The sequence below is a fragment of the Gopherus flavomarginatus genome, chromosome 3 (genome assembly GCF_025201925.1).
Source record: "Gopherus flavomarginatus isolate rGopFla2 chromosome 3, rGopFla2.mat.asm, whole genome shotgun sequence".
Classification (NCBI taxonomy): Eukaryota; Metazoa; Chordata; order Testudines; family Testudinidae; genus Gopherus; species Gopherus flavomarginatus.
The window spans coordinates 181,840,559-182,128,916 of NC_066619.1; the positions used below are offsets into that span (position 1 = coordinate 181,840,559).

The following is a 288,358-nucleotide window of genomic DNA, read 5'->3' on the forward strand; positions in this document are numbered from 1 at the left end:
AGATGCTTTAAGTGTAATGAACTGGGACATATCAAGGCCTACTGTCCAAAAAACACCATCTGAGTGCAGTTCATTACACCACCATCACCCAAAAGATCCCCAGGCCCAGATGCCTCTCAAATACCCTTGGAGCGAAGGGAAAATTTGAGAGTGGGCGGAAAGAAGGTTACTGCATGGAGAGACACGGGGTACAAGTGTCAGCTATCCACCAATCCTTCGTCGACCCCAAATTCATCAACCCAAAGGCCCAAGTGACAATTTACCCCTTCATGTCACAAGCTGTAGACTTACCTACAGCTGAATTGCCTGTCCAGTACAAAGGCTGGTCAGGAGTGTGGACTTTTGCAGTCTATGACAATTATCCTATCCCCATGCTACTGGGGGAAGACTTGGCCAACCAGGTGAAGCGGGCCAAGCGAGTGGGAATGGTTACACGTAGCCAAACCAGGCAAGCTTCCAGACCCATTCCTGTTCCTGAGCCGTCCACAGATGCCCCATCTGTGTTACCAGAGACCCAGACAGAGGTAGTGGACCCGGATTCCATGCCAACCACTGAAGCAGCCACAGCACCACTGAAGCAGTCCCAGGCCCGGAACTGGAACAGCAACCAGCACCAGCAAGTGCAACCACATCTTCAAACTCAACGCCAGAGGGCGCCAGCGAGCCAGAACTGGCAGAAGCAACAGACAGCCATACCCAAAAGGCTCAGCCAGAACCTGAAATACCCTCAGGTGCACCAGCGGAGAGCGGTTCACCAGCAGCGGAAACAACCCCATCACCTACATCGCTTCCAGAGGGACCAAGCCCAAGTCCACAGTCTGAGGAAGAACTGGTGACCCCAGCCTCAAGGGAACAGTTCCAGACTGAGCAGGAAGCAGATGACAGCCTTCAGAACGCGTGGGCGGCGGCACGGAGCACCCCACCGCCTCTCAGCTCTTCTAATCAATCCCGGTTTGTTATAGACCAAGGACTTTTATACAAGGAAATTCTTTCTGGTGGACACCGGGAAGAATGGCAGCCACAAAAACAGTTGGTTGTTCCAACTAAGTACCGGGGGAAGCTCTTAAGCTTAGCCCATGATCATCCCAGTGGCCATGCTGGGGTGAACAGAACCAAGGACCGGTTAGGGAAGTCCTTCCACTGGGAGAGGATGGGCAAGGACGTTGCCAAGTATGTCCGGTCCTGTGAGGTATGCCAAAGAGTGGGAAAGCCTCAAGACCAGGTCAAGGCCCCTCTCCAACCACTCCCCATAATTGAGGTCCCATTTCAGCGAGTAGCTGTGGATATTCTGGGTCCTTTCCCAAAAAAGACGCCCAGAGGAAAGCAGTACGTACTGACTTTCGTGGACTTTGCTACCCGATGGCCTGAAGCTGTAGCTCTAGGCAACACCAGGGCTAACACTGTGTGCCTGGCCCTAACAGACATTTTTGCCAGGGTAGGTTGGCCCTCCGACATCCTTACAGATTCAGGATCTAATTTCCTGGCAGGGACCATGAAAAAACTGTGGGAAACTCATGGGGTGAACCACTTGGTTGCCACCCCGTACCACCATCAAACCAATGGCCTGGTGGAAAGGTTTAATGGAACTTTGGGGGCTATGATACGTAAATTCATCAACAAATACTCCAATAATTGGGACCTAGTGTTGCAGCAGTTGCTGTTTGCCTACAGGGCTGTACCACATCCCAGTTTAGGGTTTTCACCGTTTGAACTTGTGTATGGTCACGAGGTTAAGGGGCCATTACAGTTGGTGAAGCAGCAATGGGAGGGGTTTACGCCTTCTCCAGGAATTAACATTCTGTACTTTGTAAGCAACCTACAAAGCACCCTCCGACACGCTTTAGCCCTTGCCAGAGAAAACCTAAAGGATGCTCAGGAAGAGCAAAAGGCCTGGTATGACAGACATGCCAGAGAACGTTCCTTCAAGGTAGGAGACAAGGTTATGGTCTTGAAGGCGCAACAGCCCCATAAGATGGAAGCATCATGGGAAGGGCCATTCACGGTCCAAGAGCGCCTGGGAACTGTGAACTACCTCATAGCATTTCCCAATTCCTCACTAAAGCCCAGAGTGTACCATGTTAATTCTCTCAAGCCTTTCTATTCCAGAGACTTACAGGTTTGTCAGTTTACAGTCCAGGGAGATGATGCTGAGTGGCCTGACGGTGTCTACTATGAAGGGAAAAAAGACGGTGGCGTGGAAGAGGTGAACCTCTCAACCATCCTGGAACGTCTGCAGCGGCGACAAATCAAGGAGCTGTGCACTAACTTTGCCCCATTGTTCTCAGCCACCCCAGGATGGACTGAACGGGCATACCACTCCATTGACACAGGTAATGCTCACCCAATCAGAACCCCACCCTACCGGGTGTCTCCTCATGCCCAAGCTGGGACTAGTCTTATGATAAGTGGGGATAATGAGAACATCTTTCTAGCAATCATCTACTCAATCCAATGTGATTTATTCCCTCCAGTACTGTAGGTGAGCTAGAAAGAAATGACTAAGAGAAGCTAATCAGAGCAGCTGATAGTGGTATCACAGGGCTTGACTCTCCTCTTTTCTGCTGGTTCTTCAGCACCTGCCTCTGCTGGGCTTGGATCCTTCCCTGCTGTTTGTCAGTTCCCTTTTGTAGGGGTAGCAACTCTGGGGTTCAGCCTCGGAAGGTATAAGTACAGGGGTGAAAGTAAGATAAAAGACTTACTGGTATGGAGTTTCGGCTTGTGGGCCCTCAGGCAGAAGGGGCAAGACTGGAGGGGGTCAACCTCCCCCAGCCAGCCCTTCCATGCTGCCCAGCCTGTGCCACCCGGGGCTCCAGCAGTGATTTAAAGGGCCCAGTGCTCCTGCAGTGGCAGCGGCTGGGAGCCCTGGGCCCTTTTAAATTGCCAGGTGCTGGGGCAACTGCCCCTTCCCCCCCCCATTGGCAGCCTTGGGGGGGTGGGAATGGGCAGCAACATTAACATGGGCTGTGTATGGGCTGGTACCAGTGATCACTTCTTACCAATATGCCATACCGGCCCGTACCAGCCCACTTTCACCTCTGTATAAGTGCCCTTTGCAAAAAAGGCCTCCACATATTGCGGCTCCATTATTTCATTCCTTTTTTTTATGTTATGGCCTTCCACTTTTCCCATGTATCAGGGATGACTGCTTTAGAGACATCACAGTCTCTTGCATTCCCCATTGATCAGTTGTAATCACCTGCAGTCTTTCACTCTCCTCTTGTATTGAGGGTAATTGCATGCCCACATTCTCCACCATGTTGTGACAGGGTGCGCTGTTCACTGCTGGGATGATGCCTCCTCCTGGCCATTCTGGAGATTAGCTTCATGAAGTCAACACCCTCCCCACAGTTGCATGCCATCTCTCCACCTCTCTCTTTCTCTCTAGGTCTGAAGCCCCTCTCTCACACCAGGAGCTCCTGCTTCCTCTATCTGACTCAGCCCTCTGGCCAGGTCACTGTTTTCCTATTCCAGAGTATTGAGGTCCCCACTTAACAATGGGCTTGAGCAGTCTTCCTATTCACTGCCCAGCTGGTGCCACTTCCCCAGTGCCTGACAATGGAACCCAGGCCCACCCTCTAGTCCACGTTCTGGCTCAGGGACCCACTAGTCAATAGCCAAAATCTTCCCTCTTAGACCTTACTGCCTTTCCCTGAGTCCTTTCCTTAACTCCTGGCTCTCCCACCCCACTTGCCAACCTCACAGCTCCCTCCTTCCACAGAGTAACTGCAGCCTATTTCCCAACAGCCAGGAAAGGCAGAAGCTCCCTAAAAGTGTGGGTGTGTGGGCACTGGTATCCAAACTGTGCCTCTCCTAGGCTACCTCTTCTCTCTGAGCTCCCACCCCTGAGGCCCAGCCCCCATGCCAGCTCTTACCCTCAAGATCCCCTCTTCCCCATCAGGCCCCTTATGGTCAGTAAAAAGTAGGAGGGCATAGTCTTCCCACTTTTCAAAGTAATGGGGCCATGGTCCCCTGGCTCACCCTGTTCTGACACCCCTACCAGCAGCCCCCTTCTACTCCAAGCTCCTGGGCTTTATCCAGGCCACTTCTTTTCCTGCCCAGCTGAGCCTTATCTGTAATTAATCCCTGCTCTCTGGCTCTTCATCCAGGTGTTGCCTGGGCAGTCAATTGGCCCACCAAGCCACTGTAACCCTTTTGGGCCTTGTGTGGGGTGGACACCCTATCACCGTGGGTCAAGTGAATGGGATCTGCTAACTAAAAAGGCAAACCTTTGTGTGTAATTTCTATTTTAGGGAAGCTTTGGGATTCTTCTTCTTCTCCCCTTATATCCAAAGGTAAATTTGTGTGTAATTCTCTCTGGAGCTTGTCAGCATTGTTCATGAATGGGCTGTAAATGTATTATGATATGCTCCTTCTCTTCTACCTCCCCGAGGTCAGCCTCCACAGCTCAACCTGCTCAACAGTAGGAGCAGCAGCATTGACAATAGCACACACTGACACATACAAGGTATTTCACTTAGTCTTACATTGTGTATATTATAACCACTAGCTGGTAGTTGATTAGGGAAAGGAAACTCTCTCTTCCATCCCCTATGTAATAACCAGAACCATCTGGTGGCTTTAACTTACAAAAGTTTCAGTTGTTTATAACATCAGTACTGACTCAGAAGCAAAAATACTGGAGCTGTTTGGAACATGGAATTTTTATCCTGCAGGAAATGTTGAAATTAGAGTCCATTCTGAAACAGAAGTGAAGTTTGATATATTAAAAAATCTGAAACAACAAAAAATTCTGAAAAGTTTTGAATCAGAAATGTTGCAATGAAAAGCTTTGACAGCTTTGATTGAAACAGAAATGGTCATTCTGAATCTACATTTTGTCTTCCTTTTGAAATCTACGTTTTGATTTCCTTTTGAAATTAAACAAATGAAACAAAAATGAAACATGAAACAAATGAAATGAAATGAAACAGAAATGGTCATTCTGAATCTACATTTTGACTTCCTTTTGAAATGTCAGTTCAACGACAATTTTTGTTTTGACATGTCTCAGAATTCGTATTTTCCCAATGAAAAACTTTGGCTTCAGCAAAATCATGTTTTTTGGTGGGAAAACTTTCGACGTGAAAAATTGTAACCAGCTCTAAAAATGTATACATATTTGGGTCTGGTTTCCAGAAAATTCTTTTGAGTTTTTGATTTTTAATACTGTACAGAGCCTATAGCAACTCTGATGTTGGAAATAAATGAATGATGATTTTACTAGTAAGAGAGCTTTCCCCCACTTGTCCTTCTTCCTGGTTTCCCCCTATAGAATTGCTGGACTACATGCATTTATACCAGGAAGACGGTAGGTGCTAAGAAAGACAATCATGCTTACATGTCAGTCACTGAACATCCATAATACTCAGCAATGTTAGGGGCTGTAATATGTTTAGGACGAAATTTTCCTCAGCTTTGTGTGCACACATATAGGTGTACAGTTGCTTAATTTGTATGTGCAAACTGAGATGTTATAGGGTGGTATTTTCAAAAGAACTCAGTGTTGGTCTAACCTTACACCCATTGAAAAAAATGGTAAAAGTCTTACTGAAGTCAATGGGAACAGAGTTAAGGCAACACTGAGGTCTTTTGAATATGAGATCCTAATGTTAGTTGTCTTGTTAAAGGATTACTAGAGGGAGGTAATGGCTTTAATGGCTGATTCAAACTATGTCAGAAAATGGTTAATATGTAGCACTAAAACTGTTATAACGGTTATTAAAGCATGTAGAGATTTTAATAAACTGAGGTGTGTAAAGCACTGAACTCTACTGTATGGAACCAGAACTGCTGAGTCATACTACTAATATTTAAAGGTGCTTCTTTGGTAAGTGGCAGGGAAGTTCTGCATGGCCACGGTGTGTCACATAGTGATGACTGGGAAGTTCCCAAAGGTACACTGCAATTCAACACCCGTGGCTGGCCTGTGTCAGCTGACTCAGGCTCATAGGGCTCAGGCTACAGGGCTGTAGAGCCTTGTGCCCAGGGACCCTCCCTCCTCATAGGGTCCCAGCACCTGAGCATCTACACTTCAATAGCCCCGTAGCCTTAGCCCCATGAGTAAGGCTAAGTTTTTGTAATAGATATTTTTAGTAAAAGTCAGGGACAGGTCACGGGTAGTAAACCATTCATGGCAGCCCGTGACCCATCCCTGACTTTCACTAAAAATAGTTTTGACAAAAGGGGTAGGTGGGTTCAGCACCCACTTCTGCTGGGGCTCCCGGGTCCCCCATCAATGCAGTGTGTGGGAGCTCTGGTCCCCCTGCCCCTGGGCTGTTGTGGAGTCCCCTCACCCCGGGCAGCTGGTAGCTGCGGTGTCGCCCAGCTGCTGGCCATGGTTGCAGCTTCAGGTGGGCAGATGCGGGGAGTCCACCAGATGCTGGCCACATCTGGGCAGATGCGGGGAGTCCACCAGCTGCTGGCCACATCTGGGCAACTGTGGGGGGTCCGCCGGCCACCCGCTGCAGCTGTGGGTCCCCCCCGCCTGCCTGTCACAACTGGGCAGCTGCAGTTCCACCAGCCCCCCGCCGTGGTTGGCCAGCCGCAGGGTATCCCCACCAGGTTGGAGGCTGGGAGCTGCGAGGGCAGGGCTGGCTGGGAGCTCCAGCCCCAGAGCAGAAAATGTAACGGAGGTCAATGGAAATCACGGATTCCGTGAGTTCCGTGACATACTTATAGCCTTAGCCATGAGCCCAAGTCAGCTGACGTGAGCCAGCTGTGGATGTGTAGACATACCCTAAGTGGCTGTGCACTTGTTAGAATATAGTTACATGGTTTTTAAGCGCATATGCAAGTGGTGGTTAGCTGAAGCAAATGGGCAAGAGTCTGCACACGTTGTGTGTGTGCAGACTCAAAAAATCTGGTACTCAGTGACTCTATTTGGAAGTTACTGCTGCTTGCATGCATACTCACCCATTTTGCCTAGAGCTGCAAAACTCCTAGAGCCAGAAATGTTGCTGCTCAGAACCTAACAAGGCAAAGAATAAGAAGTGCTGAGAGAACTGAATCAGCAGCCAGGGTCAGCAGTCTGCACAAGATGTAACTTTTAAGATTATGCTGTCAGATCAAAGTGTATTTACCCCCCTTTTTTTTTAAATTCACCAGATTAAACTCTTGTAACCTCTGTTATATGACTTGTCCTTTGGGGGCTAATTTTATTCACACAGCACCTTTTACAGCAGCTATATTTGCCAAGCCTACTTTTCTAAAAAAGTCAGACAGCTTGTGTCGGGACCTGGTATGTGTAATTGGAGTGCTTTCTAGTGGGAAAAACAGCCAATTTCTTTTTTCTTTCTTTCTTTTTTTTGAAATGGAAAACTATGCCACCGGTTTTCAGTTATGACAAACCTTATGCCTAGGGAATTTCCTGATAGTAATGCAAAAATTCTCTAATGCTCCAAAGCAGGCTCTCCAATATCAAGAGGTTTATAAACAGATACAATTAATTACAATACCTAAACAATTAGAGGCAATTTCTTGGATCAGGACAATGACACTGCTTTGAAAATTTATCCATGATAAAATTAATGACCAAACAGCAAAACATAGTTGACATCTTCCTTTTTTTATTTTACAAAGCATGAAAAACAATACAAAGAGAATGAGGAAATAAGTAGTTGAATAGCAGTTTGATCATAGAAAATTACCAGGCTGTATATTCTTTCTTTTATCAACTATACAGTAACTAGGACAAACAATTCTGTTAACTAACTTAAGAGAGTTGTACTGAATAACTATGTAGTAGGGAAAATTGAAGAAGCAAGAACAAATCAACATTCGAAAGACTTTAATACTACTTAAAAGCTGAACATAATATACATAGTAACCTTGTTAGCCTAGTACAAAAATACTGTGCCCAGAAACTGTATATTTGTTAAAATGTTTGAAAAGGTAGAAGAATACAAATAGACATACTCAGTGGCAAGTGACAGTTCATTACGATTCCTTTTATTAAACTATAATAGAAATTTATTTTTAAACTATGTACAGTGCTTTTCACACTACATTCTTTAACAGACATGTGCATGTGTCTATCATGTTTATACACAGAAGGCTCAAATTCTAACTTCAGTTACACCTGTGTGGTACCATTGAAGTCAATGGGGGTTGGCTGAATGAACTATAGACTGTGCAGGTGTCACTGAAGGCAAGAATTTGGTCCAGGGTCTTTATAGGTATAGGCAAGAATAAGGATAAATTTGGCCCGCTCCGCAGCTATGGGGCCCAATCCAGCTTCCACTGAAGTTAATGGGAATCATTCCATTGACTTCAAGTGGGCATTTGATCAGAGACCCTATATCATGGAATGGACGAGCTCATGGTGCAGCAGTTAGCAGAAGCCAGTTACTGCTTAGCACACTTTATTAATATACATTTACAAATGGTGCTTAGATATGAATTTCTCCATGGAAACCAACCTCTCTCTGTGGAAAACAAGCCTTTCCACACAATTTTCATTCAGCTAGCAATGCTGAACATAGAAATAGCCTGATCTCATAATTTGCTGTATCTAGTAAAATGTCACGAATATTCAGACCTGACTCAGATGATGGCTCTCATTTCTATGAGTGTCAGAACAAAAAGGCTCAGACCCATCTTTTAAAGCAATGCAGGGGTCTGGAGAGTTCTTATGAGAGTGATTGTTCCAGATCAGGGATACTGCAGAAATAGCAGAATGCTTATGGAATGTAGACTGCATGTGATTAGTCACGGAGGGGACTATTCTACAACCCTCACAGAGGCCAAACTCCCAGTTAAAGCTAATGAAATTTCCACCGACAGGATCAGGCCTTTAAGAGATACTCCCTTACAGCTTCATAATTTATTATGAATCATTTGCATGAGTCAGCACTCTCTGCTTTGATTCTGGTTCACAATTGCTATGAGATCAAACCAACACACTGGTTCAGCACCCCATAAACCTTTAGGATCTAGATTTGACCTACCTGACTTCAGGCTTCTCTAATGGGCTGAACCAGAATACTGGGACCAAATGCCCCTGAAACCAAAGAATCTTAGATCTGGATTAGATTCCACACCTGAATGTGGCATCTCAGAGCCTCCCCCAAATGAAATACATTGGGCTGGATTTTCAAAAATTCACTTTTGCATGCACTTGGGTTGCATGTGCACAAGGCAAAAGTAGGCTTCTGAAAAATCAAACTGGTTGTTGTAAAGAGAGAGCCAGCCTTGCTACTACTGAATGTTTCACAGACAGAAAGAACTCACAATCAATAGCCTGTCAGTATCCCCACCATCTGAAAGCAGCATGTGGTGACCCACTTAACTTCAGACTGCGGGGAGACACTAGAGACTGACTGGTTGACACGATGTTATTGATTTATAATCAAGAATACATATAAGTAGCCATTAAGAATATATTGTGTGATTTTCCTTAGCTCTTTTACTGGACGCAAAATAATAGGAACCCTGTTTGTTCTACAATTAATACTGTATTACAGAGATGGTAACTTGCTGAATAGATGGTTTTTTTATTCCTGCTTAAGATCCTCCCTCTTTTTTTAAGGAGAAGAGTAGGATCACTCACTCTTTAGGTAAATGTTAAGTGATACGATATTTTTTTTAAAGGGGAAGAAAAGAAGAAACAAAGGTCTGTATTAAGGGACTAAATTTTGCTCTGGGATCTGAGAACACATTTTCCATTGATTTCAATGGGAGTGTGCATGCACATCTGAGGGCAAAATTTGGCCTCATATTAGCACTGGTCTTTCTTGGTATATTGATTCAAAGCAATATGAAGAACACAGAAGGCCCGATCCTGCTCCCAAAGATGTCAATGTCAAGATTCTTGAAAATTCCAATGGGAGTAGGATTGGGCCAACAGAGGCTTAAATTCTATCCTCATTTACATCTTGTACAATTCCCATTGACTCCATTGGGTGCACAGGGTGTAAATCAGGGCAGAATTTGGCACACAGATCACTAAGGCATTTAGACACAACTCCTGATGAAAATAATGATAGCTGTGCAGCTAAATACATTAGTTGGCTTTGAAAATTTCCATCTTCATGTACAGTGTATTTCAGGCAGAGAACCATTTTTTTACCTATATAGTCACCTGTGTTACCAAAGACAAAAAATATCTCATCTGCACACAAACCAACCATGCTAGAGCCTTGAAACAAAAACTGCAATCAGGCAGACTGAAACGCAATATAATGCCCTGATCATTCTCTGAATTTGCCTAAAATACATAAAACATAAGGCCCTAAACCAATAGTTTTAAAGAGTTTGTATGTGGTTTTTAAAAAATAAATAAATACAGATACATGTATGTTAGGACAATATTTTGATAAAAATCTTAGGTAGAATAGAAGTCTACATTTGTTTCAACATACACTTTCCTCTACAGGGAGAGATTTTGTGGGGATGTATGTATACCTTAATTATATGTAAATACTATATAACTGTGTATATTTGTCAGTGGAAGTAAAAAATGATGGCTATGTGTTATTTACATGTTTGTTATGCCAAAGATATGGCTCCAGCATTCTTTTGCATTATTTAAAAATATAAACCATGAAAAAACTATGTTATACACACACAGAGTACAGCAAATAACATACATAATAGTTGGGTTCTTAATATTAATATTGTATCATTAACAGTTTTATCACTATAGTAGATTTGTTGTGTCATCCCCAAATGAGTTTTGCTCTCGATCATACTAGCAAGAATAAACCTATAAATATTTTATCCACACATATATTATATATAAAATAAATGGCTTAGATAAGAAAATAATTTTACTTCAGTAACTGCAGTATGCAAATTCCTACAATAAAAAGGCGAATACAGGAATATGCACATCCTGAGGTAATCTTATTTATCTAAGGAGCAATGACAAGTTTTTAATAGTGATGACTGTGTTTGTGCCTATATATAAAATATTACATACATACACACACACACACACCCCTCGTATTATATATGCATCGATACACATAGAGCACTGCATATCATAATATCCGAAGAATTGTTCATTATTATATATCAGACTTATGGAAACATGAGTGACAGCTTAGAACAAATATTTTTTTAATAGGCAAATGTTTTCAAATTTGGCTGCAATAATAATGTACTGACATTCACAGGAGATCTTAAACTAGAGTTAAATCAGTTGCTACTAACTGGGTTGATTGAAATGCTGCAGAAAACAACAAGAACAACCTCCTCTACATTTCCTTATTTCTAGAGTCAAATAATATTTTGGAAGATTCTGAAATATTTACTTAACATTTCTTCTATCTATTATTTTTCATATTTGAGTGCCTCTGTCTCTTTTGATTCCTTCTAAGACCAGAAGCAGGAGGGATGATAAACAGAGGCTGTTTTCACAGCGTTTCCAGATTAACTGTAAACAGATGGTACTGAAAATCTCATGAGGAAAAAAGATTTCTTGCAGTTTCCAACTAAAATTGTGTGGGCTTAAATGGTTCAGGCAAACTGAATGCACACTCTGAAATATATGAGGTTTGCCCATCACTACTGCTGGTACAAAATACTGTTACAGAAATGAAAATCATCTTTGTGGGTTTCTAAACAGCAAATGTTGTATCTGTATTACTGAGAAGTCTTATGAGCCCCTGTCTCATTTTTAATCTACTGATCATGGCTACACATGGCAATTGTGCTCCCTTTATTTTAATGTTTTGGGGTTTGTCTTGTCCATACGCTTTCTTGAATTCATGCCAAGTGGCCTATTGAAAAGAATTTTTATTAGGCATTTCCTCTGTTAAAAAAATGATTTCTCTATGTCTGCTGCAAATCCACTGTCTCTGAATGCTTTTTATGCCTCAAATAAAAAATTTAAGTCCCTGCAGTATTCTCACTTGCTTTTGCTTTCAGTCTTCCTTTCACTTATTGCTTTAAGACTTCATCTGGTTAAAAACTGTACCTAGTAAAATAAGTGCTAAAAATCACTTTTTAAAATAAAAACGTTCTAGTTTCCAAGGTTAACATCTGCAATCTCAAGCAAGCCTTCAAAGTGGTCATGGTCATTTTTTTAGTGCTACTAGTCTAATGAATGAGACTCACTAACAATTTCCTGAAACATCCTCTTTTCCAGATCATGTTCTTGATGAGTCAGTTTTTTCATCACACGCTTTCATAATCACATTCTCCTGTGCTTTTCCTTCTCTTTAATGTCATCATAACCAACAGACTGACACAACTCATCTGCAGTATGAGCATATTATCAGCAGCTCAGTAGTGATCCTGGTTAGCTCAGTTACTTCTCTTCACATCCATTCTGGTTCTCCCAGCCCTGTGTCTTACAAGTTCTTTCAGACAGCCTGTTAGCTACCTTGTGAGTTGTGCTATCGTATCATCTCACTGAGTAGCTTTCGCATCTCTGTGTAATTTCTTGCCACTTCCACTGCAAATCTCACTTAGGTCCCTGATTCTTTAATAATTCACAGTATTTTTTTTAAAACTTCTCAGAAAGGTATGACTATTTTGTTGAGACATTCTTGTAAAATCATAAGGCATTGGTACAGTATAGCACACAAGTCCCTGTGCTTTGTCAATTGGGGCCCAATCCTGCATTCCCATATAAATGAAATTCTTACTGATTTCAACGAGAGTTTTGTGTGCATAACAATTGTTGGGTTAGGCCTTTAGAGTGAATTTTAATTCCCAAGCTCCTTTTTGCCTTCAGGCTTCTTGCAAGAGAATAAACAACATTGCTTATTACGTATGGTTACATAACAAAGAATAAAAGAGGAAGAAAAGTGCCATATATGGTAATCCTTAAGATACTGGCCACTCATGAAACACTAAACAACTATGTACATCTGTAAAGTAAAAGGCTTTCAAAGGCAGTCCAGTAACTGTACTTGTACCTCTGTGTAGAACTGAGCAGAGTAAACTAACTCTGCAGTTCTATTTTTCTAACTCACCTAAATGAAATCTAAGAAATATACAATCATTATACATCATTCACATAAAAATGGTCATGCTATGCTTTTAATGGCAGGGGAAATACACACATATATATTTTTAAATACAGTAGTGGCAAAGAATACACCGAATCCCTACAGTGTATAGCAAAATATAGTATCCCCAAATTACTGTATCTTCTGAATAAACTCAAACTTGTATTTGCTAAATCAGAATCTCAGTTCCGCTTGGGCTGATTACTTTCTCCATTAATCAGATTCTTCTCCTGCTGTTCAGCTAAGGATTGCCACTTCTGCCTATTCTTTCTACAGCCATCCAGTAAAGGGTAGCAGGCTTCTGAGACATGTGTCAGGGCCTGCAAGAAATAAAACAAATCAGGCTGGCAATGCATAACAAAAAACACAGTTTTCCTGCTCCTTACGATGTGCCCATTGGAGGCACTAGACGAGAATATGTTTGAAACATAGAGCTTGTTTTTGCTAGAAAGTGGAGCTATGTTGGAAAACTGATTTTAAGAAAGGCTCCCTCTGATCCAATTCCAATAAGAACTCAGTTATTTCACCTATGCAGACCAGGCTAATTTGGCCATCTTTATTGCTGATGCAACTATTGATTTTATCAGTTACCCAGAGGACATTTGGCCCCAATGTATTCAGCAACTGATTAAGAAAGGTCTAGAGAAGAGCTGTGTTTAATAGCCATTCTCAATTACTTTTCATCTCCTGGTGTAGACCAAGCAATAGTGAGTTACTGTATTAGGCCAACATGGACTAATAAAAGTGAAGCAGAGAACAAGTTTTGGAAAGAGAACTGGATTCCAATGTTTGGGTTAGAATAGGATGGATAAATAGTAGGGAAGGTCAAGACATTTCCACTGAAACAAAATTTTGATGAAAAATGTAAAATCCATGGACATTTTTGTGATTTTTTTTTCTTCCTCATTCGCAATAACGTGATGACCACATAGCCCTTTACTCCTATCAGCTTCTGGAATTCAGTGCGACAGAAGTAATGAGTAAGGCCCCCTGTCTGTTAGACATATTAAGTGACTGACTATTACACAAAGCACAGGGGGTGAAGTCTGAAGTTAATGAGCATGGGATGAAATCAGTCAGGATTTCACTCATGAAATTTAATTCTCATTCAAACAATAGAAGATGGTGATGTCCGATTCTCCTTTTTCTTAATGATAGTTTTACAACAGCATAACTCCACTGGGCCATATCCTGGTGTAAATCAGCATAGGTCCATTGCCACCAATAGAACTGAGGAATTGGCCTATTGTCTTCAAAGGAATTATTCTTGATTTACACCATTGAGAGGAAAATCAGGCCTATTAGGCACAAGTCACTGGAATTATACCATTTAATCTTTTTTGTATACGTTTAAATGGGTTTAAAAACACTAGAACAGTTTAATCAAATGTCAGCATTAAAGTCAGTGAAATGAGTAAAACACTTTTGCTGTTATTTATAGATTCATAGATTTTAAGGTCTGAAAAGAGCATTATGATCATCTAGTCCAGCGGTTCTCAAACTGTGGGTCGGGACCCTGTTTTAATCAGGTCACCAGTGCTGGGGTTTAGACTTCCTGGGGCTCAGGGCCAGAGCTGGAGCCCTGCCGCCTTGGGCCAAAGCCCAAAGACTTCAGTCCTGGGGAGTGGAGGGCTTGGGCTTCGGCTTCAGCCCTGAGTGGCAGGGCTCAGGTTACAGCTCCTTGCCGCCTGGGGATGAAGTCCTTGGGTTTGGACTTTGCCCCCCTCCCCTCCCACCTGGGGCAGCAGGGTTCTGGAGGGCTCAGGCTTCAGTCCCCCTTCCTGGGGTTGTGTAGTAATTTCTCCTATCAGAAGGGGGTCACGGTGCAATGAAGTTTGAGAACCTCTGATCTAGTCTGACATTCTACGTAACACAGGCCGTAGAACTTCACCTAGTGATTCCTACATCAAGCTCATTCACATGAATTTGGTCACTTTTGGTAACATGGTAAACCAGACTTTCAGTGCTGCCTGCAGCATGAGAGACAAACTCCTAGGGACAGGATGAAAACTCATGAAAGAGCCAATGAGTGGGCAGGCCAAAGTTATAATTGTGCTTATTGTTCATTTTTACAGTGTTAGAACACTGGAGAGCGAACTGGTTCCTTGTTTTTTTCCAAGTGACATTATATGAAATGATTTATTGTTTCATTACATGTTATTCATTAAAGAAAGCAGGTGATGTCCCCACCCTGCTCCAAATAGAATAAATCTACAATGGATCTGCTCCAAACTTAGCTCTTTCATAGGGCTTGCCTGTATTGTTAACTTGAATGACAACAATAAAGCATATGTCCCAGCCAAAGCTTTCTCCAGAGCTGGGCTGTTCCATGCATTTACTTGTAGAATCCTAGTGCTCTCGTTTTCTCCATAGAGATACACCAAACCCTCTTTTTACCAGGGCGGCAGCTAACAGGACCCACCTGGCAGCATGAATTAGCAGAAATAACTTTTCATCTGTACGGTCCTGCATTCCTATCTAGGATCCTAGAAGCTGCCAGCCTGCATCAGAGTTTCAGTTCCTACCATATGAGGTTTAGTGGCTCAGTTGTGCATTTCAGGCACAGTCCTCCACTGTGCACAGCATGGAGCAGCACTGCCCCAAGGTAGCATTGTGTCTCCAGCGGGTACAATGTCTCCCAGAGCTCCTGTGAAGTGTCACATCCTCATAAAGGATGGCGTGTGCACTCCCCTTATATCTTGATCAGTGCAGGGGAGGTCGCTGCATAGATCATTTGGGTGGCTACTGCCACTAGCCAGGAGCAGGCCTTGTTCTCAAGAGTGCTCAACAAATGCAATTTTGTTATGAAGCATGGGCACAAGAAGGAAGTGTCTTTCACTCCCCATTCCCTTGCACACCCACACAAGGGCAGGGCACAATCTGCCCAATATATTTTGATAACTAGTTCACGTGAAACCCAGTTTTCCTCTGGGAGTTTCAGACTGGGAGATTTCCCAAGAATTCGTGTGTTGGGGGTTGGGTTGTCTTCCCCCTTTGGAAAAGGCCAGATATTCAGCCCTGTGGACCCTGAGATCTGCATGAATCACAATGCATCTGCAGAAGTAACAGGTCTCTTGCACGGAGGATCTGTAGTGCACAGCCACTCAGTCTCCTACAGCTGCCTACCTTCCACTAAAAGGAGCTTTGTGGGGCTCTACAATAACAATTGCAACTATATTCCCCTGATGTTGGATTTCTAAAGCATGGAATGGGAAGCTGCACACATGACTGCTGATTCTGTCCTCAGTAAATTGATAATTTGTTCTGTGGATTTCAGAGGTATTAGAGAGCATCCAGCCCTGCCCGCCCCTCAACCTGCAGATGTGCATTCATGTAAAGTGGCTTTGAAGTGGACATAGAGAATGCGGGATGAATGTGTGAAATCATCTTGCTCCCGTTTCCAATGGATAGATTTTGGGGGTTAGGTTAGGTTCCCATTTGCTCCCCAAGTTTCAGATCTCAATAACTGCACCCAGAATACATGATACAACCTGAGGAGGTTTTTTCTAGTCTCAAAGATATAAAATTAACTAAGTTTTAATACACAACATAATCTGATCAAGTACCTGGCTAAGCAGCAATTTGTTGCTAGAATGCAAAACGTTTCAATGGGTTCTGTCGTGTTGCATGTATATAATCTGAAACTTGGTGAATATCCTAGTTAACGTAATAATGGTTTGCACTTGTACTGCATCTCTCACTCAATGATTTCAAAGCACTTTACAATCCTTAATTAAGCCTCGTACTATCTATTTTACAGATGCGCATAGTGAAGCACAGAGAGGTTGTTCCAAGAGCACCTGGCAACTTGGTGGCAGAGCCAGAAATAGAACTCAGGGATCCAACTTCTGCCTCTCCACCTGGTTTTTCAATGATTACAACAAACCACTTCAATCAAATAAGTAATAACGAATAATGATAAATGTTGAAAAAGTCTTTTGACCAGATTGAATATTGAATAACAAACAATAAAGCATTTTTATATCTTATTCAACTATAGAACAACAGCTAACTTGGTTCTAACTTCAGCCTCTGCATTGTTGCAGGCTACAATGCTTAGTTCTGGTTTAGTTAGTTGTACAATTTGTGAAACGAGTCCCCTCTCAAATAGAGTACCTCATAGAGCTGTAAACAAATGGCATCTATGAATCCAACTTGCATGCTGGGAATTTTATTTTTCTTCTCTCTGTTCATTAGATCCTGAAAACACAAAAAGAACTAGTCAGTTTTCACAGCAAACATGCAAGGTGAGTCAGCTCTATATTAAAATAAGTTTAAAAAAAATCCAAGAGTCAATCTGGAACTATGTAGTAAGAAACGTAGCAGCACAATATGTTGTCAAGTAGATAATTTGGCTGCATGAACAACTTCTGGAGTCTTTTTCCTGGAATGGCAGTGTGCAGGCTATCGGGGCAGGCTGAAGCCCACTTTAAGACGGTGAGATTAGTTTGCACTACTCGTTAAGAATTCCCTTCCTTAATAATTTAGCAGCACTACCAGCTACCCTGGAGGAAAAAATGGTTACCTACCTTTTCATAACTGTTGTTCTTCAAAATGTGTTGCTTATGTCCATTCCATTCTAGGCATGTGTGTGCCCATGTGCGCAGTCGTCAGAGATTTTTGCCTTAGCGATATCTGTAGGGTCAGCAGTGGTGACCCCTGGAGTGATGCGCTCATGCATCGGTATATCAGGCGCTGCTGGCCCTACATCCTCTCAGTTCCTTCTTGCTGGCAACTCCGAGAGAGGGGCAGGAGGGCGGGTAATGGAATGGACATGAGCAACACATCTCGAAGAACAACAGTTAAGAAAAGGCAGGTAACCGTTTTTTCTTCTTTGAGTGCTTATTCATGTCGATTCCATTCTAGGTGACTCACAAGCAGTGTCAATGAAAATGGGCTCAGAGTTCCCAATCTTGCAGCATGCAGCACTGCTCTGCCAAAGCCAGCATTGTCCCGGGCCTCCTGAGTAAGTGCATAAGGGGATGTAAACATATGGACAGACAACTAGGTAGCAGCTCTACAGATCTCTTGGATCGGCACCTGAGCCAGAAAGGCTACTGATGATGCTTGCGCTCTAGTTGAGTGCGCCTTGACTACTGCTGGTGGAGGCACTTTCGCCAGCTCATAGCAGTAGTGGGTGCAGGCCGTGATCCAAGACGAAATCTATTGAGCAGACACTGGGTGACCTATCATCCCGCAATGAACAGTTGCTCTGACTCGTGCAATGGCTTTGTCCTGTCAATGTAGAAGGCCAGCACGCTCCTGATATCCAGAGCATGCAACTTGCATTCCTCTTCCGATTTATGAGGCTTTGGGAGGAAGACAGTTAAGTATATATCCTGGCTGGTATGAAACTGGGAAACTACCTTGGGCAGGAACACCGAGAGTGGCCGCAGCTAGACCTTATCCTCGTAGGATACCATATAAGGTGGTTTTGAAGAAATGCCCGTCTCAGACACCCTGTGGGCAGACATTACCGCAACCAGGAACGAAACCTTCCAGGACAGAAGGAGAAGAGAGCAGAAAGCCAGATGTTCAAAGGGAGGTCCCATGAGCCTCAACAGCAAGAGATTCAAGTCCCAGAGACGGACAGGGTCTTGGACATGAGGATAGAAACGCTCCAAGCCTTTCAAAAACCGGGCCATCATGCCATGAATGAAGACCAACCTACCTTGGAACAGAGGGTGGAAAGCCAAAATAGTAGCTAGGTGGATCCTGATCAATGACAAGGACAAACCCTGGAGCTTGAGTTGCAGAAGAGAATCCAGGATCACCTGCAGTAAGGCCTGCTCGGCCTGGATACATTATTCTGAAGCCCAGCACGTGATACTTTTCCACTTGGCCAGGTAAGTTGCTCTGGTGGAGGGCTCTCTGCTACCCAACAAGACCTGTTGAACCCAGCTGAGCATTCCCACTCTTCTGCATTCAGCCTTGCAGTAACCATGCTGTCAAGTGCAACGCCACCAGGTTTGGGTGCAGAAGACTACTGTGGTTCTATGACAGCAGGTCCGGCCAAAGAGGTAGCCGCAGCGGGGTGGCTACTGAAAGGTCCAGCAGTGTGCCAAACCACTGTTGGTGAGGCCAATCGGGGGCTGTCAGAATAACCTTTGCCCTGTCCTGTTTGATCTTCATGAGGACTCTGTGGATCAATGGCACTTGTGGGGAGGCATACATCAGGGCCCCTGACCACAGGAGCAGGAAAGTGTTTGACAGGGAACCCCTGTCCATCCCCTGTAGTGAACAGAACACGTGGCATTTCCTGTTCTGAAGGGACCACGCAAACAAGTCCACCTGAGGAGTCCCCCACTTCCAGAAGATAATACTGACCGCCTCTGGATGGAGTGACAACTCATGGCGAGATGAGAATAATCTGCAAACACGTTCTTGGTCCCGGGCAGATGCGCGGCTACCAGATGAATGACATGCCACACACAAAAATCCCAAAGGTGGAGAGCTTCTTGGCAAAGGGCCAATGACCTGGCTCTGCCTTGCTTGTTGATGTAATACATCATGGCGGTATTGTCCATGAGGCCCTCCACCACCTTGCCCCTCGGGGGGGGAAAGAAAGCCTGGCGGGCCAGGCAAATTGCTTTGAGCTCCCTGATGTTGATATGAAGGGCCAGATCGTCTTGCAAACAGCAGACTTGCATGCTGAGCTTGCCCAGGTGGGCTCCCCAGCCCAGGTCCGAAGCATCGGAGACCACTGTCAGTGATGGGGACAGGGCTGCGAAGAGAACTTCTTGCAACACCAACCTGGGGTTCATCCACCAAATCAGGAATGATAGGATGTGATCCACATGGCCGACAGTACATGGTCAGTCATGTCTGGCTCCATCTCTGGCCTCTGCAAGCATGGCTGGCATTGGTTTACATCCGCAACAGCCAGCACTCTGACTACCCTAAGTCGTGCGTGTTGCGGATGTAAACCAATGCCAGCCATGCTTGCAGAGGCCAGAGATGGAGCCAGACATGACTGACCATGTACTGTCGGCCATGTGGCCCAACAGCCACAGGCAGGTGTGAACCATGGTGAGCGGGTGGTTTTCAGATGGCAGATCAGGTCCGACATGGCCTGAAAACGCGCCTCAAGAAGGAAGGCTCTGGCTCGCATGGAGTTGAGAACTGCCCCAATTAACTCTATTAGTTGGACTGGCCTTAAGGTGGATATTTTCTCGTTTACTAACAGGCCCAGGTCACAGAAGGTTGGAGGTACCAGATTGAGGCTTTTCTGCATTTGTTCCTGAGACTTGCCTGTGATGATCTAATTGTTGAGATATGGGAAGCCATGGACCCCTCGATGTCTCAGGTAAGTGGTCACTGATGCCATACATTTTATGAAGATCCTTGGAGCCGATGAGAGGCCAAAGGGGAACACCGTGAATTGGAAATGGCATCAACCACTATGAAACAGAGGAAATGTCTGTGACCTTGGAATATGAAAATAAGCATCCTTCAAGTCGAGGATGTACCAGTCTCCTGGATTTAGGGAGTGGATGATGAAGGCCATGAAGACCATGTGAAATTTCAACTTCTTGACGGACTTGTTGAAGCGCTGCAGGTCCAGAATGGGTCTCAGGCCCTCTTTTGCTTTCAGGATTAGGAAATAACAGGAGCAGAACCCCATTCCCGTCATGTCCCAAGTGACCTCCTCCACCGCCCCCAGGTGCAGGAGGTTCTCTACCTCTTGAATGAGGAGTTGCTCATGAGGAGCACAGGTGCCAACTTTTTTCCGTGCCAGTGGGTGCTCGCGCCCCCACCTGCCCCAGCCCCGCCCTGACTCCACACCTGCCCAAAGTCCCTGCCCCAACTCCACCCCTCCCTGCCCCTATTGGATCCGTCCCCAAATCCCCGCCCTAGCCCCACCTCCCCCAAGCATGCCAGGCTGTTTCACAGTGCCAAGCGCTGGGAAGGCAGAGTGAGAAGCAGGACGCAGTGGCATGCTCAGGGGAGGAGGCGGAGGTGAGCTGGGGCAGGGGGGCAGGGCTTGAAGCTGCCAGTGGATGCAGAACACCCACCAGTTTTTCCCCATGGGTGCTCCAGCCCTGGAGCATCCATGGAGTTGGCACCTATGATGACGAGGATCCCTGAAGGGGGATGGGAAAGAGGAGTGAAGAGGGAGGATGGAGAGATGGTCAAAAACTGCACAGTGTAGCCTTGTGACACTATGTCCAGCACCCAGCGGTCCGAGGTGACCCGGGACCAGGCCAAACTGTAGAGATGAAGACAGTCGAGGAAAGAACGGGGTGGATCCTGGGAGCTGACTTGTTCTTGACTGCACCCTCAAAATGAATGCTTTTGGTCCCCAGGATGCTTTGCCAGGCCAGGCTGTGCAGATGAGCGGGAGGAGGAAGCATGGCAACAGTTGAAACATATCCTATCCCTTCTCCTTGCAGACCCCGGACAAGGGTGACAAGGCCTTAGCGGCAGGGGAAGCCAGAACTGCTTCTGTGCAGACTGTGGCGTATGCATACCCAGCGAGCGAAGGGTGGACCAAGTGTCCTATAATCCAGGCAGCCTCGCATCTGTCTGCTCCAAAAAAATACCATTCCCATTGAATGGGAGGTCGTGGATCAAGGTCTACATTTTTTGTGAGAAGCCAGCAGTCTGAAGCCAGGAGCTGCGCCTCATAACCACTGCTGACGCAACCACCCTAGCTGCCAGTCAGCCACATCCCACACCATTTGGAGGGAGCACCTAGCTGCCATGGTACCGAATTCTTTGGCCAAACCCTGTGGGAGGGACTCGAACTTACAGAGAGAGTCCCATAAGTTAAAATTGTATCTGCCTAGGACAGCCTGATGGTTTGCCACCTGGAATTGCAGGCTGGCAGTTGAATACATTTTTCTCCAAAAGACTCTTTGTTTTGGGGAGTTGAGTTGGTGTGCCCCTGCTTGTCTTTTTCATTGGCCGCAGAGACAACCAGTGAGCCCGGAGGAGGGTGGATATAAAGATACTCGAACCCTTTGGCTGGGACGAAGTACTTCTTTTCAGCCCTTTTGGAAATGGGAGGGATGGACGGGTTTGCCAGAGGGCCTTGGCAATTTTGAGAACTCAGTCATGCACTGGTAGTGCAGCACGGGCAGAGGTAGAGGCTGAGAGGACGTTGAACAAGGTCTCCTCCTGCTCAACCATCTCCTCCGCCTCTAGGCGCAAGTTCTCGGCCACCCGTCGAAGCGGGGCCTACTGTTCTTTAAAATCATCCGATACCAATAAGGCCACCGACATGGCCTCGGGTGCCCAATTGCGCTGGTGGAGTCAAGGCTTGGAGCTGAACTGCCCTTCCGTGCCGGAAGAATCCCCTTCCAGAGACCACGGTGGGCCCCATAACCACAGTGGGCCCATTGATACCTGAGTCTGACTGTTGCCCCGGAAATCAGTGCCCGGAGTGGGAGGATCAGTGCTGGAATCGAGGGGACAGGTTCCAGTGCCAGGCGGACCAGAGATGTGATGGGGAGCACTCTGACGTGGCAGGCAGTCGAGATGTGTGCCGAGAGGACAACAGGTGGGAGGGTAAATGGTGCCGTAGTACGGAGACTGGCACCTCCCTCTAGGCGACCTATGTTGAGATGGTGGGGACCGTGATCGCAGTGCTAGTGACCCAGAGCAAGACCCAGGGATCTGGACTGCGACTCCAGGAATCTGGGGTGCGGAGGTGGAGAGCCTTGTCTTGTCTCGGGATCAGCAGCACTCCACTGCCCCCTGAGGGGTCTTAGCAGCTGGCTTGCCCTTTTGGGGAGCCTCTGCCGTTTTCTGCAGCATGTGCTGTGTCAGCAGCGCAGGTGGAGGGCTCTGCTTTCTTGGTGCTGTGGAAGCTTGAGAAGGCGTTGGTGCCGTCAGGGGTTTGGGTCCCATACTGCTCCTGGGAGTCGGTAGTGGTGGACCTTTTAAGGGGCTAAGGGCCCTGACTGGGGAGGCACGAACCCGCCACTCTGGAGTGGCCAGGCTGCCTGAGTTAGGTCCCTTGCCTGATGACCCGTGGCTCTTCTTGTCTGGAGCCGGACAGCCATGCTTCTTTGTTTTCTTTCTGGGCACCGGCGGCAGGGAATGGTGCTGGGCGGAGCCCGGTGCTGGGGGTGCATGGTGCCCCAAGGCCAAGGTACTAGGCGAGTCTTGGCGGATGGCTTGGAAGCCGAGTGAAGGGCAGACTCCACGAGCAGAGCCCACAAATGAATATCCTGATCCTTCAGAGTCCTGGGCCGGAAGTTTTTACAAATACGGCACTTGTCCTTCACATGTGATTTCCCCTAAGCACTTGAGGCAGCTGCTAAGGGAGTCAGTTACAGGCATAGGCCTGTTACAGTCCACACAGGGCTTAAACCTGATTGACCGGGGCATGCCCTGCCTGGGTCAAAGTTCTTGCTGGGACTCTAACTTCTAACTACACTTAGCAACTACTTAACACTAACTACTATAAACAAACTATTTACAGGGGCTAAGGCTTGAAGTCAGTAGAAATGAAACTGCTAGCCCTTACAATGCGAGGAAAGGCGATCCAACTAACCACCATAGGTGTTAAGAACTGAGAGGGAGTAGGGCCGGCAGCGTGTGATATATCGACACATGAGTGCAGCACTGAAGGGGGCGCCACTGCCAACCTTACACCTACCACTAGGGCAAAAATCTCTGATGACCGCGAATGTGGGCGTGCGCACACTTAGAATGGAATTGACATGAGCAAGCACTAGAAGAACTTATGCTCTTTACACTATTGTCTGGAAGGTAAATGGTCCGTTGCAGATGTTTGGGAACAAGAAAAGGAAATTAACCATCAGGTGTCAGAATGACTGGGAAGAAGCTTATTCCATACTCTGATACCCATCACCAAAAACAACATTTAAAAAAGAAAGGGAAGTCCTTTTGGCAGTAAGAATTTTGAAAAAGGTGCTACCACATATGGCTTTCCTACTTACTGTTGGTTCTATGTTGAGTTCCTTTCTCTCCTTATCTCCTTGGTCAAAAAATTCTGTAGCTACAAGTTCAGCTATCTGTAAGAAATGACACACAGTGTTCGTTAGTTTAAAAGGCCTGGATTTACACTTTCTACTGGGGGTCAAAACAGAAAGTGTTATTGCTAGGTGGCTGAAAAAGAAATAAGGCCCTGATTCTGAAAAGAATTCTGTAACCATATGCCTGCATGAAGTCCCAGCTGTTTAAATGTGCCTAAATGCAAAATCTCTAGTATTGAGGTAGGCCCACTAAGCTGTCTCAGTCAAATAGCACAATGTCAAATGAAACATTTTTATCAGTAAACAAACCTAGATTGTATATGTTTTAACTGTTTAGCACTAAGACTTCACTGTACAAGAAGACACAGCAAACAACTAGCATTTGTTACACATCAGTTCCGAAAAAAAGAGCTTATTAGTACATGCATTTCAGCTGTCTAACTCCACTGACCTGAGTGGAGTTGCATGGACTAGAAATCAGGGCCCAATCAGAGCCAGTATGTTCTAGAGGCTCTTAAGATATTACAGTGCATTGCACTTGTACATAAGCTATTCCAAAATTTGTTCTATATATGTTAATAAGCTCAACTCACAACAATCCAGTGAGGTAAGCATTAATTTGCAGATGGGTAAAGTGAAGCACAAAAATGATAAGAGACAAATCTTTAAACTAGAGGTTACACCTAAGATTTTCAAAAGTGTCTAGTGATTTTGGGCATTTTAGTCAGTGGGTGTCCAACTTGAGATACCTGATCTCTGGCTTTCAGAAAGTGTTTACCAGCTATCCTCTGAAAATCAGCCCCCTTTAAAGTGTATTAAGTTGGAACCACACACAAAAATGAGAGATCCTAGGCACAAATGTGCATTTACCACAACATCACAAGCAAACTGGAAAAAGCATCTAGCTAGCCATTCACAATCAAAATGATGATAAATACACATATAAATAAAAGTCAGTTACCATCTGAGGATTGCTCCCAAAGGCTGCGCCTTCCACCAATGCCTTTGCAAAGTGGAAGGTGAGGCTTAGGAAGCAGAAGCTATAATGGAGAGCAAACCCTTAGAAAGTCTTAAATTAAGCTTATACCCGTTGTTGAATTGGCCATGGCTTTGTTATTGCTGACAAATCACAAGCAGTCATCAGCATTGCTCTGTAAAAACAAAGAAAATTCATGATTTGTTGTAACATGAAACTCATGTAGCCATTCAGTCTAGAAGCTAATAAATACAGTATCCAACATCAAACAAAATCAAAGCCAGGCTACCTGATGAAATTACAGAAGATGATAAAAATATCCTTTAATGGGGGACTAGATGACTGAGGAATGGTAACGAGGTACTGTGCCTTTCTCTTGTGTCATATGACCTGAGCAAATCTGGATCAGGTCGGTTGAGATCAAATCCATTACCACAGGAAAGGCCTATGTGAAAAGAGCTGGCTTCAGTCCGTTTGTTAATGGATAGGTACCACATTACAAAAATGACTGTCATCATTGATAATAACTAGCACCTTTGCTGGCTGCTTCAGGAAGAAGGCTGAGGACTGAATGAGCCATGGGCATGGACGTTAACTGAACTAGTCTGCCTATAGAGGCAGTACCTTCAAAACAAAGTGGTAGCACACTGGTGAGGCAGCCTGGGGAATCTTGCTGTGCTGTTGGTGTGGCTGTTCTCTGTCCCTTGTTTCTCTATCCTTAAATCTCTTTCCTTTCATGGGAAATGAATTTGCTTCAAAACAAGCAGCCCTCCCTGAATCTTTCAGCTACAGATTACAACAGTTCAGTGCTTTAAGACAATGCATCTACAGCAAAAGAAGAACATAGCATTCTGTCAGGAGTCCTGCACCCTTTAGGAACAATAGAAATGCTAGTGGACAGATGCCGCATTATAAAAATCACTGTCATCACTAACAATAACTAGCAATTTTGTTGACTGTTTCAGGAGAAAGGCCACAAGAAGTCATTCATCAGAGTTCATCAGGCAACCCCTGCAGCTCTCTTAACAATATTCGGATCCAGGTGTTCATTAACTGACCCACTTGACTTGTGTCAGCTTGTACAAGCCCGGATTAAACAAATTTATGTTGGCTCTACTGAAAGTAATAGCAGTGTGTAGTGGAAAACCAGATAGTTGGTAGTACAGTTTGTTTTCTAAACATCTGTCATTTACTTACAAAAATAGCTCCTTCTGCAGAGGATCTTCCCAGTTAAATTGCTTCTTTCGTAGAAGTTCAAAAAACTCTCCCCTTCTCCTTAAAACCAGTAAAAACAAGAGAAAGATTCACAGTCAGTCTGACACAATCCAAACATCTCTCAGCAGCTGTTCAGCCAAATGTATCTCTAACTTACTTAAAGTACAGTGCTAAATCTGTGGCAAGAATGGCTTGTTTTATCATTTTCAGTGTGGCCTTGTATTCTTCAATGGAAAGGTTGCTGAGAATCTGGTTTCCCTGTCAACCAACAACAAAAAAAGCAGTGTTAACAATAAAACTTGGAACGTCACCAAATTATTACATCCCCTCCTAGATTCTAAATCACTGGGAGTTGTTTTCTTGTAATTGATGGTTTCTTCCTACTCTGCTTTCTCTCACATTCTCCTGCCCACACTCCTGCATAAAAACATACTGCAGTATTCTTGAATAATGGCCCAAAGCTCTGTAGCAGCGCCAGACTAAATGACTATACATTAGAATACTATAGTATTTTTTATGAGGGTATACACAAGAGACAGAGCAGTCATGAAGCAAAGACCCTTCCAAGTCTTTATTTCATCCCAAAAAGTTCATTTTCCACAAGCCACATCCTGGACCTGCTTCTTTTTTCCTCCAGTAAAGAGACTGTAACAGACAAATATATTGCTTAGGAACTTGCCAACTTACCTAACGTACTGTAAACAACATGTAAGACTCATTCAATTACAAAACAGCATCTAAAATAAGTCATTGCAGTGACCCACTGCAAAACCAAAGCATACTGGGGATGACGTGAGGACATCTACAGTGATTCCTAGCTTCTGTCAGGTGAATCACTTTTACTATTAGGTAAGCCAACATTACCAAGCCTCTGATATGAAATGAATAGTGTAAATGTGCTATTTCTAAATTATTGTGCATGCTGAATAACTGGTCTTCAAAATTAATATATAATGTAGCAGGAGATTAAGAATGCGGTCATTTTATTTACATATTTATTTCAGTTGGGTTTGGAGTCACTGCTGAATGTCAATGTTTGGCACCTGGGGTTTGGTTCAGGCCCGTTTGTAGCCAAAAGATATTTAATTTATTTTTCAGAACTGTTGTGTGCATGTGTAAGCAGGGATATACCTTACAAGGCAAGCAACACTGACAATTCAAACAAGGGTTCATTCGAGGTCACAAAAGTGGCAACAAAGCTTCTTATTTCCTTTGGTCCAAGGAAGCAGATACTCAAAATGAGAGTTGCAAGGCTCCCCTTATCAGGAAACATTTGGAAAGATTTGGTGACTCTCAGAAGTGGGGCTATGTATTTGCCTTCTTCACCCAAAAAGGAATAAAAATCATTTAGGAATATATAATACTGGGAATCTATCCAGAAACTAAAAATATAAGTGAAATAGGCTAGGGCTTCCTTCAGTGCACACACAGAAGCAAGGCATTTACCGGACTATTCAGGATCATCAGGCACTGATCAAAATGGTGATGCTCCATAATTGAGTGGCAATAGAGTTGAGCCAGTGGATGTTCGCTTCTGAGGAGTAAAAACATCACTTGGAGAAAATGAGAAAGCAACTTAAAGGTACCAGTCACCTAGCCGCAGTAGCCACACAACTTATTCTCCTACCCCCATCACTTCATTCCCTGTTGGTTCTCTTTTCCTCTTCTTCCATGTGACTGGGCAAACAGAATGAATGCATGTAGAGAAGTGTATAGGGGAGCACAAATGCAGAAACAATGTGATTACTTTTTCAAAATACTGACAGCTCCAAAGTTCTGGTTTTAAACTGGTGCCTGTAGAGGTCACTAACACACAAGCAATGAAAAAATAATTTAAGATTCTTTAAGTGGCAAGAGTCTAAAAATGAAAAAAAAAGAAAAAAAAAGGACACAGACAGAAAACTTCAAAAGAGGAGAATTTTTTTTTTAAATATACCTACGTTTACCTATCAGGTGACTTCTTGAATAAGCAATCTAGGCAGGTGGCTTTTCTGCAGCTACTGAGCTTGCAAGTAGCAAATGGCAATAGTAACTCAATCCAGAGCCCACTAAAGTCAGTGAAAAAGCTCCTAGTGAATTCAGTAGGCTTTGGATCACGTCCTGTAGGAGTCAATGCCAGCCATGCCCTCCTTAGCTTGTGACCCTAGTGACTACACACCAGTCATCTTTCTCATTCTGTTCCAGAATAAATGCTTTGATTTATAATGAACAAGCATTACTGAGCTAGCATTTCTCCTGTGATCAATAACAAATCCAAAGAAAAATGGCATGTGAGTTGTGCAGCCTTTATTATACCACTGATAGAACAAACATTATGAAACGAACTGTATGGATGCAAAGTTAATTTAAGGATATTGAGCTTATTGTGCTTGCTTAATTTTGGATAAAATAGGGAAACTTCTTCTCTGAAGATTTCTCCGTTTTCCCCCTCTTCTCCATTGCATAATGGTGTTCTTCGCTTTTATTACTGAGCCTGACAAATCTCCTATTTTTAACCATTTGAATTTCATCTCCACATCATTGCCCTGATCCCCTCAGCTAAGGACTAGTTGGGATTCCCTCTGAAACTTGTTTCACTGCTGACCCTATATCAGGCACTGTAGTCACCTATAACCTGATCCTGCAAATCCTTACCCATGTGAATAATCCTTACTTAAACATACAGTCCTATGGGGCTACTTGCATGAGGACAGTTTACTCCATGAGTAACTGGAACTGCAGGATTGTGCCCCTCCTAGGAGACAAGTGCAAAGGATTATTGGGCAAAGTGCAAGCGTGTGTGTGTGTATCCTAGGATGGCTGCCAGTACACCTAGGGTGCAATTCTGTCTCCAGTGAAGTCACTGGCAAAACTCCCATTGACATCAGCGGGGTCAGGATTTCATCCTGATCAGAGATCCACATAACTAAGGAAGGACACAAGTTATGTTCCCATCTACTGTACCAAACTGGGGCCAAGAGTGTTGCCTCCTCAGCATTTGCAGCCCCTGCTATTCTGAGAAGGAAGATACCAGTGGTGGGAATAAACTCAAGTTCCTAACATGATCAGTGCATGGCGTTTCCGTTAGGCCCACAGGCCAGGCCAAAGGACACCATTCTTTCTGAATACAGTGATTTGATTATATAACCTTCTCTCATTGCTCTTGCCTTCTTTACACACACGTTTGGGAAAAACTGTGCATCTGCCAAGAGATCCTAAAACTGAGTCCATTTCCTGTAATATGTGCTAGAGGGATAGTTCCCTTTCTTTTTTTTTAAAACCCATTGCTCAAGAAAAGAATCTTGTGCCAAGTATTACTCCCCCTCCCTCAACTGAAAAAAACAATTCATCTCTGGAAAACTCTTTTACTTTTAATTTGGTTTCTACTAGCCTGAGAGATTTAAAAACAAAATCCCTGGAACTGTTATTAATGAAAAAAATGTAAAGTTGTAATCGACTCAGATTTGTGGCATGTGTGAATGTTGGGTTTTGCTATCTATGACTTTTTCCCAGGACATTTTTGAAGAGCAGATGACGCATATCCAGATGTTGTCCAGGAAATTTATTTTTAAATAAATAAAGGAAAAACATAGCTAACTGGTTCCAATCACTGTTTGTTTGTGGGTTACTGGATTCCCCATTTTCGGGTCAAAGGACTGCCATCAGTTCAGCTTTTTAGCTTTTTTTTGGTTCTCACACACCATAATTGGAACAATTCTGAGCCCCAAAGTTTGAGTGTGGATCAATAGACCTGAGAGGCAGGAATTTGCTCACTTTGTACTTATTTTCCTATATTTCCTCCCATTACTCCCAGTCTTCCCTCCCTCACATGAATATACTTTTCCTCCTCTATGGGCTATCTTGACAGCACCTTATTGTGCCCATCAAGTATAAAGAAAGCCACTTCCTCCAAAGTTAGCTTCAACATTACTCTCCCACTCCATTAGAAAGAGATGCTGAGAAATGCATACTGTATCTCTTCCCCAAACCTGGTCAGAACCAGACACTGCTGCAATATCACAGTAATTCTTTTATAACTACAGTGTCTAATCAAACTATTAATTTAATCAAAGCAGTAAATAAAGGTCTCATCTGCCCCCATTCAACATAATGGCAAAACTCCCTCTGACTTTGGTGGTGCTGAATCAAGCCTTAAATGTTAAATATCAGTGGGAAACATTTTCAGAATCACTTAAGTCACTTTGGAGCATAAGTGTAATTGACTTTCAAGGAGACTTTTGTTCCTACGTGTCTAAGTCACTTTTGAAAAGTGGCTCAGGCCATGTCTGCACTACAGGGAATACAGTGGCATAGCTACAGCACCGTACCTATGCCACCAACTCTACATACATTTTTAAGAAGTCTTACATCTGTATTTTAGCCTAAACAACCCAGCATTCAATGAATTCATGAGAAACATGAGTAGTTGATCTGTTAAATTACTTAGTCATGGTGTGTTTATCCTAATGTTCTCAGATTTATTGATTTGCAAAACTCAATTCACAAAGGCTCCCCCTGTCATTAGTGCACATTAGCAAGATTCTACTCTTTCTAATTTTCTGTTGTTTTTTTTTAATTAATTTTGGTGAAATAAGAAAATATATCTGTGCTTTTCCTTCCCCTCCTGACAGGCTTGCTTACCTCTGTATATAAGAGTTATTCACCCCTCTGTGATCCAGATCATGGCTTAGGGCTGCTATCAGCAAAGCAAGTATCTCTAGGTCAGTCAGTTTGTTCTGTATGTAACAGGAAATACAAGATGTCTGTTAGCTTTGCAATACAGATTTGATACTAAATGCATTAGTATTGTAAACATATACCTTCTAGAACTTTGATGGTTTTAGTCAGAATAGGACAATTAGTTTCCTCAAAGAAAAGCAGTTAGCAAACTGGGGGACATATCTAGTAGGATCCCCAGGGGTCCGTCCTGGGTCTGGTACTATTCAATATTTTCATTAATGACTTGGATAATAGAGTGGAGAGAATGCTTATAAAATTTATGGAGGATTCCAGGATTAGTATTCAAAACGACCTTGACAAGTTGTAGAATTGGTCTGAAATCAATCACATGAAATTCAATAAAGACAATGCAAAGTACTGCACTTAACGAAGAAAAAAAAATCAAATGTACAACTACAAAATGGGGAATAACTGACTAGGTACTAGTACTGTTGAAAAGGATTTGGGGGATTATAATGGATCACAAATTGTATATGAATCAACAATGTGATGCAGTCGCGAAAAAGGCTAATATTCTAGGGTGTATTAACAAAAAATGTCATATGTAAGACACAGGAGATAATTGTCCCATTCTACTTGGCACTGGTGAGGCCTCACCTGGAGTACTCTATCCGTTCTGGGCGCCACTCTCTAAGAAAGAAGTGGACAAACTGGAGAGAGTCCAGAAGGCAGCAACAAAAACAAAAGGTTTAAAAAACCTGACCTATTAGGAAAGGTTAAAAAAACTAGGCATATTTAGTTTTGAGAAAAGAAGGCTGAGGGAGGACCTAATAAAAAGTCTTCAAATATGTTAAGGGCTGTTATAAAGAGGATGGCGATCAACTGTCCACTGAAGGTCGGATAAGACATAATCAACAATCTGCAGCAAGGGAGATTTAGGTTAGATATTAGGAAAAGCTTTCTAATTATAAGGGTAGTTGAGTTTGTGGAGTCTCTGTCATTGGAGGTTTTTAAGAACAGTTTAGACAAACGTCTGTCAGGGATGGTCTAGGTCAGGGGTTGGCAACCTACAGCATGAGCCGATTTTGCCTGGCATGTGGCTCCCAGCCAGGGTCCCAGCCACCAGCCCCACTCAGCCTGGTGCCGGCTGAGTGAACGGAACCCCAGGCCGGCAGGAGGCTGAGCGGGGCCGGCGGCCAGGACCCCAGACTGGTGGCAGGCGCGCCCCCTGGCTCCTCCCTCACTGCGCTTGGGTTCTGCAGCTCCCAGAAGTGTAAGCCGCCGCCGCCACCACTGCCCCTCCCGCAGCTCCCCTCCCTCCCACTGCCTCAGCACTCTGTGGGGGAGGGGCCCAGCAGCATGTTTTGCCTCCACGTGGAGCCAGCGTCTGACTGGCATGGGCATGGTAAGGGGAGTCCAAGGGGGCAGTCAGGGAGCAGGGGTAGGACTGGATGGGTTGGGAGTTCTGGGGGTCTGTCTGGGGGCAGGGGTGTGGATAAGGGTTGGGGCAGTCAGGAGACAGATAGGGGGTAGGGTCCTGGGTAGGGTGCAAGGTGGAAGTTTCGTCTAGGGCACAAAATATCCTTGCACTGGCCCCTGCCCCAGGGGGTGCGTGTACCCCAGGTTAAGAACCACTGCACTAAACTGATAAGATCTGCATTTTAATTTAATTTTAAATGAAGCTTCTTAAACATTTTTAAAAACTTGTTTACTTTACATACAACAATAGTTTATAGACTTATAGAGATCTTCTAAAAACGTTAAATGTATTACCGGCACGTGAAACCCTTAAATTACAATGAATAAATGAAGACTCAGCACACCACCTCTGAAAGGTTGCCAACCCCTGGTCTAGGTATACTTGGTCCTGCCTCAGCACAAGGGGTTGGACTATATGACCTCTCAAGATCCCTTCCAGCCCTACATTTCTATGATTCTAAGGTGAGGTTCTGAACTCTTCAGAGAAGATGCACTGACTTCAGTGAAGATATTCCAGACTGACATAGGTCTTACTGAGATCAAAACTGGGTCTGTGCAAATTTACAGTACTTAGTTAATTAAAAGGCTCTTAGGGTGAAAACAGTTAAACATACCTGAAGTTTACCCGATTTTAAAGCAGCAAACATACATTGGGCTGTGTTAAAGGCATGTCTCCAATTGTGATATGCAACGTTTTTTCGATAATTTTTCTTCACACTCAAAATCCATCTGCAAAGAACCTTTAACAAACAGAATCATTCAGTTAAATGCAAAATACACTACAACTTTAGTCTTTTCACACAAAAAAATAAAATAAAGAGAATTCTAATTATTGTAGATTTAATGTGGAAAAATTTTCGTTTTTACTTGTCTTCAGTAGAGTTTAATATTGATGCACTTTTATGTAAAAATATGGATAAGGAAAATCTGTGTAATCTCTTAGTTTAGCTTCCTCACGTCCAAAACCTAGAGTTTGCTAAACAGTTAATAGGCAACTACAGCTTTGTTTTATTTATCATGTGGACACCCGTATTCCTAAAGTTACCAATCCATGACATGAACCAACAGCTAAATTATGGTTCCAGGTACACTAGTGCAGACCTAGAATTTGGAGTTATGCTGATTTAACTGAATGAAGAATTTGTTCACAGTATTTATGTATTCACCAGAACCTGTTTCATTTTGAATTAGAGGGAATCGTAAAGGTTTTCTGGAAAAGTGGATTGGAAAGTGAACATGAGCTCCTGCTTCACACCAGATGGAATCAAAGCATAAGAAGAGACAGATGGACCTTTGTAAATCATGTAAGTATGATATAAAGGCTTTTAATGCTTATCATATTGTTTGTTGTTATTATTTATGCAGATACCTGCTAGGTGTTTTACAGAACAAAAAGACATAGATATTACCGTAGTTTTATGAAAGTGAAAGGTATAAACGCCAGATCTTCACATGGTGTAAATTGGCCTGAATCTGTTGCCTTAAATGGAGCTATGCTGATTAACACCAGCTAAGGATCTTGATATCATTTTGTTTAAGGGAATTTTAGTGCTCTTGCAAAAGGTGTCACACTGACAGCAATGGAAAATTAACATCATCCATTCGCAAAAAAGAGCGACAAGCAACAGGCAAGAGCAATATAAGCTGCTACTCCTGTCAATATGCTTTAATCTGAGACTGGAGGGATCAGGGCTGGTGGGAAAAGATAGTTCAATTTTCCACGTCCATTAATGACTTGGTGTTTCTGGTGAGGGTTCCAACATGGGTGCCAATTGTGGGGGTGCTTTTTTATGATGCAGACACCTGTATATTAGCAACTGAATACACTGGCACTTTACAGTGCTGAAACTTGCAGCACTTGGGGGGGTTGCCCTAAAAATCAGATTAGATGATCTAGTGGTCCCTTCTAATCTTAAATTCTAATAATCTTAAAATAGACGAGTCTATGAATTGATGGTCTAGTTGAAAGGCTCTTTATCTCACTACCAATTGCCCCAGCTATCCAGTCCCCCAAATCAGTCTTTCATCCTAAAATTGGTCTTGGCAGTGTGTTGAGGACACACACACATTTTTGAAGTGAAGTTGTCTGATGTTTTCCCTCCACATGTAAATAGCATTCTGCAGCTTCCATACCTCATGTTTCATTTGGAAATTCTGCACCAGGTTGAGATCAGTGAACATTCGAATTGAACACAGTGTTGTCTCCATATCGGAAAGCTCAAAGTCACTGAAGTAGAAGTCAGTTAGCTTGAGAGATTGTGCAGATGGTACAACAGCCGTCTTGGGAAAAATAAAAGAGAACAAACTGAGCAGTAGCAGTTAGAAAGTCAGGAATAATCGCATCTTTTTGCATCAAGAGAACAGCAATATTCTGATAAAGTTTACCTTTGCATTGTACTGAAAGCTGGTGACTACATTCCCTTGATTATCTGTTCCGATCCTTATTTGTTCAATGTTAATCTTATTTGGTTCTTAGAATTAATATAAATTTATCAATAAGCCAAAATTATTAAAAGGGTTACCTGGACCATCCTTTTGTCACCTAAATTACCCATGGCACTATCATGCCATTGATTTTTAAGCAGGGTTTAGCTGCAATCTGCTAACATGCTCTACTGAAAATGTTCAGAGGCTTGTGAATTAGGGACACAAAAGGCACTTCTCTGACCATAAGACCCTCCCAAATTTCAAGTTCCTGCTCTAAACCCTGGAAGCGCTAGACCTAAACAAAGAAACAGCTGGAAACTGTTTTAAAGTGGATCAAACTACCCATTTTCCTCTAACCTCATTCTCAGAAATGGCTGAAATTTTACTGCTGAAATGTTAAAAAAAAAAAATCACTGCGAGGCCGACCCTTGGCTTGGAAAATTTCAGCTCCACCCATGGCAACTTAACTTTAAAAATCTGGCACTATATTTAGCACTAACTATTCCAATGTCTCCAAACATTTTCAGTTTCTTTATATAGCAGTGAAATTCACGATATAAGCCCCTTTGCAGCATCTTCATGGCCTTTACATTTAGGATGTTAGAAATAAATATCAAGATGAATGAAGAAGAATCTGGCACTATGATCCAAAAGCTCATACCGGTTTTTTTTTTATCAAATAAAAAGAGGCAGGATTTTTCCAGTGCAGTTCCCTTACAGCTGTTTCAACTATGTATCTATTGATGTTTTTTTTAAAAAATCAGATAGAAATCAAGACAGTGAAAGATAAAAAGGAGACCTGTGTTTTATCTTTCACCTTTAGCCTTAGTGAAGTCCAGGAATATTTCTATTAACACTAGTATTGTAATCATGCTGCTCAGCTCTCTCTTGGTAGAAATAACATCGTTCTTTCATAACCACATTTACTTTCTTCTCACTTTTATTGCTGTGTATTACTTAAATCAGAAATGTAGAATCATGAAACTGAGGTTATGGAAACTGACATTTAAGAAGGAATCTAATATTACTATAAACTGCCTTGGTAGGTGAAGGGGCCATGCTGCCAATATTCTCCATAGGAAATAATACAACCACTTGCGAAACCTAATGGCCACTCAAAACGTAACTCCAAATGCTACAGCTTTTTCACATTGTTTCCCAGTGCAAAAAGAATGATTTAGTGAACTATGACTACTATTTTACTTTGCTTTCCTGGAATTCCCAACCTCTTCCACTTATAAAATGTTGATAATGAATACATTACATCACATTTATTACACCTCATTCAAAATAGTTAAAGGGGGGGAACGTAGTTCTGTATGTAACACCCTGGCACCCTTTATTCATCACGGTCGTGTAATTAGGATATGTTTTGCACAAAGTATGCCTCGTGAAGTATCATTCTAAAAGTCTTCATCTGCTAGACAATATCTTGTTGAATTGTATGTGCTATCATCGTATGCGAAGTTATGAAGTTTGGCTATGTATGTGTTACTGAAACATGTTGTGAGGTTGAAAACACCCACAAGCAGCCTTTCAGGTACAACAGCAAAAAGGCCAAACAATGTTAATGGTTTATTGAGGAAATGCATACAAACACAAAGACTACCCCAGGGACTGTGTACAATAGACCTCTCAGAGATAGCACTACACAGTGGGAACTGTTTGACCCAGGTCACAGCAAAAGAGCTTTCCAGTAAGTGGGAAGAAGAAATAAAAGGGGGAAATGTCATCATGATGGCACCTCACTCTCCCTATGGCACACCTGAAACACCTGAGGAACAAAGACGGAACTGGGGGAAGTGATGGTCCCAGGCTATAGGGATTTCTAGCCTGTGTATGAAAACCTGGCAAACCCAAGCTGCAAAATCAAGGCAGCTTGTGCCTTAAGAATCTGCCAGCCAGCTTATCTCTCAGGGTGAGAATTTGCTAATTCCTCTAGTATGTTAAGCTCAGTTTGAGTTTTTGTTTATTTACTAGGTAATCTGCTTTTATGTGTTTGCTATCACTTATAATCACTTAAAATCTATCTTCTGTAGTAATAAACTTATTTTATGTTTTAATCCAAACAGTGTGCATTTGACTAAGATGTCTGGGGAAAATCTCTGCTTTGTTACCACAAGTGTGCATGGTCCTCTTCACATTGAGGGAGAGGCAGACCAGGTATTAAACCCATATACTGGCCAGATTTGACCAGGGCAGGATGATTCTGCTCTGGGGTCCTAGGCTGGTGGTTAGAAAGCTTGCCTGTAACTGCAGCTGGATGTGTCCCTACCTGCGTGAATGCTGGTGAAAGTGCAAGCTTGGGGGACTTTGCAGCTTGTCACAGCAGCGCAGTGTGAGAGGGAGCCCAGGCTGGTGGGCAGAGGGCTCAGTGGTACCCCAGTTCCAGGGGGAACCCGTTACACTGCAATTGGAGTAATTTTGTGATTCTCAATATGGGAGATTCTGATCTTTCCCCCAATAAATTAACATCCCCTCCAGTGAGAGATTTCAACTGTCTTGAGGCATATTAAACACAGAGCATATGAGCCTGGCTGTCTTGGGGGGTGGAACTCGCAGGATTTTAATAATGCAGAGTGCAGTATATATCATCACCATCCTTTTAATGGCGTATGAACTCTCCCCCTAGCTATACAAAGTGAAGCAAGCACAAGGCCTTTGCAACCATATCTTTCATGAGGTAAAAGGATGTACACAGCAGGAGCTCAGCAAGACATTTTCTCATGCCTGCATTCTGACCTCTTCTATAATTTATCTCTTTCTATTCACTGACCTCCTGCCTTTGATGCCCACGTGGGAAGAAAAGCAACAAGCTTCTCCCCAACCGAGATATAGAAACCACAGCTTTCCAGCTATACATCAAAACAGCTGTGGCTTGGTTATTTCTCCTTTCAGTTCTCAGAGACAACAGAGCTCCTTCTCCCATGTCACTGTTTGAAAGCCATTTTAACTATTGTTCCCAGCCTGTACTATTGAAATACATGGTACCTTCTAAATGTAGTATTAACCTCCCGAACAACCACTTCTTTCATCCAAAATGTTCACTTTTTCCACCTCAGCAAAATTACAAACCAGCACAGCATAGGGAAGGAAAGAAGAGGAGCTACCGCTACCTTTCTCTGCATAACTGTGATGCAATGAGCTGGCCTATAATTACTATTGCTTACTGTATGTATTTTGATTGTGTCAGGAGGCCCCAATTAGGGACTCCAATCATAGTCACGTGGTGAAAATATTCTTTGAGGGGAGCTGAGTGAAATGGTCAGGCCCTGCTCTCCAGTGTGTGCGTATGGATCACTCTCTCTATCCTGGCCCAGTGTGGAGGAGAAGCCCCGGTGAGTGTGTGACCCAAGGACCTCTTGATGCCAACTGGGGTACATAAGGGTTACAGAGATTCTCTGGGTCTGGTATCTACATAATAGTCTGCCAAAGAATGCCAGGTAAGTTCTCTAATGAAAGCCTGTGCCACACTCATCATAGTGAGATGCATGTATGGACAATATGTGAGGAGCTATGGATAGATACTACAAATTATGTTCTCTAGGTCTGTATGTAAAGACAGGTCACCAAATAGTGACCCATATACTCCTGTAAGGAGGGAGGAAAGAGATCTCTCCCTAGCTGGTTATGTGAAATTGAGTATTATATGGATCCCAAGGATGCCCATTTACAGTCTGAACAAAATGCTAATCAGTAGATTGTGGGGACTTTAAGAACTAACAAGAAAAGCAGGGCCTGTTTATGAGAAAAGCTAATGAACTTTTGGAACTATACCTGGGGTGCAGATGAATCCCCAGTATTCTTTCAGTCTGTGAGGACAAGCCACCAGCAGGCTTGATCTTATGAAAGAGGGATCTCAAACAACCTGATTGAAAATACTGGGAAAAGGAGTTAGGGTAAACTATTCTGTAGGAGTTAAGTTTAGGCTCTAAAAAATGTTATGATTTCGTTTTATATATGACCATTTGTTTCCAATATTTTTGCTTTCCATTACTTGAATCTCTGTTCTTTGATGATAAACTTATTCTTGTTTTCACTATAAAAGTATCTAAGTGCTGTCTGTTAAGTGGAGTGATTATTTGGAGTTAAAACTAATAAGCTGGGGTGTACTATTCCTTCAAGAGTGGTGAAATCTGTGAGTCCTGTGAGTGCAGTGGAACAGAGGCTGGCACTCCAGGGACACTAGGAGGGTTCAGGGGTTGGTGTGCGCCTATTGTTTGCCAGCAGAGACCATGGGGCTGAGAAGGAAGTACTAGGATTTTCTCGTAGTGTTTCGTAGAGCTCTTATCTTGTACCCCCTTTTGTTGAACATGTATATTCAGTCATTGGAAGAATTAGTGATGAGGCTTGGGCTGGCAGTATTTTCAGTATGCGGGTGACACCCAGTTCTTTTTCTGAATTTCATCTGACCCAAATGCCTTACCTGCTGTTTGACAGGAATATAAGCCTGGATGAGGACTAGCTGACTGAAGGTGACTCATATTGCTGGGTTTAATATGCCTCCAGACGGTATTAAGATAGAAGTGATGCTGGTGAGATGGGGTAAGCAACTGAAGGTATTACAGAGATCTTATCTGGCCCTTTAACAGACACTGTGAACCCACCATTTGTTACTCCAGTTAAAGATCTGGGGCATTCCTAGATCCCCAGCTGCAGTTAGATAATCATGTAGCAGCAGTGACTGGGAGAGCTTCTTTGCTCATACATACCTGGCCAGGAGACTGAGATCATTTCTTTTGGTTGTGAACCTTGCTACCAGGATCCAGGCCATTGTCTCCTTGAGATTAGACTCCTGCAATGCGCTCAACAAGGGGTTGCACTCTGAATCAACTCAGAAAATGATGCTCGGGCAGGAAGTGGCAGCCTCTTTGGCAAATGGGCTTTCCTGCTGTATGGGGGCACCCAGCCCCACAGGCTTGAGCTCAGGTGGCTAGTCTGAGTCTCTGATGGAGCCACAACATTCACCCTGCTATTTTTAGCATGCTTGCTCGAGCCCTACTACTGTGAGTCTGTCTGCTCAGGATGGAGTGCTCACTCCCACCTCAGTGTAGACATACGCTTGAAACCTAATGTCCTGCCATTGACCAGCACAGGTCACAATCTGAAATGATGAAATTCAAAAAATAAACTGGAAACATTGAGAAATTATTCACAATGTATATTTGCCCCATTTTTCACCCAGCTATAGAACTAGTCAGAATGTTTTGAACTTTGATGAAATTTCAAAATTTGAAAGAAAAAATATTCCAATAATTTCTCCCCTTTTTTAGGCTAATGCCAGTTTTAATCTATAAAGATCTAAAGCTTTTGGGATCAGCTAAGGTGAAAAACCACATCTCTCAAGGTAAGGCTCCCAGTGGTACAGAAGAAACACTCCCCCCGGCCAGCTTTAAAAGAAAAAAGGAAACTGCTGGCAGGGCCTTCCCTGTCAGGAACCCTGCACTCTGGAGTCAACCACCATCCTTGATCACAATAGCACAAACCTGCTGACCTTCAACACATGCTACAAACCCAATCACTTTTCCAGGCTTTTGGAGAGGGAAGGTGAATGTGCTGTGGGATGGAGTCTGTGGTTGCTGTGTCTTATGTTTTTCCATTTGTGGTTTCGGGGAGACTGCAGTTATTTTTGTGTGTATTGGTTTGATTGTATTTTTAACATATGGCAGAGGCACCAGAGCCTTGGTATATAAAAACAGAACAGAAAACGCTCCCTCTTTTCGACAAATCAACATAAATAAATAAACAAACATTGGCATGCTCAGCAGTGCTCATCACATCTTGAATTATGACCAGCAGAAGGTCTATTGATTTGGCTTGGGTTTTCTCTTAAAAAAATAATAGTTCCTCCACGAAGATGTTATAGGCAATAAAAAAGAATGATTCTTTAGAATATTATTCAAACTCTGAATGACGAAATGCAAAACAGAATGCAAGTTTTCTTTTTGATGTCATCTATCACTATCATGTGCAGGTTAACTCTTTTATTCACTTAAAGGAGGCTCACTGTAAATAAAGATCTGTTTCACAAAGTAGCAAGACTGACAAAGGCCTATTGTTTTCTGCAATAGGAAAGTGGAGCAGGCTAGCAGCCAGAGGCCCTTCATGGTCCTACAATTTCTACAAAAGGAAAACAGTTCACTAGTGGTCTCTGAATCCTGAGAGAGCCACCAGATGGTTGAGAGGAAATTAGCCACTGGCAGCCTCTCCAGAAGATCTGTGGTGTAGCCTGTTAAGCCACCAATGTGTTATTATTTTACATTCTCTAGATGTACACATGAGACTTGAACAGCATAAGTGCCAAGTTCAAAGAAAGTGGAAAAAGCAAGCTCCCACTGTTAGCCTCAGTCTGAAGGCCAAATTCGCCTCTGACATTGTTTTAATAAACAAATCTAGAAAGCATTTCCAAATTTAGCAAAATTTGCCTTTTGTTTTAAAAAACTTTTGAGTTCAGGTACCACCACCGATCTCAAGCTTATCTTTGGTCTCAGAGAGAAAAGCCAGCAACAGAGTGAATCCAAACAAAAGTCTGACATGTGCAGGAGTTAAGTACTGAGTGGTAAACCACGGCATAAACAAGGCAGTAGCTGAGTTGGGAGCAAAATATACAGCACAGAAAAAGTTAGCTGAGAAGCAAACAGGAGAGTGCAGCATGGGAGCTGTTAGGGTAGTAGAGTCCTTTGACACTAAGGGTATGTCTACACTACGGGATTATTCTGATTTTACATAAACTGGTTTTGTAAAACAGATTGTACAAAGTTGAGTGCACGCTGCCACACTAAGCACATTAATTCGGTGATGTGCGTCCATGTACCGAGGCTAGCGTTGATTTCTGGAGCATTGCACTGTGGGTAGCTATCCCATAGCTATCCCATGGTTCCCGCAGTCTCCCTCGCCCACTGGAATTCTGGGTTGAGATCCCAATGCATGATGGTGCAAAAACAGTGTCGCGGGTGATTCTGGGTAAATGTCATCACTCAATCCTTCCTCCGTGAAAGCAATGGCAGACAATCATTTCGCATCCTTTTTCCTCTGGATTGCGCTGGCAGACGCCGTAGCATGGTAACCATGGAGCCTGTTTTGCCTTTTGTCACCGTCACCGTATGTGTACTGGACGCTGCTGACAGTACTGCAGTGCTACACAGCAGCATTCATTTGCCTTTGCAAGGTAGCAGAGATGGTTACCATCGCTATTGCACCATCTGCCATTGTAAACTGGCGATGACGGTTATCAATCATTTTGTACCGTTTGCAATTGGAAATTGGCGATGACGGTTATCAATCATTTTGTACCGTCTACTGCTGTCATGGGTGCTCCTGGCTGGCCTTGCTGAGGTCGGCCGGGGGCGCATGAACAAAAATGGGAATGAATCCCCGGGGCATTCCCTTCTTTATGTTTTGTCTAAAAATAGAGTCAGTCCTGCCTAGAATATGGGGCAAGTCTACTTGAGAGCCAGAGAGCACAGCCACTCCGGGTTAGAGCCCCAGAGATCCCACAGAAATGATGAGCTGCATGCCATTCTAGAGGGTGCCCCTGCAACAACCCCACCCGTTGCTTCCCTCCTCCCCCAACGCTCCTGGGCTACTGTTGCAATGTCCCCCCATTTGTGTGATGAAGTAATAAAGAATGCAGGAATAAGAAACACTGACTTTTTAGCAAGATAAAATGAGGGGGAGGCAGCCTCCCGCTGCTATGATAGTCCAGGGAGTATTGAATCTTTTCTTTAGACATGAAAGGGGGGGAGGGCTGATGGAGCTCAGGCTCCAGCTGCTATGATGAGGACGGTTACCAAGCATTTTGTATTGTCTGCCAGGAATGACAGAGAGTCATTCCCATTTTTACCCAGGTGCCCCCAGCCGACCTCACCGAGCCAGCCAGGAGCACTCACGGGATGCTGACAGTTTTCCACCATTTTGTACCGTCTGCCATCAGGAAAGGAAGGGGAGGGGATACTGCTGTTCCGCGCTGCAGCACCGCGTCTACCAGCAGCATGCAGTAGACATACGGTGACACTGAAAAAAGTCAACAAACGATTTTTTTCCCTTTTCTTTCATGGGGGGAGGAGGGGTAAATTGACAAGATATACCCTGAACCACCCCGGACAATGTTTTTGACCCTACAGGCATTGGGAGCTCAGCCAAGAATGCAAATGCTTTTCGGAGACTGCAGGTACTGTGGGATAGCTGGAGTCCTCAGTTTCCCCTTCCTCCCTCCATGAGCGTCCATTTGATTCTTTGGCTTTTCGTTACGCTTGTCACGCAGCACTGTGCTGAGTCCCTGCTGTAGCCTCTGTCTATCATAGCCTGGAGATTTTTTCAAATGCTTAGTCATTTCGTCTTCTGTAATGGAGCTCTGATAGAACAGATTTGTCTCCCCATACAGCGATCAGATCCAGTATTTCCCGTATGGTCCATGCTGGAGCTCTTTTTGGATTTGGGACTGCATCGCCACCCGTGCTGATCAGAGCTCCACGCTGAGCAAACAGGAAATGAAATTCAAAATTTCACGGGGCTTTTCCTGTCCACTTGGCCAGTGCATCTGAGTTCAGATTGCTTTCCAGAGTGGTCACAATGGTGCACTGTGGGATACCGCCAGGAGGCCAATACCGTCGATTTGCAGCCACACTAACCCTAATCCGACATGGTAATACTGATTTCAGCGCTACTCCTCTTGTCGGGGAGGAGTACAGAAACCGGTTTAAAGAGCCCTTTATATCAATATAAAGGGCCTCGTTGTGTGGATGGGTGCAGGGTTAAATTGGTTTAACGCTGCTAAATTCGGTTTAAATGCGTAGTGTAGACCAGGCCTATAAATTTCCAAGAAATGAAGAGACATTCCAAAGTATGAAACACCATTTGCCATAACAGTAATAATACTCTGCACTTCTATAGCACTTTTGATCGGAGGCTCTCAAAGCTCTTTACAATCATTGATGAATTAAAAAGAATGGCAAACGAAGGATCAAAATCAGTCTGGTGTTGGGGGACATGTGCAACAAATGAAAGAACATAAGGGATACCCATCTTGAAATGTAATCTGCCCTCTCTAATTTGGAGGAAGGATAGAAAGGTTTGAGTGGCAGATGAAGTCAATGAGAAGAAAGTCACAAAGAAAGACAAACTGGAAAGAGACAAAAGGGATCTTCAAGAAAGATAAGGCAATTTGAGAGAATGCAGAGCTTAGCAGAGGCTGTGAGAACTGAAGAAAGATAGAGGAATGTGGCTTAAATGAAAGCTAAAAGCTGTAAGAAGAAAAGATAATGCACAAAAGAACTGTTTCAACAGTTGTGCCTGCAGTTGGTATTCTGTCCTCAGACTAAGAATCCAGCAGAGATCAGCAGTCCAATCAGTGATCAAGAGGCAAGCCCTAAATGGAAGCCACTAGAAAGAAGAGGAATGTTCTCCTGGGTGGTATCTCTATTGGAGAAAAGTGGCCCAAGAAAGTGTGGCCAATAAAGAAAACACAATTGTTGCCTCCTAGGGACTAGGACAATAGGTATCAAAGCCAGGAGTACTGTATCAGACACAGAAGAGAGAAGAAGGGAAAACAGAGAGATGGATGGCCTTAGATAAGTTAGAAGTATACCTAATGATAACAAGCTTCAATTTTATAATGAAGATGTGGTGACTGAGATCTGTAGGGAAGAACAAACAGTGGGCATCAGCAATATGTCCCAGAACAGGAGGAGTAAGACTGAAACATGTCTTGACCTACTAGATGCATGGAGTAGTGGATGTTAACTACAGAAGTACACAGTAAGCAAAGGAGGGGAATACATTAATTATAATACCCCAGGATTACTATTTAGATAGGAGTTGATAGAAAAACTAAATTTCTGTCCTGTGTAAATTCTGATATTTCAACATTTGTTTTCATCCCAAAGCAGATGAAAACTTGAAATATAAAACATTTTGTGGAATAAAAAGTTATCAAAAATTTTGATCCAGAAATATCAAAAATTTCATTCTGGGATAATGTTAAACTCTGCGTCTGCCTGAGTTGCCATGGTGCCTCATGGTAGTTGTAGTTTCAGACCCCAATGCCCCTATTCTCCCTATAGGCCTAGCTCCCTGGCTAGACTACATCTCCCATGATGCACTGCAGTCTTTTCATGTCCCATGATTAAGGCTGCATGTCTGCCAAAGAGGTCACGGATACCATGATTTCCCATGACCTCCATGACTTCTGCAGCAGCCACCAGCAGCAGTTTGGGTGTGTGGGAGAGGGCTCAGGGCTAGGGGCAGGGGATTGGGGTGCAGGGCGGCACTCACCTCAGGGTGGAGGGGCTCCCTGGCTCCCACCGGCATGTCCCTGCAGCTCCTAGGTGAAGGGGCCAGTCCTGGGCTGCATGCCACTGCATGCTCCCCCCAACACCAGCAGGGGGGGTCCCAGGCTGCGTGTCACCCACTTCCACCCCAGCACCAGCAGGGGTCCCAGGCCAGCCTCCCCACCGCCCACAGCCCCCTCACCCAAGTTTTAGTTAGGGGTATATAGTAAAAGTCATGGACAGGTCATGGGCCATGAATTTTTGTTTACTGCCCATGACCTGTCCATGACTTTCACTAAAAAAACCTGTGACTAAAACATAGCCTTACCCATGATACACCAATGAAACTCAGCAACAGATTTATTTTCATTGTAACTTAAGATACCTAATTAACATAAGCACTTTTGAAAACTTTACCCTGCACATTGGACCAGCTTTCATTGCTCCATATATTAAGAATGCATTTTTACTATTATTTTAAAAATGCTATTACCGCTGTTACCTGCAGCTCCCTTGTTTCCTCCTCAGTGGCTGAAGCGTGATATGAGAGGACCTATGGGATAAGGAATGAAGAAACCTAAGTACAAATAAAAGCATACAATGTAAAAGCAACTGAATCTTTTTTTTTTTTAAAGAGATAAAGGTTGAAATTATGCCTGCAATGTACTGACTTTAATGAAGCCTGCATGAGCATAGAAATGCTCATCATAGTGGCTTCTTGATATAACCAGGCCAAGAAAATCACATAAATGCGCAAAGAGCTCTGATTTAAAATAAAAATAAAATAAACCACCAAAACCCCTTCTCTTGGGAAAGCTTTCATACCTCATTTCAAAGACAAATATATCACAGCACAGCTATAAACTATAGGATGACACTGTTCCCAGAATAAGTCCCTTTCTTTCATGGGTGTATAACTCAGACATTAAAGAAAAATCCGTCCTGGATAAAATTTGGAAGAAGGTGTTTCAGTCCAGGAGAAAATATTTTTGTTTTAAATTAACAAAACAAAACAAAAACAAAAAAACCCAACAACCTATATATTATTTTTTCTTTGTGAGAATAAAAGAGAGGAGAATGCTACTGTATTGAGTTTGTTTAAACATATGTGCAACTAACAGACCAACTCTGGCTTTTTTTAAAAAAGACATTTTTACAGCCTCTACAGAATTTTATTTTTTAAATGATAAACCAGCAGAGTCACTAATGTGACACGTAAATAAACCACCCAATCTTATTTTTAAAAAGCAATGAAATTACTTGACAGTACGGTTATCATGTGCCCCACTTGAAGCAACTAACTACATCTTTAAATGAGAGTTGTAATGTTTCCTTTAGAAGCTATTGGGTACATAATCCACATTTTAGAAATTTTGCAAACACTCTTATTTACATATTGGACAGATCCAAAGTCTACAAAATTTAAGTTTCAGGCTTACAGTTATCTTCCAAGTATTTCAGCATATCATGCTAGAACCTCCTTTAACACCACGGTCATTAAACCTAACAGTAAACAATTCAAAGGCTAGGCCAGATGACATTCATGCTTAATATATTTTGATGGAGTTCGAGGAAGTTGCAGAAAGCCTACAGTAATCCTGCTGTTATTGTATATGCTGGTTTGTCTAAAGAACTGAGCCAAAATCATCACAGAAAACCTCAAAACAAAGAGGACACCCCTAATTCTCCACACTATTTCCTCTTTCTGTGTAATTGGACAAACCAACTGTGCTGATCACTGTAGTCAGTGTGCAGCCTGGTGTTTAGGGAAGGCAGACTCACTGGATCCCATGAGTGCAGTTAAAATACAACAACACATAAAATACTATGCATTCAAATATGGAAACAAGCAGCAAATAAGTGTAGTTCCTGTTAATGCAGGGGGCCAAATTCTGCTCACTTTACTCATCTGAGTAGTTTTAGGTTGTCAGTAGGGAAAGCAGAATTTGGACCAAAATTAGATTATATACTGAGCCAAATAAGGACTGCCTAGATTTTGAGCTCACCTCTAATGTCACCATCTGCTTGGCCATGGCTCTCTCCACAACTTCATACATCTGTGTATTCTGGATCCCCAAGCCACAAAAGATGACAAAGGCTTCCAGAAACTGTTCATCATTTCTGTTGAAAGCCTTGATTTTGCCCAAGTTTTCTTCCATCTTATTTACAAGCTGACAAACCCCTACATCAGGTCACAGGAATAAAAATAAGTAATATAGCAATTGCTAAAATACCACACTTACGTGAAACAAAACAGAACAAGATATTAGCTCTCTGAATTCTTATAGTCTATAAAACAAATAATCAATGTATTTTTAAAACAAATATATACAGGACACAAATCAGAATGCTATAAAAGGACTTTACTAGATTTATTTTCATACGCTAAAGAATAAAAAGTACACTACTATATGTTGTTCTGTGGATTTACAAGTATTCATTAAGATCTACAATGCATATATGTAGCTCTGTATAGCTTGCATTATCTTGCAAAATTCTACAGGGCAGTTTTCTTCTTGACTTATTGTTAAAAGTACTTTAGATTGAAGGACAAATTGTCTTTAGGGATTAAGTCAGAGGCTAATTAGATTTTTGTAACTATGCCAAAAGAACAGTTTTGAATATCAGGATAGTGGCACATAAAGTTTGCACTTCCTTATTTGAAACAGTACCGGAAAGTTAAAAAAAAAACTAAACAGAAAATATTTCAAGTTCAGGCTCAAAGTTCAAGTGTGCTTGCTAAGATCTATGGCAGTGGTGGGCAAACTGCGACCCATCAAGGGTAATCTGTTGGTGGGCTGCGAGACAGTGTTTACATTGACCATCCACAGGCACAGCTGCCCGCAGCTCCCAGTGGCCGCAGTTTGCCGTTCCCAGTCAATGAGAGCTGCAGGAAGCAACGTGGGCCACAGGGGCATGGTGGCTGCCACTTCCTGCAGCTTCCATTGGCTGGGAACAGCAAACCATGGCCACTGGGAGCTGCGGGCAGCCATGCCTGTAGATGGTCAATATAAACACTGTCTCATGGCCCACCAGCAGATTACCCTGATGAGCTGCGTGCGGCCCATGGGCCGCAGGTTGCCCACCACCGTTCTATGGAGATGTGGTCTCTCCAATAAAGGGCCCGATCAAAGCCCATGTAAGTCACTGGAAAGCCTCCTGTTGACTTCAGTTGGGTTTGGATCAAGCCCTAACTGCAGATGGCTTATTATTAAAAATAAACAGCTATAGATGTTATCACCAAGTTATACTGACTTTAATTCAGTAATATACACACAGAACTTTCTGTGTACATGCCTCTAACATTTTTGACTATGAGGGCAAACACTTGCCTGATCAAATGTAAATAATTATGCCACTGGAAAGTTACAGATGAACAATTAAAAATTATAATGAGTTAGGAAATGCAAAAATTGTGATTGAAGATATAGTTTTGTCATATTGCATATGCTGTGCTTTTTATGCCACACATTTAACAGTTTAAACAATAATATATTAAACTATATAGTTCACCAATAAAACTGGAATACAAAACCCATCTAACACTGCTATTGGAACTGTAACTTTTGCATTTTCTTGCTTCTGGAATTACACCACTGTAAATGGGAGCAGAATTTGGATCCCTCGCTTTTTGTTTCTTATAATATGCAGTCTTAGGGTCAGAGCCTCAACAATACCAGAGCTGCTCTCAGCTTCTGAAAAGGGGAGTGGGGGTGGGGTGGGAAGTATAATGGAAACAATTTTGCAACTATATCGAGAGCGGGTGTAATCAGCACCTTTTTAAGGCCTTCCCTACACTACGGAATGTTTACAGAAAATTCCCACCATTGCTAGCAATCTACACTTATGGTCTAAAATTACTCATTTTACATTAAGGAAAAACAACAAGAAAAATCAAAGTCTTGATGTGTCTTCTCTGTAACAGTCTATAGCAACTCCGAGAACAAAATGATTGTTGCACCTACATATGGAATGAGTTCTTTGAAATGTAAAGGTTCTGTAAACAGAACAGTTTCCAATCTACTTATAGCACAGTAACAGTGTCCCTTTTTTGCCAAATATGCCCTATTATGGGAAATTCTCCCAGACCAGATCCTGCTCTCACAGAGATCAGTATGAATGTTACAATTGAATTATAAACTCTTTGGGGAAAATCTGTCTTTTTGTGATGTAGGAATATGGTGCCTAGCACAGTGATTCACTGATCCCTCATTGGGACCTGTCAGTACTACAGCTTTATAGATAATACGCAACAACGAATAAGAATTCACTGGGAAATGGACTGGTTTCCCTCTGTGGAAGAGGAACTGATCTATCATTAGACTCTTTTGAGGGTGTGGGACAATCTCATGGATCTCACTTTCAGCTCTCTGTTTAGTGCTGTTTATGACATTATAATCATTTCCATAGCAACTGTGATGTAATGAATAGGGGATGATGACTTCCAGCAGTGACTAAACCAGGAGATCAGATGAACTCTGAAAAACATAGATTTTGTTTTCATGTAAATGACTCTATTAATAAAAATGGGGAGAGAATTACAGTAAATATTCTGCATGATATATAAGCCAAAGCACTCTCTAAATAGAATGTTTTTCAAAAGTTTTCCCATGAGGCATCAATAGTTCCATGCACATCAGAATTAAAGGAGCCCAAATTCTTTTTTAGGGCATACTTATAAAACCACAGAAGGTTTCTATAATGCTCTCAGCACATATTTAAAGGGTATGCAGGCTCAAAAGGAGACCAAACAGAAAGGTTTTCTTTCTTTGTTGCAGATGGAGAAAGCTGCTCTCCCGAAAAATTTACTGTTCTTATCAGAGATGTTTAGCTTAAAAATAAAAATATACCTACATAATGCAGCCTGCCTGAGATGTTTAATCATGAATTTAAACAGCAAACAACAATAGAAAAACCTGTCTGAGGAGTTAAAAGTCTGTCATAGAGCAACAAGCACAGTGAAAAATTCCTACTTGTGCCCAAATCATTTCAATCTTCAACTCAGCCTTCTGTGCATCGGTAGAGTATTCAAAACAAGAGATCATCCAGTGCACTACAGTCCCATAAAAGCAGCTGGTATAAAATGTAAATCCTGAGAACTAGACAAGTTAAAGATAATTTCTCTCTGAGGACCTTCTGTTTTCATCAGCTACATGGAGCTGGCGGCTAAGAACAATCTGTCTCCATGAAATGAAGCCCAAAAATACATATGGAGGTAGGAGCGCTGACTATGAAGTATTCCCCCATTTCCCAAATGTAGTCATTGGAAACCTTTCTACAAAACAAGTATCAGACGGGTGGCCATGTTAGTCTAACAACACACACTTGGGATTCTGCAGAATTCAGTGGTGTGGGTGGTTGAGAAATAGGAAGCTGGATGACAACTGCTGTCAGAAACCAACACACGACAGTTTGATTGATCACAGGATGACTATGAGCTGCCAATGTGATATGGCTGTTAAAAAAGCTAATGCGGACTTGGGATGCATCAGGCGAGGAATTTCCAGTAAAGATAAGGAGGTGTTAGTACCGTTATACAAGGCACTGGTGAGACCTCATTTGGAATATTGTGTGTAGTTCTGATCTCCCATGTTTAAGAAGGATGAATTCAAACTGGAGCAGGTACAGAGAAGGGTTACTAGGATGATCCGAGGAATGGAAAACCTGTCTTATGAAAGGAGATTCAAAGAGCTTGGCTTGTTTAGCCTAACCAAAAGAAGGATGAGGGGAGATATGATTGCTCTCTATAAATATATCAGGGAGGGAGAGAAGTTATTTAAGCTCAGTACCAATGTGGACACAAGAGCAAATGGATATAAACTGGACACTAGGAAGTTTAGACTTGAAATTAGACAAAGGTTTCTAACCATTAGAGGAATGAAGTTCTGGAACATCCTTCCAAGGGGAGTAGTGGGGGTAAAAGACATATCTGGCTTCAAGACTAAGCCTGGTAAGTTTATGGAGGAGACGGTATGATGGGATAGCCTAATTTTGGCAATTAATTGATCTTCAATTATTAGCAGATAAATATGCCCAATGGTCTGTGATAGGATGTTAGATGGGGTGGGATCTGAGTTACTACAGAGAATTCTTTCCTGGATGCTGGCTGGTGAGTCTTGCCCACATGCTCAGGGTTTAACTGATCGCCATATTTGGGGTCAGGAAGGAATTTTCCTCTAGGGAAGATTGGCAGAGGCCATGGAGGTTTTTCACCTTTCTCTGCAGCATGGGGCATGGGTCACTTGCTGGAGGATTCTCTGCACCTTGAGGTCTTTAAACCATGATTTGAGGACTTCAGTAACTCAGACATAGGTTAGAGGTTTGTTACAGGAGTGGGTGGGTGAGGTTCTGTGGCCTGCATTGTGCAGGGGGTCAGAAGAGATGATCATAATGGTCCCTTCTGACCTTAAGTCTGTGATTCTATGAGACAGAAACTGTCCCCATTATATAGTCTTGCGTAACTTCTTGCTGCTGGAAAAGGCACATATACATGGTTTCTAACCCTGCAAATCTACAGACCAGGCATAACATTTTTAAAAGCTCCAAAGTGACTTTAGGGTACATTCACACTTCAAGCTGGAGGTGGAATGTCCAGCTGGGGTAGTGTACATACACTCACTTTGATCAAATAAGCGTGCCAAAAACCGAAGTGTGGCTGTGGTAATGTGGGTGGTGGGACAGGCTAGCTGTCTAGAGTATGTTCCCTATATACTTACTCAGGTGGCTAGCCCATCCTGCTACAGCTAAACTGTTATTTTTAGATCCCTAGTTCAATCAAAGCTAACATATGTATGTCTACCAAAGCTGGAAATTACACCTCCAGCGCAAAGTGCAGATGCACTGTATGAACTGAAGTTCCACTTTCAAAAAAGTGACTTGCATATAGGAACTGAAATCCTGTTTGACAGTCAACAGGCCTTAAAGTCCTAGATGCCTCTTTTAGTCTCTTTTGAAATTAGATGCTTTCGAAAATGTTACCCTACAGGACCAATGACAGCATTTCCAATGTGCTGTCACAGAAGCAATAGAATCCTAGAAAGAGTAAGGAGAGGCAGACACTGTGGGTCAGTGCTCTGAGAGCCGTATAAGTAATATGCAGGATACAGGGAAAAAACTGTGAGAACATGAGCTGCCCTTGTTAATCTTAGGGTAAAAACTCATCAGAGAAATGAGAAAGTGGCAGGAGATAGATGATCATGTTTTAAATATTTTCATTTTAACTCCCAAATCAACATTTCCTGGTGCATGCTTCTTTACTAACACAAAGAAACATTCTGACCACCATCACGAAATGCAACAAAAATTATAAATAAAACCCTGCTTATTTTTGTTCCTATTTCAGTTTTTTTTAAAGAAAAGTAACTGCTCACTTGAAGAATGGTTGACCTACAGCTATAATGGAGATGCTTACAGTAAATGGGAGAAACATCAGAAAGAGAGACAAAATCTGGAGCTATGTGGATCCCATGAAAGGATTATGCAATTGTACTCACCAAGCCAAACACAGTACCAACCATCTCACCTTGCGATTGAAACCACTGATTTCTTAAAGAAATATCTCATAACTGCATGAAATATAAAACCTGTTGTAACTTTATACAAGACCATACGTTTATTATATTCACCCACTTGCAGACATTATTCTATTCTTTGGGGCTGATTCACTGCTTATTTACAGTAAATTACATCAGTAAGTGAAATCCAGTGATTTCAATGGAGTTACTCTAGATTTACACAAGTGTAATGGGGAATAGAAGTAGATTTTCTCTTTACAGCTTTGTTCAAACAACAAACAAGATCTTGTAATAAGACATGTTACAGACTATAGTAAAAGATTACATCAACATTAAATGAAAAACGTGACAAAGTGTCATTTATTACCTTGGGCCTGTTCCACTAGCTAAAGGATATAGATGCTGATTTATTCTGCATAATAATTACTCTGAATAATTCATACAAGTAACATCTAGCTGCTTGGCGGATCTTCATGAAGTTGTGCTGAGTGTGATGAGTGACTTTTGGCACTACCTAGGCACTGGATCATTCATTAGATGCACTTTCTACCTTTCTAGCTTTTCCTTCTTTGATTCACTTTTCTTTTTAGATAATTTTCACACTGTAAACATATTTAAAGGCCTATGGTACGGAGACTTTAATGACTAAGAATACCTAGGATGAGGTCCTCACCCAGGCTCTGAGCTCTATACTCTGGCTAAAATGTCTGGAGGGGTGTAAAGGGACTTCAAACACCCAGATCTGGCATGGGGAGGATTCTCCTGATGCAGGAACTGAGGAAAACAGCTCTCAGAGAACTCCCTTGTAAGCCTGGTAGTAGGGAGTGTGATGGGGGCGGGGCTGGGGACAGGAGGGACACATCAGGGATAGGGTCATCACATGTAGGGCTTCAGTCCATAGGGAGGCTGTCATAACTTATATAGACCTCCAAGGCACTCTACATTATATCAAGACCCACATTGTGGCTTAAAACCACCATAGCTTCCCACATCCCTTGGGCTGCAAGTTTGGTGCTGCCCCTCTTAGAGGTGCCACCCAGAATCCCATCCATTATTTTCCCATAATCATGTATGCTGTATGCAAAAATCTGTACAAAGCCTTCCAAGTTACCTAAATCCCAATATGCACTGCCAGCTGTATTTTAACAGATTTGTTAGTTGAGATGAACCCCAGGCTACCCACTAGAGACCACCTTGACCTGTTACAATAACTCTTTCTATGTCCACATTAAAGTTTTTAAATGTTAGTTGTTTTAAAAATACATCTTTACTCCCAGTCTGGACTAGCGTTATGTGAAATGCCTATGGAGGAGATCCTGAGGCTCTTCCTTAGGTTTGGCTGAGCTTTTACCCAAGTGAATGCCAATCAATCAGTCCAAACTCCCATTGAGGAAAATGAGAATTCTTCTGTGTAAGGACTTAGAAGAAATTCATGTTTGACCCTTAGGGTTTCACTCTTGTGGTTGAGCTCTGCTTCCTGCTCTGGGTGTGGGGGCTTCCTCAGAACCATTTCCAGATCTGTAATCAGGCCAGTCTGTCATACCCCTGATGAGTGTTAGAGCAGCTTCAACTTGCACCACTGATGCTGGATACTTAATGGGTGCAGCTCCACCTTGTCCCCAAAATGCCCCCATGCCAGAACAGTTGTTGACAGGTGACGATTTCAACACTAGCACACTTAACATCTCCTGGGCATTCCCCTCCAACAAGGGGATTTTCAGCTGACCAGTTGTAATCAGTTCTGGCCTCTTTGCACCAGCTGAGTGGCACAAATGAGTTGGATGATTAAACAGTACATCCCATAGACTGTCCTTCCTGTTCCTCAATACAATATTGATTAGACTGGAATTTTAACATAATTTGTTACATTAATGGAGCATGTGTAATTGTTAAAAAGTAACTATCAACATGAAATCTAAATAAAATATAAAAGAAAAGTAGTTTTAGGTGCTTCTTCTTCCCCTTAGTCTATATGCCAGGTGTCTCAGGCTTTTATATTTTCTTATTTTTTAAAGAAAAGCTTTTCTCTTACCTACTGCCATGCAAAAGACCCATAAGAAGAACAAGGAACTCTGACTGTCTACAGGGGATACCATGGAAATAGTTAGTAACAGAGCACTGTCAAGCGCACAAAGGAGATAAATAGAAAAAGTAGAAAAAAAATAATTGAGGTGTTATTGGTATTTTTTCACCTATAGCAGGTAAAAAATGACAGACAGGAGTATGATGGTGCCCTGAATTAAAATCATGATGACTATTTCATTGTGCTTAAGGATTTTCTCTTGTGATTTTAGATTTCATGTTGCTGAGATTTTACTCTGGAGTACAGAAATACTTCTGTATAGCAATTATACACAAGTATCCAAAAAAATCCTACATAGTTACATACCAGCAGTATAATATCAATACATTGTATCTCACATAAAGACAACAGTTAGATGTATGTTATGATATTTTGTTTAAAGACTGGGCATGCAGTGTGCAAGTAGAAATGTAAACAAATCAAAATGGTAATACCTATCACTTTATTCTTCTTCCCATTTTTTATTGGTGTACAAAGCAAACTTTTTATGTGCTGGTTTACATTTTCTGCATTTTCATTCTGTTAAGCAAATAAAGAATACAGTTAAAAACTTACAGAGAGATCTATTCATGAGCCCTGATTGGCAGGCCATGCAAGGAAGGCAGATTATAAAACTGTAATTCTTAGACTATAAAGTCTTTGGGGGCAGGGACCATGTCTTCATTTGTGTTTGTGCAGCATCTAGCCTAACGGGGACTAAGGAATAATAAATAAATAAATGAGTAATAACAAAGTTTCAAGATGAATTTACAGTCATTTGGGTCTACTTTTTCATTTTATGATAGTTCCTTTCATTAGAATGAAAATGACTCTACTGTACACTCAGGACAGATTTTTCAATTTAGGATAGTTGAGGAGAAATTAGTGGGGCTCTAAGATACCTTCTCCACTTCCCCAGTTGTGAGGATTCTTAAGTAATGAAAGAAAATGGACCTAATTCTGCTCTGTTACACCTTGTACAAGAACAAAGCATGGCCCAATATCTGATTCCATATAAGGGAAGGAAAAAATATTAGCATGCTAATATTTCAGCTCTAAACTTTCTTCGATTCTTGGCTGCCTCAGTTAGTTTCTCTTTAGCCTTACAGGCATGATCATTGCACAAATAAAGGAACATCCTACAGTGTAGGACAGCATATGCTATTCTTTGTAGAAAACTTTCAAAGGAATGATGTAATGTGTAATGCTTTATATGACTCCAGGCACTTCTTTTCAATTAAGAGCTTGGATACCTGTGAAATTAACTGGAAATAAGCAGGAACACCAGCCCTCTGAAGCCAGCCAGCTCTTCACAGACCACAGTTTGGAACACAGTGACCTACACTGTGTTGCTCTTGTCTACGGTGTTTTAATTTATGGTGGTAACAACTATTGTCTCAACTCTCCTCTCAGGTGCACAGACACATATCTTCAAAGATCTGCTGCTGCACATTATACACTTGCTCAATAGTCTAGTTACACAGGTATGAGGATGTCTGTCTGAATACTCAAGGGTAAGCTTAATCATTATAAATGCAACAATTTGCAACAGGTGCAGGGTGCTGATGAGAAATGAGCTGATAACACTTTGGGGGTTATCGAGAGTCCTAAAGCCCAAACTGGGATGGAAAGAAAAGAAACTGGCAGGGAGCCTTGATTTCATGATTCATCTCTCATCCCCATACACCAGTTCTCCTTCTTTGACATCAGCAATCAACCAAAGATTTGCTTGCTTTCCTCAAAATGACAAACAGACATCTGTTATTTTCAATGCCAGTGTGGAGTGGAGTACGACCTTGCACGCTGCCCTTCTAAGGTGTGTTAGCCGTGCACAAGGTTTCTACTTGGTTAGCTGACAAGTTTTTCCATTAACTTGAGTCAGTGGTGAAAATTATCCTATCCACTCCATGCAGATCTCTGTTTTCTACTCTTATTCTTCCCTTTTCATGCATGTCCTTCCCTTCTGTCCATTGTCACTCCATTTTTCCTTCCCACTTTCTCCTCTTGTCGCTCCCTGATATTTCCTTCTGTTCTTGCCACTCTTCTGTTTCCTCTTCTCCTGTCTCTTCCATTGATTTCCCTATTGTTTAATGTTTAAATCATTAACCTTTTCTCTAAGCTGCAACCATTATTTGTCCCAAATGTTCCTTCCCTTCTAACTCTCTAGCAATTGCAGCTGAAAGACACTGAAGGATGACTTTTATGAAAGCTAGTTAAGCGCTTGGAGGAGGAGGGGAAACAGTGGCCCCAAGGTAATGTTCATATGTGGCCTAATCCAAAGCCCATGGAGTCTCTCCGTTGACTCGAGTGGACTTTGGAGCATCCCACAATGCACCCTGCTTACAGAAAATAGACAATTGTTTGGAAAGATGGAGGGAGGGAGAATAGATATGAAAGGAATATAAGGTGTGCACTCAGTGTCATTGTGCTGAGGAAATAGATTATCCAGAATTCCTCTCCAGTAGTACAATTGTTTTCTCTTTACCCATGTATGACATGTATCTAGAAGTAAATGCATGTCAACATTTTTCTTAGGCATAATAAATCATTTACAGCCCAGGGAACAATGCATTTCTGCATAAGCACAAAATTCAAATTCTGCTGCCAAATCAAAGGGCTTGTCCTAAACAAACACCTGTTTGAAATTAGTCCCCAAATGTTTCTTTTACGTATTTTAAATGTTCTGCCAACGTCACCTATTTTGTCTATCTAATCTAGGACATCCATTTTGTCCCCCCACTCCCTCCAGTGAGACATTAAATGGGGCTAGTCATGGGCTCTACTCTGCAAAATGCACAGCACTCAGCTCCCAGTGTGCACAGCTGAAAGTGGAAACACTGCATAGCTCTCCAGCAGCTCCTATTATCCAGTTACTGGAACAATCTTGTTGGCCATTGTACCTTCTGCCCTGCCTGCTGCTTGACCCCAGAAGGGAGAGAGTATAGTGGAAGCCCATCTGCTGACAATAATACACTCCCTTCCCCCTCCCACTCTCTCCCTCATCCACTGTCTAAGAGGTTTCCAACAAATTTATTAGATTATAGTAAACCAACCTGCTTTTGCAAAAGTGTAACAAGAAGACCAGGCGGCTTTCCACGCACTGTTCTGGGAGTAAGAGGCACAGGTTTGCTTTTTGCTGACAGGGACGCCAGGGCACTAGAGCTGTTGCTTGGGCTTTCCACTACACTGGTCTGTTACCAATTGTCCTTTCCTTCCTAAACCTCCAGCTTCTATCTAAGTGGTCTCTGGGACACCCTGCCACAAGCTGGCTCTTCCTGATGCTGCTCTGCGGACTGGGAAGCATGAGGTGTTGAAGAGAACTGCAGTTGTGCCTTCCTCAGAACAGCAAACTATTCACATCTGTATCATGGCTAACCCCTCCCAGACCAAAAGTGGGAGAAAGAACTTCTGAGTCTACTCCCAAATCTTACAGCAAACTGTGGTGACCAATCCTCAGGATTGATGTGGAAAGCTTCCATCCTGACTTCATTAAAACCTCCCTTAAAACATACTTCTTTCTCTTGGCCTAGGAACATGTATTCTCTAGTAAATAAGTATAATTAGATTTATTTTTATACTGATTTTCTTTGTGATTAATCCATCTTCTCGCCATCCTGCCCCACTGTGTGTCAGAATTGTATTGTCTGTAAACTCCTTGGGTCAGGGACTGTGTATCTTCCTCGAAGTTTAAACAGTTCTGAGCATCAGCAGTCAGTAAATACAGCAATGATAGTAGTAATAAGGGTAGAACACACAAGACTAGGTCATATATGAAAAGGTAAACAAAAAATCACTGTGTCTTTTATTATTGGATTCCAAACCCAATTTCACTTTACTTACTGTCCATGGAAATCTTCTGTCTTTGCAGACATCTGGTATATTAAGAGGCTCCATGGTATTCTTGACATACTGAGCATACATATAATTTATTTTGTTTGCATCACAGTCCCTGATGGAACAGCGAGAACAGACAGATATTATTCATGGTATTCTTTCTATGACACTGGCACATGCAATTATTCTAAGCAAATGTAAAGTATATCAACATGTGTAAATCAAAGGGAAAGGTGTGATCAATTCCCAAGCACAGATCTACCATCATCTCCAACCCAACACACAATCGTAGGCTGTGCTACAGTTAGATGACTCAGACAGTCCAATTTTGCATATCCACGTCTCATTTAAATTAAACTAACAGAGATGATAATGTCCAGCCATTCCATACTGTGCACATCACTACAAAAGATCAAACAATTAACAGTATTCTGAGAGTAACATTATAAGCCTTGTCTCTGATGCACGTGTTTATTTTGTTTAATCAATTACAAAGGAAACGCAGGAGATGTGTGGGTGTATTTAGTGCTCCATGCACGCAAGTGACTTTTATTAAAATCCATACAAGTTCTCTCTACATATTTGTGGTTCTGCTAAGGACTCGTCTACATGAGAAAGCTGCACAAGTATAACTCAAGTTTAAAAATTAACTGTTTTAGTGCAAACCGCTCTGCTGACATTTTGATTTAAGTTTGGCTTATTTCAGTTTAGTTTAAATTTGTCCCTAACTGATTTAAGCTCAGTTGAAATAAGCCTGATTTCAACTGAAATATATGCATCCACACAGGGGTTTGCACCAATTTAACTAAATTGGTTTAAAAACTTATTTAAGATAAACCAGTGCAACTTTCTGATGCAGATAAGCTGTAAAACTTAGTTATGTCTTGTGTAAGCATTCAGAGGAAATTATACTCTTAAATGTTAGGATAGTTAGAGATGTATTAGAAATACTAAACTTAGGAAATAAATCAATGTAGTCTACAAGAATGAAGGATAAAAATGAATGACAGATGAATATATGCAATGTAGTTGTAGCCATGTCAGTCCCAAGATATTAGAGGCAAGGTGTGTGATGTTGGTCCAATAAAAGATGTTACCTCAACCAGCTGAATGTGTGTTCACAGAAATAGAACACTTCAAAAATAATGTGCATCTAGAAATCTGACACATTAGAAAATCAATAATAGATGAAATTCATATCTTTTTCAACTGAGAACAGATGGCAGCATTTATGAATTTTCTGCTTTTAAGTTAATGTAAAATGTGCTCTTAGAATGAATGAACAATTAATTGCATGGGGATTGCGTTATTGACACAGAACATCTGTTTCCCCCAAATCAGGGCCTAAAATAACTTTACAAAATCAATCATCTCTTTTCTAATTGCTTAGTGCTTATGTATTTAATTAAGGCACTTTGATTCTTGTCATAGCCCTTCCCCACCCATCTGGGAGAGCGCCCATCTCCTATCGATATACCTGTTCCCATCAGGCCTCTGCATTTTCTCTTTGATTTGTGAGTAGGAGTCTATTATTTTTCAGATGTAAATGCACATGTCCGAAGAATCCAGGCACAACACCGGAGACAGAAAAGCATTCTTTTCTATGTAACAAATTCTGTTATTTAAGGCCAAACCCTGCACTTCTGAAGACTGGCCTGATTTTGGGCACGACTCAGCTCACAGATTATGTGATGAGTATCAGAGAGTATCCTGTATAATAATTTATTCTATCTAATGCATATCACTGTGCCTTTTATGTCCCCTGAAACTGTGACCACAGAGCATCAGCCTTCAGTGGGCTGGATGGATCACAAGGCAGCCCACCATAAAGGGCGGCATATAGCTGTGCTGCCCCAAGAATATTTCAGGGAAGGAATTATGATTCAGGGGACCAAAATTCCCTTCCTGCTTCCCTTGCTCTCAGCCTGAGAGAAGACTTCACTTCTGGCCTCTACAAGCAGTAAACTACTCACAGAGGCATGCACCAGCAAGCAGGAGGGAAGTATGAATGGAAGGAGACAAGGCCTGCCCAGTTGTCATCCACCTGCTCTAGAGGAGGAAGTAAGCAAGCATTCCCCCTTCACTCTCTTGTGCTGGCATGTAGTCCAAGTCCCAGAATAGACCAAAACCTTTTGCCACCTTGAGCCAGAATCTTTGGGCTGAATTTTCAAATATATGTGCAAAAATTGCATATGTGAAACAGTCAACAGCAAAAAGAGCTGTACATAGCATATCCAATAGTGTGCCCTGTGTACAACTTAATCTCACGCTTTTGAAAAGTCAGCCCTCAGTGCTACATGAAATAACATTTTTGTAATAAATAGAAAAAGTTAGAGAATGGATGATAGTTCAGCATTTTATGTACAGATTCTTTAACTGAGGTTAAATTTGGAATCTATTTAATGTGGGCACATTAATCCAGTTATTGCCTCTGTCTTTTCTTTTTACCCAGATTGAATAATTAAGTGAATGGTGTCCTGAAGTTATTGCAAAAGGGGCTTGGAAGTCAGGATGCTGGATTCTAGTCCCGATTCTGCCAATCACCATCTTGTGCCTCAGTTTCCCTACCTATAAAACCCACCTCTGTAAAGTATTTTGAGATCCTGTTATTAAAAGTACAGCACTAATTAAATACAGATGGATTATACAATGATTATTGCCTGCTCTACAACTGAGCAGAGCTGTTCACACTTTTCATGAATGGTTCTCACGGGTAAATTCTAGACTAGAGGTTTGTGCCTATATGAGCTGGATTTCTGCTTTTTGTACATCTACACAGACCTGCAGGATAGTCTTTAGGTACAGCTATTTGTAGGCTGCAAGCTCTTTCTTAGGCTGTGACCCTACAAAGATGTAAGTATGTATGTAACTTCAGGCACATGAGTAGTCCCTAATTGATTTCAAGGGACTATTCATATGCCTAAAGTTACACACACACTTAAGTCTTTGCAGGATCAGGGTCATATTTATAAGCTTGTTGTGGCAAGGATCATGTTATCTTGTGTATTTGTACAGTGCCTAGCACAGGGGCAGGCAAACTTTTTGGCCTGAGGGCCGCATCAGGTTTCATAAATTGTATGGAGGGCTGGTTAGGGGAGGGGGTCGTGGCCCTGCCTCCAGACTCCTGTCCCATCCAAACCCCCCTGTTCCCTGATGACCCCTCTGGGACTCCTGCCCCGTTCACACACCCCCACTCCCTGTCCCCTGACCTCCTCCAGACCCCTGCCACCCCATCCAACCCCTCCTCTCATCCCTGATGGCCTCCCCAGGACCCCTGCCCCATCCAACCACCCCTTCTCTTTGTCCCCTGACTGCTCCCGGAACCCCTGCCCCTGACTGCCCTCCGCTGCCTCATCCAACCTCCCCTCCTTCCTGACTGCCCCCCCGGGACTCCTGCCCCCTTTGAGTCCCCTGTCCCACTCCCAATCGCTCCGATCCCTATCCACACCCCCAACCCTGACCACCACCCCCAAATTTCCCTGCCCTCTATCCAACCCTCCCCCCAGCCCGCTCCCTGCCCCCTTACCGCACTGCTTGGAGCACTGATGGCTGGCAGCAGTACAGCCGTGCTGCCTGGCTGGAGCCGGGCCACACTGCCACTGTGCAGCACAGAGACTGGGTCAGGCTGGGCTCTGCAGCTGCGCTGCCCCAGGAGCTCACAGCCCCGCTGCCCAGACGAGCATTGTGCCGGCGGTGGAGCGAGCGAGCTGAGGCTGGGGGGGAGGGGAGGGGTGGAGCCGGTGGCGAGCCTAGAGCTTGGGGCTAGGCAGAACGATTCTGTGGGCCGGATGTGGCTGTCGTTTGCCTACCTCTGGCCTAGCACCTCCATATATTTTGGCCCAGAACAATCCCAAACCAAGATCTATTGACACAGTACAGCCAAGAGGATCTGTGTACCATCATTGCCAGGAGGCACTGGAGATGGATTGGTCATGTGCTTCGGCTGGAAACTTATTCCATCACCAGAGTAGCAGTAAGATGGACACCTGAAGGCAAGCGAAAACAAGGCCACCCAAAAACAACACGGTGAAGAGTTGTGGAAGCTGAGCTGAAAAACCTGGGGCACAGTTGGGGAACCATTGAAAGACTTGCCAGAAATAGACAGGAATGGAGGAGCTTCGTCATTATCCTAAATGCCGGAGGCGTAATAGGAACATGATGATGATGATAGCACAGTGGGGTGTAATCTTGATTGAGGTCACTGGGTACTATTGCCATTTTTTTTAATAAATAATAAAATAATAGAGGGGTAGCCGTGTTAGTCTGGACTGTCTGATTCTTTGTCGCTTTTTAATGAAATAATAGTAATAATACATGTTCAGCCAGTAGGTGCCACTGTTATACAAAGCCATGTAATCAGAATTTAAGGCCTAACCAGAACTCCTAGGATACTAAATTATTAAGAACTCACAAAAACTATGCAGTGGAATGAAACTGATTTAATATTGGACTCCCCTCTCCCCCCAATACTGAAAGTCTATATGAAAATATTTTGTTTACGTGACGTTCTAACTTCATTTTCTAGATTATTTTCAGCATTTAAAACCACGCCCAAAAATCTTAGGTTTTTCCTAAGTTCTGATACCTACCCTGCTTGAAATGTAAGCTAGCAAGGCATTCCACTAAGTGGCAGGGTGGCAATATTTCTGTTAAGGCTCTATAACTGGAGAATGACATTGTATGAATGCAGGATAGGACAGTAGCCAATGGTACAGTGTACTCTGGCTCACATACTGCTGCTTACTACCAATGATCCTTCTGCTGGTCTCTGCAGAGCAGGACAGGACAAGTAAAGGGTGGCATGGGAGAGCCCTGTATACTCCTCTCAGTTCACATCCCTTCTAAATCAACAGAAAAAGGCTGCATTAATGTGCCATACTTCCCATTCTGTGCTTAGAGTCATGTTCAGGGGGCTATGGGAGCCATACTCCAGGGGCCATTGAAAGTTGGTTGTGCTGGGTGGTGTAATTTTCTGTATTGCTTTAATTTCTCTTTCTTTGGAAGAAAATGCTTGTGATGTTAAAACTGTTATCAAAATCTAAAACAATTATATTTAAAATGAATGCGAACAGGCTTTTGGGGAGATAGTTAATAGCACAGTGTAGGAAAAAGGTTTAGAGCACACGTTGTCCAGGGGTCTTTAACATTGAAAACAATGCATGAAATTAAGAAAATTAAACAGAGCTGCCTTTAGACACAACTGTGTGACCAACTCTGCTGAGACCAATGGGAACAGTGCATGCATATCTCAAAGTAAAAGCCTACAGTAGATAATAATGCACTGTCTAATTCTGTTTACTGAAGTTATGAAAAGTTTTTAAAAACAAAGTCTCTTCAGTCACTTCCATTTGCCTGTAATGAACATAAATTCAAATCAAGTTGTTTTACCTCTTCAGGACATCAGCTGAATCGTCTAATTCCTCAAACTCCATGTGAAACACACTAGAAAACGAATTCTACAAATACAAAAAGGATTCTTATTGGATGGAAACGATTAATATTCATAATCCTGATTAACAGTAACAATAGTAATAAGGAGAAAGTCAGCTGCAATTATTTATACTGAGTCTGCCTTAATGGGGAAAGAGAGAAATCCTTGTATTTTACACTCCCTCTCCCCTGCCAGCCCCATGAACAGGGAAATGTAACCTCCCTGTGTCACTGAAAACCCTTGCATCTCCAGGGAACGTTCACCCCAAGTGAGGGCAGGCATGTTTACAAATTGCTAACAGTTAGCTCCAGAGCTAAGAATCTATTTTAACATTTACCCAACCCCAGAGTAAGTGTGTATTTGTGATCAACCTCAGTCATGTCACTTTGCTTGGATGTAGAAAGTCGCAGGAGCAACAATGAGCCTTAAACATATTGCTAGATCTCCTTATGGCTTCTTATCACTGTAGTATCTGAGCATTTTGCAAACACCAATGAATTTATTCTCACATACCCCTGTGAGGCAGAGAATTATCATTATCCTCATTGTATAGATGAGAAATTGAGGCACAGAGAGGAACCGGGCCAGACCCTTGGGTTTTGGCTAAACTGCACAGAGCATAAATCAGAGAGTGTGTGTGTGAGAGTGCGTATGCAACTGGGAGCATAGGTGACATAAATCTCTCTTTTGCATTCCTGTGATGCTAGTACTGCTCTGCAGGGCAGTTTCTCCTGAGCTTCATGCTCTAATTAATGTTGGGCTGCAATAGCCACAAAGGGCCCAAAGTGAAGCCAAGGTCTCATTTAGAGTAGCTGGTTTTGGCCACATCATTCTTCCTCTGACCACTCCCCTTTTCCCTTCTACACCAGTCGCAGAGTGAGTGAGTGATGCAACAGCCCATGTCAGCTCTTTGTCATGGGAGGAGTATACTAACCCTGGAGGTGATCCTCTCTGGGATGCTTCAGATGACCTGAGAGACAGATTACACTAGCCGGCAGTGCAAAATGGCTGATGCAAACCACAGAATCTGATCCTGAGAGAGGTCATGCCCCGAAGAATTGACATCTAAACTGAAAGGATGTCATACAAACAGAGGTGAGGAGGCATGAGAATGGGGGAAGAAAATGTTGTAGTGGATCAGTGATGGAAGGCTAGTAAAAGAACTGTGGACAGAAGGAATCTGCTACTGTGAACCGAAGAGTACACTGCAACCATTGCCTTTCTGTCTTCCCTCTTCTTTACAGTGGAGGCCTGATTCTCCAATTCCTTGCACTTATGTAGTAATCTGAATTGTGCAAAGTGGGTGTAAAATGTGATCAAATCAAAATGGAGGAGGGAAATGTAGAATCTGACCCAAGGGGCCTCTAAAGAACAAGAGCATCACTCCCTTTAAATGAAGTCACACTTGATACTCACAGTGCAATCTTCATCTACTATGAAAATGGTGCACCTCTGCACCTGCATGAAGGAGATTATAGTTGCAGCTATCTTCTTCAAAATTACTTCCAGAGATTGTTGCTCTTCAAAAATCAAGCTAGCAAGATCAAGAAGCACCTGGACAAAAAGAAACTCTTTGTGAAAATTCTAATTCTAGGAGTTAAATGATAATTATATTTATTACCCTCTTAGATTTTTTCCCTAGTCTGATAACTTTGGTCACAGAATATCAGGGTTGAAAGGGACCTCAGGAGGTTATCTCGTCCAACCCCCTGCTCAAAGCAGGACCAATCCCTAGACAGATTTTTGCCTCAGATCCCTAAATGGCCCCCTTAAGGATTTAACTCACAATCCCGGGTTTAGCAGGCCAATGCTCAAACCACTGAACTCTCTCTTTTAAGTTTTTACAGGGCAACAGGCTATGTGGGATGTCATTAATGGCATCCATTGTGAACACCTTTGATGAAAGAGGCAAAGAGTGTACCTAGCTAAATAAGTGTATCCAACTATAGCCTGATAGACTTAGGAGATGCTGCTGGGAGAATTCTCAACCAGCCAGATTTGGCCGGATTATATTACCTGCTCCCCACTCAGGTGGCACGAAGGGTATGGAACCAGGGTCTGAGAATCTAGCCTGACATGTTTATTGATCTGTAAACTCAAGGAACAACTTTGAAATTCTACCCTGCTGGAAAGCTTTGGAACAGTTTCTGCCCATTTGCTTCTACACACCTTTTTTCATATTGCGTGTTGTGGATCCAGATACTTTCCTCAATAAATAGCAGTGGTATAAATAGCTCTTTAACAAAGAGGATGGCTGTAAGATGCACAATTAGAAACACACAGACAGATCAGCTCTGCTTCCCACTGTTGCTGCAGATACCGTAAGTGGTTGGTTGTGGATGTAAGGGAGTCTAACAGGCTGCATGAGAATAACTTAGGTTTGTATAGCTCAAGCATTTCTGCTACACACTCGAACATGCACATGCAGCAAGACATATTCTGACTTTATGCAGAACCCAGGATACTGATGGGGAAGGAATTTATAGGTATTTATGCACAGCCCTCCACAAAGTGCACGGAGTCCAGGAATAACTCTCTAGATGAAGTATTAAAACAGCATGCTCCCAATTAAATTTAAGCATTAGTTTTTTAAAAATCTGCAATTTACTCAACATTCTGCTGCAAGCCCATTATGCAGGACAGCTGGTACTAGGGTTTAATAGAGAGGCACAGGAAGCCCCACAAAGAGACAAATAAATAATTAACATATGCAAGGAACATCTACCATATGGTGAAAGCCAGAAGCTGTAGATAACAAGTACTAACTACTACTTGCTCATCACAAATGCCACATCCCAGGCTGGAATAAATCTGTTGGACATACCTGGTTACGCCTGTTTTCAAGCAGTGATGTTTCATATAGCTGAGCATTGTGAAGAACGATTCCACAAAATGCCAGATAAGCAGCAAAATCCTGAAAAACAGATAATTAAATGTTTCTAACAAGGTTGTATTTTCACATCCAAAATGCCCACTTAATGTGTCTGAAGAACTAGGTTTTTATTATTTTCTCTTTCCAAGCTTTCAGCTTCAATATAAATATGTTTGTTTTCATCTTTTAATAAAAGTCCATCAAATCATCCTGGCTATGGCCAGAACTTTGGCAGTACAGTTTGTGGTCAACCTGTAAATACACAGAAAGAAGAAACAATGGTCTTTGGTATGTGCGTTATTATCTGTGCAACTTATGCAGTAACCCTCCCATCTTGGGTAGCAGATGAACCCAAGGGAATTCACCCGCTTTGGGGAGGTTAGCACACTGACTCCACCCCTTCTGCCCAAGGCCCCGCTCCCCTGCACGACAGAGCCTCGAACCCACACACACACACAGAGGAAAAGCCCTGAGGGGTCCCCTGCGACCAGAGGAGCCTCAGCCCACTCATCCCAGCCACACTGGGCCCTCCCCACCCCGGCTGAGTCAAGTCCCCAGCCCTCCAGTCCCTGAAGGCCCTCTCCTGGCTGAGCCACTGGACCCCACCTCAGCGCCGGGCTGGCCCCAGCACTGGGCCGAGCCTCCAGCCCCCAACACCTGAAGGTCCTCTCTCAGCCGAGCCCACGCCAAGCTACTGGCCTCCCACTGCTAGTCCCGACTGGGCTTGTAAATACAGGACTTCCTCTTCCCCTGCACAGCATCTGGGCCCGGGTCAGACCAACCCCGAGATTTCTCCCCAGGCTGCAGGAAGCTCTGCAAACTTCTCTCTCATCCCGCTTCTTGCACCTATAGCTCCTTAGCTGCAGAGGGAGGGATCCCTATACAAGGAGCTGCTCTCCCATCTGCCCAACCCCTGTGCATCCAGACCCCCTCATACCCAGACCCTCCTGCTAAGCCTCACCCCTTGGCACTCAGAACCCACCCTGATAAGCCCCACTCCCTCTGCACCTGGACTACCCTGACAAGCCACCTACACCCGAATCCGCACCCCACCAAGCCCCAACCAGCTGCACCTGGAGCCCCACTCCCCCAGCATGCGGACCCTGCACTGAGCTTCCCATACCCAGACCCCCCTGACAAGCTCTATCCCCACCATACCCAGATCTCTCCCCCTCCCCCACTGAGCCCCACCCACCTTCACCTGAACCCCCTGCAGAGTCCCATTGCCATTGCATCCAGAACCCCCCAACAAGCCACTGTACATCCAGATCCCCCCCTAGATCCCCCACTGAGCTGCCCGCACCCAGATTGCACCACACAGACCCCTCTCAAAACACACCTGGATCTCCCCACACTTGAATCCTGCCTTGCTGAGCTTGCCTGCCCACATGAGAGGGCAGGGCCCTGGGCTGTTTCTGGGGCAGGCCTGGTCCTTGTGCTATGTTAGAGTTGGGTGCAGCCTCACTGCTGAGTCTGTGTCCCGGAGGGAACTGGATAATGATCTCCCACTTCTGTACAGCCAGTGGCCTGTGCTCCCCAGTGCCAGGCTGGAGCCTCCACATTTATTTGACAAATAAAATTTGCAGAATTTTAAAATATAGTACACAGAATTTTTATTTTTTTGGTGCAGAATGCCCTCAGGAGTAATACTCCCAATTAAATTTAAGCTTTGGAAAAAAAACAAAACAAAAAATCCTTGAAATCTAAACAAAGATATACACATTGCAGTTTTTTTTGTTTTCACTTTGTGGTAGTAATTGGTACGTTGAAGGTTATTTTTGGTAATCATACATAAATTGTTTTCTTTGGTTGGTCTTGATCTCTTCCTGCCATTTCAGCAGGAATCTCCCACCTTTTTTAGAAACAAATGATTGAGCTTCATGTTTTTATCTTGGCAGAACTGTATTGGAATAAGAAGCAGTTTTTGGGAACCAACCCAACTAAAATCTCACCATTAAAAACTGAACACACAAAATGAGCATCTAGTATACAAGGAATTAAATATTTTTAGAAGTGGAAATCGAATCTTGCTTAAGTAGCAAAGCCAAGGGCTGTTTCTCTTCAGAAAAGGGATTAATTCTGATGTCCTGCAGATGTTCATTATGCATTCCATTGGAACAGGGAAGGTGTAAATTCTTACTTTGTTATTGCCAAGGCTTAAGTCAACTTCTTCGGCCTGACTTCAGCCTTTCGTGGTGCACCACAGTTTGCATGTTAAGTCTGAGAGCATTCTTAAAGTGCCTGCAATGTGAGAGTTCACAATCTATACGGTTTCTGCACTACTGATTATGTCAGACGAGTGTAATTTATCCAGTGCTTTCTTTCTTTCTACAACTAGTGTACACAGAAATTAAGTTATGTAGTAATTTTGAAAGTTGCTTGGCAAGCTTTAGTTTTAATGTTAAGCTGCTACTGAGTGTCCATTGTGACATTCCTTTGAGATAAGGTGACTTCAACTACTAGCTGTTAAGCCTACACCCCTTTATAATACATTCAGTAAAGCATGGAAACACTGCGAATCCTAATAGAAGAAAGAAACCAAACTGACCCAGAAATTAAACTGATTCACGCTGACATTTTTGCAATGCCTCAGAAAGAATTACAGTTTCATCAAACCATTTTTTACTTATTCAAAGATTAGTGCAGTATGGATAACTTCAAGATTTCTAGTTGTCATAAAAGAAAACCACTGATGATACACACACACACACTCTCTCTCTCCACATCCCTTATACCTTTTCATCTTGCTCTGTGAATATCCCACCAATTCCAGATTTCTTATTGATAGCTTGAGCCACGCCAACAACCTAATGCAATGAAAATAAAGACGAGTTAGGTAACTAAGAGGAGTTTGCCTCTGCACGGTCTGGAAAGCAATATTTACAGAAGATGACAAGCACTGATTACAGGTACTTTTACACTCAACATTTGGCTAGTTAGAGAGTTGGGTCTATGGTTTTAATTTATTTATTTTTACAAATTACTGACTAGCTCTTTAGAATTGGATGTTCTCAACTAAAAAAACTGTACTACTGGATTGACTGTTTTTACCTACTATTGTTACTGACACTTCAGATTGCTATAATAGAAAGAGTATGGACATTTTTCCCATATTTGCCAGTTTCTTTACTTTGTGTACTTGACGGCATTTTCCACACTCAGTCACTCAGATTGTATGAGTGTCATAAACAGATAGCTAAGGGTTAATGTGTCTTTCACCTGAAAAAAAGTAACCTGAAGCACCTGACCAGAGGACCAATCAGGAAACAGGATTTTTTCAACTCTGGGTGGAGGGAAGTTTGTGGGTGAGTCCTTTGTTCTTGTTCTTCTGCCTGACTCTCTCTCAGCTATGAGAAGGATTTTTCTATTTCCTGCTTTCTAATCTTCTGTTTCCAAGTTATGAGTACAAAGTTGGTTTGTTGTTTTGTATTTACATGTCTATAGTTGCTGGAGTGCTTTGAATTGTATTCTTTTTGAATAAGGCTGTTTATTCAATATTCTTTTAAGCAAATGACCCTGTATTTGTCACCTTAATACAGAGAGACCATTTTTATGTATTTTTCTTTCTTTTTATATAAAGCTTTCTTTTAAGACCTGTTGGAGTTTTTCTTTAGTGGGGAACTCCAGGGAATTAAGTCTGCAGCACCAGGGAATTGGTGGGAGGAAGAAGTCAGGGGGAAATCTGTGTGTGTTAGATTTACTAGCCTGACTTTGCATTCCCTCTGGGTGAGGGGGGAAGAGAGATTAGCTCTCGGTACTTCTGTTTTCCAAGGCTGGAAACGGGGAGGGTGGAATCCCTCTGTTTAGATTCACGGAGCTTGTTTCTGTGTATCTCTCCAGGAACACCTGGAGGGGGGAAGGGAAAAGGTTTATTTCCCTTTGTTGTGAGACTGAAGGGATTTGGGTCTTGGGGTCCCCAGAGAAGGTTTGGGGGGACCAGAGTGCCCCAAAACACTCTAATTTTTTGGGTGGTGGCAGCTTTACCAGGTCCAAGCTGGTAACTAAGCTTGGAGGTTTTCATGCTAACCCCCATATTTTGGACGCTAAGGTCCAAATCTGGGACTAGGTTATGACAATGAGTCTTTCACACAAGAGAGTGAGACCATCTTTTTGTTCTGTTTGCATGGCACCTAGCACAATGGGGTCCTTGGTCCATGGCTGGGGCTCCTCTGTGCTACCGCAAGACAAATGATGATAATAAATAATAGTAAAAACATTTTTAAAAATAAGAAAATGTGATCGCCACAAAAATTAGCAATAGGATTCAGAGGCAGGTGCAGTACTCAGAACTACTTTTTAACTTACCTTTGAGGCTGACTAAATATGGTGTTGATGTAGCTGATTTAATTGTACTAGACTAGGCCCCAGTTCAACAAGATACATTCGCACCTGCATAGCTTAAGTATGTGAGTAGTTTTGGTGACTTCAGTGGGACTGCTCAGGTGCTGAAAGATAGGCACATATTGTAGTACCTTGCTGAAGCATGGCCCTAGTCCCTATGGGGCAAATCCTCTGCAGCCATGGAAGCCTTGAATACAATGGAATCTACTACTTGGGGTTGAGATGCTGGTGGTAAGTAGCCTCTGCAGGGGGTCTGTGCTCGATGAGGACCTCTTATAGGTCAGCACACAAAGGGTTTGTTGAGATGAGATAGAGATAGGTCTGAGGAAGAGGAGGAGAGTAGATTCATGATTACATAGAACCAAGCTATTCCCAGGGAATAGCAACAGCTACAGGCACTTCTTCAACCACAAGCCGGTAGTAGTGGCCTGGGAGTAACTCTGCTGTTTTTGTGAGGTGGAGCCCCAGTTTCCTGGGGCTGTTGGTAGAGTCCAGGATTTTGTTCTTAGAATCTGAATATATTTTCCCCAATTTGTACCCAAATAATTTGCTATCGTGGATTTTTTCGTGTTGATGATAAACAAGGATTATAAATATAATACACATGTAATATTCTTACCAGATTCACATTTATTCTTCAAACTAAGGAATTTTTTTAAAGTTAGGCTTTTCCTAAAAACATATTAAGCAGGCACCATAACAAAGGTATCTTTCCTCTGTTAACACTGTGAATATTTCACGCTATCCACATACTTCACCACCACAATGTCTGGGCACCTCACAATTAATGGATTACATTCTCACAGCTGCCGTGGGAAGTATCCTATTTTGCAGATGGGGAACTCAGGCACAGGATAGATAAGTGACAGGCCTGAGGTCACAGAGAAAGTCTATGACTCATCTAGGAATTGAACCAGGTCGCCTGAGTCCATGTTTGATGCCCTTATTCACTAGAGCTCTGGACATAATTAATGTCCTAACTTTCAGATATTTTGATGTCTCATCAAAGGCATTAGAATGAACATCCAACTGACCTCACATAACAAAGATCCTCTACATATTATATAATCTGGATATATCATGTCACTCCCCAGATAGTAAAAACTCCTTATTGCTTTAACCAGAAAAATACTTTCTGTTGTAATCTCTGAAATGATTACAGAAATCAACAGACCAGCTCTATTTCCTCTTAGGATGAACTCTTATAAAAGCTTGTTTAACTTCAAGTTACTTTAAATTCCTAACTGAATCTTTTTTGTATACAAAACAGTTTGGGGGAATTTCTGATTTCAAGTTTCCTGACATAACTCTCTCTCTATGGTGAGATTAAAACTTTACTTCTTAGAATACAGGAAATAATCCTCCAGGGAGGTCAATTAATATCTGAATTTCTCATATTTTTGGGACCTACTGGAGAGAAGAAAATCGGCCCAAAAAGTGACCTTTTGATGCAGTGTGCTTATTTAGATAAAAGGTGCAGAATGGACCTGGAAGAGCAATGTGTTTGTTCAAAACATAGTGGAAATTTTAAGTAATTTGACAAGCCACAGCATGCCTCCTGGGGGTGCTGAATGCTCTCACCTCCCAACAAATACCTCCCGGGGCATGTTCAGACACTCTTTGACTAACAGCATTCTGTAGGCAGCACTAAAGCTGAAGAAAATTGAATTTATTTCTAAATGCTTATGCAATTTTTATTAATTAATATAGGTGGCAAGTGAAAACTGCATGATGTATTTCTCACAGTATGAGTCAATGCACAAATATCCCACTTGAACAAACTACCTCAAAGGAAGGGTAAAAGAAAAGGAACAGTAGTTCAATTTTGCAGTCATCTGCCTCTATGGGATACTTGTTGGATTAGATCCATAATCTGGCACAGCTTTGCTGTGAGCCTGAGGCTGGGAAAGGTAGAAGGATGACACCTTCTGTCCGCCATCCTGAGGCCTGTGCCAGGGGAATTCTCAGAGAGAGGCTAAACTGGGCTTTTGGCTGCTTTGAACCAACAGACTAGCAGCAAAGCAGACACTGAAGTGGCCAGGATCTGATCTATTATTTCTTACTATGCCCAAGGGTTTGAGGGCCTAATTTTCCAATGTAGCTGCACTTTCAGGATAACAAAATTTAATCATGGAGAACTTTTACACATGCAATTGACATATCAAGGCTCAAATTTCTGTTTGGTTTTGGGTGGGAACCCCTCTCCCTCTCCCACATACATACATACTTTTGAACAGAGGATGGGGATTAAAAAGGCGGAGGGAGGGAAAATTCAAAACTGTGCATTCAAAAATTTCTGACTTAATTCCATTTACCAACCTATAAATCACTAAATGGATTAATACCCAAAGGAAACTCAAGATACAATCCCCACCTTAAAATTTAGCAATTCACTTTGAGTTTTAATCTTCTGGCCCAGGCCCACTGCCTACTACGAGCCTGGATTCTGTAATGGCTCCCCCTCTGGTTTTATTTGCTTCTCTTTATTTGTTCCCCACTCTGTATGTATCCTCTGATCATATAAAGCTGTTTCTCAGCTGCTGCAGTAAGCTGCACATGGCTTGTCTAACTCTTCCTATCCACCAAAAATCCATCTGGCCAGCAACTGGCTAAACTACTCACGCAGATGAGGGTGGAAATGAGACCACTGCTTAGTATTGACTCCAGCTCTCTACTGCAGGGTGTGATTCTGCTGCCTGGGCAGAAATGAAATTGCAGGGCTGCTCTGAAGCTTAGTCCTCAATTTGTGACCAATTTAGAGCCTGGCCTTTCATGAAGGCCATGGACATCCTTTTCAGAAACTGGGGTCTGTGATGGAAGCCAACAAAAACAAAGGATTTTAAACACAGACTTTCACAGGAGCAAATGTGAGGATAGAGAATATTTGTCCAAAGAAATTATTCACTTGGACAGTATTTATTGTGCTCCCCTTGCAATTATTACAACTATCTGTGTGCTGACACAGAATGCTCCATCGCACAAACTAGCTTAGCTTCTTCTTGAACCTACACTTATTATTGTGCTTATGAGCTCATAATCTTTTGCCACATGAAAGATGGCAGTGTCATAAGTTTAACTTAGTGATTTAATGGCAGGCTCCAACAGGAAAGAAAGGGGTTCTGAAGACAAACAGTGGAGTTTCAGTGGATTTCTCCTGATTTGCCTGTAAATGAGAGGAGAATCTACTTAATTCTTCTGCCATTCCATTTTTAAGAAGTCCTTTGATTCATATTATATTTATTACTATTACAAATAATATAAATATAGATCTTTCCTACATCCTTTTACCCTCCCCATATTTTACATACCACTGTAATCAATTAATCAGTCTCTTTCATAGAGCACTTATTAGACAGCTAAGGTTGGAATCTGAGTTCTTAGCTTGTATAAGTTGGCATAGATCCACTGCCTTCAAGGCAGCTATGCCAATTGACACCAACCAAGAATTGTGACCTAAAAGGGTTGGCGAAAGTAAAATGTGCTCTAGCCTTTGCTATACAAGAACACTTTACAGCTGTAAATCAACATCGATACAGCTCCACCAATGAGAGCAAATTTAACAAGAGTGGAAGCAGAAGAGTAGGCTAGGATCCAGGAACTTTATCACTATGTCAAATCCTTATCAGAGACACACTAAAAGCAGCTGGGTCACATTTGCCCTACCTTTCCATTGCTACTTGCAGTGGAGCTGCACTGGTGGCAAATTATGATTATGTAATTCACCAGTGTAGAAGGAGCATGAGAATCTGAAAAGTTACACAGTGAGAAGCATGGCGGTTTATTTGAAATTATGCTTTTAATTCAGATCAGAATTTTTGGCACATTTGCAGCAAGTCCTGGCCATGCTCCAGAGAAACGGCATTATTTGTGACCTTAGCAGTGTAAAGTTCAGTGAATGGTTAAAACAATGGTATTTTCCATCCTGCTTTTAGTACAGACAACATCAAAAGAACTTTGCTGTGCACGTGTCTGAAGAACTGTGTTTAACTGTTATTCATTAAAGTTATAACTGTTAAGCCAGTACTTAAGGCGGATGGAAAAATAGTTTTCTCTTAATGGGAGAGAAGACAATTTAAAGTCTCTCACATGAGCCCTCCCAAAATATCAGTGTCACAAGTCAGGTCATTGTTTTGCAAGATGGGCCACTACCAGCTATAGACTCAAAAAGGTCCATTTTAAATAAAGACTTTATTGTGAGGACCACGCGGTTCATTTCTCCATACAGCAAAACTCTCACTGACTTCAATGGGAACAGGAGTGTGCATATGATTTATACACAAGGTTGCTAACCCTCCAGGATTGGCCTGGACTCTCCAGGAATTAAAAGATTAATCTTTAATTAAAGATTGTCATGTGATGAAATCTCCAGGAATATATCCAACCAAAATTGGCAACCCTATTTATACACAATGAACGATGCCTCTTATCCTATGAGCATTCACACTGCTGTACTGAAGTGCAGCTTTCCTTAAGTACAGCTGCAGCCTCTGAACAGTAAGGAAATTGTCTAGCCCTCTCACATGCTCTTGCAGTAACCTACAGGCACACTGGCTGATGCTCAGGTCTTTATTCACACCAGTGGCCTTCTTGTATTTTTATTAGCTTTGAACCACAGGAGCTAAGACAATTTTAATGAGATCACACGCTCTCTGAGGCATCCGAAAGGTGAGCACTTTTATCCTGTGTAAACACCTTTCCTCTATGAAAGGAAAGCTTGTGGTGCTTAAAGAGCCACGAGGAAACAGTAAAAGGACTATGTTAGCATATACTAAAAAGACCATTTAGTCTCTTCTCATTAGCACTGCAGATTTCTCTTTTACTGAGAGAAGGATGCATACCAAGAGTACTTGTGCTCTTTTTAGATCCCTGTAAAGCCCTTCATTAATAGGTGTTTAAAAAAAGAAAAAGGAATAAAACAGTTAGAAATTCACGGCTTTTCTTATGATGATAAAAATTCGAAGTGGATGACAAACCTTAGCAATTTTTGGTTCAATGACACTATAAATGTTAAAAGATGTTTTAGAGGTGTTTGCCATTTCTACATACAAGATAAATGGATTGTGACCTCATTGACAACAGTACAAATTCCAACAAACTGTACTGATTTCTGTGAGATTTGGCCCAGTGACAATAATGAGAAAAAAAATTCAGGTGGAGAAGCTACTTAGCCAAACTATGGGAAATGTTCCTACAGGTAGGCAATTAGGAAGAGACATATAAAACTCAAGAGGACCTGTTCCAGTCTCTGGAGTAATTAGGACAAATGTGTTTCATCTGACAGCACACAGGTCACGAAGACTATAGGATCTGTATGTTAGAGAGAGATCTAAGCTTATTATAAAACCAAAACACCTCAAAAAAATTTCTTGTGAGCAAATCATAAATGAAAATAGGTCAGATCTTCAGCTGGTGTAATTTGGTTTAGCTCCATTGACTTAAAAAAGGAGCTAGGCTAGTTTACACCTAAAGGAAATCTAGCCCCAACGTGATTGTAACAATGATGCCGGATATACTGCTAAAAGATCTGCTCTAGAAATTATTTTGGAAAGTTCTATACCTCATGTTATACAAGAAGCCAAACTAGATGATCACAACTGTCCCTTCTGGTCTTGAAATCTATGCATCTATGAACATAAAAATGTGGGAAGCCTGACTGAATAGCATATATATTGAAAGAGTGGAATCCACACTGCACCTAGCATACTTGGGTTCTATAGAATTCCTCTACTGCTCTCTGTAAACCCTGAAGGATGCTGCAAACACTAACAATCCACAGACATTCAAGCACCTTTTAGCTGGTGAAGACACTGCATTGGTGTAAGAGAATCAGCAACAAGAAGAAAACATGTTTTATTAGACAATGTCTTGTTGCTTAGGCCCAATATTTTAGCTTCCTTAATTCTTTAATAAGCAGGTGATGTGTGAACTGAGTTGAAAGCTGAATAGTTTAGCAACAGAAGCCAAGTTAGCTATTTTTCATTTTCTTGTTATTCTTGTAATGTGCCCACAAAAACGTCCCATATAGTTCTTGTATTCCCAGTAGTGAGGGTTTAGAAAGAGCGGGGATAGGGAATGACAGGCAGAAGCTGGCAGGGAAGAATTTAGGTTTGGAAGCTCTGAGACACAGGGAGGGTTAAGGACCAAAATAACAGGCAATCTACCTACATCAGGAGACCTCTAATTTATCACAGCCACTCTATGGTTGCCAATAGGCTTCAACGCTGAGTGTTAATTATTCCCTTTTTCAGCCCCAGCACAGCCCTTATGCTGCGGTGGTGAGGAAGGGGAAGCAGAGGACTGCATGTGCCAACCTTATGCATCTCCTATATAAGGGGAATTATCCCCCAGGCTGTTGCAGCCCCTTCGCACGTGACTAGGGAAGTGTGTAGGAGCTAGGATCAGAATCTAGCCCAGAGAGAGAGAGAGGGAGGGAGGGAGGGAAAGAGGCTGAGAGGGGGAGAGAGAGTATGTGGGCGGGAGGACCTAAGGTTCTGATCTAGTTATTGATAAAGTCGATGGAAATACTCCTCTTGGATCAGAGGCTACATGTTTTGGTAGTGTCTCTCCAGTTTATAGGAGACAACCCAACACCACAAACAAATGCAACTTCACAACTGGCAGTAATTCAGCTGGCTCCCTTGTCACCAGTCACAGAAGGGAGACCAAGAAATAAATAGGAATAATCATTATAATCATTTCCTCCCACCAAAGCATAGCTGACAGTATGGGGAAGCTTCTATTATTGCTAATTGTTCAATAGATGGAAGGCTTTTGGCTCCAGGAATGTCAGTTATCCCCTTTCATAAGGCCTGATTCATCTTATAAAGGGAGAGAGAACATTCCTTTAATTGTCAGAAGCCACCACAGTCACTAAAACTGTTTGAAATGGATAGCTGACCTCTATACCTACCAGTGGCAGTGCACCCCCTCAGGATTTCATGGAACAGAGCAGACATTTCTTCAGTGCTGATGGCTGTGTTCTGAATTTTATTTTATCTGGATGGCTTCTTGCTGCATTTTTGTACACGCCACTCTCAGGCCTAATTCTGTGAAAGCTACTTCAAAGAGAGCCAGTGCCCTTTTTCACAGTCACTTCCTTTTCACTGACTTTAAGAACATTCTTTTGCTTCCTGAGAAGATTTAATGATTCAATAAAGCCAGCACCAGAAGAAAGATGATTCACTAAACCAAATAATGATGACAGAAAGAGGAAATTCAACACTATCTGCTTTAAAAAAAAAAAGGGGGGGGACCAACTGATATGAAATTATGACCCGTGTGATTTTAGGTTTATTTTGCTTCCTCATCCCTGCAGAGGCTGAGCATGATTCATGGCCACAAAAGTATGCAGTCCTGCTCAGATATTTACTTACAGACTCTAGCTTTTAACTAACAACACTTTCATTTCTAATACTCTTCACCATAATGTGACAAGGTGTACAGGTGCTTATTAGGCAATGTTAACAGCAGGGCATAAGCATAATTCAACTATGTCTACATTGTGGGAGGGAGGTAAGAACCACCTTCCCAGGCTGATTGTCATTAATGCCCTTGGCTAAGCCTTATAAAAATAAAAGTCAGCAAGACAGCAGCAAACAACAGCAACAAAAAAACTGATATAAAAAGCATAGCACCCTTGATTTGTAGCAAAGCACCTTCCAGTGACAGAAGACCAGGCAAAAATAAAAACAAAATTAAATAAACCAAACAACTGCAGTGATGAAACATTCACCGAGCAGGAAGCTGAATCTCGCGTACTTCTGCTCAGAGCTTGGGAGTTAATTCAGCTCAAAGCTCCCATATGGCAAAATCCTATATACAGTTAATAGGGGTGAAACCAAAATAGGATTTTATAGAAGCTACTGTAGACAGTCTATAGAATTTAATAGAGAATTCTCCTTTCTAAACCAACCAGGAATTTAACTTAGAATTCTAGCCACAAAATTCTACACAAAAAAATAATTTACTATGCAGTTCTATGGGACGTTGCTGAAAGGCGTGGTTTTAAAATGGTCATATACAAGTCTGAAAAATTAGACGGAGAAGTGCTCAGGAGTGGAGATAAAGATTTACAGCAATTTCTGTAGTCCATTTTCAGATCTATAAATCCATCCAAAACCAAATGCGACTGGAACCCACTCACTTCAAGCATAAAGGTGCCTGAGGCTAAATCAGTGACGCTCCTGTGATCTTAGGTGTCCATATGTCATTTTAGAGGACCAAAAGGTGTACCTCAGGGATGGAAAAAACTTCTGAGACTCAGTCTATGCAGTCAGTAGAGATCAAGGTACTGAGCTGCCACCGTCCCAGGGCTTCTGCTGCTATTCTCTCTTGCTGATAAATCATGAAATCTTAGTCTACAAGGTATTTGCTTGCCTGTCCACTACAGTTAGCTTATGATAAGCGATACTTTGCATGTATCATATATATGATGCCTTTGATCCGAAGCTGTCAAAGCACTTTACAAATATTAATAAATTAAATAATTTACAACACCCTTCTGAAGTAAAGAAGTGTTATTATACCCATTTTACAGCTGAGGATCAAAAAGGAGAAGTGACTTAGTCCAAGGTCACATATTAAATGTGCAGTTACCCCATACTCCTGTTCCTGGGACAGAACATTAAGAGTCTGATTCTGCCATCCTTTCTCATGTTGGTTAGTACTTTACTCCCACTGAACTAAACTTGCAGAGAAAGATACTGCTTAAAGGTTGCTGAACATAGAGCTGAGCATCAGGCCTTCAGTTTAACAAAGCACTTAAACATATCCTAAACTTTAAGCATGTGAGTAGTCTTATTGGCTTCAAAGTTAAACGTGCTTTAAGTTATTTGCTGGATCATGGCTGATCTGGAACAGCACATGTACAGAGGAATACAAAGGGCTTAAATTCAGCTGGAGCTGCCTGGAGCAGAGCTCTGGTAAATATTTTCAATGCCCTGGAGTTTTTGTAGCATGTTGGAGGGAGTGTGGGGGATGCCAGAAAATAAGAATTTAAACCCTGGGAATATAGGTGTAGGCATCTCTCCTGCAGTGAGGAGTACTCTTGGTGCCCTAAGAATGTTGGAAGGCTGTGTTATGGCTCTCCTAACCAAAATGAATAAGCTATCTTCTCAGCAGAAGGAAGGTACTTTTAACAATCCTGCTTCATGAAAATACACTGTAGCATTGAACTGGTCAAGATCTACAGCTACAGTTGTGGCCAACAGACACCACAGTTTCCCCTTACAAATACAACAAAATATAACCATGGTAATTATATGGTAACAGCTGGCTAATACCAACTTTCTACTAGTGGTCACAGTACCATTGATGATAAGAATTCAGTCAATTTTAGAGTTGTGTGTGTTCTTACATTTCATAATCAGTGTGGCTGATTTCATAAACTAAGAGGGTATCAGGTTATAGAGTTATCTATTATTGTCAGAGAATTGCCAAAAGAAAAAACCCAGAAGGAACCAAATGGCATGTTTCAAGTGGTTTTGCAGTCGCCGTATGACAGTTTTAAACAGATATAGTTTGAAATGGTTTCACTCATGGCCAGTTTGTTTGTTTTTCCCTTTGTAGCACAGAAGTGAGGTTTCTCATCTTTCTTCCCTCTTGATTTTTCTAAATAGTTATAAACATCAGATGGCATATTCTGGAATGCCAAAGCAAACTATGTGGCAATGGTGGTTGTGTAGGATGGGACAGAGGCTCCATTTAGTTACCAGAGATTGTGCAGAAGTGGCTTGCAGATATCAGAACTTGCTTCAAAAGCCTTTAAGTCCAACTCAAAGCTTGGCTGGCTTTCATCTGTAATTCTTCATGGGGAAAATAGTGCTAGCTCTGTTTGTAACAAGCTCCTATGTAACTCTCCCTTTGCTCTGAGCCTGAAAAGTACATACAGCAGTGTTTTCTAGTTCGGGGCCTGAGAGAGCCAGTAGAAACTAGGCCTATCAGCTATAATTAATAAGTAGGAAAAAAGCTTTATAAAAAAGTTTACTTTGTTATTAACATAGCTACTTCCATTCTTTGTGTGTCTACAAAGTACTGAGGTTCTTGCTCTTGCATATGCTGGGACATATGGTGCATTTTTGTTGGTAAGACCACTACAGTCCTTCATTAGTCCTTCTCCATGGGATCTGCTTCTTGAAGAGCTTATTCCTCATCTTGTGTTATTTTTAAGTAGGCTCCTCAGCTCAGGCTCCACATGGAAGTTTAGACTAATCTGAGCCTACTTTTCATCTCTACTGGAAAAATCTTAATTCCCCAACTGGCCCAGAGGTTTGATATTCAGCCATGATATTTCTGCAGATCAAACACTGACTTTTTGTTTTAAACATATCAATAATATAAAACACACAACAAATGTATCATATGTATTTTCCGGGGGCCAAATTTCAAGGTAGAAAAGACCTGCTTCTCTTTCTTAGTATTTATTTTCAGATGTGTCTCAGAGACATATTGTGGCTACCTAGTTGGACTGTGACTAGTGACATTTTGCACTAAAGCAGTATTCCTTAGTTGCTAGATCAGAGGCTATCACACCTGGCCCGTGGGACCCTCCTGCCTGGCCCTTGAGCTCCTGGCTGGGCAGCTAGCCCCTGGCCCCTCCTCTGCTGTCCCCCCTTTCCCACAGCCATGCAGGCAGTGCTCTGGGTGGCACGCTCATGCAGGGCAGCATGTTTGGCTCTGGCCAGGAGGTGCGGCTCCAGCATGCTGCTCTGAGCTGCATGGTAAGGGGGCTGGGTCTGGGGAGTTGGATATAGGCCAGGGAGTCTTGGGGGGCAGTTAGGGGACAGGGGGTGGTTGTATGGGCCAGAAGTTCGGGCGGGCAGGGGACGGGGAACAGGGGGGATTGGATAGAGGGTGTGGTCCTGGGGAGCCTGTCAGGGGGCAGGGATGTGGATAGGGGTTGGGGCAGTCAGGGGACAGGGAGCAAGGGGGTTTGGATGAGGGTGGGGTCCGGGGTGGTGGTTAGGGGGCAGGGGTCCCAGGAGGGGGCGGTTAAATGGGGGAGGCTTGCGGTGGGGGCAGGAAGTAGGAGGGGTTAGCTGGGGCCAGGGCTGTTTGAGGAGGCACAGCCTTCCCTACCTCACCCTCCATACAGTTTCACACCCCGATGTGACCCTCAGGCCAAAAAGTTTGCCCACCCCTGTGCTAAATACAATATCATTACAAAGGCTTGGTCTATTTTTTGTTTTTTAGGTTGGGGAGGCATGGAGGAACCACGGTGGTTTCTTTGTTTGAGGTGGGAGATGCTTTTAGTAGAAAAACCAGCTGAAAGCAGATGGTAATTGAGGGACTGATTCACGGAATTAAATCTCATTCCAGAAAAGTGTCAAAGCATTACAGTGAGGGTGACAAGAACCTTCTGGTAAACGACTTTAAAATAACAAAAGAGTCCTCTATGAGAAATTCCGTAGTTTAGATCTTCCAGTTTACAGCATATAGGAGTAACACTTCATTTTCCCCCCTCCTCCTTTAGCCTTCACCAATTTGTTAATCTGTCAGTCATTTTCTATGTTCATAATAAAGAGGTGCCTGCTTTATTTCATCTAGAACCCCTGTTGTGCTTAGAAGGGAAACCCAGCTAAGGATCTGCAAATTGCCAGTTACAGGTTCATTCAGCCCAACAAGTCAGTGCTGATATATATGAGCAGAGAATACTTCTACTTAATTCTTTCTCATGTATGACCAGAGTAAGAAGCACCCATGTATTGTGGCCAGCTGAATTTTGTCATGAATTTATGATTCCAAGTTCTTAGCTTATAGCATTCTTGTGTTTTTTCCAATGCACATAAATAAAGCATGTGACCTGGACAAAACATAGACGCTCCATCTTGCGTCAATCGTACCTCAAGCGCCACTCTCCAAGCCAGATGTCACTGCACACAACATTCTTCTTGCTCACTGATTAGCTCACGGCCAGTTGCATCTACTGCCAATTAACATGGGGAGGCATGTTGAAGTGGGAGCAATGTCTGACTGGGAGAACAGTGATCATGTTCATGATCAGTGTGAGGTAGTGGGTTGTAAATTTTAAACACTTTCCTTATGAGACCTGGAGCAGGGAAAAAACACTTTGAAACAGAAGTCAGATGTAGGAGATCCCACATCTAATCATTGGGTCAACCAGGAACATCAGACCCAAATGAATGAAATAAATCAAAGTAAAAATGAGAATTGGGGTTAAACATGAGAGATTGGTGTCTTACACAACAGGACTGGGAGAGTGGAAAGGTTAGAAAGAAGGGAAAATGGTATTTTCAAATCATTTTTTTGAGCAATGTTTAACAGTATGAACTGATTAGACACGCACCATGAACTCTGCTGAAAAAGGAAGATTCAGTGGACAGCAAATCACTGTCTGAAAATTTCTGGGGCCCTCCTTGGATAGCCTATGCTGTGCCAACATCTTGAGAAGTTGAATCTTATTCCTTCCAGCTTCAAGAAGCTCTTTCAGTTACTGGCAATACATAAATACACAATGAGCCTGATTTTCTGTTCACTTACACTAATTTTACACCAGTGTAATTGCATTGGCTTAATTGGAGTCACTCTTGAATTACTTCAGTGTGAGAAGGAAACCAGGATCACTCTACTCAGATAGCTGATGGTGAATACTCAGCATAATGTCATTCCTCACTTAATTTCCCATTTTCTAATTTCCTCTTGATAGTGTTTTAGGTGTTGCCACCCAATAGAGACCTACTTTGTTTATGCTTTGAAGTCCATGACAAAACTTCCTTGACTCTAGTTGTAACAGGATCAGACCTTAAAAGAGTATTGCTGTGAGAAGTGACACAGGACTGGAGGGGAGAGCTGTGCAGAGAACCAGAAGACCTGATTCTGATCACATGCACCCCAGTGTAAATCAATTAAGGGTAATGTGAGCTGTGGGTGCTCAGATTCTCTGAATCATGCCATTTTTATGTAGGTACTTAAAATGTGGATACAGGTACCTAACTTCAGGTACATAACTTTGAAAATGTTGCCCTGGGTCTATGAAAAGGAGCCCCTGCTCGATATCTTAAACTTGTGAGGTGTTTGATAAAATGTTGTGGTCACCATTTTACATAGTGGTAAAAACTGAAAAGTGTCACCTAAAGATAAGATTTATATGCATTGTGAAAAGCCACAGTAAAACATTTGGGGAGTATCTTTGATTCAGAAAAGAGAGAAAAGGAAGATCATCTTTCATTCAAAATAAGATAATCACAGGTTTCTGCAGGAAAAAGTCCCTTCTCATAGCTTATTACAATGCATGGGACAATCAGTAGGACTGTAATTAGGTCTGAAGTTATTTGGGCACTACTGGCATGTATTTTACATGTTTAAAGATAGTAGCACATATATGATAAGCAGCTATAGTTTGAAAGAAGCTCATTTATTTTACCAGTTGTTCCTGCATTTCTTTCACACACAAAGCTCCTATTGATTTTACTGATGTAAACTGGGAGTTTTGGGTGCATAACAAATGCAGACTCCTTTTCTTAACTGGAAATAGAAACAACATTGTTTAAAAAAACAAAAATTGTGTGTAAGCTCTTCTCAACAACTCTGGTTAACGTAAATGAAGTGGAAAAGATAAAATTTGACTCCATGGAATGATATGCAGATAGGACAGTAAAAAAAAAAAAGGTTTTTCTCTACTGTGAGATAAGTGTTTAAAGGAATTAGAGCTATAAACGCTATTGTATAAGATGATCCAGGTACCGCAGCTTACCTCTTCCCTGTGGTTCTTTATTGGCAGACAAAGAATACTCTGAGTCTTGTATCCTGTGATTTGGTCAACTTCTGCATTGAATCGGGGATCCTGACAGGGAGGAAAAAGTGAAATTAAATACCCCCTCAAAGAATGTCTTGTTTAATTCCCCAATTTATAGGCCCATAGAAGAATTATAGCATTTGTCTTAACTGTTACCCAGTGTCACAATGTTTCCATTATGAGACAATGACTATGTAAATATGTTACTACTGAGTGAATTTCCAGCAATATTGTACAAAACAAACTGTTTATGAGGAATATAAACACTTGTGGATAAATACAAATGTCAGAAAATGCAGTAAGCTTAGGAAAAGCTGTTTGTTCAGGCTAGATATTCACACATAACCATTTTTAGTATGTCTTTTGTTCTCAGAGGAAATTTCCAAAAGACAGGCAGGCAGGCAAGGCTAAATTTTATTAATAGAATTAGGATTTCCATTTGGGGGTTAAAATGAATAACACCCCATCTGAGAAAGTCAGAGAATGGGCTTTTATGGAATATACACCAAAAACATTGGAAATGTACTTTTTTTCCTTTTCAGAGTTGAAAAGTGTTTGCAGGAGAAGGCTGACAAGCTCCCATGCTTTCCTAAATCTCTCTCCCATGCGCACTGAAAAGTCAGGTCCATGAGCTTCAGAAAGCAGCTTTAATACAAAAATAACCATTTTCTAAAAACTGTTGCTCCTGCAACACTTATTCATAATTGTAGCAGGTTAGTTACCCATTTCTGCCCTGAGGGATTTAAAAAGCGGCCTGGGAGGGCTTGAAAGCTGCAGCTCTAAACCCTGGCTGCTTGGGGGAAGTGGCTGCAGCTGGGGCCATGTGCCAAACTGAGCAACAGGACCTTATAAGAAGGCCAGGAGCAAACACTCTCTCTCTGCCTTTACAGGGAGAAGGGCCTGGCTTCTAGGGAGCACACTTGGGTATTGAAGGTGGAGCAGGGCTGGGGGAAGGCAAGAGGGGCTTGGGAGCTCTGGCCTGGAAACCCTGGAGGCCTAGGGTAAGGCCACCTGGGTGCTGGGGTTGCAAAGGGGCAGCTCACAGGTAGGCAGAGGCAGCAGGTCCAAACCCCTCTGCCTATGATGAGTGGCTGATACTACGGTTTGCCCCAGTGAACAGGGGCTAGATGGAGACTGGGCAGTAGCCAAAACTGAGGCAAAGTGGGGGTAGTGGGTTGGGGGTTCCCCAGGGAGAGGAGACCCAGGTTGGTGGGGTACTGCCAGGGGGCAGCACCCCAGTTAAAAGGGCACCGGGGTCCATGGAGGGACATGGGGGCCAGAGGACAGGCAGATCACTGGCCTGCGGAGGGTGCTCCTGGCTGGAAAAAGAGTTAATTTCCAAGAGTCACCAGCAGGAGGTGCTGCAGGGGTGAGTCTGCTTGTCTATAGTAATGTACCTAAAAATAATCATTGACAATCGGAACAAATTCTCACCACCAATTTGAGTCATTCAGTGCAATCAGTCCAGTAGGGAGCTGGCAGACTTTAAGCATTATGGCATTTGTAGGAATACATACTACAATAGGAACTGAAAAGAAAGAGCTTTTGGTTCTGGGCTCCTCTGCCACCACCACTTTGCGGTAAGCTAGTACTTGTACAGGAAGAATGGTCTTGAGTGTGAGGCATAGGGCAGCTGGCCAGAAGAAAAAGCAACACTCCATATAAAGTCTCATTTGTATTGTGTATGTATAAAATCCCTATTATTACTGCAAAAAGATGGAAACACTGAAAATAACTCTACTGGCAATATAACATTTTTGCTATAACCAAACTTATAGTCATTTAGGCTGGGATTCTCAAAGGAGCATAAGGGAGTTAGGCAACCAAATTTCACTGAAACTCACTCAGCCTTAATCCTAATTTCACATTTGGGAACACAATTAAGTGCAGACCCACTGGTATAGGTCTGTGACTATGTACCACAAGTATTTTTTTAAATCATTCCCCTTGTATTTACATAAAATGCAATGAGAAGTGGCATAGACCGTCAAAAAATTCCAGGTATAAATTATGCAATGAGATTCATTTTCTTTCCTTTTCATGTTGAGTTTGATTTTGGGGTTGTTTGTTTAAATGGTGTATCATTCTGGAACACTGATTTTATTTAATCATCTCACTAAAATGCAGCAAAATGTTCTTAAGGAAGATTATTAATTCACCAATAGTTGATTTCAAGCTCAGTACACTGACCCAGATCCAGGAAAGTATTTACATATGTAGTTAGCTTTAAGCACATGAATACTCCCACTGATCTCACTTGCTTAAGATGAAATATATACTTAGGCCCAAATCCAGAAAATACTCAGTCTTCATGAACAATGACCATTAAAGCAGATTATATCACCCTTATATGTACTGCTGCTGGAAAACATTGTTTGGCAATATCACACATCCTAAAAAATCCACTTAGGAGGATGAAGAGATGACCAACTAGAAGTGCTAATTTGCAAGTCAAAATTCCAGTGTTTGTTCCACTTGGGAACCCTTCTCTTCCCTTATCCCTAATTTTGAAAGCACAAAACTTGCTTTATCAAGCAGGATTGTTTCTTGTAGGATATTCTCCAGGTTGTCCAGTCTAGCACTTAAATCATTCAAGTAATAGGGGTTCTATCACTTCCATTAGGAGATTTTTCTACAGCCCAATGTATCTTATTATCAAGGTTTTTTCCTGATATTCAGCCTACATTTTCCTTTGCTCAGTTTCATCCCATTATGCCAAGTTATGCAGCCTTGGTATACAATTCCTAGAAGTAGATTTTCATATATTGGCCTATGTTTATTTTTTAAAATGCAAACATTATTTGCCCCTATAATGTAGTCCACTTTAAATACGTAATTTCTTGGTACAATCAAAATCATAAATTTCTAAGTGACCTGAATTACAAATGCAAATAACTGTGGGTAGAGAAATAGAAAACTGGTTAAGGCCAGGATGAAATCTTGACCCTTACTCTCAAATGTCCATCACTTGTTTTCAAACATCCATTCCTCAAACATCATATGTAGCCAAATGTGCATATATTTTATACCGAGATATTTGAGGCCAGATCCTCAGTTAGTGTAAAATCAATCTGGCTTCAATGAACTGCATGTATTACACTAGCTGAGGATCTGGCCTCTTTTTACTTACACAAAATTACCATATTTACCTCATATGCATTCTTGATGTTCAAAGGCTGTCCCAAAGCTGCTACATGTCCCACAATCCCCTTGTTCCATTCCAAGCGAATGCAGTTGTTAGAAGCTTCTTCCAAGGTGGAACCTTCTGCAACATCAAACAGCCTGCTGACAAGAAACTTCTCATTGGAGCTATCCTCACAGACCAGAAAAAGGGAATAACGGTCAGCAGCTATGAGCTCATGGATGTGCAGGAAAATTTTGTGGCAAAGGGCTGTGACATCCAAGTGAGTGGAAATATCTTTCACTAGTTCTAAGAGTCTGGAGCACTGATCCCCTGCATCAGTCCCAATCCTTGTAGATTGCAGAGGCATCTGTTCCTTTTTTCCAGAGCCAGAAAGGAAACTCACGGTTCCAACAGAATCCTTGACAATGATGGGCCTTAGAGGCCTGTCAAATTCAGAAGCAGAGATTTTCCTTGCTGGCGTCCCAGGGTTGGGGCTTTCAGCTCGGGTAGTCTGATGAGCAGGACAAGAGCAATCTTCACTGTGGTTTTTGGTTCCTTCCTTGCAGACCGGGATGGTATGAACTCTCTCAGCAAACCATGCATTGACCATTTCTCTAAAAAACAGAAGTGAAAGGTAATAAAAACTATGAGTTAACAATCCCCAAGCAATAATAATTTAAAGGGACCAATGCTTTTTACACAATAATACATAAAATACATTTAGTGAAACACCTGCTTCTCTTTAACTCAGTGTTGTTCATTTCCAGCCAATGCTGAGACTTAAGCACTAATATCTTGTCTTATAAAAAGCAGTATTTCTGACTAAATAAATGACGCTGAGTAAGACAGAAAATTACTCATGACATAGCTTTCAGTGCATAAATGCTGAAAATTATGACTACACTAATCTCAAATACTTCATCCTTTTCATGTCATAGACTTTAAGGACACAAAGGACCACCAGATCATCTGATTTCCTATCACAGGAGACTAGACTATTATGTTCCACTAGGAGGGAATAAGAGGAACCGAGGTGTACCAATGCCCAAAGCCCCTGAAATGGCAGGGAATTAAGTGAGAGCTATCCAGATAATCCTGGCAAATGATCATCTGCGGCACCAGGGTATGTTAAGGCAATCCCCCCTCCACACACATACACAAGATCATTGTCAATTGGACCTGGGGAGAAATTCCTTCCCAACCCCATATATGACAATCAGCTAGAGGCTGAGCATGTGAAGAAGAACCAGCCATCCAAGCACCCGAGAGAGAGAATGCTCAATGCAACCTCCGAGACCTGGCCTACTCACCTTGCCCAATATCCCATCTCCAGTCATGGCCATCCCTCTGATGGTTCAGAGGAAGAAGACCAAAAAACAAAAAACTGACAGAAAAATAGTAATAGTAAAAATGAAAATTAGAAAAATACAACCATTGAAAATTTTCATTTAAAGAAAAGGACATTTTTCAAGAGAAAGTTTTCAACCAAAAATTTTTTGCCAGCTGTAATTCTGACCAATACATTTAAACATTTCACATCCAACTTTGGTTGATTAATTAATATTAAAAAAATTGAGCTTGACCATTTTATTTATTTTTATCCCAAAATAAGGGGAAGTCATGCTGAAGGAAAACAAAACCAAAAAAACCTTAAGGAGTAAGGCTCCAATCCAGCTCCTATTGACAGTAATGTCAAAACTCCTATCAACCTCAGCAGTTCCAGATTAGATCCTAAATGTTCAGACTGTTACTCACTTGAATGATCCTTACTCACCCAAGTATTGTCACTGAAGCTTGCACAGTTAAATACTCAAAAGTCAGACAAAGTTTAGGTTGAACATGCCACCTTAATTTTGCCCCTTGAGCATATACATTTTGATATAGTCTTTAACTGCATACCCACATCACTCCTCAAATATATAATGAACTTCCAATACATGCATGTTCCTAGTCACTCACTAAAGTCAGGATCTTACAAACACTACAAACATGTGATTCCACTCACGTGATTAGTACCATTGATCTTAATGGGGCAACAGCGTCGGTGTGTAAACTTTGGGACACATGGACCATACATGTTGGTATTTTAATTAGAGTTTCCACTCCCCCCACCCTCTAAGTGTGGAGAGGTACTAAGCTGTTGGCATAGTATACAGTGTCTCTGTTTCTAAAAAAACCCTGCTTTTGTAATTCAGTAACAGTATTACAAAGTCCAATTTGTACAGAACTTTATCCCATACAGATGGTACAGCAATGACTGCCAACGTGCCAGATGATAGTGTGATACTTCCTTGGAGACTGAAGATCTGACAGAACAAACAGAATTCTAGAAAGAGAACTTGGGGTACTGGACTGAGAGAGAGCAATGAAAACTTGGAATAGATAACATAGAGCTCTTCAGAAAAGAATTACTGCACAAAGGCCCAATCCTGCAAGGAACCAAGCACCTAAACTCCCAGGTTGCAGGACTTGGCCTTGAGATAGCTCCTCTTGAATGATTTTTCCACTCTTGTAATGAACGAGAGTTACATACAAGAGCATTACCAAACAAGGTCCATAATATTATAAAGAGGAGCTGGTTCAAAAATATTCTTGATAAAGTGTATTTACCTCAAGTTGAGTGCAGTATATCCTGAAGGCAGATGTGGCAATCAGAGTCTGTGATTGTGGTGCACTTGCTTGCCCTTTGCAAGCTCTGACTTTTAAATGCAGTGACACTATTTACAGTTGTCACTTTAATAGAAGGGTCATCAGGAAGGCTAGCACATGGCTGCCCTTTGTCTTTAGTGGATCCCCAAGGTATGTACACAGTTACCCGACCCCTTTACTTATGAAAACATGCATCATCTCTGAAATCAAAGTAATTTTTCTTATGTACCCAATAAACATGTAGCGACATTTTCTTGGCTAAAATCTGAAACATAAAATTTTGTAATCTCAGCTGATCATCATTTTTCTAAAGTGGAAGCATCATACTGTATATGACCAGATCATAGAATAAATTAATATAATTTTGCAAATCACATAACGTGGGCACCTGAACAGTTGAAACCCAGTACAAATGTCTGATCTTTTAGTAGCTTATGATGGAAAAGTCAGAGGTCATATTTCAAATTTGGGATTTTTTTCTTTACTCAGCATACCATAGAATGAGCATATCAAATTTCAGAGGTGCAGCAGACTGAGAAGCACAGTGAATCCTGTTAGTTGGTCAGTGATCTGTTACAAGTAAGGTTGGCTGGAAAACAAGAATTCTGTTCCTCAAAACATTTTGAGGTTTCAGAATGTGGTTTTGTTCCGCATCAGAATGAAAACAAGACATTTTGAACATTTTTATGAACAAATACAAGAGAACCAAGAGACCATCTCTGTATACATATATTCCTTATTAAAAGGATGGTCTCCACAGCATTGTAAAATACAAAGCAGTGAGGGGCTGCTGAAAATGATTGGCAAAGCAAAGTTAAAGGGATTGATTTGTCTCTAAAGTCTTTTATTTCAACTACACTTCAAAACAATAGATATTACGGTAAGCCATAACCTGAAAAAGAAGCATATTTGTCTTCCCTTGCGAAGATTTAAGCACTGACATATGACTTGAAGTCTTGGCTGGGATTAAGAAATACACAGATGTGGTATTAAAAACTGATTCACTGAATGAGAATAGATTTAAAATGTGGTGAGTCTATGGGTACGTCTACACTACAGGATTAATCCGATTTTACATAAACCGGTTTTGTAAAACAGATTGTATAAAGTCGAATGCATGCGGCCACACTAAGCACATTAATTCGGTGGTGTGCGTCCATGTACCGAGGCTAGCATTGATTTCTGGAGCGTTGCACTGTGAGTAGCTATCCCGTAGCTATCCCATAGTTCCCGCAGTCTCCCCTGCCCATTGGAATTCTGGGTTGAGATCCCAGTGAATGATGGTGCAAAAACAGTGTCACGGGTGATTCTGGGTAAATGTCGTCACTCATTCCTTCCTCCGTGAAAGCAACGGCAGACAATCATTTTGCGCCCTTTTTCCCTGGATTGCGCTGACAGACGCCATAGCATGGCAACCATGGAGCCCGTTTTGCCTTTTGTCACTGTCACTGTATGTGTACTGGATGCCGCTGACAGAGGCGGTACTGCAGCGCTACACAGCAGCATTAATTTGCCTTTGCAAGACAGCAGAGACGGTTATCTGCCATGCCATTGTAAATTGGCGATGAGATGACGGTTATCAGTTGTTCTGTACCGTCTGCTGCTGTCATGGGTGCTCCTGGCTGATCTTCGCTGAGGTTGGCCGGGGGCGCAAAGACAAAAATGAGAATGACCCCCTTGGGTCATTTCCTCCTTTACATTGTATCTAAAAATAGAGTCAGTCCTGCCTAGAATATTGGGCAAGTGTACTAGAGAGCCAGTGTACCAGAGAGCACAGCGGCTCCATGTCAGATCCCGCAGAAATGATGAGCTGCATACCATTCTAGGGGATGCCCTTGCAACAACCCCACCCGTTGCTTCCCTTCTCCCCCAACCCTCCTGGGCTACCATTGCAGGGTCCCCCCTCACATTTGTGTGATGAAGTAATAAAGAATGCAGGAATAAGCAACACTGACTTTTTAGTGAGAGAAAATGAGGGGGAGGCAGCCTCCAGCTGCTATGATAGTCCAGGCAGGACATTAAACGGTGGAGGGGAGAGGAGCACAGCATCCCCCTACTATGTCCAGGCAGTACAGAATCTTTTCTTTAGACATGAAAGGGGGGGGGGGGGCTGATGGAGTTCAGCCCCCAATTGCTATGATGAGGATGGTTACCAGCCGTTCTGTACCATCTGCTGGGAATAACTGGGAATCATTCCTATTTTTACCCAGGCGCCTCTGGCCGACCTCACCTGAGGCCAGCCAGGAGCACTCATGGGCTGATGACGAGGACGGTTACCAGTCCTACTGCACTGTACCGTCTGCCACCGGGGAAGGGAGGGGAGAGGATGCTGCTGTTCATTGCTCCAGCACCGTGTTTACCAGCAGCATGCAGTAGACATATGGTGACATTGAAAAAAGTCAACAAACGATTTTTTTCCCTTTTCTTTCACGGGGGGGGAAGGGGAGTAAATTGACAAGATATACCTTGAAACACCCCGGACAACGTGTTTGACCCTACAGGCATTGGGAGCTCAGCCAAGAATGCAAATGCTTTTCAGAGACTGCGGGGACTGTGGGATAGCTGGAGTCCTCAATCCCCCTTCCCTTCCTCCATGAGCAGCCATTTGATTCTTTGGCTTTCCGTTACGCTTGTCACACAGCACTGTGCTGTGGACTCTGCATCATAGCCTGGAGATTTTTTTCAAATGCTTTGGCATTTTGTCTTCTGTAACGGAGCTCTGATAGAACAGATTTGTCTCCCTATACAGCCATCAGGTCCAGTATCTTCCGTACGATCCATGCTCGAGCTCTTTTTGGATTTGGGACTGCATCGCCACCCATGCTGATCAGAGCTCCACGCTGGGCAAACAGGAAATGCAATTCAAAAGTTCGCGGGGCTTTTCCTGTCTACCTGGCCAGCGCATCCGAGTTCAGATTGCTCTCCAGAGCAGTCACAGTAGTGCACTGTGGGATACCGCCTGGAGGTCAATATCGTCGATTTGCGGCCACACTAACCCTAATCCGTTATAGTAATACTGATTTCAGCACTACTTCTCTCGTCGGGGAGGAGTACAGAAACCGGTTTAAAGAGCCCTTTATATTGATATAAAGGGCCTCGTTGTGTGGACAAGTGCAGCGTTAAATCGGTTTAACGCTGCTAAAATCGGTATAAACGCGTAGTGTAGACAAGGCCTATGTAGTGAATACTTGTTCAGGAAAAGAAGTGATGTAACTGTAGACTACACATCAGTAAGGATTTCAGGGTCATATATGAGAGAATATTTTTTCCCTCAGAGCAGTGGTTGGTTAAAATTATCTAATAGAGCTGCTGGACCAATTTCTGCTCTTAATCACACCATAACTGAAAGTAGAATCTGATCTCTATCTGGGCTCCCAATTGCAGTATTTTGGTCCTGATCTTGCAAATATTTACACATGTGCTTATTATTCACACACTGTGAGATAATCCTGTCAAGGTCAATGGGACTACAGTCCATACAGTTAAGCACAATTCTAAGTCTTTTGCAGAATCAGGGCTTTAGACTGCATGCTCTTTTGGGTAGCTAACTTGGATAAAATGCTGGCCCCATTAAAGTCAATGGGAGTGTTGCCATCGAGTTCAGTGGGGAAACAGGTGGGATGAAATCCTGTCCCCTTCTTCTGTGAAGCGCCTAGCACACTTTTGGGTGAAATAATAATAATAATTACTATTATTGTGTACATCAACATCTATTACAAAGCACCCATGAATATTAAACCAGTCTGATTACTAGAAAATGATGTCGGCTAATAAAATGCAATAGAATGACCAATAAATGACTCCACTATTGCTGTGAAAGAGAGGGTTATGGTTAATTATTTTAAAAAAAATTAGGAAGTAAATTCGGGGTTTATTTAATATAAATAAATATTCTCAATTATCTGTCTTCTTTACAGTGTCATCAATATCTCTTTGAAAAAGAGATCTGGTTTCACCCAAATGGCTTATGAAATGATACTTTCATATGAAAAACTACATCAATAGGAAGAATGATTAATATATTATCATAACTCTGATTTTAACAAGGACATCTTTATAGCACTTAATATGCTGAGCTTCCACAGATGATATTAAAATGTGGGAGAGAAGACTTTGCACAATAAAAATACATGAAATCATACTTTTCAAGAGGCATGTCAGCAAATTCATGCTGCAAACTGTTTGAGTAAGAGACAAAATAAGAAGCCAACATCTAATCAATCATTCTCTTGATGGAAGGAGGAAAGGGAAATTAGAGGGGGAAAAAATCATGAAAATGGCCAAAAATATCCCCATAGGAAAAAAACAGGTGATTATTAAATAAATAGTTGTATAAGAAGACTCCGTGAGCATCCCTGGATTAAAATCCGTGCTCCTGACTCTTGTGATTTCAGCATGAGACGTGCGATATTTGGCATTTTTCTTTAAGCCTTAGCTCTAGAGATAAACAATTACCTGAAAACCTCTGCTTTTATTAACAAAAATAAGCTTCTAGCCCTCCTGGTCGCAAAGAAAGCTTGAAAATGTGATTTGAGTGCACCCTGAAGGCTCAGAAACTAGAAGGCAACTAAAAAACCCATTTATTATTATGTTAAAAACTCTTTGATTTTTAATCCAGTCTCAGATTGTGTGGAACCTGACTCATAATTTTTGAACATTGGCGGTTAGAAATACTGTAAAATCAAATTTAAACGCATTTATACAAGCAAAGAACAAGATGGAATAGCCTTCCTAACCTGCTCATTAATCAGCCAAATGTACTCAGATACTTAACATTTGTAAGTCTATGATAAATTTGTTCCCACCTACTGAACGACCACAGTTTATTATAAGAGGTACACGGAGCCTGATTCTCTGCTGCCTTGCATCTGTGTGATCATTTACATGTCATGAAAGGAAGAGTAAAATGCTATCACTCTGTCCTGGTAGTGTTTCACACTCAATTTGCACAGGTGTAAGTGACTACAAAATATAAGGCAGTGGAGAATCAGGTGCACAGTGTACTGGTTACAGTATGGACTTCGTTTTTCAGAGAAGAGACTTGCCACTTTATTTGTTTGTAAAGTGCCATAGCACAGGTTTACTAATGTAATAACAATTACAAACAAACAACAAAAACCTCTAAACCCAGCTCCAGGGCCGCCTGGGCGGGGGTGGTGGGGGGGGGAGGGCAAGTAGGACAATTTTCCCCAGGCAGCGGGGGGGCCCCACAGTGCTGCCGAAGATGCGGAGCGACTGAAGGGCTCCCTGCCACCAAAATGCCGCCGAAGACTCGGACTGCCGCTGGGTGAGGACAAGCGCCGCAGCTCCCCCGCTTTGCCCCAGGCCCCCTGAATCCTCTGGGCAGCCCTGCCCAGCTCTGACTCCGTGGACCAAGAATGATTCAATCTTTCCATTTCATCTTCTCCATCTGTAAAGTAGGGATTTCAAAACTTATCTACCTGCTTCACAGGGGTGGTGAGAGGATTTAGAACCTGACTGTGTAAGACTTTCCTCATACAAGTAGTCCCACTGCCTTGGAATAAGGACCTTCTCCTCATTAGAAAGAGAGTTTGCACTATTAGACTCTGTTTGTAAAGCACTTTGAAATGGCACAAGACTATGTATTATATATTCTGTTAGCTTGACTGTAGAACTGCATAATTAGAAAAACATATATCTTCCCCCAAAATGTCTCTTTGATGGTGGTCTAGTAACCTGCTAACAGGTTACTGTGTGGGTTTTTAACGAAATTGTGTAGATTAAGACGAGAGCAAAATCCTATAGCTATAGCTCTCCTAAAACATGTTTTTATACTTTAAACTGATTAGGCATTTGCAGAATTTAGGTAACAGTAAAGTTGTTTAAATTCAGCTGGATTAACAACAATTTTATTGACCTGTTCTGAGTAACACTTCTTATAAGGAAATTATTCAGCTCCGTTTTCTCACACAGCTATATGCATGGGTTGAAGAACTAATGTTTTATTTGGATGAAATGCAAAACATAGTCATTTTAATCTATTTTAAAAATCAATCAGAGGATTGACTTGACTTGTTTTTGCTTTTTTAGTACCATTTTCTATTTAGCCATGCATGACAAGTATAATAATTATTTTCTCAGCATACAATAAGCCATGTAAGTAAGGTCTATCAGTACCAGACACACATTGAACTACAAGAGAGATTAGTGGAAATAAATGAGAAATCACTATTTATGAGACAAATGGGATGTGAAAAGGACCAAATTAAGGGTCAATCCTGCAAACACTCCTAAATCACACAAGCTGTCTTCAAGGGGCATAGGTATTTGTAGGATTTGGCGCTAAGGTTCTTAGGGCCAGAGAACTGCTGTGAGGGAGAAGTTGCAGCAGTGACAGTAGAGGTTAGCTTTGTATAAAACAGGAGCAAATACTAATATCCAGGTGCTGCAAGAAGTGTGTTCACCCTTTCAAAACTGTAATATGCTCTCACCCCAGCATAGCCCTTTAAACATTGCTTTGTGTGCAGCTACAGCCACACGCCCTCCTTACTGCCTGCCTGCATTCTTTTCTTCCAGTTAGCCTGCACTGTGGCAACCATAACTGAGCCCAAAGTTCATGAATGGGAGTAGGTGATGGCTATTTTTACAGTCATTTGCATTTAGTCACATCCACTCCTCCCTCTCATTTATAAGATGTTGGATGTTAGAGTATGGTGAGAACTGAATTTGCCAGGTGACCTCTTCCAACAGAAAACCTTTTGAGAGGATTGGGCGGGGGGGGGGGAGTGTTATTGGAGGGATAATGAGGATTATTACTTTTGAAAATGGAGAATAAAATATTTGGGGAAAAACATATCCTTCGCTACATGGATGTTCCCTTGTACAGAGCTACATAACCCCAGCTCTTGTTGTTTATTATTTGTATAAAGAGCTTACAAGTAAAATAGACAAGGATGGAAAGTGGGTGGAAGGGGAAACAGAGGCACAGAGGAGAAGTGACTTCTCCAGATCACACAGCAGGCCAGGGGCAGATCTGAGAGTAGAGCTGAGCTCTCCTGACTCCTGGTTCAATCCCACAGACGATACTGCTCCCCACTAACTGCTCTCATTGCAACTAATTCACTGTGACCTTAGATAAGTGACTTCACCACCATGCGTTTCATTTTACCCATCTGCAAAATAGATATTATCCTTACCTACCCCCAAAAACCTATGGTGATATTTAATGAGTTAAGGAGAAATTAGGATTGCCTTCCTCACATTAGTAGTGATACTAGCTGTGTCAATAAGGGTCACAAGGGGATCGCCTTAACATCTATAAAGCACTCTGAGATCCTTAGAAGAAAGACACTCACGCCTGAATTCATCTGGTATAGAATGCCAACATTCAGTTGCATTAATTTTTAGAGCCTAATCCTACTGCTGTTGAAGTCAATAGTTTTTCAAGATAGGCCTAATAATTAATCCTTATCAATGTGCTTTTCTTAGAATAACCACTAGCCGTCAACAAATTTTCTTTTCAGTTTTTTGATGTAATTTAGATGCGGAAATAATTTCAAGGATCATCATCAACTTGAAATCTAGCTGATTTTTAACAAAACAGTTTAAGGTCGTTTCTGGCACTAAAACTGCCATGTGTTCCCTTGCCAAGAGTTGAGGTTTTCCCATTTTCACACATTTTTAAAATGTTTTCCTCTCCCCTCATGCTTTGTGAAAGACCTAAACAAACAGGAGAAATTGTATGACTATATAGTGGAAATAATGAAAAAAAACAATATACAAAGTGCTGTCAAATGCACATAACTAAAAACACGTAGAAAACTATTTTGTTCTAATCCCTTGATGTGTCACTTGTAACAACAGTAAACACTTTTTTTTTAAAAGATAGAAGTGTGATTTTAAAGATGATAGTGTCCATTTATGGGCGCAGATCTGCAAAGTTCCTATGGACATGCTTAACTTTAAACATGTGAGTAATGAATGGGACAACTCATGGTCTTCAAATTAAACAAGTTCTTTGCCAAGTATAAATGTAAATGAAGAACTCTGGCTCCTGATTCAGATACAGTATTCTTGTTAGAGCTAAAAGTAATGATTTTTCAATGTTATGCAATAATTTAAATCTTGCCTCATGTTGGTGGGGTTTTTTTAAATAGGATATACAATTCGATTAGCTGGTTGAAGTGAGGATACCAAAAAGTGCATGTCCTTATGATAATTTATTATTCTTGGCTATTTACAAGTCATCTTTTACAGCTTAACTGTAGGCCCAACCTTTTTTGTTTTCTTTTCAAAAACAGCAATCTGGCCCTAGAAGGGTTTTTCCATTCAAAATTCAAAAAAGGCACAGCAAAACTACAGCGATGCAAAGGTCAAGGTTTTAAATAATAATAATAATAAATGAGATCTTTTATTTTTCCTGCTAATATGTTTGTTTCTTGCCCCAGCCTCAAAATAACTATGGGACCCATTCACTCTCCTATGAAGCCAATAGCCATTGATTCTAGTGGAAAAAGGTTCAAACCCTTAAGGTGAAATTCACCGCTATATACTACTAAAGTCCCACTTAAATTCCCAAAATAGGACTTAAGTAGGATTTAAGTGGTGAAGAGGTTTTGGGCTGAGCCTCTGTACAGGAGTGAATTCACCCTTAGCACATAAATAAATGGGAAAAAAAAATTCTTTTTACTAAGTAAATATATTTTGTGGCTGGTGCCAGGCCTAATGTGAAATGACAACCCTTGAATTACTCACAGGGGCCATTTGAACAAGGGTTTTTTTTTGGCACTCTGCAAATAGAGTCTTTTGCATCTAATGATGTTTTTTGAGCAATTCATATAAATCACAAATTATTCCATGTAAATTTATTTATGTTTCTTGGACATTAAAGAAGAGGGAGACTTACGTTGTGTGACTTTGGTAATTATATTTGTCTATGACAAAGCAAAATAGCTTTTCTTTAATTTAATGTTCAAAATGAAAATAGATTGTACAGTATTAGTCTGACTCAGGAAACGCTGTAGGAGGTTGAGCTGCATTGTTTGCAGTACTTGACCTGGATCCTACATTCTCCACACAATTCACCTTTAGACAAACATTCGAAAACATGCAAATACACTATGAAAACAGGAACATGCACTCTTCGGCCTGAAGACATTCTGATCACCAGTTTAATCAGACTTAAGTGAGATTTAAGTAGTATATAGCCTTGTGCTAGCCTGCTGCACAGGGAGGGAACTTCATTCACGAGCAGTAGCTGAAATCTGGGAGGATTCTTCAATAGACACCAGTAGCCAAAATGTTTGTGAATTCCTATAGCTAAAAAATACTAACCCAATGGTAAAGATTCTCTGACTATCCATCACACCTTCCCACCTCCTTCAAATGGAATTTATACTCCCCTTCCCACACTTTATTTTCTTATACCAAAAAGTTAGGGTCTGATCCTCTCACCTTGATGCACACAAAGCTCCCAGTAAAGTCCAGGAGGGAACTGCCTACACTGGCACTGCAGAATCATGCTCTCTCCATTTTGTACAAAAGGTGTGTGGGGGAGAAAGCCTGTCGACCCTGCTGCTTTCTCTGAATTCACAGGAAGTTTTGCAGCTGCATTGCCCTTCTCCTTTTAGACCCCTTTCTTGCAAATAAGTAGGCACAAGTGTAACTTACTTGCCTATAACTGTAACTTGACTCATATGAGTAACTTTCCACACATGCCTAAGCATTTGTTGGAGTTGGTCTTAAATTTTTACAGTGATCTTAATGCAGTGTATACATTTCTTTGGGGAGCTAAGGTTCCTGAGAAAAGTGTTTAAGAATGTGTGGGCTACTTAGAGGAAAAGGATTTTAAGAAAATTAGTTTTAAAAGGAAACACATTTCATGGTTTTTACAGAAAAAAAACAAAACAAAAAAAAACCAACAACCCTAACCTCCTCCACTCCTTTCTCAGGCAAACTCTGTAAATACATATGACGTGAACAAAATGTGCAAATGGGAGAAAATACACTGTGGCCAGAATGGTGTAACATGACTAATGTCAACAAGGTTACACAAGGGATTGATTTGACTCATTCCTGTAAAAATGTTCTATATTTTTAGGATTCATTTTTTTCAGAGGGGATTACCAAAGTATTTTCAAATTTGATCATTCAAAAATAACTCTCCAAAACATACATTCAGAATCTGTTTGACAGTCTGAACTTCTGTACACTTATTATAAAAATGCATAAACTTCCTCTTATATAGAAAAACTAAGCATAGGCATATTGCTATGAATAATACTATGAGAGAACACCCAAGAACTATAACTAACATGGGCTTACAAAGCTACAACACTACATGATAGCTCAAAATGAAAGATATTTTCCAATATCTCCCTGAAGATGGAGACTGAAGCTCTGAACTGAGAAACCAGCCCCAAATGGAATACTTGGAGCTGTCATTAACAGAAATAAAATATGCTTGCCCTTTCACATATCACTGATATAGTCAACCTGTGTTATAATAACCCAAGACAGTTATTGCGAAGAGTCTTATTTTCACTAGGACAAAAGCAAATCTTAGCTTAATAATTTTTATCTATCATACCATACATTTAGGAAGCCGGGGGCGGGAGGGAACCCTCTATGGAACAATGAAGTTGCCTATAGCTGGAACGCAATTTTCCCCTGAGCTGAGTGCATCAACAGTGAACAGTGAATTTGTCTGTGAGCGCGAAAGGTACTAAGAGAAAGTCACACCGGTATTTTTAAGAGGAACAATAAAGGAAACCAGAAATATTATATACAGTATACTAGTTTCTTGAAGAGAGCTTTAAGTAAGGGTGAAGCTTGGGACATGAAAGTGATGTGACAAACTGCCTGGATAACAGTTTTATAAAAGTAATACAAAAAGTATATCATCAGTAATCCGATACTGATAACAGATTCACCCCTAACTGTAACAGAAGAATGATTATTAACATCAATTATGAAAAGGCTACAATAATAGTATGGGTAATCAAAAGATAGATTCTAAAATCAAGTCCATATGCTGTACAAGAATGAGAAGAATTAAATTTAATTTGAAAACCATCTTCTCCCCTTTCTGAAAAAGCCACTTTTACAAATAAAATTCTAAAATTTTGAAAGGGGAGAAAACATTAAAAAGGAAGATTAATTTTAGTAGAGGGATGCTTTTAAAAAGAAATAGCTTAATTTTAGTAGGAAATAGGAACTTGAAGAAGTGGTACAACAAACCAACAGATGTACAATCTGAACTATTACCACTAAAAATTTTGCATCTGAGTAAGCCAAAATTAAACAGGCCTAAATAAACGGAGCCATATTTGCACTGGTGTAACTTAAGTAAGTGTGCCAGGGAAATATTTGAACCATTGTTCTGCATATTGAACAAGAGCTTTCATAAAAACCTCACATTTAATATATATTTATACACTTCCCATATAACCTTGTACAAAACAAAGTAATAAAATACCTGTGGGTACCTGATACTATAAACCATTATCAAGTGAGTAGTCCTTACTCCCATGTAGTCAATGGAAACAAGTATGTGGATAAAAGCTTCACATTTGAATAAGTTTTTGTAGGATCAGGCCCAGGTTGTACACTCTCATATCAGAACATACTGCATCACAGAATTAATTCATCCACGAAATCAGTACGAACTGTGGAACAGAAGTAATTCAGCCTACACTGAGCACTTCCTAAAAAGTGCTGAGCAGCCTACAGGAGATGGTTCAACATCTTGCAGGATTAGATCCATAGCTTGTAGCCATAATAAATATAAGGTTTAAACTGTTGTTTATATAATTAACTTTTATAAAAAGGATAACAATGCTATGCAAATTTAACACCCAAGTGGTCCAGTCTTGCAGCCCATACTGACATGAGTCCAGAATACTGACTAGCAATGCTTCCATAGCTGTGTGGATTACAAATAATTATAAATTAACTGAAATATATATTTTCTTTTAAAGTGTTGTTTTCTAGGAAATGTCTTCCCATAAACCATACACAGAAATCCATTAATGATGATGTGATTTATACAAAATAGACAAACATTACCTATTTTTTACAGAATATGTATGATACTGTGGCTCTAAATTTATAAAATACTTGGGATAAAACCCACCTAAACTAATCTTTTCTTTCTTTTTTTTATTTACTCATGTGAGTACTCCTACTGAAGTCAGTGGGATTACTCTACGAGTAAGGAATTGCACAAATTAATCCATGAAGGGAGAGAGGAATATTTTGTATAAATGATTTTAATATTGCAAAGATACTTTCTTGCTCAATAAGATCCCGATCCAAAGCCCATTGAAATCAATGGAAAGAGTTACAATGATTGGGTTTTGAATCACACACTCAATGTTTATTCTCAACTTTGATTCTTAACCTTGCAACAAATAATGCAGCTCAATTCTGTTTCTGGTCATTTGTATTCATATCTGAAGATGTAGCAGAAAAGCTCTGATGCCTTCAGCAAAATAAAGTTAATTATACATAGAAATATGAATTCAGACTAAGAGATGATGTGCCTGTTCCATGAGTTACCAAATTAATTCAAGGTGCGTGCGTGCATGTGTGTATATAACTGATGAAACAAACTAAAAAGTGTAAACTAAATTAGATTTTAAAAGTACAGGTTAAAAACTATCTCAGAATCTCAGAGAAATCCCATTTATCAGATAGAACAAGTACAACGTTAAGCAATCAAAACATGAAAAGTAAACTGCAATCACCTCTGTTCAATGTCATTATTACTGTAGCACAAATGATGCAATTTTTAAAAAAATAACAAAACATGGAATCAAGTTCAAGGTTCTCTATCAAGCCATATTCTAAAATAACTCCACAACATAGACAATTATATCTTTTACTAAATACACTGTAATTTTCACTCCATGCTTCTGAAGAAGTGGGTTTTTTACCCACGAAAGCTTATGCCCAAATAAATCTGTTAGTCTTTAAGGCGCTACCGAATTCCTCGTTGTTTTTACTAAACACACTGATTGCTTCAAACTCTTAAAGGTTTATGAAGCATAATTTGAGAGTATACAAAGAAAACCAGATAGGCCATCAAATAAGTGAAAACTTGCCTTTGTATAGACTCCTACTTATAAAATAAGTTCAAAACAAAAAAAGAAACAAGTTGTTATACTTAAGTCAGACTGGCAGACAGTTCTGAAAATAATGTGACATCTCCATTGCTATAAAACAAAAACAACAACAGAATTGTTGCCAAACAAGCATTTGAAGCTGACAGTTTTCTGTAGAAATCTTATAAAAATGTAAGGGTATTTCAGTTAGTCACAGGTACCCAATTAATTTGTATTTTGTAAAACACGGCCTTTTTCATACCTTTACAAAAATACAACTGTTTCTGAGTACGAAAAAAAAAGACTAGCCAACCTACTTCATGGGGAAAACAAATCGACATAATGGTTACTATTAATTAGCATTTGTATTTGTTCAGTGCTACTTCCAGTTTCCAAAGGAAGTGTGGCAAGCTGACCTGATAAAATGCTACTTCTCAAAGCTGGTTAAAATGCTACCACCCTATTTTTCATGGATAAACAAAGTATCCTTCACTCATATACCATACACCAGTATTCTGTAAAAATATAAAGGTTAACCACACATGTCAATTATCCCCATCCAGCTCTTACTTTTCTTAAAGCTATTTAACTTATTTAAGGGTGGTTTTTTTTTAAGATAGCACATTTTGATTGCTGTTTTCCAGAGAGATGAATCTGACAGCCTGTCTGCTATGAAGCAGCAGGAAGGGAGGAGAAGGGATCTCGCACAGATGGTAACAGGGAAGCAGGTGACTGACCCCTGAAGCCTTCTTGCTCGCTGCAAGTCAATAATTAATGGGGATCTCTCTTCTTACCGCCCCATCCCATGCAGAGAGGGGCAGCAGCAAAACTCATTTCAAAACTCATCCATTCCTCTTAAGTGACTTGGGAGGTAAGTAAATCAGCAGCAATAGCAGATGGTGGAGGCAGCTCAGGAACAAGAGCGAATCCGCAGAGATGGTGCGTGCACTCAAAGGACCGAATTACACAACTTACTAACCAGCCCTGCACTCGGTATGCCGCGGGAGCGGCAGACCTCCTGCACTTTGCATCCCCACTGCTTTGCTTATAGGAAAATATTCAAACTGGAAACCCGACTCCACTTCTAAAAATAGTTGCATTTACTCCCTTTCAACAGCAATTCCACCGCTGAGGTGTCAGTGACAATGATGAGCAAATATACCTCGTCTTATCTCCAAATGGCAGCATGACAAGCCAGAGGGGCGTCAGCTCAGACGAGCGCCTCTGATCTCTATACTAAATCTTTGCAATAAATAAATAAAATCCAAGCCACCCTTCAATAATAGTTCATAGGAAAACTTCTTAGCACTGGCGCTGTCCCCGGGCTGCTTCTCGCGGTGGGCAGCGCAGCGCTGCCCTCTGGCGGGGAATATCCCTGCCGAGAACTCCCTGCAGCGTCTAAGCCTCGCTGGGAACTTCTCTCCACCGTCTACACCCGGCTGTGCTCCTCCGAGAGACACCCCTAATCAATCCCCTCCCCGGACGCTTCCCCGCGCTGAGCTCGTCCACGTGGAGACACCACCTCCCCGACACCAGCCAGCACTACCCAGGTCCCCTGAATCCCCACCGCCTTCCTTAACTGCTGCAGCTCCCCCCAGCCCCCTCAGTCCCCACCGCTCCCTCTGTTCATCCTGCAGAACCCCTCCGGCCGCAGATCCCCTCCACGTGTGCAGACTTTGCTCCCCTCCCCAAATGCTTCGCCAGGCACCCCCCCCCTTCCTCCAGCTACACAGCGCCACTCCCCTTAGCCCCTACTTCCCTCCCCAACTGCAGAAGCATTCCCAGGTCCCGTCCCCTTGCTCTCCACTCCTGCCACACTCCCCTAAGTGCGGAGACACCCCCAGCTCGCTCCCCAAACGCAGCGCCGAGACAGCTCACGACCAGCCGTTCCAGGCGCCTGAACCCACTTGGCACTTGCACCCGCTCACCCCTCTCCCGCCCCGCCTTGCTGTACGCGGCAGACACGCGGCCGCCGCCCGGGACTGAGATGTCAAAACCGGCCTGCTGTGCGGAGCCCGGAGCCTTGTGTGGCCCTTAACAAGTGACACAACCCCCAAAAGCGGGGGGGCGGTCTATTTCTGCGAGGGGGGGTGTCCCCGTGGCTACTCGTGCCAAGTGAACGATGCAGGTTTACAGAGCGATCTCTAGACCCAGGTCAGGCCTAGGGTTTCCAGACCCGTCAGTCCCCCTTGCACTGCATGTCAAGTCCCCACTGCCCCGTGGCTCAGAGCCTCGCAGCGCCCGGGGCAGCGTGTAGCATGGGGGGGGGGGTCTGAGAGCCACCCAAGCAAACTGCAAACCCTGCACAGGCTGAAATGCACTTCGGGTGCAGCAACCCCAGCCCCCTCTGCACCCAACACCTATGCGCAGCGCGGCTCTGCTGGGGGCCAGGCCGGGCAGGCAGAGCCCGCTGCGGAGCAAAACCCCGGGAAGCGCCTGCCTGCGAACTTGGGTGGCAGCGGAACAGAGCGGCTGTGTGTTGGTTTCAGTTTTGGCAGCTGTCGGGAAGGGAGCGGCGGAGGGGAAGGTGGTTGTAAAAGAGGCAGCGCCGGGGAAATCCGAGGGCTCGGGTGCGGGGAAGGGGGCTCTGCCGCCTCGCCCCCCGCTGCTCTTACCTTGTAGCTTTCCTAACAAAGTAAGAGCGGGTAAAGTCCCAGTGATCATCCAGCCAGGCTTCTACCGCTTCCTGCTGCGGCTGGGGGAGGCAGCTGCGCTCCATGGTCCGAGCCGCTCGCTGCCCGCCGCCTCTCGGACTGCCACCGCCACCACCGCCGCGCTCGGCTTGTTGTTATTGATTTCACCCCCTCCCCTGCGGCCTCTTGTCTAACCAGGGACAGGAGAGCTCACGAGACCCTCCTCCTCCTCTTCCTCCGCGCACAGCCTGGACCCTGGCGCTCAGCCAGCGCCCCACCCAGCGCTCTGCCTCTCTCCTGCTCCCAGGTGTTTGCCCGGGGCAGGCGGCGGGAAGCCAGCCAGCTCCGCCGCGACTGCAGCCCCGGTCCTGTCCCGCAGCGCCGGCACCCCCAGGAGCTGCTGGCCTCAAAATATGTCGCTGCGGCTGCTCCTCTACCTCGCCGTGCAGGGGTCGGGGATTGCCCCGCTTCAAACGGGGGCAAAGGCGCGAGGGACCTGGCTTTACAGCAGCACTCTGCTAGGGGAGCGGGAAGCGCCCAGGAGCGAGCCTGCTGTCCGTGGGGCACAACGTCCCCCCAGCTGCAGCCCAGGGCAGTGCCAGGAGAGCCCTTGATTAAGTGACTGGAGGAAAAAAATGAGACGTTTGTGTGCCGCACGCTGGAGCTGCTCCTTGTTTGGAAGGTGAAGCCTCGTGGAGCAGATGCCTCAGGAGGAGGCCCTAGAAAGAGAGAAAAGTAAGTTGAAAAAACAGAACCGTGAATCCTGAGTGTGCCTTGAGGGCCTTGGGTTTTCCACAATATTATTTTTTAAAGAGTCGTATGTTTCATCCCTTGTATAAAAGGTGGCAGATTGAAATCCCTTTCCAAACTGTCTCACTGGAGCATAGCTCTAGCCATAGGGTTCTAAAGCCCCCATTTTCCATCTTGCCTTCCTAAGGTTAGGTTCTTCGATCCATACGTGGATACCAAAACAGCAGTAGCCTGGCTTTCAAAAGTGCCCAGCACTCACAGCTCCTATTTTCTCTAACTTTAGGTGCACAGGTTTGAACATTGTGGGCTATTTGCTTAACCCCTAGTATGACCCAAGCACAAGAATCACACAGCCCTCGAATCCCAGATTATCTATCTATCTAGAGAGCCCTCCTAATATTGAAGGTTAGACCTTTGAACAGAGATAAGTAAATGTGAGATTTAGGGGCTTTAAATTTGTGACAAAGACTCAGGAATGAGAAGCTTCAAATATTGTACCACAGGAGACTGGAGATTAAGTGCAATTATTAATATGTGTAGTTGTCTGTCCTCAGTTTGAATTTCTGATGGCAACATCTCACATATAACAGCAAGTTTCTGTGGAAAGGGAAAAACAGGAATTTAAAATGAGTAGCCTACTTTGTAATCAAGTAGCATAGAGAGATATTCATATCGGGTGTTTATCATCTCATTGCAGAAGGCCAATACAGTATTTTCAGCCACACATAAACTTGTGATGAAGGCTGGAAGATTGCAAATAGCGCAGATACCCATGAATGCCTCTGTAGTTCTTGTGTGCTCTTTAGGGGCACTCCACTGCAGTTCCAAACAGGTTGATGCAAACTTTGGGAGTGTGGGCTGAGGTAGTGGTGACTGGCCCTGCTCATAAAATGGCTTTGCAACTATGCAGCCTGAGGGAACAGATTTTCTATCATTCTCAGGTAATGTATGCAGAAAATCCAAATGCTTGGGCTTTGTGAAGGATTCATGAATTTAAACTGTAATTATGATAAAGCTGGGCACATAGAAAGGGAAACAACAAGAACTTCCCTAATTTGTTTTATAGTAGTCTCAGAAGGCATGTCTACGGCTGCAGAAAAAGGGAAGATTCAAGAGGCTATTCGACCTAAACAGAACTCCTTCAAAATTTGGAAATCTGACCCTAGTGAAGCCAATAAATAGGAACAGAAATTACAGCAGGCAATAAGTAGGAGGGAAATTAGAAGGGCCAGAATGGACTGAGCAAATTAATGGTGTAAAATGAACAATAAGTGATTCTTTAAGTACATCAGAAGTGGGAGGCCTGGGACAGAAACAGCAGGTCTGCTGTATTATCATGGGTTAAAGGACGCAATTAAGGAAAATAAAGACATTAATGAAAAGCTAAAAGATAACTTTGCACCAGTCTTCACTACCAGGGATACAAGGAGAAACTTACTCAACACTTGCTCTCTTCCGATAACACTGCTCTACAGCCAAAATGCTTCTGAAATAAATGTAGTCCAACTTTACTAATTCTGGGTCACTGAGAAAGAAAATGATGCTTAAAATTGTTGATTGGCTCTAGTTTTCAAGATATGCTATTGGGTCAGTATATACGACCCTTGACTTGGAATGGCGGAGGAGTAAGTGAGTTATAAAGGGAAGGGATCTCAATTTAAACCAGAAATGACTAAAATACATCTTTGACTGGATCTATGAATAAATCCATGACTAGGTTTGGACAGTACTTGCTTTTTAGGCAAAACAATGATTGATGCAATCTGAAGCTGGTATTGCATCATACATGATATGAATTGCATCACGTTATTCCTAGAAGTCATAGATGATGCAATCATAGTGAAGCTTACATCACTTTGCTGAATAAATTGCCCTATATCAGCTCTAGAAATCATACAGTGTCGTGCTCTCTTATTTGTCAGTGTTTGATTTTGCAAAGGGACACATTTTTGTTTAGCCAAAGTGAGCAGAGATGCCTCGTACTTGTGTGAACAGTGCAGATAACTTCTGCTATGTTTGTGGTGAAGTGACTTTTGCATCACAAAAGTGCAGTATAACCACTATGGTTAAGAAAGCCTATCACCTTTATTTTGGCTGCAAAATTGGAGATCAGGACAAGAGGTGGGCCCCACACATATGCTGCAACACTTGTGCAACAAATCTTCGCCAGTGGTTGAACAGGAAAAGAAAATCTATGCCTTTTGCAGTGCCAATGATTTGGAGAGAGCCAACAGATCATACCAACAATTGTTACTTCTGCATGGTGCCTCCAGTTGGGAAAGGTGTGTCAAAGAAGAAAAAGTGGACTGTGCATTATCCAAACATTCCATCAGCTATACGCCCAGTACCCCACGGAGAAGGACTGCCGGTTCCTGATGCACCATAATCATTCTCACTTGAGTCAGACGAGGAAGAGGAAGAGGATGAAACTTCTGGTCCTGAACCATCAATGTCACAGGACCCACATTTTCTCCCATCCTCCACCTCTGAACCACACCTCATAACACAAGGTGAACTGAATGACCTTGTCAGGGATTTGGAACTACCCAAGAGTAAGGCAGAGCTGTTGGGCTCCAGACTACAGCAGTGGAATCTCCTGGCAGGCTATCAGGGCTAATGGAGCCCATCAATGCTTGCAGACTATTGCTGGACAGTGCCAAGAGATGCTCCATTTAATGAATACAAGAGACAAGCCAAGAAGCGCCGAGTAGACACTGAATAGGACTAAACTATGTACATAATCGTTTTTTGCCTTTTGTTTCATAATCAATTTTATTTATATAACCCTTTTGCTGATTTTTAAAGTGTTACATAAACAGGACAGGTGAAATATTATCATGTAAAGCAACCATAAACACATGAAAAGACCTAGGTTTACAATTTATGATTAAAACTCTACTATCTACACAATATACATAGACATAAAATGTAAAAACTTAAATATCTTAGAAACAGTAGCCAATCAGTTGTTTTAATTGTCATATTTGAATTCAGCACATCAAAATACATAATAAATATCACATTTTATCTCTGAAGCAGACGACTTCTCAAAAATTGTAGACCAGTGTAATAAAGATGAAGTACTCTCAGAGATTCAGGTGCTGATGGAAGAGGCGCTGAAACAAATAACTAATTTAAAAGCAATAAGTTACCAGGTCCATGTGTCATATTCCCAAGAGTTCTGAAGGTGCTAAAGTATGAAGTTGCTGAGTGTTGCTAACAAAAATATGTAATCTTATTAAAAACAGCCACTGGTCCAGAGGATTGGAAGGAATCAAATAAGAGGGGAATCAGAAAAAGAATAAAATAATGAACAGTATGAAAAACATAGGTCAGGAACTTCTGTGCTGCTCATAACACAAGAACAATTAAAAGGTAGCAAATTAAAAACTGACAAAAGGAAATACTTTTTCACACAACTCACTGTGTGAAATTCTGTGGAATTCATTGCCGAAGGAAATAATTGAGCCCAAAACTTAATGTGATTCAAAAGGGGATTAGACAGTTATACAGGTAACAAGTATATCCAAAGTTGTCATAGTAAACGCTAACACATTTTGGAAAGAATCTAATGCTTCAAAGTTTAAGCCAATCTCTAACTATTAGACCAGGAGGAGACCTAATGTGGGGACAGGTTGTCTCACATCTGTCTGCTGTGAGGTTCTTACACTTGCTTGAGAAGCATCTGGCAATGACTACTGCCAGAGACAGGACACTGGACTAGTTTGACATTGGGTCTGGAACCGTGTGGAAATTCCTGTGTTCCCTCGATGTCTGCACATATGTTTCCAGTCTGTCATCTGATAAGAAATATGAGCATTCACTTATATTTAAGTTGTTTAAATATTTTGGATTATTTCACAAAACAAACTGAAAAATACATGAAAATACTGATATTCTTTTATCTTCTCTATATTTTTCCTTCAATTTTCTTCCCACTGTACAAATAATGATTTTTTAAAATTCTTTTTCACAAATTTTGCTGTTTTTAAAATCTAGGGGAAATTTCGCTCTGAAGGCTACTACAGTCTCAGGTCTTCACAGTGACCTTTTTTTTTTTTCTGCATGAGCCAAATCCAGGGTGATATTTCAGCACATATATAACATGATTGTGGTGTGTTTGTATTAGCTGGTTTGCTTTATTTGGGTGGACTATCAAGTTAGTACTACAAAGGAAATATAATGCCATTGTAAATAATGATAGACAACACACAAACACATATGGAGACTGTCACAGGTTTCCTATGGATGTTTCACTCTCTAATATGAAATATTCCTTACAATCTGCCTCTAAATCAAAAGGCCTCTCAGTGTGTTGTGTATCTCAGTTGCAACACATGCTATCCCACATCTCAGATTATTATTAGTAGAAGTAGCACTGATAGGAATAACATTTGTATTGTAGTAGCTCCCCACAAAGGTCCCAGTTGAGATTGAGTCCCCATTGTTCTGGGCACTATGGAAATGTAGAGCTGAAGCATGGCCCAGCTTGCACAGACACACAGGAGCAATGGGGTATAAACTGGAATGATCAGAGTACCCGCACCAGGTAGGAGAGCATTTTCCCACACACAAAGAAAGGGGAAATCCAGGAGGCAGATTCTGGTTCCGGCTTGTCACAATACCATGATTTAGCCCATAGATAAGAGACAATGTAGCTAGTATGGGAGATTATCTTCTTGCATTCACAGTGGTAAGACATTAGTGGCTGGGTACAAACAGAAATTAGAATACCCTTTTCCACAACAAGTATAAATGGAACTGCTAGGGGATAGAGAAGGAGATTGTCACTGTATATTTTCATGAATATACTATTTGTACTATCCTGAACATGCTATTTTCATTTTTAAGATGACAAGTGGTTATAAAAGCCAAACACAACAAAGATGTAAAGGCTAAAAGTGGAAAAAGCCTTCCAATACTCTGGCTTGCAAAGCATACAGGAAAGAACTCTGCCTCTCAGCTCACACCAAGGCTTTTCAGTTTGTTCCCAGAGCTCAGATGACAGCACTAATAGCTGTGAGCTTGGAAAGGATTCTGAGTAATGATCTATGAATAAGTAAACCCTATTCAAGTTCAAAAGCTACTTCTGGCAAAGCGGGACATTTGTGTGTTCAGTTTCACAGTTTCAGGGCAATTGCACCTATATTCCCCCTTCATGGTCTACTCCAGGAGTACCCCAGTCAGGTACTCCTGGAATAGACCATGTCCCACTCCCTTCTGACCAGGGGTTTAAAGACTGCACAGCTCCCTGCCTTATACTCACCAGCAAACCAGCCTGCCTAATGGCCAGTGCCTGTGCGTTGCCTTCTCTCCAAGGGGTACGAAGTGTGTATTGCCAGCTGTTACAAGTTACCATGCAGTTCTCTCTAAGCAAGCACATTTATGCGTAAGGTAAAAGTATTACAGAGAAAACACAATAAAAATAAACAGATTTAAACACACACTAACATACCAGGAGTCACCCACCTATCAGTCTTTTGCAGTCCTAGTAGGCCAAAGTCTTTCTGATTCTTCCACAATGGTTGGGAGGGTCTCCCCTTGGACAGAAGGGCCTGTCTGTTTGCTGGACCAGGAAGAAGGTCATGAGTCAGTTCAAGCTTATCTTTTTATACCACAAGCCCTTTCTTTGTTTCTTAGTCTCTGGGAAATTCCTCCTGAACCAGTCTATGCAAACCACCCAAGGGGATGAAACATCTCTGGAATTGTTTACAATCTTTGAGGTGATCACCCTCTACTGTTTTAGCTCCTAGAGGAGCTGTGGTAACCATACTCCATGGAGTAGAACACAATCATACATAAACTATTCATAAATGTAATACTATGGTCTCCAAAGGTATTACTTGGGGGTTGCAATATCTGTCACATTCAGTATAAAAGCCAGCATGTAGAAAAGTGCTAATGCTTGATTTCTGGAGCCATAGTAGGGTTTGGGAGTGCTTTGAGATGTACTGTATCAGAGGGGTAGCCGTGTTAGTCTGGATCTGTAAAAGCAGCAAAGAATCCTGTGGCACCTTATAGACTAACAGACGTTTTGGAGCATGAGCTTTCGTGGGTGAATACCCACTTCCTCAGATGCATGTAATGGAAATTTCCAGGGGCAGGTATATATATGCTAGCAAGCAAACTAGAGATAACGAGGTCAGTTCAATCAGGGAGGATGAGGCCCTGTTCTAGCAGTTGAGGTGTGAAAACCAAGAGAGGAGAAACTGGTTCTGTAATTGGCAAGCCATTCACAGTCTTTGTTCAATCCTGAGCTGATGGTGTCAAATTTGCAGATGAACTGAAGCTCAGCAGTTTCTCTTTGAAGTCTGGTCCTAAAGTTTTTTTGCTGCAGGATGGCCACCTTAAGGTCTGCTATAGTGTGGCCAGGGAGGTTGAAGTGCTCTCCTACAGGTTTTTGTATATTGCCATTCCTAATGTCTGATTTGTGTCCATTTATCCTTTTCCGTAGAGACTGTCCAGTTTGGCCGATGTACATAGCAGAGGGGCACTGCTGGCATATGATGATGTATATTACATTGGTGGATGTGCAGGTGAATGAACCAGTGATGGTGTGGCTGATCTGGTTAGGTCCTGTGATGGTGTCGCTGGTGTAGATATGTGGGCAGAGTTGGCATCGAGGTTTGTTGCATGGATTGGTTCCTGAGCTAGAGTTATTATGATGCGGTGTGCAGTTGCTGGTGAGAATATGTTTCAGGTTGGCAGGTTGTCTGTGGGCAAGGACTGGCCTGCCACCCAAGGCCTGTGAAAGTGTGGGGTCATTGTCCAGGATGGGTTGTAGATCCTTGATGATGCGTTGGAGGGGTTTTAGCTGGGGGCTGTATGTATGGGGCCAGTGGAGTCCTGTTGGTTTCTTTCTTGCGTTTGTCTTGCAGTAGGAGGCTTCTGGGTACACGTCTGGCTCTGTTGATCTGTTTCCTTATTTCCTCGTGCGGGTATTGTAGTTTTGAGAATGCTTGGTGGAGATTTTGTAGGTGTTGGTCTCTGTCTGAGGGGTTAGAGCAGATGCGGTTGTACCTCAGTGCTTGGCTGTAGACAATGGATCGTGTGATGTGCCCGGGATGGAAGCTGGAGGCATGAAGGTAGGCATAGCGGTCGGTAGGTTTTCGATATAGGGTGGGGTTAATGTGACCATCACTTATGTGCACCGTGGTGTCAAGAAAGTGGACCTCCCGTGTAGATTGGTCCAGGTAAAAAAATATCGTCAATCTATCCAACTACACACTCAGCCCAGAAGAAAAGTCTGTCCTATCTTGGGGACTCTCTTTCTCCCCTGCCACCCCCACCAACATGATACAGTTCTGTGGCGATCTGGAAGCCTACTTTCGCTGTCTCCGACTCAAAGAATACTTCCAGGACAACACTGAACAGTGCACTGATACACAGGTGCCCTCCCACCAACAGCACAAGAAGAAGAACTCCACATGGACTCCTCCTGAGGGTCGAAATGACAGCCTGGACCTATACATTAAATGCTTCCGCCGGCGTGCACAGGCAGAAATCATGGAACAACAACATTGCTTGCCTCACAACCTAAGTCGTGCAGAACGCAATGCCATCCACAGCCTCAGAAACCACCCTGACATTATCATCAAAGAGGCTGATAAAGGAGGTGCCATTGTCATCATGAACAGGTCTGACTACCAAAAGGAGGCAGCCAGACAACTCTCCAATACCAAATTCTACAGGCCACTTCCCTCAGATCCCACTGAGGAATACACTAAGAAACTACAGCATCTACTCAGGACACTCCTTACACTAACACCAGAAGAAATCAACATAACCCTAGAGCCCCGACCAGGGTTATTCTATCTACTACCCAAGATCCACAAACCCAGAAATCCTGGACGCCCCATCATCTCGGGCATTGGCACTCTCACTGAAGGACTGTCTGGATATATGGACTCTCTACTCAGACCCTATGCCACCAGCACTCCCAGCTATCTCCGTGACACCACTGATTTCCTGAGGAAACTACAATGCGTTGGTGACCTCCCAGAAAACACCATCCTAGCCACCATGAATGTAGAGGCTCTCTACACAAACATCCCACACACAGATGGAATACAAGCTGTCAGGAACACTATCCCTGATGATGCCACAGCACAACTGGCTGCTGAGCTCTGTGCCTTTATACTTACACACAACTATTTCAAATTTGATGACAATATATATCTCCAGATCAGTGGCACTGCTATGGGCACCCGCATGGCCCCACAATATGCCAATATCTTTATGGCCGACCTGGAACAATGCTTCCTCAGCTCTTATCCACTCACGCCCCTTCTCTACCTACGCTACATTGATGACATCTTCATCATCTGGACCCATGGGAAGGAGACTCTGGAAAAATTCCACCACGATTTCAACAGCTTCCACCCCACCATCAACCTCAGCCTGGACCAATCTACATGGGAGGTCCACTTTCTTGACACCACGGTGCAAATAAGTGATGGTCACATTAACCCCACCCTATATCGAAAACCTACCGACCGCTATGCCTACCTTCATGCCTCCAGCTTCCATCCCGGGCACATCACACGATCCATTGTCTACAGCCAAGCACTGAGGTACAACCGCATCTGCTCTAACCCCTCAGACAGAGACCAACACCTACAAAATCTCCACCAAGCATTCTCAAATCTACAATACCCGCACGAGGAAATAAGGAAACAGATCAACAGAGCCAGACGTGTACCCAAAGCCTCCTACTGCAAGACAAACGCAAGAAAGAAACCAACAGGACTCCACTGGCCATCACATACAGCCCCCAGCTAAAACCCCTCCAACGCATCATCAAGGATCTACAACCCATCCTGGACAATGACCCCACACTTTCACAGGCCTTGGGTGGCAGGCCAGTCCTTGCCCACAGACAACCTGCCAACCTGAAACATATTCTCACCAGTAACTGCACACCGCACCATAATAACTCTAGCTCAGGAACCAATCCATGCAACAAACCTCGATGCCAACTCTGCCCACATATCTACACCAGCGACACCATCACAGGACCTAACCAGATCAGCCACACCATCACTGGTTCATTCACCTGTACATCCACCAATGTAATATACGCCATCATATGCCAGCAGTGCCCCTCTGCTATGTACATCGGCCAAACTGGACAGTCTCTACGGAAAAGAATAAATGGACACAAATCAGACATTAGGAATGGCAATATACAAAAACCTGTAGGAGAGCACTTCAACCTCCCTGGCCACACTATAGCAGACCTTAAGGTGGCCATCCTGCAGCAAAAAAACTTCAGGACCAGACTTCAAAGAGAAACTGCTGAGCTTCAGTTCATCTGCAAATTTGACATCATCAGCTCAGGATTGAACAAAGACTGTGAATGGCTTGCCAATTACAGAACCAGTTTCTCCTCTCTTGGTTTTCACACCTCAACTGCTAGAACAGGGCCTCATCCTCCCTGATTGAACTGACCTCGTTATCTCTAGTTTGCTTGCTAGCATATATATACCTGCCCCTGGAAATTTCCATTACATGCATCAGAGGAAGTGGGTATTCACCCACGAACGCTCATGCTCCAAAACGTCTGTTAGTCTATAAGGTGCCACAGGATTCTTTGCTGCTTTTGAGATATACTGAATTCTTGCTTGGTATGCTTTTCAAATAACACAAAGCAAGGAGACAATTAGAAGATAAGAATATGATTTTGCCTAGTCTGACATATATAAATTAGAGAGTGTGATAACTCATCTTTGTCAGTAACAACAAATAGAAAAGTATATAGTTTAGAGACTGATCTATTCATGTACTATGTTATGCATAAATAGAGTCTATGTTTATTCATTCTCATTTGAAATAATAAGTCATTCCTACATGTTTCCCCATAAAAGGGAATAAACATTTTCTTCTGCGTATTTTAGTCTTTCACTTTAGCTGCAGAAATGGCAAGTCATCCAGTGACCTCACTTTCTGAAAATCTGCTTCTCAAAAACTGTGATTGCCACCTGAAATGTAGCACAGGCAGCGATAGGTGTTTAAAGGGTACACTGTCAGCAAACTTAGTTCTCGGTGGGTATGTCTACACTACGGGATTATTCCAATTTTACATAAACCGGTTTTGTAAAACAGATTATATAAAGTCGAGTGCATGCAGCCACACTAAGCACATTAATTTGATGGTGTGCGTCCAAGTACTGAGGCTAGTGTCAGTTTCTGGAGCGTTGCACTGTGGGTAGCTATCCCGTAGCTATCCCCCACGCATTGGAATTCTGGGTTGAGATTCCAATGCATGATGGTGCAAAAATAGTGTCGCGGGTGATTCTGGGTAAATGTCGTCACTCATTCCTTCCTCCGTGAAAGCAACGGCAGACAATCATTTTGCGCCCTTTTTCCCTGGATTGCCCTGGCAGATGCCATAGCATGGCTACCATGGAGCCCGTTTTGCCTTTTGTCACTGTCACCGTATGTGTACTGGATGCCGCTGACAGAGGCGGTACTGCAGCGCTACACAGCAGCATTCATTTGCCTTTGCAAGATAGCAGACTGTTATCAGTTGTTCTGTACTGTCTGCCATGCCATTGTAAATTGGTGATGAGATGACGGTTATCAGTCGTTCTGTATCGTCTGCTGCTGTCATGGGTGCTCCTGGCTGAGGTTGGCCGGGGGTGCAAAGACAAAAATGGAAATGACCCCCCGGGTCATTCCCTCCTTTATGGTTTATCTAAAAATAGTCAGTCCTGCCTAGAATATGGGGCAGGTGTGCTAGAAAACCAGTGTATTAGAGAGCACAGCCGCTCCATGTCAGATCCCGCAGAAATGATGAGCTGCATGCCATTCTAGGGGATGCCCTTGCAACAACCCCACCCGTTGCTTCCCTGCTCCCCCAACCCTCCTGGGCTACCATTGCAGTGTCCCCCCCCCCCCCCATTTGTGTGATGAAGTAATAAAGAATGCAGGAATAAGCAACACTGACTTTTTAGTGAGAGAAAATTAGGGGGAGGCAGCCTCCAGCTGCTATGATAGTCCAGGCAGGACATTAAATGGTGCGGGGGAGAGGAGCCCAGCATCCCGCTGCTATGATAGTCCAGGCAGTACAGAATCTTTTCTTTAGACATGAAAGGAGGGGGCTAATGGAGCTCAACCCCCAATTGCTATGATGAAGATGGTTACCAGCTATTCTGTGCCATCTACTGGGAATGACCGGGAGTCATTCCTATTTTTACCCAGGCGCCCCCGGCCGACCTCACCTGAGGCCAGCCAGGAGCACTCACGGGCTGATGATGACGATGGATAGCAGTCATATTGTACCGTCTGCCACCAAGGAGGGGAGGGGAGAGGGTGCTGCTGTTCATTGCCCCAGCACCGTGTCTACCAGCAGCATGCAGTAGACATAGGGTGACATTGAAAAAAGTCAAGAAACGATTTTCTTCCCTTTTCTTTCACGGAGGGTAGAGGGGGGTAAATTGACGAGCTATAGCCTGAACCACCCCAGACAATGTGTTTGACCCTACAGGCATTGGGAGCTCAGCCAATAATGCAAATGCTTTTCGGAGACTGCGGGGACTGTGGGATAGCTGGAGTCCTCAGTACCCCCTCCCTACCTCCATGAGTGTCCGTTTGATTCTTTGGCTTTCCGTTATGCTTGTCACGCAGCACTATGCTGAGTCCCTGCTGTGGCCTCTGTCTGGAGATTTTTTCAAATGCTTTAGCATTTTGTCTTCTGGAATGGAGCTCTGATAGAACAGATTTGCCTCCCCATACAGCGATCTCCCGTACGGTCTATGCTGGAGCTCTTTTTGGATTTGGGACTGCATCGCCACCCGTGCTGATCAGAGCTCCACGCTGGGCAAACAGGAAATGCAATTCAAAAGTTCGCGGGGCTTTTCCTGTCTACCTGGCCAGTGCATCCGAGTTCAGATTGCTGTCCAGAGCGGTCACAATGGTGCACTGTGGGATATCGCCCGGAGGCCAATACCATCTATTTGCGGCCACACTAACCCTAATCCAATATGGTAATACCGATTTCAGCGCTACTCCTCTCGTCGGGGAGGAGTACAGAAACCAGTTTAAAGAGCCCTCTATATCGATATAAAGGGCCTTGTTGTGTGGACGGGTGCAGCATTAAATCGGGTTAACGTTGCTAAAATCGGTATAAACGCGTAGTGTAGACCAGGCCGGTGTGTAGTGCCTGCAGGATTCTTTTCCCATTGCAGAAAATTGCCATCTATAATCCTTGTACTGAGGTGATCTGTACACTTGTCAATGTCACTGCCAAAATGAAATTCTGCTTCCATCTACAGTACAGCATGCAGTCATTTATCAACATTTAAACAGTGTTATTGTCTGATTTTTGGCACATAAAGACCTGCTGCTAAAACACTCTGCAGCCCCTCTTCACCATTCTCCATTACTGATAATTGCTCTTCACACTGAGCCATGTCCTCAACCCTAGATATGCCCACTTTGCATTGCTCCACTGGTGCATTACAGATGTAAAACTGCTTTAATCATGAAGAGCAGGGAATGCTGCTCAGCTGTATAAAGCCAATGTAGTCCACTTTATGTCACTCATGATCTCCCTATCCACATCGAGGGTGTTCCAGAGCAAGGAGGGACATGTGAGGGGCACAAGAGGAGAGAGCTGGAACACAATGCATTCTGACAGTCATGGGTGTTGGAACTCTAAGGGATTCTTCCAGTGCTGTAAGTCAGAGCAACTGTATGGCTGCTACAACTTGTCTCACTACATCCTCGCTACAGTCTCACCACATCCACACAACTGGAAAATATTAGAGCAGAACTAAGTCATATTAAACTAATTCTCTTAAAAATCAGGCAAGAATTAAAAACTCAGAAACGTCCTTAAGTTTTTGAGAATCTGAACTGTTCAGGCTTCATTTTTTGTGTGCTATTTTATATTTGGTGCATCAGTCAAGTTGCTTGGACATAGACCCACATTCCTTGAATTCTGCAAGGAGTTTGTCTTAAATGAAGGACTTTTATTTTACTAACCTAAAAACTTTTTTAATGTGTATGATGAAGTTTTTATTTCTAACCCAATTTCAAATGTGTAAAGGAGAGACAGCTAGAAACATGTAAAACGCTTAAGAGTTTGTTTTGAGATGCACAAAATATTCAGCCTAGTGTACCAGAAAACATGAAAGTAGCTACATACTGTTGAAATCCTTTATTATATATGTGTTTCTTACTCACACATATACAAATGAAAGAAACAGAATATCAATGCTATGAGAGAAAAGAGACTGCTTTAGAGATTTGTCATTATTTGTGTGTTTCTGTTTATAAAGTCATAAACAGAGTTGTTTTACAGAAGTAAATCCATTTCATTGAAGCAATGGTGTTACTGGACTCCATCCACAGACATACTGGAGCAGTTTGGCAGGGCTGGGAGTTGGGGGCAAGGTAGATTTTCACCACCTTCCTGCCATCCCCTGATCCTGAGGCTAGCCAGTGATTGGTTTGCTTTGGCTCCTAGCACAACTTATAGTAACCTTAGGGCTGTTCCAAACTACCAGAGGGACTGGGATGAAATGGGTGCAGCAAATTGTGCTGGCTCTACACTAGCAGGAGGTAATTCCTAGCTGGCTATTTATGCAAGCTTTCCAGACCCTTTGCATTTCTTGAGTGATAAAAGCGGCCAGAATCTGATTCCTTGCAATTAAAGAACATGTTTTTAATTTTATAATCTCATGAGAATTTCTTGCAAGTTTATTTCTCCAACCCCTTCCTAATAATGACTGGAAATGCTTCCCAAATAAACACAACTTCACAGAGCTGCTACCATGCTACCTACACTGCTTTCTCCTTTGGAATAACATTGTATATATCTTACAGGAAGCCATGCAAAGTAGTGGCTTCCTCCTATTTTGATTTGAACAAGATACAGTAATTTGCCTCCATCAAAGCAGCAGCCAACATTTTTCTCACCCTCAGGAAATTAGCAGCTTCTCAAATTGTTTGTAATATACAGATTATCAACTGGATCATAATTGCCTCTCCTATTTCACTGTCTGGAAAGACTAACTTAGACCAGCGGTTCACAAAGCCTGAGCCCCACTCTCTGGGGCCGAAGCCTGAGGGCTTCAATATTGGGCAGTGGGGCTCATACTACAGGCCCCCTGCCTGGGGATGAAGCCCCTGTGCTTCAGCTCCCCCCCCCCACCCCCTCTGGGCACTGAGGCTTTGGCTTTGACACCCCCCCCCCCAGGGGGTCGTGCAGCAGTTTTTGTTGTCAGAAGGGAGTCACTGTTCAATGAAGTGTGAGAACCCTTGGCTTAGACTTTGGGCTCAAAGTTTAATTCATTAGGTGATGGCTACTGTTTAGTTTTTCTCTCTGGGTATGGCTACACTTACAGTTGTACAGCGCTGGGAGTTACAGCTGTCTTCATACAGCTGTGTAGGGAAAGCGCTGCAGTGTGGCCACATTTGCAGCGCTGTTGGGAGTGGTGCATTGTGGGCAGCTATCCCAGCGTTCAAGTGGCTGCAACGTACTTTTCAAAACAGGGGGGTGGGGTGGAGTGTGACAGGGAGCATGGGGGAGACAGAGAGAGTGGATTTTTGGAGCTGACACTGTTCTCAGCTCCCTGCTTTGCAAGTTCTAAGGACTGGAAGACACACAGCACCTACCTTGAATCATTTTAAAAGTTTTGACCCCTTCCCCCACCCCTCTCTTATTCTCTAAATGCAAATTATGCACTCCTAAATAGCCTTCAGACCACATAAGCAGCTGCTCAATACGGACTTCCCCCTCCCCCTCTGCCGTGTGAGCGTGCCGTTTCTCTCTTCAAGCAAACAGCTGTGAACATTCCAAAGCATTTCTCCTGCCTGCCTCCGCTCGCTCAGCAAACAGGATCTGTGTTTGTTTTTTAAATAAGCAGTTCGGGGGAGCTCGGAGTTCAGCCATTCTTCCGGTTTGTTGTGAGCAGGCATTCTGGGATACCTCCTAATACCCTGGAGGCCAATAACAGCGCTTTTGGTGGCCACACTTGATGAGCAGCGCTGCATCACCAGTGCTGCAATCGTTACACCCCAAGCAGACCAGGTGTACAGCCAGCGCTGCAGCCAGGGAGTTGCAGCGCTGGATGTGCCTTGCAGGTGTGGACAGTTACTAAGTTGCAGCACTGTAAACTCACCACCAGCACTGCAACTCTCCAGTGTAGCCAAGCCCTCTTCTGCTTTCCACTGTAAATCTTAGGAAAAATATTTTGTCCCATGGGAGCTGAAGATCTTGCTGGGTTGTTTAAAGCAAGATTGTAAATTCATTGGGGGCAGGGAACAGTTCTAATCCTCTGATCTTTGTAAACTCATGAAGGATGAAGCTAGTAAAGGAATTTCACCAATATTTCAGCTGGTCCCGCGGCTTTGGCGGCAATTTGGCGGCGGGTGCGCCGAAGGCGCAGGACTGGCTGACCTCCCGCAGGCAGGGGCGGCTCTAGCTTTTTTGCTGCCTCAAGCATGACAGGCAGGCTGCCTTCGGTGGCATGCTTGCGGGAGGTCCCCGGTCCTGCGGCTTCGGCATACCTGCCGCCGAATCGCCGCCGAATCCGGCAGGGCGGCCCCACGGCTTGCTGCCCCACGCATGCGCTTGGAACACTGGTGCCTGGAGTCACTGCTACCCACAGGTGCGCCACTGAAGGCTGCCTGACTGCTGTGCTTGGGGCAGCAAAATGCATAGAGCCACCCCTGTATGCCAGAACCAGTGAGGCCTGTTCGGCTGTTGTGGAGAGGTACAGGGGAAGGACTTCTTCTTCCCACTGCCTTTGAACAAGCAGCTCCTTACAGAGCTGCCACGAGGCAGCAGACGCTGCACTCCCCAGTGAGATTCTGGCCAGCCCGAAGCTGGCACATGATGTATATGGCTCCTTGCATCAAATTCACACAGAAGCTTAGCATATGCGATAACAATAATATGTGGGTTTTTCTCAGAAACTTTTGTAATTACCTGATTTGCCTTGTATAATTGATTTGAAGTCATTTAATGCAGATATAACAAGGCTGTCAAACTGGTGATCAGAAATCACTCAGGAGTGCACCAGCCAATGCAATGCCAACCTTTTCTCAGCTTCTTTTTTTGCTGTGCAGATGCATGCTCAGCTCCATGCAATTCCCATCATTCACATGGCTCCAAGTGTGGGAGAATTCTTAATTCACATAATCAAGATGAGATCTGGCATGTTGCTGACCCCTTGAAGCACTTGTTAGGGTTTATTTTTTTAAAAAGGCTTGACATTATGTCTGGAATAGCCCCGACTTTGTGTCAACACTGTCATAGATTCAGTCCTTTACTCTGGGAATCCAACAAGGACTTATGCCCTCCACACAATTGTCACCTTCGACACTACTGAACCAATGCAATGAGGCAAATAACCCAGCCATTCCACTGTATGGTGCACAGGAGTTCTGGCAAGAGAGACTGTTCTTTATCTCCTGGTTCTAGTCATTCTGATGTGGGTCAGAGATACAGAAGGTTAATATCTCTGTCGAAAGGCTATAGTAAGTATGCACTGACTCCACTGGGTACTGTTGCAATTTAGATCATGTTGAATATGGAATCAGGATTGCGCTGGATATAAATAAGGGGTGAAATACCAAGTCCCTTGAAATCAATGGAAAAACTCGCATGGACTCAATGAGGTGGAATTTCACTCAAAATGTGTGTCTGGAGGAATGGGGACATGGACTGCACACTCCTAGTTGTCACCTACCACCCCACTTTGGAATCCATATGGGGCATCAAACAATTAAAACCCATATTGATGAGGACCAATCCTGAAAGAAATCTTTCCTGAACCCCATTTCTGGCCTTTAAACAACCCGCAACCTCATCAAGATCATCATCAAAAGCAAGCTCCCCCCCAGACCAGAACACACCAACTCAAAGTGACACCAGACCCTTCCATAACAGATGCAAAACATGCAGACATATCTCTACTGCTACCATGATCAGTACTCTTTACCACACATCTTTCAAGATCCATGGGTGGTACAAATGCCTGTCACAACATGTGGTATATATCATACGGTGCATTAAATGTCCTGGTAACAACTGTGTGGGTGAAATGAGACAATCACTATGTTCCCGAATGAACTCTCACAGAAAAATGATAAAAGGCAAAATCACCGTATCACCCATGGATGAATGCTTCTAACAAAATTATCTCACCATATTTGACCAGTCAGTTCTCATCCTCAAAGGAAACCTAAACAAAGCTTTCAAAAGACGAGCCTGGGAGCTTAAATTAATAACTTTGTTAGACACTAAAAATCATGGACTCCATAAACAAACTGGGTTATGGCTCATTACAAAAATCTATAACCCATTAATCCTCTTTTGTCCTATGGTATTAACTGCCCACTTTACCTTGAGTGGTCTTTTACAATATATGTTCACTCCTTTTGCTAACCAGTGATCCATCTTGTATTTAGGGGAAACACCCTGAGGTCTGGTCTACACTAGAAAATTAGGGGTGTGAAAAATCCACATCCCTGAGTGGCGTAGTTAATTTGACCTAAATCCCCATGTAGACAGCACTTAGTTGGTGAAGAATTCTTCCATCAACCAGCTACCACCTCTCAGGGAGGTGGATTATCTACACTGAGAGGAGGATCAGTGTATGTAGTGTCTATACTGAAGTGCTACAGTGATGCAGCTGCAGAGGTGCAGCTATGCTGCTGTAGCATTTTAAGTGTAGACATATCCTGAGTGTCTTACCCAGACCTGAGAAAGAGGGCTGCATAAGCTCAAAAGCTTATCTTTCACCAACAGAAGTTGGTCCACCTACCTTGTCTCTCTAATATCCTGGGAGCAACTTGCTACCACAAAGATACAAACTTTGTTTCACAAGACCTATTTTCTACATAACCATGTTGACTGGCATTAATTATGCAATCATCCTTTAATTCTTTGCTGATTGCATCCCATATCACTCTTCCTATCATTTTGCCAGAGACATGTCAGCTAATTAGCTTAAAGTTACCTGAGTCATGCCATTTACCCCTTTTTATATACTTTCATTAGCTTTTTATCCAGACCTGTGGAACTTCTCCAGTATTCTAAGACTCTGCTCAGAGCAATGTTTCTCTGACTTTGAGCTTTCTGTTCCCTTTAATTTTATTGTACTTAAGCTTGGGCTAATAAACAGGTAATTAATCCATCCATTGGCACTTTTGGGATTTGCAACAAACTTCCAAATCTACACTTTGGTGGATTACCTGAGATGTATTTTGGTGCTACCAGGTGAGGGAAACATTTCAAGGCTGCCCTATCTCTAGCTTAAAATTAATTTGAAATCTTCATAATAAAAGACACGAGGTTCCTAAATGTTTGTATACATTTGGTTTGGTTTCTTCCCTCTTACCATGTGGAGTGAAGTGCTACCTAATGATTGCATTGTAAAATAAACGTGTATTGTAAAGCATATTGCTGTGCACTTGTCAACTTGCCAGGAGCATTTGTAGATGTCATCCTACTCACCCTATTTTACTGTAGTCCACCACTGATAGCAAAAACAGACACTTAGTGTCCCAGTTTTTAAACAGTTCTGAATCTAAAAGTATACCCTTTGATTTTATTTACTTATGGCAGCATTTCTCAAACTGGGGCCTGCAGACTCCAGGGAGTCAGATGGCCCCACTGATCAACTCCTCCCCCTTTTTCCCTCAAGTCCTTCCACTGCTCTCAGTGCCTCCTGCACACCGGGGAATAGCTGTTCAGCGACATGCAGGAGGCACTGGGAGGGTGGGGGAGGAGTTGAGGGAGGGAGAGAGGGGGAGGAGTTGATCAGCGGGGCCAGCGGACCCCCAGAATACCCTCAGTTCACCAGCATGCAGGAGGCACTGGGGGGGTGGGGGTGAGCGGGGACGGGGAGTGCCTATGGGAGGGTGTGGAAAGAGGCAGGGAAAAGGAGGGATGGGGTGGAGCCAGGACTGGAAGAGATGGGGTGCATCCTTGGGCAAAGGTATAAAGTGAGGGGTGGGATCTGGGGCTGCGCTGGGGATTTGGGGCTCCACAAAAAATTGTAAAACAAAATGGGGATCCTCAGGTTGCTAAAGTTTGAGAACTGCTGACTTATGGGATTACTCTGGTACCCAGAACTCAGACTTGATCTTATCCAAATTCCTAAGTAATCAACTATTGAACGTTTTCTATAGATATATCTAGAAGACAGTTTTGAATGATGAAATGTTCCCTTTACCAAACCCGCACTATACTTAAATTTTAAAAAGGTTTCAGTTTATTTGGCTAAACCATTGGGAGTACATATACTTCAGTAAAATGACATTCAGGTTTGGTAAGGTCATTAAAGTGATGCTGCTGCAATGTGGGTCACTGATTCTGGGAAAATCATAATTATTAATAATTATTACAGTTCTGTGTAAAGGCTCCAATCAGGGACCCATTATGCTGGAAGTTGCACCATGAAATACCTCTTGCTGATCTGGGCACATTATCAAATACTCAAGCACCTTCTTAATCAAAGTGGGGAAAAAACACATGGAGCTCAAAATTAAACACACAGTACACCACACAAGTAGGATGCAGTGGAGATGAAAATTGTTATCAAGTTACTTTACAGCATGGCGTGACGAACTCAGATAAGTAAGTAATATACTAATCTGTGATTCTGAAAGGTCAGTGAAAACACTTCCAGTTACCAATCCCTTAGCAACAGAAATAAAACTAAACAAAGTGAAGAGCCAGATTACTTAATCATAATGTTCTGATAGATAAATTAAAAGAATGACTAGTTTTGAACTTAAATCTCCACTCTTCTGAAGAAGTATAGGCAAAAGATTTTAGAAATTAGTTTGCAGCTAATACTAGCCACAGCACTGCAAACTGTATATATTGGGGTTGTGTGGCATTTAATTATACTCAACAAAAAAATGTACAAGAACAGTTAAGATGGAAAGAGGTTGTTACCTACTAATATGTGTCTATTTCTGGATCCTATTTGATTTTTTTTGGAAGAGTATGGCGTACTCCTTTCAGGATCCTTCCATTTTCCCCTTCAGCTTTCATGTCTCCCATCCCTAAAGACTTCTGTGGTGTAGACATTTGTTCAGCCAAGGGAGTCTGAAAGGGACTATTCAGAGCCCACCATTGCTGTTATTAGATCAACTGCAAGCTGATGAGAGGTGTTCCCCACAGTGGCTGTGCATTCTGCCGCCTCAGTTTTCCCCCCTAGCTTTAGCTGACCTAGGGAGTGGGAATCTAGAGCCTGAATGGTTCCAGCAGGAGTATTCAATTTTTTTTTTTAGCCAAGCTCCAAATTTCTTGGTCAGCGTATAGTCAAGGTTCAGACTCCAGAGAAAATAATAATAACAATAATGATAATAATAAGTAAATAAAAATATTTTTAGGTCTGTTCTAAAGCGTTTAGCGATCTGGCTGTTGACTACGTCTGGTTCAGGACATCATAGTGGACTACAGAGTCTTTCACTGTTAGGTTACTAATTAAAACCACTCCAGATTGGGGCAAAAGTTGCTGGCATTATGATTTTGGAGAGGGTTAGTGAGGTGACTCTTTGGCCCCTCACATCAAATAATTTGGGGCACCACCAGCCTCCCTTGCTGCAGAAGTATTGAAACTGAAGTGCTTGTGCTGGGATCCGTGCATAGTTACATTTAGAAATATTTTTCAAAGAATAATTCTCCAATTAGGGCAGAGTTTTGGGGGCAAACAGGCTCCAGTTGTAGGAAGTTTTCTAAATAAGTTTGTAATTTCAGGTCATATTCTTTGGGACAAATTCAGTAAGTGCGGAACACCTGCAGTCTCTGCTGACTTTGGCCCTCTTGAATTTTTCTGCAGTTATTTAGGTATAGAATCTAGAGACTCCAGCAATATTACAGTGTAAGTGCTCAAGACAGCCATCCCCTAGCCATAATAGAGATGTAAGATGTCTGCCAGGGAAATGCAATCAAATAAAGACATAGAGATACATTACATAAATTTACCTAAAGGTTGTGTGTGTCTTTCCATGCTTATTCTCTTTGTCCATTCTTTGATTTCCTACTTACCTTCCATCTCTGACCCATTCTAGATTGTTAGCTCTTTGGGGCAGGAGCTGTTTCTTGATGTGTGTTTCTACAGTGTATAGCACAACGAGGCCCCAATCTGATTGGGGCCTTTGAATGCTGTTGTAATATATATACTTACAGATTGCAAGAGAAAATGATTTTCACTGGGAGTTAGGCACCTTAATGTCATTTGTGCCTTCAAAAAGCTCTTATGTTAACCATGTTAATCATAATAATATCTCTGTGAGAAAGGTAAGTAAGTAGTTATTATTAGTCCTATTTTACAGATGGGTGAATTAAAGCAGAAATGTTAAGTGATTAGACCAAGGCTACAGAAAGAATCTGTGTTGGAGGTGGAATTATAACAGAAGTCACTTGCTGCCAGTCCTGCTTAATACCCTACACCATAGGCGCCAACTCCGTGGGTACTCTGGGTAGGGTGACTAGATGTTCCAATTTTATAGGGACAGTCCTGATTTTGGGGTCTTTTTCTTACATAGACTCCTATTACCCCCCACCGCCTGTCGCGATTTTTCACACTTGCTGTCTGGTCACCCTAACTCTGGGGCTGCAGCTCCCCACCCCATCCCACACCCCAGCTCACCTCTGCTCCACCTCCACATCCTCCCCTGAGCATGCCCAGTTCCCTTTCCTCCCCCCTCGCTCGCAGCACTTGATGCTGTGAAACAGCTGGATAACAGGATAGTCATTCTATGCTAGATCCTGTGTCCCATCTCACTTAAATAGGCGCATGAGACAAGACTTTTAAGTATACCTTTCCAGTTAACCGCAAGCACTAATACAACGAAGGTACTGTACCAATGGCTTAATATACTTAGTCTACATCTAAAATCTGAGTTGACTGTATTAGACTGATGTCTACCGCAAACATTTTTATGTGAACTTCTGGTTGTTTAGAGGATGAAATACTGGTCAGTTCAAATTAGGTCAACTCGATTCAGTAGAAATCAAGCTATATAGGTCTGAATTTGAAGAGAGATAGATGGGTGAGGTAATATCTTTTATTGGACCAACTTCAGAAGCTGGTCCAATAAAAATATTACTTCACCCATTTCGTCTCTCTAATATTCTGGCACTAACATGGCTACAACAACACTACATACAACAGTGGTAGCTTGCAGAAACAATTAACATGTACCCAATACAGAAGAAACAGTTGATTATCTATAAAATGATACGTGGGATTCAAGGGAACTTATGACCAGTGCTGCTGTTTAGGGCCTGATCTTGTTAGATGCAAAGCATGCTCAACTTCCACTAAACTGCACTGGAAATTGAGAGAACTCAACACCTTTCAGAATTGTCTCTATGAGACTTGGATCTATAAGAAGATAAATTAGCCATCTCTTACAATGGTGAAATCAACTGTTATAATGTAGATAACTACAAATTTTCTTCCTAGCACATTACTAGCCACACCTCAACTGGCGTAAATCACCATTGCTTCATTAACTACAATGAAGCTATAGTGATTTGCACCAGCTAAAAATCTGGCCCTGCTTCTTAACATTAGCATATAATATATTATTTAATGTAAAACACTTGCTCACTATGAAGTATTACAACTGATTTGAAATCTGGCATAAAGATGTATTTGTTAAGTGAAATATTCTAATGGTTTATATGTTATAACAACTTGTTTTATACATTGATCAGATGGGATTCTCACGGGAGTGCTGAAAACTGAAAACATTTCCTTTTTTAATTTGATTTTGTCAGTGTTGATAGCTCTGCAACTTTATCTGATGGGCACAGGTTTAGCAGTCACTAGCAGTAAATGGCTTAAAGGGCACAGTTTGGCATGGCTGCATTAAAGCAAACCAATAATGCCTGCAAGAAATGTCGCAGAATCATGTGTAGAAAAACATGTGGAGAGCTGTTATGTCAGAGTCCTGTGAAGAAGCCTTTCATTTGGGCTGAAAACGCTTTTGATGAATAGGCCAGCATAGTATCCAACACAGGAAGCAATTGATAGTAAAATGTTGTTTAACATGAACAGCACACATCCACAAGAAGCAAAGCTCAGAAGGGCAAAGTCCATTCAAGAATAAAGCAGAAAAGAAGTTACCTAGAAGCTATCATTAGACCAATAACAACAAATTACATTAACAATTGATATTTATATAGGGCCAAATCCTCAAAGGTATTTAGGCTGCTAATTCCCATTGATTTTAAATGAATGGGAATTAGTTACCTAAATACCATTGAGGACTGGGCCATAGTGTCCACAGGACCCCAAAAGACTCCTCAGACTGTGGACTGGATCTTGCCAGATGTTAAGGGAAATACTGGACTCCCTCAGATCTCATTCACTTCAGCAGGGGTTGAGTCACTGACATGTGACAGAAAGCTGCCTTTTTCAAGAAAATAGAGCTGCCATTCTGCAGGAGAAACACAGCACAACCGTTTTTTAGGAAGGGGAGAGAAGAACAACTGCAGTTGGGTCTACAGGTGGAGTTTTGTGCTTTGAATCTTGCACTCCAGGAGTCATGTTTTCATACCCTTAGCAAAATGAATATGGGGACAAGTTTGTTTTTTTCCCCTTAAAATCCCAGATCTACACAGAAACATGTACTTGTATGTGCAGATTGGATAAATGTGCATGCAAAGGGTTTGTTCTATGGCTAAAAAAAAATAAAATAAAAATGGACCCAGTGCCAAAGTCACCAAAGACTGAAAGACCATAATTCTGGTATTAATCAGGAGTAATTCCACTGAAATCAATGGACTTACACGCGTGTATTACTAGTGGAACTGTCTCTTACCATGTGCATGTACAGCACCTAGCACACACTGGGGCCCCAATCTCAGATGGCACCTTTAGCCACTACAGTGCTACAAATAGTAAATCACGACAATGATAATAGTATGAGCTGAATCAGACCCAAGGAGAGCAAATCAGTCTGAAAGAAATGGATACACTTGGACAGTGATACCCAAGAAGCATACACTTTCGTTGAAGCTGGTGTTTTAAATCAGTTAGGAATGTCAAAAAGACTCTTCAGAAGCCTGGAATTCCCCCCAGCTGTGCCAAAGGTGCTGGCTATGTCAGACAATTGTTTGTAGGAAAACTCTGCAGAGTTTTCTTCCCTTTTAGCCAGAAATGTGGTTGGAAAAAAAAACTATTTAATTTTTGTTTTAACTAAATCTTAAGCAAGAAGGAGGCTGAGAGTCCCTTGCAGACAGGAGTGCTTGTTGTGCCTAACTTGGTCCAGTAGTTTCATGAGCAGACTGAAAAAATAAAATATGACACAATTCATAGAATGAACTGATTTCAGCATAGTATTTACAAACCTTAGACCTAACTAATCAGTTCTCCAGCCACTGAACAGCTGAGTAACTCACACACTCTAGTTCTCCCCACCCTTTCCTTTAGGGCAGTGTTTCCCAAACTTGGGATGCTGCTTGTGTAGGGAAAGCCCCTGGTGGGCTGGGCTGGTTTGTTTACCTGCCCCATCTGCAGGTCCAGCCAATCATGGCTCCCACTGGCCATGGTTCGCTGCTCCAGGCCAATGGGAGCTGCTGGAAGCAGCATGAGCCAAGGGATGTACTGGCTGCCGCATCCAGCAGCTCCCATTGACTTGGAGCAGTGAACCGTGGCCAGTGGTCCAGGAATCAGCCGGACCTGCAGACGTGGCAGGTAAACAAACTAGACCGGCCCATCAGGGGCTTTCCCTACACAAGTGGAGTCCCAAGTCTGGGAAACACTGCTTTAGGGCATGGGGTGTTTGAGGTAGAGGGTAGCCTAAAGGGAGGGTTTTATTTGTCGTGGGTTGTGACATTTTTTGTGGTACTTTTTAAAATATATTAAGAAGTACCAAAAAAAAAACTATAGATCCAGATGGATATGTCTATGTGTTTAATTAAGAATTTATGGCCTCTACAGCTCCAGATAGACACTTTACATTCATAAACATTGATATAAATGAATGATTAAGAGCATACAGAGAAGGGTTGGAAACATAGATTTTAGGCAAATTTACAATATGTGATTGAAATATGCAATGCACAGGACTTTTTTGGTAACTTTTCAAAAGCTACTTAGTTTGCACTGACGCTTATTAATTTTTTTTAAAACTAGGTTAACACCACCAAAATATTTGATTGAACTCATCTCTTTCTTGACAGCTGGATATAAATAACTTGGCAGTAAAAATCTGCAGTTGATCAGGTTTGTCCTCACTCTGTATGTACAGGAAGAAGATGACTACCGTAAGCTGCACTATAGGCCAGCCTGGGCCACATCTCTTCCTCAGGCCTTGCTTGAAGCACCCAGTGGCACTTATATAATGGAGGAGAAATAACTCAAGCCATATGAGCAAATATATAAAAAGAGAGGAGTGGCAAGAAAAAAATGCTTTTGAATTGTGCCATGGCCTTTCTCGAACAGTCTCTCCTGGATCTTCCTTAAAATTCATCCTGTCAAACAGCTGACAGGTAGCGTGTTCCTCAGGCACATCAGCAGAGTCACTCATACATCGGAGCTGTCTGGAATGCAGATGCATTCACTTGCACCTGCTTTCTAGCCTGCTGCCAGAGTTTTTAAGGGATCATCATCCACAGATGTTTGTCATACAGAGATGAAATAGAAGTTCAGTTCAAAGGGATCCAGAGCTAATAAATACAGTTGTCTGATTGTCTTCTGAATCAGACTCCTGGGGACCTGGTGATAGTACCTATGTGGCTGTTAGAAAGTAATTTGTCTATTTCGTGCTCTCTGGTGTAACTAGAAGACTTTTCCTGAGAGACACCAGGGCTGGAAATTGGAGACAACAGGAAAAGCAGTAGATCAACATCAAGCCTGCTACTTTATTTGTGTGTGAATTTTTGATACTTGTGAAGGATGTTGGTCTGACATGGCTAAAGACTGAAGCATTGTACTTACCCTCAAACCAGATACAGCAAGTTCTGTGGGTCCCTCTCCACAGAGCACGATAGTGTGAGTGGGGATGTCTGCACTGCAAACAAACCAACCAACCAACCTGCGGCAGTGAGTCTCTGAGCCTGGGTCAACTGATTTGGGTTCACAGGGGTTGTGCTACAGGGCTACAAATAGAAGTAGGGACATTCTACTTGGGGTGGTGCTCTGGATCATAAACCTGGAGGTGGGGAATAGATCTCAGAGACCATCTACACTCTTACTTTTAGCCCCTAGATGGCGCCCCATTAGCCTGTGTTAGTTGAATCGGGCTCTGAGACTCACTGCCACAGGGATTTTGTTGCAGTGTAGGTGTATCCAACATGCTGCAACAATGGCTTGGATGTACTCAGGGCCGTCCTTAGGCATAGGCAACATAGGCAGCTGCGTAGGGCACCTGAAAATTTGGGGCACCACTGGGTCTTAGTGTCCACCCTCTTGTTTTCCTATCCCTGTTCTGACCCTTCCTGCAGGCTCCCACAGATGGCTGCTCTAGCCTGGTGAGTCTTCCTTGGGAGGGAATCTAGTAGTTAAAAGTGAAAAAACCTCCAGCCTGCCAGACCTATTAGCACAACATTGAAACTGTTAAAGAGACATTCAAGGGGTAATAAAGCCATTTAACAGGCATTTCCCAACCCCAAGGTATATACTGACAGGTTTCAGAGTGGTAGTCCTGTTAGGGCTTGTCTACATCACAAAGTTGCAGCGCTGGTGAGGGGGTTACAGCGCTGCAACTTAGGAGGTGTACACATCTGCAGGGCATCACCAGCGCTGCAACTCCCTGTTTGCAGCGCTGGCCGTACTCCCGTTTTGTCTCGGGTGTAGAGGATCCAGCGCTGGTGATCCAGCGCTGGTAATCAAGTGTAGACACTTACCAGCGCTTTTCTTGACCTCCGTGGAATAAGCAGGTATCCCAGCATATCTGAGGAAGCCTCTGGTAATCAAGCTGGTCTCCTTCCCCGGTTTGCTCTCGCGTTCCCCGAACCCCCGAGCAAGCAGGTCTCCTTCCCTGCGGTTTGCAGGGGGGTTCGGGGAACGCGAGAGCAAACCGCGGCGAAGCTGGTCTCCTTCCCCGGTTTGCTCTCGCGTTCCCCGAACCCCCGAGCAAGCAGGTCTCCTTCCCTGCGGTTTGCAGGGGGGTTCGGGGAACGCGAGAGCAAACCGCGGCGATGCTGGTCTCCTTCCCCGGTTTGCTCTCGCGTTTCCCAAACCCTCTAGCAAGCAGGTCTCCTTCCCTGCGGTTTGCAGGGGGGTTCGGGGAACGCGAGAGCAAACCGCGGCGAAGCTGGTCTCCTTCCCCGGTTTGCTCTCGCTTTCCCCGAACCCCCCTTGAAGCCGCCCAACAGCGCTGCAGTGTGGCCACATCTAACACCACTTGCAGTGCTGGTTGCTGTAAGTGTGGCCACTCTGCAGCGCTGGCCCTATACAGCTGTACTAATACAGCTGTAACAACCAGCGCTGCAAAATTGTAGATGTAGACATACCCTTAGTCTGTATCAGCAAAAACAAGGACGAGTCCTTGTGTCACCTCAAAGACTAACAAATTATTTGGGCATAAGCTTTTGTGGACTAGAACCCATTTCATCCGATGTCCATGAAAGCTTATGCCCAAATAAATTTTTATACTGTCAGTTTCTGACTTTACTGACAAAAACAGTTGTGCATTAATGTAATATTTACGCAGAACATGTCAGTCTACAGGACCTTAGTTTAAAATTTGCTTTAAAAATATTTCATTAGTGAGCTGGTGAAGATTATAAAATCACATTTCTAAAAAATGCTTGCATAGAGTTTTAGATGCACAATCATCTTTAGCCTTAAATGTGTGGATCTTCAGACATACAGTTTTTTAAATAAATCCTTCAAAAGACCTCCCTTATCTAAAATACACATTTTAATTACTATAGTTAAAAAAAAAGTGCTTCCAAGTCTTCCTGTCCTTTCTGTCCATCCCTTCACCACCTCTCCCCCCACTCCCCACTGAAGAGAGCCCTTAAAGGGACAACAGTCCTTCCCTTCCAGATAGCTGGACAAAGAGTTTCCCTTTCTTTACTTCTGACTATCCGACAAACTAGTTTTAAAAGAACCCTCCAGCAAAATCAGTACCTTAGTAAGACAAAATCCTTGTTATACCTAAAATCTTTGGAAACATTTTTTTAAAGTTGGTGAAATTTCATAACCATGTCTCTTGTTATGGAGATCACACAAAGTAAATTACTGTTCCCTTTTTCTAAAAGCAATGAACATTGTTATGAACACACTAAACCTCTCTGATTAATTTAAAAGAATGTCCTTGTTTCAGTGAGTTAAATATGTAATAATCTGGAATGCTGGCTTAAGATTTGAGTACATTTAAAATATAAATTCAACTTAGAAATACTGAATAAGAAAATGTAAAACAGAGAAGAGCTGCATCATGTATTCCATTATATGTAATGTTGTATTCAGCAGGACAGCTGACTCACCCTTACTATGAAGTTTTTGCAAATAAATCTCTGAAAAACTTCAGGGCATATCAAAAAACCTGTGACTGACATTTTTTATTCCCAAATTTTAGTGCTTTTAATTAGGTACTTTCTTCATGTCCATTCTGCATGAGGGAGAGGGCATGGAAGTCTCTGCGGGGAACTGTGACTCTCTGCCACCATGAGGCAGGCCGGGCATCTCATTATCCTTTGCTGTCAAGTCCCTCCTCCCCCTCCGCCACCAGGCTGTGAGCTTGGGCTGCCATCCGGCACAGGGGCACCAGTTTAATAATACTGCATAAGGCCCCATAAATCCTAAGGACGGCCCTGGATGTACTAATTATATTATTGAAAGGAGTTCTCAATGTCCAGGCCTATCCAAATCCTCGGTGTCCCTAAGTTTGCCAGTTCATGACATTTATGGTAGTAGCTTTTTTATGTGGCACTTATCCACTGGAGAGTGATCACAAAACTAATTTCCCATATGCTACCAAACAGCCTTCAGATGGTAACAAGTTTTAATTACCTTGATACAACGCTGTCTTTGGGAGCCAAAAAATCTTACCGTGTTATAGGTGAAACCGTGTTATATTGAATTTGCTTTGATCCACTGGAGTGTGCAGCCCCGCCCACTCCCCCATGCACTTCCTTACCGTGTTATATCCAAATTTGTGTTATATCGGGTGGCGTTATATCGAGGTAGCTGTGTACTATCAACCTGGATTCACACTGGAAACATAGAGGCACCAAAGAGATGGTGCTGTTCCCACTGTTGAATGATCTCCCATGAGCCATGGACAATGGGCAACATCCATACTCATTGTAGTGGATCATTCTATAGCATCTAATACTGTCAGGCCATGTCTACATCTAAAATTTTGCAGCGCTGGTTGTTACAGCTGTATTTGTACAGCTGTATAGGGCCAGCGCTGCAGAGTGGCCACACTTACAGCAACCAGCGCTGCAAGTGGTGTTAGATGTGGCCACACTGCAGCGCTGTTGGGCGGCTTCAAGGGGTTTCGGGGAACGCGAGAGCAAACCGGGAAAGGAGACCAGCTTCGCCGCGGTTTGCTCTCGCGTTCCGCGAACCACCGTGCAAACCGCAGGGAAGGAGACCTGCTTGTTCGGGGAACGCGAGAGCAAACCGCGGCGAAGCTGGTCTCCTTCCCCGCTTTGCTCTCGCGTTCCCGGAACCACCCTGCAAACCGCAGGGACAGAGACCTGCTTGCTCGGGGTTCGGGGAACGCGAGAGCAAGCCGGGGAAGGAGACCAGCTTCGCCGCGGTTTGCTCTCGCGTTCCGCGAACCACCCTGCAAACCGGAGGGAAGGAGACCTGCTTGCTCGGGTTCGGGGAACGCGAGAGCAAACCGGGAAAGGAGACCAGCTTCGCCGCGGTTTGCTCTCGCGTTCCGCGAACCACCGTGCAAACCGCAGGGAAGGAGACCTGCTTGTTCGGGGAACGCGAGAGCAAACCGCGGCGAAGCTGGTCTCCTTCCCCGCTTTGCTCTCGCGTTCCCCGAACCGCCGAGCAAGCAGGTCTCCTTCCCTGCGGTTTGCAGGGTGGTTCGGGGAACGCGAGAGCAAACCGGGAAAGGAGACCAGCTTCGCCGCGGTTTGCTCTCGCGTTCCCCGAACAAGCAGGTCTCCTTCCCTGTGGTTCGCGGAACGCGAGAGCAAACCGCGGCGAAGCTGGTCTCCTTCCCCGGTTTGCTCTCGCGTTCCCGGAACCACCCTGCAAACCGCAGGGACGGAGACCTGCTTGCTCGGGGTTCGGGGAACGCGAGAGCAAGCCGGGGAAGGAGACCAGCTTGATTACCGGAGGCTTCCTCAGGTATGCTGGGATACCTGCTTATTCCACGGAGGTCAAGAAAAGCGCTGGTAAGTGACTATACTTGATTACCAGCGCTGGATCACCAGCGCTGGATCCTCTACACCCGAGACAAAACGGGAGTACGGCCAGCGCTGCAAACAGGGAGTTGCAGCGCTGGTGGTGCCCTGCAGATGTGTACACCTCCTAAGTTGCAGCGCTGTAACTCCCTCACCAGCGCTGCAACTTTCTGATGTAGACAAGCCCTCAGTCATGAGTTCCTGTTGGGGCATATCAGGGAACAAGCTGTGGGTATCAGTGGCCCACTAGAATTGTTCAAACCATTCCATTCTTAATAATGCCAGTGGCTTGTGGTGGGAAACTGTACCTCTACCTTCAGAGCTCTCACCTGTGGAGTTCCACAGATTACTATCTCTTCCACTATCCTATTCAATATTTACATGAAAGCACTAGGAGAGACACAGTCGAGTTACTTTGGATTAATGCCAGTGTGAAAGCAAAATTAAGATCAAAGATTTTTCTGATTATTCTGGGAGACTAAACCGGACTTCTCTTGAAGTCAGGGGTAAAACTCCTATTGATCATGCCTTAAGTGTACATTTACAGGAGGGAGACGCAGTGGTATGCTACAAATATTTTAAAAGAGGATCAGCATTTGTTTTCCTTTTCACTCTGTGTTACGCAACATGCAGAGAAGCATGTGTGTGCTGGCAGAGGAGAGGAGTCTGGGGAATCTATTCATTCCCCCCATTTAAACAAACACTTTCTCATAACCCTAACCAAGAAAGGAAGCAAATGTCCGCAGCAAAGTTATATTAAGTGCATTAGCTACATGCTTATACTTTGTTTCTGAAAAATATACTAGCTGTATTGATAACATGGCTGTATTCAGCTTCGCAGTTTGGCACAGGAGAGGGTATAGTGAATATTTTTAACCTTCTAAGGAAACCTAATTTTGTATCGAAAATACCTGCCACTGGTATGTTCCAAAGCAAAAATAGTGCTCTTCAAAGCATGAATCCTTCAGATTAAATTTATCTGGTAGGAATGATCTAACAGTACTGAGAGAGAGTCTGACACCTTCATAGGAAACCTTGCCTTCCATTTGGTGGTGAGACTTTAAGAAGTGGCTCTTGGAAACCCAGGGAATACACCTCTAGGAAGAAGACTTACCATTTCATCCAGAAAGGAATCTTAGAAAGGGTTATATATAGGATACATTACTAGATTCTAACCTGCTTGTGTAATGCTCCGTTGCATAGCATTGGTAGCTAAGATGCGATAGCTTTGCATTTTAAAAATTTTGGGTCAAACTGTGATCACATTTAGATTAATGTAAATCTGCAAGTTACTCTAGCTATGCACCAGTGTAACTGTGATAAGAATCTGCCCCAGTGTTTTAGTTAAATCACATGTTTCTGTATTTCTAGTGCTATACACAAAGTTCTCTCACACTAGGCATTTAAACCAGATGTTATATTGGTGTGACTGAGAATAGAATTTGGTCCTGAGAGAGCAAAAATATTTATGTTGTTAGTTTACTATTTGCATTTTATTCAGCTTAAGCATCTCATATCACAGTGCCCTTTTATTTCAAATAAACTACTTTCACTTGTTAAGAGTGAATGGCAGCTTCTAGATGCAAACTTCAAAACAAAAGGGGGAAAAAAATGTAACCAAGAGCAATATTTCTTTTTAAAAAAAACACAGCTGAGAGATTTGGATGAAAAATTTTGCCCTCCATCAAGACCTCATAATCGTAATTATCACAGTGACAGACCTCCCTGCCACAAAGCCGCTAAGTCACATATTGAGTTGCCTGCCAGGCCTTGCAAAATTTTTAGCATTAGTGTTGTCAGTGTGTGACATGGTTTTCTATAGATATTAAGCAAGCCTCATCTCTCAGGAAATGCTCCACATCTCTTGCAGAGTTGGAACATAAAATGTATTCCTTTTTAATACTATTGGCTGCCTTGTGATAAATGAGATAATAGAACTGAACTGACAAAGCAAAGAACCAAAAGTCAGTTGGATAATTTGTACCGAGGAGTGACCCTCTAAAATTGCAGAGCTTGAGCTCTGATAAACACACCAAAGTTTGGGTACTTATCTGAACTTTATCTGAAGTATGTCAATCCTAAAGCTCTTGGTCTGCAAAATTGGGTTGGAAATATCACAAGAGCAAGCTTGTATATGTCAATATCTGGTGTCTGATCTTGTTCTTATTGAAGCCAATGGGCATTTGTCATTTTCAAAATCTTGTAACTTAATTAGAATCCTGCTTTTAGTTGTCGTTTAGGCATCTAGCTGTCCTGCTTTGTGAACAGCACATCATACTGTGTCAGACATTAAGAATAACAGCTGGATATGACGCCTAATTTCCTTGCTATCAGTAACTTTTCAAAAGCTATTATATACCACACCCTGGATTAGGAAAAGAAATGGCCTCAAAAACACCAGTACTAATCACTGCAATCAACTTTACAATTATCCTTTCAATTACTGTCTAGTGACAGCTAAAGGAACCAGACCCTGTAATCATCTGCATGCAATGGGTCAAATTCTACTCTCCATTGACCTGGTGTAAATTTGCAGTAATTGCTTTGATTTTATCAGGATTATCTCAGAATTACACCAGTATAGCGGAACACGGAAGTTGACTCATAATGCCTATTTGACTTCATTGGGTATTCTGCACCTAGATCGTGCCAAGATCAATACCCTCAATAAGTGACGACTCCAGCTGATAATGCCACTTTTTTTATTTCATATTGAAAAATTTACTGAAATATTATTTGTGTTTTTCTTTATACAAAGATTCAACGTGCACAAAAATAATTTTCTAGGCCTTGTCTACACTGGCAGGGTGCAGGACTTGTTCAGCCATTACTCTAATACCAGGGCAGCTCCGCTGGTACTAGCTCTAGTGGAAGAGCTAGTATACGAGACACGACATCTGTGTCATCTTGCTGTGCCCTGACCAGGTCTAGAAGACATATTGGTTAAAAGACTGGCTGTACCTAGGGGACTTGTCTAACGTAGCCCTTTGAAATTGCTATCGTGTGGAGCTGCAGTACTGTTAGAAATATGTTGAGGTGGGGGAGGAAGGGAGGAAGAAAAAAATTAGTGTAGACCCAGTCTTTGTGTATGATCAAATAAAGTACATGGATATGCTGCGCGGGGGCACATTTGTCTCATGCTTTAAGGGCCTGATTCTGTTTACACTGGTGTCTACACCAGTAACTCCATGAACTTAATACAGATTTACGCTGGTGAGACAGGAGAGCCAAACCCTTTTAGTTCAAAAATAACAGATACAAAAATGAAAACAAAAAAGGCCTTGACAATTATTCCTTGGCAGGTTCCAACTTCCCCTTCAATGTAAACACACACTCACAAAAGTAGGCAGACATCTCTGCACATCCATAGCAAGGGAGACACAGATGGACTCAAAATATGAGAGAAAAACAACAGGCAGTCACTTTAGAAAGGAAAACATTATTTTGATATTTTGTGGCTGTTACTTTGTTTTGCATACACACTCACTCACACAAAGTCAAGTTATAGAGTGAAGTGTAGGTAACAGATAGGAAATACTGAAAAAGCACTTCACCCTACACTATTCTCGTAGTCACGATCTGTACTGAAATGTCAGTCTGAGAACACAGAAAGCAAATACCATGGCAGCAGCAAAGGTCATGCATGACTTGGAAGTGAAGCCAGATCTGACAATTGTTGTTCTCTGATATCCATTGTAAAAGGGTGATCATGCGTAGCCAGACCTATGGGATGCATGAAGACTTCATCCCGGATATGGGGGATCATTCTCACTTAGAGATCACATTCCTGTGTGTCTGAATTGTCCTGCTGATGATAAGGAAGATTTTACATCTCAGAGATCAACTTCTGGATGTGGTACAAGGATCAGGAATATAATACTTACAAAAAGACAGGAAGCAAGAGTTGGTGCCCTGGATCAGGAATGATATTAAGTGAGGCTAATGGCCCAAGTGAAAGCAGTATTTAACACACCCATAGACAGTTTCACACACAGGGATCTCTATACTGCAGTTCTCTCACAGCACAGAAATTGAGTTTTTAATGATGTGCCTCAGTTTAGTCAGCTGGAGAACAGGTATACTAATATTTACCTCTCTGTTAGACTTAAACCATTAACGTTGATAAAGTGGTTTGAGATACTTGTATAAATCATGCTATATTTCAACAAACTATTATTAATAAGGCAATGGGCCCACCCTAATAAAGCATATCTATTCAGAAGCCCATACACAGAAGTGCAATCATCACAGACTGCAAATCCCAGCATGAGATTACCCTGCTTGATCTAATTTGCCTTGGCAATGAGTTACATTGTATCACTGTAGGCTGAAACCATCTGTAGGCCACACTTCACCTGCCCCCTGATCTAATGACTGTGGTTTTTCATCTCCTTTCAAATATGCACGTCTCTGAGTTTTAATTACCATTAGCCCATATGGTGATAATTAATCTATTCAGTCTATGAAATTATGTTGGTGACAGGAAATGGAGAAGGTTTTGCCAATTTATCTAAGCTTCTTTAGGGAACATCCAGATAACAGCAAGTTGCCAAATGAGAGCTATACTCCCACTACCACAGTCTGTAACAGTGTGTTGCCTGCTTTTAAATCCAGATTTGATGATTCAACAGCAGAAGGGCAGAATAACTAAGAGGTTACCTTCGCATGCACATCACAGTGAACGAAGTTCTCTCTCTCCCTCTCTCTTTTGAATGCTGTATATTTTAAGCAATTTCAGACAATTTCAATGGATTCATCAGTGTAAGGGAGATCAGAGAGAAAGAGATAGAGGATTCTGGTTTGTATCAGTTACAGACAATGGAGGAAGAAAGATTATTGTTGCTTCACTCTGGTCCTCCATTAGAGGCTATTAAATGTGGTCTCTGCAATGTGTCTAAAGCCATTTTTTCCATTCAAACAGAAAAAAAAATACACATATATCAAAAGTCTTCAAGTATTAGGCAAACTTCAGGTTCAGTTGAACTCTTCAAAGATCAAATTGTCAACTCAGGCCTTGTCTGTTATTAAAAGAAAAGAATTCTAATTCTTTCCAAGAATTCCATCAGGAAATGTTTTCAGACAAAATTGTCTTCTCTGTAAACAAACAAACAAAGAAGCTTGGGCTAGCAAAAAAAAAATTCTTCCTTAAAAATCTCCACTTTTTACAGACTTAACATATGATTACACAGCAGTCATTTTATACTGATGAGTGCATTTGAGTATATTCTTTTGCAAGACAAAACAGAGCAGTCATTGTTTAGCTTTGATTATATCAACTCCAGCCAAAAAAGGCATTTGTCATTATTTAACACTCTAGGGCCCTGATCAGGATTGGGTGGTTACTGGGAATTAGTTAAGAGAGGTCAGTTTTGCCAAGTGATGATCTCTTAACTTAAATGTTGGTCAGAATATGGCATTCTAAAGTGTGAGGTAGGTTTCCTCCCTCTAAAGAAGGTGGTGGTGATCTCAGCTAGTAGTGGTTCTGGGGTATTCTTGATTCTTTCACTAGCCAAGAACAACATGGATCTGAGTTGCAGGTGGTGGCTCGGTTTTCCTGTAGTGCTTCTAAGATGTTGTCCTGCTTTGTGAAGGGGCTATAAGGGAAGGCACCATGTCATCAGGCCTTTACTTGTTGAATGGTTCTTGGTGTCCTGAAAGGCCATCTCAGATTAAAATGATTTCCTCTGAGAAATGGGTTGATAATTCACAGTAGGATGTGCTGGGTTCTGGAGTTGAATGGAGGCATTGGGGCTAACAATGTGGTTAATGGTCCAGAATAGTTCAGTGGAGATGTTCTAGTGAGCTGCTATGGTGAAGGAGAAGAATTTCTTTGCTTATTCCACAGCCAGGGTGTCACTGATGCTTGGGTTTTCTTCCTGTCTGCTTCTGTCACAGGTCACCAGAGAACCATGGAGATCTATTGGGGTGATGGAGAGAGAGGTGTTTCTTGAGTCCCAGAGAGTTAATGGCTGTGGCTAATGATTAACCAAATCATTACTAAATTTACTAGATTTACTAAATATTCTATCCCAAAGCTTTTTTGGAAGGGTGGAGTTATCTGGAAGGATGTTTTGAGCTTCCAACAGCAGTCCACTATGGTTGCTTCTTCTTACTTGAAGACCAGGAAGGTTTTAATTTCTGTCTAGAGGAAGTGGTGGTTACTCCATCACAGGGGGCTTCTCTGGAGGCAGTCCAGAAATAAGTTCCAGACCATGAATAGCTGTATGTGAGGGTTCTCTAAGATTATCTTCAGAAAGTGTGGAGAAGAAATTTGGGGCCATTGCATCAAAGAAGTTGTCACCATGGGTGTTGATGCTTCTCAGGAAGATAAGAATTGGGAATTTCATCACTATATCAGACATCTCAGTCAACTCGTCTAGGAAACCAATGGTTTTTAGAGGTATACAGATTAGTAGCAAGCATTGTCTCTGCAGTCACAGAGTAGTGAGATACTTTCAAAGGACAAACATTGAGAGTTGAGTGTGCTTAACATCTTGTGACTTGGGCCCTTTAGGAGGTTTGTAGATTCTGATATGGGTCATATTCTCAACTGCAGTCAAGTTATGTTTGGTACAACTAGGGTAAAGAGGGGAAGCTGGATAAAATTACATCTGCAATCTTCCAGTCTGAGGCTTGGATTCGGGCTGGTCTTGTCCCCATTGTCATTTAGAGCATCCTCAGTGCTGCTCTAAATTACACTCTGCTGCCTGTAGCCCCAAAAGGCCATTCTAGTTGCCAGGGATTGCTGAGGCATAAGGATGGTATGGTCACCTACCCAGTCTCCTAGGACCACCCTTCCATCCAGGGGTGGGTATCAGTTCTATGCCTTCCAGCTATTTCCCTTACACACACTGGATGAGAACAGTGCAAAGTAGTTGGCATAGACTCTGGGATCAGATTTATAGTATCTGCATGTGTAGACTTATGAGGCTATGTTTATACTACAGCTGATACAAAATATCACTGTAGTACTGTAACATAGACACTTGCTACAGTGACAGAAGGTGTTTTGCTGTTTCTGTAATTAATCCAACCCTCCAAGAGGCAGTAGCATGGTCAATGGACGAATACATCCATCACCTTAATGCTGTCTAAACTGAGACTTAGGTCAGCTTAACTACATTGCTCAGGTGCGTGAATTCCCCACCCCCACCCGCCCGCCGAGCAACATAACTAGGAGTTAGGTATCAACCAGGCCTAGATCAGAACATTTGACACTGGAATCCATAATATATGGTTTTGGGGAATCATCACAAATCATTGTTCTGAATTGGTAAGTCTTTTACTAGCAACTTTGTCTTAAAGAAAGCATAAGTACTTTTCTGGGAGTGATAGAATGCTTCAAATGCTGCTTTAATGGGAAAAGAAATTATGATTTGAGATGCAGTTAAGATGACACTGGTGTGCACTGGTCTGAGAGTCAGGAGAGGTGGGTTCTGTTTCCAGCTATGCCACTGCCTTGCTGTGTGACACTTTACCTCTTCATGCCTCTGTTTCCCCTCTTACAATTTTCCTTTCTTGTAAATTTAGACTGTTAGTTCTATCTTTTAGTATATGAGTTTCACAATTCCTAGCACACTGGGACCTGGATAGTGGTTGGAGACTGCTGTAATATAAATAGTAGTCCAGTGAGTTTGTGAGTTTTGAAGTTGGAGTTATAGACTGCACTGTGGATGGAAACAGGTGTAGTGTTCAGATGCTTGGATGACTGGACTTCCATGCTTTCTAATCTTTGTCTTTTTTTTTAAGAGTAACCTTAACTTTGAATTTCCAGGAATTTCAAACATTGTGTTTTATTCCTTAAAGGAGAAAGAGAGAGTGTATGCATGTGTACACATGAATATAGGTGGAGGCAGACAGACTTTTCTACAAACTATACTGAAATTTATAACTTGTATAAAGAAACAGAAGAGATTCTTACCCACTTATTGAGTTCATCAAACTCTAGAAACATATCTGCTTTGAATTCCAGGATCCCATGGAAACATATTTGTGTCATTCTGGATTTGTATAACCTGTTTTCCTTCTCTGCCAGTTTCCCGCTTAGATCTCAAAAGGGTTTTGTTTATTCTTTTGTTCATTTGTCTTACTTCAGCATTTTTTCTACCACTAGTTCCTGAGTTTGATTTTTGATTTGGATGCCCTTCTTTGAGCACTCAGTGCATCTGTCTCCTGAGAGCTGCCTTTGCAAATCATAACAGAAGTTGTTTTGATTAACTTTCTTCAATGTACGCTGTATCAGTGAATTTACGTAATTCCACTACATCAGGGGTGGGCAAACTATGGCCTGCGGCCCATGGGACCATCCTGCCTGGCCCCCGAGCTAGCCCCCGGCCCCTACCCCGCTGTTCCCCCTCGCTCACAGCCTCGTCTCACTTGCTCTGCTGCCAGCGTAATGCTAGTTTGGGCGGCAGGGCTGTGAGATCCTGGGGCAGCACAGCTGCAGAGCCTGGCCTGATCCGGTGCTCTGAGCTGTGTGGTGTTGGCGGCGGTGGTGGCAGGATGGCCTGGCTCCAGCTGGGCGGCACGGCTGTAGTGCCACCAGTGCTCCAGGCAGCATGGTAAAGGGGAAGGGAGCCGGGGGGGTTGGATAGAGGGAAGGGCAGTTTGGAGGTGGTGGTCAGGGGGCAGGGGTGTGGACAGGGGTGGGGGTGTTTGGAGGGAAACGGGAGGTTGAATGGGGGCAGGGGTCCCGGGGGGGCAGTCAGGAAGGAAGGGGAGTTGGATGGGGTGACGGGGCAGTCAGGGGCAGGGGTTCCAAGGGCAGTCAGGGGACAGGGAGAAGGGGTGGTTGGATGGGGCTGAGGTCCTGGGGGTCGCTATCAGGAATGAGAGGAGGGGTTGGATGGGGCGGTGAGAGTCTAGGGGCAGTCAGGGGACAGGGAGTGGGGGTGTGTGGATGGGGCAGGGCTCCCAGAGGGGCTGTCAGGGAATGGGGGGGGTGGATGGGGCAGGAGTCTGGGCTGGGGCAGATACTAGGTGAAGGCCAGGCCATGACCCCCTCCCCTAAGCAGCCCTCCATACAATTTACGAAACCCAATGCGGCCCTCAGACGAAAAAGTTTGCCCGCCCCTGCACTACATGATAGATTTCCTAAAGCATTCTAAGTAACCATTTACTTCTTTAGAAGAGGGCACATGCTCTGCTAGCCATTTCATCAAATGACAGAAGGAACAACCTTAATTGAAAGTCACAAGAGGAACAATTAAGTAGACAGACAAATTTGAAGTTGTTTAAAATTGACTATTGCCCCTGCAATGCTGCACAGCACCATTTTATTTTCCAGCAAGCATTAGAAATGTTAATAAGAAGTCACTCTGAATTATAAACAGCGCAAAATTGCTCAATGGTCATTTCCACTTGGTAAAAACTCCAGATTTTTAGGTAGGTTTAATAAAAAGGTCCTGGTCCAGATGCTATGTTCCAGACCCTTTGTTTGTGCACCAAAAAAGATAGTATCAGAGGGTAGCCGTGTTAGTCTGGATCTGTAAAAGCAGCAAAGAATCCTGTGGCACCTTATAGACTAACAGACGTTTTGGAGCATGAGCTTTCATGGGTGAATACCCACTTCCTCAGATGCATGTAATGGAAATATCCAGGGGCAGGTATATATATGTGAGCTAGCAAGCAAGCTAGAGATAACGAGGTCAGTTCAATCAGGGAGGATGAGGCCCTGTTCTAGCAGTTGAGGTGTGAAAACCAAGAGAGGAGAAACTGGTTCTGTAATTGGCAAGCCATTCACAGTCTTTGTTCAATCCTGAGCTGATGGTGTCAAATTTGCAGATGAACTGAAGCTCAGCAGTTTCTCTTTGAAGTCTGGTCCTGAAGTTTTTTTGCTGCAGGATGGCCACCTTAAGGTCTGCTATAGTGTGGCCAGGGAGGTTGAAGTGCTCTCCTACAGGTTTTTGTATATTGCCATTCCTAATGTCTGATTTGTGTCCATTTATCCTTTTCCGTAGAGACTGTCCAGTTTGGCCGATGTACATAGCAGAGGGGCATTGCTGGCATATGATGGCGTATATTACATTGGTGGATGTGCAGGTGAATGAACCAGTGATGGTGTGGCTGATCTGGTTAGGTCCTGTGATGGTGTTGCTGGTGTAGATATGTGGGCAGAGTTGGCATCGAGGTTTGTTGCATGGATTGGTTCCTGAGCTAGAGTTATTATGGTGTGGTGTGCAGTTACTGGTGAGAATATGTTTCAGGTTGGCAGGTTGTCTGTGGGCAAGGATTGGCCTGCCACCCAAGGCCTGTGAAAGTGTGGGATCATTGTCCAGGATGGGTTGTAGATCCTTGATGATGCGTTGGAGGGGTTTTAGCTGGGGGCTGTATGTGATGGCCAGTGGAGTCCTGTTGGTTTCTCTCTTGGGTTTGTCTTGCAGTAGGAGGCTTCTGGGTACACGTCTGGCTCTGTTGATCTGTTTCCTTATTTCCTCGTGCGGGTATTGTAGTTTTGAGAATGCTTGGTGGAGGTTTTGTAGGTGTTGGTCTCTGTCTGAGGGGTCAGAGCAGATGCGGTTGTACCTCAGTGCTTGGCTGTAGACAATGGATCGTGTGATGTGCCCGGGATGGAAGCTGGAGGCATGAAGGTAGGCATAGCGGTCGGTGGGTTTTCGATATAGGGTGGTGTTAATGTGACCATCACTTATTTGCACCGTGGTGTCAAGAAAGTGGACCTCCCGTGTAGATTGGTCCAGGCTGAGGTTGATGGTGGGGTGGAAGCTGTTGAAATCATGGTGGAATTTTTCCAGAGTCTCCTTCCCATGGGTCCAGATGATGAAGATGTCATCAATGTAGCGTAGATAGAGAAGGGGTGTGAGTGGACGAGAGCTGAGGAAGCGTTGTTCCAGGTCGGCCATGAAGATATTGGCATATTGTGGGGCCATGCGGGTGCCCATAGCAGTGCCACTGATCTGGAGATATATATTGTCATCAAATTTGAAATAGTTGTGTGTAAGTATAAAGGCACAGAGCTCAGCAGCCAGTTGTGCTGTGGCATCATCAGGGATAGTGTTCCTGACAGTACCAAACTTCTATACAAACGGACTTCACTAGAATAAGACAGGAGATCTACATTACTCACTTCACCTCTCTTCAAAGGAAAAAGGACTGTAAGCTGTCTAAACTCCTACCTGCCACATGGGGCCACAACAGTGGTACCCCTAACCCACCCAGCAATATCGTCAATCTATCCAACTACACACTCAGCCCAGAAGAAAAGTCTGTCCTATCTCGGGGACTCTCTTTCTGCCCTGCCACCCCCACCAACATGATACAGTTCTGTGGCGATCTGGAAGCCTACTTTCGCCGTCTCCGACTCAAAGAATACTTCCAGGACAACACTGAACAGTGCACTGATACACGGGTGCCCTCCCACCAACAACACAAGAAAAAGAACTCCACATGGACTCCTCCTGAGGGTCGAAATGACAGCCTGGACCTATACATTGAATGCTTCCGCCGGCGTGCACAGGCAGAAATCGTGGAACAACAACATCGCTTGCCTCACAACCTAAGTCGTGATCTGGAGATATATATTGTCATCAAATTTGAAATAGTTGTGTGTAAGTATAAAGGCACAGAGCTCAGCAGCCAGTTGTGCTGTGGCATCATCAGGGATAGTGTTCCTGACAGTACCAAACTTCTATACAAACGGACTTCACTAGAATAAGACAGGAGATCTACATTACTCACTTCACCTCTCTTCAAAGGAAAAAGGACTGTAAGCTGTCTAAACTCCTACCTGCCACATGGGGCCACAACAGTGGTACCCCTAACCCACCCAGCAATATCGTCAATCTATCCAACTACACACTCAGCCCAGAAGAAAAGTCTGTCCTATCTCGGGGACTCTCTTTCTGCCCTGCCACCCCCACCAACATGATACAGTTCTGTGGCGATCTGGAAGCCTACTTTCGCCGTCTCCGACTCAAAGAATACTTCCAGGACAACACTGAACAGTGCACTGATACACGGGTGCCCTCCCACCAACAACACAAGAAAAAGAACTCCACATGGACTCCTCCTGAGGGTCGAAATGACAGCCTGGACCTATACATTGAATGCTTCCGCCGGCGTGCACAGGCAGAAATCGTGGAACAACAACATCGCTTGCCTCACAACCTAAGTCGTGCAGAACGCAATGCCATCCACAGCCTCAGAAACCACCCTGACATTATCATCAAAGAGGCTGATAAAGGAGGTGCCGTTGTCATCATGAACAGGTCTGACTATCAAAAGGAGGCAGCCAGACAACTCTCCAATACCAAATTCTACAGGCCACTTCCCTCAGATCCCACTGAGGAATACACTAAGAAACTACAGCATCTACTCAGGACACTCCCTACACTAACACCAGAAGAAATCAACATACCCCTAGAGCCCCGACCAGGGTTATTCTATCTACTACCCAAGATCCACAAACCCGGAAATCCTGGACGCCCCATCATCTCGGGCATTGGCACTCTCACTGAAGGACTGTCTGGATATATGGACTCTCTACTCAGACCCTATGCCACCAGCACTCCCAGCTATCTCCGCGACACCACTGATTTCCTGAGGAAACTACAATGCGTTGGTGACCTCCCAGAAAACACCATCCTAGCCACCATGGATGTAGAGGCTCTCTACACAAACATCCCACACACAGATGGAATACAAGCTGTCAGGAACACTATCCCTGATGATGCCACAGCACAACTGGCTGCTGAGCTCTGTGCCTTTATACTTACACACAACTATTTCAAATTTGATGACAATATATATCTCCAGATCAGTGGCACTGCTATGGGCACCCGCATGGCCCCACAATATGCCAATATCTTCATGGCCGACCTGGAACAACGCTTCCTCAGCTCTCGTCCACTCACACCCCTTCTCTATCTACGCTACATTGATGACATCTTCATCATCTGGACCCATGGGAAGGAGACTCTGGAAAAATTCCACCATGATTTCAACAGCTTCCACCCCACCATCAACCTCAGCCTGGACCAATCTACACGGGAGGTCCACTTTCTTGACACCACGGTGCAAATAAGTGATGGTCACATTAACACCACCCTATATCGAAAACCCACCGACCGCTATGCCTACCTTCATGCCTCCAGCTTCCATCCCGGGCACATCACACGATCCATTGTCTACAGCCAAGCACTGAGGTACAACCGCATCTGCTCTGACCCCTCAGACAGAGACCAACACCTACAAAACCTCCACCAAGCATTCTCAAAACTACAATACCCGCACGAGGAAATAAGGAAACAGATCAACAGAGCCAGACGTGTACCCAGAAGCCTCCTACTGCAAGACAAACCCAAGAGAGAAACCAACAGGACTCCACTGGCCATCACATACAGCCCCCAGCTAAAACCCCTCCAACGCATCATCAAGGATCTACAACCCATCCTGGACAATGATCCCACACTTTCACAGGCCTTGGGTGGCAGGCCAATCCTTGCCCACAGACAACCTGCCAACCTGAAACATATTCTCACCAGTAACTGCACACCACACCATAATAACTCTAGCTCAGGAACCAATCCATGCAACAAACCTCGATGCCAACTCTGCCCACATATCTACACCAGCAACACCATCACAGGACCTAACCAGATCAGCCACACCATCACTGGTTCATTCACCTGCACATCCACCAATGTAATATACGCCATCATATGCCAGCAATGCCCCTCTGCTATGTACATCGGCCAAACTGGACAGTCTCTACGGAAAAGGATAAATGGACACAAATCAGACATTAGGAATGGCAATATACAAAAACCTGTAGGAGAGCACTTCAACCTCCCTGGCCACACTATAGCAGACCTTAAGGTGGCCATCCTGCAGCAAAAAAACTTCAGGACCAGACTTCAAAGAGAAACTGCTGAGCTTCAGTTCATCTGCAAATTTGACACCATCAGCTCAGGATTGAACAAAGACTGTGAATGGCTTGCCAATTACAGAACCAGTTTCTCCTCTCTTGGTTTTCACACCTCAACTGCTAGAACAGGGCCTCATCCTCCCTGATTGAACTGACCTCGTTATCTCTAGCTTGCTTGCTAGCTCACATATATATACCTGCCCCTGGATATTTCCATTACATGCATCTGAGGAAGTGGGTATTCACCCACGAAAGCTCATGCTCCAAAACGTCTGTTAGTCTATAAGGTGCCACAGGATTCTTTGCTGCTTTTACAAAAAAGATAGAAATCTTTATCAAGTAGAGAGCTAGTTCATGATTCTCAGCGAGAGTGTGCTGAAAAAAATGCTTTGAAAGATGAATAGAAATAGTTGCTTGTAAAGCAGAAGGCAATATAGCTGCACCTAGTCATTCATCCTGGGGACAGAAGCTGAAAACCACCCAACATCCTTGTTGTTATTGTTAAAATTAACAAAAAGGAATAAGGTGACAGGTTAATAGCAATCAGGAGGAATAGAAGTACTTTTTTTTCCCATAACCAGTTTGGAATATGCCCCAAAGAAGCTGGTAAGTGAAAATGATGTAAAGTCTGAGAAAACAGCAGCTGTGAGAGAAGCTATTCTAATAAAAATTGTTTTGGTCAAAGGCCTTTTAATTGTAGCTGTTCAACGTGTGCAGAAAGGCAAACCCAACATGGTTAAATACACTTCATTTTCTCTTTGAAGCAACATTTGATGTCACTGGAGCTTCTCTTGCTCCAGTCTGTAGCATATAGTGACACAAAACCAGATTGTGCCTGCAGCTGTTGGGTGACGGATGTTCTCTTCCACTTGAGATTATGCAATTGAATGTAGTGCAGTTACAGCCTGGTTCTGCAAGATGCTGAGCATCCTCAGTTCCCATTTACATTGAGGAGAACTGGGGGATCTCAGCACATACAGCCCAGAAAGTGCACAGCACGTTGTTCTATTGGACCTTTATTCCTTTGACTGTTTAACCCTGACCCTGAAATGCTCTGGGAGTTGAAGGTGCCCAGCCGGCCCTTTTCACGATCAGCCCTCGATGAGCAGCTTTAAGGATTTGATCAAGGGCCTTCTCCTCTTTTCAGCCAATCAGCCAAATGCCTTGATATTTTATGTGTTACATTATCTTAATAAAATGACTCTTTGAGTAAATGATTAGTTTGACAGGATTATTCTAACACATTGGTGTATACATTATACTGTACAGCTAGAGGTTATATATAAAGATAAAACAATATTTGTTTTTAAAATAAAATATTTTTTTAAAATCCCCCCTCTAAGGATAAGTATTGTGTTACTAGCAAGGAAATGACTATGCTAATGAAATAATGTAATGTTAGCATGGAACTGAGTTTGAAAATTGTGTTTAAACTCTAACTGCTGTGTTTTAAATGCCCACTACGAGCCAGAAGCTTCCAGAGGCTGAACAGGCTCACTGAGTTGAGTAGAGTTTATAGGTGCTGTGCCATGTCTCTAGTCAATCTGCCTCTCAAGTACTTACTAAACATTACTCTCCCTAACAATACTGAATAGAATTTTTTTTCCTTTAGGAAAGGCTCATTTTTAGCACAATGACCAGTGATTGTTAATTTGATACTATAACTCTGCAAAGAAGGTGGCAAACACGCTGAACTCAAAACCATATTAGAAGAGCTGTCTTAAGAATTGACTCAAGGGAAATATATTTACAGTGAGCGCTCATGGAAATATAACCTTGCTGCAGAATGTTCAGATAAATGAGAGAGAATGTCGGGCCCTGGAGATTACACCCTATTTAGTATAAACAAACAATAAACATACAGATACATTTTCTGAAGGGTTCACTCATTTTGTTGTCCTCAGATTTCAGGGGCCCAACTTGAGATACCTTGTATCTGATTCTCAGAGGCAGTGAAGATCTGCATCTCCAGAGGATATGAATAGGAGCTGTGGATTTTCAGGACCACTGAGAATCAGGTATACGCTGACACAAATTGAACACACAAAAATAGAAGCATAAAGCCCTTCTGCAAATTTTTGCCACTCTGTTTATCTGCGATATATTGCAAAAAACTTTCCTAAGGACTTTCATGCTCCAAGGCACATTCCAGAATGCTACAGCAGATACCATTTTTATTTAAAAGTAGTGAGAAAAAAAAGGTGATCTAATGATTTCAGCATAGGTCTGCATTCCAGGAAGGCATGAACGCTAATATGTCTCTGACACTTATTTTCTCTGTGGTTGAGGCAAGCTCCTCATCCTCTCTATTTCCACGTACCCATTTGTAAAATAGCATGGTAGAGGTTGCTTCCTTACAGGAGTATTGTCAGGCTCAATTAATATTTGCAAAGGGCTCCATGTTACTGTGAATGAAGAGAAACTGAAAATACGCCATCAAGTAAAGTGGGTATTTCCAGTACCTTTGCATGATCAGATCTGCAGCATAGGTAGAGATAAGGTTAGCTATCTGAATGCCTATTGTCCCTTCCTTTGAGGTGACTGTTACACAATAGTAATTCTGCTTTTTCTTCTAGTAACAAAGTAGTGTCAGAGGTTGGGGTGTAACAAAAGGTGGTACTGGAGCAAACTGATAATTAAAAAGCAGAGAACAGGTGGGTGAAGTAATATCTTTTATTGGACCATAAAGATATTAACTCACCCACCTTGTCTCTATCCTGGGACCTACATGGCTACAACTACACTGCATACAATAATTTAAATGCAGTATGTCACTGCCTGGAAGGGTGTTAACTAACAGGCCCTTCATCTTGAATAGCCCCTTGAAATATGTGTTAACTATTTATGCTTCACAATCTGTTCCACTTTGTATTTAGCTGTTAGACCCTGAGTACATTTTCCAGACCTGAAGAAGAGCTCTGTGTAAGCTCGAAAGCTTGCTTCCCTCATCAACAGAAGTTGGTCCAACAAAAGATATTACCTCATCCACCTTGCCTCTAATATCCTAGGTCCAAGATGACTACAACAATACTGCATACCAGGCCAGATGTCGTTCACTCAGGAATTCTGAAGGAACTCAAGTTTGAGCTGCTAACAAAAATATGCAACCGCTTATTAAAAACAGCCATTAGTTCAGCGATTTGGAGGATATTTAAGAGTTTAGTTGCATCTTAACTCCAATAAGTCTTACACCTGTACCTGGCAAATAGGTTGAAGCAAAAATTAGAAATATAACAACAAAACCTGGAAGATCATGAGATAATAGGTTTTAACCAGTGTTGTTTCTGAAAAAGAAATGTTTCTCTCATATTCAAAGAATTCGGTCAATAAAATAATAGATACATTATATCAACCAGTTATCCTTTATTTAGACTTCCAAAAGGCCCTTGACAACATCCCATACAAGAGGCTACTAAAGAAGCTAAGTAGTTGTGTGGTGAGATGCAAAGTATTATCATGGATCAAACTAATGGTTAGGAGACAGAAAGCAAAATAAGATTAAATGTTCAATTTTCATCATGACAAAAGGTCAACAGCAGGGTGTCTCAAAGTTCCGTATGAGTTCCTATGTTGATTAATACAGTTATTAATCATCTTAAAAGCGAGGGTAGTGAGGTAGCAACATTTGTAGATGATGCAAAGTTTTTTAGGATTGTCGAGACTAGACAGGACTTTGAGGAATTTCTGAGAAACTTAAACTAGCTAATAGAATCAGCAATATGATGGCAATTGAAGTTCAGTGTCAACAAATACAAAGTAATGCACATGGAGGGGAAAAATTTAAACTACTTGTCTGCAAAGTACAGGGAGCTGGATATCATAGTGGAAAGCTAATGAAAGTCTCTGTTCAGTGTGCAGCTGCAATAAAAGAAACCTAACACGCTGTTACCATGCATAAGGAATGGAATGGAGAATAAGATGGAGTGTCTGTCAGGACTCTGAGGGACATATTTTCAAATCTGGCTTCTCAGGGTATATTTACACTGGAGCAGAAAAGTGTAATTTCCAGCTTGAGCAGACATACCCATACTAGCTCTGATCCAGGTAGCTTGCTAAAAATAGATGTGTAGCTGCTGCAGCATGAGCTGTAGGAGGAGCTAGCCTCCTAAGTACATACCTAGGGTCTCAGACAGGATTGTTAACCAGTCCCACTGCTCACTACTGAGGCTATACTTCTATTTTAGCACACTAACTTGATCAGAACTAGTTCGGGTATGTCTACTTGAGCTGAATATTATACCTCCAGATGCAGTACAGACACCCCTTTAAACTGCATTTGCAAGATGTTTGTGGGCGCAGATTGTGGTTTGTAGAGAATAAGCTACACATTCTATAACTCATAAGAGCAGTAAGAGGGCAATTTATACTATCGTTATTATTTTTTTAAATCTATGATATGTTTTTGTTAATCAGCAAAGGGAATCTGAGAGAAGAGAGGAAAGGGAGTATATTATGTGCTGCCATATTACATTATACATGCTTCAGTGAAGCAAGAGCAAGCATATTTTAATGCAAGTGCAAGTCATGTTTACATTAGTCTTTTCCTTAAATTATGCACCATGATAGTGTCCTTGAACTCTTGCATTTCTTGTTTAAATGAATGCAGTGACATCTTGTGGGTCTTTTTCCAAGATTCAATAGTGGCACTTCCTGTGAATACATAAAACACCAAACCATCTTCCTTGAGTACAGAAAATACTGCAATTATTTTTGCTAGATAGTACATACGGTATTCTTGGAGCGTGCCAAAATTTCTAGAGCACCCCCACAGATGAAATTCAGGATTGTTACCATACCAAAACCTTTAAAAAATCTAGACTTTTTCATTTAAGATTGGACTGAGCCATGAGTGAAAATGGATTGTGTTTCAGGCACATTTACAGTTCAAAGACCTAGGTTACCAGAGAGAGATTTATGGTTCAATACTGAGGCTAAACAAAATTCTTGGATATATTTGCAGCATTGTGCTCTGAGTTTATGGATTAATTCAAACCACTCACTATGCAAATAATGCAACCATTTACTGTCTATGCCTATAAAGCCTTTATACCACTATATACCATCATGTACTTTCTCAGCTTAATTAGTTCTACATCACTGTTAGTTCAGTGGCTTATAATTTACACTAGAGTAAGAAGGAAAATCAGGCTGATATATGGATCAGATCTCCAGCTGGTATAATTCTGTGTAATTCCATCAAAGACTTTTTCTACAGAATACACCTGTTTGCATTCCTTTCATCCAATCTAATACATAGAGTGAAGGCAAGGAAATATACCAGACTTAAAATACTGACTCTGTGCCTGACATGCAGCTGCCCTAAAACAATGAAAAAAAAATCTGCCTGTATTTTAATTATTCATAGACACTTAATTGAAAGAAGAAAAAATGGAAACTTGGTATGATAAGTCATCCCTAAGCCAGAGAGCATGATGAGTCAGAAGCAAGTACCTCAGGTCTTGTAATAGGCCCCATCCCATTCAACCAGGGTTCAGCACATCCACAGACAAGGACCCATCCAAATGATCCCAACACAGATATATAGGCTCCTAAAGGAATCAGTCTCTCTTATCCACTCAACATCACTGTCTGGTTGGAAGCATTCCCATTACCTAGTAGTTCTGACAGATTGCCCCTGCTCCCACTCTAGCCTATGCTCATTTCCACACTAACTAGTCCCTGTTCCAGCTTGCATCTGCTCCTGCCTCAGCTGGCTGCCTGATGATTCTGACACTTGAAGTCTCTGTACTAACCTTAAAGCTACAGCATCATTGGTGTCAGTCAGGAATCAACATCCAGCTCACTTTAAAAAAAAATATTTTAATCTGACTCAGTCTGGTAAATTTTACTGAATTGATTCCTAATCTTTAACCTGCTGAGGAGAAGAGCGGGTGAAGAATTTCTGTTAAAGACGAGGGTGATGACCATAAGAATGGCCCTACTGGGTCAGACCAACGGTCCATCTAGCCCAGTATCCTGTCTTTTGACAGCCAATTCTAGGTGCCCCAGGAACCTGTGATGTGCCCTCCCAGAACTCCTGATAAAGAAGAAACATCCTGATTCCCCAGAGAGCTCAAATTATTGTCACAACATTTTCTTTCAGCATGAAGGAGGTCACAGTCCACACCACATGGTACTGGAAAGTGAACAATAAATAGCACACATCCTTTCAATCTGTCCTTAGCTGGCTCCCTGTTCCCCATGAGGACCTGCTGGGTGTCTCCTGCAGCTCTAGATTTGATAGTGCTGTCTGAACTGGCTCTGTAATGCCTTTCCATCAGTAAAATCAGTTAAAGAGAAGCATCTTGCATTCTATCAGAGAGAGCTCCTCTCTCAAAACTGGTATTATGTCATTCAGATTTTAGATGGGGGTAGGATGGAAGTAACTGCTCCTTAAACTATTTTAAAAACTCTAACTCAGCATTTCTGAAACTGGGGTCTGCAGATCAGCTCCTGCCCTGCCCTCCCAGGCCCTCCTGCACACTGGGGAACAGCATGCAGGAGGAGCAGGGATGGGGAGCACTTGGGGGAAGGGAGGGAAGAGGAGGGGCAGGGATGGGGCCCTGGGGGAAGGAGTGGAGTGGGGGCCTCGGGGGTCCATAAAAATGTTTAAATAAAAATTGGGGTCCTTGAGCTGCTAAAGTTTGAGAACCGCTGCTCTAACCTATCAATGCCAACAGATTTATATGCCTTTATACCATTAATTACTACCCCACTTCTTTGTGCCCTGCTCCACACAGGCAAGCACAACAAATATAGGTCATGGACACATCCGTTTTTTGTTTTAAAGGGTCTATTCTTACCTTGCTGTTTCTCTCTGATGTATATCTTTGTGTGAAAAGGATGATAAATCCTGTAAACATTCACTAGTCTCCTTCAAATCCCATGTTTAGCTCCCTCTTTCATTTCTAATCATTGACATGCTGATTACAAGGTCTCACTTTTCTATTTAAGAGATTAGAACACTGTCCTTCCTCTTTGCTCCTAGAAAGAGCTTCTGTTAACACAGAAGCTGCCACAATAACATTGTTGGCAACAAGGGAGTGCCACCTTGGAGTCCAGTGTGGTAGAGCTCTGAGGTTCCACTCCACTTGAGACAGGTGAAGCTAGCAAAACCTGAGGGTGCACCCATGAGGGGCTGGAAGGGGATATTAGGCACTGCCCTGTAACTATGTCAGGATGATGGGAAGAGGTGTAGCCTAGTGATCCAGTCTAAAGTGGGGTGAATGTAGAGTTCCATACTGGAAAGAGTTCAGGTCAAGGCCTGTCACTTGGAAAGAGTGCCTGGTGGGGAAGAGATCACAAGAACAGCTCCCCACTGAGCCATCACTGCTCTTATACATAAAATAATATTAATCTCAGACTGATTTTAACCAAAATACAAATGCTTTGAAGTCACTAGTGGAAAAAGAAGAAATACTGGCCAACAAGTGTATGAAATATAGTGTAATTTTCCTTTTATTTTCAAACTTGCCATAATGTGAATATTTTCTCTAAGAAGGTTTTGCCAGATATTTTCTATATATTGTAAAAAAAAAAAAATCTAGTAAAGAGTGCCTATGTGAAGATCAAGGCACAATTTAATAAAATAAATACTGAAATACAAATAGATCCAATGTCCCCAGTACTCTATCCAGCCCACCAAAAGAAGACCCCCTCAGTTCACTCACCCTGAGCTGGAGAAAATAAATACCGTAATAAAATAGCCCCAAAAGTCCTTTACAGTATGCTAGGGGGTAACTTCCTCCAAATTTGATGATGGTCTAACATTCTGCATGAGTAAACAGTTAGTCCCCTCCCCACCCCAACTCCAATATACAGTACTTTTGATGTCCCAGAGTTACTGAAATGTTCTAGCTAATGGTAGATTTATCACATGGTGCTAGTTACAGATACTTTTTAACTCTGACACATTCAAGAAAACATGCTCAGAGTTAATTTGTCCCTAGTACAGATTGGTGTCTACATTCCAAGGCCTGTTTATACGGTACCTAAACAAAATAAAAAAGAGCAAATTCTTTTGTTTTACAGCTAAAGAGAGAAATCTGTTAAATTTTGACATTTAATATTAAAACTGGAATATGCAGGCATTAAAAATGTAAATTCTAACCTTAATCTTCACTATAAAATAGACATGTGGTTTACTAATTACAACACTTTGAAAAAAAGTGAAGTCAGCCATTCAGGAATTAGGACAAAGACTACAGCGTGGATCTGCACTCAGCTGTACTAGTGTAAATCTGCAGTAACTCCGTTAACTTTAATGGAGGGAGAGCACATAACAGAACAGCTCTTTAACAATGAAGTACAATAATGTCTCATCTGTGCTTTGCAAACACTGCTGCCTGCCCAGTCACTTCAGAAAAGTATTTTAAAGCCCAGGTGGCAGGTCCTCAGCTAGTATAAATTTGTATAGCTCAATTGACATAATGTCAAATATCAGAGGGGTAGCTGTGTTAGTCTGGAGCTGTAAAAGCAGCAAAGAGTCCTGTGGCACCTTATAGATTAACAGACGTATTGGAGCATGAGCTTTCGTGGGAGAATACCCACTTCGTCGGATGCATTGACATAATGGTCACTCACTTGATGCTCTGAGACATGACTACATTACCATGCACAATATCCCAAGACAACTGTTTACCATATGGATTTTGCAGCTGGATAGATGGAGGTTCCAGCTATTAGGGACCGGAAATTGAGCATTCTAAGCTGCAGTACTCCAGCTGTGCAATGTAGCTTGCCCAAAAAATCAAGCTAAGCCCAAACCAAACAGCCTTTATATCATAGTATAGAACACTCCTTTTCTATATAGCTGTCATGAACTGGGAGAAGGGTGGTCATAGCCAGTATCAGGCACTAAACAGGGCTGGAGAAGACTAGAAATAAGGCAGGCATGTATATTGAGCAGCCAGAGATCAGTTAATGCTGCTGGGTTTAAGAGCAGGTTTGCTGACTTAAGGTACGTCTTCACTACCCGCCGTATTGGCAGGTAGCAATCGATTGCTCGGGGATCGATATATCGCGTCTCATCTAGATGCACTATATCGATCCCCGAACGCGCTTATATCGATTCTGTAACTCCACCAACCCAAACGGAGTTGCAGAATCGACAGGGGGAGCCGCGGACATCGATCCCGCGCCGTGAGGACGGTGGGTAATTCGATCTTAGATACTTCGACTTCAGCTACGTTATTTACGTAGCTGAAGTTGCGTATCTAAGATCGATTTTCCCCCATAGTGTAGATCAGCCCTAAGTCAGGTAGATTGGTCATTCAGGTGGCCCTGCTGTGGCTCAGCTGTGCTTACAGGCTGCTCTGAGTTAGGGCAGATACAACTACAAGGCCTCATTCCTGACAGTAGCCATCCAAGAGAACAATAGGGTGATAAGGAACAGCCAATTTGTCAAGAACAAATCCTGCCAAACTAACCTAATTTCCTTTGACAGGATTACTTACCTAATGGATAGGGAAAAGCAATAGATCTGATTTATCTTGTTTTTAGGATAGCTGTTGACACTGTCCCACATGACATTCTTATAAGCAAACTTGGGAAATGTGGTCTAGATGAAATTGCTATAAAGTGAGTGCACATTTGGTTGACAAAATGTGCTTAAAGAGTAGTTATCAATGGTCAAATTGGATGGGCATATCTAGTGGGGTCCCACAGGGGGCTGTTGCTATTCAATATTTTAATTAATGACTTGACTAATGGGGTGGAGAGTATGCTTTTAACATTTGCAGATGACACCAGCTGGGAGGGGTTGCAAGCACTCTGGAGGACAGGATCATCATTCAAAATGACCTTGATAAATTGGAGAATTGGTCTGAAATCAACAAGATGAAATTCAATAACGGTAAGTGCAAAGTACTACACTTACGAAGGAAAAATCAAATGTACAACTACAAAATGGGGAATAACTGGCTAGGAGGTAGTATTGCTGAAGATGATCTGGGGGCTATAGCAGATCACAAATTGAATAAGCAAAATCAGATGTAGTTGCAAAACAGGCTAATATCATTCTGTGGTGAGTTAATAAAGGTGTCATATCTAAGGCATGGGAGGTAATTGTTCCACTCTACTCAACACAGATGAGGCCTCAGCTAGAATATTGTGTCCAGTTTTGGGTGCCACACTATAAGAAAGATGTGGACAAATTAGAGTCTGGAGAAGATCAACAAAAATGTGAAAGGCTTAGAAAACCGGACCTATGAGGAAAGGTTAAAAAAAAAGTGGGTATGTTTGATCTTGAGAAGAGATGGTTGAGGGGGGAGTATAATGATAGTCTTCCAACATGTTAAGGGCTGTTTTAAAGAGGATAGAAATCAATTGTTCTTCATGTTCGTTGGTGGTAGAACAAGAAGTAATTGGCTTAATCTGCAGCGAGGGAGATTTAGGTTAGATATGAAGAAAAACTTTTGAACTATAGGGATAATTAAGCATTAAAATAGGTTACCAAGAGATGTGGAATCCCAGTCTCTGTAGGTTTTTAACAACAAGTTAGACAAACACCTTTCAGGGATGGTCATACTTGGTTCTGCCTCAGCATGGGGTGTCTGGACCAGATGACCTCTCAACATCCCTACCAGCCCTACAATCCGACAATTCCCCAAGAATCACTGTGTGTGCTCTCTCTCAAAACTAACAGATAAAACAAAACAAAAAACCCTACATACCATCCTACGTATTAAGACCTAAATCAGGTCCTCTGTTTTGTGCTATCCTGAAATATGAAACAGGTGGAAAGCCACTCTATCCAGCTGGTTTGGGACTGCTACCTACTGGCCATGCTGTAAATGTGTGCCAGGGATGATTCTGGGAGGAAAGGGGCATAAACTGAAGTGCCACTGTACTCCAGTAATCCCTGACTGTAGAATAGCCTCTTGGGAATTGCTGCAGCCAGTTGTTATTTACAGCAGCCCTTAGGCTACTCTAAATTATGCCAGAGGCCAGTTTGTCCCCTAACATGTCCCAGAAGTGAAGGAGAGCAAAGATAGGTTAAAACTACCTTTGAAAGCTCCTTTCACTGAAGAAAGAGAGGAAAAACACTTGTTTGTTTGTTTGATTGGTTTGGTTTAGTTTGTTCTGGGCATCTTGTAATCCAGAGCTGGGCCTCTTCTTCCTGGCCTAACTATAAGCATAAATCCAGATAAGATGAGAAACAAATGTTTGCTGAGACTTGATCAGCCTCCTAGGCCTGCAAGCTATGTTCTATATGTGGAACCTGAAAAGGACATAGACCTACAGCAGACAGTCCAGCGGTAATCCAGCAGATCACTAATACTAACCAGGAATCAATGGCAGTAGAAGAGAATCAGGCCCAAAGCCAGTATTCATCAGGAGGAATCAAATGAATACAGCAGGTAGGACTTGTACACATAGAAATACAGCAGATAATGGTCTCAGTGTTGATCAGTTTTCTTGGTAACTGTGATACGAAGTTCATACTATTCTACATAGATATTGCTACATGGTGTTTTTTATTAATGTTGCATTTTGTTTTTCAGTGATACATCTAAATACGATAACCCCTATAGATGTAAATTGTAAACTTATCTTCATTTGGTGATTCCCTGAATTTTGAAACTGAGATTTGTTGCTCAACCTGTGAAATGGTGTTGTTTTTATGAATTTCCCTTTTTCTCTGGGGAACTGTTGCTTTAAAGAAGTGAATGCATTCTACCAACAAAGTCATTTTTTTTCTTTTAAACAATGCTGTATTTTTATATAAGCAGTAAGCATGCCAGACACTTGATGAAAAATGTGATGTCTAGAGCACGCTTGATTTATTTCTTAACATAAGTTGAAAAAGCACAGTGGTTTATAGGAATTAAGTTGTGACATAAAACAGAATATTTATGTCAAGAGACGAATAAGGGCACCATTTTTCAATTAAAAATAAGGAACATGGGTATGTTACACAGACCATGCAAATTTACATGAATTGTATAAACATATGAAAGGGTCTAATTATGCTTTCATAACAAAGTACAGAACATTATGATGTCAGGACAAATTACATTAAAAATATGGAATTCATGTTATATTATGAAAGAGCCTTCCTACAAAAGTCAGTAAGAACCAAAGGCAATTTTGTTCACAATGGGCCTTATCCTGAAAGTTGCTGAGTGCCTTTTATAGCATGATGAGGAACAGAGGTTGCTGAGCACCCAGGGCCGGCTCTTGGTTTTTTGCCACCCCAAGCTAAAAAAAAAGAAAAGCCGGAGTGCCACCGCCGAAGCAAAGGTGCCGCCCCAAAGGGCTGGAATGCCATCCCTTGAGAAGTGCCGCCCCAAGCACGTGCTTGGGACACTGGTGCCTAGAGCTGGCCCTGTGAGCACCTCATGGGACAGCACTCAGAATCTTGCATGATAAATCCTACTAGGGTTGACATTAGTTACTTTATAATTTCAGCAGACACCAAGATAAATTTTTATATGGTCAATGCATCGAGTTTTCTACATTGCAATACAGTTCCAAGGGAATTGTGCTGGGATAAGATCAATATCTAAGGCAATTAGCCCATAGCAATGCATGATAGTTAAACATTACATTTTGTTTTCCCGTAAATACTATTCAAACATGTATTCTACCTGGCAGGCTTGGCAGAGTAGTCAGTCTACATTTTTGTGTCATTGAAACCAGAAGTTGCTTATAATGTAACTATCCAAACATTTAGCTTATTGTTACTGCTATATGTTCCATTCCAGGACTCTGTGTAACATAAATACCATAATTTCCTCCAGTGGTATTTAATAAGGCTCATTCCCATTGTATCATAAATATCAATGACAAGGCACTCAAGTTTTGGCATTTGTACATAAATGGCCTCGCCACTACAATTTTTTTGCTGGACACCAGCCAGCCCCTACGTAGCTGGTTGACATTTTCTGTTATTTTCTTTTAGACAAATTTAATATATTCAAACCAAACCAAACAATCTCTGATATTTTTTCACAACATTAACATTTTTGGCAAACTCTTTTGCCCACATTGCATATCTAGGATGTCATATGCATTGCAGCTTAACAGACATTTTGGACTCTACCCCATGTTAGCTTGACATGGTTTGACCTTGCGTAAGAGTTTACTTCATTTAAGTATATCTTACAGTGTCTATGAATGGAGCTGGGGGGAGGCGGGGAATTTAAACAAAAACAAAATGGCAGTGAATATTTTTTAAACATTTCACAATTTTTTTCCCTCCTCTCCCTTTTCCAACCAGCTGTACATATGAATTAAGAAGCACTCACCATTTCCACTGTTGGTTGATTAGGAAGCTTACTTTCTTAAGCTTCCCAAGCAACTTTTATCATGTCTGCCACTTCAAGCTGAGCTCTGAAAATTGTTCCAGTCCTTACAGTTCATAAAATATGTGCACTGAGATTTTCCAGGAGTGTAGGGGATTTAGCCGTACATTGTCCATTAATCTGAATGGAAGTTGTGTGACAAAATCTCTTGAATTGCACAGAGGTCTTATCCTGCAACGCTCTGAGCATTGTGATCCCAAGCATGGGATTTACTTTAAGCATGTTTGAAGTCATAGGCACTACTTTTGTGCTTAAAGTTAAGTTTGCGCTTAAGTGCTTTGCTGGATCAGGGCCAGAATGCTCAGTACTTTGCAGGCCTGAGCTCTGAATCCCTGTGATCTTCACTGGAAAAAGTTGACCTTCCAGTAAAGTTGTAATTCCACAAGAAGAAGAAAAAGGAAGCAAAACTTAAGAGTGATGTCTACTTCCTGAGCAAATGCAAGAAACAAAACGTCATCCCCGGAGGACTGGCCATCTATAACTCTGTGAACACTACACACAACTCCAAATATGCTAAACAGCTCAGCGGAAGGACTTCAGAAAAATGAAGGAACCATTTCCTACACCTCACATACTCCAGAACGGGCCACTTGAGCAAGAAATAATCATATACTCCCACACACTGGAAGGGAAAAAATCAGGAAACCTACCTAGAGATCATGCAAGAAACTCAAAACTATAACAAAAACCTGATGATGGCCATCCAATACAAAAACAAAAAGTGGAACCAATTACAACCCACAGAATATCGTCTCTGGGAGAAACCAGGGTACCAGGACCCGCCTCATGAACGCTACATAACACCCCAACATCATCAATTTATTAAGATTAATAATTAGCTCCTAACTGGAGCTAAATTATCTGTACTCTTCAAGGAACAGAACTTATTGTCCCACCGCAGAACCTGAGACCATATGAACATGTGGAGAACTAGAAAAATTCTTCCATTGACTCTGCCTCAAATAATTCTTTCACAACAATGACACCACCCACAACTACCCCTCTTCTGGCCTTCAGACAACCCAACAACCTCACCAAGCTCATCATTAGAAACAAGGTTGTTACTGATCAGGATGCAGTAACTCAAAGCAGCACCAGACACTGCCATAATATCAGATGCAAAACCTGTAGACATACCTCCACTGCTGCAATGATCTGTACCTCCACAATGCACTTTTCAAAATCCATGGGTCTCTCTCACAGCAAGAGAAGTTGGTCCAATAAAAGATATTACCTCCCCAACCTTGTCTCTCTAATTGGGGTGAAATCATGGTCTGAGTAAAACCAATGAGAATTCCACCCTGGAAAAATGAGAAGCAGATGAAATAGAGGCAATGCTGAGTATTGGATCTGTTCAGATCAAATTGGTTTTATTTTATAATGTGATAGATGCTGTAGAATAGTAAACTCTATAGTGTTTTAAGATTCAATGAAGAGCAAGATAGAATGCACATAGAAACAAGTGCTAAATATTTAAGACTTATTTTGTTACTATCTTTTCCCTTTTCAGGGATATATTGTTATAACAAAGCTCACCTTACTAAGACGTTATGGACAGTTTTGACTTATTATCTCAGTACTTTTTTCACTAGACAATGAAAAAATAGCATTTTTCTGGAGACAAAAGTTGTACTCCCTGAAGAGCCAAGATCCCCTGCAGAGAACGATTCTGTATGCCTGAAAAGTTTGGCCTGGCAAACACAACTACTAGAGTAGCCCTTGAAAATAAAAATTATTAAATGAAGAAAATCCAGTTTTTATTTCTATACTTATCTAGAGTTCTACAGATTTCTACATGTGTTCTAAGTACTCCTGACATAACATAAAAGACCGCATTTCTTAAGGTTGTAGAATTAAATGAATTTGCATCCAAAATGCCATAAATTATTTCTATTCATACAAAGATGAATTCATCTCAGGCCATATGTTTTGGATCCAGATCTGTATTTGAATTTTAGAAACCTCCGATTTTGGTGACTGAATTCAGGGTTAGGTTTCATCCACTCTAAAAGATAAGGGACATTTGGCAAATTCAAATCCAATCTAGGAATATTTAGTTCCAGGATTTAGGTTTGGCCCAGTAGAGAGAGAGGCCAGATTAGGATCTGAATGTCCTGAAAGTTTATGGATGTTTGAATTTGGTGTTTTGGTTTGGGCCCATCCTAGCTATAGTTTTAACTTTGATTAACTTTAACAATGAGGAGTCCTTGTGGCACCTTAGAGACTAACAAATTTATTTGGGCATAAACTAAATTTGTTAGTCTCTAAGGTACCACAAGGTCTCCTTGTTATTTTTGCTGATGCAGACTACCATGGCTACCACTCTGAAACCTTTGATAAATATGTATACCTCTGGGAACTGTACAGAGTTCAAGAAAAGGGAAGGTGTGGAGTAGGGAGGTTAATTAGATATGTATACAAAACCCTAAAATGATTTTATGAAGCCTCAACAAGCTAGTTTAAAACAGATCCAGAATGGCTTGGACTGTCTTTCTCTTGCTCACTTGCTGGTGAGGTAGTGTACAAGTGTTTATTTTTAGTTTACACTTGTACTTAGAAACCTGGAACATTCTGATTCCTAATTTAGAATGTTCATACCAAGTGCTTTCAAAGTTCTAAGTATGAAAACAAAGGCCGATCACCCAGGAATTTCTGATTAGGAAAGGCTGTTTCCCTTCACTGCTGAATCACCATTTAGGTATAACCATTACCTAAATGTCCAGGGTAAAAAGCAGTTGGTTTCAAAGTGGAACCATTACCCTGCTTAACTTCTTTTAAGCAAAGAAGGTAAGGGGAACATGATCTATCTGAAATGCAAAAATGCAAAGAAGAAACTATGGGGAGAGACTGCATAGAACGGGCTCATTGGTTACAGTACATATAAGGTACTGTGTGAAATGCATCAGTCTTCATGTTATTGTGAAATAATATCAACATATGGGTGTGAAAATGCCATTTTTGATTGACAAAAGTAATTGGTTTCTGGGGATGGCAACCTGATGTGATGATAAAGAATGAAATAATGAGAGAATAGGTGACACCTTCAGAATGCTAAAGGCACAAGGCAGAAGCCAAAATGTTCTCAACCACTCACCAAATGTAAAAAATCCAGTATAATTATGTCATTTCATTTCTATAGTGCCTTCCTCTCAAAATTCTTGACAAACATTAATTAGCTTAGCTTCACAACACTCTTGTGAAAGAAGGAAGCATTAGCCTCAGTCTATTTTACAGATGTGGAAACTGTGTCTCAGAGATGTTAAATGACTTGCCAAGATCACATGAAGTTTGTGACACAGCCAAGAATAGAACCCATCCTGCCTGACTCCTAATGCTGTATCTTACCCACAAGACTGTCCCATCATAAAATTAAAAGTGTGCCATTATAGTCTGGCAGGGAGATTTTTTAAAACAAATTAGGAAAATAATATTTAAAAATATTTTTGAGGGTGCAGACAGTTGAAAAATGGTTTTAATTGAGACAAGTGTTTCTCTTATTTCAGTTTTAAATTCATCATTAACTAAAGCACTAGCAAAATTAGGGCCCTGTGGGAATTTAGGGCCCAATCCTGCAAGGTGCTGAGCACCCTCAATGACCATAGAAGCTGATAGAACTGAAGGGCTCCCAGGCCATTTTATATACAGGCCTTTAAAGGCAATAGCTTGCTTTCAGTCCTAGGGATAGGTCTTGACAGGGCCAGCTCCAGCTTTTTTGCTGCCTCAAGTGGCGGAAAAAAACCTCAAAACCGATCGACCTGCTGCCAAAGTGCCGCTGAAGAGGAAGACAGGGATTGAAGGACCCACTGCCGAATTGCTGCTGAGGACTGAACCGGACCGATTGAGCTGCCGCCGAAGTGCTGACACTGCCGCCCCGGACGTGCTGCCCCAATGATGGACGGACTGCCACCCTTTTCTATTGGCTGCCCCAGGCACCTGCTTCCTTCGCTGGTGCCTGGAGCCGGCCCTGGGTCTGGAGCTGGTGTAAACTGGCATAGTCGTTGAAGTCAATGAAGCTATGCTAATTTACACCGTTTCATGATTTGGCCCATTGTCTTTATAAATAGACACATTTTCACTTTTAATTTCATCATACTTAACTAATACCTTTCTTGCCCAAGATAGATATAAATTAATGGAGCCTTGCAGCCTCTGCCATTTCCCATCAGATCTCACAAGCTATGCCAGTGATGCCCTTTGCACTGCAAGGGGATGGAGCAGGCAATATGTCCACTGCCACTCTTCTCTGGATGTCCTACCAGAGAAGAGCAACTTTAATCTGAAAAAACAACGAGGAGTCCTTGTGGCACCTGAGAGACTAACAAATTTATTTGGGCATAAGCTTTTGTGGTCTAGAACCCACTTCATCAGATGCACCTGGTGCCACAAGAACTCCTTGTTTTTGCTGATACAGACTAACACAGCTACCACTCTGAAATTTAATCTGAAAGAGTACCTGAGCAATATTTTAGTATGGACTTGTTCTTGCCACATCCTCTCCACAACTAACTTTAAGAGCTGTGCAAGGAGTCCACACAGTTCCTCCACTTATCTCTGCAAAAACCTTCTGAATCAACTTTCCTCCACTGAGATCGCTGCACCCTGGGCTATGGTGGCAAAACCCAAGGCTAAATCCAGCCTGACTTTTTCTTTCTAGCAACCTTTCGGTTAATTGTGATTTGTTTAGTAGGGTCAAACCTCTGTGCTGCTCTATTTCAATGTTAATCTACTTCGTTCTAGTTATAAGTGGAGGTTTGGTTTGGTTCTAATATACTCTGAGACCCTAAGGGCCTAAAAGCATAACCCAGATATAAAAACTGAATCTTCTGAGGTTCACATATTCCTGGTTTCTGTAGGCGTAGTTTGACTTCTATATTTGGGGAGAGGGGTCAGCTCCAGTCAGGCAAATGGATCTGCATACTGGGGGCAAATTCCATGCCCGCCCGAGGCTTGCAATTTGTGGGGCAACCCCCCCAACCTCTCCTAACTACACTCATGCATGGTTTCAGAAAATGGAATATGTGTAAGGATCCACAGCTTGATGTAATGAGAAGTCTCATCCTTTGGTTTGGAGTTAAAAAGGAGTTTCTCTAAAACAACACTGTCTAATATAAATGCAGAAATATACTAAACCTTAGCTTCAAATCTTCTCAAGTAACCGGTCCTAGAGAAATGGATATGTGGTCTTCAACGTTATTACCCTATTATTGCTAGTGTATTTTGAAATATATAGAATGCATGATATGAGTAGAGCTGAACAAATAAACAATAAGAAGAAACATTTGCAAACTTTTCAGCAAATGTAGTTGCAGCCCTTTTTATTTGCTTGCTTGTGTGTGTGTGTGTGTATGTATATATATATATATATATAATATCTGTGGAGAGTAAAGCATGGATTTGTAACAGATTAGTTCAATTATCAAATGAAATTTATTTCATGATGAAATAAAATCTATTTCAGGCAGCAAGAAATAGTTTCTAAAAGTCATCCAATCAGGGAACAGAAACAATATCATGTGACTTAGGTGAGGCAACAGCTGAACTATAGAATTGTGAATATAGGGTACTCAAATACAACAAATGTCTCACAAGTAGGCAACTATCAGGGGGTAGCCGTGTTAGTCTGTATCCACAAAAACAACTAGGAGTCCGGTGGCACCTTAAAGACTAACAGATTTATTTGGGCATAAGCTTCTGTGGGTAAAAAAAACTCACCTGAAGCAGCAATGTTTTTTACCCACAAAAGCTTATGCCCAAATAACTCTGTTAGTCACAAGTAGTGTATAGTTGGCATATTGCTTTTCATACAAAAAACTGTTGAACAACTTCATATGGTGCAAAAAATTAGTTAAAATTATGTTCTGTCCAGAGACAATTCACCAACAGGCAAACAAGATGAATTTATGGTGGGTCAGATTCTGATATGCTTACTCATGTTGAATGGTACCTTACTTCACAAATAGCCTCACTGAAGTCAATTGAACTAATTACAAAATAAGGTGCGACCCAGGATGAATAAAGATATCAAAATCTAGCCTTGAATATTTTTTCCTGTGCATTGTTCACCCTGAAGTGCAAGACGTTTAAGCAAACAATATATGTGTTGCCTATTCCCCTGTTCTGTCTCGAAAAAAATCACCAGTGCCTGACTTTTCCACCAAAAGGCATGCAGAATTTTGTCTACTTGTAAGTTTGTAATTCATGCCTTATGTCAGAGCTACCAAACCAGTAAAAATATTGGAATGTTTTAAAAAATCGTTATGTATTTCAGGAAAACATTTTTGTCAGGAATGTTTCTGGAACAAATCTTCAGCTTCAGCTATTTCTAGTTCACGTATCAGTGATGGAATGCCTCCTGGCACCAGGATGTACAATGGAATTGTCCCATAGGACGATGCTTTCCTTCAGTGTTTTTAAGGTGTCTTTTTCAGATTCTTCTTGTAACAGCACATCATTTAACAGCTCATTACTTAATGGAAACTAAACAAAGCTTATTCCAAAAAAAGAAAATGTTGATATCTGTCACCCCGATGTGAACTTTTTTTTTTTCAAATGCATAACTCCTTCTTGTGGAAAAGGTCTTCAGTCTTGTGGAGAGTTTGTACACCCCCAAAAACAGTGCCTCCCCAGTTATCCATCCTGCACAGCCTGTAGCTCAGAACTTGAAGAAAGAGTGTCATTGCAAAGAGACATTTTTTTCTGCTGCTGTGGGATGGAGACCTATGTAGGTAGTTTGCAACAGTTTGGCTGAATAGTGATTTCTGTTCAGTGGATATACAGATGATAATATTTTAGAGGTTCTGTTTATCCTTTACAACAAAGGACAGATGACAACCATCAATCTTAATAATCCAGAGCTGAATGGTACATATTGCTCTCAGAGATTTCCCTACACTCCCACTAAGGCAGTACAGAGGCAAGGCTGGGTGCAAGTCAGGAACAGAAGGAACAAGGTAGAACAGGAGCAGGCATAGTGGTGGGTATGAACATTGAGAAGCCAGAGTGGAGCTGCTGCTGCTGGCTTAAGAGCCAACCTGCTAGCCTTTGCAGCCAATCAGGTGGTGTGCCTAATCAGGCAGCCTGCTGCAAACCAGCTGTACTGATGAGATTGCCTAGAGATTAGCTCTGCTCCAGGCCCTGATTCATGACAATACCCCTCTTCTTGAGGGTGCCATCTAGGGGCCTCAGAACCTGGTTTCTCAGGGTAAGCATGATGAAAGGTGCTCAGGAGATCCTGGGCATTGAAGTGTTCTGCAGGCTCCCATGAATTCTCCTCTGGGCCATATCCACCCTAGACAATTAAATATTGCAGTTTTCCTCAGAGCTGACAAGTCTAGAATCTGCTGAACCGCATATTTTTCTTCACCCTGAATGATTGATTATAGGCAGAGGAGGGGGAGTAGTACAGAATGGGAAGGGCTTCTTGACTAATGGATAGAAGACAGACATGAAAGACTGGGTGAATCTTGAGGTAGTTCTAATCTGGTAGTTGTAACTTGAATATAACCTGAATATAATCTGAAAAGGCACCAAGTACTTATGGTCCATCTTCACTGAGGGGCAAGTCGATCACAGATTCTGGGTAGAAAACAACCATTATCCCCTACTCGGAAGCCAGGTATTTGGCTGGCAGGATAAGTGGGCATACTGTTTGAAGGTTGCCTTAGTGACTTCTAACTGCCTGTGGCCTTCTTGGAGTATATGCTTGAGGTGGGCTGTGAGTTCAGTAACAGCGAGGATCGATGATTAGGAGGGGATCTCTGGATGAGCACAAAGATGGAAACCATAGTTAGCAAAAAAGAGAATCTGCTTAGTGGAGGCGTGTGTGACATTATTGTAAGCAAACTTGTCATGAGGGGTCAGGGATAGCCTATCATCCCAATGATAGTTTTTTAGGAAGCAACGTGAGTATTGTTCGAGAACCTGACTGATCGGCTCCGCCTGCCCATTGATGCTGGGGTGATAGGCTGTTAGGTTAGGACATCAATATTCAGATGGCATAGAAATTCTTGCCAGAAGCAGGAAATAAACTGGGATTCTTGGTCAGAAATCATGCCAGAAGGCAAGCTGTGGAGAGAAAAGATGTTACATAACACTTTCAAAAGATGAGCTCGCAAGCTTAAATTCATAACTTTGCTAGATACTAAAAATCATGGACTGAATAGAGACACCCGATTTATGGCTTATTATTACTATAATCTGTAACCCACTAACAACCCCCCCCAGATGCTTCCCCCTAGTCCTTCTTTCCTCCCATGACTGGAGAGGTGTTAACAGGCCACTTCACCTTGAATGTTCTCTTGAAATATGTTTTAACTACTTATGTTAAACAATCTGTTCTAACTTTATATTTAGCTGTGGAACTTTGAGTTAGTTTTCCAGAACTGAAGAAGAGCTTGCTCAAAAGCTTGTCTCTCTAAGGCCTTGTCTATACTGCCACTTCACAGCACTGCAACTTTCTCACTCAGGGGTGTGAAAAAATACCTCCCTGAGCGCTGCAAGTTTAAGCATTGTAAAGTGGTAGTGTAGACAGTGCACCAGTGCTGGGAGCTGTGCTCCCAGTGCTGGTAGCTACTCCCTTCATGGGTGTATTTTTTTTACAGTGTTTTTTAGAGCTCTCTCCCAGCGCTGGTGCCTCAACTACACAGCCACGGCAGCGCTTTAATGTTGCTAGTGAAGACATACCATAAGCAACAGAAATTGAATATCCAGTAAAAGATATTATCTCCTCCATCTGGTCTCCATAAAATAAAGATACCTTTGTAGAGGAGAGGTGCTTTGATGTGGTTTCAAAACAGAGTGATCAAAACCTAATACAGACGTTCTCAGACTGGTCCGAGGACCACCGGTGGTCTGAGAGCTCCATTCAGGTGATCCACGGATAGTCCCCTCTAAGGTATGCACCTGGGTGGCCACACACAAGAGAATGAAGGGCCACCCACCTAATTAGTGGAGCCACACAGGCATGGCTCCGCTAATTAGGTGCCTGGCCCCTGAGAAGATGCACAGGTAAAGTGAGGTGGTGGCCTTGGGGTAGTGGGAAGAGGTAGGTGGGAGGGTGCAGTGGAGTGAGAAGAGGAGGTGGGGGGAATTTGGGACATGCAGGGCTGTGATGGCCAGAGAAAGAGGTGACTTCCCTCAGCTCCAGGGCTGCGGCTGCCCGGGAGAGACCCCCCACTCCTTCCCAGCCCCAGCTTGAGGGCTGCTGCGGTGTGGGAGAGAGGGCACATACATTGAATTAGAAAGGTTAGACTACTAACATTAAAATATGAGTTGGTGCTTTTATTTGTAGAACAAAATTTTTTCTATTTTTTTTAATATAGCACTTTTATCCAAAGTGCTTTAAAACAGTTAGCTAATGGTACAAACAACATTTGGAAAGATTATTAAGCAGTCTGCCAAGACCCTCAGCAATTTTCAAGTGGCTCGCAGAAAAAAAAGTTTGAGAACCATTGATCTAGTACATACCCTATTGTCACTGGCTTGGTACAATCTCATGTGGCCTCATTGGTCTATTGTCCTGACTGTATCTACTTATTCCCTGTATCTACTTAAGTGGAAAGTAAACTATTCCCAAAATCAATGAACTACACGTTCAGCTATTCCTGAAATTCATTTTTCCTGTTTCTTTCATGTAAGCCAATGTAAATCAGGAGTAACTCCTGAAAGTAATGGAGTGACTGCATAAATAAAACTGAATAATTTGAGGTGTAAATGAGACCTTTCTTGCCATTGTTTTGTTTTTCTTTGCAGTTATTAATATTTTAATATATATTCATTACCATCAGTGCATAGAATATATAAGGGACTACTGCTTGATTCTGATCTTACTCTTATCAGTTTCATATGCATAACTTCCTTGACTTCAAGGGAGAAATCCATGATTATTTTAATTCCACACAGATATAAGGCACATGATCCCTACTCCAAGCAGCTTACATTCTGAAGTAGACAAATGAATCAATGCAGATATTTAGTGCACCAGAGCCCCAATCCAAAGATCAATGGGAGTACAGCACTGGTCTTTGGCTCAAGCTGCAAATGACTAGAAGATGATTTTATCTCCCTCTCTCTTTTCCTTAGTCTTTCTTTAGCATCTATCTCCATAGAATTTAAGTGCTAAGTTTTGCTTGAAGGAGTGTAAATAATAGATACTATTTTCTTTTTATAATACTTCTTTCATTGGTTTAACGTTTACAGACTTCTCATTTGGGAAACTTAAACCTTGTGAATTCATTTTAGGTAGCTCATAATTTACTAGATGAGTAGGAGGTAAACTAATGCTGTTCTTGGCCACATAGAATGATAATAATAAAAAAGTTACATGAATAAAGCCCTAAGCATTCAGCACATGCACACACATGTGTGCACACACACAAAATGAATCATGAACTAGAAAGATCTGAGCTCTTTTCCATAATCTGCCTACAATATGATTTATGAAGGACATAGCGTTGCTCATGCCATGTTGTCATTGGAAAAATCCTATGAGTGAAGGGCCAGGATTAAACTGTTTAACGCTGGATTGCTCTTTTTTATAATTTAAGTGATGTTTCATTTTGTTTTTTAATTCATATTCCTTCCATATTTTGTCCACTGGCTTCCTTATCCCCCTTGTTGGTTCTTTGATGCGGTTGCCAATTTGCTGCACCAAAACAAATATCTGCATGAAAGGTCTTTGCCTGTTGGACTATTTGTAAAGCACCATTGCGAGGTCACTTTTATTCTCTTCCTTAAAAAAAAAAATGTCCATGTCAAAAGACACTTTACTAAGTATCAAAGCCAACCTTTTTCAACAGAGCTGGAAATATATGGTAATTATAAAAAAAAAATTGTGCTGAGAATTCTAACCTGTCTGGCAACACAAAGACTACAGCCATCTGTTAAGTGTAGCAGAACTAAGCTGCCCACTTGTTTACTCACTCTGCTAGAACTTAACTTATTATTAACGGATTGCTTTGTTCGTACCTTTCAGTAATTGAAGCCTGAAACCTTGGAAGCTGTATTGAACTAAGTGTATTTCATAGTTTGTTTTTCACGTGGCAGCTGATAAGAATTGGATTTATTATTTCATGTTAAATGCTCACTTCTCTATGCTTTAATGTTTCAGGTATATGGAATACTGAGACATGAATGCACAGAAGGAAACATATCATTAGCCAGATGGTCCTTAACAAGTGTTCTATTCTGTAATTCTTTCCCCAGTTCTTCCCCTTACATAGCTGGCTTAAATTATTGTACAATGGTGGGAAATCCTAGGATAATTCTATAATTTATGATATAGGAAGGTCACAATGAGGTTATAAACTTTTGAGTATTATAGTAAAATATTACTGCTTTGTCTAAACTGGGATTTAAGAATGATGACTAGCCATAAGCCACATCAGCTAATATTTCTGTAGTCACAAAGAGATTAAGTTAGTTATTGCAAAGTTAGATCATTAGCAAAAATCTAGTGAAAACAATCACATGACACTAACAAAATGATTTTTCCAGTCCACCTAGAGGAAAGCCATTCTTCGTGGACTTTCCAATGATATTTTCAGACCTCTATATTGGTTATGTACCATTTGCTAACACCAGTTCTGTCAACTGTAATAGAATAAAAATCTATTATAAAATATAATTATGAAAGTATATTTATATAAATATAATTATAAAAATCTAGAGCAATAATGTGTAACACAAGACGTGGACATTTCTTCATGGTGCTTTTTCTTCTGATAAATCTATTACCGTATCTGGGTGCTGAACGACTCAGTATAGCTTTGGATATTGGTGATCAAACCAATAGGAATGTGTGCTTAGAGCAAGAAATTCATTGTCCCTCAACTACTATAGTTCAAGCAACTAAGTGATTCAGCTTAGCAAGGTATGGGAAAATGCAGACTGTTTTACATGACTCTTTCTAGGGAAATAAACTATTTTAAAAAAATCCAAGAAAAATGCCTATAAACCACAAAGAAGCACAAATGGTTCTTTTTGCAAACTGAGCTCACCATCTGAAGTTCAAAATCCTGCACTTACAACAACCCATTATGCTTCTCAGACAGGACACAGTGCTACTGGTATCTCATTTTTCCATCGTCTATCCAAACATTCCAGCCACTAATGCTTTTAAAATTAACAAACAATTTGTAACATAGAACGTGCACTTCCCTAATGTACTTGCTGTTTTGTTAATACATTGCCTGGCTTCACCAAAAATGTGGCCCCTTGATCATTAAATTGTTTGAGTCTTCTTTTAGGAATTCCGCCAGGGTCCATCATCAGTCACGTATCAAGGGAAGCATGTAAAAAACTAGCTAGAAACCAAACCTCTGTAGGTGATTATCTCTTGCTGATGGGTTCTTTTTGCTTTTCCCATCATTGACCCTGCCCCCCAATAAATTTTTCTTCAGTCTTAAAGAAAATATTCATGAAAATACCTGATGTGGAAATGGAAACAATGAGACACAGACAACATAATATGGTGAAATGCAGACTGTGACTCTATTTAAAACTATTATGTGACTGAAGTAAACACCCAAATCTTCTCAGCAGGCTTGTTCCTGTGCAGATCTCAACTAGCACCAATGGACCCAGTGGTCTATAAACCTGAGGGTCCATGTGAAGTCCATGCCTCCCTACATCCTCAAGCCTGTCAAGGGACTTTGACTAAAGGCCAGTGTCCTAACCCACTTCTCTCCTTTACACTGGAATTAGGAAAGCTAAGATGAGGGGAGCCAAAAGCTGTAAGAGACCTAGCGGTATCTCCCCTCACCATGAATTGCTGTGCCCAAGCACCAGTTCCCAGGCAGTTCACTGGATTACTGAGACATCACGCCAAACTCTTTCTAACCCACCAATCACATAGGAATCTGCTAAAGCTGTGACAGTTTAATTTTAAACCTCCCCATGCCAGACCTTCCAGATGGAAGGTGAAAAAATCCACACAGCAGTTTGTCAGTTTTTCAATGTGGGAAAGATCTCTTCCGGATCCCCAGATTGATGATCAGCCTAGCCCCTGGCACCACCAGAGATCTGGCAGCTAGGTTGAGGGGGAGAAGGACTGAAATATGGAGCCCACAATGGCAACCCCCCAGGCACTGAACAGCATGGATATTACATCAAAGGAGCTATGCCAGTGGTCCCCAAACTGTGAGGTATGCTCCCCCCCCAAGGCAGCATGGAGGAATGGTTGGTGTTCAGCAGAGCCTGCGCCAGCCCCCTCGGGGTGGGGAGGGAACGCCATACTTCCAACCCCACTCTGCCCCAGACCAGCTCCACCCCCAGCCTTGCTCATCCCCTAGTCCTGCTCTGCCTCCAGGCCCAGTTCACTCCACCTCTGCCCTTATTCCCTTGCCGCCTCCAGACCTGCTCTACCTCCAGCCACAACTCCTCCCCCATTCCCAGCTCCACCTTCAGCCCAAGTTCAGCTGCTGAGGAAGCCGTGCAGTAATGGAGGGAGGCGTGGACAGATTTTGTTAATGATAAGGGGAGGCGTGATTGGAAAAGTTTGTGCACCACTGAGTGATACAAATTTCTACCCTATATGACTAAACAGATGATATGGGGTCTGATTCTCCACTGTCTTTGATCTTAGTGGCATTTACACCTGTACAAAGTGGATATGAAATGCTACCAAATCAGAATTATTATATTTTTATACCACTTTGCATTTACTTTGCACAGGAGTCCACAATTATATAAGGTGTGAGGAACTAAAGGCTCATGATAGATAGATAGAAATTGAATGTATCATGTATGTAGCATACACCAGGCATTTCGTGTTAATATAAGTATACATATATCAGCACATTGATATAGGAAGATATTGAGGCAGATCCTCTGCTAGCATAAATCAGTGTAACTTCATTGACTTCAGTGGATGTGTGCTAATTTATAACTGCTGATGATCTGGCTTGTGATCAATTAATAAATCATAGGCCTGATTCACCATTGTGTTACTCCAGTTTTATGCTGGCATGCCACCATTGCTGTTGGTCCTGGTGAATCAGACCCATTATATACAATAAAGAAACTGGACTGGAGCTCCCCTTTTATAGCTTTGAACCTCCTCCTAACAATTGCTACTAGGACTGAAAAGCCATCCCTAAGCAAAGTTAAATTCCACTTCTCTCCCTGCTAAATGCAGAGAGTTAAAGGCACAAGACCACAGTCACTCATGTATGCATGTGTAGCTCTCAGAAGAGGTAATATATGATATAAATAATTATATATATGCAGGCCACAATGATCGTTTCTGCCGCTTTGATGAAAAGAACTGATGGGGTCAAACAATTATTGTAATTGTCTCTCTTAATACTAGTCATTTTTTCCATTGTTAATTCCTCCCAGACTATATTAGTTTATATTTCCAGGTTAGGCCACTGAAGAGATCACCAGTCAACAGCTACAATCATCCAGGCTTTCAGAAGAAGGAACTGAAGAAATGACTGTATTTATTTTTTATTGGAGTTTAATTTCATGCAGGAATTTCACTGCTGGAATTTAGAACAGTGAGTTCAGCCAAGATGGCCTTGTGTTGTGTGACTGCTGCCCTCTTAAAAAAAATGGAATGAGGGGACAGTCCCTCTAGGGATTGTGTGTTGGGGGAGTTAAAGTCAGGTAGTGACTTCCAGAGTTTTGTTAGTTTTGTTAGCCCTTTCAACGCACAGGGTCCAAAAAGTACAGATAGTTCAGATAAGCATTGTATGAATAGCCAAATGTAAAGAAACAGAGCTGAATCACCAAGTTTGTTTTTGGTTTTTTTTGGTTTCCCTAACAGATTTACAAGTTGGTTCTACCTGGGACTCTTTGGGCAACATCCTATTTAGAGACAGCTTTTCTGGTGTATCATATCTTCCTGCATCTCACTTGCTTCTCACTCTCTGCAACAAGCTATCAGTGGTGCCTTTCTGGTGTCTTATTGGGAGAAAAGTAAAAATATTGCTCTTTTCTGGCTGAATCCAGCTAAGAATAAGAGGTAAAAAAGTTGTCCTCATCTCATATGCTGCCTAGCACACTGGTGCCAAATTTAGCAAAGAAATGGGACTTCATGCCTTGAACGCCATGGCTATGTGATCAGAGAGTGGGGCCATCATGAAAACATACAAACAAATCAAAGTGATTCAAACATGCATGTAGCTAATGAAAAATTAACTATGGATGCCTTTTCTTTTTCCTTTGACCACTGGATGCTGCCCCAGGCTTTGGCTCATGCATCCCACGTAGTCCATTTTTTGGACTATCACAATTGTTGCTATGTCATATGGGGTTTACTATAACAGGAACTATGAAGGACAAATTCAGAAAATATATGGCATACAGTGTAAACAATTTTTCTTTAAATATAATATTTATCCAAGTATCTTTGAGCTGTGAGAATAGGGTGATGAGATGTCCCGATTTTATAGGGACAGTCCCGATGTATGGGGATTTTTCTTATATAGGCTCCTATTACCCCCCACTCCCTGTCCCGATTTTTCACACTCGCTATCTGGTCAGCCTATGTGAGAAGCTCTTTAAAAACTAATTTCCTTTTCAAAATTATTTTTTGATTTGTTTCATTTTTAGCAAGTAGGTTTCATAGACCAAATCTTCACCTGATATAAATTGGCATAGGTCTACTGAAGTCAGCTGAGGACCTGGCCCCATCCCTTCAAGTATTACAGGACTAGAGCTGTGGCTTCAGTCTCCACGGGGCAGAGCAAACTTTGATTCTTGGTTCAGTTCCTACAGATTTGCACTGTCAAGTCAAAACGATAAATCTCTACGCAGCAACCCTTGGGAATGGGTAACTTAAGACACGGTGCAAGTTTTCATGAAAGGTTTGTAACAAATCCTGAACCAAGAAAGTGTCACCTGCTTTCTGGATTTATTAGAAAAGTTCTACAGATTTGTTCCATGAGTTCTGGATTTGTTTGCAAAGTTCTACAGCCCCAAACCTGCTGCCGTTGGAGTCAGTGGAAAAGCTGCTGTTGATTTCAGAGATGCAAGGTAAAGCCCTACGAGGTCTTTGAAAGCATCATTAATTCCTTCCTTTAGTCATTCTGCTTAAAGTTCTGGCTATCTGTCACTTACGGTTAACTACTTTCTAGACATTTGTTTTAATCTTTTTATGAAGTTAAAATGTTTTCCATACCTGCTTTTGCTTCCTTTCTCACTTGTTTTCCAGAGGATTTGACTGGTGCCATGGCAGATTAAGGGTTACCCTAGCAACACTAAAAACACACATCTCCCTGGAAATGCATCTCTGTGGGCTAAAGCACTTAAATCATGACCTTTTGCTACAGCTTGTTCCAAGACTAATTTAGGGAAAATCATAAAAAAAAAACAACCTTGTGAAGACAAAGTTTAGCACATTCTTTGCCCCACTGAAAACTTAGCAAAAATTTCATGCTTGCATCTGTTTTTCCCACCATGTACTGTGGGCCACATCCTGACCTCAGAAACACCAGGATCAATGTGGAATAATCCCACTGGAGCTACAGTAGGTCTTCACTAATGTAAATTAAAGTAGAATTTGTCCCTTTCTGCGGGGTCTTTACATTTAGCAGTATCAAATCCTGTCTTTATTCACTCCTTCATCCAATGGACTTCAACAGAAATTTTGCCTAAGTAAGGACTACTGATTCCTACAAAATATGTTTATAGAAGACCTAGAAGTATGTTTTACCCCTTTCCACAGTTAGTCAGGCTTTACAAAGTAATTACACTCACCATACACAGCTGCTTATGTGTAATGAATAGGAATTCCAGGCTTTCTGAAGTTTGCCCACATATAGTTACAATGAAATATAATGAAGAAAGTGACTTGACATTCAAGCTCTTATTGAGTATGCTGCATACCCTTTCCAAGGGCAGTAGGCGAGCTGCTATGCTGAACTTTTATCCTGAAGTTCATCTCCTTACCCTTTGTGAGACTGCTGTGTTTTTTCTTAGACTCAGTTGAGATATTTTTATATTTTACAACAGTGTTATTACAAACCTGCCATTAAAATAGGGAGGTGGAGGGGAAGGGAATAAATACCCAAATGGCAATGTTTTTCTTTTGTAATAAATCACTGAACATTGCCCTGTTCTGTTCACTCCCTCTGAAGCATCAGGCCACTGTGGGAAGACAGGATATTGGGCTAGATGGACCCAGTACAACCATGCTTTTGTTCTTATGAAAAAGTACCTTCTCCCACATAGTGTCAAAAAGAATTTTTCAGTAAAGGCCAAAGACTAACAACTTAGCTTCTTTCAAATCTGAAAGAGTTCTTAGCAGGATGATTTTGTTATATTTGTGCAGATCTGAGTCAGAGCTGTTTAAATCAGTTTTGGTTGAACATTAGAAAAAACTTCCTAACTGTCAGGGTGGTTAAGCACTGGAATAATTTGCCTAGGGAGGTTGTGGAAGACAGACATCTTCAGGGATGGTCTAGATAATACTTAGTCCTGCCATGAGTGCAGGGGACTGGACTAGATGACCTCTTGAGTTCCCTTCCAGTTCTACAATTCTATGATTCTAAGAAAACCTTCCATTGATTTCAGGATGAGGCCCCAAAACTGGCAGAACATAAGAACAACCATACTGGATAAGACCAAACATCCATCTAGCCTGTCTTCTGACAGAGGCCAATGATAGGTGCTTTAGAGGGAACGAACAGAACAGGTAATCATCAAGTGATCCATACTCTGTTGCCCATTCCCAGCTTCTGGCAAATGGAAGCTAGGGACACATCCATGCCCATCCTGGCTAACAGCCGTTGATGGACCTATCCTCTATACTTTTATCTAGGCAGGTAAAATATTTGTTCACCATGATGATGGAATTATGCAAATATGTAATGGGAGGCACTCAAACTTGCCAGGGCAGGGAAGAGAAACAACTTAGAAAAGAATATTGATTACTCTTCATTTTATTTAATTTATTTATTTCATCACTTGGCCATCACTGTCAAATAGTCTGGGGTATAAACAGTTTCTGATTTATGTCTATGCTAATGAAACTGTTTATGTCATTGCTGTTTGAGCTGGTCAAATTTACTAAAAGAAAACATGTCTGTAAATATTTTTGTGAGCAAAGCCTACAAATTTGATTGGGTGATATTCTCTGGCTCTTTTATGCACATAACCCCAAAGCAATCAGAGAAGATAAATAATACCATGTGATTTAGGAGACCAATGTATGGTGCAAGTATCCGTGAGTGAATACTCATAGTGGTCTTATCAAGTTTGTTGAATGATTGCAAATAACCAAGAAATCAGTGAAAATCATGACCTGATTGCAGATAACATGTAAACAGAAAAGTAGTTTATTTGTCCTTGCAAATCAAGTAGTTCAGGATAATACAGTAATTGCATGTGCATTTGGTTACATATGCAAATGCATTGACATAAATGGAAAAGCCACTTGGAGATTGTATGGAAAATGTATACTGTCATTTTCAATGAGAGATATGCAGGGCTAAAGAAATTTTAAAAAAAGGTTTTAAATTAGTGCCAGCTATAGCAGATACTTGCTGACTTCCAGACGCTAACTCACTTCACATAGGCTACTGAACAGTCACCATAAAATAACAACTTTTGATCAAGGCCAGCCTGGAATGGATTCAAACTAATGGCCTAGCCATGGAAAGGCTTAATAAACCATCCACAACCACACTCATCACCTAATACCTACTGCATTTAATAGAATCATAGATTATTAGGGTTGGAAGGGACCTCAGGAGATCATCCAGTCCAACCCCCTGCTCAAAGCAGGACCAATCCCCAAATCCCTAAATGGCCCCCTCAAGGATTGAACTCACAACCCTGGGTTTAGCAGGCCATGTCTATCCGATTAATAGCATTTAATTTACAAATAAATTAATAAATGTGGCAAAGGTTCATGAAGCAATCAGGACTGTGATGTATACAAAGATGGTAGGAATTACAAATGGTCCTGAAAAAATTGCTGGCTTTCTGGGAATGAGCTTTCCAAACTGAAGTGGGGTGATTGATGGCTTAAGTTGACTAAGTTTCTAAACTCCCATATATCTAAATGAATGGGAATTTGAAAGTGTATATGGGAGTGTGATGTCAAATGGGTGTAATTCATAAAGTGTTAAACAACCAAAAATGGCTGAGAACTTAGAAATTCGATGGTAATAGACCGGGAATTCCAATGATGATTGAACTTGGTGATATTTTAAACAAAAGGAGCTCTTGACTACGCTTGTAGCTGATTCCATCACTTCACACTGGCTCAGACATTCTAGGCCTCCGACTGACACACGGACAGAGTGACAATTCTGGAATCTTATTTTTATATGTATATGGAGGCAGAGAAATGAATACATATATATTTCTTTTTTTTTCTTGGATTGCCCCTTACCTCAGCTGATTCTTTTAGTAATGGAATAACCTGCTTTTCTAATTATATATGTTTCATATACAAAATTATACAGAATAAAATAATTATACAGAACAAAATATTTTTTCAGTAGCTGGTACAGAGAAATACACTAGTTAGTTCCTGGCTCTAAAAAAGTAGTTTTGCTTCTGCGCACATTCTATCTTGTATAGGGCTTCAGTCTGATGATGCGTCAAAATAATATGTAATTAGAGAAGCAGGCTATGTCATCACTAAAAGAAAAAACGGAGGTGAGGCACAACCCAAGGAAGAATAATTACAGGAGAGGAACCAAAAACAGGCTGTTCACTCATAGCCAGATATGCTTATCTGTATCTCTCTCTGTTTCTTTTAATCCTGTCCAGCATTTTGCCTTGTTTGGGGTTTTGTGTGTGAATATTATGAAAAAATGGCTGACAATGATTTCATGTAAACAATCTCCAGAAAAAACAAGGCAGAAAGAGATCTGCATCCATTTTACATTTTAGAAAGATTAGCTGGAGAGCTAATAGCAAGAGAAAATGTGATATGCTGTTTTATATGTGTCAGTGCTTTCATTCATGCTTCTGAATTTCTAATACATACAGTAGTGGCCTGGCTGTAACCATTTCCCAGGAGGGAATAAGATATTTTATCAAGTGTTGTCAAAATGAATGAATGAATTATTAGACAGACTAACATCTTGTAATATCAGAATAATGCCTAGAATTATTTGTGAAATGAAGTAACAATTAGCATATCTGGGGTGTTTTAATCATAGCTCAAATTCAATAATGCAGTAAATACTTAACCTTATGAATTAGTAGAGACTATCAGGCTTTCAGATGGGATTTTGAAGAGCCTAAGAGAGTTAGGTGCCTATCATGGGATGGTTCCCTGAAAGTCCTTTTCAACCTCAGTAACTGACCACAATCACTCCATATCTTCTTACCCACTACCATACTTTATTATATGTTATATTTCCATTCAGCAGCCAACTTCTCATGCATCTGGGAAAGGGTACAGAATAGAAGTAACCACTCCTATCTTCTTCTACCTTCTTTCAAGCTTCCTACACTCTTCCTAGCACTTGTTTCCTGTTTGCTTATGTAGGGCTACCTGCTGGGGATACTTCCACCCAATTAGCCCCTGTGCTGTATCTCCACTCAGTTAATTGGCTTCCTCTGCCAACAGCCTGTCTTTCAGACAGAGCTCAATTAATATAACCTGGTGGGGATCTGAGTAACAGGGTGCTGAGTCAGCTCCTATTTAAATTTCACAGCCTTCTTATAAATGGTCAGTCTATCTGAGTACTGTGCTGCCAGGGCCTGCTTGCCATTGGATCTGAGCTCCTTACAAATATCTGTGCATTTATCCTCCCAACAGCCCTGTGATGTAAAGAAATATAATTATCCCCATTTTAAAACTGGGGAACTGAGGCAGAGAGATTTATGGCCTGATTTTCAGAGTGCTGAACAATCCCAGTTCCCACAGAAGACAATAGGAGCTTCATGCACACTGCAGCTGTGAAAATTGGGCCATTTATAACTTGCCTAAGGTTACACACAAAGTCTGTGGATGAACTGGGAATTGAATGTGGATCTTCTGAGTCCTAGCCTAGTGCTTTAATCAGAAACCGTTTTCTTAGAAATATACCATGGAAGAGAGCTACAAGAATAATGAGAAAAAAATGTGAATATTTTATTTGAAAATTTTTACAATTCATTTAATTTACATCTATCTATGTAGATGTATGTATGTGTGTAAACATAAAAATGAACTATTTACCCATCTCTTTAATCTGAATGAATAATGAAAAACCTCACTAAATAATTTGTTTACATATTTTCAACTAGCTTTTTCATGGGATCGATAGGACATTTAGCACTGGTTAGTACTCTCACAAAGTTCTTGCAGAATTGTCCCCTGGGACTGAGGTCCTCCTGAATCTGAGATGCCCATTGAATAATTGTAAAATGTGGCAATCCCCCCTCCCCACAGCCTTCACAATTTCATGGTTTTGGTATGGGCAGGGTTTTGGTATGGGCAATTAATGGTTTTGGTATGGGCAGGGTCTGCTGCAAATGAAGGAAGGTGTGACTGGAGGAGGGGGACTACACCCTCCAACTGCTGAGCAGCACAATCTCTATATTGCACTTGTAAAGACTGGTCTCAAGTTCAGATCCTGCACATACCATGAGTAGAATGAGGTGGAATTGACTTCATCAAGAGTTCTAGCTGAGTAAGGACTGAGTAAAAAGTGAATAAGGAGTTGGACCTACAAATGTGAATGCAGCCTACCCAAAACTCAAGATCCAAACATCCTTGAGGTATGGGAACATTCTGATTTGAATGTCGATCTGACTTGTGTATCCTGGGTCCATCACAACTGGTTAGTTTACTAGTTTATTTGTGCACTGTGGGCTCAGTAGTCCAAGGTGATAAGCAACTCCCGAAAGGGCTGAATGCCAATAGCTCCGATTAACATCAGGTTTTCACAGCAGGTAGTCATAAGCCCAGGGTGATGAATTACCATGAAGGCCTAATAGAAGTAAGAACAACTAGAATTTCTGAAAAAATGTTAATTCTTACAAAATTCCTAGATCAGGTTTAGAGGCTTATGTGCTTTGGATATCTGGAAAAAGTGTGTCCTGCAATGAACCCAAACTTCATCCTAGCCCAGAATTTCAGCTGATGTAAATCAGAGAAGTGTTGACATTAACGGAATTATAGGGATTCTATCAGATGAGGAGCTGACCCCATATCTTTTAAGTTTGCTTCTTGTAGTTTAATTTGTCAACAGTGTTCATCACGCAGCAATGTGCACTTTTGATGAACTACAAAGAGCCTTCCTTTCTTCCTGACTAACCGAACCCAATTTTTACATGACTAAATAGACTATAATTAAAAATACTGAGGACTGATTACATTGCAATGGCATGAAAGACATGTTAATATAATACAGAAGAGAACAGTTGTGCATATTGTTACTGTAATCTTTCATTTTCAGTGCAGCGTAACCATGTAATGTGTCAGCATAGACTTTGTATTATGTCAGTAATAGCAAACTGGATTATCTGTTATTACTTTCATCTTGTATCTGATTCATCAGGTGAATTAGAAAGTGAAATAGCTTCTTTCTATAAAGCCTGTATAACTTTATTTGAACAATATACAGCTGTATGAAATCTCATGTCCTTATAAATACAGTGCCAAATTTATCCCTGGTGAAAGCCAATAGAAGTCAATGGTGTTTAAAGGCTCTTACCAAAGGCAGAAACCTCTCATTTCAATGCTCAAAGCTGGTTTTGCTGCTAAACTGGCAAATTCTAAGTCGGGGCCAATTCATAATTTTATTCTGAAGAAAGCACTTAATTATTTCTGTTGTGAAAAGATGTACTACGCTGGCAAAATTTTGTCCTGAGTCGACTCTACAGAGAGACAGGTCAGCTTCCATTTACCATGCTTCTAAGGAAAACGTAGCTATTGTGCACAGACTTAGATATTGCAAATATTCTTGTTAATAATTTCAGATTCCATTAATTTTATTTGCCTTTAGATTCTGTAAAACAAAAGTCAAGTCTAAACATATACATTTCCTACAATAATTTCTCTGACTCCTTTAAAAATGATCAGTGAAGCTATACTTGGGGTGAATTTGACCTAGTGTTGTCTGTCTTTGAAAATTATCTGACAAGTCTGTGTTAAATGTATTATCAGAACTGCGGCATTTTATCAAACAGCCACAGGCTCCTGCCTGAAATAACTCATTTGTAATGCTGTTACACAGAGTAGGAATTTGTGGAAAGCCAACAATCAAAGCTTTGTCATTTCACTTTTTTTTTATACTGATAGCAAATGAGCTGCAAATGGACCTGTTTACACTTTCCCATCATCTCCTGAGGGTCTGACACAGCCCTCTGATGTCTTCACAGAACAGCAGCTGTAGAATTCACTGTTCTTGGGCAGAGATACAGAAATTGAAAGCATTTGTTAAATTGCCCAAAGCCAGGTTGACCAGAGCAGCAGGAAGAACATCAGGATGTTTGAAATGGAATTCAGCACTGCCTTATTTTCACCTTTAGCCCCATCATAAGAGACACTTGTACAGGAAAAAGAATATTGATATGCCTACTGAACCACCAGAAAGTGAGGGGAAAAGATCTTAGATGTTGAATATTTTCATGGGTTAAACTGCAATAAGGATATTTTATTCTGATTTTTGTGGCTGAAGTACTGTATAAGTGAAGAACATGCACTTACAGAGTGTGATAGAAGTTAAATCACACATACATCCCTAATTGTCAGTTTTATCTGTATTTCTATTGCAGTAGTGGCTAGAGACCAGGGCCCTATTGTGTTGCTAGGTACTGTACAAACATAACGAAAAGATAGTGCCTGCCCCACAGAGCTTACAGTCTACATATAATGTGAGAGACACTAGATGGATACAAGAAAGAGAAGGAGTAACACAAAGCAACAATTCTGATCAACACAATAAGCAGCAGTCACCACATACTAGGTGCCTAACAATTGTTGGGCTTTTTGTAGACATTGTGGCAGAGATGAGCTTTAAGGAGATATTTGAAGGAGGACAGTGTGGTTGCTTTGCAGATTTTTTTGGGGGGATCTCCCTGCCATAATATCAAGTGACTGCAATTGGAAGTATATTTTATCGGAAAAGCCCCATCTTCCTCACAGTACAGATGGCAGAACTGTGTCTCTCTTCAAATTTGGTGTTGTAGCATCTACCCAACTTATTAGATACCTATGTCTCTGACACCCTACCACATATTTAAAATGGTCAATGTTTAAACAAGTAGATCTTGATGAGCAATACATATCAGATAAAACAGTGGCACACAATGCAACACTGGACTACTCTGTCATTTCTAGGATGGCTCACGTTTTAACAGTCCATGTAAAATAAAATGTTAGGCACATTGTTAGGTGCTGGAAAGGTTCTGAAAATGTAATAGGAAGTGACTAATTCAGACCCTTCACTAATCTGTACAACCTACCATTTTCACACATGAAATGTTGGTGTTTTCTTAATTAACAACAGTTGCTGTACTGATGTCTTGTATTAATAAGCCTTTACTACTTTTTACAACTTTTACAACTACAAAACACTTACCGGAGTATAAGGAAGTAATGTAAAGAAACTACACATCAAACAAAGGAACAAAGTACATTTTGTGGTGCAGTACCCTTGATTTTTTAAATTGTTGTTTGATTTACTTGCCAAGTCACAAAAATCACCATTTCACAATGGTGCTCTCAGTCGGTGGTGTGAATTAATAAGCTTCTACTGCAAATAAATAATGAAGAACTAGATCTGCTACAGACTGTTAACCAGGTCTGACCCCCCATTAAGACGGCTTCTGTGCAAAACAGACTTCAATTGCTTTAAGTGGCCAGTTGAGGATTTTCCCACCATGGAAGAGTCATCCAATGATATAGAACCAGCATAGCCAGCTTTATACTTGCCAAGCTCTCAGCCCTGGAGGATGCATTGTCGCCTTGGCTGTAGGGGGAATGGGAATGCCCAGGGCAGTGCAAGGGAACAGACAGTGGTGAAATAGTCCTTTGATGATAATTGCAGCTGCATGTACTTTAGAGAAGTCCTAAAGCTGATATGAGCCTGAGATAAGCTGAACTGATTTCTGTAGTCATCTCCATGTAAGCGAGGTGGATCCATTCTGATATGGCTGCATTATACACCCATTTTGCACAGATGTAAATCAATATGTAATGTGGAGTGGAAGATGCATCTGCAGTGAAGTATCAGGCCTTAAGATAGGAGAAACAGGCGAAAGAAAAACCTTTGGGAGATTTTTTGGCTACCTATTATTCCTAGGAGTTGAAGGTTTAATCCTGTATACTCATGCACACAAAGCTCCCATAAACTTGAGTAAGAGCATTGGGTGCACAAATAATACAGGAATGGGTGCTTCACATAGTAATTCATATAGTGGTCAACTGGTGTTAATAATCCCTGTGCATTACCTATGTATAAACATCTTTATTAAATCACCTTGTCCCGACCACTTACACAGCATTCAAAGCCCTTAGATTATTTCATTTCTGTCAGTAGCAGAGTGCACTAGTAGCTGGACTTTGAGCGGAGTCAAATATGTAGTTAGCCAGATATTAGTCCAAGGCCTTTTAAAGAATTTTATTACAACACATTTTAAATAGGGCACTGTAACAGTGTGTACTGAGTCAACTCAAATCCCCAACCATGGACATTAATTGGGACCTGACTGAAAGACAGGCAGGTAGAAAAGGTTGCCAATTAACTGAGTAGAGACACAACTGAGAAGTTAAGTGGGTGAAAGTAAGCCCACCCCCAAGAAGCTGGGAGTATGTAAGCATATAGGAAGGCAGTGCTGGGGAGGGAGAAGGAAGGAAGGAATGGGAATAGAACCCACTAACTGGTCTGTGAAAGAGACTGAAAAAGCATGGTGGTGGTGAAGAGCAACTGGAGTTCTGGTGATCACCACTGAAGTGGAAAACACTCTCAGGAGATCACCGTATGATAGACACAACTCTGCCTTTATTTACTATTACAAATGTTTTGTTTTTATATTAATATTTAGCAGGGAACAATAAGAGGTTTTAAAGATGTTACCAGTCTGAGGTGCCATGAAATGTTGCTAAGTGCAAGCAGCCTGATCCTTTAGAGATGGCAGGCTTCCTGCCAGTCACATAATAGGCTTGATCTTCAGGACCATAATGTGCTGCTGCTATAGATACCAGTACAGTTGTTGAGGGCAGATGTATAAATACAGATGTGACATTCAATTTTTGCCAAATTGTTTTTTTTAAAACAAAGATTTTCCTGCCTGTTTGATTTTTCTGCATTCAGTTACAGTTGTGAGGCAGAGGAAAGCATATTCATTATGGCTACATAGGGAGAAAGGAAAGTGTGGTAAGTCAGAAGTGGGAGGCTATGGGAAGGTGATTTGGCAGGCAAGGCCAATCACAAGCTTGCAGTCCAGTTATTTGGTCCAGCTATTCTGCTTACCCTATTCTCCACTTATCTTGTATGGAACTCCCCAACAGGCATCTTTTCCATATACATGCCATCCTTCCCATGAATAATGCCTTGCCTCAGACCCCTGTAGTTTCAAGATAGAACATTAGGTTTTTTTGTCATATATTTTAAGGTCACTGAACCACATGACATTTATTTGCTGCTCTAATATTTTTCTGACTTCAGAATTACCCGTTGACTTTTCTTGTTCTTGTAAGACAAGTGAATGTGGAGAACTTGTAATGAATTTGGCAGGCTTGTTTGCCTCGTGGGTTTTTCTGATTCTGTCCAACTATAGTCTAATTATATCAGTGCATGCAGATTAATACTGTCATATGAAAAGCCTGGGAGAATGGAGAAGAGTTCATATAATAGAACAAAACCACAAGGCTAACTATGACCCTGAGAATCTCCCACAATGTAAAGAAGTGCACTTCCAACATGTCACAGGAGGAGGTGAGATGAAATAGGAGGGGAGCAATGACACTCTAATGCAAGGTGCACTGTAACATGGCTGGATGAGATGATCTAAAAGGTTTCCTTGGCTCTAGGGCTAATCTCTGTTATATTGGTGTAAATTAGGAGTAACAACATTGACATCAGTGACTTTGGTGAGAACATGCTGGATTTACAGTGGTGTGAGTGATGTTAAAATCTGGTAGGTAAATTCTATGAGCTCAATTCTGCTCAAAATGAGTATGTGTGGTAGAATTAGGCCTTATAAATTCATTCTTCCTTATGGGCACTTGTGAAATTCACATTTACAGTTTGCTTTTTAACTATCAGTTTTATAGCTATTTAAACTGCTGATCATATACCCTTGAACTATTCAATAGGTCATTGCTGGTGTGTGGGAGGGAATAAGTAATGTTGCAAAATAGAGAGATGTTGGGGTTTGTAGGATGTGATTTTATGAAATTATGTTCTCACATATTAATGTTAAATTGAATTCTTCAGATTCTTGGGCAGAGAATTAAGACCATTGTAAAACATAAATACGTTTGTTCTTAACATTTTCCATTTATTTTCCGCCCGCACTTTAATTTTTAAAGTGACTGTGTCATGCCTTCTGCAGAAATGAATATCAAGTTCCCAGAACGTAAATAAGTGTGAATTTGTTTTTAATAATATGATGCACTTTTTAAAGATTAAATATGTGCACCAGATGATAACTCAGATACAGACATGCTTTCAGGTTATTTTGGTTGGAAAGGTTTGTTTTTTTTCTTTTTCTGACTGAAAACACATGCTAATTCCCAGGATGCCCTTTTCCCAAATAAACATGAACTATCTTAACTTCAAGTATTTCAGGTTTTTAATTGTATCACACCACACAGCCAGAAAGAAAAAACTTAGCACACTGGCTAGAAATAGGAACAGCATGTGCACAAGAAGTGCAAACTTCCTTCAAGAGGCATTTTCATCCTGACCTACAACATTCCTGCATTTCCAGGAGGGATTCTCTTACATCCAGTCTGCCTGACAATTATGAGAAATTTTGCTAAAATCTGTCAGAGTTTCCTCATGAGGTTGAGGCCCTTGAACTCATTTCACTTATGAATGTTTTCATATTGTTTCTAGAATCAAGAAATTGTTCTAAAATGTGATACTGTACATGTAAGATACATGTGACCACCAGAAAACTAGATCATAGCTTATTTGCCTCTTTGTTTTATATTTGACCTCCTTTTTGTTTTTAAAATAGTGGGAGAGGTTATTTTCAGTCACGTTCTGGAGGCAGCAGAAAGATCAGAAGGCTTTTGTGGATGCTCAGATACACTGCTACAGTAAGAGTCTTGGAATAAAAACCAGCGTGTAACACACAGTAGGGTAGAAACCCTAAACAATATCTATGCCCGTTAGGAGTAGTGAATATATTTAGCCACTAGATGGCAATGTGATGTGGCATTGTAACTGGAGATTTGGGAGTGATGTGATGAGACATTGGAGGTACTATTCTTGAGTCAGAAATGAGAAGCAATGGCATGTTAGATCCTTCAAATCTTGTCTTAAAAAAACTTCTAGGAGGCCTATAACTCTAGTCTTCCCTGCTCAGTAACAGTATCGTTACCATAGCTTAAAAATGATGAAGCCCTCAAATGTGTGCCTTACTAACCAAAGCAATTGCGTGACCTCATCCTCACCTCCTGACCCTCTGGCTGAGAGGTTTTTTGGATAACTTAGGCTTGGCCTACACTAGCAATATACGTCAGTATAACTACGTTGCTCAAGGGTGTCGTTATACTGACTCTACTCCTTATGTAGACAGCAGGCTTCTCCCGTTTACATAGCTACTGGCTCTTGGGAAGGAGATTACATATGCAGAATGGAGAAGCCTTCTCGTCAGTGCAGGTAGCATCTTCACTGAAATGCTACAGCGGTGCAGCTTTTTAAATATAGACAAGCCCCCCGTTATTTACTACTGGAGTGGGAACTCCATACTCATCTTCAGTTGTGCCTTACTATTCAGGCAGTACCGATCAAATCAAAGGGACTACATTTCTAGTAAAGTACTACTCCAGGTGAGCAAGGGGGTCTCAATCGTGTCCTTAACAAACAACAAGAAATCATTTAAAAAACAAACATAGTACCACGAATACTGCTGCAATCTAGCCTCTACGCTGTATATTCTGACTCAGTCTTTCAGAGTTCTCAGTATGTCAGAATCTTTGAGAGTCAACAGGAAATGTGGGACTGCATAGTGTCCTGCAGACTGTATGAAAGCTTACAGCTGAAGTGTAGTGCTTTATTTCATGTATTTATATAACATTCAAAAAAACATGTTAAAAAAAAAAGTTATGGTTACAAAGTCAAGCACTCAAAGGTTAGGAAACACCAGAAAGTCAGTAGCTTGTGGCACCTGAATATGTCCCACTAGTTCTTATACATTATGATAGTCTTTAATTACATGATTGGATCCTTATTTTTCCACAGCATCCCTGCTTCATTCAGTGCATGTGACTGGTTCCTTCAACCAAAGAGAACTGTACTGTGGCTCTAAACTCCTCAGAGTGCTTTCCTCCATACACCAGCATCATCCCTGTCTTGCTCAGATTCAGCTTCAACCAGCACTGTACATGCAGAAGAAGACAGTCCCCTCCAAAGAGGTTAAAATTCCAGCAGGTAAAGAGAATAAAACAAAACAACCCTAGGGGACAGGGAAACAGAAACCAGAGAAGGCCAAGGTAACAGCAAAATGATTGTATTTCATATAAGAAGCAGTCGTATCTCACTGACTAATGTAGGTAGTGCAATGTATGTTGCAGAGTAAATAAATAATATGATCATCTGGTTTTGTAGATAAGATGACAACAACATTGTTCTGTTTTAACCCTGTATTACCTTCATTAGGGATAAAATAATCAATCCTGTGTGGTTCTTTCCAATCCCAAAAGAGGCTCTTTTGGATTCTCATTGGCTATTGGAACATAAGCAAAATGTAAGATTACAAAATTTCATATACATGTCTAAAACCCAGCCATCAGGCATCTGTCTTCTCCTTCAGCTATTATTTGGAATATATGTATTGAGGAGAACTGAACGTAAACGCAGCATCTGGAACTCATTGAAATGCTGGTGGTTTTTTTTACTACCAAGTCTTCCAGCTGGGTTAATAGAGACACAAGGAGGACAGGACACTTGCTCAAGATCACAGAGTGAATTTGTAGCTCAGCACAAATTTGAGCTGTATTCTGTCTTTTGCCTTAAACACTAAATGCAAGAGCTTCCAATATCCACTTTATAGTGATTTAAATAATCTCCAATTTAACTTTTAGAAATATAACAATCTCTCTACTTTTTTTCATTGTTGAGAGCTTTTTAAATTTTTCACGTCAATTTTTTTTGCATTTGTTTATTTAATTACACTAATGCTATTGTTTAAAAATCATTGTTCTAATCTGTTTTCTTGTTCAGGAGCACATAAAGGGAAAATGCTCATGATTTCATGGCAATCCAGGCCAGAACTCTCCTGGTTACTGGCTTTGTTGTCACTGCTAGACCACTGTGCCCACACATTGCTTAGGAACGCACTGTACTCCAGTCCTAGACCACAATGCTGCAATTTATAATGTGTGGGCAGATTCCTGCATCCACAAATGGTTTCATTAACTTCAGTGGGTTTCTGCATGAGTGCCAGATGGCTTGCATGTTATAAATTGCAGGACTGGAGCACTGGATTGGAAAGGCTGTTAAAGATATAGTGGATATGGAAAAAGGTTCATAGAAGGGCAACAAAGATGATCAGGGGTATGTAACAGTTCCCATATGAGGAGAAACTAAAAAGATTAGGGATATTCAGCTTAGAAAAGAGATGATCGAGGAGGGATATGATAGAGGTCTATAAAATCATGAATGGTGTGGAAAAAGTGAAGCGATAAGTGTTGTTCACTCTTTCCCACAATCCAAAAACCTGGGGGTCACCCAATGAAATTAATAGGCAAGCAGCTTTACTACAAACAAAAGGAAGTATTTTTATACACAATGCACAGTTGACCTGTGGAACGCATTGCCATGTGATGTTGTGATGGCCAAAATTATAATTGAGTCCAAAAGTATAATTGGGTTAAAAAAAGAAGTTCATGGAGGATAGGTCCATGAATGGCTATTAGCCAAGATGGTCAGGGATGTAACCCCATGCTTTGGGTGACCCTAAAATGCTGACTACCATAAGCTGGGAAGTATGCAGACAAGAAGAGCTCTGTGTAAGCTTGAAAGCTTCTCTCTCTCACCAACAGAAATTGGTCCAATAAAAGATATTACCTCACCCACTTTGTCTCTCTAGAAGCTGAGAGAGAAAGACAGGGAGTGGATTTCTCTCAGTTTACCCGGTTCCGTATACTTCCCCTAAAGCTCTGGTACTACCCACTGTTGGAGACAGGATACTGGACAAGATGGATCATTGATGTGATCCAGCATGTCAGTTATGGTCTTAAACAGAATCTTCTGTATATTAAACGTAATTAATACTGACAGGCTATTCATTATTAATTCATGCAAGTGGACTAGCAATAGAAAGACTGGGATCTGAGCCCCCAGGTGTGGGGCCAGCAACAGAGCCCTGGGAGCGGAGCTGGTGGCAGCTGGGACCCCATGTGAGGGGCCAGGAACAGAGTGCTGGCAGCGGGTCCAGCAGCCTTGAGTCAGGACCCCAGGTGCGGAGCCAGCAGCACTGGGATCCTGGGCGTGGCATGGCAGGCAGGACCTCATACAAAATCGGGGGGGGGGGGTTTCAGCACCCTCTACACCCCTAGTTCTCGCACCTATGACTGCAGTGAGACAGCCCCGCAGTCCAAGCCCTGTGAGCCCACGTCAGCTGGCACAGATGGGCCAGTGACAGGTTTTTAATCGCAGAATAGACATACCCTCACTTGCTTAAAAATCTGAATGTTTTCTGCCTCATGCCTGTGAGACTCCACTTGCAAAAACCAAAGCCATTTTGGTCATCTGTAGATAATGTACTCTGGAATGGTACATGGCCCACCCAGCTCATTTCAGTAGGAAAGAAGTGCTTCAAGGACAGATAGAAAGACATGTATGCTAAGGTTATTCTGAATACATTAAGATTTGTTATGAGAAATGAAAAGACAGTAAATAGCAGTATGATAAATCATAATCAGTAGGGTAACAGATCTTTAGATTTTGATATTCATTGCCCACATTTACTGCTCATGAACTGAATAAATCTGTATTGGATTAACTCTCCCTGGTTAATACACTAATGATTACAGCTATAAAAATTGGAAAAGTGGAAAAGCTTGGCAAAATTCAGACACTGTCTGGTCCATACTTTCTCTGTAGTTTTTAATTCTGAGATATCTTCATAGAAATATACAGGTACTTCTGATTCATGTAATTTGCACCACAGACTGGAGATAGTGGGTTACCTTTCAGCTCCAAATCCTGGAAGCTTTCAGGGGCCAAATTGGCTCCTAGTGCAAGTTAGAGCTCTCTATCTTGTGCCAGAGGAAGGGGCTCCCAAGGAGTCACTCCAGCAATTGGGATCACTGGAGCACATTATGTTCTTGCTCCTGCTACACCTTGGAACCCCCCGTGTAATGCAGAGAGGTGCCGTGAGTGACATAGGAATGCAGTGGCGCCACAAAGCGGCTGGGATCTAGCCCACTGATAGTTGGTGATAAACCCTGAAGTTCAGAGGGTGTAAGGGATGGCATATATTGTGTACCATCCAGAAGTAGCCGAGAGATATAATTCCTCTCCATACTCCCATCTTTCTCCAGGAGGGACATAAATTGACTGCAACTCTGGAAAAAAAAATGCAGCTTATTGCCTTCTCTACATCCAGCTAGCAATGCTGGCTGGTGCAGGGGGGCCAGAGTCAAAATGTCACCCAGGGTATATCTACACTACAAGCAGTACAGTGGCACAGCTGCAGTTACACCTTTGTAGCACTGTAATGTAGACCCTTACTACAGCAACAGAAGGGTTTTTTTCTGTTACTGTAGAAAATCCACCCCTCTGAGAGGTTGTAGTTGTAGAAGAATTCTTCTGTTGACCAAGCTACATCTACAGTGCAGATTAGATCAACCTAAAGGTTGCACAGGGCATGAAAGCTTTTGCAGCCCTCAGCGATGTAGCTAGGTCTACCTAAGTTTTAGGTGTAGACCAGGACCCATTTTCCATCAATCGGTCCTCTAGAGGGAGCATCTGGTATGGAGACTCTGATCCAAGATCTTACTAGCCCTAGCGCATTTACACAGTGGGGCTGAAGTGACCTTTTTCTTCTTAATGCCATGTGCAGCTATGTTAGGGTTAGGAGCATTGAGATTGATACAGGAATCGCTGGGTGAAATTCCATGGCTTATGTTAGGTCAGACTAGATGATCCTAATGCTCCCTTCAGGCCTTAAAGTCTATTAATCTAGCCATGAGGGGAAAAAACAGTTCTTGTATGGTTCTTGTAGTACAGTCTTTTGAATAACTCTGAACACACACTGTACCAGATGACAGTAAATCTACATGTATCTGAACTGAAAATTAAAATATACCTACTGTTAAAAAGGATGTACTATAAATGTTAAAAGATGTGGATATTGGTAAATAAGGAGATTGGACCCCTGTGGGCTGGGAGCAATGTGGCTCCTTACTCTTATTTCCTTGGTTTGATGATGGGATGGAATGGAATGTTGATATTTTATCGTGTGAGGTCAACAGTTACACTAGGCGAAAAAAGGAAAATAAATTCAGTGCACGGTGTTCAACCTCAGATGTTTTGAAAATGGAGTCACTTTTGAAAAAAAGGATTTTGATGCTATTTATAATACAGTTGCCACAAGTGACATGTCCTTCCACTCTTTCTCTCTCTCATCAATCTTTCAAAATAACTACCTGATTGCATACATCCATAGCTTTGAATATCTACAGAACCTTTCAAAAGCACTTGAAAAGTAGCTATGCTACCCCATTAAAGTCTTTTATGTGTGTTAGCCAAATGCATGGAATCAGTAATTGGAGCAGAATAAATTTCTTCTATTAGTCATCTCTTCACATTTGGCTCTCTTTCCAAAACTTCCCCAAAGAACAAACCATTTAGCCACTCATTTGGGAAAATGAGATATCTGAGGGTGCATGGGAAAAGGGCGGCCTTACCTAAGCTCTGCCTGAACTTTTGACTCTATTGCCCTGGGTGAAAGGAATTATTTATGCTCTCAACCACTACACCTAGCAAAACTTGAATTGTGTGAATGATCCAAATATCTGAGGAAGAGTCATTGAAACAAATGATAGTCTTAGGACCGGATTTTCAGAAGACTTTAGTTCCCATTTAGGCACCAAAATAAGTGGCCAGATTTTCAGAAGGGCTCTACATATTGGTTGCTAAGGTCTTTGAAAATCTGGCTATAAGTATCACAAAAGATGCAGCTGGAGTCTGAGCACTTTTGAAAATCTGCCCATTATTTGTGTGTTTAAATGAGAGCTAAGCTCTTTGAAAATTCTAGACCTTAAAGACAGTACTCTACTTTTGTTTGGCAAGTGGAATGCCTATGGATGTCAAAAGAAGTTCTGAGCAAAGATTAGATTGTCGTCTTACGTCTGTAAGATGCATGAGTTATTTGAATTTATAGTTGTGAAGCATTTAACTAATGGATTCTAATATTCTTTGCTTTGGTTCTAAATGGAGGAGAGAATATGATGCTTTCTATTGAATTCCTAAGGAGCATCTAGCACTGAGATACTAAAGGAGCTGTCTCCCATATAAGGTACATGTAAAAATTGTGCAAAAACAAAGGGATCTATGATTAGCTGCTTTCCCAGAAGTGGGTGGCTGAGATGCATTCCTTTATAATGAGTGCCTCTAAAAACAAAGAAACAAAAAATAAGACATTCTATGGAATACTGGAAATTTAAAATTAGAATGTAACACTTTTTGTAATTCACAAATTATATACTTCAGTATCATTCTTACCCCTACTGTATCACAAATATTGTAATATTTATATTCCCTTAAAGAAGGAAATGAAAACATAACTATGACATTCTTGTTGCTGTCTTATGGCCATATATGGTACTGCCCTATATCCATGGGCACAGCGCCCATTGTCCTCAATAGAAGCTCCATCAGGGATCAAAAGCTGTATGTGGCTCTTAATGTGTTCTCTTTGGATAACATGCCAAAACACATACATTATGTAGGTCTGTATGTAACTGTTTTAAAATGTTCTGTAACCAGATGTACATCAACAGCTAAATGCTGCAGTATGTGGCCAACAATAATACTTTGGTAGGAATATAATGGCATTAGTATAATGGCAACAAAAAGTATAGGGGAGAAACTGAACCAATAGAAAGATGACTACTGAACTTAACTTGCTTGAATGTCTTTTTATTTTGTTCGGTAACTGGTCATTACACTGATGGTGAGATTTTTTTCTATCATACGATTTTAAATACCATTTTTCCAATGTTGTGTCACACTATTGTGGTTCTTGCAGGAGAAATATGGTTTTAATATTGAATAACTGAAACAGGAGTACTGAAAAGTACAGTAAATCCAGCATAATACTCTTTTACCCCAAAATCCACATTCTAAAAAATGTGCAAAAGCAGAGCATTCTCATCTGAGTTATTTACACATGAAAACAGCTGAAAATAAGAGCTTTTCACGTGACAAGAACACAGCTCACCAAATGAGGTGAATGAGAGTAAAATCTCACGTGTGCTTATCAATATGTAACATACCCTAGCACTACGTATCACCTTTGTATTTGGCCCCCTGAGTCTGACTGCAAGGAAATCTAAGCAAGTGTACCTTGCATACAAAAGGCCCTCTTTCTTTTTGTGTTTGTCTTTGAGTCCAAGGATTATGAGTGTGGTTCAGTTCTCAGAATGAAAAGCAATGCCTTTTGTTTAGCATAGTAATATTCATCTCTAAGTCCCAAAGTTATTAACCAAACCAAAACAACTCTTCAGAAATTCCATTTAGATAAGGACCAAAAAGAATGCATGCATGCCTGTCCTATTTGTCTGCAAAACTAGGCTAAAAGTCTCACAAGAACTTGCTTTTTTCCAAAATTTCTGGTACTGCCTGTGTCTGGATACCAAAGGAAGGAGCCTTCTTTCACAGAGTATTTTGCTTCTGGTTCCCCAAAATGCAATAGTGCATGCAAAATGAAGGGGAGAAAATTAATCAAACTTTTCAAAGGTGCAGAAAAGTGGGTTCAGATATGAAGCATGGGACAAAGATGGAGTCTGTTCTTTTTATTTTAATTAAATTGGTGCTCATGAAAGGTGCTTTAATGACCGAAATCTTTTACCTCTACTCCCTATTAAATAAAGCATAGATATCAGCAGAATGCAAGCCTCTCTGCGCTGCCTTGGCAATATATTTCAGCCTGGAACAAGAAAGGACCAAAGAGAATCCCATGCCCCAAAACCCCTGGACTCTCTGCTGAGACTCTGAATGGAAACACCAATTTGTACCTATTACAGTGCTGGGTTTTATGAGATGGATGGAGGCGGGCTCATTTGACTGGACAATGTAAAGGAAATAGGCTATATGTGTATATTTCATTCAAATCCTCTCAGCTATTCAGTTGCAGAAGTGTCTACCCTTATTTGATGAGAACCAGTTCATCAACAACTGACTAGTAAAAACTGTGCTTATTATGTGAATTATTTCTAGTTTTTTTTTAAAAAAGGAAAAGAAAAGAAATAATCAGAGACCTGATTCTGCCCTTCTTACTCATGATGGCAAATATCTTATTCTGTGAGAAGTTCTGTGAACTTCAATGATCTGCTTGTGTAAGTTTCTTCTCAGCATGACAGTGTTTATACAATACTTCAGCAAAGCTATTTAATGCTTCTACTAACTCCTGTTAATTAACTCTTGTACATATGTGCTCTGAGAAAAGAATGGCCCTCAAATACACTGTACTGTGGAATCAGAAGGATTTGCTGTATAGTTTTTTTCCATATTTATGGATTTTAAGAATCAACTAAAGTTAAATCACAGTGACTATTTCCAGTTGTACTTCTCTGCTATTGCTGGTCAGCTGCCTGGGAGTGGCATGCCTGTTGCACTGCACCTCCAAAGCAAATGCAGCAAGAAAGTTTCCTCAGAGGTGCTGAATAGTTCTGAACTAAGGGGTAGCAATGCTCCCTAACAAAGAAGGCTGTTAGCAGTGCTGGTTCCCAACTGGGCTAGATACTGATCCTCTTACTCGCACTGAGTAGTCCCTTCCTCCTTGAATAGTTCCAGTGACATCAAGGAGGGAGGGACTACTCAGCATGCATAAAGATAGCAAAATCTGGCACTAACAACTATCCTACATTTAGGCAGTGGCAGTGTGCTTCCTGCACAAGGCCCTCTGTCTGTCCTGTCTATTCATATTAGAGTGCAGCTGATGACACTAGCAGGCATCTGGCAAGTGTTCCTCTGTCACATCAGTGGCCAGCAGATCACTTGAAAATAATTGAGAATATTCAGCTGTCCTTTTTCTTCTCTCCAACCATGTTGATGGAACTGCAGAAACTGTAATGAAGAATAATCTGGGCCTAAGTTATATGTATCCTAAATAAAAACATTAGAAAATGACTGTGAGAGTAAATAGGAACAGCAGGTTCCATTAGTGGCTTATGAACAATACAGGAACCTGGAAGTGACAATTAACAGCAGCCCACAGCTTGTTAAGTCCATGATAAAAGGTTACAATTCATAGAGTACCATCTGGAAGGGAAAATGTGCTTAAAATGAAATCATTACCTAATACTGAATACTTTTATTAATAACTTTCTAATTGAACCTCACTAGCAAGTACAATAGAGAAGTGCAACAACATTTCTTAAAATCCCAAACTTGAAACAATTCAAGCTTTCCCTCCCAGTGGCTTGAGGATCCTACCAGGAAATTGTTTCATAGACTAAAGTGCTTTCTGTCTCTGATTCTGCATGATAGGCTTTATCCTAGCCACTGTATCCTGCCACAAACAGTAGTTCAACTCCAGCTTGACAAAGGGTAGCAAGATGGATTAGCAGTTAGAGAACAGTTGAAGAGTTTGTTTTAGGAGATACCAGCAGCTGCCCTCAAGAATCCTTGTTTACAATATCCCTGTAATTTATTGAGGACAAATCTATGTGTCAGCCGTGTTTTTAGGGTTGAAAAGGACTTGGCAATTTCTGAAAACAGGAGGGTGATAGAATGTCCAAGACTGCAGGACCGGGGCAACAATGGAAAACATCCAACAAAGAAGAAGAAGGGGTGGGGAGGACAAAGAGGAGGCTGAGAGGAGAGATTGGGGTAGGTACTCAGAAATAATGTGATGAGTGCAGTATAAATGCCTAGCTAAACAGATATAGACTAGTGAGGTCGAAATAATTAGAGGGATAGGGAATAGGGAGAGCTAAGATCATACATGAACATTGGAAGCATGGCTATTGAAGTCCTTAGATACAGATGAGGAGTCTTTCAGGACAGGAATTGTCTGTGGATATATCTGTGCATAATAAAATATGCTGTGGTGATCCGAACAGACTGGAATTTCAACATGAGACACAAAAGAGGGTTTGGCATTAAGGATGAAATCAAGATTCCAGACCTGAGAGGCGATAGGTCAAGAGTTGAGGAAAGCAATGAATAAGTATGAGTCAGGTATTTAGATGTGACTAAGGGTAGAAGGCTATCTGTTTTGGTTATATTCAATTGCAGGAAATTAAGGTGGAGTCAAATGTTGACATGTTTGTGTTGGAGAGCAAGCTGAGGGAGGATTTTAATGAGAGGCAGAGTTGGGTGTCAGTTTAAGAGGTTGTTGAGACTGAAGAGTGAAATGCAAGCAAAGGAAGCCAGAGAAAGAAAGCAGAGGGGACTTTAGAGGAATGATCTGAGACAAAGAACAGAGTTTTGGGGACTTCTAGAGGAATGATCTGAGACAAAGAATCTATTAGAGAGATACAGACAAAATTAGAGACATATGGACAAAACCAGCTGAGGAGGGAGCCAAAAACATCAGCATAGCTCTTGAAACATTCAAAAAACCTTGACTTAAAGTGGGATTTTCAAAACCACAGGAAGGCAAGATTTACAAAGGTATTAAGTGCTGTGTTGGGGCTTGCTTCCATCACCTGTTAGACAAGGGGTTAAGAGCAAATTAGTGCACCTGAGATTGCCTCCAGGCCACAAGGGATGGAGTTAAGTTAGGATCATTAGACACCTGGCTTTCTAAGCTAAGGGAATTGTGATGGGAAGACTATAGAGAAGGCAGGACTGTCTTCTTAACAGAAACCTACAGAGAGTAGTTCAGATTCTGGTAGGAGGGGAAGTGGAAGTCCTTAGATAGGGCTGAAACAGGCAGGTGCCAGGTAGGACAATGTATGGGGAATAGGTTAAGCTCCTGTGGGGGAACCCCTGAGGAAGGGTCAGTAGCTGTGCTTCAGTGAAGCCAGGCAGGGAAGAGTAGTTAGTTCAGCAGAGAGAGGATAAGCTAGAAGCCTGAGACCCAACACAGGGAGGCTGTGTTAAGGGAAGACTGTGGGGAAGCAACACAAGGGGGTTTAGAGGCAGGAAGCAGCCCAGGGAAATCACAGCATGTCTGAAGGAGAAGACCTAGCTGTGGATAGTGATTGGGCCTGGATTCCCCTATTAGGCCTGGAGGAAGGGGCATGCAGGCCCAGTGCAAGAAATAATGAGCCTAGGGTAGGACTGAAGAGTAATTCAAAGGATGAGCTAAGGAATAGCCCAAAAAGGGGGCTGAAGGTGCTCTTGTGTCGGGAGGCTTTGTGAACTTTTAGTTGCACCTTTTAGTTGCAATGCTCTGGAAAGGGGACTGAACTTTATGTGACTTGTTTAGAGGACTGAGGCACAGAAGACCTGGTGAGAGGCAGATGGTCTGTAGGAGGTGCTGGAGACAAGGACCCCTTGTAGCATTGCATTCTGACACAAGGGGGATGCTGTGGTGAGTACATTATCTTATAGATGCCTAAAGATGTATTAAGCACCTAAGTGAGATTGGTGCCTAATTTCCACTGACTGCTTTGAAAATTCCGCCAAGCACCTACTGGCATCTTTAGACACTTAAATGCCTTTGAAAATATGGAGTTCAAGTCCCATTGACTTTTCCAGTGGGACTTGTGCTTCTAAGTCACTTAAGCTCTCTTCAAAATTCCAGCATTAAACAATAATTAGGCTTTGTCATGAAATGATCCTCTTTAAAGGACTGAGGCAGCACTTAGAGTGCTTATCTGTATAGGCCAACAATGGGTCTGACTTGCATATTTTAAAATATGCTTAAAGTACAGTGCTAGTCTGAGTAGTGACAATGTATAAATGTCACCTTCTTAGTAATTTGGGTCCCATGTATATTCAGTCTTACGTGCTGACTTCAGTGAGAAAAATAAGATTTTAAGGTGTTTTCCCCCACTGTTGTTCTTGTAGAGCCAACACTGAAAAGAAAAAAAAATAGGAGTGGGGTGGGGTGGATTCTATTCCATCTTGTGCATCAATTGAATTATTTACTACATTCCAAGCAGTTACAGCAATGTGAACATCTAAAGCAAAGGGCGGGCACAGATGTCACTAAGGTATAGCCGCACTTCAGTTAGACACCAAGGCTGACCCATGCGAGCTGACTCAGGCTAAGGGGCCATTTAATTGTAGTGTAGACATTCAGGTTTGGGTTGCAACCTGAGCTCTGGGAACCTCTCACTTTGCAGGGTCATGGTGGGGTTGCACAGATGTCACTGAGGGCCCAATGGGGCCTGTAGAGCCTTTAATGCTAAACTTGCACCAGGAGCAGGTGCGGCTCCAGGCACCAGCACACCAAGCGCGTGCCTGGGGCAGCAAGCCATGTGGAACGCTCTGCTGGTCACCACCAGGGCGGCAGGCAGGTTCCCTTCGGCAGCATGCCTGTGGAGGGTTCGCTGCTCCTGCGGCTTCGGCAGACCTCCCGCAGGCTGCCGCTGAATTTGCGGGACCGGGGACCTCCCGCAGGCAAGCCGCCGAAGACAGCCCGCCTGCCGTGCTTGGGGCGGCAAAATACCTAGAGCTGCCCCTGACCAGGAGTTGTGCTTAAAAATGGTTAGCTTTATTCAGTGTACAGACTATATACAAGTGACCGAGTATTAAATTAAACTTTCAGAAGCAATTATGATAAACTTCCATAATATAGAAGAAACCTAAATTGAAGCTACTAGTATTCTGCAGGTGGGATAAACCCTGCTTATTTAGCAAGTCACAGCATTTAAATGAGATTACTGCACGACACTGACAAGCAGCAATATGGGGGGAAAATGTAATTGCAAAAGTAACTGTTTTAAAATCAGATTTGTTGTCAACCATTCAGTATTCATTTATTACTATGCATTCCTTAAAAATTAGTAATGGGCTGAAGAACACAACTCAGTTGGCAAGCAGTAAGAAATAGTTGACCTTGTATAGTGTTCACTAAGCCAAATGACCATTGCAATGTGGAACTATATATTAATCAGCTGCTACAGAAATTTAAGACTTGCCTTGACGTGATGTGTTGGCATGAGCGCACACAATTCATGCTATTATTCAGCTAGATCTTTACGTGCAGTATATAGTTTTGCATATCCATAATACTGATTTCCTATGTGAGTTAGTTATTTCTCTGCATAGAATCTCCTCTGTGAAGGAACTATTGTCCGCATGTCATTTAAAGTAAGAGAGTTTTCCAAAAATACAAGAGGTCAATTTTGTATATCGTAATTTTCCATAATCTCCATTCTTTACAATGGCTGTCTACAAAGAGGTGTCTTGAGTTGAAGTTGGCACTATATATCATATAGCCACTCATGGTGTTGGCCCTGAGTACATGCAAGATGTTGTCCTTGAGCCATTTTTATCTCTATTTGTCCAGCACTGTTTACAGTTAGTGCTGGACAAAAATTGCTGGACATTCTTTCTGCAAAGCATTTTCTTGGAAATTGTGAGGTTTTTGAAAATTTTTTTTACTCGCTCTATTTTCCACCATTGAGTAGCTGACTGTCCCTTTGTGATGGTAGGTCTTACATTGTCAAAGCTTGCTCTTCCCGGAAATAACATTAAAGCTTGTTTGTGAACAATCTTTTTCAAACTTCCTTTTGCATCCTGTAGTTATTACCTTCCCTTCAAATTCTTTTGTTTTCTTTCAATTAATTATCTTCCTCATACATTTCTAGTGATCAATTTTTTTATAGGATGGTATTTTATTCAGTAGTTATTGAAATGGCATGTTTTCCTGTTGTACACAATCTCAGGTGCTTTTTATAAAAACTGATAAAATTTCACACAATATCCTTTTCATAAGTATTTTATTTTCTCCCATCGAATACAATCCTCTTAAATTCTACAAGATAATGGGAAACCTATAGAAAAGCTATACATTTCTATTGATTTCTATAGAGCTTTTCCATAAGGAAAACCTTTTGAGGGATTCAGAGATGTTTGGTTAACTTCCCTTTTCCCTGGAGCTTTAACATTTTCTGGTTTCAGAAAGGACAGGAAGTAAAACTGCCAAAATACTATGAGAGAGGCTATTCTCATGAGAGTAACAACACAATTTAATAGAGCCAAAAGGCTTGGATAGTTCAGAAATGCTTAAAATATGCATCTAAATGTTCAGTTCCATGTTAAAATGAACTTCTGATCTTCTTGAGATTTGTCAATCAATAAACACAATAGTTGTGCAGATAAAACTTCTGAAATCCTATACTGTAAGTGATCAATATAATTATCTCATCCATTATTAAATAACTTTGTTCACATAGAAAATATTAATATACATGAAGCTAACTTTTACTCTATGCCTGTGTAACCCCACTGAAGTCAATGGGAATGTGGAAATGAAGCTGAGTTGTCACATAATCTATAAAAACAACACTATTCTGTTTTTATTACAGAATTCATTTTACAATTGAATTCAATGGGTCTTAATGCACAAAGTGTAGTTGCAAGATCAGAGCCTAAAGTGATGGTTTTTCACTTAACCAGAAACTCTCAATCTGCAATGAAAATAACACATTTTAAAATCTATCAAGCCTCTTTAAGTGCACAAATACCTGCTGTGTCTTTGGCTGACATCATTTGTTCCATTTAAGAATGCGTCAGCATAGTAGAAGACCAGGCTGAATACAGAATTTGGAAGGACAAATTCTCTAGTGAGTCTCATGCAGTTCAAATTTGCTAAATTTGGTGACTCGGCAACAAAAAGGCAGATGAAATTCCATGTTGATAAATGCAAAGTAATGCACATTGGAAAACATCCCAACTATACATATAAAATGATTGGGCCTAAATTAGCTGTTACCACTCAAGAAAGAGATCTTGGAGTCATTGTGGATAGTTCTCTGAAAACATCTGCTCTGTGTGCAGCTGCAGTCAAAAAAGTGAACAGAATGTTAGAACCATTAGGAAAGGGATAGATAATAAGAATGAAAATATAATAACGCCACTGTATAAATCCATGGTATAGCCACATCTTGAGTACTGCATGCAGTTCTGATCCCCATCGCAAAATAAAAAGATATTAGAATTGGAAAAGGTACAGCGAAGGGTAACAAAAATGATTAGGGGTATGGAACTGCTTCCCTATGAGGAAAGATTAAAAAGACTGGGATGTTCACCTTGGAAAAGAGATGACTCAAGGGGGCGTAACAGGGTGCTGGCTTAAGAGGCACTTAAACAGCCCGTTACCTCAGAACCGGCTAGCGTAGCTCCCATACAGGGGAACTGATTGGAGCTGGCAGGGTGTGGTTCATTAGAGGAGCCTGCGACCAATCACCTGTGAGCCTGCCGAGAGGAAGGCCAATAAAGCTGACAGGAAGGAAGTGCAGGAGGAGAAACAGGAGGAGTAAGGAACTGCTGCTCCTAGCTAGCAACAGGCACTAGCTATCCCCCAGCTGGCTACCTAATTGCAATTGACTTGTACATAGAGCTGTATATAGATGGTGGTGGGAATGAACACAGGGAAATAAAAGGACACTGGGTTGCAAAATAAGAGGTCTCCATCTAATTTGTGCAGTGAGCAAGGAGGCACTCGTCTACGATAGAAGTCAATAAAATTATGAATGGTATGGAGAAAGTGAGTAAGGAAGTGTTAGCAACCCCTGCACATAATACAAGAACCGGGGTCACCTAATGAAATTAATAGGGAGCAGGTTTAAAACAAACAGAAGGAAGTACTTCTTCACACAACGCACAGTCAACCTGTGGCACTCATTGCCAAAGAATTAGATGAGTTCACGGATGGTAGGTCCATCAATGGTTATGAGCCAAGATGGTCAGGATGCTTTGGGTGTCCTTAAACCTCTGGCTGCAAGAAGCTGAGACTGGGCAGCATGGGATAAATCACTCAATAATTGCCCTGTTCTGCGCATTCCCTCTGAAGCATCTGTCACTGGCCACTGTCAGAAGACAGGATACTTGGATAAAAGGACCATTGGTCTGACCCAATGGCAAGTATGACCGTTCTTGTGTTCTTATAAGAAATTCAATGGTTAGGAATCTCATTTGCTTGCTGTGCAAAATATAAAAGCTATAGAAACTTGTGCAGCATAACAAAATGTTGCTATCTGATGGTTTTCGCCATCTGTAGCCATGTTTCTCCATGAGGAAAAATACTTAAATAAGTTAATTATTTTCTTCCATATCAGCAAAAAAAAATTGTTAGCAGATGCTGATTGATTCCATTCTTCTGTGCAATTGGGTTTATGATACTGTGAGTACAAGCATAGCACTGCCAAGTTATTAAATGCTTGAGATAGAAGCTGAGTGTGAATAAAGGATTTTATTACTTTCAGTAAAACATCTTAGCCCAAAATTTACTTGCTTGCTTTTGCATGGATATAAATGAGTTGTTACCTAAATGTAGATATAATATCTGTCAGGTAGAATAAAACAGATCAAATAATACTTACTTTTGTCCTTTGGAAATTTTTTATACTCTATCACTGAGCTGTCCTTCTTTCTCCTTTATGTACATTTATTATTTGCATAATTGCCTTCTAAAATGCAGGCTAAAAGCACTAATCACTTTGGTTTTCTTGATGGTTTTTATTGCACATGAATAAATAGAGCTGTTATCTCTGTTTTCAGAAACAAAGGCGCAGGGTTTCTCAAAGATGTTTCATAGAGTTTAAAGGATACCGCTGAAGAATGTAAAAAAGCTCAAGGGCCAAATTCTTCTCAAGCCCTGCCTGTGCTTAGAAGGGTTTGTTAGCATAGTTCCAGTGGTACCACTATACCGGCAAACATCCTAGTGTAGATGCAACTTAATACTAGCAAGAGTTCTTCTGCCTATATAGCTTAAATCAGTCCTCTGAATGGAATAAGCTATACCAGCAAAAGGACTTTATCTCTGTATAACTATATCTGCTCTAGGGCTTTTGCTGTCTTGGGGGTGGGTGAATGGGGGAGAGAGAGCTTGACAGCTGACATAGCTGTGGTAGCAAAACTTAAGTGTAGACCAAGCTTCAATTACACTGGTCTAACTTTCCAGTAACTCCCCGTAGGTCTGTTTCTGATATGTGACTAATGATTTTGTCTTAAAATTCTAGAGTGTGCCTACAGCCCTGTCTAGTACAATCTTTTTGTCAGGTGGCACTCTGGATCTTTTTTTTTTTTTTTTTCAAAAAATTGTTTTTCAAAAAATTGCCAACATTTTATTTTTTTTCTGTAGTTCCCCTCCCTTCTTACTTTTCCTTCCTTCCCTGCCCTCCTGTCTTTTAAGATAATCTTCAAAAGGAAAAGGGGGAAAATATATATATATATATTTTAAAAGATCTTAAATTTAAAAATGAAAAATGGGTCAACTTTAAACCCTGTGAATTAAAACTTTGGCACTTGTCTTTGAGTATTTTAATGGAATTGCTTTTCTATTTTTCCACAAACTCTTGCAACTGGTATGTAATTACAAGGCACATTCCATATATAATTCTATCTTCATTCTAATTTCTTGGTACTTATATATTAGAAATAGTACCTGATAAAATAAAAAATTACCATCATTCAAAAGGAATAAATTAATCATGCAGTTGGTGCTTGTATTTAAGTCAGGGACTCCAGCAGGGATTGTTGCACCTCTGGGGATGAGATAAAAGGGGGCCCACCTGGACCCACTACCCCTTGGACTCAGCACTGTGTAGTGAAGATACTCTGGAGGGCAGTAGGACCCAGATAATGCCTCTGCCCCTGTGGCCCTAGGGGCAAGTTGCAGAGAAGAGTTAGCTAGATACTCCAGCCACTAGGATCAGAAACAGACAAACCTGTAAAATGTCCTCACGCTTTCTTTGCCCGTGTGCTGACTGTTTGTTCCAATCATCTTCCCTTTTCACCTCAGCTTTGCTCAATGCCTGCTCTTCTTACCCTTTTCTCCCTTCAGCTGAATCCCTCCTTAGAAACCCTCCTCTCAAAAATGGATTTAACATGTTTTCCATCATCATACAGTTCACTCTGTTTGTGTGTTACTCCGCTCCCCCCCCCCCACCTGTGTCTGTCTTGTCTATTTAGACTGTAAGATCTTTGGGGCAGGGGTAATCTAGTAGTCTGTTTAGCCAGCACCCAGTAAAATGGGGTCCCACTCTTGGTTGGCCCTTAAGCACTACTGTCATAAACATGGTTAATAATCATTCATACAAGTTCTCCTGCAGTTCCAAGGAAGTCTTTGACAGTACTGCTTAATACCTGGGAAGGAGATAAATAAGGTACAATTCCAATTATGTTAATAAAGCACACCTAGACCATAATAGTCTAATGTTACATTAAAGTTCCTCCAAAATAAATAAACAAACAAACAATAATCCCATGGATAGAACTAGCCTTGGGGCTCCACAGAGCCTGTGGCCTTCACCCTCCTGATTTGAGGAAACTAAAAATGGAAAGGAGAATCTGACCTCTTACCATCCATGGAAAAAAGAAGTTAGTATCCAAAGTCGTGTAAAACAACCTTCTGAAACAACTCTTGAGTTCAAACTTAAGTATAGTAACTTGCTGAACACTGAAGTTATTCCATAATCTTCTCATAATTCTAGTACATAGTATTATAATTGCACAATATGTTATCATAAATGGCTAATCTAGATGATGTTAGGATGTTTAATATAACACAGGATGTGAGCAACTGATGCATCTTACAATAACAGTTTTTGTACAGGTTCCTTACTCAATGTGCAGTTTCAACTTTAAATATCCTAACTGCACACCTTGTGAAGATTTATGTGAGGCTACTTGTGGCTGTTTGTTATATAATAGATTCCCACAGCGGTTAAAAAAAGTCACTTTAAAACTCAAGGTATGCACCAACATTTGGTTACTACTTTATATGAACGTTTGCCTTTTTAAAAAAAAATAAAAAAATTTAAGGTTAAAATGTCCGCAAAACATCCTGCTTCTAATATCACATAAGATTAAAATAAAAAGAATGAAAAAAACATAGTGTCCTAGATTAGGAAGATGGCTTCTGTAACAACAATAGGTGGTATCTTCAATGACCTTCCCATCTAACTTTCTATCAGTTTGTATCACTAAAATACTGAATGATCTTCAGAGCTAGATTCTAAACCGTAAAGAAGGGATGATATGGCGTTCCAGATATTAAACATTATTATTAGGTAGCTCTAGAAAAGCCTTGGCTGATCGCCTACTGCTGCAGTACCAATGTGGCAATCCTGAGTGAGGGGGAGACGATCACACTGAAAACAGTAATATCAGGTACTCTAAAAGGAAAAACCTTCAACTTCATGCATGCTCACATCTATCTACCTGCACATATAGATATAAATAGATACTGTAGTATGTAGGACCCCCATCTTGCAATCAGGAGAGAACCTGACAGCTGTAAGGAGCCCCATAAGTTTCAAGGAGGCTCAGCAGGGGCACAGGGCCCAAATCAAATAATTTACAGGCTTGGGCTCTGAATCTACATCATGATGCACCTTGCATACAAAACGAGGGTGGGAACACCATACACAACCCTGGACAAAAGCACTGGCAATTTAGTCAAAATATTTCCCATTTTTAGTTCAAAATATTTTCAGATGGAAAAATTTCTAACTAGCTACAAAAGTCCCCACCCCTGAAAAAAAGCAAAATTTTGCATAGCTGTTTTCTTCCACTATTTAAAATGGTGGTGTGTGTGTGGAGTGGGTAGGGGTGGAATTTTCCAGCCACCTCCACTGGGATAGTCCCTATATACTGAAATTAAATATCCCATTAAATTTGTATATAGTCAACTTCGGTGTTATAGGTTCAGCCGTTTTCATTGCTTGAGTGTAGGGGGATTTTTATTACATTTATTATTAAATCATCTTTTTTTTGACAATGTGGGGGGTTTTGTTGTTGTTTGGGGTTTTTTTGCACTCGTTGCTCATAATCTCTCATCCCTATGAGAATGGCTTTTTTAGGCTTGTCAGAATGGCTTGATTACAGAGGCAGGGCTAATAGCAATGTGTCGGTGCTGGCATAGTAGAGTTACCCTTATGATGCAAACGTGATATGTTTTATCCTAATCTGGGCTACAAATTTTATACATAGTTATGTATCAGACCTTCTAAACCACAGCCCTTAACTCAGTACCACCTACTCCTTTAACAGGACTGGCCATTGATCCCAAAGCACTTCCTGTGAGAGAGTGGGGTATACTGTAAAGGTGGCAGAGTGGGGCTGGACATAGGCATTGGTAATACGTGTAGGGAAACTACTGTTCACCTAATGAATAACAGCAGAATCATTTATCTTTTCCTTTGCTTGCCTCTATTGCACTATTCACAGTAAAGTTGTAGCCCAATAGGATTTACCCTCTCCCCATACACACACTGCTGAAGGATGATGTAATGAGAGCAGGAGATTCTGCTGTTGTCACTTATTCATGCTTTTGCCTTTCCTTTCAAAGAGCAAAACCTTGGGTCCTTTGGTCATAAGGCCATAAGCTAAACACAAAAGTACAGGGTTAAGTTAAAAGAAAGCAAGTCAGTGGCTGAGAGAGAGGGGGCTGAGAACCCAGAAGAAATGAGGTGGCTCAAATGAACAAAGCTCCAGGAGAGTTTTAGAAAAGAGGGAGAAGAAAGGTCAAGGTTGATAGATGGAGTGACCCAATGGTGAAGCAGGTACGTATGAAATTGAGTATATGTTATAGGCTGTTGTGAGTACAAGGAGAGCCTGAAACCTTGAAGGGAAATTTCTGATTAGACTGTTTAGGAAGCCTGTGAATGTAACAAACAATATGAGTATGATGGTCACAAATGACAACTGTTTTCATCTCAGAAAACAATCAATACTTAAACAATTCAAGAACAACATTTCTGTCTCATCTGTAGAGTTATTTCACAGAATCCATAGGAAAGAGAAAATGCAAATTTTCTGTCAGATTTTTTTTATTTGGGTAGAAGGTTGCCATAAAGATTGCCTTTTCTCAGAAAAGTGACTGCATAAGAATGACATCTTACCCTACAGAGCTACTTTCTAGATGTATTAAAAGTCATGTCTGCTCAGTGATTAAAATAACTGTCCTGCTTTTTACTCCTGTTAGCCCTGCAAAGCCAACACAACTAAGAAATAAGGAGAGTAATGTTATTCTAATCTTCTAGGTCTTCAACCAAATGAGATTCCAACTAGTCCTACCTGTGCAAAGCCATTGAAGGACAGGTGCAATGGACCTGTATTTCTGGGGATGAGTGAACCATAAAGTCTAGCTTGACCCTCAGAGCCCTGACTGGATTTTTAAGACTGGAATTCAAAACCAGCCAGCCAACCAACCAACCCTTCAACCTGTACATTGATCATATATAACAGAAAAGTACAGCTAAGAGAAAATACATGTGCAGCCACACAGTGACACTCTTACAAACTGACTTTTGAGAGATGGCCTACTCTTTGAGATCTTACAGTAAATGTCATTGTCTGAATTAACAGTACTTCTAGCAGTTGTTCGGTATACAAATCAAATGACTCTAAAAAGATTAAATTAGACTTCCACATAAATATGAATTGGGGGTTGGGGAATGGATAGCCCCCCAACTAACAAACAACTTTCTAAACCATAAACAGGCTTCAAATAAATTTAACAGCAGCTTACCTGATTGTGCTAGCTTTTCAATATGGGAGCTTGCCAAGAGTTACATATTGTTTTACTCTGAAATGCAGCTTCTTCATATGCTGAGATTTTATGAAACATAACTAGTATTTATATTAGTCTTCTATTATGAAACTACTATTAAAATAATCCTTCAGATTATCAAAATGGCTTGCAGGCTAAATGAGACCTCATTGGCACTGACTATAGGACAAAGTCTGGAGACCTCATTTTTTCCTACTGTAGTGCCAAATGTATTTAAAAGCTGCACCTGAGAGTAACACTTTTTAATAGGCAATGCTCCTTTAGACTCACTTTAAGAAAGATAAGTTCCTATTCCCAAGGCCTGTTTAGTGATTACTATTTTAATAGAAAATGAATGTTTGACTTGCACAACTGCACATTCTAGCAGGAAGGCAGAGTTGGAACTTGGTTTTTGTGGTCTGTATTTAAAACAAAAGCACAAACAAAAGATGGGGGAGAAATAAGACTTGTTTCAAAGGATGTATTCAGTTATGTTTTTTCAGCCAGATTATGATTTTGACTGAAGGGAGAGAGAGAATAGATTCTTACCATATGTTGATTTAAATATCTTAAGGCTATTTTTGTGAAGGTTTGCTGTATTTGAATTAAATTTAATTTTAAAAAATGTATTCCTAACTACAGCTGTATGCACAGTTAGGTGTACTTTGACATGAATCCTTGAAATATTATCAATTCAAATAATGTGCCTCCTGGTCTGTCAGTTAACTAGAGGCAATAGAAAACATTTGTAAAAACTGATGATAGCATTGCAGTTTGCTGTCAATGGATAGCCTGAGTTCAAGGTCCAGTTCTTGGTGAGTGAACTAAGGAAGGTTTGGAGATTGGTTCAACTTAGATAAGCACCCAAACCATTATAAATTGATCCAAACTTACCTTTGTGATCTGTAAATTGGGCTGGAAATCTCTTATTATCAGGCTTTCTCATGAGACTTCCAGAATGTTTTGGTTATGGTCATGCAGAAAACACAATAGGAACGGTCACTTCAGAATTTCCACCTTCAGCCAAAAAACCAAGAAGTGCTGAGATGCACAAAAATTAAGATTTAGCAGCTAAACACTTTTTCAAGATTGAAAAAGAAGTTCAGATTTGGTTCAGTCTAACTTCTAAGTGAATATTTAGGTCACAATTTTTCTGCACAGAGGCTCATTCCTATTACTCTTCACCTATTGCATAAATATTCCTATTAAATGAGTGAGCAGCTGAAAGAATCTCCTTTTTTATTTTAATGAATTGCAGCATGTTATACCAATCTGAGTTTTGCAGAGCAATCAAGTACAAATATAAAAACTGTGATCCCTGGAGGTGAAGTAGCTGAAATTGCTGAAGGCATGACTCATTTTAAAAAATTGCACAGGTGTTATTTTGTGAGTGTTGTGAATGTTCAAGTGTCTTGTGCTGATCTAATTAATCAAGGAGCCATCAATGTGATTTACAAAGTTTGCAATATGCAAGCAAATTTCACTCTTCCTCTGAAACTGAAATACAGTCATAGAAAATACTAGAGACCCTTTTCACCCTTAAGGTGGGCTTCTGGTCAGATCACTGCTTCCTATAAAATACCAATTAAAATTTACCAATTAAAGCCATATTCTGATGCTTTTGCTCTGATTGAGTAGCATCCTACTCCATCCACACCAACCCATATAGGTTTCAATGGGACGAACAGAAGACTATTTCTTAGGATGAGCGACTGTATAGGTTAAGTCCTGGATCGTCACAGTTGTGTAAGAACATGCTCCCATTGTTTTGGTCAAGGGTCTGAAGTGGCATAGATTTAGTGTCAAAGAATAAGAAAAGAAAGAATACACTATTCATTACCAAGCCTCATGAATATTTGAACATCCTCTTGTTGTTGTTTATGTGGAGCTTGGGAATTAGGTTTCAGAGTGGCAGCGGTGTTAGTCTGTATCAGCAAAAACAGTGAGGCACCTTAGCAGGGCTGTCCTTAGGCATAGGCAGAATAGGCAACACGTAGGGCCTCACACTGCCTGGGGGCACCACTCTGCAGGCAGCCCAGACAGTGTAGAAGCAGGGCTGCTGGGTCCTAGAGAGAGCCGAATGCAGCACAGTCTGAGGAATGGGATTGGCTGCTGGGGTCTCTGGGAAGGGGGGGGGGTAGGGTTGGGAAAGGAGCTCACCTGTGAGTGTGACTCTTTCCCCCCGGCTGAGGTGAGGTGAGGCAGGCTCTGTGGCTCTGGAACCAGTATCCTTTGTTGTCTCCCATAACATCCATTCTTCTCCCCCCCGCCCCACAGAGCACCCCCTCCTTTCTCCCTCCTCCCCAGGAGCATCCCTCTCTCTCTCCTCCCTCCCCTCCGTCAGGGCTGGGTTGGGTGAGGTGCTGGGGGATAGGTGGGGGGAGGGGAGGCTGGCTGCTTGCTGAGGAATGAAAGTGAAAGTAACTCACTTCCTGGGCAGGCAGCCAGAATTGGAATGTCACACAGAGTTTGGATGGGGTTAGCCAGATGTGTGAAAAATCGGGATTGGGGTAGGGTGAGCAGATATCCCTATTTTATAGGGACAGTCCCAATTTTGGGGTCTTTTTCTTATATAGGCTCCTTTTACCCCCCCACCCATCCCTGTCCTGATTTTACACACTTTCTGTCTGGTCACTCTAGGTGGGGGTAATTGGTGCCTATATAAGACAAAGCCCCAAATATCGGGACTGGCCCTATAAAATCAGGACATCTGGATCTGGCCACCCTAGCTGGGGAGCGCCTCTCCCCGGGGCTGGCAGCTGCCAGCGATCCATCTCATCCGGGGGGAGCTGCATAGGGCAGGATGAGCTGCTGTGGCTCCATGGGTGCCCTGTCCCTGAGATCAGATGCTGTGCTAACTTCACCATGGTCCATAAGGCTGGTGGTGGTGCCCATTGGCGTGTGATTGGACCTGAGGGTTTGCTGCTGCTGTTGCCACTCTGCACCCCAAGAGGTGGATTTTGGGGTCCTGCAGTTTTCCACCTATCTCCTCCTCTACTGCAGCTGTTGGACCAGCGGGCTGGGGGGTGAGCCAAGCATGAAAGCAGTACTGTGTTGCCATTTAGATTGTCATTTAACAACTTTGTTTGCCAAAAATTCTTGCTAACAATCCTGAATCCAATTTCAATATTATTTAAAAAAAAATCAATATCTTAGCCAAAAACAGAAAATTAAGTTGTTGACAATTATTAGTGACAGGTTTGGTTTGAGGCAGGGAGTGGGCCAGTTTTCATCCGAGAAACAAAAAATGTTGACTGACTTTCCTATAGCCTGTTACTCCTGATAAGAGCCCTCCAACAACTGTAATATGCTCATCTCCTTACTAGTGTATAAAGCAGGGGTCGGCAACCTACGGCACACGTGTCAAAGGTGGCAGGTGAGCTGATTTTTGATGGTATGCAGCCGCAGGCTGAGCGGCTCAGCCCATCACTGCTCTGGGGTTCCGGCTGCTGCCCTATTGCCAGCTGGGATACCAGCCATAGGCCCCACTCAGCACCTGCTGCTGGCCTGGGGACCCCCAAGGAACCCCAGGCTGGCAGTGGGCTGAGCAGGCCAGCTGAACCACTCAACCTGCTGTCAGCCTGGGGTTCCATTCACTCAGCCGGCAGCGGGCTAAGTGGGCTGGTGGCGGGCTGAGCAGGGCCGATGGGGGGTTGAGTGGCTCAGTCTGCTGCCAGTCTGGGGTGCCAGCAGCACTCAGCCTACTGCTACTCCGGGGTTCCGGCTGCCGGCCCCTTGCCAGTCAGGAGCTCAGCCGCCAGCCCCACTCTGCCTCCTGCCAGCCTGGGTGAGCAGAATCCCAGGCTGGTAGCGGGCTGAGGGGGGATTGGCGGCCGGGATCCTGGCTGGCAGGAGTTGGTGGTCAGAACCCCAGACCAGCAGCGGGCTGAGCAGGGCCTGGGATCCTTGTCTAGGGTTCCAGCCACCAGCCCCGCTTAGCCCACTGCCGGTTTGGGGTTTCATTTACTCAGCTGGCAGTGGCCTGAGCAGGACCGGTGGCCAAGACCTCAGATAATAACAATAGTTTATTTATATAATATAGACATAGAGAGAAACCTTCTACAAACATTAAAATGTATTACTGGCATGAGAAACCTTAAATTACAGTGAACTTGGCACACCACTTCTGAAAGGTTGCCGACCCGACCCCTGGTATAGAGTGACCATATGTTGTACTAAGATTCTCCTGCTTTTTTTTTTCCCTGTGAGTCAGTATAACTTTTGCCAGCCCAGAAGTTGGGCAGCCAATGTTTTACGTTTTCACAATGTTTTCTCCAACTTTCATAAAGTAAATACATAGTTAATATGAGTTAAAAAGGCCAGGGACACTTCTTTGTGAAGAATCTGTACAGCAGATCATGCCCATAGACGATCCAGAAAAGAAATTTGAGGTTGAATTTTTTAATGTTGTGATGGATAAAGCAGTATCTGCTGTTGATGAAAGGTTTAATACCTTGCAAGTACACCATGAACAGTTTGGATTTTTGTATAACATAACTAAATTCAACGAAATAGGAAAACAAGAGCAACTAATGACAAAGTGCAAGAACCTAGAGAGCCTCCTGAAGCACGGTGATAGTTTTGATTTAAATGAACTTGAACTGTACGAAGAATTGAGTACACTGTCATCAATGTTGCCACATGCAAAATCGGTGATGGACATTGTACAGTTTATTCATACCCGCAAACTTGTTGACATATATCCTAATGTGTACATTGCCACTCGTATTCTACTGACAATTCCTTTAACAGTAGCATCAGGAGAACGGAGTTTCTCAAAACTAAAGCTCATTAAAAACTATCTCCACTCTACAATGAGTCAGGAACGCTTAACTGGTCTTGCTATTCTTGCAATCGAACAAGACACGACTTTGTCTTTGTCATACGATGACATTATTACTGATTTTGCAGCCAAAAAAGCCAGAAAGATTGCTTTTAATTAAAAACAAATCTTTGTTTCAATACCTCTTCATATAAATTTCCAATAAAATTCTGATAAATTAAAAAAAAATTTGCATCATTCTGTCATCAGAATTTTTTCTATAGTGCTGCTTCTTTAGTGCTAGTCCATCAGCATTACAGTGTGCTTAATTAAGTTAAACTGGTTTTAATAACATGAATGTGGCAAGTTTTCCAATACTGTAAGCTTATGTTTGTGTTGCTAAGAGCAGATCAGGCACAGGGGCACCAGTTTAATAATCTCGCCTAGGGCACCATAAATCCTAAGGCCGGCCCTGCACCTTAGAGACTAATAAATCTATTTGGGCATACGCTTTCAAGGCCTAAAGCCCACTTCATCAGATGCATGGAGTGAAAAATACTGTAAGCATATATATATCACAGCACATGAAAAGATGGGAGCTGCCTTACCAAGTGGGGGGTCAGTGCTAACAAGGTCAATTCAATTAAGGTGGAAATGGCCTATTCTCAACAGTTGACAAGAAGAGTTGAATATCAAGAGAGGGAAAATTACTTTTGTAGTACTAAGGAGGCCAATGCAATCAAGATGGAGTGGCCCATTTCCAGCACACTGGGTAGGAATTTATCCATGCAAATCTCATGCACACCAATTAACCCTTTCATTGCTGACATGTAATTGCATTTATACTTATGGAACCATTGTTTCAAATTAATAGATTACTGAAGCACTGCAAGTTCAACTAGCCTTACTGGCCTAGAGCACCTCCTGAACAGATCTGGAAAATTTGTCAGCAATGACACAGTTCAAAGGAAAGCAATAGAAGTTAATGTACCACCTACCACTATTTCTCTAAACTGGAACTTAATCAAAGGGTGTCAAATAATAGTTTGCAATACTGTAAGTTAATACTGTCACTTCCTCTATGAGAGGTTATCAGGGAATGGAATAGAAAGTCAAAGTTGCAAAGGAAGAGAACATACATTTGGGCCATTTTAGGATTTTGTTATAATGTCAAACAACATTCTAATAGTCTATCTATCACAACTGAATATATTGAATTATGAGGTCCTCATTACAGGTTCTAACTCAGCTCAGGGTAGGACCTGATGGGCAACAAGAGTGGCTTTAACCCATATCTGACCAGCCTGTATTCTGGGGCTGGTCATTCACATTTTAGAGCAATCTAGAGGCTGTTCTAAACTGCAGCCCCAAGGAGCTGTTGCAAAGAATACTCAAACTGTCTGGCCATACCCCTTTCCCTGGCCGTGACCCTAGCATGGGGCTGCAAGGGAGGGTCACCTTACATTAGCACTAGACCTCCCAGGAAAGCCCTACATAGCAGGGGCAATCCCTGAGGGCCAAATATGGCCACTCTGTTTCATTAATATCTGGTGTACAAGAGCAGTTTTAGACTCATGAACTGGGCCCTTAAAGTTTGCCCAACTCTTTGAACATGTAAGCATTGTATACTTGTGAAATATTATTTCACATCAATTTTCTGAAAAGCCTTTTTAAAAAATAAGTTCTTTACTACCTTGAGCATCTACCACAGGTGGCTGCAGTAAAGTTATCAAAGATGTGGGAGACAATCATTAAAAGCGGGGATTTTAAGATCCTTCTGACAAATAACAGATGGCTCTTAGGGCTGCCTCAAGAGGATGGATGTTGCTTGGAAGCAGCACACTTGTAAATTTCTGTTGTTGACAGTACCTAAGATTAATTATGACTGGTGTATATTATTTTACCTATATGCCCCTAGAGCCCAGACTCCAGCTTGGAGAAAACTAATGTGCAGATTTTAATCAAGTGGCTTAGGGTTCTTGCTGCTGGGTTTATTTGCATGGGTTTTCTCTTAAACACTTTCAGTGACTAATGTGACATTGACCAATAGCATCCTCTGATTTAAAGTTTGGGATCACTAAATGGAGGGTGTTTAAACTAATTACACATACAGTATTGCTGCAAAATGCTTCCTATCTTATTTTAAATGAGAGAAAAACTATAAACTGAATGGGATTTTGAGAGATGATTAAAATGGCTGGCTAATGAATAGGGCACTGGGTTTTTCCCCCCCAGAACTACTGCACATATCGATGGAGATTACACATTAAAAAATGCTATCTAGCTAAACTTTTTTCTTTTTCTTTTAATTTTATAACAACAATAATAATATGAAGTTGGTCCAGGACATTTCCCAGACCTTAATGACCAGCTACAGCTGATCAACTCCTCTCAGTTAGTAATTAGTCTTTAGGAAGCAACCTGAGCCTACATCATTATTGTCAATCAAAATTAGTGATTTGCCTGCTTTACCCCCTAGCCAAATTTGTTCTCATTTACAATGGCTCAGTTCTCATTTTGGATTAAATAAATTTTGTAAGAGAGGAAGAAAGAACAAAGATGTCCTGCAACTTGTTATTAAAGCTGATCAAATGATCAGATAACTCAAGATCTGAAAAAAGAACATCTTGGTGAACTCAACAATTCATAGTAAACATTACTGGTCTAAGGTCCTACCTAATTAAGACAGTTGATTCCTAATTCTCTTTCTTATACACCATCAATTCACTAAACTATAACAAGTATGTCTCTTGCCTCTAGAATATGGCTTGTTTTGTTGTTAGATGTAAGATTTATGAATTGCCTCTGTCACTTTAAGTTGCTAGATGCCGTGATGTACTAACGATACTCTACAGATTTTGCTTTAACATCTCTAGCAAATCACATCCTATTTTCCCTCTTTAAAAATGCAGGCTTGCTTGTGAAAGCTGTATCAGTCCTTCGACAAGCCTCTACAGTGACTTTCTCTTGCATGCTCATCCTCACCATTACCTTACAGGGAATTTTCTTGCTATATCTTCTAACTCATCTTTGTAACCCAGCTCAAACCCTACTCCAGAGTCCAGTTTATTCACTGAAATGTCACATGACTTCAGAAACACAGCTGTGTTCATTAACCACCTTATTAATAGCCATTTATCTCTTCCTTTTCTTGTAGATTACTGTATATTTAGAGTATTGTTCACTTACTGTATTTATTTAGCTAGACTAAATATATATTTATATCCAGTCAGTTTGCTTTTTTCTTACCTCTGTATTCACAACATCTTGCTGAGATGTCCTACACGGGCTCCTTATCCTGAACACTGGAGGCTTCTTATTGTTTGCTTTGTTAATTTCCTTGCCTAGCAAGCAATCCAGCTTTGGTACAATCACTGTTTAGAAGGCTGGTGTATGCTTCTGTACTGCGAGGGTTTTTCTTTAATCAACGTATGGGCTAGAATATAGTGGTTGTTTTGAATCTGATGTCATGGGAAACAGTATTGCTTCAGGCAACGTGGAAATTTGCCCAGATACTTTCAAGTTGTTTCTTCCTTGAGTATAATATCATCTATTTGAGACTTTTAACTTGCCTTCTAATGGTTATTCGTACTCACCCGTAACTACTTTCCAGTCCAAATATAGCACTACTAGAGTTAACAAACCCAAGATATGGTTCTGCTTATGGAGTGTGTTTAACAATCCAAACCAAATCCTTTCTGAAATGCCATGGTCCAACTTATCATAAAATTTGAAAGGTTTATTAGGACTCTGTCTGCAGACATTTTAAAATGACTCCTTGTGTTTTTAAAGTTAGAAAAATCATGCAGAAATGACATTTTCAGCTGCTTGTTATATTTTACTTCTATTGAACTCTTCTTAGGATGAAGCAAAGTGATCAAGCATGCACAACCGAGGCTCCTAGTTGACCAATGATGATTTTAGATGTGTAAGAAATTCAGGGCCGAGCCCTTTTTCAGTCAGTTAGGACTGCAGTAGCATCCTAGAAAATATCCAGTACCTATTTTAAAATAATAGCTGAAATAATGGCATAAGCCTGATTATTGAATACAAAGAAAATCAAGTATCAGAGAGTAGCCGTGTTAGTCTGGATCTGTAAAAGCAGCAAAGAATCCTGTGGCACCTTATAGACTAACAGACGTTTTGGAGCATGAGCTTTCGTGGGTGAATACCCACTTCCTCAGATGCATGTAATGGAAATATCCAGGGGCAGGTATATATATGTGTGCTAGCAAGCAAGCTAGAGATAACGAGGTCAGTTCAATCAGGGAGGATGAGGCCCTGTTCTAGCAGTTGAGGTGTGAAAACCAAGAGAGGAGAAACTGGTTCTGTAATTGGCAAGCCATTCACAGTCTTTGTTCAATCCTGAGCTGATGGTGTCAAATTTGCAGATGAACTGAAGCTCAGCAGTTTCTCTTTGAAGTCTGGTCCTGAAGTTTTTTTGCTGCAGGATGGCCACCTTAAGGTCTGCTATAGTGTGGCCAGGGAGGTTGAAGTGCTCTCCTACAGGTTTTTGTATATTGCCATTCCTAATGTCTGATTTGAGTCCATTTATCCTTTTCCGTAGAGACTGTCCAGTTTGGCCGATGTACATAGCAGAGGGGCATTGCTGGCATATGATGGCGTATATTACATTGGTGGATGTGCAGGTGAATGAACCAGTGATGGTGTGGCTGATCTGGTTAGGGAAGAAAATCAACTAAAGTAACCGATGTAACTCAACTGACTAAATACTGCTGATTTATACCAGCTGTGCCCTGGAGCTTACATTTTAGTGAAGTTAATATGCAGGACCAGTGAGCAATCCTACCAAACATTAATATTCTATTAAGATGTATAAAAGATACTAGTTTAGTATGAAACACATCTGAGACTGGTTATCCCCCTTTTTCATTAATATTTTTGCTGTTGCTTTAAGAAAACAAAAATCTATGATATGCAAAAGAAAGTTTGTCTGGATTTCTAGTCCTACACATATTGTATTAATAAAATACAAGAAGCTGAGTGCGTGAACAGTGCATTTGGAACATTCAGCAAACATACAACAATTTCTACTATGCATGTGCAAACTGGGATTCTTCCATAGTTTATAACAGCCAGATCAGGGTGGATTTTCATGGGGACAGCAAAAGACATCTTTTTGACCTTGGGACTGTCTCTCTGCCAGATTATAAGCTCCAGCTATATACCATTGAAACACTCAAACTCTTCAAAAAACAGACGGAAAAAACATTAACATTGGCAAAACAATCTTATAGTAAGTAGGTTCTTTCTTAAAAATAGCTGAAATATATAAATTGAGAGAAAATAGATCTCCAGCCTGAGGGAGAGACCAAGGATAGCAAATTTCAGCCTGAATCGTTAAAGTTTGTCAAAGCTATAGGCAATTTGAAAATGAAGGTTTATAATATTGTTCGGCAACCTTTTTTATGCTTAGCAGCACAATCAGCTCTCCCAATACTAAGGGTGAAAACAACCAAGTGGAGGTTCTGGTTAGGGTGTGTTAGCATGTAGTTAACATTACATAGAATTACAAGGAAACAAACTCAGAAAGTTGTTCTGAAAGGTTTTCTATATTTGAATGAGGTAGGTTGTTTTAATACTTTCTGAGTTGCTATCTACGTTAATACAGTACATTATACCACGCATGCCATTTATTGGTAGAGCACTAGTTTCTTACATTGCTATTCAGGTTAACTAATGTTGGTTTAAGATTTTATAACTTTTTCAGCTGTAAAAAGGACAAGGAAGCTGAATCAGTGCTTTTAGTTTAGTCCATCTCATGGTTCTATTGTTGCACATCTCAGCGTGCAACAATAGAAAATAGGTTTTGTCTTGCAATTGTGAAAGTATATAAAACTTTCATTTAAATTGATGACATAGGTGAAGGAAGAGAAACATTTATGGCACTAATGGTTACATATTGCAAGTGCTAAATATTGGTCTCTGGTGCACTCTGACCTGGATTGTGTGCTTGCTTAATGTGATTGATGTAAGATGATTTTGGTCATACTCTGTAAGGTGACCTTGGTGCTTTTCAGCAGTACATTGAATAAGGGCTAGCCCAATGTGATCTGACTTCACTATCCACTGTGATTTTTATGTTCTTCAGGAGCAGTGCAATATTATATAATGTGGATGGCTGAAGCATCGTAATCAGAGAACTCGCTGTTTGCTTGACGTTAGCTGTGGAAGAACTGATGAAGATCTAAAAATGGAAATAATGAAAAAGGGCCAAAATATGCAGGCCTTCCTTAGATAAAACTCCCAATGAATGCAGTGAGAGCCTAGGAATGAAATATTTCGCCAAAAGAGACTAAAAAACACATCCACCTAGTAAAATGTATAAGATTTCAGCATTATCTGAAGTACTTTGTCCAGACTACAGCAGGAAAATATACAAAAAACAATAGGACTTTGATCCCTTATTTAAAGGAATAAACCTGAACGCAGACCTCAATTAGATGAACATTAGAGGTATTTCCTTGCCATCCTGCATTATTTATTGTATTTCTAATAGACCTATCACCATTCTACGTAGGCGCCTTGGGCTGGATTCTCTGCCCTGATCTGCTCAGGCAGTGTGAGAGGAATCTAAGTGACCCACATCTCCCCAGCTGGTGATTTCCCCCAGTTTGGAGGAGTCTTCTGCAAGTAGGGAGCTGGTGCAGCTGGTTCCTTCAGCATCACACTGTGTAGGGAGTGTGCAGGGATGGGGAGAGAGCATGGCCAGAGTGTGGCTGGGGTAGCCAGAACACAGCACAGACAGTCCCTTGGAGATGGTTGACAGCTGCCATGAGGTAGAGCAGCCCCCGTGCTGCTCTTACCTATTTTGTGGCTGAGGAGGAGCTGAGCCGGAAATGGGGTAGCTATAAAGGGCACTCTTCTCTGCTGCATGAAATAGATCTGGGTGACAACAGAGAATCTGACCTTCTGGGGCACACAGGTAATAAGAATTCAGTGTGTGTTCTCATGCTCATGTTTAGAGATTTTATATTGAGACTTATTCATTAACTATTTTAGCACTAGAGTTTTTAAGATAGCATAAAATTTATCCAAGATATTTTTGCTATTCATAATTGTTGCACGGGAGGATCAAATCTGATGTTATTAGTGGTGCTATATCTACTTGTATAAATAAGCTCCCAGAATGTTCTCTTGTGCCTTCAGAACAGATTAGCCAGTCAGAAAAATTTTTCAAAAGTGCCTAAGTGACTTAGGTGCCTAAATCCTGTTGTACTGAGTGCTACTGGTGACTACATGGATCAACCCTCTTTTTTGAGACAGGACATGAACTTACTCTTCGATTAACATAACTGCCTGGATAAGTTAATCACAAGCCCCCCACCTAAGAGACAAGGGGTTGTGAGCTCTCCTGGGAGTTTTGTTCTGAGTGGTTGCAGGGGTTTTGCTGAATATTCTGTTTACATAAGAGGTGTGTGTGTGAGAGAGCGGGAGATAGGGTGTGTGCGAGAGAGCGGGAGATAGGGGTCAGAACACACACAGGTGTCAGAGTAGCAGCCGTGTTAGTCCGTATCCATAAAAAGAACAGGAGTACTTGTAGCACCTTAGAGACTAACACATTTATTTAAGCATAAGCATTCATGGGTTACAGCCCATTTCATCGGATGCATAGAATGGAACATATAATAAGAGTGTGTGTGTATATATATATATATATATATATAAACATACATACAGAGAAGATACCATACCAGCTCTGAGGCTAATTAATTAAGGTGACCTATTATCAGCAGGAAAAAAACCTTTTGTAGTGATAATCAAGATGGTCAATTATAGACAGTTGACAAGAGGTTAAGGATAGTTATCATAAGGAAAGTTGTTATGACTCAGCCATTCCCAGTCTCTATACAAGCCAGAGTTAATAGTATCTAATTTGCAAATCAATTCAAGCTCAGCAGTTTCTCTTTGGAGTCTGTTTGAAGATTTTCTGTTGCAAAATTGCCACCTTCAGGTCTGTTACTGAGTGGCCAGATAGGTTGAAGTGTTCTCCAACTGGTTTTTGAGTGTTATGATTCCTGATGTCAGATTTGTGTCTGTTTATTCTTTTGCATAGAGACTGTCCAGTTTGGTCAATGTACATGCAGAGGGGCATTACTGGCACATGATGGCATATATCACATTGGTAGATGTGTACGTGAACGAGCCCCTGATGGCGTGGCTGATGTAGTTAGGTCCATTGATGGTGTCACTTGAATAGATATGTGGACAGAGTTGGCATTGTGCTTTGTTGCAAGGATAGGTTCCTGGGTTAGTGTTTATGTTGTATGGTGAGTGGTTGCTGGTGAGTATTTGCTTCAGGTTAGGGGGCTATCTGTAAGCAAGGACTGGCCTATCTCCCAAGATCTGTGAGAGTGATGGATCATCCTCCAGGATAGGTTGTAGATCCTTGATGATGCGCTGGAGAGGTTTTAGTTGGGGCTGAAGGTGATGGCTGGTGGCGTTCTGTTACTTTCTTTGTTGGGCCTGTCCTGGAGTAAGTGACTTCTGTGTATTCTTCTGGTTCTGTCAATCTGTTTCTTCATTTCAGCAGGTGGGCATTGTAGTTTTAAGAATGCTTGATAGAGATCTTGTAGGTGTTTGTCTCTGTCTGAGGGATTGCAGGAAATGCGGTTGTATCTTAGAGCTTGGCTGTAGACAGTAGATTGTGTGATGTGGTCTGGGTGAAAGCTGGAAGCATGTAGGTAAGTATAGCAGTTGGTAGGTTTCCGGTATAAAGTGGTGTTTATGTGACCATTGCTTATTAGCACTGTAGTGTCCAGGAAGTGAATTTTTTGTGTGGATTGGTCCAGGCTGAGGATGGAAATTGTTGAAATCATGGTGGAATTCCTCAAGGGCTTCTTTTCCATAGGTCCAGATGATGAAGATGACCTCAGTGTAGCACAAGTAGAGTAAGGGCATTAGAGGATGAGAGCTGAAGAAGTGTTGTTCTAAGTCAGCCATAAAAATATTGGCATACTGTAAGGCCATGTGGATATCTATAGCAGTGCCGTTGACTTGAAGGTATACATTGTCCCCAAATGTGAAATAGTTGTGGATGAGGACAAAGTCACAAAGTTCAGCCACCAGGTTTGCCATGACATTATCGGGGATACTGATCCTGATGGCTTGTAGTCCATCTTTGTGTGGAACGTTGATGTAGAGGGCTTCCACACCCATAGTGGCCAGGATGGTGTTTTCTGGGAGATCACCGATGGATTGTAGTTTCCTCAGGAAGTCAGTAGTGTCTCGAAGATAGCTGGGAGTGCTGGTAGCGTAGGGCCTGAGGAGACAGTCCACATAGCCAGACAATCCTGCTGTTAGGGTGCCAATGCCTGAGATGATGGGGAGTCCAGGATTTCCAGGTTTATGGATCTTGGGTAGCAAATAGAATACTCCTCGTCGGGGTTCTAGGCATGTATCTGTACAGATCTGTTCCTGTGCTTTTTCAGGGAGTTTCTTGAGCAGATGGTGCAGTTTCTTTTGGTAACCCTCAGTGGGATCAGAGGGTAATGGCCTGTAGAATGTGGACTTAGAAAGTTGCCTAGCAACCTCTCGTTCATATTCCGACCTGTTCATGATGACGACAGCACCTGTGAGAGAGACTCAGGGCCAGAGCAAGAAAGCCAAACAGCTGCCTGGTGTGACTCTGACGAAGCCTAGAGAGAGGTTTGGTTCAAGGCTTCTGGCTGAACAAAGCTTGGGCCTGTAAGCTAAAAAACCGCTCCTTTCAGTTTTGATTCCTCCTGCAGTCAGAGAAACAGGACTTTATACATTCCTTGTAAATGAACAGGACTGTGGCAACAAAAACACCAGACTTTCATCATTTTCTACTCTCAGCAGGGATATCCCCAGGGCCTGAACTCTGACTAGCCAGTTGGGTCAAAAAGTGACTTAGGTACATAGGGGCCAGATTTTTAAAGAGTCATATAGGTTCTTACTGGGATTTTTCACTGGGAGTTAAGTTTCTAGGCACTTTAGTGATCTTTTCAAAATTGCCTATCTGCATCTTTAGGGGCCTAAATACCTTTTAAAAATTTGGCCCCTTGTGCCTTAGTCTCATTGAAAGTGCCAAAGTCACTGTTTAAAAAAAAAAAGGGCATTTAGGTTCCTAAGTAACTTGGGCACATTTCAAAATTCTTTCCAGATGAATGCCAAGATAAGTTATGAGCATTAGTCAGTAATCCAGCTAGTGAAGGCTGATCCTAAAGAAGGCTGTAGGTTTGGTTAAGGTAACTTTTTTGAGGCTTATCTAAACCTCTGCTTTATGAAATCATGCAAGCACAGGCTTTCCTGTAAGACTTCCAGTATTTCCTTGTTACAGCTGGGAAAGAAATAGTACAAGAGCAGCCTCTCTCAAGATATTTCAGTTTTTGGTTCCAGCAAAAAATAAGTATAGAGTGTAGGGGTGAAAGGTAAGTGTGCGTGCGTGTGTGTGTGTGTGTGTGTTTTAACAGACCTCTAATATGGGGTTGGTTCAGTTCCAGTTATGGGTGAAGGTTAATGTGAATCAATTTTGACAAATTGTTTGAGTGAAAAAAGAAAAATACTGGAAATGTCAAAATGGGAAACTTTTTGTCTTTTCTCTTGGCATTTTTCAATGCCGGAGATCCTGGTCATTGAAACCAGCAGATGTCACCTGAAAGGACCAGTTGGGGTTACTGTTTCTTTCTGTTTAACCAGAAACAGAGTTGATGTTCGAGGTGACATTTCCAAGGCTTAAGGGACTATAAAGCTAAGAAGGTTCCTAATGCAGGAAATTGTAGGAGTAAGAAAGCAGCCAGCTGGCCGTGACTGGAGATGCTGCAACTCCCTTCTTCCGTGCTACTGCTGCTCCCTGCTGCAGGAGATTAGTTTTTAAAAACTAGACATGATAAGATTTAGGATGTTACTTTATCTTTGTATCTGCTGTTTTCAGACATCCACAACATATTAATTAAAAAACCAAGCTTTTCCCATCTTATCCCTCAATATTTGTTGACATTCAAAGAGCAAAAGCCAATGAACTTTTCCCAGCTCCCTATGATTAATTGGCCCTCTGAGAACTGTGAGCCTTTTTTTCTCCAGTTGAACTTCTTGATTTTTCTGGAGATAAGTTTATGTTCCACTATTTAGATACATTAAAAAAAATCTCAGAAAATCTTTCAAAGCTTTCAAAGATCAGATACGAAGCTAAACAACCTCCGGTTTGCAGCTTATTTTGGATTCATCAGTTCCATCCTTAAACATTTTTAACACCTGCATAACTCCACTTCTGCAGGTTATTTCCAGAAGCAGTTGAATGATCCTTTTGCAAGGGTATAGCCAACTGAATACAAGCAAAACCTAGTTATGTCAAATTGCTGTAATTCTCAGCAATCAAAAACAGAAGCAAAACATGATGACAGTACACATTCATTTGACTGCAAAGATAACAAACATTTGTTTTGTCTGATAATATCTTATTAACATCAGTCAAAAATCTCCTTTGCCCATCGCCATCTCTGACACCAAACCTACTCAAATGTGTCAGGACTTAGTAGTCATATTTTTCTCATTATGTTCAACATAAGCTTCAAAAGAGAGCATTTTTCTTTTTCCTTTGATTTATGTTAATTTTATTAAGAAGAAATCAAAGCTGCAGACATGAAACTCACAACGGCAATCTCTGAAAAATGCTGTTTGAAAAGACATAGGAATTGCAAATGGGTTCCCATCGCTAATCCATACATCTTGTTTTGCTTGTTCTAAGTCAGCTAATTCACACATGCTGTTGCCAGGTTTGAAATGCAGATGATCAGTTCATATTTGAAAACATATCAAGTTTCCACCTCATTTCAGTAACAGATGGCAAAATAACAAAAAAAGCAAGTCTCAGTTTTCAAGGTTCTGGTCTTTTCACTGCCTTGGTCACCCAATGGATGGCAAAGCTCATTGTACCACTGAATGGTGAAAACATTGTAGATGTTTTGGTGGAAGGGTCTGGATGCAATGATGTACTGGAAGTGGCTATTGGAGGCAGTTCCCAGGAATTCCTTGTTAAAACTCTACCACAAAGTTCAGAATAATTTCCCATCCTATGGAGTCATCTCTCTGAGTACTGTTAAACCCTCTCTGCCAGAGACTCAGAACAATACTTCTGAAGGGCAACATATTTTGCTTTTGTAACGGTCTGTATTGCACTAAAATGCAGGTATATTTAAAACAATATAAAACCCAAAGGAGGAAATTTCTCCCGCCACCCCCACCCAAGGTCTTCACCCTCAAACCTCATTTCAATTATGCAAGGTGAATACCATGCTACATTGTCCATATGCTAAATATATATTGTGGGAACCAAACATCATAATTCCAGCAAAGTGCACTCAATAAGATTCCTTGGCTGGTGGTTTGCCACCCTCATTTATTACTATTTAATTTGTTTTTATGGTAGTGCCTAGAAGTCCTAGCCATGATCCACAACCCCATTATGCTAGGCTATGTATAATCACAGGAAAAAAACCACAGTCCCTTCCCCAGAGAACGTACAATTTAAATGTAAGACAAGAGACAACTGAAGAATACAGACACCCAGGGGAGTACAAGAAAACAGTGAGACAGTATTGGTCAGCATGATATCTCTCCATCGGTATTGGTCTCTCCATCGGACAGTGGCCTAACCATTGTCAAGTTTTAGGCAGGCATGATGGCAAAGTAGAGCTATGAAGAGGTATCTGAGGGTGGATAATGAGGAAGCTTTGCAGATGTTTATGGGGAGCACCTCCCCAGTGTGTGGAGTAGCACAGAAGGCATGAAGGTGTGTGTTTGAAGATTTAATAAGTGGGCACTGGAAGCTGGTATCATTGGAGCCTGTTCAGAGGTGAGCATTCACAGCTTGATAGCTACAGTGAGATAATAGGTAGGATGGGAACTGGCTGAAAGGCCTTCAAAGTCAAGACAAGCATCTTATGTTTAACGCAGTAGAAAAAAGGGAGCCAGTGGATGGATTCAGAGAGAGGGGTGACATGGTCAGAGCCAAGGGCCTGGGAAATGATCTTTGCAGAAGCATTCTGAATGGATATGAACAGGACAAGATTGCATTTGTCAAGGCCAGAGCACAAGATGTTGCTGTAATTGAGACACGAGATTATGAGAGCTTGGCACAGAGTTTTGGCTGTGTGGCTAGTTAGGAAAGGCTGTATCTTAGATGTTATGCAGTTAAAAAAATTGCAAGACATAGATATAGCCTAGATTCGCAGACCTAGAAAGAGTGTCAAATCAAAGATGATGCCTAGGTTAGTGACTGTCAGGATAATGGTGCTGTCCACAATGATTGAGAAAGGAGGGAGTGGGCAGGACTTAGGGGTGGAGGGGAAAGAAGCTCTGTTTTAGCCACATTTAGCTTGAGCTGACTGCTATACATGGACAAGGACATGTCAGAGAGAGAGGCTGAGCTTTTATTTTGGACAGAAGGAGACAGGTGTGGAGTAGAGAGGTAGATCTTTGATTCATCAGCATAGAGATAGTAGTTGAATATGTGTTTGCTGCTTACCCAGTGGTAAGAGGTAGAGGAAGAAGAAAAGGGGACATGGGACAGGTTCATGATTTGTGATAGTCTGAATTAAGGTGAATGCTGGCAGAATAGGAGAAATGGAATAAAGAGGAATTTGACCTATACGGACTTTTTTTTTCATTGATGCTATTAGTGTAGAGTAGCCAATTTCTGACAAGACAGACATACGGATGGGGAAAAGATCAGAAAACTAGCTTAGGGAATACAAGTTTGGTGTCACAACTAGAGGGGCTAACCAGTGTTGAAATTATAAATGAAATGTCCCAGAAGAGGAGGGTACATGGAGAAGAGGGCCAAGGATGGATTCTTGAGGCACTCCATGATGGAAAGAACCAGGGAGAAATGCATAGATTCCACTGGAAGTTAAAAAGAAGCAGTTCAACTATGGAATGTTTGTTCAAGTATATGAATGACATCTTAGCACAGGGGTAGGCAACCTATGGCACGGGTGCCAAAGGTGGCACGCAAGCTGCTTTTCAGAGGCACTTACACTGCCTGGGTCCTGGCCACCGGTCTAGGGGACTCTGCATTTTAATTTAAATTTAAATGAACCTTCTTAAACATTTTGAAAACCTTTTTTACTTTACATACAACAATATTTTAGTTATATATTATAGACCTATAGAGAGAGACCTTCTAAAAACGTTAAAATGTATTACTGGCACGTGAAACTTTAAATTAGAGTGAATAAATGAAGACTCGGCACACCACTTCTGAAAGGTTGCTGACCCCTGTCTTAGCACATACCCAAGCACTTCCAGCTACACCGAGCAAATTCCACTTGCTAGAAGTATCTGGTATGTTAGTCATATCAGTGCTGCATAACAGTTGTCATAATTATAACAAAACTTCAAACAACTCATCTCTTGTTATTTATTGCTCCAGTTAGTTTAGCTGGAGACAAGAAAGAGACACTGAGGTGCTTCTAAATCAGAAACACTAGAACCCTAAACAAAAATTAAAGCTTAGATTTTGGATGATACTGCAACTTTTGTCAGATTTTCCTGTGCTGATGTAGATTATCTACACAAGTGGAGTACTGTATGTGAAAATATAGTATCAGAATTCTATCGCTTTTGATTTTCACTAATGGAAAAACTACTTACCCCCAACTATGTATCTAAGAGGTTTTTTGCAGAGGGTTAATTTTTGCGTGTAGTAAAATGAAGCAATTTCCATTAAACCACATTGTGAATTTGTGGGTCGTTTCTTCAATAAGTAGCACTAGTTGAATAATATTTGTTGAATAATTTGATGGACTTTACTATATTTTTCAGCAAAACATCCCACATTTTCTTCATATCATTCACACGTTATAGAACTGGGCAAATGATCTACGAATATACATTTTGTGAATTTTTTTCAAATAAAATATTTTTGACAGTTTTACCCAGCTGTATCAAAGTAGGCAATTTGTTATCTGAAATGTAGATTTGATTTGATATCTCTGTTTCCCCGTCAGAACTCATTTTTAGACTTGATTGTATGGCCTGAATGACAAATGACCAGGTGGTTTTATCAGTGGGCTGAGGCTAGGGGTTGAAAGAAACTAGCATAAATAGAATGAAAACAACTTAGGTAGTGCATGAGGCAGTATGTGTCCATTATAATTAACAGATCTCAGCTACTGTATGAAATGTGTGAATGATGTCTTAGCACCAGTTCCTTCATGGGACATTGGGGCTAGATTAGGAAAATTACAGCTGGTGTCTGTCCTCAGTACTCAAAGTTAAAGAGTTACCAACACATGGTAATTCCCTCATGTTATAGGTTGTTCCACCATGCAGACACTTGAAATTAAAATAGAAGAAAAGTTTTTGTGATAACATAATTTCTGACAGTAAGCTTTCTCCACTGGATTGGAGTACACTTTTGTAACAAATGTTTAGTGGAAAAGTTATTTACCATAGCTTTGGTTAGGCAGATGGGCATTTGAGACTACTGTCTACTAATTTATCAAAACATACCCGTCTCTACTGTTATCTTGTCTGCTTAGTCACCTGTTCTATGTTAACAAAATCCTAAATCGTGAGCTCTCTGGAGCAAGGATGGCTTTTGTGTGTGTTCAGTGCCTGGTAAAATGGGGGCTTACACCCTCTGTGAGGGTTCTTAAGAGCTACCACAACAGAAATTAATAGAATGTTTTTTCCAAAGTAAATATACTAGATTGAATATATACATTTTTATGGATTCAAATGTAACAGTGGGGTCTTCCTAAAAACTGTTGGTATGATATAGCCTTGGGCCAAATTCTTCTAGCAGGCTGAAAGTGCTTAGCACAAGTCTAGAGTAGGTATTGGCCTTCCTCAAACCTTGGGCAGCTGATCATTCTCCAGCATAGAGCAGCCTGAACGTGATTTGGAAGCTTTCATCATGGCCCTAACTCTTTCATTTACTACATTTTTTAAAAAATGCAGTGACCAAGCTGCACTCGGCATAAGGGTGAATGCAGGGGAGGAGTAAAGTTAACACTAATCCATCTTTCATAGAATCATAGACTATCAGGGCTGGAAGGGATCTCAGGAGGTCATCTAGTCCAACCCCCTGCTTAAAGCAGGACCAATTCCCAACTAAATCATCCCAGCCAGGGCTTTGTCAAGCCTGACCTTAAAAACCTCTAAGGAAGGAGTGCCTCACCACCCTCCTAGTGAAAAAGTTTTTTCTAATATCCAACCTAAACCTTCCACACTGCAATTTGAGACCATTACTCCTTGTTCTGTCATCAAGTACCACTCAGAACAGTCTAGATCCATCCTTTTTGGAAACCCCTTTCAGGTAGTTGAAAGCAACTGTCAAATTCCCCCTCATTCTTCTCTTCTGCAGACTAAACAATCCCAGTTCCCTCAGCCTCTCCTCATAAGTCATGTGCTCCAGCCCCCTAATCATTTTTGTTGCCCTCCGCTGGACTCCTTCCAATTTTTCCACATCCTTCTTGTAGTGTGGGGCCCAAAACTGGATACAGTACTGCAGATGAGGCCTCACCAATGCTGAATAGAGGGGAATGATCACATCCTCGATCTGCTGGCAATGCCCCTACTTATACAGCCCAAAATGCCGTTAGCCTTCTTGGCAACAAGGGCACACTGTCGATTCATATCCAGCTTCTCGTTCACTGTAACCACTAGGTCCTTTTCTGCAGAACTGCTGCCTAGCCATTCTGTCCCTAATCTGTAGCAGTGCATGGGATTCTTCCATCCTAAGTGCAGGACTCTGCACTTGTCCTTGTTGAACCTCATCAGGTTTCTTTTGGCCCAATCCTCTAATTTGTCTAGGTCCCTCTGTATCCTATGCCTACCCTCCAGGGTATCTACCACTCCTCCTAGTTTAGTGTCATCTGCAAACTTGCTGAGGGTGCAGTCCACGCCAGCCTCCAGATCATTAATGAAGAACTTGAACAAATCCGGTCCTAGGACCGACCCTAGGGGCACTCCGCTTGATACCGGCTGGCAACTAGACATGGAGCCATTGATCACTACCCATTGAGCCTGACGATCTAGCCAGCTTTCTATCCACCAGAATACTGTGGGAGACCATATCAAAAGCTTCGCTAAAGTCAAGAAATAACACATCCACTGCTTTCCCTTCATCCACAGACCCAGTTATCTCCTCATAGAAAGCAATTAGGTTAGTCAGGCATGACTTGTCCTTGGTGAATCCATGCTGACTATTCCTGATCACTTTCCTCTCCTCTAAGTATTTCAGAATTGATTCCTTGAGGACTTGCTCCATGATTTTTCCAGGGACTGAGGTGAGGCTGACTGGCCTGTAGTTCCTCAGATCCTCCTTCTTCCCTTTTTTAAAGATGGGCACTACATTAGCCTTTTTCCAGTCATCCAGGACCTCCCTCAATTGCCATGATTTTTCAAAGATAATGGCCAATGGCTCTGCAATCACATCCACCAACTCCTTTAGCACCTTTGGATGCAGTGCATTCGGCCCCATGGATTTGTGCTCATCCAGTTTTTCTAAATAGTCCCAAACCACTTCTTTCTCTTTGCAACTTCTGTTACTTGAGGTTAGACCTGTGCTGGCTCGGTATGGGAAGATGGGGTTGGGCATCTGCAAGTGTCCAGTTAAACCCAGTTTAGTGGTATTTTGTGCTGCTAGAGTGTCTCAAAACAGAATTACTGTGCTGGAGAATCCAGTCTTTGTGTTTCTCATCAATTGCATTGCAGCCCTGCAACTAACTCATCTGTAATGCAACTAGTCACTAGTTTGGTCATTAGTTTTGTCTTGATTACTCATGTCCCTGGATAAAAGAGTAGCTGTGTACAAATGCATCTTTCATGGTTTTCTTCATTGTTTGAATATCATCTTCCCTTGGTGGAAGAATGTAGCCTGTAACAGAATCTCTCAAATGAACACCATGAGTTCTGCTGATGGGCAGGGGGAAGGAATCACAAAATAGTCTAGATTCATTTTGGCAGTTCCGAAAATCTTTTAAGATTGCTGAAGCTAACAAAACCTCAAATTACACAGCCTTCATCCAGGTCTAGTAGTAAGTCTGTGCTATAATAATTATATCTATTGTAGACCAAGCAAGAATTTGTTCCCTTGTGTTACTTCCAACAAGATAAACAACAATCCATCCAAATTGTACAAATTGTAACATTGTGTGTATTCCCAGTTACAGCATGAATAGGTTTGACAGTTTTCATCCTTGTAACAGTGTGTTTATATTATTTATAGCATATCTATGTGACAAAGTCAAAGATAAGCAAGGTTATTTTTTTTATTTTCAAACTCTTTTGCAAACCAATATTTTTTTTTCTCATTCATAAGTACATCTCTTGATTTTTTTTCTTTTAAAGATATTTTGGTTTGTAATATCAAAAATATTTCCTTGGAAACATTTGCAGATTCATGAATAAATAGGTTTTTTTTAATTAAAAAATCTTTCCTGGAAAGCTTCACTTAAAAAAACAATGTGGTTAATGCAAGAAAGTTAGGTACCAAAGAGTCAAAGAAGGGCAACGCGCTTTTGGTCATAATATGACAGACTTATTTGTGATTTTGATTTGTTTGTGAAAAGCCTCGTTGGGGTGAAATGAGATGAAGTTAATAATTGTCTGTGGAATATCCATTACTATGATGTGATTTCAAGTGTAGAAGGGATTTTAATATCTGGTGCTGCTTTGATTCCCATAGCAATGCCCTTCAGGAGTTCTCGTGGATACATGTTTATGGACAAATCCCAGTCCCTTTAAAGCCAATGGAAAAATTAGCAGTAACTTCAATGGAATCAGGATTTGGTGCCAATTAATAATCATCAGTAATAATATTCATACACATTGGGCCCAATGAAAAACAGGGTGTATGGATGAAATCCAGAACTTCCAAGCCCTGCAACATATCCAGAGAAACCTGCCTGAGACACAAGGCCCAGCAGGATGCCTTCCAATATACTTGCCACAGATGGAGCGCAACTGCAGCAGGCCAGAGGAGATTCCAGGGACTAGACTTGGGAAAGCCCTAGATATTTTTAATATGATCTTTTGGGTGAGTTGAATAATAAACTGTACATTGCATTACATTCAAATTCATTCATAAAAAAATACTAGCTGCAAGGCATATGAAACACTGCTGTGATGCATTTAAGAACTCTACAACAACAGCTTTAGACTGGTAATGCCATCAAAGCTAATCAGGGTTATGTATAGTATTTTTGTGTGTTTATAGAAGGAGTGAAATCCTGGTCCCATTGAAGTCAATTGCAAAACTCTCATTTATTTCAGTGGAATCAGAATTTTACCCCATAAATCTGCTTTTTCTTAGTCATTCCAAACAAAAACCATTATGGAAAAGTCTTAGAATTTAATACAAATGAAGCAAGTAGGGTTTTATATATATGTAATAGTCCCTATTACTTACCTATTAAGTTTAATAAAGAGTGGTGCCATTTCTATAATTTTTTCTTAAGTCTTATAAGAATCCTATAGCAGGGATACAATTCTTTATTAAGGATGATTCACTAGAAAGACTATATTATCTGTTAAACTCTATGGACTGCTCCTACATTCTTATAAGACAGAATGTATCTGTCTGCATATAGGAACAGTGGCATGGAGTAGTGTTGGACCATGTCAGGGAATTTCTGTATTAGAACCATAAAGTGTATGTAAAACCATAAAGTACATGTGTATAAGAAGTCTGAGGCCAAGAGAGACAAGGGGTAAGATTGAATTCAATTCAATTCCCCACAGCTTAGATTTGCAACATCCTGAGAATTGCTAAAAGTTAAGAAATAGTAAAGTAATATGTGATAAATGTATGTTAAAATAGAAAATGTATATAAATGGATCCTTGATTTAGAAAAAGGATACATTGATTTAGATAAAAAATGAATCAGGAAAGTATCAGCCTAAGAATTACAACTTCAGTCTCAATTGACCGAAGAATGCACAGACTAGAGATAATCGGATGACCCCCAGAGGGCAGGCCGGAATCCACCCAAGTGCCCCCCTCCCCCAAACGGAGGGCTGAAGACTCCCGAAGAACAAGATAACACTCAGATATTCAGCCCTCAGGGATGTGCCACCTGCTAATTGATAATTACCTCAAACAAACAGCAGGATGAAGCAATTCCCATAGACTTGTGTAAGAACAAAATCCTATAAGAACAGACTTTAAAGACTAAAAACTCTTGAATCTGGTTCTGCAACCACCCTCCTGGAGCATCGGATGTGCATCTAATAAGGACTCCGCTCCACCTTCATGTGTAGACTACCTGGCCAGTACTCTGCCATGAGCAACCTCTAGGCTGGTAACTATAACAACTCTGCAGAACTTGTATAAATGAGTGTGTAAATAAATTAGAAATGGTAGTGAAATAATATTAAATTGCATATCCTGATTTTTCTCTCTCTCTCTCTGTATTTACAATAAATGTGGCGTTTTGCCTTGCCCACCTTATAAGATCCATTTGGTATTATTTTATTAGTGTAACAGTAGAAAGGAAACTATGAAATTGTTTATCTTCCACTGAGCAAACAATCTCAACAATTTTATTTTCTTTGCTTCTGGGACAAACATTCAAACCATAAAGTACTTATTACTATGGCCAATCATTGCTCAATGCAGTACAGAAAGTGAAAGATGAAGTTAACCCACAAATATAAACAGAGCATGTTGGCATTAAGAAAAAGTATGAGTTAAAGACAGTGTTAAGCTACTATTTATTTTAAAGTGCTTGCCTAACAAGTTTAACATAACAGTAATCCAGTACTTATAAGAAAGCAATATCCTGGGCAGAGCCCTCAAATGAGATGTCAGTTCTCAGTGTCAGGCTGCTCTAAAGGAAAACACTATCTTGAGTTCCAAGGCCATTTCATGCAATTTTAGGTTGTTAAATAAAAAAACCCTCAAAACATTATTGCACCAAAATGTTATTCTGCTAACAGATGTTTTGTTCCTTTAACAAAGAAAGTTTTGCTGTTTTCTTTAATTTTATGTTGACTTGATTCAAAGTGCATCCAACAGTTCATTTTCACATCACTTGTCTATTACAGGTTAGCATTTGAATAGGAACAGCATTATTTTAATTTGTTGGGCCTTTAAAAGTTTCCACTGTACTTCTGTATGTACTCTGGTTTGATATAGGGAAGACTTTCGCTTTAAACAGACCTATTACATTAGCAAGTGTCCATTTCAGTGGTCACTTCTATATACAGTACTTTCTCAGTACACATGGCATGGCTTCAATAGGTAGAGACAAGGGTTTCATATTTAATATCCCTAAACTCCCTACTGTAAACAAAAAAAAAAAAAAAATTTAAACTACTTGAAGTATGTTATGGAGCCTAGATCCATGAAACTGAATTTCTGAGGTGTTGTAAAAGGTGTTTTTTCCCTTTCTGCATTGAATATCTACTTAATACAGTTGATGAAATCAATGGCATACCTTGTATGTACAATAGGACACTTGAAAAAGAATAGTATGGTATTCTTTCATGAAGTCTTACTAAATGCAAAGACAAATTTTAAAGTTTATTGCCTACATCTATATTGAGTGACCTGATTTTCAGTTATGTTGAACATCCACAACTCCTTTTGGTTTTAATGGCAGCTGCCCAGGTGCTCACAACTGCAAATCTGCAAATCGGGTGCCTAAAACTTGATTTTCATACCCTAGCTTTAGGCACACAAGTTTGGAAATTTTGGCCTACAGTTTTTCAGTTTCAGTAGAGACCATATTCACATAAATGCAAAACTTAACTCCTCTGAAGTAATCTTTTCTGAAAGTGCAGTTTTATTAGAATAGCAATTATAAAGATCTTTTTTCTCTCACAATGACTTCCATACAAAAATTGGTTCATTCTACCAGTCAAAAGGTCATATTGCTAACTTTCAGCATTAAATTCAGTCTGGGAATCTGAAAATCAAGCTGTGTTCTTTCTGTCTCTTACAAATAATGAATATTTTGCAATCCAGATGAACATTTGTTTTGTAGATGATGCAGAAGATAATTCAATGTATGCTCTCATAGCTATATCAGTTCTTCAGCAACAACACTGCTTTTGTCAGTAACAGACACAAAGGGAGCAAATGTTTAATGCAGCGTAGGAAGATACCATTTCTGATCACTTTTTAATTATAACTGCACATTCAAAAAAATACTATCTGTTTGTTCCTCAAAGTTGGCTTCAACCTCAGTCTGACCCCTGTGAGAACAATGCTCTTCTCAGAGCACACACAGTTGTGGTTGTTGCAAAGACTCCAATAATATGCCCAAGCACAGGCAATCTCTAAGGCCTTGGCTACACTGGCGCTTTACAGCGCTGCAACTTTCTCGCTCAGGGGTGTGAAAAAAACACCCCCTTGAGTGCAGCAAGTTACAGTGCTGTAAAGAGCCAGTGTAAACAGTGCCCCAGCACTGGAAGCGCAGCTCCCAATGCTGTAAGCTAATCCCCACGGGGAGGTGGAGTACCTGCAGCGCTGGGAGAGCTCTCTCCCAGTGCTGGTGCCGCGACCACACTCGCACTTCAAAGCGCTGCCGCGGGAGCTCTCTCGCAGCAGCGCTGTACAGCTGCAAGTGTAGCCATACCCTAATGTTGTTATATGGACCATATCTTAAAAGAGAAATTAAGTTCTTCCATTCACAACTGTGAAACTTCCCAGATGCAAAAATAGCAATTGCTTACAAGGAAAGGTATCACTGGGAAAGTATTGTTACTATAGACTTTAATACATTATATGTTTTATCCTTCAGGGGATGGGGGTGGGGGAGAAGCTAATCACAGCATCTTCTTTTGCTGTTCATTTAATTTCTCCTTTCCATCAGTTCTGTGTCTGTTAGCGGGAAAATGTGGAGCCAGATAGTAACATGTTATCCTCAAAAATCTTTGAAGCACCAGCAAATGCTCTGAGACCACAAATAGTCCATAGGACACAGCCTGAGCTAATACACAGTTTAGAGCTATTGGGCGGTGTGTTTGTGTGTGTGTGTGTGTGTGTTTTAATATTGCTTTACTGAGATTTTTGCCCTGTGTAGTTCCAGTTTCAACCATTTTGTCTGGACCTTTAAGAGAATTAATTCCTGAAGTCACATTTCTGTATCAAATTTTTCATCTAGAAGATGCAATGGCAATTTGTACCAAATAGTAATATTTTAAAGTGTGTTTTTGGTTTTTGTTTTTTTTCTGAGAGACTGCTAGATGTGATAAGTCACAGAAACCTTCAGCATCCCTCTCACACGAGCTAACTATTCCAACTGTCCATGGGAAAAACTGGCCCTTGACATAATGGGAGCATTGAATAATCAGCCTGTTATGCAAAGGTTTGCCATAATAATGGTAGACTAGTGTTCAAAGGGGCAGAATTTACATTCTCTGAAAAGTTTATCACAGAAATAGCGATTAAGTTAATGTCATCAGTCTTCACCCAAGAAGGATTTCCTACGGAATTGGTAACTGACAATGAAATGCAATTGACTTCTGCTGAAATGCAACACTACTTCAGAAGCAATGACATCAAGCACAAAATGGTTTCTTTATACCATCTGAGAGCTAAGGGTGTAGTTGACAGAATGCACAGACTGGTGAAAAAGTTTTCAACTTATCAGTTTGTAAGTGAGACCATGGACAGAAGCCTTACATGAAACACTGCTTACAGAACCACTCCACACTCAACAATAGGAATACCACCCTTTGAACTGTTAAGAGGACACAAGGCCAATAGACGACTTACTACCTGTCAAGGGCTTACATGTTCTGCTTTTTCAACCAAAGCTTCCAATGTAACCATTTGGGAATGTGTTAAGAACAAACAGAAATAAATTGTATGTAAATCATGAGAAAGGTGTTGAACTTCGTAAGTTTCAAACTAGAGATTTTGTTCATGGGAAACTGACAAAGTCAAAAAATTCATAGTAACTAGCAAAATACCTCCTTAAAAGCTGGAGATGGTAGATCTGCTTATTTGTAACCCTTGTTTTATTGTAGGAAATGGTTTAAAAAAATCATCTGCCTAGATTTTGTTTCAAAATTCTCACACAATCCTGTTGTATTTAGCATGGCAGTTAGAGCTATTCACAGCAGCAAAATAATCATTGAAATCATTCTTCGGAATTGGTCACTTTGTTGTAAATTTGGTGTTATTTTCATTATATTCCATTTCCTATATTGAGATCTGATTACCATCCACTTTCTTTCAAGCATATAATCTCAGTCTATTTTAATGTTTTCTTTACAACAGACTGAGAAAAGACTTAAATACGTTTTTATCTAGAATAGCTCCTGGCCTGTTTGTATCTCTACATTTAGCAGATAGTCATGCTTTCTATTTTTAGCTTCATGGCTCATTATTTGACATTTATTTGTAAAGAACAGCATATGCCATCTATGAGCTCACATAACTTAAAATGTACCTAAATATTTCAGTATCTGACTCTATTTGCCATCATTGTTTTTATAACTATTTCTCTCTCTCAAGCATCATCTAAAGGTCTGGAAATGCTGCTTTGAGTACTACCAACATACCAAATAATAAAGTTGCTGTGAATGCAACATGGATGTTTGTTTATTTCAATTATTTGAAAGAATTCAAGAGTTTGACTCTGTGCTGAGATCCTGTCTGGTGTATGTCCCATAAAAATTCATTAAATTCTCAGCTTTGTGTCATTGCTAATTTATAGCCACAAATAATTTGGCCCAAATTCTGGCTTTATAACTATATATAGAGATTAAAAAAAAAGACAAGACCCACAAAAACATATTTTGGAGATTAGTGGCCTTTATCAAGGAAAGAAAGGGTACTAAAAATTGAGGGCAAGTGGTTTTATATATAACATATCCTTAGTATTTTCTTACTATTTCTCCCTTTTGCAGTGTTTGCAAACACAGTCATGTATTCTGCATACATCAGGAAAGCACTGCTTTCTTTTGTAATACAACTCTCCTGGCCTCTAACTTGCTGGAGAGACACTTCAAAGCAAAGGAGGTAAGAGATCTACATGGCCAAGCATGCATAATATACCAGATAGAATAAGGGATTATACTTCAAGAGAAAAATAAATGATTTTACAACCATTGGGCAGTCTTGAAGTCCATCAGACTATGCGTGGGAGTAAGGTGAGTACAGTCTGGCCCACTGTTTCTCAATTTTTAGATCAAGGTTTACAAAAGGGACTAGTGATTTCATGTGTCCATGAAAGAGGCAGAGGAAATGGTACCTTCTGTGTTCTAGTCTCTTGAAGCCCATGTAGGGCTGGGCACAGTCTGGCCCAAATCTATCTCAGTTCTTTATCTTTTTCATCAGGGCTGTCTTTGTGACATCGACGTACTACTGAAAACTTTTTCCTTGGGTTATTTGATTTCCAGCCATTCAGTGTTACCTAACTAAATCCTTACTAGCCATAGCTGTTTTTGTTTCTTGCCAGTTAGGAGCTACAGACTAGATTAAAGATCCTTCGTTTATGGGATTGGAATCGCTAGCAATTAGACAGGAACAGTGAGTCTGGTGAGGATATTTAAATGAAGCCAAATTAGTCTTTGGACCCTTTACTATCACCTAAGGATGGATGATTTTAATTTTAGTTAATGCTAAACACAGTAACATGGGAATGTTGTATAACTGGAATAACAGACTGTTTAGGAAATACTAAAATATACTTAGGACTAGATTGTGCCTAAATACAATCTCAGCTCTTGCACTCAGGGAAAATAAGAACTGCTCCAAGCTATTGCCTACTTTGACCTCTCCAATAAGGGCAGAGAGAGAATGCCAGGGCTGAAACCCCATCTTCTCCCAACCCTGCAGGTCAGCTGAGCTGGCCCCACAGGAATGGATCACATACAGTACGCCTTCAAATCATATAGCAGCTGGTAGATTCCCAAGGGTATTTTGTCTGCATCAGGCACACTGCTTCCAGGGACCCCTGCTGGGGTGATGAACCGCCACATGACCCCTGTCCTATCCTAAGATACAGTTTAGCCCTGAATCTCTCAGTATCAATCAAACAAACAAAAGTGGTTGCTTTTTTCTGGATCACTAGGAAGGAATTTTTCTTTTTTTCTTTGAATTCCTTGGGTGAAGGGCTCTTCAGAAATCCAAAATATTTATTATTATTATTGTTGGTAAGAGTTCCGAACAAAGTCCATTTTAACAGGAAGTTATTTTATGACTGTTTTCTGAGCAAATCTAATTGAATTACATTTTCTCCCTCTTCAAAGATATTTTTGCGATCTTTGATGATATTTAATCTCTGAATGTTTTTGCTAGGTTGACAATAGTAATTTATTTGCAGTTCTTAATTATGGGAACATCCTATTGCTGGTGATAAAGTCCATAGAACTGGTCAACACAGGAGTCTTTTCACCATCTCCAGGACCCCATCTAGTCATGCAAAGAAGTCAAGACTTTTTCTGGCCAAACAAAATTCTTCATGCAAGTAATTCTATTATTGCGAAGACTTTTTTCCTGATGTTTGGAGAGCAAAGACTTAAAATCAGCTGCCTTTTTTTTCTTGTCTTTATCATTCTCCCTGAGTTTTCATTTAACAGGATTCAGAGTAACAGCCGTGTTAGTCTGTATCTGCAAAAAGAACAGGAGTACTTGTGGCACCTTAGAGACTAACAAATTTATTTGAGCATAAACTTTTGTGGGCTACAGCCCACTTCATCAGATGCATAGACTGGAATGTACAGCAAAAAGATGTTTATAGATACAGAGAACATGAAAAGGTTTCAGTAGCCATACCAACTGTAAGAGGCAAATCAATTGAGATGAGCTATCATCAGCAGGAGAAAAAAGAAAGAAAAACTTTTGAAGTGATAATTGAGATGACCCGCTGAAGGTGTGAGGATACTTAACATGGGGAAATAGATTCAATTAGTGTAATGGCCCAACCATTCCCAGTCTCTGTTCAAACCTAAGTTACTTGTATCTAATTTGCATATTAATTCAAGTTCAGCAGTCTCTCTTGGAGTCTGTTTTTGAAGTTTTTTTGTTGTAAAATTGCCACCTTCAAGTCTGTCACTGAGTGGGGTTAGAGAGGTTGAAGTGTTCTCCCATTGGTTTTTTAATGTTATGATTTCTGATGTCAGATTTGTGTCCATTTATTCTTTTGCGTAGAGACTGTCTGGTTTGGCCAATGTACATGGCAGAGAGGCATTGCTGGCATATGATGGCATATATCAGGTTGGTAGATGTGCAGGTGAATGAGCCCCTGATGGCATAGCTGATGTGGTTAGGTCCAGTGATGGTGTCACTTGAATAGATATGTGGACAGAGTTGGCATTGTGCTTTGTTGCAAGGATAGGTTCCTGGGTTAATGTTTATGCTGAATGGTGTGTGGTTGCTGGTGAGTATTTGCTTCAGGTTGGGGGCTGTCTGTGAGGACTGGTCTGTCTCTCAAGGAGTTACTTTCTTGTACCTTCTGCAAATAATAACTAAGAATTATTGTTTGAAACTAGCCTTGTAGTACTAACATGATTGACAAATATCAAATATACTGTGGGCCAGATTCTCAGCTGTAAATGAACATGGCTTCATTTAAGTTTTACAACCTAGTCTGGTACCACTCAGTATGCTCACCAATCTGTTGCACGTGAACCCAATTGTTGGGTCCCATCTGCTTCCATGTCAGCTGAGTTTGGGTAGAGTCTAATCACTGTTTCTAATCTCGGACCATAGAACACACACTCAAAATCAGTGTCTTAAATCTCACAGGCTCCCCCAGTCACTTACATAAATGCTCCCAGAGCTCCAGCCTGAGTAGCTGTAATGAATACATCATAATAGGCTGCCCTTTGGCAAGATTAGACGTGTCACCACATAATACAAAAGGAAGTTCATAATTTCATACAGGTATATCCCACTTTGCCAAAGAAGTCATCAGAGCTATGCTGATTTTCTCAGCTGAGGATCTGGCATGGTATCTTTAGTAGCATGTTTACTTGGGAGATGTATTCCTTTCGGTTCCAGTCCAACAGGTAACAGAGGAACTCTTCTGAACAGAAAGAAAAGTCTCAGGCAGTGTTGCAGTTACATGATATTATCCTCCAGGACTGAAATCCATCCTAATTGTTTCACTTGCTTAAGTGAGAAAGTGCTTCAAGATTCCTAATGAATGTAACCCATTGCTGTGTCACTAAAGATTCAACAAAACCAAGCTCAAACTGCAATCCAGTTTTTAATGATTGTGAAAAAACAGCTGAGAAACAAGTGAGATGCAGTACAGCAAATATTTAGCTACTGTATGTAATAAAGGGGTGCATAGCAATTCTGGGATTCCACTGATCATTGGCCACAAAAGTGCAGGGGAAAAGAGATAAGCAGTTTGAAAAGTAAAAACACTCCCAAAATGTAGCTCTCAGGGAAAGGGCCTTTTGTCAAAGTTGAAGGAATTTAAGTGAATAAAACTGAAATTACTAAAAACAAGAAAGAGTTACCTTCATTGAAACATGTAAAAGATAAAGGCAAATGCCCAATGACTTCAACGGGTCAGGATTTCACCCATAATTCCTGTCAATAACTTTGTAATTACAGGGTGAGATTCTGTGCAGCACTCCAAGGGTGCTGGAATAAAAGACGTATGGCACAGCCACGGCTGGCCCACATCAGCTGCCTCAGGCTCATGGGGTGCCCAACTGAAAATTGCAGTGGAAACCTTTGGGCTCGGGCTGGAGCCTGGGGTTAGGCTCCTTTCCCTCTTGTAGGGTATGAGAACTTGGGCTCCAGCCCAAACCTGAACCTGCACATCTACACAGGAATTTTGCAGTCCGAGCCCCAGTCAGCTGATCTGGGCCACCCACAGGTATATAATTGCTGTGTAAACATATCCTAAAAGTCACATCATAGGACTCACAGCTCAGGAGGTAAGGGGGTTATGATAGCTTTTAGCCATCTTTGTACCCTCCTGATTCTGGGTTCCTCCAGGGGCTGGAGAGGCACCTGGCATGACCTAGGCAAACCTGGATCCCTGCCATATTTACCATGGGGCTGCTCTTTGGGTCCCAGCACTACCCATAATCTCCTCAGTACTGTGCAGTGGCCCTGCCCAAAACTTGCTCAACTGCTTCTTCTGTCTGCAACTTAGCCCCTAGCTCACCCACTACACCAAACCTTGCCAATGGAGTTCTTGGAAGGCAGACTTACAGCAGACTTCTGCACTGCCTGCACCAGGGAATTCCTCTCTGGTCAGATATTGGGCTTTTAGAGCCCATTTATGCCACAATGGCCATGGTACAGAGGCTAAGCGAGTGTAAGGATCTTACCTCATAAAGCCCATATAACAGCCTGATAAATTAGTACACATCTGAATTAGCTGCTTGAATTTATCCTTTATCTGATAGCACATCAGCTCTTTTCATCCATCATCATCATCATCATGACTCCCATAGCTACATTGGTCATTGGGGCACCATCATTGATGAGCAATCAACCAATTGTCTCCGTCCCTGATGATTGTGTGTCAGTGCTTGAATCTCCACGAAGTCCATTCCTGTCTACTCTTTTATGTTGTCAGTCCATCTCTTCTTCTGTCTACCTCTTTTCTTCTCCTATACTGTCCCTTGGAGGATGCACTTGGGTAGGCCCGATGATCTTGTTACATGGCCATACCACTTCAGCTTGAACTTCTTCTAGTCATCAGGAGGTCTTCATATGACCCAGTGCATTGGGTGATAATGGCGAGGACCTCTTCATCAGTGACGTAGTTGAAGTAGGAAATGCCCAGGATTTTACGTAAGTATCTCATCTCTACTACCTGTATTTTCCATTCAAGTTCTGCTGTAAGGGTCAATGTCTCACACGCATACAGAAAAATGGAGATGACCAATGTGTGCAGCAGTTTCAGTTTGGATTCCAGGGAGATGTTCTTATTCCTCCAAACTGGTGTTAGCTTTGCCCCTGCTACTGCTGTTTGCGCAGTTCTTGCCCGAATTTCTGCTTTGGATTCTTCATCAGTGATGATTGCCCCCAAATACTTGAATTGTTTCACTGTCTCCAGCTCTTGTCCACTGACACTGATATGTGAGCAGATCCCACCACATTTGTTTGTCATCAGCTTGGTTTTCTATGCATTGATTTCCATGCCGTCTTTTGCGGCGATTTCATCCAGTTGTTTCACAACATTGGCAAGTTCATCTTTGCTGCCTGCCAGGCCATCAATGTCATCAGTGAACCAAAGATTTGAGATTGTTCGCCCCCCAGTGCTGACTGTGCATATGTGATCTTCTAGGGCATCAGTCATTATGCACTCCAAGTAGACTGAACAGTGTGGGCAAAAGAAGGCAGCCTTGCTGGATTCCAACAGTGGTGCAAAACCACTCTCCTATTGTGCCATTGACGAGACCTGTACTGCTGGCCTTGCCAAACAGTTGTTTAATAGTATGAATAAGCTTGTGACCAACCTTGTACTACTTCATGGTTGCCCAGAGAGCTCCTTTAGAAAGGCCAAAAATTAAAAAGGCAGACACCATAATAGTGCCATATGGCACCCCAGGTCTTTCATTATGAGAATGTTCCTGCAAAGTGTGGCATATCAATGGGAGTTATGGTGAGTCAGCACTTTACAGGATTGGGACTTATATGAGCGTCCATTAACTTCTTCGTCATGCCCACTATATCTTTTAACTGGTCTTGGTACAGAAAGATTTGATAGACATTTCAAAGCAAATACAGCTTCTTCCCAGCTGAGGCCATGTCACAGCATCATAGAAAAGTAGGGCTAGAAGGGACCTGAAGAGGTCATCTAGTCCGTCTATTCCCCGCTCCCCTCCCCCCCACAACACACACCTGCTGAGGCAGGATTAAGAATACCTAGACCATCCCTGACAGGTGTTTGTCCAACCTGTTCCTTAAAATCTTCAGTGATGGAGATTCCACAAGCTCCTTATTCTAGTACTTTATCCTTTTAGTTAGAATTTTTTCCCTAGTGTCGAAACTAAATCTCCTTTGCTGCAGATTACAATGATTATTTCTTGTCGTATCTTCAGTGGACATGGAGAATGGTTGATCAAAATCCTCTTTATGACAGTCCATAACATATTTGAAGACTGTTATCAGGTATCCCCAAACTCATCTTTTCTTATGATGTGTTTGTCAAACCTTAGTCCCAGATTTGGACCTTAGCGTCCAAAATATGGGGGTTAGCATGAAAACCTCCAAGCTTAGTTACCAGCTTGGACCTGGTACTTGCTGCCACCACCCAAAAAATTAGAGTGTTTTGGGGCACTCTGGTCCCCCTGAAAAACCTTCCCTGGGGACCCCAAGACCCAAATCCCTTGAGTCTCACAACAAAGGGAAATAATCCTTTTTCCCTTCCCCCCTCCAGGTGCTCCTAGAGAGATACACAGACACAAGCTCTGTGAATCCAAACAGAGTGACTCCCCCTCTCCGTTCCCAATCCTGGAAACAAAAGCACTTTCCTCTTCACCCAGAGGGAATGCAAAATTAGGCTAGCAAATCCAACACACACAGATCTCCCCCTGATTTCTTCCTCCCACCAATTCCCTGGTGAGTACAGACTCAATTTCCCTGAAGTAAAGAAAAACTCCAACAGGTCTTAAAAGAAAGCTTTATATAAAAAGAAAGAAAAATACATACAAATGGTCTCTCTGTATTAAGGTGACAAAATACAGGGTCAATTGCTTAAAAGAATATTGAATAAACAGCCTTATTCAAAAAGAATACAAATCAAAGCACTCCAGCACTTATATTCATGCAAATACTAAAGAAAAGAAACCATATAACTTACTATCTGATCTCTTTGTCCTTACACTTAGAAACAGAAGATTAGAAAACAGAAACTACTTCTCCAAAGCTCAGAGAAAGCAGGCAGACAGAAAACAAAGACCCAGACACAAACTTCCCTCCATCCAGAGTTGAAAAAATCCGGTTTCCTGATTGGTCCTCTGGTCAGGTGCTTCAGGTGAAAGAGACATTAACCCTTAGCTATCTGTTTATGACAGTGTTTAATATTGCACTAAAAATACTTTTCAGCAGTTGGCCTTGCTTTTTAATCCAGATCTGTCTTTCAGTCAGTATTCAATGCAGTTTCATTCAATAGCAGGGCTAGAGATTCTAAACACAGTAATTTGGGGACCAACAAAAAGGAAACCAGTGTCTTGCCTATCTGTCACCCCTCTGGAAACCCTATGCCCCTGAAGTTGTTTCTTTTACTCCTGTTCTGTGTTCTCCACACTTCCTTTTAGTAGCTCAGCCTTTATTAAACTTTTTTTTTTTTTTTTACTTTGTCAACTCTGCTTTATTCACTACAATTTTTCTTTTGCCTCTTTGGCTTTATTTTGGAGAGGATTCACACTCTGCTGCAAAGTTGTCAAGAATATTTTAACTTTTGCCACATCATTGACACTTCTTTAAGGAGGGTGAAAAATGTCTGCAATATTTAATGGCCCTTTAAGAAGATGTGAAGAGGTCTGAGATTGCACCTCCACATTTCGTAGTTAATTGGGACAACTTTTGATTTCATCTCTTTCTCTCTCTCTCTCTCTCTCTCTCTCTCTCGTATACACTTTAAGGCCAAAATGGACTCTTTCTTTTTTTTTTTTTTTTTTTTGGTATCACTTTAATGTTATCATAGAAATGTTCTAGACACATAAGCAATTATAGTGAAAGCTTTCAAGTGAACAATCAAATCCCATAAAAATAGGCCTTTTAACAGAGGTGGAACAAAATCGTTAATTTGTTTGGGAATATTTTGGGGCAATCTCTTAAGGTAGAAGGTAGCCTACAGAAAATAGCCTCTTGAAAGTACAATGAAACATACAAATGTCTGTCTTCCACAACAGGAATTTCAGCAGCAAATACTGAGTACATGGTGGGATCTTCACACCTAGGCAGCCATACTGTAGGGGGTCATGAAATACTCTTCAGCACTAAGGTATAATGAAACACACCGGAGCACTTTTAACATGTGCTATTTCTCCCTAACATAAATTAGTTGACTCAAATTCCACAAAGGTGCCACAGAGACTGGATTTCTCTTAAAACGAAACATATTAAAGCATATACAAAAAAATAGAGTATCACAAAATAATCCAAATTTAACATCATCTGAATAGTAACAACAATTCATCTTTAAAAAAATTAAAACTAATACACTATAGCAAGATCTTTCTTATTGGAAAATTAAACTTAAAAAAACAGACTTGAAACAAAACTTCACTTTTGCTAATTCAAAACTAAATACTAATAAAATCTAATGTAACCAAAAAGTTTATTCTTAAGAAATCAGCATGTCTTCCATTAATCTAACATTTTGTCAAAATGATCATCTAACTTTACATAGTTGTTATCCCCTGCTATCTGCAGTGTTGTTAAAGACCCAAAGAGTAAGACACAGCTGCAGTAAGTTTAACTAAAATTAAGTATGTGGGTTAAAGAGTGTAGTCCTGATCTATCTCTGTTTATCAGACTTGCTATTAAATTCCTGCTCTGTAAACTTAGACTTAACATACATTTATTTCTAAGCAAAAGTGTTTGTGTGTGTATGTGTGTGTGTGTTCTGCATAATAAAGTCACAGTAATTTTTTTGGGCAGGAAGTAATAAACCGTAGGCTGTTGGCATTTTGGGCCAAATTCTTTCCTCTAACTAAAATACTTATACAAGGTGGAAAGGGGTGGGAAAGCTTATGGAAACTCTGGAACACTTGTAGAGTTTCTGCTGCATGCTCCCTTCTAGAGGCTGGGATTCAATGTTTTTATAAGGTGCTCAGATACCTCCACAGTGGTGAATGTGGAGAGTTCTTAGAGGTAGATTTGAACAGACAGGAGCAGGCAGAGAGGAAAGGCTGAGCCAAGGATCTGAGAACAAATCTTGTGAATTCTAGACTCTCTGCAATTGCAGCTGAAACCTTCTGTACTACTCCCTGGTCCACACACCACTGTTCATATAAAAGCCACACTCACTTTGGTCTTGCTGCCACATCTATCTGAAATGCTTTAACCCCAAGAGGTATACAGGCACAGAGCAACAGTTGATCCTGCATAGCATTAACTCCCATGTGGACATTCACCACGGGTGAAATCCCGACCCCACTGAAGTTAACGGCAAAACTCCCAGTGACTTCCATGGGACCAGCATTTCACTCTAGTTACGTGGAGAAGCATTCCACAGAGTGCATCGCCAAACATATCCCTTTCAGTCCCAGCATGGTTCCTTCCAACTAGCAGAGCTCAAACCCCACAAAATTGTGATGGAGAGGCCTGGACAGGGGGATTCCATGGAATTACTGTTCCCCTCTTGTGTGCCCTCTGACCCAGTTATGTCCGTTTCTTCCTCCCGCTTCCTCAGGAGAACTGGAGGGAAGAATTGAGCCCTTTGTTATGTGGTGCTGTACAATTAAAATTCAGGAAAGCAATCACCCAGGAACATATACAATAAAAGGTATTAACCAGACCTGACAAACCCAAGTGTTCCAGACAGATTTATTTCAGACCTACTATGAAATGTTTTCTTATTTTTGTGAGAGCTCTGGACAAAGAACACTGTACTGAAAATTGCTTTACAAATGTCATTTGATTAGCTAATTAAATTCTGTTTAATGATCTTTAAACATCTTTGTTGATTATTTAATGCCTTCATACACTTGCTCTACAAACAGGAGTTAATTGGCAGTTCTTAATTATAAACTATTCCTGGCTAACATGCAATCCAGGAAACAGTCATGATGGAAGATTGTAAAATATGATTTTAGTAGTAGCATGGTATTGAGAAGTGAGCTCTAGTTTGGAGTCAGCCGGTCCTAAGTTCTATTCTGGGTTTTCCCACTGATGGACTCACAGCGGGACTGTAAATGAGTCACTTCACATCTCTCTTTCAGTTTTCCTACATTTAAAATGGAAATACAGATAGTAACAGATGGACCTGGTAGATTGTGTTTTATTCCAGGTTAGATATGTTAAAGTTTGAGGTTTGAGTTGGAGAATTAGGGTTTGGGTCCAACTTCTATGAGACTGATGTCTCAAAAGATTCTCTCATAAAATTTTGCCCCAAATAATGGAATTCAAGTGACCTCATGCAATTTCCAAAAAATGTGAAGGGAAAATAGGAGAAGAGAATAGACAAGACAATCCTCAGGACCAAAAGAATATTTTCTCATGCCCCTGCTTCCAAAAGTGAGAGTAAGAAGTGAGAAGGCTGCGAACCCCAGAAGATATGGTGTAGATGTGGGGAGGGTGGAAGGTTTGAATTCTACAAAGACTCAACAAGGAGCAAGCAGACCAGATGACTACCTGTGGAGATTGAGGAGGGGACAAGCTGTCTGCCCCCACAAGGATTTTGAAGGCTAAGAAGATGGATCAGTTATTAGCAATCAGTTAATATTATCAGCCATATTATTGTAAAGATGTTTCACTCTGAAACTGATCCTATTTGGTTGGAAAGGAACACAGAGCCCAAGCACAGAATCCATCATTCACTGAAGCTGGGGTTTGAACACAGGAGGAAGAACTCTTCTATATCATCCTTTCTAGCGTCAGTGGTCTTCTGAGCTTCCCGTCAGCATTTTGGACCAATTCTTTAACAATCTCAGAAGCTTGTGTTCTTAACGATGTGGGAACCTCTTTAAACTGCTTGGTCCAGTCAGTCCTAGATGTTACCCCACACTAAGTCTTTTGACTTTATTTTTCAGATCCTTATCAAAATAATCTTTCATTCCCCCTCTCTCAATCTCTGTGTATTTGTAGCTATACGGGTACAACTTCATCCTTTAAACAAAATTATTAACACTTTGATTGTAAGGTGAATTTATAGACTGAGACATTCATTAAGGGCCCAGCACACAAAGAAAGACTGAAGAGATTATGGGCCTAAATCTGCAGCAGGGAAGCTTAAAGTACGTGCCTAGGGTGCTGCTTGTGCCAGACAGGCTTATTGCATCTCAGGGGGAGATTTACTCCTTCAGAGTTCTGGTGATATTCCCACTTTTCCCATGTGCTAGGCTTCCACCAGGGCTGGTAGGTGACAGCTTTAACTTCCACTGGGGATCCACAGGAACTCTGCAGGCATAAAATGCTGAAGAGAGCCACTGAATCTGTACCCTGTCCAATCTGCCAGTGCCCCATTTCTCACATGTGCTGCCCTCTTAACCCTCTGTGTTTCTGTAAGTGGACTTGCATCTGCTTTGCATTGTAGCAACCTTGAGCAGTTTCCAACATCAGGGACTTCCACCATTGTTTACCATGGTTCTACCAAGCACAAATACTTTTACCTGTATTTATGCTGGTTCTAGTTCTTTATATATATATTTAGTATTTGTCATTTGATGGTAGATATCTTCCAGAAAGCATGCCAAAAAAAAGGGAAAGATTTAGAGAGGAGGAAGATAAATTACAGGAATATGAAAAACAAATAAACAGACACCTCGAGTCATTAAAATAGATTAAGCTCGTGGGAATGGTGGTTTACAGTACACGCTAGAATTTTTTAATAAGATGGCAGTGGTAAAGCTCAGAAGGAAATATTCACACCTCACTAGCAACAGATGTGGAACCTGTGAAGCGGAAGTAAGAAGCTTTGTTCAAGAAAAGCTTGAGGAAAGAACTGGAAAAATACAGCTTGCTTTTGTAAGTGAAAGAAGGTCTTAGGGACTAATTAGGGCCCAACATGGGAGACCAATTAGACACTGACAGGTAGCATTGTTTCCCAAAAGACAGGTTGGTTTGGCAAACCTGATTAACGTAATTGAGGGTGTAAGAGTAAGACGCAATCTACCTGGAATTTGAGAATTTTTTTTAAAAAGTACTCAGTGAAGTTTTGCCCTGATGCCTGATATAACAGGTCAATAGGAGATCACACACTTCTTTCGTAGGCTGCGAACTGTACTACTAAAAATGGACTGAAAGAAATGATAAATGGATTAGTCCTAGGACAAAAGGAGCTAACAACAAGAATGCCATGCAGAACGCTATGTTGAACCCAGTTTTGTGTGACCTGTATATCAAACTTTACAAGAGTGGAAGTGGAACAGTGTCTACATTTGCAGATTATGTAAAACTAGGGAGAGCCGTCTATTTATGGGTAAAAGCCACTTGGACCAGATCAGGTTTAGGGTCTAAGATTCTGCCTCCTTTGCCCAGACCTTGCTCCACCAAAACCCTCCCCCACAAGCCCAGACCATGCCTCTTTAAAACAAAAAAGCAACACCTCAGGGGTAAATTTGTATTACATTAGAGTTTCTAGGAAGGGTAATGCAGGACGCTTTATCCCCTATTCCACCTGGTTCTTTGGTGGGTCATCTAGTACAGGCCACTAAGCTCCTCCAGTCCAATGTTTGTGTTTACTACATGCTGCCACAATGAGATCAGCATACAAACCCTCCTAAGGCAGCTGCCACCTCTACTGGACTCTATTTAATAGTCACTTTTTGTAACTTTTTATATCAAGATAGCATTTCTGTTCATTTGAACAAAATTTAAGAAAACTTCCTTGGAATGCTGGTATATGTATGAAAATGAAATGCAAGATAATATAAATCTATTAAGACAATGTTACAATGTATTGGCAAAATGTCATCAGTGGAATGCCACAGGAGGTGACACTGGTTATGGGAATGGGCAACATTAAAAATATAAAGACAATTAGATGTAAATAACCATAGTATGTGGTGGCAGAATTAAGATTGAGACACAAGTTAATAATAAAAAAAGAAATTCTGAATTAAGGGTACTGTATCACTACCTGTTTTAGATAGTTGTTATTGTCCTTTATTGGGAACAGTGGGTGATTCCAGATACCATATGTGCTGCAATATCTAAACATAGTGCAGCTGGAGGTTTTAACTACGTTTCCTTACTTTTACTGGTGTTTGTCTCAGCCAAACTGATATTATTTTTAATTAGTGCTGGATGAAGACTACAAAAATGTATTCACAAACATTTGTTCCAATAAAAACCACAAATTTACTTTGGCAGTATTCATGACTCCTCATACTTACTTTCAACAAACATTCTTACCAATGGATGTTTGTTTGTAGAAAGAGAAAGTGATGCTAATACGAGTGCATGTATGTATTTATAAGAGTATTCATGCTGCAAGAGTTTGTGTGGTCACCCTGAAACCTCTTTGAGGGTTTGGAAGTCATTCAATACCATGACCAGTCACACAGTGCAAATTATGAAAAGCAAATAAAGTAATAGTGGCTATGAATAGTTCATGAGCCATTAACAGTCTGAAATACATTCAGATATATCATCTGCTAAATGATTTTGAATAACCGAAACATCAGTTAACTCAGATATTTGGTCACAGATAATTCAGTAACAGAAAAGTGGAGATAAATTCTAGATTTAGAAATATATGAAGAAAAATGAAGTGTTTCAACTAAATATCAATGTCAATGTAAAACATAGTATTGTGATTAAAAGAGGCTTCTCTTAGATTCATAGAATTTAAGGCCAGAAGAGACTATTAGATCATCTAGTCTGAGCTCCTGTATATTAGATGCCATTAAATTTCATCTGCATTAAGTCCAATACCTTGTGTTTGTCTAAAGCATAACTTTGTGGCTTGAGGGAGGGAGGAGGGTGGGTGCTTGGCCGTGGCCGGCGTCTAGCCTCTCCCAGCCGGTGGCTCACCCACCACCCATGTTTTACCCTATACTATACAGATTTCACTGGGAGACCAGCATTTCTCAAACTGGGGGTCCTGACCCAAAAGGGAGTGGCAAGTTATTTTGGGGAGTGGTTATGGTATTGCCACCTTCTTGGCTGGGAACCCAAGTCTGAAGGCAGCACTCCACCAGCAGCAGCGCAGAAGTAAGGGTGGCAGTACCATACCATGCCAACCTTACTTCTCTGCTGCTGATGGCAGTAGCTCTGCCTTCAGAGCTAGGCTCCCAGCCAGCAGCCACCACTCTCCAGCTGCCCAGCTCTGAAGGCAGCGCCACCACCAGCAGCAGTGCAAAAGTAAAGGTAGCAATACTGCAACCCCCCTACAATAACCTTGTGACATCCCCACAGCTCCTTTTTGGATCAGGACCCCTACAATAACAACATCTTGAAATTTTAGATTTAAATAGCTGAAATCATGAAATTTATGATTTTTAAATATATGACCGTGAAATTAAGCAAAATGGACTGTGAATTTGGTAGGGCCCTATATATATGGTACAACACCTAGCACAAACAAACACACACACACATACACACACACATCCTCCTACAGCCTGTCAGATGCAGAGAAAAAATATATTTATATTTCTGTAGAGTACCTGCATCAGGATTATTTCTTGCTGAACTGAGATTGCTCAGTGATGGAAAGATTACTTTTTATTATCAAAATGGTACCAAATCATTTTAGTTGTATAATGTATGTATCTATCTATATCTATATATCTATAATAAATGTGATATATTGTACATATTTTGTTGTCATCCCTCACCTCTACCACTTCATAGGTCATCTATTCTAGGTACATGGGGAAAAATGGGAAACCAACAGTGATGTGCATATTATCACTCTGACTATTTTGTTTGTATGTTGTATATTGTTTCCTCTCCCTTCCTCTGTCTTTTGTTGTCTTAGATTGTCGGGGGCTGACTCTTATTTGACAGTACAGTGCCTAGCACAGTAAAAATAATTAATAATAAGGTGTAGGAGCAGGGTTAGCCAAAAGGCAGACCGTGGGCCAAATCTGGACTGCCAGATGCTTTTAAAAGAACTGTGAAATATTTTTATTTATTCATTATTGTTGTTGTTATTTTTGTATTATTTTCTTTGGAGTCTTGACCTTGACTATTCCTTGACCAAGAAATTTGGACCTTGACCTAAAAAAAGTTGATTACCCCTTGGATAGAGCATCCTTCAATGGATAATGATCCTTTGGCTGAGCTCTCAATCCTTTACCCCATCCCTTTCTGACCTCCTCCCCAGTCCTCCACATGAGGGATCTGTGGCAATCATCTGTTTAGGGCCTTTTGTGCCCATGGTTGGAGAGGTGGCAAGATTTGATGCTAAAGCATTATAGAGAATTTTCAAATACTTTTCTTGGTGAGAAGTGTTCCTTATCTTATATATTTCAGTCTTCTAGTCTTTGCAAAGAGCTTCAGTTTTCTTGAAATAGCCACATATAGATGTGCTGTATCTCTGTCCTAATCAGGCAGTTGTCACAAACTATTTTTAGATAAAATCAAACCTTCTAACAAAAACCTTCCATGCATAAATTAACAGGCAAGAAGTGCTTATATGTCCTTTTTGTTATGTACTGTTACAGCACACAGCATCATGGCTTTATTTAGTACTCATGGGCACATCTTGCGTGCTGGTGAATTGCTCTACTGTGATTCATATAAATTAGTGGAAGACTATTTCCTCCTTCTCACCTTCTAATTCCCTTCTATGATCATTATTTCTGTTAAAAAATTGAACCTTTTGAAAAGGAGTTTTGACAGGGAAGTTTATTGATGACAAATGGGTGCATGAAAAAAATGTGTCTTTTGTACTTAAAGAAAATGTTATGGGATTATTTTCAGGGTGCAAACACCTTGTATCTCAATCACAGACTCTTAGGAGAGAACGTAAAGACCAGGATTACAAAGAATTAATTTCTTATTGGAGTCTCTGTACTGTAAGGGATAAAATGGTCTTGAAATGAAAAGAAGTATAGCTGCAAGCTATTTTGTACTTTCTGTTCTGACTCTTTTGTGGCTCCCCCTCCTGCAATATTGTTATGAATAGTTCATGCCGAGATCTATTTATTAACTTCCTTCTGTTAACTAAACAGCATAATTAGTTGCATTTATAACTTGAAGGTCCAATTAAAAAGACTGTCTAGTGAGAGGCAGGATTGCCAATTATTAAGAGTGGAAAAGGCAGCTACTCTTCTCCCAGTGTCTTTCATCTCAGCCATATTTCAATCTCTCTTCTCTTTCTCAAATAAAAGTGCAGCTTTTCATCTCCATGGGCAGTAGAAGAGATCATGGAGACCTGTGGAGTCCACATATAAGTTTGTCTATTTTTCCCCATTTTTATTTTTAAAAGCTGCAGTTATATTTGTCTTACAATCCATGCTCCATTATATTAGACATAACACAAAAGGATGTGACATTTCATTGTTATTATAATTTATAAACTTTTTTTCTATTTCAGGATCATTATTCAAGTCTTTGCAAGTGTTTCTGAAGCAAATTTAAATTAATTTACATTTCATTTCGTATAGTCATCTCACCGATGGAAGCTTTTAAATAGACTTCACGACTGTTTTAGCCGTAAACGTCAGGACTTCATTAACAGATGTAAATCTAGTGGCTAATGTCCACTAGAGAACTTTAAAAAGTTTAGTTCTAATTTACGTAAGTAATAATTATGAATGGCAGGAGATCAAGTATTACTAAGTCAGGAAGACAAAAATGTGAAAAGACAAGGGAATAATTTGTTCTAACTCCGTAGTCACAAAAGCTTCTGTATAATCAAGTTTCTTAAAAAAAAAAAAAAAAAAAAAAGATCATATAAGCTTGAAATAGAACCAGTTGAAAAATGCAACAAAATATTAGCAAAAACATTTTTGAAAATTTTCACAAAACCTTTCAGCTGAAATTTCAATTTTGAAAAAAATGCTGGTAAAAAAAACAGAGGAAAAAACTTGAAATTTTGAATTTTTTTTATCAGCTTTACTTTTTTTATTACAAAAAAAAAGTCTGGGAGAAAAATGAAATCCTCAGACAGGATGTGCTTTTCTGGATAAACTGTACAAACTTCACAATTTGTGGAGGAAGAACACCAGTGTTTAGTTACCAGGAAGGCTTAGGAGACTGGATGCTTGAAACAGGCTTGTATTGTTTTAGTGTAATGAACATATACATAAGACCAAAGACTGATCCCCACATAAGCAAAGTTTCCATTATCTACAATGGGATCAGGATTTAGCTCTGGACCTTGATATGCTAAACTACACAAATGTGAACTGAAAAACCAGGGTCTCTCTGAAGTTCCAATCTGTATACCCAAGGATGCCCTTGGCCTCATGGCCTCAGCTCTCATGAAGTACAAAAAAAGCAATGAAATTTAAGTATTGTTTATTGCCCGTTTATTTTTTTATTTTTAAAGTGAATTACTTACAACTTTCAAAGTCACTTTTACTCATTTAAGATTAAATTAATCAGTTTTTGAGTTATTACAGAGCATGAAAGCACCAATTTTGTAAAAGGTACTTTTTTATATTTGAATAACTAAAAACAACTCAATGTTTTCTTTTAAGACTTTTGAAAATTCACCTTTGAGCTGAGATAGAGTTTGAAATTTTTTAGCCCCAAAAGAAAACCTTTCCAGAAAGCTATTAGGGAATGAACAAGGTTGAAATCAATGGAGCTGAAGGATGTGGCCCTCAAAATTGAATGATTCTTTTAGGTACATTTGGTGATTCTGAACTAGGAAGACAATTGCTGAGATTATTTGTGACCTCAGGTAGCTGGGTTTTGTTCCACACTTTATTTATTTATTGAGTGTTAATTACATTTTTAAACCAAAAAAATCAGTGTCTTTTTGGGGGAATTGTATATGGTTTTGTTTGCTAAATAAAAAAAGACAAAATTGCAGTTCACCTTAAAACTTTTAAACAGATTACACAATCTATTCAGTTTATGTTGCTCTCCTGCTGGAAGCATGTGCAAGTTGATTGCGGGTTTTGGTCATTTGTTTGTTTTTCTCAGGGGGGTTTGTTCATTTGTGATTCAGTCTATAAATTTTCAGAAGATGAATTATTTCAATAGAGCTACAGCTGAAATCCTAGGCAGGTGAATGCCCATCTTCCCCTGCTTTGAGGATCACTGGAGCATAGGAGGGAGGGAAACATTCAGACACCTAGAGTGAGGCAGCAGTGCACATGCCCAGAGACAAACACTTAGGTGCTGGGAGTACTTTCACCCTGAATGTTTAGGCACCTACAGAATTCTGAAGCTTAGAACTGGGATTTAGGCACTTAAACTTCAGATTTAGGCATCTAAGTCTGGCATTTAGGTTACTGAGTATCTTTGTTAATCCCACTGTCAGATATTATAGTGATGAGGGTAATATAAGAACCTATATAGAATAGAATAAAGGCATTTAACCTTCCTTTCCTTTCTTTGTACTTACTAACATTGCCATTCACATGCTGTCAAAGTTGAGTGCTGTCAATATTTCCATTATAAATCCTAAAATTTGGGTGGATATTGAATATTAAAATACATTGCGCTTGCACAGTTATATAATTGCATCCAAACTTAATTATAAACTGTCAGGGTTCCCTCCCCAATCTGAACTTTGGGGTACAGATGTGGGGACTCACATGAAAGACCCCCCTAAGCTTTTTTTCTACCAGCTTAGGTTAAAAACTTCCCCAAGGCACACATTCCTTTCCTTGTTCTTGGATGGTATTGCTGCCACCACCAAGTGATTTAGATAAAGGTTCAGGAAAAGGACCACATGGTGTTCCTATTTCCCCAAAATATCCCTCCAAGCCTCTTCAGCCCCTTTCCTGGGGAGGCTTGAGAATAATATACCAACCAATAGGTTAACAAAGTGAGCACAGACCAGACCCTTGGGTGTTTAGGACACTAAAAACCAATCAGGTTCTTAAAAGAATAACTTTATTATAAAGAAAAAAGTAAAAGAAACACCTTTGTAAAATCAGAATGGAAGGTAATTTTACAGGGAAATAAAAAGATTTAAAACACAGAGGATTCCCCTCTAGGCTCAACTTCAAAGTTACAAGAACAGGAATAAACCTTCCTCTTAGCACAGGGAAAATTCACACGCTAAAACAAAAGATAATTTAACGCATTTCCTTGCTATTACTTACAATTTCTGTAATCCTAGATGTATCATTTCAGTAGGAGCTGGGATACCTGCTTGTTCTCTCTCTCTCTCTCTCTCTCTCTCTCTCTCTCTCTCTCTATCCAGAAGGAACAAAAACAAAGAGAACACAAACAAAACCTCCCCCTGCCCCCAGATTTGAAAGTATCTTCTTTCCTTATTGGTCCTTTTGGTCAGGTGCCAACCAGGTTATTTGAGCTTCTTAACCCCTTACAGGTAAAGGAGGGATTTTATGCTACTCTTAGCTGTATGTTCATGACATAAACCAAATTATTTATGAACATTAAATAAATTAATTAATGAAGCATCACAGCAGCTCTAAGAAGCAGGTATTTAGGCTGATGTTTGACTTGCAGTTTGAAAAAATGGCACATAACATTCAAAAGGTACTAGGTGCCAAAAAAGATAGTAAGAGCAGCTTCACAAACATACAAAAAAGAGGGATGGTCTTTTCTTTCTCCCCTTTCTTCTCTGAACACTTACACTCTGAGGCCTAATTCCTGTGATGAAATCAACAGTGATTCTATTGGACAAAAGGGTCCAATGATATGGATCTGATTGCAGGATCAGAGCCTGAATTTTGGAAAAGATACAATGACTGAAGGTAACCAGTAATGAGACAGGAACAGGAGAAGAGAAGAGAATGCAGGGGTTGTAAAGATAAACTCGCAATTAGTTGGGGAATATCTTGTTTCTGTATTGTTGGTATAACCCAAGTCTCGTTATTGTACTTTGTCCACAAGGTCATCCTTCTTTTCTCTCTGAGCACGAAACTCACATTTAAGAGAAATATTTAAAATTATATGAAGTCTCTTTTGCCATTTTGTGCAGTCATTAACAGTAAAATTTCCAAGTGCTGATTAAAAGTCTCCCATTTCAGCCAATGAACCAAGCTCCTAATATGAAATTTGGCTATCTCTAATTCCCTACGGAAAGGCGCCAGAGATTTATTTTGCCAAGCTCTGATCTAATCTTGGGAACATTCTAATGGGGAAAATACCTTGTGATTGTACCCATTTTCATATCTTATAAGAAAGTTTATATGATTTGGAAGGAGGCCTATGAACTGCTCTATACACAAACACATTCCAGTGATTTAATCAAGAAGTAGGCTGGGTGGTCCAAGTCTCCATTTCACAAAAACAACTATCATGTGGAGATAGACTAATGTTTAATAAAAATATTTGTGCAAAAAGTTGTAGATACATGCATATTTTTTCTTGTCTTGTTTAAATAAATATTTCTCCTTCTAAGGTAGTGCACTCTGAGGCTTTCTTGTCAGAAATGCCCACAAATGTATGTGTTGTAGAGAACCTGTCCTGGGCCCAGTAGAAAGAATGGAAGTGGGATGGGCCCAACTTTGGTGTGTGCTTCTTCTAATCAGAGCAGAATTCTCATGGAGCAGCTGCTGTTGGACATGAACTCTAAACTTGAGATGCAAGAAATCTTTAGGAGATAGCACTAGTGATCCACTCCTTTCTCCAGGTTACTCCATAACACAGTTTAATATAAAAAAAAAAGTGTGACTGTAGTGTAATATCAGTTACAGTGAAATCCTGGCCCTACTGAAGTCAATGGCCAAGCCCTCATTGATTTCAACAGGGCCAAGATTTCACCCTTAGAAAGGATCCCCTTCTATATTAATTGTAATCTTGAATATAATTTAGGTTTTGAGCTAATAGGGAATACTGTAGTCTCAGTTTATGGGATGGAAAGAGATATTTTAGCCATATGCCTAATTTGATTTAGATTGCCTTTCCAGGTGTTTGTAGATCAGGTTTCAGGAATTAATTAATCTGTCTCTTTTGCGGATAGGGTGGTTTGTCCTGTGTTATATTGGGATGGTTGATTTTAAAAATTATTATTTCTATATCTTTTATATTTGATTTTATCATTAGGATCTTAAAGTTCAGATTTTCAAAATTGCTTGACATTGGCCTAATTTTTTGCTTACTGAATTCAACAGGAGCAGAGTTAGGCCAAAACTGACCACTCTTGAAAACACCACTTTAGTAAATACCTTGAAGTACATCTTATAAGTGGATACAATTAAATACAATAATTACCATTCAACTGTGACAAACTGATTATTGATTAATGGCAAGTTCATTGTTAATCAATGCACTCCCACCTTGATACATGACTGATAGCTAAGGGCCTGATACTACTGACATATACTCCTGTGAGCAGTCTCATTGACTTCTGTAGTGCTACTCATGACTGCAAGCATTACACATGCTAGTATGTTAGCAGGACTAGTTATGAGAATTGAGGGCACCTCTCAAGAGGTAATCAGTATCTTGTAGAATTGAGCCCTAAATTGCTGCTCAATGTAATATTTCATTATGTTTTCATTTTCTTTTCAAGCTGCCTTTAATGAGAGAAGTAGAGATCTGATATTTGTCAAGTACTCCTCAGTGTGAGGAATCTCTCCATTGTACAGCCACTTGATGAGTCAACTGAAATAATTCAGAAAAGGCAAATGTGTTCAATAAATGTTTCTGTTCTGTATTTGGGAAAAAGTAGATGATGTATTCAGATAGGATGAAATACTTTCCAACAGTAACTAAGGAAGACGTTAAACCGCTAGTTCTCACAGACTACTCCTGACCCTGCTGCAGCCTGTACCTGCTCAACCCATGGCTGGTTGCTTGGTTGTCCAGATGTTACTAAAGTTAGTCATTTTAAAATCAGCAGTTCTGGTTAACTTTTTCAGGATGTCTTCGAACAGTGGGGAACTTCCAGAGGACTAAAAGAAAGCTAATCTTGTGCCAGCATTTGGAAAGAGTAAATGGGATGCCCTGAATAACTCATTATATGCCTGTGAGCCTAACTTTTATGCTACGCAAAATAATGGAACGGCTGATATGGGGCTTGATTAATAAATTAAAGAAGGATATTATAATTAATTCAGTCAACATGGATTTATGGAAAATAGATATTGTCAAACTAACTTGATATCTTTTTTGATGATATTACGAATTTGAATGATAAAGATAAGATTGTTGGTGCAATAGACTGAGACAATGAAAGAAAATCAACATGGCACACATTAAATGGATTAAAAACTAGGTAACTGATAGGTCTCAAGGTCATTGAAAATAGGTATCAGAGGGGTAGCTGTGTTAGTCTGTATCCACAAAAGCAATGAGGAGTCCGGTGGCACCTTAAAGACTAACAGATTTATTTGGGCATAAGCTTTCATGGGTAAAAGACCCACTTCTTCTTATGCCCAAATAAATCTGTTAGTCTTTAAGGGGCCACTGGACTCCTCATTATTGTTGTAAATAGGGACTCATCATCAAATGGGTGTGTTTCTAAGTGGATCACTGCAATGATCATTTCTTGGACCTATGCTATTTATTTTTATGAATGACTTGGAAAAAATGATAAAATCTTCAGTGATAAAATTTGCAGATGAGACAAAGCTTGGGGAAGTGGTAAATAATGAAGAGGATGGATTACTGACAGAAAGCAATTTGGATAACTTAATAACTTGGGGGCAAGCAAACAATATATGTTTTAATATGGCCAAATATAAAGTCATATCTAGGAATAAAGTCATACTTAAAGGATGGTGGCTTTTTCCTGTAACTCTGAAAAGAACTTAGGGAGGGTCATTGTAAATAAGAAGCTGAACATGAGCACCCAGTGCGATGCTGGGGACAGAAGGGCTCATTTCCTTGGATGCATAAACAGAGGAATATTAAGCAGGAGTAGAGAGGTTATATTACTTCTATATTTGACACCAGTGGAACGTCTACTGCAATGCTGTGTCCAGTTCTGGGGTCCACAAATCAAGAAGGATGTTGATAAATTGGATAGAAAAGAGCCATGACAATGATTACAGGATTATAGGGAAATACTCAGTGAGCTCAATCTGTTTAGTTTAACAAAGTGTAAGTTAAGGGTTGGCTTGAACACATTCTGTAAGTACCCACATAGGGTAATTTGATGATAGATGGGTCTTCAGTCTAGCAGAAAAAGATAAACAAGATCCAATGGCTGGAAGTTGAAGCTAGGCAAATTCAGACTAGAAATAAGGTGCAAATTTTTAACAGGGAGAGTAATTAATAATTGGAATAATCTAACAAGAGTTGTAAATTACTGGCAATTTTTAAATCAAGTGGATTTTTTTTAAAGATATGATCTAGTTCAAACAGGAATTAATTCAGAAAGTCCTAATGCCTGTGTTACACAGGAAGTCAGACTAGATTATGTCAACCATCCCTTCTGGTTTTATAATCTATGAAATCATTTTCAGCCTTTTCTTTCTTTCTAAGAGTAGAGAACAGAACTTGCTGTTCTGTTACATCATCTTATTACTGGATCAGAACCTCCTTTTCTTTCCCTTTGCAATTCCTTTCAATAGCATAAAATACTATTAACTATAATGTTTTTCTAAGACTCTTATATCTCCTCACTCATTTACCCTCCATCTCATTTCACAGATCAGTTGAAAACACACTTTTTCTTCCCATCTCATATTTCTTCATTCTCTTTTCTCCCTTCTGCTATTAATTGTTCTTTAATTCTCTAACTCAGTGGTTTATAACCTTTTTTTCATTTGCAGACTCCTAAAAAATTTCAGATGGAAGTGCAGACCCCTTAGACATAATCTGTGGACCCCCAGAAGTTTGGGGACCACAGGTTAAGAACCACTGTTCTATAGTAACTGCAACCTTTTGTGGACCCTTTAGACATAGTTTGTGGCAGAGGCAATGTGTGTGGGGGGTCATGTGGGGTCATATCCCCACACAGATTCCTCGGTCATATGATGTAGCAGGGCCCACCTCCCTGCAGTTCAGCTGGCAAGCTGCACCGGGCAAGCAGAGGCAGAAGCAGAGGAACATCTGGGAGCTGCATAGAGCTTCTTCTTGATTGCTATATTCAAAGCAATGTTAGGGCCTGAACTGAATGTCTGTCTTCTTTTTCATTGTACTGTCTGTTTTGAGTTTGCAAGAAAATAACAGCTTTAGAAAAAATTGCACAAATGTAATTAGCAAAAAGGAGGGGAATTCAATGAACTCCTAGAAATTTCATGTGAATTCTCCCTGTATCATTCCAATTAAGTCTGAAATGTCTCCTGATTTTTAATGAATCACACATCTAACAGGTGTTCACTTAAATTTGGTGGTTATTATCTATTATTATCATAGAACCTACAAGCCTTAATCATGGACCAGGCTCTGCACAAACACAGAATAAAAAAAGATGGTCCCTGCCCCAAGGAGCTTACAGTCTAGGTATAAGACAAGAGACAACTGATTTGAGGGAGTGCAAGGAAACAGTGAGACAATATTGATCAGCATGCTAGGAAATGGTCTCAGGACACCACTCGCCTAATTCTTGTCAAGTTTTCTGTAGGCATCATGAAAAAGGTGCATTTTAAGGAGGCTCTTGGAGGATAAAGAGGTGGCTTTGTGGATATTTATGAAGGCATGAACGTGCTTGTTTGAAACTTTAAAAAATGGATGATGGAGCTAGAATCATGGGCTGATTGAGGGCAGGAGTCAACATCTCAATATTAAATGAGAGATGATAAATAGGGCAAGGAAAAGCTGCGAAGGGACTCGATGAAAGTGAAAATAAGCAGCTTATGTCTGATGAGACAGAGTAGGAGAAGCCTGTGGAGTAGTGGGTTCCAGGGTAAAATAGGGAAAGGCCAAATTTGTTTTTACATTCAAACCTACTGCAAATCTTCATGCTGGATTTGGTGCCTAGATAATATAGTGATGGGTGTATTAGAATTTCCTAAGTATCCTGACTCATATGCCAAAAACCAGCATGCCCTCACTACCCATTTCCCATTTTTTGATGAGGCCCAACTGGATAACTTTATTTTGAAATAATACAAACCTGCCACTTATTCAGTGAACTCATTTTCCCTAGTCTTTTCTATGCCTGGCAGTGTATGCTGTTGACCGTTCTGCTTTTCTTTGCAATCTTTAGCATCTCTGTCCTTCTGCATTTCTCATTGGAGAGGACATCATTTAAATGCTTTCATTTTTTAACATCAGTTGGATTCCTGTATCATTTTTAAATGCTTTCCCGCTTAAACACTGGAGTTATCACAAAAAGAGATGACATTTTAATATCAGTTGTAATACATTTTTCTTCTTATCAGTTCACAAATACTTTTAAAGGACCTAGTGTCCCATGTTATCTTTGCTTTTAAAATATATCTCTGTGGAACCAATGTGTTTTCTTTTTTGTTTTTTATTTTAGTTTACAATTATTTTCCTTAAGTAAATTTATTGCCCATGTGAAAGACTCCAGATTAAAGAAAGTGAAGTTTCTTTTATCCAGTATAGATAATAGGATAGTAAAGCACAAGCCAATGAAGCACAAGTTTGCCTACAGCTACAGACTGATGTGTCCCCATCCTAACCTGGAGGCAGCACTGTGATGGTGTAGTTCAGCCTCTGTGCTCAGATGGCCTCTCTAGTGTGAATGCCAACAGGGATGCCAATTTGTGTGCTGTTGGGTTTTGGTATGGCGTCACCACTCCGCTAGGAAGTGAGCTGAAACCTCCAAAGTCACACCCATAAGCATGGGTTCAAATAGTTTTAGAAAAAAAAATTCATAGGAGATTTGCCCTCTGGTTCTCTGCCTACCCAACCAAATGTCTGTCTCCCTCAGCTCTAATTCTCTCCCTGCCAACCTTCAGCCTGTCAGAGAGTGATCTCAGGGATTAGTCAGTGATGAGAGCAATACAATATATAGAATAGAATTATTAAATTCAAAGATCTCTGTGCCCATTGCCACTTTCTCTGCTTACCTTGACTGTACTGTTCTCTCTAGTGCTGCTGCTGTCTCTATGGTGGGCACAAGGCAATAGCATTACTGGGAACAATGCTCAGAAGCACTTTCACTTGTTTCACCCAATCCTCTCCCCACTGCCAGGCAGCGTGAGTGCTGCCCTTCAATTGGAGCTGGTAGTGCTACCAAAGATGCCATCTCCCAAATGGCTCTGTAGCTGCACTGCCTCAGCAAATAATTGGTTTGCCCTCGTTTACATAGGTTCACATGCAAAGTGGTAGACTAGATACTTGAAACTCTGCATATGGGTCACTAAACTGATTTGTGATTTTTGATCACTGCTGAAGTACATTGGATTCAAACTGGTGACCTACGTGGAAAAGGCTCCATATCCAGTCCCAGTTCTATGAGTCATCCAGTTACTTAGGAACTAGTATTCTAAGTGTGATGAGGGAATAATGCTATTGACAAAGTTGTTAATTGAGCTTTAGTTGCTTTGAATAGAAACAGTCAGTTGATTTTTGAGTAGAACTCCTGATGAATTTTCCTGTTTTACTAAAGATCACATTTATCTTCAGAATGGCAGGTCTTCCTGAGTGAAATACAGTCATTCTTATACTTTCAACTGAGTGACAGATAAAAAGCCACATTTACTAAAGTGGTGTGGAATTTACAGTCTCATGCTTGCATAACACTGCAGCTGTAGCATGATCAAGTCAGCCAACTTTAACTCCCGTGTGCATTCTGGCAAGAAAAGAAAATCTTTAAGCAGTTTTACTGTAATGTGAGCAGGGGAAAAAGCAAGATATGACAAATTTTTAGGAAAAGCAAAGTGTGGATAGTTATAGACAGGGCTGGCGCAACCCATTAGGCAACCTAGGCAGTCACCTAGGGCGCTAACATTTGGAGGGCAGTGACCGCGGCGGCCGTCGTCCTCGGTATTTTGGGGGTGGGACCTTCTGCCACCTAGGGTGCCAAAAAGGCTGCGGGCCGAATCCTGAGAAATACTATGGGTCCTTAGTTCCAGATGAAAACAATGGGAATTGAGGGAACTCAGCATCTTGAGGGAGAGGAGTGGAGGAAGATCCAGGAACACTCATTTAAAATATTGGCATTAATGTTTAATATGGTTCAAAAAGGTAACATCTGGGTTCAGAAAGGCTTGAAGAAATGGTTATGAATGATTTCTACCCCCCACCGCTAATTTTTGGCTCACTCCACATGGTTCTGACATATCACAGACCTTTACACTGTGTCTGCTAAATGTTATTGTAAATTATTTTGTGCTAGATGTTAAAATGCACACTGTGTGAACACGCAGTCATATTACTCATAAATCAGTCCCATATTTGCTCAAGCCAGCTTGATTCTTCAACAACACAAGTTAGTCAAAGAAATATCACTTCATCACTGAAAACATGATTTTAATTTGAAATCAGATAAGGAAAATGAACTAGAGTCCAGGTTTTCTTGAGGGAGCAAGGTATCGGGGGAGAGGAAGACACAACACAAGATACAACTATGGTATTTTGTTCCACGCAAATGAAAATGTTTTGGAATTCACAGTCTCCATAGCAAATGAATCAACAATTAAATAACAAACAGAATGGGTGCCTTTTTTTTTCAGTTAAGCTGAGCAGAAGCATACATGGCAGATAGTCATGAATTTAAAAAGTAGGTCAAGTAGGTGGAATATTTAAAATACTAACCAAATTATATGAATTAATAATAACTAATATGAGGTCTGCTGGATATAACACAAACAGCAATGGATTCTGTGGTTTAAATAGGTGTATTTTTTCTGCTTCATCAGTACTTCAGTTGCATATAGTTATATTATAGAACTGTGTTGTCCAAAGGAATGAATCCTGTGATTGTAGTTACTGGTGCTTTAATCCAATCCATGAACCAAGATCTTTTATATAACTGTGTATATTTGAACTTCTGCCAGTAAATCTGGGTTTTTTTGGCTTTGAAGGAAAATTTTGGCCTATATATGTCATATTCTGATGGATAATGCCTTCCATCAGTGTAACATCTGCTTAATCTTAAATTATGTTTTCATAATGTGCTGTTTAATGTCTCCTGTATAATGCAGAATATACAACTATCCGAAACAATTAGGACAATGCATTCAATGAGGCTATCCTAGCTGGCAGGTGTCCACAAGACATGTTTGTAGCTAATTGTTCTTAATTTTTTTAACCATATTTTAGTAATTTATACATAAATTCTAGACCCACTAAAATCATTTGCAAAACTCCCAATGACTTCAACAGAACTAGGATGTGGCCCTAAATTTCTATTGTTATGGTGTGTTAAGGTGACCAGATGTCCTGATTTTATAGGAACAGTCCCGATATTTGGGGCTTTTTCTTACATAGGCTCCTATTACCCCTCACCCCCGTCCCGATTTTTCATACTTGCTATATAGTCACCTTATAGTGTGTGTATGTGGAAATTGCTATGACAACATGACAAAATCATGTGGTGGCCAGAATGTAATGTGAGAGTCTCAAAATATACCTTCAGATTGATTTTAAATAGAGGGTCTCTAAATATGCTTAAGTATCAGAGGGTAGCCGTGTTAGTCTGGTGCATCTGAGGAAGTGGGTATTCACCCACGGAAGCTCATGCTCCAAAACGTCTGTTAGTCTATAAGGTGCCACAGGATTCTTTGCTGCTTAAATATGCTTAATTACCACTATGATACAATGACAGAGTTAAAACACAAACAGCACAGTCTCTGCTTTGGAAGAATCTATAACAAAATGCGGGAAATCATTGGGTCATATTTTCAGATGTCATGAATTGTCTTTATTCATAGGCAAACATACTAATTTACACCATTTGAGAATCTCATCCATTCTGTTCAGTGAGGATTCAAGCCTGCAAGGTGCTGAATGGATGCTGAGAGATACCTGAGACTGGGCTGTTAAAAGTCCCATCGGCGGAGCTGCCTGACTAAGGCAGGCTAGTGCTTACATTTCAACACCACACTGTGCCCTGGAAGCAGCCAGCAGTGGGTCCGGCTTCTAGGCAGGGAAGCTCCGGGTCACCATGCGCTGCCTCTGCCCCGAGCACCGACTCTGCACTCCACTGGGAGCTGGCGGGGGGCAGTGCCTGTGGTTGAGAGTCGTGCGAAGCCGTTTGTGTGCCTCCATCTAGGAGCCAGACCTGCTGCTGGCTGCTTCCAGGACACAGCATGGTCCACGGTGCCAGGACAGGCGGGAAGCCTGCCTCTCTACCCCGGCTGCTCCGCTGACTGGGAACCACCGAAGGTAAGTCCGTGCCCCAACCCTGTCCCCCAATCCCCTGCCCCAGCCATGAGCCTCCCCCAAACCTGGAACCCCTTCCTGCACCCCAAACCCCTCATCCTTGGCCCCAACCCAGAGCCTGCACCCACAGCCCAGAGCCTCCTCCTGTACCCCAATCCCCTGCCTAGCCCTGAGCCTCCCCCCAAACTTGGAACCCCTTCGTGCACCCCAATGCCAGCTACAAAAGGGCCATGCAAATGCCTATTCTCACTTTCTGGTGACATTTTAAATAAGAAGAGGGCAGCATTATCTCCCTTAAATGTAAACAAACTTGTTTGTCTTAGCAATTGGCTGAACAAGAAGTAGGACTGGGTGGACTTGAAGGCTCTGAAGTTTTATATTGTTTTTGAGTGCAGTCATATAACAAAAAAAATCTACATTTGTAAGTTGTACTTTCATGACAAAGAGATTGCACTACAGTACTAGTATTGAATTGAAAAATACTATTTCTTTTGTTTATCATTTTTACACTGCAAATATTTGTAAGCAAAAATAATATACACTTTGATTTCAATTACAATACAGAATACAATATATATGAAAATGTAGAAAAACATCCAAAATATTTAATAAATTTCAATTGGTATTCTGTTATTTAACAGTGCACTTAAAACTGTGATAATCGTGATTATTTTTTTAAATCACGATTAATTTTTTTAAGTTAATCACGTGAATTAACTGCAATTAATTGACAGTCCTACTTTTAACCAAGCAAAACAACTGACCAGGAAGATGGACTTGATGTATTTTATTAAATACCCAGCAACATTCCATATTAAATATGGTCACAAGATAGAATCATTCAGTTCCCCTCAGGAGGCATAAAAATACCTCAACTCTTCCCTCACAAGGGGAGACTATGGAATGAGCCAACCATATGGAATTTATGTACTGCTCTCTGAGATCTGATATGGTTGCTCTAAACAAGTTGATGGGTGCTAGTTGATATTAGTTCCTTTTTCTTTTTTTTCTCATTGGGGTTAAAGAATTATTATCAATTTACTTCCAATTGCCTTAACTCATGGTAAAGAAGCATCGATGTAAAATCTATCATTTTGATTAGTAATTGTGTGTGTGTGTGTGTGTGTGTATATATATATATATATAATCACTACTTTATTAGATGGTGCTTCTTTATGGACTATTGTATCAAGATTCTATTGGTAATAGGTGATGACTATACTTGTAGTGTTTGGGACTGTGAGGATTTCCAAATTTCACTTGATCTGGATTTCACTTTGGGTGTCAAGTGTGTATTTTTGGACCATTTAAATGGATTCTTGTTTTTGACTGTATTGTACTCTCCACTATCTTTTCTATTTTGTTTTTTCACTTTTTAAATTCCTCTTTCTGTCCCCCTCGTGTTACCCTCCCATGCTGGGAATTTCCTTCCCACTCCTGGGAAGTGACATCCTACCCCTGGATTATATAACTTTTGTTGTTTTGCTATGCAAGAACGATATGCTTCTCAGGAAAATTAGCAATTTCTCATTTATTCATAAAACCACTTTATATTTTATCCAGTATATTTTAACAATGAAGGCTCTGATAATTACATGTGTCTCTTGGAATATAAATGGAGCTAGTAGCCATATTTAAAGAAAAAAAAATATAGTCAATTTTGGTTTAAAAAGAGAATATTGGCATGCTCCAAGGGACACATCTAACAGAACTTGAAGCTTGTAAACTGAATAGAGATTGGGTCGGCCTCTCAGTGTCTAGCTGCTTTAAGCGAGGAGGATTGTTATACTGATACATAAAAAGTTGAATGTTGATATTGTGAGCACAAGGTCTGACAATGAGGGCAGATTTACTATCCTCGGAGCTGAAATGGGCAATTCTGTAATTATCTTTGCCAAACTTTACATGCTCAACCAGGACGATCTCAAATATTTTCACTTTTTTTTATCAGTATAAATGACGTGGGCCATCATGCTACGATGATAACTAGAAACTTTAACAAAACTGTAGACTGTGGGCTTGTCTACATCAGAAAGTTGCAGCGCTGGTGAGGGAGTTACAGCGCTGCAACTTAGGAGGTGTACACATCTGCAGGGCACCACCAGCGCTGCAACTCCCTGTTTGCAGCGCTGGCCGTACTCCCGTTTTGTCTCGGGTGTAGAGGATCCAGCGCTGGTGATCCAGCGCTGGTAATCAAATATAGACACTTACCAGCGCTTTTCTTGACCTCCGTGGAATAAGCAGGTATCCCAGCATACCTGAGGAAGCCTCTGGTAATCAAGCTGGTCTCCTTCCCCGGCTTGCTCTCGCGTTCCCCGAACCCCGAGCAAGCAGGTCTCCTTCCCTGCGGTTTGCAGGGTGGTTCCGGGAACGCGAGAGCAAACCGGGGAAGGAGACCAGCTTCGCCGCGGTTTGCTCTCGCTTTCCGCGAACCACCCTGCAAACTGCAGGGAAGGAGACCTGCTTGCTCGGCGGTTCGGGGAACGCGAGAGCAAACCGGGGAAGGAGACCAGCTTCGCCGCGGTTTGCTCTCGCGTTCCCCGAACAAGCAGGTCTCCTTCCCTGCGGTTTGCACGGTGGTTCGCGGAACGCGAGAGCAAACCGCGGCGAAGCTGGTCTCCTTTCCCGGTTTGCTCTCGCGTTCCCCGAACCCGAGCAAGCAGGTCTCCTTCCCTGCGGTTTGCAGGGTGGTTCGCGGAACGCGAGAGCAAACCGCGGCGAAGCTGGTCTCCTTCCCCGGTTTGCTCTCGCGTTCCCCGAAACCCCTTGAAGCCGCCCAACAGCGCTGCAGTGTGGCCACATCTAACACCACTTGCAGCGCTGGTTGCTGTAAGTGTGGCCACTCTGCAGCGCTGGCCCTATACAGCTGTACTAATACAGCTGTAACAACCAGCGCTGCAAAATTTTAGATGTAGACATGGCCTAAGTCCTTGATAAATCTGTATCTCCATATAAAACACAAATACTCATCAGGTATTTCATACATATATAGCTGATTTAGGCTTACAAAATGTGTGGAAATTGAATAATCCTATGGCTAGAGACTAGAGTCTCCCTCCCTCCCCCAGCTTATTCAACATATTCCAGATTGGATTATTTCTTATGTCACAAAACTGGATCAATTCTGTCACTGATTGTGGCATTGGTACTATTGTTATATCTGACCAGGCTCCTATGTGTGTGTCTTTTATGCCTCAGGGGTATGCACCCCTAACTAAAATGCTTCTTGATACATCAATCTAAGATATGAAATCAACAAACTTCTGTCTCAAAAGGCTGAGTTTGCTTTATTTTGTTTGAAGCAAAACTACTGGGAATCTGGTGAGAGAGTTGGCAAGCAGTTGGCAGAGAGATTTAAGCAAAAGGCTAACAGAAATAAGATTGCTTTTATTCATGATAGTAGCAATACATTATATACAACACAGTTAATAAACAATTTCAACAGTTTTATTCAAAACTATATTTAGCCAAAAAGGGAACTAGCAAAGATGCCCTAGATAACATTTTTAGTGGATTGTCTCAGCCACAGATCTCTGACTGTCAGAAGGAATTTTTAGATATCCCTCTAGAAATCGTGAAACTGACTGAGGCTACACAAGAAATGAAGGTCAGAAAGACTCCTCACACAGATGAGTTCCCAAATGAATTTTACAAGACGTTCTCTGAAATTTTACTACCCATATTATTGAATATGTTTAATGAGGCCAAGAATGAGCAAACTCTCCCGCCTACTCTAAGAGCAGCTATAATTTCAGATATTTCTAAACTTTTAAAGATCTTGGATTATGTCGAAATTACAGTCCACATTCTTTAATCAATTGTGACATTAGGTTTTAGCTGAAACTCTTGCTGTGCAATTGGACAAAGTTCTCCTATGTTGTACACATAAATCAGATAGGCTTCCTTCATAATAAACATGGCTCAGATAATTTGCATTAACTGATTTATATTATTGTATTTGTATTATTGATTATATATTATTCATGAGATTCTAAGGAACCCTTAGCTGTAATTTCTTTAGACACCAAAAAGACCTTTCACCATGTGTTAGCAAAATACGGATTTAGTAATCAATTTATTGCTTGGATTAAGCTTTTATACTCTAACCAGACTTCCAGGGTAGTATCAGGGTAAATCAGAAATCTTAGGCATTATTAAATATGCTCACAAAGGCCTTTTCTTAAATTGGGACTTATCAATAGCAATCCACTTATATGAAATATTTAGGAATATTGGTTCCCAAAAATATTCATGACATCCCTAAGATGAATATAGAACTAATTATTCCCCAGGTGGCTAATGAATTGGGGAGTTTGTTAAACCCTTGGTTTGTGGAGTAAAATTAATATACTGAAAATGAATGCCCTTCCCAGAATTTTGTATTCCCTGAAGGACATCCCTACTTCTACTCCTCAAACTTATTTTAAGAAAATCAATAATATTTTCAGAACTTTCCTTTGGATGCAGGTCAGAAACCGAGACTGGCTCTGAGCAAATTACAGCTCCCCTGATCTCTGAGATGATTTTATTTTCCCAACTTGGGAAATTATCATATCTCCCTTTTGTTAAGAAAGGCATCTTTGTGGATGTTAGATATGAGCACACAGATCTGAGTCTGGGTCCAGACTGAATAAGAATATACCCTCTCACCCTTTCAGGCATTGTAGGGTCAAATTATTACAGATTTGATGGCTCCAGAGCTCCCACAATAATGGCTGCGAGGCAAGTGTGGTGAAACTTGACTAAAAAATTCTGCATCCCTCCAGTCTTCCATGCAGAGGCAGTCCTATGGAGCAATCCTAGCCTTATAATTAGTGACAAAACCTTGATGTGGAGGAATTGGACAGACAGAGGAATTATGACTGTATTGTAGCTAACTGAGGATACATTTAAACCATTTGTAGATCTTCAGCAACAATTTGGCTCGCCCTGCTTTGGGGCACGCAAATATCTCCAGTTAAAGTATTCACTTAAAAATATATTTGGATTGGATGCATTGGAAGCTCAAGAACCTCCAGAACTTTTATTATTTTGAAGGAAACTTCCTGGATTTTCTTAGCCAGTGGTATCCTTTTATGATTTTCTGGCCCAAAAAACTCAGCCAAAGATTGGTAATTTGAGAGTTTCTTGGAATAGAGTTTTGGATTCACAACTATCTCCGACCCAATGGAATACAATTGTGTCTAATGTTTAAAAAGTAGCTATAGACCACGGGGTGCAGCTTATTTACCAAAAGACACTTTTTTAAATATACTGATCCGCACATAGGCTAAAGGTAAATGGGCCTCATAAATGCTGACCGCTGTTGGAAATGTAACTCCTTTGGTGCTACATTAGCTCATATGTTTTGGGAGTGCCCTTGTATTGAGATTTTCTGGTATGAGCTGGGTCAAAGGACTAATTTGATATTGAATACTAAGTTGGAGCCCTCCCTCTTAAATTCCATTCTTGGATATATTCCTGATACCTGGAGATTATCTGGTAACAAGGCTGCATGGTTCTAATGTGTAACATTGGTCGCTAAAAAATTAATCCTGCAAAGATGGAAAAGTCAGTCCCCATCCAATATTGATGCCTGGCTGACCTCACAGCTAACAAATGACTTGCATTCTGGAGAAAGGGAATTAACACAGACCTTAAAGATAGATATGTTGCTTCCTCTCCCCTCCCTTTAACCTAACCTTGTTTGTTTATTTTGTGTATTATGATGTATCTGGCATTTTGGTATATGTGTATTTATATTAATTTGGAAAAATTAATAAAAGTTATACAAAATCAGTGTGCTTTTGCTATATATTGCATTACTACATATACTTTCTTCAACCGTAATGAAATGCAATAGACCAAAACTATTAAAACACAAGCTTCTGTCATCCTAATTTCACTTTAAGCATAAAAAATGGAAACTAGATTTAGTTTAGGATTAAGGGGTGGGATTTATGAGGAAATTGAGATTATACTTCTTTACACCGCAGAAAAAAAGATGATTGGTTAAAACTAAGGGTTGAAAATAACACAGTGGAAACAGTGGCTTTTTACACAGCCCAAATAAAAAGAATTTGGCTCATAATTAGAAGTAAAAGGGCAGGACGTTCAGCAAAGATATAATCAAACTTTTCTTTTAAGTGGAAAAGGGAAAAAAAGGAATGGTACATGTGGCAAGTCTGCATATGAAGAAGTTGCATGCACATTACTCAAAAAACAGTTGCTTTAGATGTAGAATGGTGGCTTATGATCTTGTTTTCAATCATATACGTAAGGCTGACTCTTAAATCACAGTGGTTACTGCAATGCCAGCAAAGCACTGGCCACAGCAAGTACAATCGCATATCATGTGCTGCTGCATTGCCCATAATATTAAAGTTGAACATTGGGATCATGGAAATTCTCCAGGGCATCCCAACCCTCGCACCGAGGCATGTATATTTCAGCCACAATACAAGTACTGGGCCTAGTATCAGTTTCCTGTCCCTCCACATTAGACCCAATGGTGGGGAAACACTGTGAAATACCCCTGTAATGCTGACGATCAGGGCAGTGGTACTTGATTTAAGGACATGAAGCTTCAATCCCCATAAATTAGTGGTTGACCAAAAAGTGGTCAATGTAATAGATTTGGATTTTGGTACAGCATTTGATACACCTCACTAAATCCTGATCTCAAAATAAATTTAAATTATCTTGCTTATGAACACTTATCAGATGGACTGAGAATAAATAGAATGACCTTAAATCACAAGTAATTACTAAAAGGCAAAAGTAATAAGTTGGAGAGAGGTGTTTGGGTGTGTCATCAACGGCCATGTCATTTGTCAGGGGAGGCTAGAAGACCAATTAGCAGATGGGGATAGGAAAGGTTACACAGGCCTGAACAGAGGGGTCAAGCTGAGCAAGCATGGTGACCTATTTGCACTAACTCTCCAAACCTTTTCACCCATTCCTACTTGTTGACCCAAGTATACATTATTTTAAAGTACTTTACAAATGATGTTATAAATCACTTGTAAAAGGGGGAGAGGGCATCTAAAGGGCTGTATCTCACTCACACTGATAGTCTTATGGAAAGCAATGGTACTACTTGCATGATAAGGACAAGTTAAATGGCTAAGGGTTGCAGGATATGATTAAAAATTATATTTACATTATAATGTGTTAGAAAAAGCAAGTCATATTTATTCATTGCAGACAGTATTACTTACATCATAGCATCTTCCCGGTAACCCAGAAAGTATTCCTTTAGCCTGGGAGAGAGCAGAATGGAGCATATCTCCATTCTTACATTCTCTTTGCATTTTCCATTTAGGGTACAGTACATTCATGTTTCTTGGTCAAAGCTGAAGAGACAGATCTATCACAGGAAAAAGAAGCTGACCAAAAATATGACACAAAAAGTGATAAATTCAGACATTCCTATTAAGAATATATTAGAATCAGCATCCTGCTCTTACAACCACTGCCAGCAGTGAGTCAGATTCTCCTATCTCTTACGCTGAGTGGCATCATCCTCTGTGAGTAGCCCCATTGAAATAAAGTGTCACTGCTTTGCACTCTGCACACATCTTGGGCCTAAGCTAGCAGCTCTTAATCAAATAAATACTTCCACTGAATTCAGAGTTGCAGTCACTGAGCCTTTATTCAGAAGTAAGTCATTTACTCACTTAGGAAACATTGTTTCACATTGTGTTGTCCTTTAGGATTCATTTTTCCTTCAATTTTTCCCAGGTTAATTATCGTTAGCCATTAAAAATGCTAAAAGGGCATCAGTTACAGTTAGAAGTTCCTTGATGTCAATTAGCAGAGCTAAAGAAAATATTCAGAAGTGCTTCAGGAAGTCAAGTTTTCCTGTTCACTGTCTGTAAAATGATATCCCTAAAGTCTCTAGTGCTAAACTCTGAAACAGAAGTAATTATTTCCTTTTAGAAAGTTAGTGGCCTATGAATGGAACATGTTGAACCTCACAGAATGAGGTTAAAGAATCTACTAACATGAAGCTCCAAATGTTAACTTGATATAGTAAGAGAGGGGCTGTAAGGGAAATTTAAGAATAGAAGTACACTTTAATTTGCACCCAGCAGAGTGAGATACTTAATGTGATTAAAATTCTGGGATGGAAACTAATGTTCATCTAACACATCTGTACTTGTCAGGAAAAGAAAGGTGCAAAAAAAAAATCTTAATTCTGTTCTAATCCTCTCTAAGCGAAAGGGTGCAGTCAGCTGAATGAATGCTGAATAATTGAGCAATTAATTCATGGGAAGAGGTTAACACTATAGGCTGTTGAAGGGGAGACTTGATGACAGTCTATAAGTACCTATATGGGGAACAAGTATTTGATAATCTATCTAGCAGAGGAAGGTATAACACGATAAAATGGCTGGAAGTTGAAGCTAGACAAATTCAGACTGGAAATAAAATGTACATTTTTAACAGTGAGGGTAATTAATCATTGGAACAACTTACCAAGGGTTGTGCTGGATTCTCCATCACTGCAATTTTTATATAAAGATTGGATGTTTTTTCTAAAATACGTGCTGTAGGAATAATTTTGGGGAAGCTCTATGGCATGAGTTACACAGGAAGTCAGACTATCAGCAGTTTTCAACCTTTTTTCATTTGCAGACCCCTAAAATTTTTGAATAGAGGTGCGGATGCCTTCGGAAGTCTTAGACATGGTCTTTGGACCCCCCGAGGTCCAGGGACCACACATTGAAAACCACTGTTCTATGGTAACACAACCTTTTGCGGATCCTTCTGACATAGTCAGCACACCCCCAGCGGTCTGTGGACCACAGGTTGAAAATCAATGGACTAGATGATCATAATGGTCCATTCTGGCCGTGTAATCTATGAACTTATAATGCTTGTTGTATGGTATGTACAATTGTCTTTGTTAAAAGATAATAGCAATATTCATAAATTAGAAAAAGCATTTGTAAATATGGCTGCCTCTTACAGAAAAAGAAAAGTGATTTTGTTTGGATATTATAGCTGCAATAGCACACAAGCTGGCATCAGAATTCAAAGGTAGGTGTAATACCTGTAATGATATTAACTTTCAACTTGTGCTTGAAAATTATTAGATTTCAAGTTCTTGGTGTCTATCATACTGCAATTAGATAGGGTGCCCCAAAGGACTTTGATTATATGATATGCAGTGTTACTGTAGCCATGTCAGTCCCAGAATATTAGAGACAAGGTGTGTGAGGTAATAACTTTTATTGGACTAATGCCTGTTGGTGAAAGAGACATCAATAAAAGTTGGTCCAATAAGAGATATTATCACCCACCTTGTCTCTTTGATTATATGATTCAGAGAGATGCTTCTTTATTTTTTCCATGGTTTGGAAAGTAAAAATGGCAAGGAACACACACTAACATTTTAACAGCAGTAGCACCTAATGATGCCAATAAGAGCGCCCCAGGCTGCTTGGTGCCATACAAACACATAGACACATAGCCTCTGCCCTGAATAACTTATTGTTAATATAAATGTTACATTTAGAAGATAAAATAAAAAAAGAGCAAGTTCATAGATCATAGATTATTAGGGTTGGAAAGAAAAGTTAGATGCCTGCAAGTCACCAGGGCCTGATGAAATGCATCCTAGAATACTCAAGGAATTAATAGAGGAGGTATCTGAGCCTCTAGCTATTATCTTTGGAAAGTCATGGGCGACAGGAGAGATTCCAGAAGACTGGAAGAGAGCAAATATAGTGCCCATCTATAAAAAGGGAAATAAAAACAACCCAGGAAACTACAGACCAGTTAGTTTAACTTCTGTGCCAGGGAAGATAATGGAGCAAGTAATTAAGGAAATCATCTGCAAACACTTGGAAGGTAGTAAGGTGATAGGGAATAGCCAGCATGGATTTGTAAAGAACAAATCGTGTCAAACCAATCTGATAGCTTTCTTTGATAGGATAACCAGTCTTGTGAATAAGGGAGAAGCAGTGGATGTGGTATACCTAGACTTTAGTAAAGCATTTGATACGGTCTCGCATGATATCCTTATCGATAAACTAGGCAAATACCATTTAGATGGGGCTACTATAAGGTGGGTGCATAACTGGCTGGATAACCGTACTCAGAGGGTAGTTATTAATGGCTCCCAATCTTGCTGGAAAGGTATAACAAGTGGGGTTCCGCAGGGGTCTGTTTTGGGACCAGCTCTGTTCAATATCTTCATCAATGACTTAGATGTTGGCATAGAAAGTACGCTTATTAAGTTTGCAGATGATACCAAACTGGGAGGGATTGCAACTGCTTTGGAGGACAGGGTCAAAATTCAAAATGATCTGGACAAATTGGAGAAATGGTCTGAGGTATACCGGATGAAGTTCAATAAAGACAAATGCAAAGTGCTCCACTTAGGAAGGAACAATCAGTTTCACACATATAGAATGGGAAGAGACTGTCTAGGAAGGAGTATGGCAGAAAGAGATCTAGGGGTCATAGTGGACTACAAGCTAAATATGTGTCAACAGTGTGATACTGTTGCAAAAAAAGCAAACGTGATTCTGGGATGCATTAACAGGTGTATTGTAAACAAGACACGGGAAGTCATTCTTCCGCTCTACTCTGCACTGGTTAGGCCTCAACTGGAGTATTGTGTCCAGCTCTGGGCACCGCATTTCAAGAAAGATGTGGAGAAATTGGAGAGGGTCCAGAGAAGAGCAACAGGAATGATTAAAGGTCTTGAGAACATGACCTACGAAGGAAGGCTGAAAGAATTGGGTTTGTTTAGTTTGGAAAAGAGAAGACTGAGAGGGGACATGATAGCAGTTTTCAGGTATCTAAAAGGGTGTCATCAGGAGGAGGGAGAAAACTTGTTCACCTTAGCCTCCAATGATAGAACAAGAAGCAATGGGCTTAAACTGCAGCAAGGGAGATTTAGGTTGGACATTAGGAAAAAGTTCCTAACTGTCAGGGTAGTTAAACACTGGAATAAATTGCCTAGGGAGGTTGTGGAATCTCCATCTCTGGAGATGTTTAAGAGTAGGTTAGATAAATGTCTATCAGAGATGGTCTAGACAGTATTTGGTCCTACCATGAGGGCAGGGGACTGGACTCGATGACCTCTCGAGGCCCCTTCCAGTCCTAGAGTCTATGAATCTATGATTCCAGCCATATGCATCACTCTTTTGTGGAGTCAGCAGCATGCAGGAGTACCAAACCTTGGCTGGTAGTGTGCAGATCACCCCATGGCTGAGACAGGCATTGTAGGTACTTCAGCTACTAAGGCTGTGTGGTTCCCAAAAACACATTCCCCAATTGTTTCCCAAACTACTCCTCACAATATTTGGTGCTTTTCTTAAAGCCCCAGCTCCTGGAAGCATGTGATTGGGTAAGACTCTCAGCTTTCATTTTTTAAAATTAGGTTTCTATCCCTTGTTGTTGTGAAAAAAACCTTGAACATATGACCAAAATGACTCTTAGTCTCCAAAACAGAAGGTAAATAAGAATAATGTCTTATGTTGTTAAAATGTCATGATTTTTAAGCCAATTGCATGATTTTTGAAGGGGCTGACATTCCTGTCGAATGCTTGCACTACTGCACTTGCCTTACAAATCTCACAGAACTTTTTCCTCTTAGCTACTTGTATCCCTCCTGAGGAAGGGGAGTGGCAGCTGACGCATGGGTTGATGCCTGGAAGGACTGGTCCTCTAGGTTTCCAGGCATGTTAGCCGCAGTATTTTAGCCTTCTCAGGCTGCACTTTCTCCCCCACAAGAGATTACCAAGTCTGATTTTTTCATCCAGCCCCCATGCTAGCTGGTGTTGTTTTTGAAGCCCTTATAGGCTGCCAGGCCTCAGCCGCGGCTCAACGCCGCTCCGGCTGCACGCGGAGCCCCAGCACGAGGCGGACGGTGGAACGCGACCCCGCGCTCTTCTTAACCTCAGCAACAACCCACCCCGCTCCCAAGCCCGCAGGTGGCAGTCACGGCCAAACCATAGAGACAGAGTCTATGCTTTCAGGGGAGATAGAGAGGCCCCTGGCGGCAGTAGTCAGACGCATGCGCAGTGGTGGCGTCTCCTCTGCGTGTACGGCGCGGTGCTCGTTGGCACGGTAGCCGCATGCGCACTAGTGGCATGACTCCAGACTCAGGCGGAGGCGGCACTATGGCGGAGCCGGAGTGAGTGGCTAATTTGCGAGCGGGAGCTGGCAGGGAGGATCCGTTTCCATCCCCGGGGAGGGAGGCCCCTGGAGCGCTACCGAGAAGGGGGCGTGGTGGCCGTGTGCCGTAGGGGCGGCGGGAGGGGACGCACGTGCGCGGTGGGTCCCCGCGAGCGGGAGCAGAGCAGGGGGTCCCGTATCTGCCTGACGCTGAACGCGGGCCGCGCTCCCTGGCCAGGCCAGGCGCGGCGGGAGGGGCCCGTGAGGAAGCTCTGAGCCGGACTCCCCTCCCCGCCCGGTGCGGCGCGGTGACGGGTCTCGCTTGCCGTGTTCTCTTGCGTTAGACCCAAAAGGAAGATCCCCCTGGTGCCGGAGAACCTGCTGAAGAAGCGGAAGGCGTATCAGGCGCTCAAGGCCACCCAGGCAAAGCAGGCGCTGTTGGAAAAGAGAAAGGTACGAGCCCTGTCCTGCAGGCACCCTGCGCTCTCCCCGGGGCAGGCCGGCTAGAGCAGCGGCACCTGTTCTCGTGCCTGAGGTGGAGGCTACTAAAGCACATTCCCCGTGCGAGGCTGGGGCGGCACTTTTATGGGTTATTGCCTATGGAAAAGGCTCCGAGCGTTTCTGTAGTTTAATAGTTGGGGGGTGGCGCTGCTATGGAGGGGTGTAGATGTGGGAAGAGGCACCGTTTCTAACGCACAGGATATGGGATTGCAGCAAGGGAGCCACGGATGGTGGTTGTAATTGCTATATGTATCTGTGTCCTGGGGATTTTATTTGTAGTTTACCTAGCTGTAGTACCAAGCTGAATTGCCAGCCGAAACCTGTCTACTCTAGACAAAGAAGTGTGGCAGAAAACATGTTTGGTTCCCAGATTATGGTTTATGGACTAGTTACTTGTGGTCTGTAGAGAACTCACAGGTTGCATAGAAGCCCCACCCCTCTAAGGGACTTAAGCATCTTCATTTGGCCCAGATTTAGGAGCCTGTCTCTGCTCAGGATTAGCAATCATGACCTGTCCTGGAGTTACATGCCTAAGCAATCATTTCTCAAGGAAAAATAGAGTAGGGAGTGATATTTTTCTCTTCCGCACCCCCATGCCCAGTAGTTAGAGCACTTGCCCAGCATGTGGGAAATCCAGGGGTTAGTACCTCAGTCTGCCTGATTTGAGTCAGGGATCTGAACTCCAGATCTCTCATTTTCCAAGTGAGTGCCATAATCTCCAGCTAGTGGGTTTTCTGGAGTGGCTATCTCAGTCTGTCCTGTTGAAGCTGTTATTACTTTGTATGAAATAATTATTAATTGGGACAGAGAATGAGTAATTGATTGGAGCAGTGGTTTTAAAACTTTTTTTCTGGTGACACAGTTGAAGAAAATGTTTGATGCCTGTGACGAAGGGGTATGGGGAGGGGGCACTCAGAGCTGGGGAAGGGGGTTGGGGAACAGGCTTACCTCAGGCGGATCCCAGTCAGCGGTGGTGCTGAGGCAGGGTCTTGCCTGTCCTGGCACTGTGGAATACGCTGTGCCCTGGAAGTGGCCAGCAGCAGGTCCGACTCCTAGGCGGAGGCGTGCAAGTAGCTCTGGGTGGCTCTTGCCTGCAGGCACCAGGCCTGTCCCTCCCAGCAGAGCCACGGGGTGGGTGCAGCACACAGAGCCCCATGCTCCCACATCGCCTATGAGCCGGACCTGGTGCTGGCCACTTCCGGGGTGCAGCGTGGTATCAGAACAGGTAAGAACTAGCCTGCCTTAGCCGGGCAGCACTGCTGACGGGACTTTTAACGGCCCAGTCGGTGGTGCTGACCATAGCCGCTGTGACCTAGTACTGGGTCATGACCTGCAATTTGAAAACCACTGGATTAGAGCACTCACCTGTGAGCGGGACATGCTCCACTGCAGGGATTTGAACCTAGGACTCCTACATTCCATATGAGCTCAAGGTTATTGGGGACCACCACATCTTGCTTCTCCATTTTTGGTGTGTGATCTAGCCCCCAAAATCAAAACCAGGGATTTTGGACATTTCCACTGTTTCTTTTTTTGTTTTGACTGGAATAACTAGCCAAAATCAGCACAAATTTGTGAAATGTTTTGGTCAATCCAAATATGCATTTTTCAGTGGAAAAATGGTTTTTGGCTTTTTGGATTGTCGCTGACCTATGGCTTTCCATGAGTTGGTCTTGCAGTATATTTAGCTGTGGAGCCCTGTTCACTTCAGGCTGCACAGGGTTCATTTAGTTTCTCAGTCATGCTTAGCTGCTTTGCTGTCAGATTGAGTGTTCAGGTATATGTTCTGCACTTCTCCACATACATTTTCCTAATTTGCTCAGGTAAAAGGTTCAGTAGGCTGGCTCCTCCTGAATTGTAGCTAAAGACTAGGTCTGTACTGGGCCGCAAGGCTGGCCCGCAAAAGGGGAACACAGAAGGCTGGCCTACGGCCGGGGGGCCGCAAGAGGCCGGCCTGTGGCAGGGGCCATCTACACCTTCTGATAGAGCTGATCATCTCTCATCTCTCTGTATTTAGCACCAGAAGGGGAAGCAGATACAGTTCAAACGTATTGAGATATTTGTTCGAGATTCACGGCGCAAACATAAAGATGAGGTCCGGTTGAAGCGCATGGAACAGAAGCCTGGCCAAATGGTTCTACCTCAGGGCCCCAAGTTGGCCTTTGTTGTACGGATTGCAGAGTAAGGAACTTCTTCTTTTATACCATCTCCTTCCTTTTGCTGGTTTCCTCTGTACTTGCCCAGGCTCATTTCCTGTTCTACACCTCCCCTGCAGTGGAAAGGAGAAGATGGGGGTTATCAAGATACAGCCCCCTGCAAGTGATCATGGAGCGATGCCTGAGTGGGAGAAGTACACTTACCAGTGTGTTTTCTCTAATTCAGGATTAAAGGGGTGAGTCTAAGGGTGCGGAGGGTGATACAGATGCTGCGGTTGAGGAAGATTTTCAGCGGCACATTTGTTAAACTGACTCCAGCCTCATTGAAGATGCTGCGCACTGTGGAGCCCTATGTAGCATGGGGGTGAGTAATCCTCTGATTTTCAAAATACAGTGGTAAACTGTAAATATTATTCATAGTGGCTTTTTTATGTAGTTATTTTCCTCTTGGTTAGTTAACTCTTTCAATTCAGTTCTCAACTTTGGTGTCCTGATATCTAGAAAAGGTGTTGGGACCCTTTTCTCTAAATATGCTTCAAATACTAGCACTACTTATTCTGTGACATGACAATGATGTAGGAGAGCTCCTTGGTTAACTCTCTGCTGCACTGTTAATACCTCCTGCAGTAACA

At 41.5% G+C, this 288,358-nt stretch overlaps 2 protein-coding genes across 7 annotated transcripts in view; one reads left to right on the forward strand and one right to left on the reverse strand.

Annotated features, from left to right (window-relative positions):
- Positions 1–8,927: 8,927 nt before the first annotated feature.
- Positions 8,928–180,594, reverse strand: PDE5A (phosphodiesterase 5A). 6 transcript variants are annotated; one of them, XM_050946335.1, is made up of 21 exons: positions 180,573–180,594; positions 87,883–88,471; positions 84,692–84,781; positions 69,375–69,446; positions 66,592–66,681; positions 65,184–65,321; positions 63,725–63,792; positions 58,343–58,451; positions 54,958–55,042; positions 46,933–47,108; positions 45,420–45,479; positions 34,365–34,511; positions 32,846–32,971; positions 30,714–30,808; positions 27,540–27,627; positions 26,251–26,351; positions 26,076–26,153; positions 24,990–25,053; positions 23,867–23,941; positions 17,073–17,156; positions 8,928–13,276 (listed from the first exon to the last, which is right to left on the reverse strand). In XM_050946335.1, exons 2-21 carry the CDS (start codon positions 88,465–88,467, stop codon positions 13,139–13,141), a joined length of 2,469 nt encoding a protein of 822 aa, XP_050802292.1. In that variant the 5' UTR covers positions 88,468–88,471; positions 180,573–180,594; the 3' UTR covers positions 8,928–13,138. The 6 variants fall into 6 exon arrangements, with proteins under 6 accessions (XP_050802292.1, XP_050802288.1, XP_050802287.1 ...); XM_050946331.1 differs by lacking the exon at positions 180,573–180,594 and adding an exon at positions 106,186–106,384 and having other exon boundaries at positions 45,429–45,479; XM_050946330.1 differs by lacking the exon at positions 180,573–180,594 and adding an exon at positions 106,186–106,384.
- A 104,326-nt stretch (positions 180,595–284,920) lies between these two features.
- Positions 284,921–288,358, forward strand: part of RPL7L1 (ribosomal protein L7 like 1) — a 4,950-nt gene continuing 1,512 nt past the window's right edge. The window contains 5 exon segments of the mRNA XM_050946619.1: positions 284,921–284,982; positions 284,984–285,088; positions 285,414–285,522; positions 287,588–287,751; positions 287,953–288,090. Coding sequence (XP_050802576.1) covers positions 284,921–284,982; positions 284,984–285,088; positions 285,414–285,522; positions 287,588–287,751; positions 287,953–288,090 — 578 coding nt within the window.

Excerpts from the sequence above, each read along its gene's own strand:
- PDE5A (XM_050946330.1), bottom strand. The coding sequence starts at position 106,289 with ATGGAGCGCAGCTGCCTCCCCCAGCCGCAGCAGGAAGCGGTAGAAGCC. Across the intron at positions 84,782-87,882 it reads ACATCAAGAATGCATATGAG|GATCCCCGATTCAATGCAGA; the intron begins GTAAATATGGTA and ends CCTCCCTGTCAG. Across the intron at positions 34,512-45,419 it reads GGGAGCTGCAGGTAACAGCG|ACGGCTGTTGTACCATCTGC; the intron begins GTAATAGCATTT and ends ATTTTTCCCAAG.